The 288,358-nt window shown below is 44.9% G+C and overlaps 1 protein-coding gene across 1 annotated transcript; it reads left to right on the top strand.

Annotated features, from left to right (window-relative positions):
* Nucleotides 1–72,287: 72,287 nt before the first annotated feature.
* LOC106562299 (transcription factor Maf) lies at nt 72,288–219,126 on the top strand. The gene is made up of 3 exons (XM_045689190.2): nt 72,288–73,735; nt 87,724–87,794; nt 218,160–219,126. Exons 1-2 carry the CDS (start codon nt 72,768–72,770, stop codon nt 87,749–87,751), a joined length of 996 nt encoding a protein of 331 aa, XP_045545146.1. The 5' UTR covers nt 72,288–72,767; the 3' UTR covers nt 87,752–87,794; nt 218,160–219,126.
* The last annotated feature ends 69,232 nt before the right edge of the window (nt 219,127–288,358 follow it).

The following is a 288,358-nucleotide window of genomic DNA, read 5'->3' as shown; positions in this document are numbered from 1 at the left end:
TAATTTCTTTCCTTCTTAGTGCATTTGAGCGAATCAGTTGTGTTGTGACAAGGTAGGCATGGTATACAGACGAATGAGTAGGTGTTGGTTGGCCATCTGAACAGTACAGACACATGGCACCGACAGAGAGGGCTGCCGTGCTTCTAGCTCTTTGCAGTATTATTAGCCCAGAAAATGTTTTGTGTTATTACATACAGCCAGGAAGAACAATTGGATAACAGAGCAGTGGTAACTCACCAGCGCTATCAGCATTACGACCAGGAATATGACTTTCCCGAATCGGATCCTTCGCTCGTAACCCCCAGGGCAATTGAACTGATTCCAGAAGCCGAACCTAAACAAAGGGACTCAGGGTGGTCTTCTAGTCTGATTTAGGAGGCGCGCACACCACCCACTGCTTCCGAGTATATTACTTGCTAATATTCAGCCTCTGGATAATAAAGTAGACGAGCTCAGGGCAAGGATTTCTTTCCAGAGACATCAGGGATTTTAACATACTCAGTTTCATGGAAACATGGCTCTCTTGGGATATGCTGTCTGAGTCTGTCCAGCCAGTTGGGTTCTCAGTTCATTGTGCAGACAGGAATGAATATCTCTCCGGGAAGAAGAAAGGCAGGGGTGTATGTTTCATGATTAACGACTCATGGTGTGATTGTGATAACATACAACAACTCAAGTCCTTTTGTTCACCCGACCTAGAATACCTCACAATCAAATGCCGACCGTATTACCTCCCAAGATAACTCACTTCGGTTATAATCACAGCCGTGTATATTCCCCCTCAAGCCGATACCACAACGGCCCTCAAAGAACTTCACTGGACTTTATGCAAACTGGAAACCACGTATCCTGAGGCCTCATTTTGCCACGCCCTGACCTGAGAGAGACGTTTTTTTTCTGTTTAGTTAGGTCAGGGTGTGATATGGGGTGGGCATTCTATGTATTTTATTTCTATGTTTTGGCCAGGTATGGTTTCCAATCAGAGGCAGCTGTCTATTGTTGTCTCTGATTGGGAACCATACTTAGGCAGCCACCTGTGTTTTGTGGGTAGCTGTTTTCGGTTTTGTATTTCGTTACCTGATGGAACTGTTTGACTTTTCATTTTGTTTCTTTGTTCTAGTGTTTCATTTGTTTAATAAATAATAATGAACACTTACCACGCTGCGCTTTGGTTCCCTCTCTACGACAGCCATAACAGAACTACCCACCACCAAAGGACCAAGCAGCGTGGTCAGGAGGACTGGACCTGGGAGGAAATCCTGGATGGGGCAGGACCCTGGACAAGGTCTACAAGCACGGCAACAACGGAAGCCCGAGAGGCATCACGGGGAGATTGGCGAAGTCGGGGTTGAGACCTGAGCCAACTCTCTGTGCTTATTGTGGAGGGCGAGTGACCGAGCAAGCACCGTGTTATGCGGGGATGCGCACTGTGTCGCCAGTGCGCAGCTACAGCCCGGTGCACTCGGTGCAAGCTCCTCACAGTTGCCGTGCTAGAGTTGGCAGTCAGCCAGGAAGAAGTGTGCCGGCTCAGCGTTCATGGTCTTCAGTGCGTCTCTTTGGTCCAGATTATCCTGCGCCAGCTCTACGCACGGTACCCCCCGTTCACCAGCACAAACCAGTTCGTCCTGTGCCAGCGATCCGCCCTTGCTGGGCTAAATAAACATCCAGCCAGGACGGGGTGTGCCAGCCCTAAGCTCCAGACCTCCAGTGCGCCTCCACGGCCCAGTATAACCTGTGCCTGCTCTGCGCACCCAGTCTCATGTGTGTCTCCTCAGTCCGGTGCGACCGGTTCCAGCTCCACGTAGGAAGCCTCCAGTGATGATCTATGGTCCGAAGCTTCCAGTGATAATCCAAGGCACGAAGCCTCCAGTGATGATCCATGGCCCGAAGCCTGTAGAGATGTTCCATGGCACGAAGCCTCCAGTGATAATCCATGGCCCGGAGCCTGTAGGGATAATCCATGGCAAGAAGCCTGTAGGGATGATCCATGGCCCAAAGCCTGTAGAGATGATCCATGGCACGAAGCCTCCAGTGATGATCCATGGCACAAAGCCTCCAGTAATGATCCATGGCACAGAACCTGTAGTGGTGATCCATGGCACGGAGCCTGCAGCGACGCTCTCCAGTCCGGAGCCTTTAGCGACGCCCTCCAGTCCGGAGCCTTCAGCGACGCTCCCCAATCCGGAGCCTTCAGCGAGGCTCCCCAGTCCGGAGCTTCCAGCGACGCTCCCCAGTACGGAACCTCCTGAGCCGGCCTGCAGCCCGGAACCTCCTGAGCCGGCCTGCAGCCCGGAACCTCCTGAGCCGGCCTGCAGCCCGGAACCTCCTGAGACGGCCTGCAGCCCGGAACCTCCTGAGACGGCCTGCAGCCCAGAGTCTTCAGCGACGGTCTGCAGCCCAGAGTCTTCAGCGGCGGTCTGCAGCCCAGAGTCATTAGCGATGGTCTGCAGCCCAGAGTCTTCATCGGCGGTCTGCAGCCCAGAGTCTTCAGCGACGGTCTGAAGCCCAGAGTCTTCAGCGGCGGCCTGCAGCCCAGAGTCTTCAGCGGCGGCCTGCAGCCCAGAGTGTTCAGCGGCGGTCTGCAGCCCAGAGTCATCAGCGACGGTCTGCAGCCCAGAGTCTTCATCGGCGGTCTGCAGCCCAGAGTCTTCATCGGCGGTCTGCAGCCCAGAGTCTTCAGCGGCGGTCTGAAACCCAGAGTCTTCAGCGGCGGCCTGCAGCCCAGAGTCTTCAGCGGCGGCCTGCAGCCCAGAGTTTTCAGCGGCGGCCTGCAGCCCAGAGTCTTCAGCGGCGGCCTGCAGCCCAGAGTCTTCAGCGGCGGCCTGCAGCCCAGAGTCTTCAGCGGCGGCCTGCAGCCCAGAGTCTTCAGCGGCGGCCGGCAGCCCAGAGTCTTCAGCGGCGGCCGGCAGCCCAGAGTCTTCAGCGGCGGCCTGCAGCCCAGAGTCTTCAGCGGCGGCCTGCAGCCCAGAGTCTTCAGTGACGGCCTGCAGCCCAGAGTCTTCAGCGGCGGCCTGCAGCCCAGAGTCTTCAGCGGCGGTCGGCAGCTCAGAGCCTCCGGCAATGATCCACGGTCTGGTTCCTCCGGTGACACAGAAGCGGGGGGATCAGCAGGCGGTGTGGGGGCTATGCCCCGAACCAGAGCCGCCGCCAAGTATAGATGCCCACCCGGACCCTCCCCTATAGGTTCAGGTTTGCAGCCGGGAGTCCGCACCTTTGGGGGGGGGGTACTGTCACGCCCTGACCTGAGAGAGCCGTTTTTCTCTGTTTAGTTAGGTCAGGGTGTGATATGGGGTGGGCATTCTATGTATTTTATTTCTATGTTTTGGCCAGGTATGGTTTCCAATCAGAGGCAGCTGTCTATCATTGTCTCTGATTGGGAACCATACTTAGGCAGCCTTTCCCACCTGTGTTTTGTGGGTAGTTGTTTTCGGTTTTGTATTTCGTTACCTGACGGAACTGTTTGGCTTTTCGTTTTGTTTCTTTGTTCTAGTGTTTCATTTGTTTAATAAATAATAATGAACACTTACCACGCTGCGCTTTGGTCCCATCTCTATGACAGCCGTAACACATTTATTGTAGCTGGGGATTTTAACAAAGCAAATTTGAGGAAAAGAATGCCAAAATTCTATCAACACAGTACTCGCGCTGCTAAAACACTCGACCACTGCAATTCCAACTTCCATGATGCCTACAAGGCCCTCCCCTGCCAGCCTTTCGGCAAATCTGACCAGAACTCAATTTTTCTCCTCCCTTCATATAGGCAGAAACTCAAACAGGAAGTACTCGTGCTAAGTACTATTCAATGCTGGTCTGACCAGTCGGAAACCACACTTCAAGATGGTTTCGATCACGCATACTGGGATATGTTCCGGGTAGCCTCCGAGAATAATATTGACGTATATACTGGTACAGTGACTGAGTTTATCTGGAAGTGTATAGGAGATGTTGTACCCACTGTGACTATTAAAACCTACCCTAACCAGAAACCTTGGATAGATGGCAGCATTTGTGCAAAACTGAAAGCGCAAACCATCGCATTTAACCATGGCAAGGTGACTGGAAATATGGCCGAATACAAACAGTGTAGTTATTCCCTCCGTATGACAAACAGGCAAAACGTTAGTATAGAGACAAAGTGGAGTCACAATTCAATGGCTCAGACACGAGACGCATGTGGCAGGGTCTACAGACAATCACGGACTTCAAAGGGAAAATCAGCCACACCGAAGTCTTGCTTCCAGACAAGCTAAACACCTTCTTCGCCCGCTTGGAGGATAACACAGTGCCACCGATGTGGCCTGCTACCAAGGACTGGGGCTCTCCTTCTCCGTGGCCGACATGATTAAGACATTTAAACGTATTAACCCTCGCAAGGCTACCGGCCCAGAAGACATCCCTAGCCGTGTCCTCAGAGCATGTGCAGACCAGCTGGCTTGAGTGTTTACAGACTTATTCAATCTCTCCTTTTCCCAGTCTACCGTCCCCACATGCTTCATGATGTCCACCATTGTTCCTGTACCCAAGAAAGCAAAGGTAACTGCACTAAATGGCTATTTTGCTTATTGCCCCAATAGATCCACAGACGATGGAATCGCCATCGCACTGCACACTGCCCTATCCCATCTGGACAAGAGGAATAGCTATGTAAGAATCCTGTTCATTGACTATAGCTCAGCATTCAACACAATATTACCCTCCAAGCTCATCATTAAGCTTAAGGCCCTGGTTCTCAACCCCGCCCAGTGCAACTGGGCCCTGGACTGCCTGACGAGCCGCCCCCAGGTGGTAAAGGGAGGAAAAAACACCTCCACTTTGCTGATACTCAACACTGAGGCCACACAAGGATGTGTGCTCAGCCCCCTCCTGTACTCCCTGTTCACCCATGACTGTGTGGCCTCACACGCCTCCAACTCAATCATAAAGTTTGCAGACGACACAACAGTAGTAGGCCTGATTACCAACAATGACTAGACAGCCTACAGGGAGGAGATGAGGGCCCTAGGATTGTGGTGCCAGGAAAATAACCTCCCGACCAACGTCAACAAAACAAAGGAGTTGATCGTGGACTTCAGGAAACAGTAGAGATAGCTCCTCCCTATCCACAGTGACGGGACCGCAGTGGAGGAGGTGGAAAGCATCCATTTCCTTGGCATACATATCATTGACAAACTGAAATGGTTCACCGACACAGTTAGTGTGGTGAAGAAGGCACAACAGCACCTCTTCAACCTCAGGAGGCTGAAGAAATTTGGCTTGGCACCTAAAACCCTCACAAACTTTTACAGATGCACAATTTAAAGCATCCTGTCGGGCTGTATCACCGCCTGGTACGGCAACTGCACCACCAACAACCGCAGGGCTCTCCAGAGGGTGGTGCGGTCTGCCCAACACATCACCGGGGGCAAACTACCTGCTCTACAGGACACCTACAGCACCTGATGTCACAGGAAGGCCAAACAGATCATCAAGGACAACAACCACCCGATGCATTACCTGTTCACCCTGCTATCATTCAGAAGGCGAGGTCGGTACAGGTGCATCAAAGCTGGGACTGAGAGACTGAAAAACTGCTTCTATCTCAAGGCCATCAGACTGTTCATTTCTGTTAAATAGCAATCACTAGCACATTAGAGGCTGCTGCCCTATATAGATAGACTTGGAATCACTGGCCACTTTAATAATGGAACACTAGTCACTTTAATAATGTTTACATATTTTGCATTACTCATCTCATATGTATATACTGTATTCTATCCTATTCATTTACATTTTAGTCATTTAGCAGACACTTTAGTAGTGAATGCATACATTTCATTTCATGCATTTATTTATTTATTTATATATTTTTTTGTACTGGCCCCCCATGAGAATCAAACCCACAACCCTGGCGTTGCACACACCATGCTGGCATTGCAAACACCATGCTCTACCAACTGAGCCTCAGGGAAGACCTATTCTACTGTATCTAAGTCTATGCTGCTCTGACATTGTCCAATATTTATATATTCTTAATTCCATTCCTTTACTTCAGATTTGTGTGTATTGTTGTGAAATTGTTAGATATTACTGTTAGATATTACTGCACTGTTGGAGATAGAAATACAAGTATTTCGCTACACCCGCAATAACATCTGCTGAATACGTGTATGTGACAAATAACATCTAATTTGATTTTGATTTGGTTTGTGTCCAAACTTTTGAATGGTACTGTACACATGCACACCCATACACAAGCATGTGTCAGTACACACACACACACACACACACACACACACACACACACACACACACACACACACACACACACACACACACACACACACACACACACACACACACACACACACACACACACACCCGTTACTTCAATAACTCTGATCGTTAAAGAGCTTAATGATTTGCTATACTACTAGAAGAACCCAAACCTTCTCAATATGCTTTACTCTCTACATCCTCACACTAAGACATGGATTAGGTGGCATCAAAGGATGAGAAGTAGAACCAATCAATTCCTGTTTTAGTTTTAATGCTTCATCCCAAAGTAACACTTTTCATTCTTTCTTGTCCCTGAATATGCATAGACATAGATTTTTATATATTATCAGGATACAAAAGAATAAGAACAATTACATGGACTGCAAACTTCTGCCTACAATGAATGTGTACTGCATGACATCATTGTTTCTGTCCAATTACATATCATTCATATGCAGGATTATTTCAAGACAGGAGTGGCAACAGGGGAGAACAACTGCCCACTCTGATTGAAACCAAGGCCGACCGCGGTACTGCAGGCATTGTTAGCAGAAAGCAGGATCCCCTTTATAGTGAATGGAAAAATAGCAATCTTTGTGTGAATAAAGAAAAGAAATAGAAGACAATCATGGTACCAATAATTATTTCTAATACACCAGATGTATGTCCTTGAAGTGATTATTCAAAAATCTCACACAGAAGAAGTTTTAAGTACAATTTAGTTGCTAATGGCAGCCTGCAGTACACTGGTCGGCCTTCAACTTGCATTATGCAATGAGGGGTGGCAGCACTGAGATAGTCTGAAAAGTCACTTCCTGGAGCAGGTCAAACTGTGCTTATTATGTCTCCATGAGACTTCCTGGGCTTCAAATGCACTATTGAGTCTGAATGGTGGAATGAAAATTGTCACGTAATCGATGGCTTTGTCCATTCTTTTTACATTCAATAATAAGGGAAAGGTTAGAAGACCACACATGGGTCACAATTTACAACGGCTACATACATTCTCTCAGGAGCTGCAATAGTGCCAGCATTGGACCGACTGTGATAAGTACATAGAAAAACAGCATGAAACTGTGTTTTCAGACAACAACTGAATGTGAATGGTAGCATGAGTTAGAATGGGTACACTGAGGTAATAGTGGTACACAAAAAGAAGTGAACATTATACAGTTGCTCCATCCATTCAAACAACCCACAGTCCTAACTCCCACATTATAGTTCCCATCTTTCTTTTTGACTGTATTCTTAAAGCTAGGATGCTTTGAAATGCTCCCCTTTGATCCAAACCAGTTTGACAGTGGACTGGACCCCTCTGAGCCCCTTGATTGAGAGGAATAGTCGACAGGACTAATCTACCCATCGGATGTAGGGTGGACCGGACCGTGATCCACAGCGCCACGCTTTGATAAGGAATGGCTTTGAATGATTCTTTAAACTATCGATTGCCTCCTATATGACAATCACCAGAGCAAGAAGAAAAGGAGAAGAAAGAGAGATAAAAACTAGGCAGTACTAATTACAATACTTAAAGGGTAGGCTCATTGATACACGTGTTTAACTGAGGGGGAATCGTCTTTCATTTTGTCCCAAGAGATGCTTTTTTTAAATCATTATTTTAATATTTTTTCCTGTAAAATACCACTTTATAACAGTGTTAATCCGCTAGTACTTTTTGATTTGTGAAACCGTAGTGGGATTAAAAAATTGAAGAAGAAAAAAGACAAGTAGGCGGCCAGTACGTCACAATAAACTTTTGTGAACTGTTAACAGAATACATTTACAAAATAATACATTTACAAAATAATACATATAGGAGAAGCTCAGCATTGTACACCAGGACTCACTACTGCAATGTGTTTCGACGACTAGCTGATGTGTCTCTAGAAATATATACCAAACCTACCCTACCGGTCAAAGGTTTAAGAAGACCTTTTCATTCAAGGGTTTTTCTTTATTTTTACTATTCTCTACATTGTAGAATAATAGTGAAGACATCGAAACTATGAAATAACAAATAATGAATCATGTAGTAACCAAAAAAGTGTTAAACAAATCAAAATATATTTTCTATTTGAGATTCTTCAAATAGCCACCCTTTGCCTTGATGACAGCTTTGCAAACACTTGGCATTCTCTCAACCAGCTTCATGAGGTAGTCACCTGGAATGTATTTCAATGAACTTGGTGAGCCTTCTTAAAAGTTAATTTGTGGAATTTCTTTCTTAACGCGTTTGAGTCAATCAGTTGTGTTGTGACGGGGGGGGGGGGGGGGGGGGGTATACAGTTGTGTTGTGACGGGGGGGGTATACAGAACATAGCATTATTTGGTAAAAGACCAAGTCCATATTATGGCAAGAACAGTCCATCAATACTTTAAGACATGAAGGTCAGTCAATATGGAAAATGTCAAGAACTTTGAACGTTTCTTCAAGTGCAGTTGCAAAAACCATTGAGCGCTATGATGAAACTGGCACTCATGAGGACTGCCACAGGAATGGAAGACCCAGAGTTCCCTCTGCTGCAGAGGATAAATTCAGCCAAAGAAGTTACCAGCCTCAGAAATTGCAGCCCCCAAAAAATGCTTCACAGAGTTCAAGTAACAGACACATCTCAACATCAACTGTTCAGAGGAGACTGCGTGAATCAGGCCTTCATGATCGAATTGCTGCAAAGAAACCACTACTACAGGACACCAATAAGAAGAGACTTGCTTGGGCCAAGAAACATGAGTAATAAACACTAGACCGGTGGACATTTGTCCTTTAGTCTGATGAGTCCAAATTTGAGGATTTTTTTTCAACCGCTGTGTCTTTGTGAGATGCGGAGTGGGTGAACGGATGATCTCTGCATGTGTATTTCCCACCGTAAAGCATGGAGGAGGAGGTGTGATGGTGTGGGGGTGCTTTGCTGGTGACGCTGTCTGTGATTTATTTAGAATTCAAGGCACACTTAACCAGCATGGCTACCACAGCATTCTGCAGCAATACGCCATCCCATCTAGTTTGGGCTGGTTCTGGTTTGGGCATTTGTTTTTCAACAGGACAATGACCCAACACACCTCCAGGCTGTGTAAGGGCTATTTTACCAAGAAGGAGAGTGATAGAGTGCTGCATCAGATGACCTCCACAATCCCCCGACCTCAACCTAATTGAGATGGTTTGGGATGAGTCAGACCGCAGAGTGAAGGAAAAGCAACCAACAAGTGCTCAGCATATGTGGGAACTCCTTCAAGACTGTTGGAAAAGCATTCCAGGTGAAGCTGGTTGAGAGAGGGTGGCCATTTGAAGAATCTTAAATATAAAATATATTTGATTTGTTTAACACTTTTTTGTTTACTACATGATTCCATTTGTGTTATTTCATAGTTTTGATGTCTTCACTATTATTCTACAATGTAGAAATTAGTAAAAATAAAGAAAAACCCTTCAATGAGTAGGTGTTCTAAAACATTTGACCGGTAGTGTATTGAGGGTAAGAGCTTGCATTCAACAACAGTCACACTAAATCTTGGCAATCTAGTTATTTTCCTTCATATCTGTGGTTTTGGAGTGGTATAGTTAATAAATAAATAAAGGTTTTGGGTTGGAAGGGTGGGCACGGGCCTTTCCTGTTTCCACTGTGGTGTCCTTACCCTGTGGTCTACTCCTGCCTCCTGCCTGCCCAGTCCGGCCATGGTGGTAACTGCCTCCATCTGCCTGCCCAGCCGTTACTCACTCCACACAGTCTATAGGGTTCAGGCTAGGAGGCTGAGACCACCCCCTGGAATCAGACTGTAGGGTTCTGGCTAGGAGGCTGAGATCACCCCCCGGAATCAGTCTATAGGGTTCAGGCTAGGAGGCTGAGACCACCCCCTGGAATCAGACAGTAGGGTTCAGGATAGGAGGCTGAGACCACTCCTTGGAATCAGCTAGCAGCCAAGACATTAGTCTTCTCCTCCACTCTTCTGCAACCTATTTCTCTTCCTCCCTCTTTTTTTAATGTTTGTCATCCTCTCTGACCCCTTTTCTCTTTATCTTTCTCTTCATAATCCTTTTTTCTCTCTCTCAGCCTTCCTCTCACTCTCTCCCCACCTCTCGCTCTCACTCTCCCTCCCTGACTCCCCCACTCCCTCCCTCCCTCCCTCACCCCCCGTTACTCTCTCCCCCTCTCTTCGCCATCAGAGCCTCTGTCTCTCAGCATCGACAGCAGAGTAATTTAAAGGGGTGTTCCCAGGGGCCCAGTCATTTACATCCTCCTCTAGGAATATGCAAGCCTATTGATTAGTTATCAGGTCCTAATTGGAGTGCGATCTCTCTCGCCCTCAGACGCACCCATGTATGATGGAGATGGCAGGAAGATACTCCTCCGGTGCTTGTAAATAGACTATGTTGAGCAGAATGCCTTTCCATCCTCTTCCCAGGAAAATCTTACTGTCCCTCTTTATTTTTTTATTTTTACACTATCCATTCTTTGATTTTGTCGTCATCGTGTCCCTCAAACAGGCTTTGACTATTTATTCATTACAGAGCACATTATGTTGAAACATTATGTTGTATTTCCAGTGTCATGTCCAAAACAAACCCAGCAAATTAGGAAAAGTGTACATTCACTACAAGTACATTTACATCCAAAGCCAAAACCCCCATCAGTAACTGTAGTTGGAAAATTGCTCTGAATTCAAGCATCTGCAGAATAGATTCATGTAAGAACTGACCTAGTTCAGGCTAGCGACCCGACCTGGCCCACCTCATACACAAAGACCCACAAAGTTACCCCCCCGCCCTCCCACACACAATATCTCCCTTTCCCTCTCTCCCTCTCTCCCTCTTTCCATCTCTCCCTCTCTCCCTCTCTCCCTCTCTCCCTCTTTCCATCTCTCCCCCTCTCTCCCTCTCTCCCTCTCTCCCTCTCTCTCTCCAGCTCTCGGGTAAGGCTTAGACTCGGCCTCCCTGGAATACGGCGGGCGGCTCCGGCCACAACTCCCACTGAGCCGGAGCGTGGTGCAGAGATCGGCTGGAATGGGAATAGACAGTTAATGGGCACTTAGAGGATGTGAAAACATTTTCCTCTGGAGAGGCAGTGGTTTGGAGCCATCTCAGCGGGTACTGGTCTGGCCAACTCTCTGACTCTCTCTCTCTCTCTCTCCCTTTCTATTTGTCCTCCTCATCATCGTATGTCTCAGCCTCCTCCCCCTCTTGCCTCCACATTATCCTCCTCCTCTTCCTCATCCTCTTCTACATCCTGTCCATGCTTTTACATCATCATCCTCCTGTCTGTTCCGTCTCTGCTCTTTCTACCTACTCCCATTCTCTTTCCCTCACCTTGTTCACTTTCATCTTTGTCATCCTCTTACCACCTCATCCTTTCCTTTCCTCAATTCCCTTCAAAACCCTCCTAGTGGACAGTGGAGGTGGGGTGCCTTTGCAGCGACCAGGCCCAGTCTGCTTATGGTTCTCTGTGAGGCGTGAAGTGGAGGAGGAGGCCGGAGCCTGTAGGGCCGATGCCCAGCAGCAGTGTCTGGTGATGGGTACTGGCTCTGCCTCAACCCCCTCCCCTCCACGGCCCGGCCAGTCCAGACATCTGAGAATGTCGTTAAAAGAACTGGTGTCACCTCAGGATAATCTGAAGTCCTGCAGCCCATTTTCCAACCCATTCACTCACTCAGCCCTCACTGAACCTGCGCCACTGCTGTCCTATTGCTATTCAACCAACACCTCATATAACTTTGGACACAGCTTCTATTTACAGCATGTTTTACTGTGCGTTTAGTTTATATGTTTTCTTTTTTCCTCTTTTCCCCCATCTGATTTCTTCTCTTCCTCCTAAAAGTTTTGCTTAGACTCGAAGCTCCTTGGGAAACAGAGGACAGTCAAGACGAAGATGATAAAGTGGATCCTTTTCTGAGACAAGCGAGACACCAACTGACGTGACAAGAAAATTAACTCTCTAATCTAATTTAGGTTACATTTCTTTTAGATTCACTCCAGAGAGCCATCCTCTAAACCACGCCTAATGTGAGTTCAAATTTCCACAAGCTCTATAGCATCATCATGACCGAGCTAAAGGCTTATAGCCAGTTTGTCATTACGGCAGTGATCATATCAAGAGCATGTTCTTCAGAAGAGGGTTCCCACTTATCCTGCTGGTCCCCCCGCAAACACACTACTGCAGGTTTCACACTTTAGAACACACACCCCACATCACAACTCTATTGTTCTCAACATGTTGACGTCACTGGCCCAGCTGTCACGACTACGGTAGCGAAGATGCCGGCAAGTCTTTCTAGGCCTGGCTTTTCTGACACAGGCCATATGGATAAAGGGCAATGGTGGATACGGGGCAGTGATACAATTTCTGCATATTAGAGAGACATTTATTTGACAATGATGAAATGCATTTGGTAGTTCCCTGATGTAGATCACCATATATATATGGTTATCCAATACATTGCATAATAGCACTAACAGCTCTACACCAGTCTCAAACTCTGGTCTGAATAGGAGCATTACAGGTACACAATGTGCTAGAGATTAGGTAATTTATATGGGACCATGGACTGTACAAGAGTGATGGAGAAGAGGTGTCTTTTCTTAAGGATGTATGGAGAGAGAGAGAGAGATGGACATGCTTTCAGACTGATCAGAAGTGTCTATCTGGGGGAGGGCAGTAGAAATCTGCCACGGGAGGCAGATGTGTCCAAATGTGACCCCCTCAGCAGACCCATCCAGCCCTAAAGACTATCTAATTGACTGGCTGGTCTTCCTCCTCCTCCCCCTCACCTCCTCCAAGTCCCTCTGGACTGCTGGATGGATGGTGTTAACTCCCAACTGATCAAGCCCCATTCACTGCTAATGAGAAAACGCTTAATGACCATAGAGTGCGTGTATTTGTGAGGGTGTATGTATTTGCGTGCGTGTGTGTTTGTGCACTTATGAATGTCTGTGTTTGCACACACGTGTGTGATGTAGTGTTCTGGGGTGAAGTTTAAGATGGGGCTTGACCTAATACCCTGCACTATTCCACCACCCCTAACTTATGTTAATTAACCCCCTATACCTTACCCTCTACACCATCCACCCCATCTCACCCCAACCATGGTGAGGCACAGTATGTTCTGTACAGCTCATCAATCAGGATGAAATATCTGTTGATATCAGAGTCCCTTTCCTGGCTCTGGTTCAACAGGTTAATATCATGTACCTCAGAATATTATCCCTTGGTTGAGATCAGCCAGCGATCATATACCATTAATTACATGACAGTTATAAAACATTGCAATGGTTACAAAACAAAATCCTATATCTAGACAAATTGACAAATTGTCAAAAAGACAAATTGTTCCGAACAAAATATATACATTCACAAATGGGACAGTTCACCTCCATGTATGACAATCATGTGTCAACACCACTGGGTAACAGGCGGAGAGACCTCTGGGACAGTGTGTGTGTGTGTGTGTGTGGGGGGGGGGGGGGGGGGGGGGGGTGAGACTCCTCTGGAGGTACTGACTGTAGATCCTCTATGCTGCAGTGTTCTACTGTTCCATATCCAGCTCTCCCAGTGCTAGTGTATGCCTCTGCACGCCTCCACCCCACACTACACAGAGTCACCCTGGGAGGCCCACTGTCCTGGGGCTCACCAGAACATGCAGAATCGTATTATGAAGTACTACATCAGTGTTGGAGAAATAAAGAATTTGATTAACATAATCTGTGTCTATTTGTATCAAGAAAGAGATGGCTTGACGGGAAATTAACGTCTATGTGCATGAGAGATGGTTTGTGTGTGTGTGGGGAGTGGGTGGGCTTCTCCCTATTCCTCAACGAAGGTCTCCTTCCCAGCAGATATATTTATATCAGTTTCAAATTGGAGTCATGGAAGTCGGTCTCTGACCACCACAACCTAAGGAGACCCACATGACTCCATCTAGCTCTCTTCTCTAGTTTGCTCAGTATCCCCATGAGGGGAAGGAACCAGACACCCATTAAAAAGACAGAGGACACTCAGTTAACAGCCACAGATACCCCATTTTAGATCTCTGGATCACCCCTTAAAATCCCTCATTCCCTGGATGATAGTGTGTCAACTTTGGTGGAGATCAGACAGCAGGCAGCTGGTGGTGGTGGAGGAGCAGCCTGCCCCCTCCTGCCGCAGGAGAGATGGCTGAGAGGAGTCATTCATCACTGCCTGGTGCCTGCTTGTGTGAGACCCATCCACACAAGGACCCATGGCTAATGATTGCCTGGCTGACTGGAGCTGGGGTTGGGGCTGAGGCTGGGGTTGAATCTTGGAGTTTGGAGCTGGAGCTATGGCTGGGGTTGGAGTTGGGCAAATCAAATGTTATTGGTCATACACATGTTTAGCAGATGTTATTGCGGGTGTGGCGAAATGCTTGTGTTTCTCGCTCCAACAGTGCAGTAATATCTAACAAGTAATATCTAAAATTTCACAACAATACACACAATACACACGAATCAAAAGTAAAGGAATGGAATTAAGAATATATAAATATTTGGACGAGCAATGTCAGAGTGGCATAGACTAAGATACAGTAGAATAGTATAGAATACAATATATACAGTTGAAGTCGGAAGTTTACATACACTTAGGTTGGAGTCATTAACACTCGTTTTTCGACAACTCCACAAATTTCTTGTTAACAAACTATAGTTTTGGCAAGTCGGTTAGGACATCTACTTTGTGCATGACACAAGTCATTTTTCCAACAATTGTTTACAGACAGATTATTTCATTTATAATTCACTGTATCACAATTCCAGTGGGTCAGAAGTTTACAAACACTAAGTTGACTGTGCCTCTAAACACTTTGGATAATTCCAGAAAATGATGTCATGGCTTTAGACGCTTCTGGTAGGCTAGGATTAAATGTCAAGAATAGTGAAAAACTGAGTTTAAATGTATTTGGCTAAGGTGTATGTAAACATCAGACTTCAATTGTACATATGAGATGAGTACTGCAAAATATGTAAACATTATTAAAGTGACTAGTGTTGCATTTTTAAAGTGTCCAGTGATTTCAAGTCTATGTATATAGGGCAGCAGCCTCTAAGGTGATAGTGATGGCTATTTAACAGTCTGATGGCCTTGTCATAGAAGTTGTTTTTCAGCCTCTCTGTCCCAGCTTTGATGCACCTGTACTGACCTCGCCTTCTGGATGATAGCGGGGTGAACAGGCAGTGGCTCGGGTGGTTGTTGTCCTTGATGATCTTTTTGGCCTTCTTGTGACATCGGGCGCTGTAGGTGTCCTGGAGGGCAGGTAGTCTGCCCCCAGTGATGCGTTGGGCAGACCGCTCCACCCTCTGGAGAGGTCTGTGGTTGTGGGCAGTGCAGTTGCCGTACCAGGCGATGATACAGCTCAACAGGATGCTCTCAATTGTGCATCTGTAACATTTTGTGAGGGTTTTAGGTGCCAAGACACATTTCTTCATCCTCCTGAGGTTGCAGAGGCCCTGTTGTGCCTTCTTCACCACACTGTCTGTGTGGATGGACCATTTCAGTTTGTCAGTGATGTGTATGCCGAGGAACTTGAAGCTTTACACCTTTGGCGTACACATCACTGACAAACTGAAATGGCAAGGGTTCAATCTCAGGCTTGGGAGTGGGGTTGGCTCTGAGCTGGGGTTCTGGATGGGAATAGAGTTGGAGTTGAAGATGGGGCTGAGGGTAGGTTTGGAGGCTGAGGATGGAGCTAGATTTGGGGATTGAGAATCCAGAAAATCGTGGGGGTCAAGCTAAACTCTGATTTAGTATTGGTAATAATTGTGGGGTTTGAGACCACTGAAAAAGTTACTTAATCATTCTGCAGAGTCTTCAGAGGTACACAATATAGATGTCAGTGCCATATTCATTAGGTTTGGTTTGAGCTTTAGTAAAGGTCCTAGGTATTTTCTAGATATGTGTTTGAGCCAATGACTATTTCAGTAGAGTAGTCTACTCTACTCTACATATACTCTGGAGGGTTAAGCAGTGAAGAGTGTCTCTTCTTGGAACGTGTCCTGTTCCACTTCTCCACTGAGGCTGAGAGGCTGAGGGGCCGTGTATAGGGGGAAGGGAAACTGGAGATTTATATCCTCCACTGACACGCGCTACTCTGTGTCTCATGTTAATGGAAAATGAGATGTTTAAGAGTCCAGGGGAGAAATTACAGCTCTTCTTAAATCCTGCCTGTCAGCCTATGTAAAAGCATCATAAGTATAGCCTAGCATGTTAATGCCATTAATGCCAGTAAAATGTCACATTTTTAGCACAGTTTTATCCCTCGATTTCTATATTTTACAGTCTTCTCAAAGCAGCTTACATAAAGCCTTATGAATGTCTATGTCAGGTTATGTTCTCTACATAGACTGAGACTGGAAGTGGGCCCTAGTGCATCAGGCACATCCATCGCCAGGAGGCCTACAGTAGCCACAGTAAATAAGAAAAGTCTCCTTCATGTATTTGAAGTCATTTGTATGCAACTAGCAACCTGCCATTTCAAACCAGATAAAATTCATACTCAATGGATACCCAGTATATCGCCATTCAAACACTATCTTCCCCCTCACCACCCAAACACTGAAAGGTCTGCCAATGAAACACATTCACAAGGCTCTACCTAAGGTCTGTGGGAAAAATACGGGTCACAATCCAGTATTCTTTTCCCAGAGAGGTCTGATTCATACTTATTGTCCAATCACAGCCACTCTTTGTTCGTCCGAGCTGACATTCCCAGAATGCCCACATGCCTCAGATGCATCCCTCTTCCTTGTTTCTTCAATTCTGTATCTGTTTACTTTCTAAAGGTCTTTTTCTGCCCTCTTTTCTTGGCCCCAACGCCCAGACCTCTGTAGGAGGGGACTGGCTGGTGCCCTGCCACTGAGTACTATGGCAGAGCACCAGTACTAAGTACTATGGCAGGGCACCAGTACTATGACAGGGCACCAGTACTATGACAGGGCACCAGTACTATGGCAGGGCACCAGTACTGAGTATTATGGCAGGGCACCAGTACTATGGCAGGGCACCAGTACTATGGCAGGGCACCAGTACTGAGTATTATGGCAGGGCACCAGTACTATGGCAGGGCACCAGTACTATGACAGTGCACCAGTACTATGACAGGGCACCAGTACTATGGCAGGGCACCAGTACTATGACAGGGCACCAGTACTATGGCAGGGCACCAGTACTGAGTATTATGGCAGGGCACCAGTACTATGACAGGGCACCAGTACTATGGCAGGGCACCAGTACTGAGTATTATGGCAGGGCACCAGTACTATGGCAGGGCACCAGTACTGAGTATTATGGTACTATAAGGTTTATCTTTGTCCCTTGCACACTATGATTGAACCTAGTGCATCTAGCTAATATAAGCTAAGTTTCTCTAATAATGTTAGTATCAAGATTTGTCTCAATACAGGCGTGTACATTTTAATACATATTCTACTGCCCTCCCCTAGATAGACCCTTCTGCTCAGTTTGAGAGAGTGTCCATCTCTCTCTGACTCTCTCCAATATGCTGCTGTCATGTCAGAGGCCATACTCTATTCTAGGATCCATAAAACACACCAGTTATGTCATCACTAATGGTTAACCCTTCCATCACCACCACCACCAAGCCTGCAATGACAAGCCTGGAGATGCTTATCACCGGACGGCCCTGTTGACCACGCTCTCCCCCCACTAACCCCCCAACCCACCCAGACTAAACCCAGAAACCCTAAAGACCTAAATCAACAGTAGGTCAGATAAACGCAGGCCTGTGGAAACCACCACAGCCTCCCTTCTTGAACACAAAACCCAATGGCCTGCCTGTCCATGTTAGAGAATGCATTAGGATTTCCTCCAGGAAAGGATGAGTATTTTGTTAGCTAATCCTGGTTCTGTGGTCTTAGCTGGCTAAGCCAGGCTCTAAGTCAGGGTAAGAGTTAGCATCGTGGGGCTGTCACAGAGGAAGAGGTTGATTCGGGGAGAAAGATTCACTCTGTCGTAATTTTTTGCCGGTATTTCTAATAACTTGTTATAATAAAAAGAGTATCACTGCAAATTGTTTACTTCAGCCAACATATGATGACACAAATAATAAGTCTAGCAATTCATTTAAGTATTATATTTTTCCTATTTTTTCCTACTTTTTTCCATTCTGGGACAGTTTTTTGTCACTATTCAGGCAGTATTTAGTAAGAGATTTGTAATGTTATAGCCTGCAGATTATGCTGTTTGTACAGCACACAAGGCCTCCCTATTAAATCTCAAACAGAACAGCCCATATCATGTCTTCCCCTGCCTGGCACTCCTCAGAGATACACTCTGCCTCTCATATCTGGTCTGGATGGGGCCCAAAATCCTGCGGCAAACCCAAATGTGTGTAACAAGATCTGGACCCCGAGACGCACGCCTGCCACAACAAATTGGCCTCATGTATAGAGGGAGAAAAGAAGAGAGAGTGGAGGAAGGGATGGAGAGGGGGAGGCTAGTGAAGATGTAAGCTAGCAGAGGGAGGTAATCTTAGAGCTGCCGTAGCCTGGAGGGGCCCTGCCCCCTGATGCTCCAGCGTTTGGCCCCGGCTCAAATCACAGCCCCTGTGAAGACAAACATCACGTCTGCTTCGATTAGCCTTGCTGCACAGCGCTCCTCTCCTGGTAGGCAAAGCAGAGAGTGGGGGAGCACGGCAGGCAGCAGAGCCTCTCTCTGTGTGTAGAGAGAGAGTGGAGCTCCCTTTCTGTTTTCTCTATTTCAAAGTGAATCTTTCTTAAACCTGTACTTAGATTCACTCGCACATATACTTTGCAGTGGCGTGAGTTGAAGGTGTTTTCAAACAGTGTGGAATCAGGTGAGTATAGCTCCTAGTAATAATATAACTGTATTAGCTAAGTCAGTTATTTTCACAGGGGCTCTGTGTTTCATGGATCTGCCGTTAGGGGCCACAGGGGGATAGGGGGGTTACTGTACCCATTGAGGTTTGGGTGGTGTTATTTATTTTACTGCATGTTTAGAACAGCTCCAAACCAAATGGGCCTTTTGGGGCAAATTTGGCTACCTTTTTTGGCATATCCCTAGTAGCGTGCTTTTAAACTGACACGCGCACACACACACACACACACACACACAGACACAGACACACACACACACACACACACACACACACACACACACACACACACACACACACACACACACACACACACACACACACACACACACACATAAATTACCTTTCTCTCTTTATTTCTTCTCCCTCTCTCTGTGTTTTCCTGTTTCTGTCTGGCAGCATGTGTGATTGTGAGGTGTATGTGTCCCAGTAACGTGAAGCGGCGCTGCCTGCAAATGTACTGTTTCCCTGTAAATCACAGCTTTCTCTTGTCTGCCGTCCAACACACATCCACCACCACCGTATAATGTTTTCATTTCCCTGGCCATGTTTTCTCTACAATAAAGGTGCGAATGAAATCGCTTGTCCACCTGCCAAAAGAATTACAGCAGCACTGAGAAGTACCGTCTGGATGGCATTGATTTTTGTGTATTTCTTTCCCTCCATGGTCTACTCTCTCTCTCTATAGTTTTTATTTTACTTCAGACTTATTTATTTAATCATTATGTGGTGCTAATTGGCCTCAGCTTCCTGTTCCCTTCATTTCAGGGGAAAAAGAAAAGGGGGCTAGAAAAACCTCAGTCAGAGTGGGACTGCATGTGGAGAGACGGACAGGGTGCACACAGAGAGGGTGCACCGTGCCAAGGCTGCCCTCAGCAGCCAGCCTGGTTAACAGGCAGCTAGAGATCAACAGAACTGTTCAAAGGGGGTGCAAGCACACCTCAATCTAAGTACAGGTTTGAGAAAGATTCACTTTGAAATAGACTTTAAATGGCTGAATCCATTCATCCATCCAACCATCCATCTGTCCATCAATCCGTCCATCAGTCCCACAATGTCACCCTTCATCCCCTCACAGCAGTAGTGTCACCAATCACTAACTGCTACCTTTTTTGACCTAGATCATGCACCCTTTGCTCACAGATATGAGACACATCTCTAGATCTGGTTCATATGAACCTCACCCTGATCTCCAAATAAGGGAAATCCTGCCACAGGAAGTGTGTGCTATCAGTTGTGCGCCTGCCTGCTGTTAGGTGATTAGAAAGCCTCTTCAGCGAAGCACACATCACATCTCCACCTCCCTGAGCTGGGTCAGGTCAACTACCAAGCACAGGAAATCAGTAATCAATTTGGATTTATTTGGTTTCAAAAACCTTCAACAATATGTACATACAACAACATGTACAATGTTGACCCAGAGGATAGCACTTCAAAGTATTAATTAAAACACTTGTTTTCAAAGTGGTCCTCAATGGTAAAAACAAATAGTGCATATACATACATTTATGTTGACATCCTAAAAAGTGGCACTGATCCCTAACATAGTGTCACGCCCTGACCTTAGAGATCCTTATTATTCTCTATGGTTGGTTAGATCAGGGTGTGACACGGGTGGGAAATTCTATGTTTTCTGTTTCTTTGATTTTGGGCCGAGTGTGGTTCCCAGTCTATCGTTGTCTCTGATTGGGAATCATACTTAGGCAGCCTGTTTTCCACCTGAGTTTGTGGGATCTTGTTTTCTGTTTAGTGTCTGTGCCTGACAGAACTGTGTGCTTTCGTTTTCGCCTTTTGGTATTTTGTTTAAGTGTTTTTGTTAATAAAAGTATCATGAACACTTTCCACGCTGCGCTTTGGTCTACTCTTGCTACCACCAACGAGAGCCGTTACACATAGGAAAATAAGCTATATACAGTGGGCTCCAAAATTACTGGCACCCCTGACTGGCAATGCAATACTTAAAAAATTACAAACAATATAATTATAGAGATAAACTCAAAATACCAACATGTGAGAAATACTGTACTTTATTAATGTTTCAATGGAACCCACCAAAATCATTTATTGATTTAATGAAAAATCAATGTCCTCCAAATCAAGGTTTCACAATTAATGGAACCCTTAAAGATTATTGTTAATAACATCTATAAAAATTAAAACAGGAATTAAATTCCACTTATTTAAGTTTATCTAAGTCTTAAGGAACTATATTGAGCCATTACATCATTTCCTGTTTCATTAGGGTATAAAAATGAGGTAACACGCATGCAATATCCCTTTGTCATCCAACATGAAGAAAACAAAAGAACTGGCAGTTCAAAAGAGACAGATGGTCGTAGACCATCATTAATCTGGTAATGGCTACAAGAAGATCCACAAACAATTGAATATACCACTGAGCACTGGCAGGGCAATTAGTATAAAATTCAACAGGTATGGAACAGTTGAAAACCTCACAGGTAGAGGACGCAAATTAATTTTGCCCTCCAGGATAGGGAGGAGGATGGTGAGAGAAGCAACAAAATCACTGTGAAAGAATTGCAGGCCTCGGCGTCTTGGGGTCACCAGGTTTCAAAAAGCACCATCAGACGCCACCTCCACAACCACAGGCTCTTTGGAAGGATTGCCAGAAGAAAGCCCTTTCTGACCCCAAGACACAGACACAAATGCTCTGAGTTTGCCAAACGTCATTTAATAATGACTGGAAGGTGTTCTGGTCAGATGAGACCAAAATTTAACGTTTTGGTCAGATACAGCATGGGCATGTTTGGCGTCGAAACAGAGATGGATACAAGGAGAGGCACCTCATACCCACGGTGAAATATGGAGGTGGGTCAGTGATATTTTGGGGCTGTTTTAATTCCAGAGGTCCAGGGGCACTGGTTAAGATTGACGGCATAATGAATTCCACCAAGTATCAGGCCATTTCAGCTGACCATCTGGCTGCCTCTGCCAGAAGGCTGGGACTTAGCCGTAGGTGGACTTTCCAACAAGACAATGACCCAAAACATACCTCAAGATCCACACAGAAATGGTTCTGTGACAACAAAATCAATGTTCTGCCATGGCCATCTCAGTCGCCGGACCTTAATCCAATCAAAAACCTGTGGGCTGAGTTGAAGAGGGCAGTTGATAAGCGCAAACCCAAGAATGTGAAGGACCTTGAAAGGATCTCCACTGAGGAATGGTCCAAAATACCTCCAAAAGGGTTCCTTAATCTTGTCAAACATTACAGGAAAAGACTCCATGCTGTTATCCTTACCAGAGGAGGTTGCACTAAGTACTAAATGAGGAGTGCCAATAACTATGAAACTTTGATTTTGGTGAAATTTTATTTGTATTAAATAATTATATGATTTTGGTTGGTTCCATTGGAACATTAATAAAGTACAGTATTTCTCACATGTTGGTATTTTGAGTTTATCTCTATAATTATGTTGTTTATATTTTTTGAAGTATTGTTTGTACATTGCCAGTCAGGGCTGCCAGAGCCCTCTGTATTTATTGCACATTATCCCTCTCTTACAAATAAGGTGAGGTGACCAGCAGTCGGGGTCATAATGTTAGAGCACTTTGTAGAGCTATTTTGGTCACCTCAGATGACAATCAGGTTGACTTTGACGCTTACCTTTGATAATTCTGGCACAATACAGACTTGATGTTGTAACAGACACAAACTATAAACTATAATAAATCAGTGATAGCTCAATTATACCAAATAGAGATGAATCATTCCTTGTTCTTAATTCCTTAGTTTTGTGTAATTTATTTTACGTTTTCATGTTCCAGGGGTGAAGGGATATGTTTGGAAATGACCCAGATTGATTGAAACAACTATAAAGTACCACTGTAGTCATTTTACTGTCTCAAAGGCAAACTGTCAGTACATTCTTCTATGAATTTAAGGGATTTTATTAATGGAGGAATTTCTTTGCCAAACCAATCTAGTTTTATTGTGCGAGTATTAAAGACTTTGATTGAGTTTGAGAAACAAATAATATTGTTTGGTGATAATGGGCTTACACAAGAGTAAATACCCACATAAACCTCAGCATCTGTACAAACGTGACATTCTCATTGACCGTCTCATACTGTTAGCATACTGTTAACCTGGTTGACACTAAACTACACACCATATGAAATCTCTATACTGCACATCACATCACAGTGGTAGAACACCCCATATGTATCATTATGCACTGTATATGGCTCATTGTACCAGTGCCAGGGTGATTTGGATTTGGATTACAGTGTTGCTCACCCTGTTGTTAACTTTTATTTTCCCATCCATAAAGGCATCCCTCCCTCCCTCCCCCCGTCCCCCCCCTCGTCCCCCGTCCCCCGTCCCCCCCCCCCGTCCCCCGTCCCCCCAGCCCTCCGGCCATGATCGGTCTATACAGGATCAGAAGAACCAGAGTTGGCCATGGATTAAAGAAACAACCCTCCCATTCAGGCATGACACTGCAGTCTAAGGGCTCATAAAAAATACTTTTATATGATAAACGTTAGTGTTCGTGTGGCCCTCATAAGCCTTGGTTTTCTCAAGTCAAGCAATGAGCTTTCAATTATACTGTATACCGGCTGTCCAATTTCTGACACTCCTTTATAAAGGAGATCCAGAGATATGGCTGTCCTCTGTCAAATGACCCCTTGCAAGTTAATGGCTCACTTGATTATCCCCATTTTGACACCAATGTAGCGATACTTGGAAGCAGTTTACTCAAAAAGTGGTAGGGAAGCCATAAAACATCAAACCAACCATCTAATGTATATCTACATTTTCTTAAAGCTCATCAACAAAAATGTACAATGTGAATTTGAATTTAAATGAGGTAGGATTTGTATTTCTTGACGTAACACACAGCAAAAACATTGAGGGGACTTCCACTGGGTTTTCATAGTGGTGAACATGCTGCTTCACAGCCATATATAGTCACACTGTCATGTTTTGGGTTACAAGGTTTTTGTCCACAAGGCAACTCTGCACTCTGTGTGGCTCTAAATGACTGTTTAACCTCAAAGTGGCTTCTTTCTCAGCCACAGAATGACTGCGTGGTCAACTGAAACACTTCAGCTTTCTGTTATTCATCACAATAGCGATATTATCTTTACTGGAATGACAAAGCCGGCCCTTTGTAACATAGTGGATATGCTCACCATCATCTACTAAAATAGGTTTGCTGTCACATTCAGTATTGTAATTATGTCCTGAAGACACACACTGAGACAGTATCGTATCTGAAGTGGGTTTACAGAGTAGTGAAAGATAAATAGCCAAATTGACACATTGTGCATTATGACATTCAACCCACAATGCGAAGTACAGCTTTTTCAGCATTTTCATTCAGCCTCACAAAAGTCTGCATCCCTCCTTGAAGCAGTTTTTTCTCTTTCTCTCTCGCTCTCTCTCACTCATTAACACGCATGCACGCGCGCACACGCACACGCACACACACACACACACACACACACACACACACACACACCACACACACACACACACACACACACACACACACCGGCCTTGATGGTGTTAATTCATCATTTGTGACTGTGAGCATGCCGACTGAGCTATATTACAGCCAAATGGGCTAGAGTATGTCCCAAAAAACACCTTGCGTACACACACTCACACACAATGTGTGCTCATCTTCTAACTAACAGACACATGTGTATTAAGCATCCACAGACACTTACACATTACACACACAAGCATGAGCAAATGCACACAAACACACACACACACACACAAGCTTTACCACACCACAGTGCCTTGCAAAAGTATTCATCCCCCTTGGCGGTTTTCCTATTTTGTTGCACTACAACCTGTAATTTAAATGGATGTTTATTTGGATTTCATGTAATGGACATACACAAAATTGTCCAAATTGGTGAAGTGAAATGGAAAATATAACTTGTTTCAAAATATTCTAAAAAATAAAAAACGGAAAAGTGGCGCGTGCGTATATATTCACCCCCTTTGCTACGAAGCCCCTAAATAAGATCTGGTGCCTTCAGAAGTCACATAATTAGTTAAATAAAGTCCACCTGTGTTCAGTCTAAGTGTCACATGATCTCAGTATACATACACCTCTTCTGAAAGGCCCCAGAGTCTGCAACACCACGAAGCAAGGGGCACCACCAAGCAAGCGGCACCATGAAGATCAAGGAGCTCTCCAAACAGGTCAGGGACACAGTTCTGGAGAAGTACAGATCAGGGTTGGATTATAAAAAAATATCCCAAACTTTGAACATCGAATGGAGCACCATCAAATCCATTATTAAAAAATGGAAAGAATATGGCACCACAACAAACATGCCAATAGAGGGCCGCCCACCAAAACTCATGGACCAGGCAAGGAGGGCATTAAATCAGAGAGGCAACAAAGAGACCAAAGACAACCCTGAAAGAGCTGCAAAGCTCCACAGCAGAGATTGGAGTATCTGTCCATAGAACCACTTTAAGCCGTACACTCCACAGAGTTGGGTTTAAGCAAGAGTAGCCAGAAAAAGGCCATTGCTTGAAGAAAGAAATAAGCAAACATGTTTGGTGTTCGCCAAAAGGCATGTGGGAGACTCCCCAAACATATGGAAGAAGGTACTCTGGTCAGATGAGACTAAAATGTAGCTTTTTGGCCATCAAGGAAAACGCTATGTCTGGTGCAAACCCAAGTACTCTCATCACCACGAGAATACCATCCCCACAGTGAAGCATGGTGGTGGCAGCGTCATGCTGTGGAATGTTTTTCATTGGCAGGGACTGGGAAACTGGTCAGAATTTAATAAATGATGGATGGCGCTAAATATAGGGAAAATCTTGAGGGAAACCTGTTTCAGTCTTCCAGAGATTTGAGACTGGGATGGAGGTTCACCGTCCAGCAGGACAATGATCCTAAGCATACTGCTAAAGCAACACTTGAGTGGTTTAAGGGGAAACATTTAAATCTCTTGGAATGGCCTAGTCAAAGCCGAGAACTCAATCCAATTGAGAATCTGTGGTATGACTTAAAGATTGCTGTACACCAGCGGAACCCATCCAACTTGAAGGAGCTGGAGCAGTTTTGCCTTGAAGAATGGGCAAAAATCCCAGTGGCTAGATGTGCCAAGCTGATAGAGACATACCCCAAAAGACTTGCAGCTGTGATTGCTGCAAAAGGTGTCTCTACAAAGTATTGACTTTGGAGGGGTGAATAGTTATGCACGCTCAATGTCACGCTCTGACCTAGGAGAGCTGTGTTTTCTATGTTTAGCTAGGCCAGGGTGTGATAGGTGGGTGGGCATTCTATGTTTTGTGTTCTATGTTTTGGCCGGGTATCATTTCCAATCAGAGGCAGGTGTCTATCGTTGTCTCTGATTGGAAGCCATACTTAGGCAGCCTGTTTTTCCTTTGTTTTTTGTGGGTAGTTGTTTTCCGTTTTGTCAGAGTGTACCTTATGGCACTGTTGTCGGTCGTTTTATTGTTTTGGTTCAAGTGTCTTCATTAAAAGTTTAAAAATGAGCACTATACACGCTGCGCCTTGGTCTACTAATTTTGACGATCGTGACAGAACTACCCACCACAAGAGGACCAAGCAGCGTGCACTCTCCAGGAGGAAGAGTGGGACCAAGCAGTATGGCTCAGAGAAGTGGACCTGGGAGGAGATCCTAGATGGGGCAGGACCCTGGACAAGGCCTGGGGTGTATCGCCGTCCGCAAGGGGAGATAGAGGCAGCGAAGGCGGAACGACGATACTGAGAGGAACGGCTAGGCAAGCAACAGGAGGCCGAGAGGCAGCGGCCAAACATTTTTTGGGGGGGGCACACGGGTAGATTGGCTAAGGCGAGGTTAAGACCTGAGCCAAGTCCCCGTGCTTACCGTGGGGAGCGAGTGACCGAGCAAGCACCGTGTTATGCGGTGATACGCACTGTGTCGCCAGTGTGTACTCACAGCCCGGTGCGCTCGGTGCAAGCTCCTCACCGTTGCGGTGCTAGAGTTGGCCGGCAGCCAGGGAGAAGTGCACCGGCTCAACGTATCTGGTCTCCAGTGCGTCTCTTCGGCCCAGGTTATCCTGCACCTGCTCTACGCATGGTACCCCTCATTCACCAGCACAGTCCAGTTCGTCCCGTACCAGCGCTCCGCCCTTGCCGGGCTATAGTCAACATCGAGCCAGGACGGGTTGTGCCAGCCCTAAGCGCCAGACCTCCAGCGCCTCCAAGTCCCAGTGTACCCTGTGCCTGCTCCGCGCACTCTCCCTCCAGTGCGCCACCATAGCCCAGTACGTCCTTTGCCTGCTCCGCGCACTCACCCTCCAGTGCGCCACCATAGCCCAGTACGTTCTGTGCCTGCTCTTCGCACTCTTCCTCCCGTACGCCGCCATTGCCCAGTACGGCCAGTGCCTGCTTTGAGCACGCGGTCCTCAGTGCGTCTCCCCAGTATGGTGAGACCAGTTCCAGGTCCCCGTAGGAAGCCTCCATTGATAGTCAATGGTCTGAAGCTTCCAGTGATAATCCATGGCACGAAGACTCCAGTGATGATCCATGGCCCGGAGCCTATAGTGATAATCCATGGCACAAAGCCTCCAGTGATGATCCATGACCTGGAGCCTGTAGGGATGATCCATGGCATGAAGCCTCCAGTGATGATCCATGGCCCGGAGCCTGTAGTGATGATCCATGGCACGAAGCCTCCAGTGATAATCCATGGCCCGGAGCCTCCAGTGATGATCCATGGCGCGGAACCAGTAGTGATGATCCATGGCACGGAGCCTGCAGCAAATGTCCCCAGTCCGGAACCTACAGAGACGCTCCTCAGCCCAGAGCCTCCAGCGACGCTCCTCAGCCCGGAGCCTCCAGCGACGCTCCTCAGTCCGGAGCCTCCAGCGACGCTCCTCAGTCCGGAGGCTCCAGCGGCGGTCTGCAGCCCAGAGTCTTCAACGACGGTCTGCAGCCCAGAGTCTTCAGCGACGGTCTGCAGCCCAGAGTCTTCAGCGACGGTCTGCAGCCCAGAGTCTTCAGCGACGGTCTGCAGCCCCGCGTCTTCAGCGACGGTCTGCAGCCCCGAGTCTTCAGCGACAGTCTGCAGCCCCGAGTCTTCAAAGAAGGTCTGCAGCCCAGAGTCTTCAGCGGCGGCCTGCAGCCCAGAGTCTTCAGTGGCGGTTGGCAGTTCAGAGCCTCCGGCGCTGATCCATGGTCTGGTTCCTCCGGCGACACAGAAGCGGGGGGATCAGCGGGCGGTGTGGGGGCTACGCCCCGAACCAGAGCCGCCGCCAATTATAGATGCTCACCCCAATAGGTTCAGGTTTGCGGCCGGGAGTCCGCACCTTTGGGGGGAGGGGTACTGTCACGCTCTGACCTAGGAGAGCTGTGTTTTCTCTGTTTAGCTAGGCCAGGGTGTGATAGGTGGGTGGGCATTCTATGTTTTGTGTTCTATGTTATGGCCGGGTATGGTTTCCAATCAGAGGCAGGTGTCTATTGTTGTCTCTGATTGGAAGCCATACTTAGGCAGCCTGTTTTTCCTTTGTTTTTTTGTGGGTAGTTGTTTTCCGTTTTGTCAGAGTGTACCTTATGGAACTGTTGTCGGCCGTTTTATTGTTTTGGTTCAAGTGTCTTCATTAAAAGTTTCAAAATGAGCACTATACACGCTGCGCCTTGGTTTACTCATTGCGACGCCTGTGACACTCAAGTCATCTGTTTTTTGTCTTATTTCTTGCTTGTTTCACAATAAAACATATTTTGCATCTTCAAAGTGGTAGGCGTGTTGTATAAATCAAATGATACAAAGCCCCCAAAAATCAATTTTAATTCCAGGTTGTAAGGCAACAAAATAGGAAAAATACCAAGGAGGGTGAATACTTTTGCAAGCCACTGTATGTGCTTCACAGTCACTTCATTGTGTGTGCACAGAGTAAAACATCTCACAGAAAAGGTTTTCTGGCCTCTAATGTTCTGCTGGTTTTGTAATATTCCTGTTCTTCTCTCACTGGGACAGATATCATCCATCTCCAGGCCATCAATCTCTCTGCTGTAAATTTTCTAAAGCACTTATGCAACTCTAAACTTGTCTCATTGTCTGCGGGAATTCTGGTCTAAGGTGCAGGTTCTTGCCACCAGCTGCAGAAGGCAAAGTGAAGTTGGCTGGGGCAAACAAGGCATTAAGATTAACCCTTAGCCTCCTCTGGAAACCTTCCCTGCACTGCTTTGTACCCTTGGTGCACAGGTGGGTTATTAGCGGCGTCTCTCCCCGGAGCGTTTCCAGAACATAAGAGGTTAACGAGGACACTTCCTGTGTTGGCAGCGGGCCCAGGTCAGGACATGCCTCTGCTCGGAGAGGTGCAGGCTGGGAAACATCTGTGTGGCAGTTTCATAAAGGACACACAGACACAGAGAAAGACACACAGATGAATGTGCACACACCCACAAAAACACACAACCACACTGTACACTTCATTGCATGTCTATTTTCCCATTGGAAGACGTAAAGATATGGAGATTCGTCAGGCTATGTCAAGTCAAGGCCATAATGTTCCAAATGTAGTATAAACTGGCCTACTTCTGAATTATTGCTGGGTTATATGGTTTAAAGGGAAGACGGAACTGAAGACTGATGTCACATGTCAAACATAAAATATCCTTAGGTGCTAGAACAAGTGCAACCTGTACACAGCTTTCATCTTGGGTTGAATGAGACAGATTGTAAGACTTTCCATGGCTTTGATTCAGTCACTACGACACTACGTCATAAGGACTGCATTCGTATAGGCCTATAGTACCATTATGTCAACACACTTTCAACTGCATTTTAGATTTAGAATTGAGTCTTAAGCTCTCAATTGCATATTCTTCTACGTTATTACTGTCTCTCAGTCGGGCCTATAATGAGTAAATGGATGTAACCCACAAAGAAGTGTGGCCCATTCACATACCCATGTCTATGTAGGTTGGTAACCCTGTTTTGGAGCGAAGCCACTGGTATATGACTGGAATTGAATGGTTAGTCCCTGTAAAAACTTTACTGCCGTTCGTCTGGTGAAGAGATTTATTTTTCTTAATCTCTCTCTCTCTCTCTCTCTCTGTCTCTCTCTCTCTCTCTCTGTCTGTCTCTCTCTCTCTCTCTCTCTCTCTCTCTCTCTCTCTCTCTCTTGAATGATGTGTTGCTTGGTGTGTTACAGGGACCCTTTGTTTATTTAAGGCCTGGGTTGCCAGACGCAGCGCGGTGCGCCACACTAGATGCCTGCTGATAGGTCCATGCCCCAGAGCGGTCGACTAAATGAAAATCACAACACTTCAAAACAGCAGTGGACAAAACATCTGTTGCACATAAGCGGTGCTGTGGAGATGTGGAGAGAAACATACTGTACACTACAGAGGGGGGGTGTTGTATACAGAACAATAGAATCAGAGAAGAATAGAACAGGATTGATTCAGGCTCAGTGATTTTGATTTAGAGGAACACATGCCGCTCTGTCTTTCTCTCCTCTCTGTCCTTGTGCTAAGGTGTTGACTGTGTTCAAAGTGGTTGTGATTACAGTGGAGAGGTTACTCAGTAGAGACTGAGAGGAGGTAGGTACTAGGTAGTGCAGAGTGGTGCCTCTGGGGTAATGGCTGGGTGGGATGGATGTAGTTTACTGCCCCATGCCCATGCCACTGTGCCCACTCATCTGCTGCAGGTGTGACTGACTCCCCTAGCTGTCTGAAACAGTGAGTCCTCTCTTTGTGTACCTCCTCCCCCATCGCTTTGTGACTCTTCCGGGAAGGGTGCGCCTTTCTTTACCAGTAAAACATCTCTTCTAGGCATCACGCCCCTACCTCCCCAACTAACCCTATCCCCGACACTCCTAACTGTTTTGGTCATTAGCTATGGCAACTGCAATCCTCTAAATCAACGCTGTTTTCTCTGCTTTTCCTGTCCTGCTACAGAACTTCAACTGGCAAAGATAGAACTCTTACACAAGACAAACAAACGTGTTATATTGAGTAATATTGAGGTGTGTCAATAAACTGTATCTTCAACCATTCTTATGTCATCACCCCACAGTATATCTATTTTTTCCAACAGTTTGCTAAGAGCTGGCAGCAAGCGGATAGGTCTGCTGTTAGAAACAGTAAAGGCCACTTTACCATTCTTGGGTAGCGGAATTACTTAGGCTTCCCTCCAGGCCTGAGGACAAAGACTTTCCTCTAGGCTCAGATGAAAGATATTACAGGTAGGAGTGGCTATAGAGCCAGCTACCATCCTCAGTAGCTTTCCATCTAAGTTGTCAATGCCAGGAGGTTTATCATTATTGATCGATAACAATCATTTCCCCACTAGCTGTCTTCATGTAATTATTATAAATTAAAAACAATCTTCAAAGTCATTTGTAGATAACAGCCATGGAAAAGGGTGTAATTGCAGCTCCAGCTGTCAGTAAAGGGAGAGTGTAGGCTACTAGATAGGGCAGGTAATTTTGTGGGAGGACATTATGAAAAGATCCTCCAGTTCCAGTACCTAGGGGGTTAAACTTTGAAGACAAAGAAATATTAGCAGCGTACTATTCAGTGATGTCTAATTTGAGTGTAATGAATGCTGTTCATTTGTGATGTTTTCTGTCCTCAGATATTGAAAGCTGTGACGGCCTGTTTGCAGATGAAGAGAGAGGTACCAATGAATGTCCCAAAAGACTAAGGGTATATCTTATATTTCATGGGTTATAGGTGTAGGCCTATCTATGTTAGCAAATGTTGTATAAAAAAATATATTTAAACATCACACACAATGTACAAACCTATTACAATTGGAGTAGGCCAACCCTGCTCGAGGTCTACTGGGTGTGCAGGGTTCTGTTTCTGTGTTGTATTCTCAAATAAACATTTCCTTTTCGTCTAGTTATAAGATCTCCAATCGGTTTTATTTTATTGTCACTTTGTTTCAGTATATCAGCTATGTCATATGGCAGCATATCATATGGCATGCATCGCCAATGTAGTCATAGGCCTACAGTATGATGGAATTACTGGCATTATGAGCATCTGTCATCTGAAGCAGATAATAGCTAAACTCACACATTGCTTACATGTTGAGCTATATGTTCTCATTTTAAAATAAGACTAGTATTCAAAGTATATGAGGCAAACCATATACAAGATTTTGTACATGCCTTTACAGTTGAAGTCGGAAGTTTACCTACACCTTAGCCAAATACATTTAAACTCAGTTTTTCACAATTCCTGACATTTAATCCTAGTAAAAATTCTCTGTCTTAGGTCAGTTAGGATAACCACTTTATTTTAACAATGTGAAATGTCAGAATAATAGCAGAGAGAATGATTTATTTCAGCTTTTATTTCTTTCATCACGTTCCCAGTGGGTCAGAAGTTTACATACACTCAATTAGTATTTGGTAGCATTGTCTTTAAATTGTTTAACTTGGGTCAAACGTTTTGGGTAGCCTTCCAAAAGCTTCCCACAATAAGTTGGGTGAAATTTGGCCCATTCCTCCTGACAGAGCTGGTGTAACTGAGTCAGGTTTGTAGGCCTCCTTGCTCGCACATGCTTTTTCAGTTCTGCCCACAGATTTTCTATAGGACTGAGGTCAGGGCTTTGTGATGGCCACTCCAACACCTTGACTTTGTTGTCCTTAAGCCATTTTGCCACAACTTTGGAAGTATGCTTGGTGTCACTGTCCATTTGGAAGACCCATTTGTGACCAAGCTTTAACTTCCTGATTGATGTCTTGAGATGTTGCTTCAATATATCCACGTAATTTTCCTACCTCATGATGCCGTCTGTTTTGTGAAGTGCACCAGTCCCTCCTTCAGCAAAGCACCCCCACAACATGATGCTGCCACCCCCGTGCTTCATGTTTGGGATGGTGTTCTTCGGCTTGCAAGCCTCCCCCTTTTTCCTCCAAACATAACAATGGTCATTATGGCGAAACAGTTATATTTTTGTTTCATCAGACCAGAGGACAGTTCTCCAAAAAGTACGATCTTTGTCCCCATGTGAACGTAGTCTGGCAAACCGTAGGCTGGCTTTTTTATGGCGGATTTGGAACAGTGGCTTCTTCCTTGCTGAGCGGCCTTTCAGGTTATGTCGATATTGGACTTGTTTTACTGTGGATATAGATACTTTTGTACCTGTTTCCTCCAGCATCTTCACAAGGTCCTTTGCTGTTGTTCTGGGATTAATTTGCACTTTTCGCACCAAAGTACATTCATCTCTAGGAGACAGAACGCGTCTCCTTCCTGAGCGGAATGACGGCTGCCGGTCCCATGGTGTTTAAACGTACGTACTATTGTTTGTACAGATGAACATGGTACCTTCAGGCAATTGGAAATTGCTCCCAAGGATGAACCTGACTTGTGGAGGTCTACAATTTTTTTCTGAGGTCTTGGCTAATTTCTTTTGATTTTCCCATGATGTCAAGCAAATAGGCACTGAGTTTGAAGGTAGGCCTTGAAATACACCCACAGGTACACCTCCAATTGACTCAAATGATGTCAATTAGCCTATCAGAAGCTTCTAAAGCCATCACATCATTTTCTGGAATTTTCCAAGCTGTTTAAAGGCATAGTCAACTTAGTGTAGGTAAACTTCTGACCCACTGGAATTGTGATGCAGTGAATTATAAGTGAAATAATCTGTCTCTAAACAATTGTTGGAAAAATTACTTGTGTCATGCACAAAGTAGATGTCCTAACCGACTCGCCAAAACTATAGTTTGTTAACAAGAAATTTGTGGAGTGGTTGAAAATATAGTTTTAATGACTCCAACTTAAATGTATGTAAACTTCCGACTTCAACTGTAAGTGCTGACATATACTTTTGCTTAGTGCAAATCCAACCCCTGTAATTTAGGTACAGTATGAAAATAAGGAGATGACAATTAGAGCTACAGGAAACGAGCATTACAGGTAGCATTTTATGAGGTTTATTTAATTTAATTAATTTCAGCAATGTTGCTTACAAAATGATTGCAGTTGTTCCAATAGACAGTACGTGGTTGCTCTATGTATTACTGACCCTGGATAAGCTAATGTCTGGGCTAACACAGCTAAACTTTTAGGTCAATAATATGCTGTTTTTAATTATTATTTTGTTGTCTTTATAATCGTGATATAAATTTAACTAGCTAGTAGCCAGCTAGCTACTTCTTGTCACTCATGCTAGCCTTCACAGTCTGTAAGGCTTGGGTGTAGTTGAGGAGGAATCAGACGCAGGAAACAGCGATAAGGGTGATATCTTTAATGCTCGACACGGTAAAACACCAGCCACCCCAAAATAGCGAACTGAGCGCACACAAAATCAAAGTGCCCCAAAACACAGGGGACAAAACTCAGAGAGCGCAAAACAATGCACTAGCGCCAAAAACATCCAGCGCGTAAACAAGCAACACACAGAGAAACAATCCCACACAAAGAGCAGGCGGGCTAACTAGCTAATATAGCCCCGCTAATCAACCCAACTGAGGACAGGTGAAAACAATAACGTAAAGGGGGGAAAACAAAAGGGATCAGTGGCAGCTAGTAGGCCGGTGACGACGACCGCCGAGCGCCACCCGAGCAGGGGGGGGCACCACCTTCAGTGGGAGTCGTGACACAGTCAAATATCACTTCAGATACATACCGTAAATTCCGGACTATAAGCCGCAACTTTTTTCCCAGGCTTTGAACCTCGCGGCTTAAACAATGACGCGGCTAATATATGGATTTTTGCCACTTTCTATTTTTTTTTCAGTTGCTCAGTTTTTTGGCTGCATGAAGCTTTCATTAGACCAACAGGTCAAACAACTTTTTTGTTTACTGTTTAGATTAAATCGAGCGCTCTCAAACTTCCCATCATTCTGATTACGGTAGTTATTTTGTCACCCTCATCATGGCAAAGACACAGAGAAATGCATATGATGCAGCTTTCAAGTTGAAGGCAATTGATCTGGCTGTTGGAAAAGGAAATAGAGCTGCTGCATGGGAGCTTGGTCTTAATGAGTCGATGATAAGACGTTGGAAACAGCAGCGTGAGGAATTGACTCAGTGCAAAAAGACAACTAAAGCTTACTGCAATTTTTTTTTTTTGTTACAAGCCGTGTTTCGTTAAAGCCTATTTATTTTTGTTACAAGCCGTGTTTCGTTAAAGCCTGTGTAAAGTTCATTTGTTTCAATGTACCAGTAGGCACCTGCGGCTTTTAGACATGTGCGGCTTATTTATGTTCAAAATAAATAAATACAAATTATTCAGTGGGTGCGGCTTATATTCAGGTGCGCTTAATAGTCCGGAAATTACGGTAAATATAAAACATATTGATATAGTCAGCATAGTAGACCATCTCTCCCCTCTTGCTGCAGCTTTAGCTCAGCTCGAAATAACAGAGAAATACTGTTTTTTTTTTTTTTTTTAAATTTCACCTTTATTTGACCAGGTAGGCTAGTTGAGAACATGTTCTCATTTACAACTGCGACCTGGCCAAGATAAAGCAAAGCAGTTCGACACATACAACAACACAGAGTTACACATGGAATAAACAAACATACAGGCAATAATACAGTAGAAAAAGTATGTGTGTGCAAATGAGGTAAGATAAGGGAGGTAAGGCAATAAATAGGCCATGGTGGCGAAGTAATTACAGTATACCAATTAAACACTGGAGTGATAGATGTGCAGAAGATGAATGTGCAAGTAGAGATATTGGGGTGCAAAGGAGCAAGATAAATAAATACAGTATGGGGATGAGGTAGTTAGATGGGCTATGTACAGGTACAGTGATCTGTGAGCTGCCCTGACAGCTGGTGCTTAAAGCTAGTGAGGGAGATATTAGTCTCCAGCTTCAGTGATTTTTGCAGTTCGTTCCAGTCATTAGCAGCAGAGAACTGGAAGGAAAGGCGGCCAAAGGGGGAATTGGCGTTGGGCCAGCCAACAAGAGCGTACAGGTCGCAGTGGTGGGTAGTATATGGGGCTTTGGTGACAAAACGGATGGCACTGTGATAGACTGCATCCAATTTGTTGAGTCGAGTGTTGGAGGCTATTTTGTAGATGACATCGCCGAAGTCAAGGATCGGTAGGATGGTCAGTTTTACGAGGGTATGTTTGGCAGCATGAGTGAAGGATGCTTTCTTGCGAAATAGGAAGCCGATTCTAGATTTAATTTTGGATTGGAGATGCTTAATGTGAGTCTGGAAGGAGAGTTTACAGTCTATCCAGACACCTAGGTATTTGTAGTTGTCCACATATTCTAAGTCAGAACCGTCCAGAGTAGTGATGCTGGATGGGCGGGCAGGTGCGGGTAGCGATCGGTTGAAGAGCATGCACTGTGAAAACTAGAGTGCTGCAAACATTCTAAAATGTTTTATCCACAGTGCTTGTTTTGTTGAAGTGTTTTGTCTTAATGGTACTGATCTGGTGAGCACCTTTGGAGCTCCGACCAAGCAAGGCACTTGATTGGTTTGACGTGTTGCGAGGCGTCACTGATTTACACTGGGTTCCGATGCCCGGTTTAGCTGATTTCTGCCATGGAACTTCTCCAGGCTTCCCGTTTTATGGAAGCCTGGTTAGCGACAAGGTTAATATGGCGTGGACAGGGCTGAATGGACACGGTGAGTTTTTCAGACAATATAGAGGGGTGGGTGAGTTATTAAGATGGAGTTCAACTAATGGCCGACTTAAAGTGACTCAAAAAGGTGCTATATCAAACATTAAATTAAAAAAAAGAAATTTTATTCAAGTGATTGATTAATTGGCTGGTTGGTTGATTGATTGCTTGTGTCAGTAAAGTACAGCTGCAGAGGAAGTGTTGTGTGGTTTTAGGTTTGCAGGAATGAACAGTGTGCCAGACATTGGGGTTGTCAGCGTGAGAGAGCACAATGGGGAACCCCAGGCCAACAGGATGTTGTCAGCCCAAGAGAATGGGGCTGATGTGACATCAAATCCTGTCTTCCCCTCAATGCTTCACCGTATCAAATGCAGAAACACACACACACACATACAAGGATGGTTAAGTGGTTTCCTGCTCAGGAAAACACAGATGTGTTGTCTTTGTTTTCCTCACATCCTGTCCTCTGTCGTTTACTGTACATCACCTGCTCTCTAGGCATCTTGTTACTTTCATTTCATGTAAATGTCTTTGCAAAATATCCCTTTGATGTAACCTTAGCTTGCTCTTTCAGAGTACATTGTAGACCGTGACCCTAATCAGTATTACACTGAAGGTTACATTGTTGCTGTCCCTCTTGGCAAGGTTATGCTTGTAAATGAAGATTGGTTCTTAATTGACCTTCCTGCTTAAAATGAGGGATTGTGTGGATCAGGAGAAACTATTGGAGACTCAAACAAGTCTGCTCATGCTTTCTTCAGTTACTATTTCCATGTGAAGTCTTAGAAAACTAAAGGCAAGCATTTCACTCTAAAATAAACAAAATTGTCCATTCTATATTTTCTGTGTATCCCTCTATTTTTCTCTATCTCTTCCCGCTACCTCTCACTCTAAGTCCAGTGTAAAGCATTAATGACAGAAGTACCCCACACAGCAGCAGCCAGCCAGCAGGATGATGCACTCCCCTCATCTCTCAGACCCTTTCTGCTCCTCCTCTCCTCCCTCTCTCTCTTCTCTCCTCTAATTGAGGACTGTAATTTGATGGCACTCGTAACAGAGTTAGAAAGCAATTAGCGTTGGGGCCCGTCGGTACAAACTGCGCAGAGAGCCCACCTGTGGGCCACTTTTTAATTTGGTGGAGTGCTGAGTGCTTAGTGCAGGGGCCCCAGCTTTGATATACTCAGTAGATGGTAAATCCTGTTAGCGATAACTCCGCAAACTCCCCCACCGACCAATTTCCATCTAATCTCCTGGTTAGAGACACACCATGGCGGGCAACAAATTATTAGGGTGTCATCTGGCCCAGGATAAAACAAAACGGACTCCTTTACGTAAAAGAGTGGAGGGGAGGAGTGGAGGAGAGGAGAGGGATGGGTGTTTAATTAAAGAGCCTGATCCGTGCTGTTTGTTAAAGAACTAATTGTCTGTGCCCCTGAGGAGGCACTTTCCTCAAGGAGCCTCTCCAAATTACACCTACGAAGGTAAATCCTCACACGTTGCATGGTGGAAACCACTGCACTATCCAACAGTAGACATAATAATTCAAAGAAATATGTTTATTTAAAAAACCAAAACAGTAAAAAAAAGAATATATTCTCTCTGAGGATATGTCCGCATCTTGGAGTCTGTGTGTATTTGTTCTAATTAGTCCGATTGTCACAAGGGTCGTGAAATGGAGACCAAGGCGCAGCGTGTAAAGTGCTCATATTTCCTTTAATTAATGATAACACTTCAACAAAATAACAAAACGACAGCCAACAGTTCCGTCAGGTAAGTAGACAAAACGGAAAACAAAACATAGAAATAGAATACTAGAAAAACCCCACATATAAACAGAAAACCCAAAACAACCACCTGTCACGCCCTGACCGCTCTGCTATGGCAAATGACCTCTTACAAGGGTCAGGACGTGACAGTAACCCCCCCCCCCCCCCCCCCAAAGGTGCAGACCCTGACTGCACCCAAACAAAAACCCAACAAAAACAACCCCAAACACAAAGGGAGGGAAGGGAGGGTGACAAACGTCTATGGCGGCTCATGGGCTACACCCAGACCCTTCCTCTGCCTCCGATCCTCCAGCAACGGAGGTGGCTCCGGATCAGGGCGTAACCCCCGTTCCGCCCGCAGATCCCTCTGCTTCTGTAACCCTGGCCTGTGGATCATTATCGGAGCAATCGGACTGTAGATCCTTACCGGAAGCTCTGTGCTGTAGACCACTGCTGGAGGATCTGGGCTGCAGGCCGCCGCTGGAGGATCCGGGCTGCAGGCCGCCGCTGAATGCTCCGGGCTGCAGACCGCCGCTGAAGGCTCTGTGCTGCAGACCGCCGCTGAAGGCTCAGGGCTGCAGACCGTCGCCGAGGCCCCGGGCTGAGAGGCATCGCCGGAGGCCCCGGGCTGAGAGGCGTCGCCGGAGGGCCCGGGCTGAGGGGCGTCTCCAGAAGCCCCGGGCTGAGGAGCGTCGCCGGAGGCCCCGGGCTGAGGAGCGTCGCCGGAGGCCCCGGGCTGAGGAGCGTCGCCGGAGGCCCCGGGCTGAGGAGCGTCGCCGGAGGCTCCGGGCTGAGGAGCGTCGCCGAAGGATCCGGGCTGAGGAGCATCGCCGGAGGCTCCGGACTGGAGAGCGTCGCCGGAGGCTCCGGGCTGAGGAGCATTGCCGGAGGCTCCGGACTTAAGAGCGTCGCCGGAGGCTCCGGACTGGAGAGCGTCGCCGGAGACTCCGGACTGAGGAGCGTTCGCCAGAGGCTCCGGACTGGAGAGCGTCTCTGTAGGTTCCGGACCGGGGACCTTCGCTGCAGGCTCCGTGCCATGGATCATCACTACTGGTTCCGCGCCATGGATCATCACTGGAGGCTTTGTGCCATGGATCATCACTGGAGGCCCTGGGCCATGGGTTATCACTGGAGGCTTTGTGCCATGGATCATCCCTACAGGCTCCGGGCCATGGATCATCACTGGAGGCTTCGTGCCATGGATCATCCCTACAGGCTCCGGGCCATGGACCATCACTGGAGGCTTTGTGCAATGGATTAACCCTACAGGCTCCGGGCCATGGATCATCACAGGACGCTTCGTGCCATGGATTATCGCTGGAGGCTTCGGACCACAGAACATCACTGGAGGCTTCCTATGGGAGCTGGAACCGGTCTCACCAGACTGGGGAGACGCACTGAGGACCGCGTGCTCAAAGCAGGCACCGGCCATACTCGGCTATGGAGGCGTACTGGAGGAAGAGTGCGAGAAGCAGGCACAGGACGTACTGGGCTATGGTGGCGCACTGGAGGGAGAGAGCACGGAGCAGGCACAGGACGTACTGGGTTATGGTGGCGTACTGGAGGAAGAGTGCGAGAAGCAGGCACAGGACGTACTGGGCTATGGTGGCGCACTGGAGGGAGAGTGCACGGAGCAGGCACAGGACGTACTGGGTTATGGTGGCACACTGGAGGGAGAGTGCGTGGAGCAGGCACAGGGTACACTGGGCCTTGGAGGTGCACTAGGGCTGGCACAACCCGTCCTGGCTCGATGTTGATTATAGCCCGGCAAGGGCGGAGCGCTGGTACAGGACGAACTGGGCCATGCTGGTGAATGGGGGGTACCGTGCGTAGAGCAGGTGCAGGATAACCTGGGCCGAAGAGACGCACTGGAGACCAGATACGTTGAACCGGTGCACTTCTCCCTGGCTACCGGCCAACTCTAGCACCGCTACGGTGAGGAGCTTACACTGAACGCACCGGGCTGTGAGTGCGCATGGGCGACACCGTGCGCATCACCGCATAACAGGGTGCTCCTACCGTCACTCGCTCCCCACGGTAAGCACGGGGAGTTGGCTCAGGTCTTAACCTCGCCTTCGCCAATCTACCCGTGTGCCCCCCCCAAAAAAAAACATTTTGCCGCTGCCTCTCAGCCTCTTCTTGCCTGCCTAGCCATTCCTCCCAGTATTGTCGTTCCACCTTCGCTGCCTCTATCTCCCCAGGGCTTGTCCTGGGTCCTGCCCCATCTAAGATCTCCTCCCAGGTCCACTCCTCTGACCCATACTGCTTGGTCCTGCTCTTCCTCCTCGAGAATGAACGCTGCTTGGTCCGTTGGTTGTGGGTAGTTCTGTCACAAGGGTAGTGAAATGGAGACCAAGGCGCAGCATGTAAAGTGCTCATATTTCCTTTTATTAATGATAACACTTCAACAAAATAACAAAACGACAGCCAACAGTTCCGTCCGGTACGTAGACAAAACGGAAAACAAAAGATAGAAATAGAATACTAGAAAAACCCCACATATAAACAGAAAACCCAAAACAACCACCTGTCACGCTCTGACTGCTCTACTATGGCAAATGACCTCTTACAAGGGTCAGGACGTGACACCGATGTTCCCAATCCAGTCGGAAACCGGGGTGTTTCTCCGTGCCCTCAGGGGAGTGTTTTCAACATGTAATCCTGAAGAGTGACACTTGACCCAGAACAACCTCTGACCCCTCATTAAAGCGGCCCCCAATGCCTCCCCAGGCTCCTCTCAGTTTCATGCCTGGCTGCCTGGGAGTGTAACCCAACCTGGTCCAGAGCATAGCTTCACGAAACTCCTTACAGCAAACGTATCACACAGCGCCTATGTGTCACTCAGTAGCCAACGTGTCAGTGTACCCCTGGGGTTCCGTTTATAGGAGCTATTTAATCCATCTGATTTAAAAGGTAGTAAACTCGGGTTATAATGGTGTTATATTCTAGTCCACTCGCGACGACTACACTACGCTCTCCCATCCGCCAAACAACACACCCCCCACATCTCCCTAGGATCTCCCTAGTTTGTAGCTGCATGGACTCGACTGCAGCGCCAGTGACATAGTCAATCACTTTAGTTATTACTGGAGGTCTCTGTGGAAGGGTGATTCTAAGGTATAGGTTCTGGCTCAGTATCCTGTGCTGTGATGGTGGCTCACCCAGACCCGGCGCCAGGATAAAGTGACTAAGGTAGCAGTTGAAATCTCAGAGGGGATTTGGGGGGGGGGGTTCTTTCATTGAAATAATATATAATTCTGCTTATATCATGCAAAACCTCAAAAAAACAAAGGTAAAATGCAGATACTGAGATCATTGAGTGCTTTTGAAATCTGTACTCTATCTCTGCTGTGCTGTTACAGCTGGTTCGTGATCAGTCACCGGCTTCATCAATGAGTGCATCATCGTACCCACAGTGACCGTACGTATATATCCCAACCAGAAGCCATGGTGTTACAGTCAACACCCTCACTGAGCTAAAGGGTAGAGCTGCTGCTTTCAAGGAGCAGGACATTAATCTGGACGCTGATAAGAAATCCTGCGAAGCCCTCTGACGAACCATCAAACAGGCAAAGCATCAATACAAGACTAAGATTGAATCCAACTACACCAGCTCTGACGCTCATTGGATGTGGCAGGGCTTGCAAACTATTACGGATTACCAGACGAGCTAAATTAGTTCTATACGCTTCGAGGCAAGCAACACTGAAGCATGCATGAAAGCACCAGCTGTTCCGGATGACTGTGTGATCACACTCTCTGTAGCCGATGTGAGTAAGACCTTTAAACAGGTCAACATTCACAAGGCCGCAGGGCCAGACTGATTACCAGGACGTGTACTCAGAGCATGTGTTGACCAACTGGCATGTGTCTTCACTGACATTTTCAACCTGTCAGTGACCTAGTCTATAATACCTACATGTTTTAAGAAGACCACCATAGTCCCTGTGCCCAAGAACACCAAGGTAACCTACCTAAATGACTACCGACTCGTAGCACTCATGTCTGTAGCCATGAAGTGCTTTGAAACGCTGATCATGGCTCACATCGACACCATCATCCCAGAAACCCTAGACCCACTCCAATTCGCATACCTCCGCAACAGATCCACAAATGACACAATCTCTATTGCACCCCACACTGCCCTTTCTCATTTGGACAAAAGGAACACCTATGTGAGAATGCTGTTCATTGACTACAGCTCAGCATTCAACACCATAGTGCCCTGAAAGCTCATCACTAAGCTAAGGACCCTGGTACTAAACACCTCCCTCTGCAACTGGATCCTGGACTTCCTGACGGGCCACCCCCAGTTGGTAAGGGTAGTCAACAACACATCTGCCACGCTGATCCTAAACAGGGGGGCCCCTCTTGGGTGCATGCTAAGTCCCCTCCTGTACTCCCTGATCAACCCAATCAAGACTCCAACACCATCATTAAGTTTACCGACGACACAGCAGTGGTAGGCATGACAACGATCAGACAGCCTAAAGGGAGGAGGTCAGAGAACTGTCAGTGTGGTGCCAGGACAACATCCTTTCCCTCAACATGATCAATACAAAGGAGCTGATCGTGGACTACAGGAAAAGGAAGGTAAAGCAGGTCCCATTCACATCAATGGGACTGTAGTGGAGCGGGTCCTAACACACCAAGACAGTCGTGAAGAGGGCATTACAATGACTATTCCCCCTCAGGAGACTGAAAAGATTTGGCATGGGTCCTCAGATCCTCAAAAAGTTCTACAGCTGCACCATCGAGAGCATCCTGACTAGCTGCATCGCCGCCTGGTATGGCAACTGCTAGGCCTCTGACCGCAAGGCACTACAGAGGGTAGTGCGTACGGCCCAGTACATCACTGGGGCCAAGCGTCCTGCCATCCAGGACCTCTATACGAGATGGTGTTAGAGGAAGGCCCTAAAAATTGCCAAAGACTCCAGCCACCCTAGTCATAGACTATTTTCTCTGCTACCGCACAGCAAGCGGTAGCGGAGCGCCAAGTCTAGGTCAAAAAGGCTTCTTAACAGCTTCTACCCCCAAGCCATAAGACTGCTGAACAGCTAATCAAATGGCTACCCGTAGTATTTTCATTGACCCCCCCCCCCTCTCATTTTTTAACGCTGCTGCAACTCTATGTTTATTATCTATTATCTAAGCTTAGTCACTTTACCCCTGCCTACATGTACATATTACCTCAATTACCTCGACTAACCTGTACCCCAGCACATTGACACATTGACATTGACTCGGTACCAGTACCCCTGTATAGAGCCTTGTTATTGTGATTTTATTGTTGCTCTTTTATTTTTGACTTTGGTACACATTCTTCTTAACTCTTATTTTTCTTCGAACTGCGTTGTTGGTTAAGGGCTTGTAAGTAAGAATTTTTATTATAAAGTGGTGCAGCTGTAAAACGTTTGAGGATCTGAGGACCCATGCCAAATATTTTCAGTCTCCTGAGGGGGAATAGGCGTTGTTGTGCCCTCTTCACGATTGTCTTGGTGTGTTTGGACCATGATAGTTTGTTGGTGATGTGGACACCAAGGAACTTGAAGCTCTCAACCTGCTCTACTACAGCCCCATCGATGAGATTGGTGGCGTGCTCGGTCCTGCTTTTCTTGTAGTCAACTATCATCTCCTTTGTCTTGATCACGTTGAGGTAGAGGTTGTTGTTCTAGAGCGGGTCATAGACGGTTCTCTCTGCTACCGCATGGCGCGTGGTACCGGAGCGCCAAGTTTAGGTCCAAAAGGCTCCTTAACAGCTTCTACCGCAAGCCATAAGACTGCTGAGCAGTTAATCAGGTAACCTGTTTATAGCCTCGTTATTGTTATTTTATTGTGTTTACTTAGTAAATATTTTCTGAACAAACATTTTTTTTAAACTACATTGTTGGTCATTTTTTTTAAACTACATTGTTGGTTAAGGGCTTGTCAGTAAGCATTTTATAGTAAGGTCTTCACCTGTTGTATTTGGCGCCTGTGACAAATAACATTTGATTTGATTTGTATCAGCACAACGGACAGCGCCCTACAGCTAGGTCGTTTTGGTAATTAATATACTGTTGGCTGCAAGATAGATAGGGCAATTCACCTATTACAAACAGCCGTACACATAGCTGTCTTACCAAAAGAATGCAAACTAAATGCTGAAAGTAATAGCCTAATTATTAATGTATGCAAACCAAAATACTGAATAGCAGTTTGGCGTAGAATACCGACAACTGCAAATGTGAACAAATGGAACAGAACAAAACAGTGGTCCAGGTAGTAGGCCTAGTAAACAAAATATCAGTTCGATAAAGGCATGACACAATATATATCTAAACACTGTAAACAAAAGGCAAATGAAGATCCAAATAACCAAAACATAGCCTACAGCCTACTACAGTGACAGCCCTGCACAGCTGTCTTCCCAAATAAATAGGCCTATACAGGCCCGCTTCAAACATGGAAAATCATGCCGCTTGCTCGCTCATGAGTTCAGCAACACATTGTGATATGGCACAAAAAACTTCTGTGAATCCAATTTGACTCACAAAATTAATTAAGCAATGCCAGCCTACTATAAACACATTTCCAATACTTACAGGAAACCATAATAGAAAACCATAATAGAATGTACCTATTTCTATGATGAAACGTATGTAGCTATACCCAGGGGCGTCATTTGGGTTCTTGCATTGGAATTATTTTGAATCTCGCCGCGCTCTGTCAGCACAACGGACAGCAAGATTTTTATAAAAAGTAAGCAGCTAGATTGTTTCGAATCTTACCTTTTCTATAGAGTTGCAGCTTTCTTGATACTCTGTGGAACTTCCTGAGTAATCGATCATTCCAATTCTGCCCGAAATCTTCATGTAAGATCCCCCTCAAATGCCAGTTGGATTTATTGAGCTTCCCTCGGGTGTAGCATGCTTCTTCTTTGCTGACTGAACACGTTTGTCAAAGTGGAAAAGGAGTTCTCCCATGTAGCTATGGACGCCCCAAAAGTCAGTCCATGTTTCAGTACAGTAAGCTCGGTTGACATAGCAGAGAGAAGCCCAGAGAATCATTGCAGGATAGCAAGTGGGGTCCATTTTTCCCATCTAAAAAGTAATGGCTCTCTGGGTCAAGGGCACATAGGGCCTCCACCAGTTGGCTGTTGCGTTAGCTGAATCATTCTGACATTTAAAAAAAAAAACAGCATCCAATGTGCTGAAGAACAGTCTTTCTCCTCTGTCCTGCTGGCCTGCTGTACTGTCCACCACGTATTGCTGGAGATTTGTACTTACATAAAATCGTTGTTTGCTCTGGTGGTGCGTCAGTGCCACTGGCATTGCACTGTGCCCAAATGGCTTCGAACTCACTGTCGCACCTCAGCTTCTTGACACAGCCCCCTTGTGGAGCCGGGCCGGGCTTGCCCTTCACTGTCCCCACATCCCGTTACGAGGGGTGTTCCTTGGCGGTCCCATCGCTCTGTCTCAGATTGACGCGAAGTGACAAACTGCAGCCAGGGGTAATGGAGCCCACCATCCAATGGCTGAGTAATGAAAATAAATTATGGATAATGAGGAAGGATAGACCGCTTTATCTGAGAGGACAGATCTCAAAGGACTCTCACCCCATCCCATCCTCACAGCGGTAAATCTAGGGGAGGTGGAGGCGGTGGTGGAAGTGGGGGAATACCAGAACTCACACATGAGAAAGCACACTCAAACTTGTACATATACAACCTCTTCAACCTCTGTTCTCTGATATTGAAAGTTATCAAGTTGCTGCATTAGAAGGAACATGATAAAATTGGTCTTCTCCACAAAAAAAATGTTTTTGCAACAAACCCAAACACAGAAACAGTAACAAACCCAAACACAGAGACAGATAACAAAGATGTAGTTCCTCATACTTCAACTACCAATGCATAACTCTCATATGACTGTGCTTTTAAACATGAAGTGAAGGACAAAATTATTCTGTTTGTTTCTGAGGCCAGTCAGTGAACTAATGAAACAACTCCGGGGATAGATTTACTTGGCCGAACCATCAGTGGAAATTGAATTTGATGATCCCCAGAGATGATGGATGACCAGGGTGTCCAAACAAATACTTACACAGAGTGAGCCAGCATCCCGCTGTCCTTTCACTTTGCCTCTCTGGCAGAGAAGTCACTGTCTTTGGCTGGCCTCTTATTCTGGATCCGCGCCCAACCCAAGCACAAATCCCTATTGGCTCACACAAATTTGTCGCTAGGCAGTTTAAGAGAGTGAAATTTCTCTAACCTCCCCCAACTTCCCACAAGCCCCACCTCTGGCCCCTGTTTAATCAAACAAGAGAAGGAGAAAAAAACACGTTGGAGCTATCCCACATCACTGGACAATGACAGGGGGAAGACAGATGGGATTGTCCTTGTGTGAATGTGCCAAAAACAGGGAGCTAACAGAGCAGATGGATACATGTATTTGAATTCCCCCTCCATGTCACTATTCTTTGTTCTCTTGACATCTTTGCTTGTGTCCACAGCCATATATACTGACCGGTATTTAAAGTGCATTGTCTCTGAGTGGATGGCCAGTTACAGCATTAATCAGCACAACACAAGTAGCTCGATGTTGAAACTCTTAGATATTTCACTATCGATAAAACCCAGGGCTTGTGACCCGTGTGAATACCGTAAATCTGTTCCACTCAAAGTTCTTCCTCCTCCTTCTCACTCACAGCCTCCTTTCTCTCATGTCCCCATATTATATCTGCTGTCCCATTCCTGATTCTTGGTCCCTAGTTCCTGAGACCTAGCTATGTGTGTCTGTTTGTGTGTCTGTAAGGATGTGTGACTCTACCTGGCACCATCACAGCATTTCCAGGCCGCGCTAATGCCTTTAGCATCCAACTCCAGCCAGACTGGGACACAACAGGAAACACACTGCTCAGCTGTCACCAAACACTGCCTCTGGTGGCCAGGGGGGTCACGCCAGAACGAAAATAAGAAAAAAGACAACTCTTTCATTTATGCTGCCATTATTTTTCATGATCCCAGAGAGCATTGGGCTAGGAGGGATGGGGAACATGGGGGAAGTTGAGGAGGAGAATGTTTCAAAGTCAGTGAGGCAAAGCCATTCCAGATACAGAGCCACCGAGGGGTGCTATCATATACTATCCTCGGCTCTCTGTTTAAGGAGTGGGAGCGGTGCAGTCGCAGTCTCGCAGATGGTGAACAAATGTTCTTTTGAGGCGGCGTTGCACAAGACTTGGTTCTCTTGCGAGCCCCAGCAACGGGCTGGCCTGCTGCAGATGGCCGGGACAACAAGAGACAAACAAACAGTCTGTGACAAAACATGGCTGCTGATAGCAGTGCATGATGCAACGTGGTGGGAGGTAAATGATCGTACGCATCCAGCCATCTGCTTCAATAGGTTTTTCCTTTTGTTTGTCAGTGACTGTGCATTACCAAATCGCTTTACGTATTGATCACTATGCAGTGAAACTCTTCAGACTTGGCCCACTTCATAATCTTCAGCTTCTGTAATCGTCATTTCATCATCACTTGAAATTCCATTTAGTCTTCTGTTGTTGTCAGCATAATTGCTTGTTTCCAACAGTACTTATTTCCAAGACAAGACCGCAGTACTGACTGGAAAAGACACAGTTGATGTCAGAATCACACTAAAGCCCACCTTCAGTAAGGTTATTATATCTTGTTACAGTAATTTTGAGTAAAGAGCACTGAGTCTTTTGTGTCAGAGCAGCTTGCACCGTTTTCAGAAGGAAGTCATGAAAACAAAACAAAAACTTGAGTAGAACAAATGTTATTTCCATTACATCTGGGATATTTCATCTCATGCTGAATTACAACCCAGGTTTCCCTCACAAAATGGTGGTGCAGACTGTTAACACATAATTAAGTAATGCGAAAATAGAAGCATTTGGTCAGTGTTCACCCTCAATACTCTTTTAGTTTTATGTGCCTGAAAGAAACTGCGAAAATGTATGGAATACGCCTGGAAATTGTCATGCATAGAGTGGAGTCAATGTACATGAGTAGACAAGAGAGTCTTCTTGTCACAAAACTGCTGGCTGCCAGTTCTTAAGAAGACGGGCCAGATGACTTCACATAACATTATTTCTATGGTGATTATCATCACTTAGCACTTCAGACTTGAGATCACATGTTGTCACTTTCATTAACATTTTACTGCAGTGGGCTAAATCAGCATCACACAGAGTGATTATTTGGTAGACTTAAACAAATCTACTTTGAAACAAAAGTATATACCTCACACACATGTTTATGTGCTTAATAAAAATAAGACACCTGTACTGTCAAATGTATTATATTTTGAGTTTGCATCGAAGTATTACACTTCACAGAAGACTGAAATATAACAACACTTGTCGACATAGAAACACCGGATTTTCGCCTGTTTTTTTTAATAATCTTTATTAATTATGAAATTATACCACCTATGTGGTCAAAGATGGTGCTTTTGTTCATTGACTGCAGAAAAGGGCTACCAGCATTGTGGGTAGAACATTGATTTGGAACAGGCATGCTTTCTCTCTGTGAACTGCTGTGTTTGGTATGTCATCTCTTAGGGTCCAAATCAAATTGAGCCTGTCGCATGTAACATGGAGCAGAGGAGAGAAATTCATCATCATAATTGTGGGATTGCGAGAGAGAAGAGTTTCACACATCAAATGGCCTCCAATCCACCCTGAACAACAAGCTCATGGTACCTATAACTGTCCCCCCTTTCTATTGTGTTCTCTCTCTTCCTCTCCTCTCTTTCACCCCCCATTATAATGACTATTCCATTAACGTGAGAAGTGAGACTACTGAGAACTCTTACTATTCATTGAGTTAACGTTAATAATAAGATTGGACCAGGAGCTCTGGGAGTTGGAGGGGGGCCGAGGAGAGGAGAAGGCCCAGAGAGGGTTGCCCTTGTCTGGGAACAGTCGTGTCCATTGTCTGGGGTGAGTAGGTGTTTTTGCCTGGATTGGCTCGTCCCGGTTCTGTAATTGCGGGCTGGAATGTGAGCCCGGTTAGGGGACATTTTATGACTACTGGCTGTCATTGTTCCAGGGAGCCTCAGAGCTGGATCTCACTCTGGAGTCATGGCCGGCAATTTGCATGATGTATTTTTATTAGTTAATTGAGGGCCCTCAGGCTCCATGGGAAGAGTTAGGAGACACTGAGGATCATTTGATTGACTGGTTATCTGACTGGTACAGAGAGTACAAGACAACAGCCATGTGATGCGACATCAACAATGAGAATCCTGCACATGTTCATAGGGGATTGTGTATGTGAATGTATGGTCACGGACATACAGTGAGGGAAAAAAGTATTTGATCCCCTGCTGATTTTGTACATTTGCCCACTGACAAAGAAATGATCAGTCTATAATTTTAATGGTAGGTTTATTTGAACAGTGAGAGACAGAATAACAACAACAAAAAATCCAGAAAAATGCATGTCAAAAATGTTATAAATTGATTTACATTTTGATGAGGGAAATAAGTATTTGACCACCTCTCAATCAGAAAGATTTCTGGCTCCCAGGTGTCTTTTATACAGGTAACGAGCTGAGATTAGGAGCACACTCTTAAAGGGAGTGCTCCTAATCTCAGCTTGTTACCTGTATAAAAGTCACCTGTCCACAGAAGCAATCAATCAATCAGATTCCAAACTCTCCACCATGGCCAAGACCAAAGAGCTCTCCAAGTATGTCAGGGACAAGATTGTAGACCTACACAAGGCTGTAATGGGCTACAAGACCATCACCAAGCAGCTTGGTGAGAAGGTGACAACAGTTGGTGTGATTATTCGCAAATGGAAGAAACACAAAAGAACTGTCAATCTCCCTCGGCCTGGGGCTCCATGCAAGATCTCACCTCGTGGAGTTGCAATGATAATGAGAACGGTGAGGAATCAGCCCAGAACTACACGGGATGATCTTGTCAATGATCTCAAGTCAGCTGGGACCATAGTCACCAAGAAACAATTGGTAACACACTACGCCGTGAAGGACTGAAATCCTGCAGCGCCCGCAAGGTCCCCCTGCTCAAGAAAGCACATATACATGCCCGTCTGAAGTCTGCCAATGAACATCTGAATGATTCAGATGACAACTGGGTGAAAGTGTTGTGGTCAGATGAGACCAAAATGGAGCTCTTTGGCATCAACTCAACTCGCTGTGTTTGGAGGAGGAGGAATGCTGCCTATGACCCCAAAAACACCATCCCCACCATCAAACATGGAGGTGGAAACATTATGCTTTGGGGGTGTTTTTCTGCTAAGGGGACAGGACAACTTCACCGCATCAAAGGGACGATGGATGGGGCCATGTACCGTCAAATCTTGGGCGAGAACCTCCTTCCCTCAGCCAGGGCATTGAAAATGGGTTGTATATGGGTATTCCAGCATGACAATGACCCAAAACACACGGCCAAGGCAACAAAGGAGTTGCTCAAGAAGAAGCACATTAAGGTCCTGGAGTGGCCTAGCCAGTCTCCAGACCTTAATCCCATAGAAAATCTGTGGAGGGAGCTGAAGGTTCGAGTTGCCAAACGTCAGCCTCGAAACCTTAATGACTTGGAGAAGATCTGCAAAGAGGAGTGGGACAAAATCCCTCCTGAGATGTGTGCAAACCTGGTGGCCAACTAAAAGAAACGTCTGACCTCTGTGATTGCCAGCAAGGATTTTGCCACCAAGTACTAAGTCATGTTTTGCAGAGGGGTCAAATACTTATTTCCCTCATTAAAATGCAAATCAATTTATAACATTTTTGACATGCATTTTTCAGGATTTTTTTCTTGCTATTCTGTATCTCACTGTTCAAATAAACCTACCATTAAAATTATAGACTGATCATTTCTTTGTCAGTGGGCAAACGTACAAAATCAGCAGGGGATCAAATATTTTTTTCCCTCACTGTAGTAGGGTATACAGTTCTGATTTCAAACTAAAACCTTCCTCAATGTTTTCAGTGTATGAATGCCTGTTGAGATCTACAGGACATGCGAGGGGTACCAATATGTGTTTTGATTTGCATGGCATTTGCATGAGACAGAGAAAGAGAACAAATGAGTAGGATGAAATGTCCATTCTGTGATTTGGGAAGGGATGGCAGCTTAGTCAACTGTCTCCAGACTTTCAGACATACTGCCAGGAGGCTGAAAGCTTGCTTAGTAGCTGTCTACCCCTCTCTTTCTCACTGATCTCCCATGCAGAACTTCTCCTCTCAAGATTCAAACACCATCTACATATACAGTTCACATTGTGACAATATTTCATTGTCTCATGTTTCATCTCGTAGTATGCTAGTGTGTAAGTGTGTGTGTGCGTGCATGCGTTTGTGTGAAGCTGGCCTCTTTTCTCTGTAAAGGTGTAACGCCCTAGTAGTTGACCAGTCACAGCTGGTACTGATTAGAATCTCCACTCTACACCGCCTGTGTGAGGAGTCGATAACAGAAATCAAGGAAAGGTTCTTAGAAGTGTGTGTGTGCGTGTGTGTGCGTGCGTGCCTGCGTGCCTGCGCATGCGCATGCGTAGGTGCGTGTGTGTGACAGGCCAATGGAGGACATTCATTCTGGTGATCTTATCTCACTAAATAATCATTATCTCCGAACCAATCTTGCATGTAGGCCATCACATCCTACGGATCAAGGTTTTACCTTACAACAGGACAATGGCTTTTCATTTAGACATTAATTTCCTTTTAAAATGTTCATTATCTAGTGTAAATGACTGTGCATTGTTCTGTTGTGTCCACAGCTACCTCAAATGACACACATTTTCTTCTGCTAAACATACACTGAGTGTATAAAACATTAGGAACACGGTGCATGGACTATAAGGTGTTGAAAGCGTTCCACAGGGATGCTGGCCCATGTTGACTCCAATGCTTCCCACAGTTGTGTCAAGTTGGCTGGATGTCCTTTGGGTGGTGGACCATTCTTGATACAACACAGGAAACAGTTGTGCGTGAAAAACCCAGCAGTGTTGCAGTTCTTTACAAACTCAAACCGGTGCTCTTGGCACCTACCCCATTCAAAGGCACTTAAATATTTTGTCTTGCCCATTCACCTTCTGAATGTCACACATACACAATCCATGTCTCAATTTCCTTCTTTAACCTGACATCTCCCCTTCATCTATACTGATTGAAGTGGATTTAACAGGTGACATCAATAAGGGTTCATAGCTTTCACCTGGATTCACCTGGTCAGTCTATATCATGGAAAGAGCAGGTATTCCTAATGTTTTGTACACACAGTGTATATCTCTTGGAATATTGTTCAGCTGCATGTCACATAGTAAACATTATCTCAAGACTTTGCTCTGCAGACAGTGATTTGCACCTCTCTCTCTTTATCTCTCTCAGTCCCACACGCATGTGAGCACGTACACACGTACACAACCACACACGCACAGAGACACAGACATGCACACACACACACACACACACACACACACAGGGAGACTCATTGTTCCACAGGAAATACTCTACCCACACAGACAGCAGGCTTGTCTACTCCAGACTTAACCTTATAAGAGAGGCCCTACCATTGGTTCAGCTATAGTATGCTTTATGGTAGGTCCTGATTTCATTAACAAGATATACAGTTGAAGTCGGAAGTTTACATACACCTTTGCCAAATACATTAAACTCAGTTTTTCACAATTCCTGACATTTAATCCGAGTAAAAATGCCCTGTCTTAGGTCAGTTAGGATCACCACTTCATTTTAACAATGTGAAATGTCAGAATAATAGTAGAGAGAATGATTTATTTCAGCTTTTATTTATTTCATCACATTCCCAGTGGGTCAGAAGTTTACATACACTCAATTAGTATTTGGTAGCATTGCCATTAAATTGTTTAACTTGGGTCAAACGTTTCAGGTAGCATCCACAAGCTTCCGACAATATTTTTGGTGAATTTTGGCCCCTTCCTCCGGACAGAGCTGGTGTAACTGAGTCAGGTTTGTAGGCCTCCTTGCTTGCACAAGCTTTTCAGTTCTGCCCAGAAATGTTCTATAGGATTAAGGTCAGGGCTTTGTGATGGCCACTCCAATACCTTGACTTTGTTGTCCTTAAGCCATTTTGCCACAACTTTGGAAGTATGCTTGGGGTCATTGTCCATTTGGAAGATCCATTTGCGACCAAGCTTTAACTTCCTGACTGATGTCTTGAGATGTTGCTTCAATATATCCACATAATTTTCCAACCTCATGATGCCATCTGTTTTGTGAAGTGCACCAGTCCCTCCTGCAGCAAAGCACCCCCACAACATGATGCTGCCACCCCCGTGCTTCACGGTTGGGATGGTGTTCTTCGGCTTGCAAGCCTCCCCTTTTTTCCTCCAAACATAACAAAGGTCATTATGGCCAAATAGTTCTATTGTTGTTTCATCAGACCAGAGGACAATTATCCAAAAAGTACGATCTTTGTCCCCATGTGCAGTTGCAAACCATAGTCTGGCTTTATTATGGCGGTTTTGGAGCAGTGGTTTCTTCTTTGCTGGGCGGCCTTTCAGGTTATGTTGATATAGGACTCGTTTTACTGTGGATATAGATACTTTTGTACCTGTTTCCTCCAGCATCTTCACAAGGTCCTTTGCTGTTGTTCTGGGATTGATTTGCACTTTTCGCACCAAAGTACTTTCATCTCTAGGAGACAGAACAAGTCTCATTCCTGAGCAGTAGGAAGGCTGCGTGGTCCCATGGTGTTTAAACTTGCATACGATTGTTTGTACAGATGAACCTGGTACCTTCAGATGTTTGGAAATTGCTCCCAAGGTTGAACCAGACTTGCGGAGGTCCAATTTCTTTTCTTTTTTTCAGCATTTTCAGGAATTTTTCAAGCTGTTTAAAGGCACAGTCAAATTAGTGTATGTAAACTTCTGACCCACTGGAATTGTGATACAGTGAATTAGAAGTGAAATAATCTGTCTGTAAACAATTATTGAAATAATTACTTGTGTCATGCACAAAGTAGATGTCCTAACCGACTTGCCAAAACTATAGTTTGTTAACAAGAAATGTGTGTAGTGGTTGAAAAACTAGTTTTAATGATGCCAACCTAAGTGTATGTACGGTTCCAACTTCAACTGTACCTTGACAATAGTCATTGGCCTGGGAGAGAGAGAGAGAGAGAGAGAGAGGAGAGAGAGAGAGAGGGGGGCCTGATATACAGATATACAGATATACATTTAGTGAAGGAGTGTTCCTGTCTTTCTGCCTTTAAATGACAGTTAGTCAGTACTAGAGTCCTGAATTGGCCTCTCTACCCAAGAAGTCTTTGGGTTTCAACACTTTGAGGCCAGAGGGAGGGCAGCTGCTTTCTCTGCTTCTTGTAAAGACTGAAACAAACACACACACAGAGACACACACATGCGCACACACACACTCACACACACATTGGAAGGGAGGCATGAGACTCCCAGTAATGGATGGTGCAAGTGTTAAGATGTTTCGATGTGGGAATTTCCGATGCCAGTGAAATGTTCAGCAATGGACCATGGTAGTCCCTTCTTAACTACATGTGTCCAGGGGAAGGGTTTTTTACCATCCAAGCCCAGCACCTGCCCTGAAAATACTGTCTTTCCTCCATGTAACCCTACCCCTCAATTACATCATCCACCCCTCAACTCATCCACCTCCCTGCAGAGACAGTAAGGATACATACATGTTGTCATCTGACAGTGAGAATAAACACGGAGCACTGCAGGTGGCTTGGTTTTTTGGTGGTCAAGATTCAATCATACTATCCATTGGATATGAGATGGTAGGTCAAATTATAGTACTGTACAGTGTTCAGATCAATTGTCTGGAAGTGACTCTACATTGTCAACACTGCCTTCTGATATGCTTTAGTGTTCAAACAGGGCTAAATTCAGAAAATAATTCCCCTTTGAAAGAATGAACCTTCTTTGATCCAAACTGTCAGAAGCAATGGGTCTATGATTCCAGGGTTTCTAATCTCACTGTGAAAGTTTATTTCACATATAAGACCGTCTACAAAATGTCTCTATCTTAATTTATGTTATCAAAGCAGAGCAGGGGCCTGAGTGCCAGCCCCTATGTTCTGCCATGTCTACTGAATGTCTCCCCACCACCCTACTCATTTCATTAGGAACCAGCCACCAGACACTTCAGAGAAACATTCAATTACACTACGACTGTAATTAAATGTCCCTCAAATGAGTTCATTTAAATCATCTTCTTCATTTGGGCTTCACACAGGATTGCTTGTCTCTGAATAGGGCTCTCAAATGAACATTAAGCCCTCACCCACTGGGAGTGTTTCAAGGGGCTATGTTCACAATCGCAGTCAGACGACATTTTCTCAAGCTAAGCAAGCTAACAATGGATGGTGGTTTAACAGGGATGGATACACACACACACGAACACACACACACACACACACACACACACACATGGACAGACACGAACACACACACACATACAGGTGAATTACAGCTCACACAATGACATTAGGTTCTATATGGGTTAATTTGGTAGCCTTTGTGTTTTCAACGTAGTGATTAGTCCGCTAGCAAAGGAGACGTCGTGTGACATTAGCTTAGATTATGTGTGATTTAACACTCATAATGGGACGGATCTGTTAGGTGCCAACATCTATCTCCTCACGTCCCCATGTAGGCACCAGACACAGGTCTAGGTTTACCATTTAAAGGTTTGAAATACAAAGCAATGAAAGAATAAAATGTCACCTCAGATCCCATGATTAGTAACGGTTGATACTAGGGACAGTGAATGACTAATTGGCTCTCTTCCAGTAGACACACATGACTAAATAACACAGTGGAGGAGCTTAAGTTGGCCTCCTCTTGAACTGTCTCTCTTTCTCTATACAATATGTCATGTTTACAAATACCACAATGCCCACAGGTAACAGAATACAACAAAACACACAGTAAACACAAGAGACAGGAGTTAAAGAAGTAAATAAAGTAATATGTAGCTACTGTATCAAAGTACAGATCCCAGACGAGCCCCCAACAATATTACAATGAAGAAAGCATGAGACTAGCAGCCATCTTAGCTAGAGCTGAGCTTTTGACTCCTATTCAACACATACAGTATAGGTCAATAGCAGTCTTGAAAAACCAAAACAACTTCCACTCCATTAAAAGGGTTCACCTCCCACCACACTGGCACAGCCCAGCACAGTCCAACATAATGAATGTGATAATTATTTGTGGATGAAATAACTGTCAATCATGTAATGACCCCCTAGTTATTTTTAAAATGGGATTCATCAATATTCTCTAGGGGTGCATGGAGAAAGGTCAGAAAATCTCTCATTATGATAGGAGAATGAGTGTGTGTGTGTGCCTGTGTATGACAATATCTGAGAGTACACTGTATCTCGCCACCAAAGGCAAATGCCAAGGGAACCACTAAAGGGAGGTTCTCTGAATGAAGGAATAGGGACAATCCATTTATTATATTTTCCTTACACTATCCAGGCAATGCCACCTCTGCTTGCCTGGCTCTTACAATCAGGTATACCTCACTTCAGAAATGGTCATTTTACACAATCTCTCTCTCGCTCTTTCTCTCTCTCCATAAAAGCCTTTATAGGCTAGAGGTTATCTATCGGATTCCAGAGTTGCACATTATTGACGTTAGGGGATGCCTATGTTGCAGTCACGTCAGGATAAGTGTGCACTTCCCATAGTCAGTGTTGGGCAGCCCAACCCCTGTCCCAGTCTGTCCTTGGTTGTTATCAGCCTGGGTCTCATACAGGTGGAAACAGACAGTCAGTTCTGCTGTCAATACTTCAATGGAATCCATGGGCTGTATTGGCCTGTTAGTCAAACACATATATTGTTCAATGTGACAAGATGATATCATTCTGTTTTATGGAAAATAATCCAAAGGTTGAAGCAATGGTTGAATTAATCAACTCTAGCTCTCATTTCAATACAACATGCAATAACTTAAGGGACTCTTTCAAGAGGACCACTCTGATATGGCACAATGATCTCCTAAAATGATCTCACAAGGATATTCCTTACAGTTGTCATTGATGAGATAAGAGGTCAGGAAGTCACAGAATGAGAAAACATCCACTCGTCAGTAACAAAGACATTACAAGATAAACTCTGTTCGTAGTTGTTGACAGTGATGCTGATTTCTCACTAAGACTTACTTGTGACAGGAGGTGATGACTGCCGATGCCATGACGTCCTTCAGTATCAAGTAGCAACCATGATCAAGCAACAACAACACACACTCATGCATCGGCGGGAGCGTTCAAGGAAAGCTCTTTAGTTTATCTATCTTGCAAATTAGGCTAATGGTGAAAACCCAACGTAGATGTAAGGCCATCTTATGAATGAACCAAAAGTGCAAGTCACGAAAAACAGAGGATATGGGTTTACCCTGGTAATATTTGTCACCCTATCCATATTACTGTAAAACTTACTAAATTCCTCAAAAATATGCATCCTCCAAATGCCTACAGTTGTAAAAGTGATGTTACTGCAACTGCAACAAAACATTAGCAGTTTAATCCAATCAAAAAGATAAGCTGACATCTGAATGAAAAGATTCTCTTCAGTGAAAGTGAATCATATGAGATGACCTCAATGCCCATTCCAATAGTTAATATGTCATAGTATTGCGCTACACATTAACCCTTGAGAATGACTAAACTAATAAATCATGTCTTTTGCATGTCATTATGGGTAATACACACTCTCCCCTTGGTTGTCTCTGTCTAATTCGATTGCTCAACCTTTGCATGTAGAGATGTGACAGTGCACCCCGCTATCTGCAGACCAGAGGACTATCTAATTGCCACAAGTCTGCCACGGTCAAATTGGGCAGGAGAAATATTCAGTTGGTAAAATATACTGAACAACAATATAAACGCAACATGTAACAATTTTAACGATTTTACTGAGTTACAGTTCATATAAGGAAATCAGTCAGTTGAAATAAATAAATTAGGTCCTAATCTATGGATTTCAAATGATTGGGCAGGGGCACAGCCATGGGTGGGCCTGGGAGGGCATATGCCCACCCACTTGGGAGCCAGGCCCAGCCAATCTGAATGAGTTTCCCCAAAAAATGGCTTTATTAAAGACAGAAATACTACTCAGTTTCATCAGCTGTCCGGGTGGCTGGCCTTAGACGATCCCGCAGGTGAAGAAGCAGGATGTGGAGGTCCTGCGTTTGCGTGGTTACACGTTGTCTGTGATTGTGAGGCCTGTTGGACGTACTGCCAAATTCTCTAAAATGACGTTGGAGGAGGCTTATGGTAGAGAATTGAACATTCAATTCTCTGGTAACAGCTCTGGTGGACATTCCTGCAGTCAGCATTTCAATTGCCGTTTATTGTCCCTAGCACAAGGAACACCTGTGTAAAGATCATGCCATTTAATCAGCTTCTTGATATGCCACACCTGTCAGGTGAATGGAATATCTTGGCAGGGGAGTAATGCTCGCTAACAGGGATGTAAACAAATATGTGCACACAATTTGTGAGAAATAAGCTTCTTGTGCATATGGGACATTTTTGGGATCTTTTATTTCAGCTCGTGAAACATTGGACCAACACTTTACATGTTGCATTTATATTTTTGTTCAGTATAGTTTGAGACAGATGAAGTGTAAAACTGACACAATTCACTATATCACTGGAACACAATGTCTATGTACACTGCTCAAAAAAATAAAGGGAACACTTAAACAACACAATGTAACTCCAAGTCAATCACACTTCTGTGAAATCAAACTGTCCACTTAGGAAGCAACACTGATTGACAATAAATTCCACATGCTGTTGTGCAAATGGAATAGACAACAGGTGGAAATTATAGGCAATTAGCAAGACACCCCCAATAAAGGAGTGGTTCTGCAGGTGGTGACCACAGACCACTTCTCAGTTCCTATGCTTCCTGGCTGATGTTTTGGTCACTTTTGAATGCTGGCGGTGCTTTCACTCTAGTGGTAGGATGAGACGGAGTCTACAACCCACACAAGTGACTCAGGTAGTGCAGCTCATCCAGGATGGCACATCAATGCGAGCTGTGGCAAGAAGGTTTGCTGTGTCTGTCAGCGTAGTGTCCAGAGCATGGAGGCGCTAACAGGAGACAGGCCAGTACATCAGGAAACGTGGAGGAGGCCGTAGGAGGGCAACAACCCAGCAGCAGGACCGCTACCTCCGCCTTTGTGCAAGGAGGAGCAGGAGAAGCACTGCCAGAGCCCTGCAAAATGACCTCCAGCAGGCCACAAATGTGCATGTGTCTGCTCAAACGGTCAGAAACAGACTCCATGAGGGTGGTATGAGGGCCCGACGTCCACAGGTGGGGGTTGTGCTTACAGCCCAACACCGTGCAGGACGTTTGGCATTTGCCAGAGAACACCAAGATTGGCAAATTCGCCACTGGCGCCCTGTGCTCTTCACAGATGAAAGCAGGTTCACACTAAGCACGTGACAGACGTGACAGAGTCTGGAGACGCCGTGGAGAACGTTCTGCTGCCTGCAACATCCTCCAGCATGACCGGTTTGGCGGTGTGTCAGTCATGGTGTGGGGTGGCATTTCTTTGGGGGGCCGCACAGCCCTCCATGTGCTCGCCAGAGGTAGCCTGACTGCCATTAGGTACCGGGATGAGATCCTTAGACCCCTTGTGAGACCATACGCTGGTGCGGTTGGCCCTGGGTTCCTCCTAATGCAAGACAATGCTAGACCTCATGTGGCTGGAGTGTGTCAGCAGTTCCTGCAAGAGGAAGACATTGATGCTATGGACTGGCCCGCCCGTTCCCCAGATCTGAATCCAATTGAGCACATCTGGGACATCATGTCTCGCTCCATCCACCAACGCCACGTTGCACCACAGACTGTCCAGGAGTTGGCGGATGCTTTAGTCCAGGTCTGGGAGGAGATCCCTCAGGAGACCATCCGCCACCTCATCAGGAGCCTGCCCAGGCGTTGTAGGGAGGTCATACAGGCACGTGGAGGCCACACACACTACTGAGCCTCATTTTGACTTGTTTTAAGGACCTTACATCAAAGTTGGATCAGCCTGTAGTGTGGTTTTCCACTTTAATTTTGAGTGTGACTCCAAATCCAGACCTCCATGGGTTGATAAATTGGATTTCCATTGATTATTCTTGTGTGATTTTGTTGTCAGCACATTCAACTATGTAAAGAAAAAAGTATTTAATAACATTATTTCTTTCATTCAGATCTAGGATGTGTTGTTTAAGTGTTCCCTTTATTTTTTTGAGCAGTATATATTACCTGCAACATATGCTAGGGTCACAATGAGTATATCAGTATAATACTATGCTCCTGTTCTAAGGACAAGTAGAATGGAAAGGAAATCATGTGACTCCACTGTGCTGAACTAAGATGACTTCTCATATGGATGTGACTCACTACTCACTGGCATGGAGAAACATGACGATGTTCAGTTTCTTCTTTTATTGTCTCTTCTTTTTATATTCCATTCCTTCCTATTCCAGCCCATTCCTTGTGTCAAATCCCAATCTGACCCTTGACCCCTGACCCTCTAATCTAGGGATGGGGTTTGTCTCTTTTCACTGACTCTGATCTTTTCGACTCATTCACTCAAAAGAATGAATCTTTCGACTGAATTCGTTCACCTGAGTAAGAATGCCCAGAGCACGCCGGACCCCCTACTGGCCAACGATGTACTGAAAACTCAATGATTCTACGAGCCTTTCGTTCACATGTCGTTCACTACAGGGGGCTTATTGGAGATGTCCTTTGTGACTGAGACTTGATTGCTAGGCATACAAATACGATTATTTATTGATACATTTGAAACTAGATCTAGTTGTGGCCGCAACCAGACTAGATTGTGAGCACAATATCGTTTGCGAACTGCACCATCACAAACGATTTGTTCTCGAGTTCGAGTTTGTTGAGCAGAGGCTGTGTGTATGTTCTGGTTCTACAAAGCTGTGTCCATCATCACATTCAATAATCAATTGCCTTCATTCTTGCACCATGCGAGCAATTACCAGTTATCAACATGTATTTTACTTATCTATGCTGCCAGCAGCATGATTTGTTTTACAGTTGTTTGTCGGGCACATCTCTGGAGCCGCTGAGCCGGAGGAACGCATATTAATCCCGCTGTAGTCATTGCGGACAGCAGGTCCAACGAACAAATAAAATGAACGAGTCAGTCAGGAAAACAAATCATGAATCTCGAGTCACTAAAAAGAGTTGTTCAAAAAGAACGAATCACTACTGTAGTCCAATAGACATGCATGTCTGACTCAGTCTTTCACATGTCTGACTCAGTCTTTCACATGTCTGACTCAGGCTTTCACATGTCTGACTCAGGCTTTCACATGTCTGACCCAGTCTTTCACATGTCTGACCCAGTCTTTCACATGTCTGACTCAGTCTTTCACATGTCTGACCCAGTCTTTCACATGTCTGACTCAGGCTTTCACATGTCTGACTCAGGCTTTCACATGTCTGACTCAGGCTTTCACATGTCTGACTCAGGCTTCACATGGCTGTGATAGATTCGCTGGTTTACTGCTGGAGCCGCGCCATGCATCTCACCATGGTGTCAATGTCAAAATCAAAGCCAACAACGCTGACCCTGGGGTCAACCCCCTGGTCTCGATACAGCCTTCCTCGCTCTCCTGTCAGACAATGGCTTTTTCCTCGTCCGTGTGCCACCAAATATCTTCCCCCTACAGTCACAGAGGCTGTCCTGGAGACCTCACAGCGGAGAGATGGTGATTGTCACCTCTGACCCTGTTTAGTCTCCTCTGCCTGCCCCTCCACTCCCTCTACCCCCTCTGCCCTCTCTCGCTGGGTGACAGATGGATTAAGGTAATTACAGCTTGGCTGTGCCCACATTCTGGTGGCAGGGTGAAAATTGAGATTCCAACGGTGGCTCTATCACTACACTGTTGATGAAACGTCTTGCCCTTCTTAGTGCTTGTCAGTGAGGCTGGAGTGACTTGTGTACTGGACTGGACACCCTATTATGAAACCGTAACGCTGCATTCAGACAACATTCAGAGTACTTGCAGCAGACCCTATCAGCTCACAGACTGTAAACAGTAGAGACTTGGATAATGCATTCAGATTGGGGTGTGTGTGTCTCTGTGTGTGAGTGTATGTGTGGTTCAGCTCCGTGTTGAGATGCCTAAGTGACTGATTAGGTAGCAGCTTTGTGCCTTATCAACCCCTGGCTGCCTCTCACTGAACTGTTGTCGGTTTAATTCACAACCTCCCCCCCTTCTCCTGCCACTCCCGTATATTTCAGTCCCACAGCAAACGTCTCACTGACCACTGACCTGTCCACTCAGTCTCCTGGTTATTTTTCACAATACATTCAATTGAAGAACACATTAAACAAACCACGCAAGCTCTATCAAACTTATATTTCAGAAAGGATTTGTTTAACTATACAAAAACAACTCTGAAAACAACCACAAACCCCATATCCATGCTGCTCACGATTGATAAATGAGGGCCAGTGTGTGTAAAAATGAAACAAATACAGTCCTGATACAGTACCTGATCTAACCCACTCCGATACTCTATTCAGTGTAACTATTCAGTGGAGCTGTTAATTCCTGCTCTACTGTGTGTTTAGGGTTAATGATGTTTAAATGTCGAAGAGAGAGAGAGAGAGACCTGATACAGGTTCAACTGTTAAATCAGGATCAGAGGGAAGATGGTTCAAGGACATAGAATAGAATGATGACCAATCAACAACCAAATGGGGTGTGTGTGTGTGTGTGTGTGTGTGTGTGTGTGTGTGTGTGTGTGTGTGTGTGTGTGTGTGTGTGTGTGTGTGTGTGTGTGTGTGTGTGTGTGTGTGTGTGTGTGTGTGTGGTGTGTGTGTGTGGTGTGTGTCTAATCATGCAGTGTTAAAGTGCCCCTTAAGGCTTTAGTTCTAAGGGTCCAAAAAGTGATGTTAATTCTCCTTATGAATAGTCCTTCCAATGAGGGGTCATGTTGACATGTTTTGGTGCTTCAGGGGCTGTGCTTTCTATGACTTCTCCTTATCTTCCATTGTCTAAGACATTCCTAGAGAAAATGCTCTGTACCCAATTAACTAATTCCTACTAAATGCATTTCTAGACAGTGGCTTATTGTGTGTACATACATCAAATACTTTTAATGAACATGGCATTTCATTTAACATGCTTCTTCGTCCAATAGAGAGTAGCTTTCATGTCATCGATTCTCTATGACTCACTGCTACTCTAGTAAAAAGCTGGAGCTGGAGCACAATTATTTTGTGTGGAGGTGCTGACTAACAGCGAATCAACAGGGTGACCCTGAAGAAGGCCCAGTGATGCCCAATAAATGACTGTGAGTTTATATATACAGTTTGCGAATCTCTCTATTTATTTTTATAGTTCACTGATACTCCACCAAAATATATATTTTAACACACATCCATTACGCTTTTAAAACTAAGGTGTCTTCGCCTGAATCTCTACCTACCTATCTGTGTTTCCCCTCCATTTTGTCCGGTAAGACAACCATCTTCCTCCTCTCTCGGTCTTTTGATCAGGCTACTTGCTGCACAGTGGTGCTATCCCTTCCATGTAGATCTCTCCCTCTCCGCACTGCATCATCAATAACTTCGAAGACACAAAAGCAGCTAAATTAGGTTTGGCACTTTGTTCTTTCATGACTAATGAGCTTTGCCTTCATTTGTGTATTAGTCTCGCTGCACTGCTGTGGCTCTACCCCAGGGAACGCCACACTGCCTTACTGTGCTGTGTCTTTCCATGAGCAGGTAACCCCAAACAAAAGACTAGAGGGAAAATATGGGCATAGACGCTCTACAATAGTTTTGGGGTTTATTTGTGTATAAGAGTATGAGCTGATGTGGATATAATGGCATCGTTTGAAATCACTGGAAACTTGTTTCAGGGTCAGATTACAGAAATCATGTTATTCTATGGGGTCCATATGCAGAATTAGAAGCTAGAGTACGTTGCTTTTGTTTTGCTGCCAGTACTCATGGCCACCACTGTGTGTGCAATTGCATCTGCTAAATGGCATATATATTCTTATTATTATATACTGAATATATAAGTATGGTCTCCGATCCTATGCAGGCAAGAATTCACTACTGTGTAGGCATATGCAATGTTCTGCACAATAACCCACTGCGCACACTGACCAAGAGCACCTGAACTCAGGTTCAGGCGAAGGCGAAGCATCGGGGAACAGGGTACCTATCTGTTTTCACATGTATCGAGTGGTTTCGTAGCTTGCGGGTTAGCGCTTTCTGAAACAGTATTATAACACGTTTTGTGTAATCACTCTTTCACAATCAGTCTCATCATTTCTTTGTGACTTTCATGCTGTTTACGATTGAATCTCTATGAAAATGTCGTCCTGATAAGTTTTTGCCCACTATTAGTGACAATGACTATGTCAACGACTGGTCAAAGACCTGAAGCAGCATACTGGTACCGTCTACTGTCTTCTGCTTTCAACATGAATGCATTATGCATCCTATCAATAACCATTTCACTAACCTAATATTGTATGCATTTCAGTAAGATATTAAGAACAGTTGAATCCTACTCTCTCTCTCTCCCTTTCTCTCTGCTGTTACTGTGGTCAGATAGTGTTAGCGTTTGCTAGCCACATCCTCTTCACAGAAGATGGCTCACTAAAGACCAAGCTTCTGTTCTCAGAATACCTCCTGTGTATCGTTGTGCCTCCTGACTACCTTCTCTGTCTCTCTCTGTCTCTCTCTGTCTCTCTCTGTCCCTCTCTGTATCTCTCTGTATCTCTCTGTCCCTCTCTGTATCTCTCTGTATCTCTCTGTCCCTCTCTGTATCTCTCTGTATCTCTCTGTCCCTCTCTATATCTCTCTGTTCTCTCTGTCCCTATCTATATCTCTCTGTCCCTCTCTGTCCCTATCTGTCCCTCTCTATATCTCTCTGTCCCTCTCTGTATCACTCTGTCCCTCTCTATATCTCTCTGTCCCTCTCTGTCCCTCTCTGTATCACTCTGTCCCTCTCTATATCTCTCTGTCCCTCTCTGTCCCTATCTGTCCCTCTCTATATCTCTCTGTCCCTCTCTGTATCACTCTGTCCCTCTCTGTATCTCTCTGTCCCTCTCTATATCTCTCTGTCCCTATCTGTCCCTCTCTATATCTCTCTGTCCCTCTCTGTATCACTCTGTCCCTCTCTATATCTCTCTGTCCCTCTCTGTCCCTATCTGTCCCTCTCTATATCTCTCTGTCCCTCTCTGTATCACTCTGTCCCTCTCTATATCTCTTTGTCCCTCTCTGTCCCTCTCTGTATCACTCTGTCCCTCTCAATATCTCTCTGTCCCTCTCTGTCCCTATCTGTCCCTCTCTATATCTCTCTGTCCCTCTCTGTCCCTCTCTGTATCACTCTGTCCCTCTCTATATCTCTCTGTCCCTATCTGTCCCTCTCTATATCTCCCTGTCCCTCTCTATATCTCTCTGTCTCTCTCTGTCCCTCTCTGTCCCTCTCTATATCTCCCTGTCTCTCTCTGTCTCTCTCTGTCCCTCTCTGTCCCTCTCTATATCTCCCTGTCTCTCTCTGTCTCTCTCTGTCCCTATCTGTCCCTCTCTGTCTCTCTCTGTCTCTCTCTGTCCCTCTCTATATCTCTCTATATCTCTCTGTCCCTCTCTATATCTCTCTGGCTCTCTCTGTCCTTCTCTATATCTCCCTGTCTCTCTATGTCCCTCTCTATATCTCTCTGTCTCTCTCTGTCCCTCTCTATATCTCTCTATATCTCTCTGTCGCTCTCTGTCCCTCTCTATATCTCCCTGTCTCTCTCTGTCTCTCTCTATATCTCCCTGTATCTCTCTGTCCCTCTCTGTCCCTCCCTGTCTCTCTCTGTCTCTCTCTATATCTCCCTGTATCTCTCTGTCCCACTCTGTCCCTCTCTGTCCCTCTCTATATCTCTCTGTCTCTCTCTGTCCCTCTCTATATCTCTCTGTCCCTCTCTATATCTCTCTGTGTCTCTCTGTCCCTCTCTGTCTCTCTCTGTCTCTCTCTGTCCCTCTCTATATCTCCCTGTATCTCCCTGTCCCTCTCTGTCCCTCTCTATATCTCTCTGTCCCACTCTGTCCCTCTCTGTCCCTCTCTATATCTCTCTTTCTCTCTCTGTCCCTCTCTATATCTCTCTGTCCCACTCTGTCCCTCTCTGTCCCTCTCTATATCTCTCTGTCCCTCTTGTTATCTCTCTGTCCCACTCTGTCCCTCTCTGTCCCTCTCTATATCTCTCTGTCCCTCTATATATCTCTCTGTCTCTCTCTATATCTCTCTGTCCCTCTCTATATCTCTCTGTCCCTCTCTGTCCCTCTCTATATCTCTCTGTCCCTCTCTGTCCCTCTCTGTCCCTCTCTATATCTCTCTGTCCCTCTCTATATCTCTCTGTCCCTCTCTATATCTCTCTGTCCCTCTCTGTCCCACTCTGTCCCTCTCTGTCCCTCTCTATATCTCTCTGTCCCTCTCTGTCTCTCTCTGTCCCTCTCTATATCTCTCTGTCCCTCTCTGTCCCTCTCTATATCTCTCTGTCCCTCTCTGTCCCTCTCTGTCCCTCTCTATATCTCTCTGTCCCTCTCTGTCCCTCTCTGTCCCGACTCTGTCCCTCTCTGTCTCTCTCTGTCCCTTTCTGTCTGTGTGTAAAGTACTTAAGTCAAAATACTTTAAAGTACAACTTAAGTAGTTCTTGGGATAACTGTACTTTACCGTCCATTGATAAAGTGATCATGTAAGATCCACCACGGGCTTCATACCTCGGACTATTTGGAGGGAAGCTTTGTCTCCGCTTTTGACACAGCGTTGACAAATAGCCATTTCATGCCTGTGACAAAAGTCTATAACCATAGTCTCTCTGTCTCTTCTCCAACTCCAAGACTATGATCTCATCCCTAGGACTGAGTATCTTTAGCTTCCCGGGTACACAAAGTGTAATGCTATGCCAATTAACTCACGTCCCAGCCGCCAATCTATGTGAAAGAGGATCGTGCCAATCTGCCTGATGTTTTTATAACCGTTCAGCGAGTTCAACGCTTCCCAACTTCCATTCCAAACTTCAGGTCAGATTTTTTCTTTATTTTCCCCTTCACCTAACTGTTTTATATGTGGATGAGAAAGAAAAGCAGGAAAATGTTTTCTATAATTTGTAAAACCAACAAACACACACGCACACGCACGCACACACCAGCCAGCCAGCCAGCCAGCCAGCCAGCCAGCCAGCCAGCCAGCCAGCCAGCCAGCCAGCCAGCCAGCCAGCCAGCCAGCCAGCCAGCCAACCAGCCAGCCAGCCAGCCAGCCAGCCAGCCAGCCAGCCAGCCAGCCAGCCAGCCAGCCAACCAGCCAGCCAGCCAGACAGACAGACAGACAGACAGACAGACAGACAGACAGACAGACAGACAGACAGACAGACAGACAGACAGACAGACAGACAGACAGACAGACAGACAGACAGACAGACAGACAGACAGACAGACAGACAGACAGACAGACAGACAGACAGACAGACAGACAGACAGACAGACAGACAGACAGACAGACAGACAGACAGACAGACAGACAGACAGACAGACAGACAGACAGCACTAAATAAAACTGCCCGAATGAAAACGTGAAAAACGAACACCTGTTTTCAAAATCAGATAGTGGACAACAATCTACAGAGCTAAAACCACACAAGTTTCCACGTCTCTCCTTGTCTGGATCTATGCCTGTACAGTATCTACAGGGCTGTGGTGTTATCTGTTTTTATCTCCACTTGAAATAACATTTTTTTTTTACTTTTCAAGAGATAGATTAAATACCAACACTTTGGTCTTGTCTTGCCTTGAGTACACACTACCTTGGACCAACTAACAAAAGCTGCACGGTAACCTTTGCTAATATTAAATAAAAAATGAACCTATATGTGTGTTAGAGATAAATACATTAATAAAAATATACTTATACGTGTGTTAGCGATAAAAACATTATCAAATGACAGGGGAATACATCCTACTGAAGAAGGTATCTGGGGCATTGCTGTATGAAATCCATACCGTCACCTATTTTAGCCTTGTAATGATTCCTATGTAAACATACACAAGCTCTGTTCATCTTGAACGATCTGTAGGGATCAGCATCATCCCAACTGAATGACGAATCAAAAACCATTGACATCAGTTGTCATAGTGATTATGAGTTAGACAGATACAGTATGACAGCTAACAGGGGGATTTTCCATTGACCATGATCACACAGCTATCAAGGCTAGGGGATTTAATCTCACCTTTGACCCCTTGATTTATCGCCAATAAACAAAGTTCAGATGGTAACATTCTAAACACTCATTGATCCACATCCCACAGTGACATAGCAACAGGATGAGTCCAAGGCTATCTCTACTTTACTAATTCCTATCTCCACTATTTGACTTCACTGTATTGCCAAAGTCTGTGTGATAGGGCCTTGTGTGTGATTGTGTTTGTAGATCATTGGTCTTTCACTTGAGTGTTGTCATTGTCAGGTGACTAAACTTAATCAGGGATGGCATTTGAATGACTTTAAACGCATCTCCACTCATCAAACTGGTTATTGTACAATGAGCTTTCTCATACATTGGAAGCACTCCCACACTGAGTTTAGACAAAGACTACATTAGTGAATATGGAGACGAGAGGGATAGAGAAAGATAGAGCGAGAAAGCAAGAGAAAGAGAGAGAGAGAGAGAGAGAGAGAGAGAGAGAGAGAGAGAGAGAGAGAGGAGGGAACAAGGGGGTGTGCGATGAGGGTGACACCTAGGAAGCTCTATTGTGTTACATCATCGAAGGACACATGCAGGGGGCAGAAAGCAGTGGTGGAAAAAGTACCCAAGTAAAAAATAAAACAAATACCTTTATAGAAAATGACTCAAGTAAAAGTGAAAGTCCCCCAGTAAAATACTACCTGTGTAAAAGTCTACAAGTATTCGTTTTTTTATATATCAAAAGTCAATGTAATTGCAAAAATATACTTAAGTATAAAAAGTAAATGTATAAATCATTTCACATTCCTTATATTTTAAGCAAACCATAGGGTAGATTGTTATTGTTATTTTAAATTGTGGATAACCAGTGTTAAGTGCGTGAATTGGACCATTTTCCTGTCCTGCTAAGCATTCAAAATGTATCGATAACTTTTGGGTGTCAGGGAAAATGTATGGAGTAAAAAGTACATAATTTGATTTAGGAATGTAGTGAAGTAAAATCAGTTAGGTGAAGGGGAAATGAAAGAGAAAATCTGACCTGAAGTTTGGAACGGAAGTTGGGAAGCGTTGAACTCGCTGAACGGTTATAAAAACATCAGGCTGATTGGCACGATCCTCTTTCTCATAGATTGGCGGCTGGGATGTGAGTTATTTGGCATAGCATTACATTGTGTGTACCCGGGAAGCTAATGATACTCAGTCCTAGGGATGAGATCATAGTCTTGGAGTTGGAGAAGAGACAGAGAGACTATGGTTATAGGCTTTTGTCACAGGGATGAAACGGCTATTTGTCAACGCCGTGTCAAAAGCTGAGACAAAGCTTCCCTCCAAATAGTCCGAGGTATGAAGCCCGTGGTGGATCTTACATGATCACTTTATCAATGGACATGATTTACCGGCACGCGTAATTAAATATTGTATCATTGTCACATTTTACGCCAATTCCCTAAAACCAGACTTTTGACCTATAATTTATGACATTTGCGCACCACGCTGTGTTTATGCCTCTAATGTAGGCGAGTGAGGCTTCGCTTGCAGACTAAATGCAAAATACATACACCTAGACATTAGGGTAGCAAGTCTCCATAGTTGATGTTAGGTGCTGCGAATTACTCTATACGTTTAGCCAACTTTACAGGCTTGCATTTGTTGGTTGGCCTATGAGTAGCCCAAACTGTATAGGTAAACACACAACAAACCTGTGGCAGTAGCCTAAGTAAGCAGGCTGCGCTTTAGACCGGGAAACTCTGGTCAAACATAACTTGGTTGGTGAAAACAAAGTCCCTCCTATTGCTGTCAAATAGCCAATGTTATGCTGTGTTCATAACCAAATGGGAAGGTGGTAACTACAATTGTGAAGTCGTAAATATGAGTTAGGTGCATTCCTGTTTTGATGAGCCATACATCAAACACGGAGGTCAAGAGGCTTGTGATTGTTTTGCAATGTTTTGCACATAAAAAGTACATCTAGAGCTGATTTCACTTTCTAAATCAAAATGAAGATGCCACCATGCTTGCGATTTTTTGTTTTGTTTTACAAGTGACGTCAGAGAGGTGCAAGTGGGAAACTTGGAGCACGCGGATGATACGCCTATACGATGTTGACTCTAGTAATTACCAGTCAGTTGGAGGGGCGTTGAAGGGATTTTTCCCAGTCGTATGCTGGTATTTACGAAATTATGAAAAGTCGTGAACGGAGCATTATATCACTGATTAGACTGACTAAATGAGGGTAGGGTGTGAGCATTGTTAAGATAGTTGTAGGGAGGTAATTTGGCTGGGTAGTGTCGTATAAAACTACATGTTTAAACTGGCGCGCGCGGCTTTGGTTCGTCTGTGCAATAGACTTCAACAAGTGAGTTGGGCATGACATGCAGTCCATTAAAACTAGTGGAAATGTCTGACCTCTGAACTGTCGAGATAAAGTGCAATGTACAGTAGAGTGGTTTAATGTATTACTTTGGAGCAGGGCCCGCGGAATCACTGCTTTAGATAAAGTTTATTTTTATATATAGCACTGTAGTGCACGTAGGCTAATCTCCGCCTGGTTGGAACACATTGTTCATTACTGAATGACTCCCATGTAACCACTGCTTAATAGCAGCCTATATGAGGGGATGATGATTTGATAGGACCACGTAGGAAGTACATGTTTACTTGTCTTATGTAACGAATGTTCTACACAATCTAGTGTATACGGCTGATGGAGTGGGGAATGTTGTAGCCTATATTTTCTCCCCCCAAAATAACTTTAAATTGACACGTGATTCATGAGGAATATGCCCGAAATATGCACCATATGCACCCCATTTGGCTGTTCCCCTGCCAATGTATCCATACTGTCGTTCTAAAAACAAATGTTTCTTTCAGATGAAGCAGTTTATTTTGGAGAACGGTGCTTCGATGTCCCCAAAAGGTGGCACTGTTGAGTTTTAGAACGGCAGATGTATGTCTGCTCTCCACAAATCCTTTGTAATTTTATTTCATAGAACTTCAGCACAGAATCATATGTATTCCTGTATTCTGTCACATATCAATACTTTATGAGCCAACGCTGTTCATGTAACTAAGATGATTGTAAAGCATGCTTATGCATTTTGCTTAGGCTACTGGTAAATTTGACCACTTCGAATTTCAAGTAACACGAACTGTGAAAACGTGTGCATAACCATTCCCCCAATATTTGCACATTATAAATCATGAATACTATGTTTTGATACTTTTGAAACTAATATAAATCCTACCACCATACAACATCGTTATTACGCATTTATTTTATGACAGCAACCAATAATATATATTATTGCTTCAATAACTTCATAATTTGCATATTGTAAATTACATTTGTGTATTAAAATGTTACCAGTACCACTTGCAACAACACTAAATCAAACCATAATGTGCACTCAGCCTACTGTCCTTTCCCCACCATGAGCACAGTGAGATATTTTCATGGTTATTTGTTTATCCAAATGGTAGAATAAATGTCCATTAAAAGAATATACCTAAAATGGAGAGGCGAAAGAGTTGAGGTTGAGTTGCAGCTGACAGTCAGCTGATAGCCTTTGACAGTTGAGAAAAGTTTTGTTTCTGTGCTAATATGTTAATTAGCCCATAGATTGTGCGAGCCCATTGGCTCTTCGTCCAAGTCAATTTCCCATTTCCAATCTGACGTCAGGGCTGCTATAAAACTCTGCAATGCTTTTAAACTCATCTGCTGTGTGATCCTTCTAAAAAATCGCCTACAAGTGAAAGGCATTTCACGTGCGAGGCTACATTTACCCCTCTCCTTCGACATTTCACCCTCTCCGCTTTACGCAATGTAGGCCTATCCATGAAGAAACAGTAAAGTGTTAAATGTTAAAAATACCAATTCGCCGAATTTCTCATGCTGAAAGAGGACTCCGCAACTCGCGAGCTCGGCTCTGGTGCGTCTGTGCAGTAGACTCTGAAAAGAAAACTATTAATTTACAGCTGGGAACTCGTCGCTGCAAAAAGGACATTGAAAACCTATTTTTTCACTTTAAGACAAATACGCTTAAAAAGCAAACTGGCTCACGTTCTTCCAAACCAACTCAGTTTGACAGCTGCTCTTCACCCCCTTTGGAGGACTGTCGGCAGCAAGAGGATGGCATCAGAACTGGCAATGAGCAACTCCGACCTGCCCACCAGTCCCCTGGCCATGGAATATGTTAATGACTTCGATCTGATGAAGTTTGAAGTGAAAAAGGAGCCGGTGGAGCCCGATCGCAACATCAGCCAGTGCAGCCGCCTTATTGCCGGGGGATCCTTGTCTTCCACCCCGATGAGCACGCCTTGCAGCTCGGTGCCCCCTTCTCCAAGCTTCTCGTCGCCCAGTCCGGGGTCGGGGAGCGAACAGAAGGCACACTTGGAGGATTTCTACTGGATGTCCGGTTATCAACCGCAGTTGAATCCGGAGGCGCTGGGCTTCAGCCCCGAAGACGCAGTTGAGGCGCTGATCAACAGCAGTCACCAGCTCCAGTCCTTCGATGGCTATGCTAGAGGGCAGCAGTTTGCCGGCGGAGCCGGAGGAGGAGGCACCATGGGCGGGGAAGAGATGGGCTCTGCCGCGGCGGTGGTGTCCGCAGTTATCGCCGCCGCAGCAGCCCAGAACGGGGGTCCCCACCACCACCATCACCACCACAACGGTGGCCACCATCACCAATCACCCGGTGTCTCGTCCAACGGCAGCTCCGGAGGAAACCACCCACACATGGGACATTTGGACGACCGGTTTTCGGACGACCAGCTGGTGGGCATGTCGGTGCGGGAGCTCAACCGGCAGCTACGGGGAGTCAGCAAGGAAGAAGTGATCCGGCTGAAACAGAAGAGAAGGACCCTAAAGAACAGAGGCTATGCGCAGTCCTGCCGCTACAAGCGGGTGCAGCAGCGGCACGTCCTGGAGGGCGAGAAGACGCAGCTTGTCCAGCAAGTCGACCACCTCAAGGCGGAGATCTCCAGGCTGGCCCGGGAGAGGGACGCATACAAAGAAAAATATGAGAAGCTCATCAGCAACGGCTTCAGAGAAAATGGATCCAGCAGTGACAACAACCCTTCCTCCCCGGAGTTTTTCATGTGAGTCTCGACATTATCATGAAAACAGAGTTTGTCAGTTCCCTCATTAAAAAGTTTTCATTGTGATTTTTTTGTAATGGGGCATACTAGACGAAGAAAACTAATTAGCCAACTTTTTTTTTCGGTTTTAATTTTTTTGACAACAGGGGTTTGCTCAAGTCTGTCAAATAACGGTTTTGAGTTTTGGGGCTTGCAATAGAAAGATGGAACTTTGTCATAATTGTCCTTCATTTTGGAGTAGAAACTGAAGCCTGCCATCTTTTTTTGCTACCATACTTATTATTTGATTCATATTTTTGTCAAGCTCTTTTTCATCGTTGTTCATTTAACTTGCGGTGTTTTGAATATGAACTATCATCTATTATTTTTCGAAGTTGTTTTAACTTTACAATGTTGCTGTATACTATGTGTGCATGCAAGCACTAAGTATACGCCTTGGAAGTTCATCGACTTGCCTTTTTCACCTTTCGACTTTGAAATCCGTGTACAAATACCGGTCAAAAACTGCATCCATCTACAGTAAGAAGACGTTTTTGGCCTTTTTCCCTTTCTGTTTTTGTTCTGCCAAACTCGGAGGACTGCGAGCCTGCCATTTTACCCCACCTCATCTCATGCGTTATGCTTGCTATTTTGTGTTAAGCAACAAACAGACTATTACTCATAATAAACAATATCCATTATTTTAAAAGAGATATGTTATTGAACTGGCCTGCATGCTGGACATGTACGGTTTTTCTTTTCCTTTTGTGCTTGAAAATGTACTTTTATCGGATGACTCCAGCATGGCATTCATACTTGTTTTATGACCTGATCACTTTTTTGGGACAGCAACAAAAAAGTGACGAGGACTCTTATACCACCACCCCCTTCCCGTGTAAGTGCATTTCAACTGTGTTGAATGATACTACTAAGCGCCCATTTCTATACAGTGAATGACGCATTCCTGATGGAAGTTGTTCGGCGGGGATCCATGTAGCGAGGGAGCAAAAAGGACCTCAAATATTCTAAAAGGAATTATCTATCCCTATATGGGACTAAACTGTATGTTGCTTAAAAGCAGTTTGTTTATTTAAAAAAAAAAGAAATACCCCATCCTTGTGCATTTAACAACTCTGGAATGCTATGGATTATAATTGAAGTATATGTAGACCTACAGTAGTTGTTATACTCTGTAAATCTAAAAGAGAACATGGATGTGCTACACGTTGACATTTAAAGAAGAATGTGATGTAGATGATTAGGATCATTTAGCTGTAGGTTTCATAAAGTCCTGTGCTCTAAATTGTTTTCCTGTCATTGGGTAGGAGAGGTTGGGGCGGCTCCAATTTATACAATTTAACAGTATTGTTTCCATGCATAAGCAGCGCTTTTTGCAGCATGTTCTTGCAGTTTCAAGCAGTAGTTTGACAGCTGTAGTAGTGTTTGTCTTCACCTACCACTCACTGTATTTTAAACCAAAGTATTAAATAAGGAGAAACTTCAGCCCTAAATCAGCATGAACCATGCATTTTGATAATGTATTTTGGACTGAATTGCACTAAAATGTAGTCTGCAATATATCACAGAATGGGAACTCTATGAAGCTAATTCAAAAACGCAGACAGATACTTTTTGGCATTGCTGGATAACTTCATTTTAATAGTTTGTTGTCAACCAGTACTAGATTATTTTTGGCTCAGACAAACTCATTATTTACAAGGCAATAATATTATTATAATCAATAATGTCTGGACATTGTTAAATAGACAGGGATTGACACCCTGCTTGTACAAAATGGGGGGATACCATTCATCCAAAAATCTTTAAGACACATGTTAATTCAACTTTCCTGTTATATATTTTGCTGTGCAAAATTATTTCCCTCACTAACCATATTATGTGATGTTCATATGTGCTCTTTTTTCATTTCTTACAATTAAATGAAATGCAATAAATGTATGTAATCGGCCTTTCATTAAGTTTCTCAATTTTCTTTTGACATAGACCTGCAGAGATAATGATTGAATGTGGATTTCACAAACAAAACCAGAGTAGTTAATGTTAATGGAAATAGTCACGAGGAGTTACATTTGGGGGGTTGACTTGAATTACGCTATATGTGAATTGGTATCCATCCGTTTTCGTCAAATTTTCCTTAAATTCTAGTCTGTGGGATTTGTCTTCATCTGTGCAGATGGAAGGAGGCATGACACATGCCAGATAATCACATCAGTAACAATTTGGTTGGCTAGGTTGCAACCCTGTCTAATATGAGCCTCATTCAAAACCTCAAACATCTTAAATGTGGAACACAATTTAACTTTGAAAATACATACACGTTGTATTTTTGTTAGAGATAAAATCAGTTTGGAAGTTGATGCACCTTAACATTTCTGTGAGCATCTTTACAGGTCAGTAGTAATAGTATTACTACTAAGTTATTCCTGTTTTATTTAAAAAGAAAGAACGGTGTAAGATAGACAGTCTCATTACTAATTAGACTTTGTTTCACTGTTCAATATTTATTTGAACTAAATACAATTTCATGTAATAAAAAAAAAAATCCCTCAAATTGAATAAACAAAATTAAAGGTATATTTGAGGTAAGAGTCAACATTATTTGCCATGGACCAAGCCTCCTGGGTATGTATTTACATTCCATAATTATTTTCAGTATCAATCTATCCTTCATGTCATTGGATGTAAAGCTTAGTTAGTACAATGCCAGTAGCATACGTGTGTGCATTGTACATTGTGATTACACGTTTCATTCAAAGTGAAGTGATGCATTTCATCCTCAATTTCAATGATTCATAACAAAAAGGTGAGCTTACTTTTTGTTGTGCTTTCATGCAAACAACATTTTTTGGACATTTATGATTTTTGGAACAATTGGATTTGTTGTAGTTCCACATGTTAGTGGGGCAATGGAAATATGTCCTTGCATTCGTGTGTGTGTGTGCGTGTGTGCACATGTCTATGTTTATATGCCAAATCCGTGCCTGTGTGTGTGACTATTTTTGTGAGACTATACTTGTATGTTCCTGTGTTTCTATAGCTATCTATGTGTGTGTGTGTGTGTGTGTGTGTGTGTGTGTGTGTGTGTGTGTGTGTGTGTATTCTGCAACAGCCCAATCCCTATCTACCCCTTTTCACCGTTCTCTCCCCCCTGCCCTCCTCCCCCTTGCATTTGGCCTAGGACAGAGAACAGACCATGCTCCGAAAGACAGGGGTACACCCAGCAGGCGAAGAGGGCTCTGTCGTGCATGTGATGTGTGTAGGAGCCAGCGCGATGCATAATGAGTCACCGGGGTAGGCGTGGGCAGATGAGGCACATTAGCGCTTCTCCCAACCCGTTGTTGGGTTGGTGTTTACTTTATGACCTTTGAGATCTCTTCTGAGGATGGATCTTAATCTTAGTGTCACCGAGGGGACAGTAACTGAAGATCCCTCTCAATGTGTTGTCATGTCAAACTGTCCAAGAGACATGTGTAGGAGAATGAAGGAGGGCGTTTTGTTTTAGTGTTCTACAACAATTGGTTAATAAGGACAGAGATGTGACGGTGTGAATAAGACAGCATTTCAGGGATTCAATTCAATCTCACTCTCTATCTTTCCTTTTTGTTTTTAGCAGCACACCAATGCAGCAATGTGCACATTAAGAGGTGAATGGAAGGTTTTGTGTGTGTATGTATCTGCGAGTGTGTGCATGCATGCATTCTCTGAACATGGATGAGCATGGGTGAGGTCATCTTATCATAACGTTTAAATCACCTTTATAGAGGTTGGTGTCTCTTTTCTCTTGATAAGGGACAGTTCGAAATTTACTGGGGTGGGAGGTTACTGGGGTGGGAGGTTACTGGGGTGGGAGGTTACTGGGGTGGGAGGTTACTGGGGTGGGAGGTTACTGGGGTGGGAGGTTACTGGGGTGGGAGGTTACTGGGGTGGGAGGTTACTGGGGTGTAACTTTTTTTTTTACTTTGGGGAGGATTGTGTGATTTTTTATATTTTTTTGAATTTGTATTGGGCACAGGAGGGTAGTGCATTTTTTCTGTGGTTTACATTCCCCATTTTGCTGGTTTTACTATATCATTTCTTCCATATAGCCACATTTCCTCATCTTCTTGCATGCGCCCCCCACTATAAAGGTGTTTTGGTACTTCCCTTATGCACTACGCTTTTCTGCATGCTTACTATACAGTCAACTCTATCCTGCCCGCTATCCATAGTGACAGTAGTGGTAGGTGGATCGTTTGTCCATATCTGCAATAAGTTAACTAGCAATCATACCACACATCAAGTCATTGAAATCTGCACCAATTTTCTACAGAAATCTACAAGAACATAGAGGGATAGCTGATAGGCAGCGGGGAGGCCAGGTGCATTATTGCACATGAAAGAACAGTAAAGCCATGAGACACCCAGTAAAAAAAGATCCCCTATTGATCTTGTTTAGGCCATACAGATTGAATTTACTATATAACAGACTTCCCTTCACATTTCTCAGAATAGTAAAAAAAAAAAAAAGTGATTAATTTAATTCATATGAAACTATTCTTTTAAATGATTATTTTTGACAAATTGAATGATGTGCGTCGCCGTTGTAGTAGGAGTTGTGGTTTGGTTAAATTGCGGTGAATCAAATCATGGGAATCAAAATAATTTGTGAATCGCAAACAATAAAAGGAAAAACTTAGCTGTATCCTTCCTTTCGAATTGTGTTGCTGCAAAACACATTATGTAGATCATTTAAGTTGATTTGGATATTCAATTATCGGGCATTGCAACTCAATAGATGCTATTAGTCAGCCTGAAGTAAACACTTCTAAAAGTAAGAGAGATACTGAATGTACAAATCATTAGGAACACCTGCTCTTTCCATGACGTAGACTGACCAGGTGAACCGGGGTGAAAGCTATGATACCTTATTGATGTCATCTGTTAAATTCACTTGAATCAGTGTAGATGAAAGGGAGGAGACGGGTTAAAGAAGGATTTTAAAGCCTTGAGACAATTGAGACATGGATTGTGTATGTGTGCCATTCAGAGGGTGAATGGGCAAGACAAAATATTTAAGTGCCTTTGAACGGAGTATGGTAGTAGGCGCACCGGTTTGACTGTGTCAAGAACTGTAACACTGCTGGGTTTTTCACGCTCAACAGTTTCCCGTGTGTATCAAGAATGGTCCGCCATCCAGCCAATTAAATGCTGAATGCAAAGTAGGCCTACATGGCAGAATGATATCATGATGATTTGTATCAATCAGGTGCACATTTGTTTTGTATGCTCTGCCATCTCATGTGCAGTACAGAAACACTGCTAGCCTAACACAAATGTACTGTGACTAAAACTTGTCTGGGACATGCTTTCAATGGTGCTTTCCAACACCTGACACCAATATAGTGGATTAGGGAGGAACTCTGACTGGGACTCAAACCCTGATTCCTGTGACTCCAAAACCATTATACTGTCACAATCCTCACTATATGAGTCGTGATGAGAGTGGCAGGTAGCCTCGCGGTTAAGAGCATTGGGCCAGTAACTGAAAGGTTGCTGGTTCAAATCTCAAGCTGACTAGGTGAAAAATCTATTGATGTGCCCTTGAGCAAGGCACTTAACCCTAATTGCTCCTGTAAATTGCTAAGAGTGACTGACACTATTCCTACCAAGTGAGTTGGCACGATGCATAGGGTGTTCACACCAGTGACCTGGTTTCACTTCCTGGTCCTGCCGTTTGGTACACTGGTCTCAGAAGTGGGAGGGTGGCCGTGCGGCCAACTGCTCAGACGTGCTAGGGGGCTGAGTAGTCAAAGCACAGGGAGGTGCCTTCAAGTACAGAGGGGGCAGTGTAGAAAACCTTGGTATATTATGATTTTACCTTTATTTAACTAGGCAATCAGTTAAGAACAAATTCTTATTTTCAATTACGGCCTAGGAACAGTTCAGGGGCAGAACAACAGATTTGTACCTTGCCAGCTCGGGGATTTGATCTTGCAACCTTTCGGTTACTAGTCCAACGCTCCAACCACTAGGCTACCTGCCGCCACGTTACAATTCCCAGCATGTGGGTTAACCCTATTGGCACGATGCATAGGGTGTTTGTCTTTCACGCCAGTGACCCGAGTTTTATTCCCTGCCCCACCATTCGCTACAATACCAAAAGGCTGAAATCACTTGGTGAGGTCCCTAGGTGTTGTATAAAGGTTGTTTGGTATTATTTCAAGGGGTACAACTTTAATTAGATTTTTTTATTAGGATTTTATTTTTAATCACTGCCTTGCCTCACTTTATAAATAAATAGATCTGTTATACAGTTAATTACATATGAATGGCCTTAGGGACAATACAATTATTCTACCTAGACTAGCTTACAACACCACAATGCAATTGATATTTGCATTATTGTTTTCAAGTGAGTACAATTCTACGCTAGGCTGTAAACTGCAGTGAAAGTGTGATTTCAATAATAGCGCAAAAGCTCTGTGATTTGAATGTTTCATTCCATTTGAGAATGTTTCATTCCATTTGGATCAGTTGTGTGTCTACTCTCGACAGATTATAAGGTCTAGAAAGGCACAGTACAGGACAGTCTGGCTGTATTTTTACTTCTGATACTGATGCGCTGTCTGTTGCCGATTATCATTCTTCAAAGTCGTTCTATATAGTGTGAAGACGTAGGCCTATGCTCCCAGCAGGCCCAGTTATTCAGCAAAGCTCAACATGCGTTCTGCCTAGTTTCCAATCCAAGCGTCTATTCCTTGACCTACAACCTAACGCTTCAATATAGCATAAATATTTGTTATTTCACTTTTAAAATGTATTACCTTTTATAAACACAACCAGTCACAATGTTTTAGTCTGATTAGGCTACTTCAAAAGTATCCCGTAGGCTACCTGCGCACGTTCATCCACACCACTCTAACATAATTCCAGCCTCCAAACCATGATGAAGCGCTCAAAGTCCGTACTAGGTATGCAATTATGTATTGCTCATGGGTTGTGTGTGGTGCATTGGCACAGAAACTCGTTAGTGGAAAATGGTTGCATGTATTTATAATAATTATAAATATAGCATCAATATGTTGAAAATATTATTTCCCCCTAGTTGATCATTGTCTGCAGCCGGCTCTGATCGTAGTGTAATGAAACAGACAGGGAGCGAGAGCTCATCCGTGGTGGTCAGAGAAACCTCAACCTTCTGGCCTGTTGCCCTGCCTGTGCCACATTGACTGTGCCACAATACCATGCTGAAGTGGACAGGTCCATATCCACAGTTATCAACACAGGATTGCTACAGTTATTGTTATTTGTGGTGGTAATCATTGTTTTAGAGAGAATGTTATCAGGGGGTGTGTATTTTTTTTTTACAGTACAAGGGGAGGGTTATGTGAAAATATTGTTCATGTTGGGGAGCGGGGTGCATATTGTTTTGACACCTCCAGTTTAAATTCATGATCATCTCACATTGATGAAACAGTTTGCATTGTGTCTCCTCATAGTATCTGGTAAAACTAAGCAGGTGCAGTATGATCACTGTTTAACGTATACAAATGAGTTAGGTGAAATTAAAATAACAGAATCATTGCATTTCTTCATTGATAGAAAAACGGAAGCATCCACCCTAACATATCAGGCGGTTTGCGAGGCTCTCGCGAGCTTACATGAATGTTCGCCGCGAGATCAGGCGGCTTGCGAGGCTACTCTTAACAAGCTTCTTCATTAATTCACCCAAATAACCTCCAATGTGCAAGTGATGATGTGTTGCCCTATTACACAGACGAAGAGCCTCTTTAATTCCTTCACTCCTTTCCTGCTCCGATGGTTATGTGTGAGGAGGAGGGTGTGTGTTGCTTCTGCTGTGGTGGCGGATGTGCCCAGAGCGAGGGCCGAGAGGGGGGCGATGGAGGGGGTAGAGAGAGGGGGGGACTGAGACAATAGTTGGAGCCGGGGCTGAATGAAATGATTTTGCTGATGATTAATAGCGGAGTGGGCCAGCGGCTCCTGCGATGTAGAGATGATAAATTGTGAGTGCGGCTCTCTGCAGCTGTGCCAGGCTTGTGTCTTAGCATGCACACACCACGCAATTTACAGCCAAGCCCCTCTCCTGCTTACTTAGGAGAAACTACTCAATTTATCTAATTACATACGTGTTTGATCCCCGGCCATGGAGATGCCATGTATTGATATATTTCATATTAGCCACACAAAACAACCAACAATTATTTGCATAATTCTGGGAGGATATTATTCGGCTTTTTGCGTCTGTTATTCTGTTTACTGTATTTGAACATTGCTTTCTTAATATTTGGCTCTATCTTGGCAGAGTGTTGCTTTATGTATAAGGAGCCTATTCCTATCATTTTGGGGGAGTTTCTGGAGCTGTATGTTGAGAATGACTCGACCCTCGCTTTCTGTCTGTCTGTCTGTCTGTCTGTCTGTCTGTCTGTCTGTCTGTCTGTCTGTCTGTCTGTCTGTCTGTCTGTCTGTCTGTCTGTCTGTCTGTCTGTCTGTCTGTGTTTGTCGGTTGGTTTTACAAATTATAGAAAACATTTTCCTGCTTTTCTTTCTCAGCCACATATAAAACAGTTACGTGAAGGGGAAAATAAAGAAAAAATCTGACCTGAAGTTTGGAATGGAAGTTGGGAAGCGTTGAACTCGCTGAACGGTTATAAAAACATCAGGCAGATTGGCATGATCCTCTTTCACATAGATTGGCGGCTGGGACGTGAGTTAATTGTTTTATTTAGTGTTGTCTGTCTGTCTGTCTGTCTGTCTGTCTGTCTGTCTGTCTGTCTGTCTGTCTGTCTGTCTGTCTGTCTGTCTGTCTGTCTGTCTGTCTGTCTGTCTGTCTGTCTGTCTGTCTTCACTGCCAGATATCAATCAGTCCTACTAGCCCCACCCAATACACACACACTTTCTGTCTCTGTAATTTATTGTTCTTTTAGAATAGAATCAGATGTAGTGAAGATTAGTCCTCAGCTGTTGATTTGTGGATCATGTGACGGCCATCATCCATAATTAATGATTTTAATCTTTGTTTTTATATTCTTTGATTTTACCACAATATATACAAATATGGCACATTTGAGTGAGGACTGACAGATAAGCGATAGATGCTGTTGCTACAGTGCATGGTTATCTGAGTGATGGTTCTATCTGCTCTCACTGAGGTGTTCATTCGGAGCGATGCAACGCGTTGATGTTTTCCACCTACGGAGGTGGGGGGCGGACAGGGCGGGGTGTTCGCTCAGGGAGCAACAAGCCTATTGACGGATCCCAAAATAGGTAGGCAGGGGTCCCGAATCCTCCAGGGGCTCAAAAAGGGGCCCAGGAGAGGGACTCGGGAGGATTTGGGCGTGCGGGTATGTGAGTGCGTTTGTTCGTGAGTGTGTGTGTGTGTGTAAATTTGTCCATGCGTAGGTCTCTGTCTGTGTGTCAGGCTGTCTTTCAGAGGATGTATGGAGGTCAAAAGTGAGAGCGCACAGGGCCGTACACAAAGTCATTAGAGTAATCCCTAACCCAGGGGAACACACTCATTTCCTCTTCATAGAGAGACAGCTCCGTGTGTGAGATACACACAGCTTACGCTCTACATTATTACTGACTGAATAATATATACTGCCATCATAGCAGCCACTTAGCTCCAGACTGTATACAGAGAGCTCAACACTCACTGCAGTTTTACCAGTCTCCAAATGTGTGCTTGTGTGTTCCAAAGAGTGTAAGAGAGTTTTGCTTCAGCTTGTCCGGTTAAGTCGCGTATGAGTAAGCACAGTATGTGTGTATGTGTCATTATTGGTGTGTTCATTAAAGAATCAGGGACTGGTGACAAACCTCTCCTCTGTCACAATATTCCCCCTCTGGGTATTAATGTAAATCACACTGATTCCTATATCAACAGGCTAATGATTTAAATGTAGAACAACACACTGTCCTTAACCTGCTTTGGCTCTATGTGTTAGAGAGGCGAGGGGTTAGGGCTGAGACTGAGTAACATGCACCTAGTTTGTCCTTTTTACCAAGATACATTAGTGTGTGTGTCTGTGTGTGTGATTATGAGAGAGATAGATCTTGTAGTGTGTGTGTGATTATGAGAGAGATAGATCTTGTAGTGTGTGTGTGATTATGAGAGAGATAAATCTTGTAGTGTGGGTTTGTGTTGGTCTGCGCAGGTGTTATGACTTCACCTCTGAACATCTTCGTTTATCTATGTGTCTGTGTATGTGTGAAGGTGCAGAGACAGGGTGCAAACACACACACACACAAACACACACATACACACACGGACAGAGGGCAGAGTGAGAAGGGCAGACAGGAAACGTGGGGTTGGCGTGCTAACCTGGATTCTCTCTGGGCCAAACAGAGTCCAATGAATAATAGAACACACAGCTTTTGTTTATGCTTTATTTAGACAGCTTAAGACGACCTACCTTCTAACAGGTAAAGGCCATCAACTCTATTCTTGACAAGAACAACCCAGGAGGGTAGGCCTAATTGTTTGGATAAAACATACTCCCCAAATCAGACTTTTTATTCAATATCCATGACACAGTAAAAATGTGCTTTACAAGCATTATTCATGTTAAATCAAATAAAACAATATACTGTATTGGAAAATATTTGTTTTATCCTTTCACTGACTGAATGGTGAGGCATATCCCCTTCCTGCTAACCTTCTTATAGGGCCTGCCCAGGTTGGTTGAGGACGCTGGGAGAAAACAGGAAACAGCAACATTACTCACCTCCTATCCTCTCTGAGAATAAAAGCTTTCTCCCTCCTTCAGGGGGAAACGTGCATCAGGGATCAATTAAGATGCGCTTATTTTACTGGGAAATATTCCTCTCATTTTATCCTCTTTGGGGCAGCAGAAAGTCGAAACTTTGTGCTTCAAATAGATATTTTAGAGGGAATAGGCATGTGACTCATTAAAGAGTTGTCCTTGAAAGTGGCTGGCTGCAGGTTATGTTGATAATGAAGTGTAGCCGTACTCTGAGGGGTAATTTTATATGTCTGCAAATGGAGCTAAAGGGACTGGGACTTAAATGAATCCAACACCAGCTCCCTGAGGTCCGGTGGCACAGAGGATGGCAGGACAGAGACGGAGAGAGAGAGCAGCGGACTTCTACTTTAAAATACTTTCTCTTTCTCTCTGAATGACATCTGCTTTTCATTCTAGAAAAAAACTCACTCAGAAAAAAAATCGAACTATTTTTTGTATTATTTTTAAATCAAAATAACTCTGATGATATGAATGTGCTAGGCTACTCCGGTTGAAGTAATTACCCCAAAAGTCTGAATAATCTATACGTTTTTTTTTGGAAACACTTCAAGCCAAAGTAGCCTAGCGCCTCCTTATTCTCATGAGTTATTTCAGTTCATTTTGGAGGCTGAATGTATGCATCTGTTTATATGCTCCTGTGTGAGTCAGAAGCATAAACCAATTATTGCCAAATATACTGTGCACCGATATGAATTTAGGAAGTTATTATTAACTCTTCATTACCACCTGGTTCTAGAAGGTTGCAGGGAATCATATTAACTAAATAAATAGCACTTCTATATAGAAGGTCCTTGAACGTACCCATCCGCTTCTTCAGAGAAGTGGCTAGTTTGGTCTGCGTTCAGGCATAACGTATCTGCATCTCTCTGATAAACGTTTACACGTGCAGTGATTTAGAAGCGCTGACTTTATGTCCTGCTGTGCTCTCTACATCAGCAGACTGCGTCACCGCTGTTTTCCTGGAGTTTGTCGGTGCTCAGTAAAATTGAGTTATGTGGCATTTATTTGAAAACCCAATAATTTCAGATTTTCTCCACTGCAGTGTAGAGATTGTCATTTTTCCACCACTGCTGTGGGTGTGTGTACAATTATTTTATATCAAATGTTACCACTGCTTATTCATATGTTTCAATTATAGATGGTTTGTATAAAAGCAAAACATTTTAAATAAATATGAATAATGATTTTTACAGAATAAATAAATAAATATTTTTTTCATCCACTACGATGCGGAGTGATACCACTCAGACTTTTCACACTAACTCTACTGATTTGATATGCACATACACACACACATGCACACACACACCACACCACCTCGCTGCATGTCAAACGGACATTGATCTCTTAACCAAGCAAGGTGACCTCCACTCCCAGAGCTTCCATCTCTCTTTTTCTCCTCTCTATTTCATCCCCATCTCATTCCTACATTGTCTGTCTGTCTGTCTGTCTGTCTGTCTGTCTGTCTGTCTGTCTGTCTGTCTGTCTGTCTGTCTGTCTGTCTGTCTGGGCCCAGCCATTGAGGGCTCAGAGTGATGCTAGGTCCAGACCCAGCCAGTGAGGGCTCAGAGTGATGCTAGGTCCAGACCCAGCCAGTGAGGGCTCAGGGTGATGCTGGGTCCAGACCCAGCCAGTGAGGACTGAGAGTGATGCTAGGTCCAGACCCAGCCAGTGAGGGCTCAGAGTGATGCTAGGTCCAGACCCAGCCAGTGAGGGCTCAGGGTGATGCTGGGTCCAGACCCAGCCAGTGAGGGCTCAGAGTGATGCTAGGTCCAGACCCAGCCAGTGAGGGCTCAGAGTGATGCTAGGTCCAGACCCAGCCAGTGAGGGCTCAGTTTGATGCTGGGTCCAGACCCAGTCAGTGAGGGCTCAGAGTGATGCTGGGTCCAGACCCAGCCGGTGAGGGCTCAGAGTGATGCTAGGCGTGGGCCTAGCTAGTGAGGGCTAAGAGTGATGCTAGGTCCAGACCCAGTGAGTGATGCTAGGTCCAGACCCAGCCAGTGAGTAATGCTAGTTCCATACACAGCCAGTGAGGGTTTAGAGTGATGCTAGGTCTAGACCCAGCCAGTGAGGGCTCAGGGTGATGCTAGTTCCATACCCAGCCAGTGAGGGTTTAGAGTGATGCTAGGTCTAGACCCAGCCAGTGAGGGCTCAGGGTGATGCTAGTTCCATACCCAGCCAGTGAGGGTTTAGAGTGATGCTAGGTCCAGACCCAGCCAGTGAGTGATGCTAGTTCCAGACCCCGCCAGTGAGGGTTTAGAGTGATGCTAGATCTAGACCCAGCCGGTGAGGGCTCAGAGTGATGCTAGGTCCAGACCCAGCCAGTGAGGGCTCAGAGTGATGCTAGGTCTAGACCCTGCCAGTGAGGGCTCAAAGTGATGCTGGGTCTAGACCCAGCCAGTGAGGTCTCAAAGTGATGCTAGGTCCAGACCCAGCCGGTGAGGGCTCAGAGTGATGCTAGGCGTGGGCCTAGCCAGTGAGGGCTCAGAGTGATGCTCGGTGAGGGCCCAGCCAGTGATGGCTCAGAGTGATGCTGGGTGCAGACCCAGTCAGTGAGGCCTCAGAGTGATGCTAGGTGTGGGCCCAGCCAGTGAGGGCTGGGCTGTCGCCCTCTCCAGTGGTACCAGGAGCCAAGTCACCATCATTAGCATAAGGCTGTATACTACTGTATATGTTTGTGCATCTCACTCTCACATTCTCTCTGTATGTTTGTGTAGGTGTCTGCATTAGAACACCATATGCTGTTGGGCGTGTAGATACCCAGCTGAGTTGACTGAAAACTCACCGGCTGCGTGCGTGAAGATACCGGCAGAGTTTGTGTGTGTGTGTGTGTGCACGTTGGCATGAATGTATGTGTATATGTTTGCAAATCAATGTGCAGTTAATATGATTTGTGATATTTTAATATTCATATTTAGGGTTAATAATGACTCTTTCATTACTGTTGACTTTGTCGTTTGATTTGGTCTTTCACTTCCCTCTCTGTCATAGACATTTCTCTGGTTATTTCTGTCATATCGGATGAATATGTTTAGATGCCTGGAGACTGGATACACAGAGTCTATTGGAATGCAAATGTTCTACCCTTTCCTCCACATCAAATCTTGTCTACAGTAAGCTACCGTATGGATTTTACGGCGTAGCCGAGGTGAGTACGCAGCCTGCTCAGTGTGTGTGTATATTCATGGTGTGTGTTTTGACTGGGTCTTCTGCTATCTGCATTTTCAGGTCATCCAGAAAATTCCTCCATCTGTGATCGAGAGCCTCGCCCCTCTGCGCCCTTGGCCTTGATGTCTGAGGTAAAACACAACTCTCTTTCTCGCTCTCTTTTTTATTAATGTAGTGTTGAAAATGATTATTATTGATCATATAATTATTATTACCATTATTATTAATTTTAAGTGTTGATTACTTTTACAGTCGCAAAACCAGTGTTTTTAATGAGTCAGTTTAATTGAATGAATTGTTTTTCCACTTTTCACTATCAACACATTTGAAACCTAATGCAATTGAACATGTATTACACTGAACGACCCAGTCTATACTGTATGTTATCGTAACATAATGTGTAGTTCTCTGAAGGGTCCATTACAGCTATGTAATAGTGTTCGTCATTCTTTATTCATGAATCTGTTACCTCTACAATATGTCTCTCAATATATTTCTCCATCTCATCACTTTATGATGTTCATGGAGCAGTACTCCAGCATGTTCATGTCCCATCCTCACTCTTAATGTACATCTCGGGAAATATATGGGCCATGCTGTAAACATAAACCTGTCTTATGGAGACCAGAGAGAATCCTCTCTGTCTATCTGCCAGAACAACACACTTATCCAAGCTCCTGGGTTCTATGGCACTTTCTATTCTATTGAACCTGTAGCAACACCCAGAGTAGGGTTTATATACAAAAGGAGTCTGACTAAAGAACATTTCTGCAGTCGTCTGTAATCGATGAAGGGAAACTGAGGCCAATGTTTATCACAAAACCAATTGTTTCTGTAATGGCTTCGCTGATTGTGCCGCACCAAAACCCATCGACTAATCTGTTTGGAGGGACACTCCGTTCAGCATGAGGCTTGAGCTGCTCTGTCTATATGGGTGCCTACTGTGACAGAGAAGACATGCTAGTGTGTGTGTGTGCGTGAATGAAACAGTGTTTTAAGAAGTGTGTATTGACATTTTTATTTGGTGGTTTGTGCCGTGTTTACGTTCAGCTGTACTGATCATATCCCGTTCCATCATAAAAGGAGTCACCTATATGGTACACTATACATTACAACCCCCCTCATACCTCCAACCATCTCCCCGAAACGTCCATGTTCCCTCTGCAGGCAGCTGCTCCTCATGCCCCCCCCAGGCAGCTCCTCACCGGGAAATCCCTCTCATCCCCCTGATCCCCAGTTTGTGTCCGGGGACCAGTGACTCTACTCAGCCCTCAGTCACTGGGCTTACCCTGTCAACAGGACCAGTAATAGTACACTACCTGGTGCTCCCCTAACTGGAACTCTATTCAGACCGAGGGAGTGATTTGTTATGAGTGAGTTACAGATGGTTAACACACTGCACAAGCAGAGGAAGACGCGTACACTGAGTGGACAAACCATTAGGTACACCTGCTCTTTACACGATATAGACTGACCAGGTGAATCCAGGTGAAAGCTATGATCCCAGTGTAGATGAAGAAGGGGAGAAGACAGGTTAAACAAATATTTTTAAGTCTTGAGACAATTGAGACATGGATTGGGTATATCTGCCATTCAGAAGGTGAATGGGCAAGACAAAATATTTAAGTGCCTTTTGAAAAGGGTATGGCAGTAGGTGCAAGGTGCAGCGGTTTGAGTGTCTCAATTAACTGCAACATTGCTGGGTTTTTCATGCTCAACCGTTTCCCGTGTGTATCAAGAATGGTCGAACACCCAAGGGACATCCAGCCAACTTGACACAACTGTGGGAAGCATTGGTGTGAAAATGGGCCAGCATCCGTGTGGAACGCTTTTGACACCTTGTGGAGTCCATGCCCCGATGAATTGAGAATGTTCTGAGGACAAAAGCGGGTGCAACTCAATATTGGGAAGGTGTTCCTAATGTTTTGTACACTCAGTAATATATAAACATAATTTATTTGTGAAAAGTATTAAGAAATATCACTTTTCCAAAATAGCCTGAAATGGGATGGCATATTCTGTGGTCTCTATCTCTATACGCTATACTGCTAGATCGAGACATTCCATTATGGCCCTTAGTGTGTCCAGTGTTATTTCCCTTATTGTCTCTAAGTGGGGCCTGGGATCAGTAGCTGGCCTGTCTCCAGCTCCACTTAACTTCAGCAAAAAGAGAGAGAGAGTGGGAGAGGACAAAAGGCATCAGGGGAGACAAGGACAAATCATCTTTAGATGAAGTGTTTTAAGTGCTCCTCTTCTCCTCCCATGTCACCACCGTGAATCAGGTGACCTCTGCTCACCTGCACAGGATATAAACAGCGCCATGTCAGAGAATGGACGGTAGGCGAGTGGAAGCGAGGGAAAGTGGAAAACCATGAGGGTGTCCATCTTACTCGCCACCATGTGTCAAAACGTCATACCGTACCCTGACTACCTGCCAAACCTCTTACAGCTCGGCTTGGCCCGGTCTGGTTGATGGCCAACAGTCATCTTGGTTTCTGTCTCTCCTTAGATGACGCAGGCCAGGCAGTGTCTTTGTTTTATGCAAATCCATGCATATGAGAAGGGATGGGGGGAGGAGGGGAGTGCGATGAGCAGTCTGGCCACGTAGCTCCAGGAGGACAGGCTGAGTGATGGAAACAAAGAGCCAGGGTCTGAGTGTCCTTGCCTGGGGAAAGATAGTCCTGACTCTGGCTTGAGCTGGAGTGGGTCAGCCACCACCAGCCACCTGCCGCCTCAGACATGACTGAGAGAGTGAAACAATAGTTAGGACAACAATGTATTTTATATATATATGTTTTTTTAGGGGGAAAAAAGAATGCCTTTCGTGAACTAACACTCACACTTTAATTTGTATATTTTATTTTATTTGTATTACTAGCTCTGACTTTGCTGGAAGCTACTTTATTGAGGAAAAATTTACTTACTATGGCTGTGATATGTGGCTGTCCCTCCTAGCTACCTTAAGATGAAGGCACTACCTGTAATTCACTCTGGATAAGAGTGTCTGCTGAATGACTAAACAGTACAACTGTACATGTAATAAATACAGGAGGAATCGTGGAATAAGGGCTACTGTGTCTGTGTGAGGAGAGGGGTTATGGCTGAGACTAGTTTTTTACCAACAGATGTTCTAGTGTGTGTGTGTGTGTGTGTGTGTGTGTGTGTGTGTGTGTGTGTGTGTGTGTGTGTGTGTGTGTGTGTGTGTGTGTGTGTGTGTGTGTGTGTGTGTGTGTGTGTGTGTGTGTGTGTGTGTGTGTGTGTGTGTTCAGACCTGACTGGGAGGACGGCAGGCAGGCAGGCACCTTACCCTAGTGGTGGCCCTGGCAGAGGGGGACTGGAGTTCAACACCCAGCAGGGGGAAAGAGACCCAGAATCTGCTGACAGGGACAAAGTGACAGGTGTGTGTGTATGTGTGTGTGCATGCACTCCCATGCTTATGAGTTCAGGGCTGAGGAGGATGAAGAGGCTGGCTTATGTGCCATTGAGTGTGTGTGTGTGTGTGTGTGTGTGTGTTGTCAGATGTGGGGCAGGGTCTAACGGACAGGGAGGGCCACCACCCGTGGCTGTGTGACTGTGTGACAGTAGGGTGGCTTGGGTCAGACTCGCTGACTCTGTTTCAGCCACACACAGCACCCCTTTCACAACGACACCCATCTCACGACCACCACAGAGTGAATGTGTCTGTGTGTGTGTGTGTTGTCCATGCCTGTTTACATGTGTGTGTATGACACAACACCATCCTCTCACCCTCACCACTTCTCTCCAGCTGCTCGCAGTACTCTCCTCCCCTCCCCTCCCCTCCTCTGTCCCAGAGCGCTCACTCTATTTCTAGTTGCCATACAGGATGTTGGCCTCCCTAGACGAGGGAGGGCAGATGAAATCCATCCAGATTGACCTGTCACACGGAAGAGGGGAAAGTGATGGAGGGAGGTGGGAGAGGGGGCAGAGAGGCGGGGGAAGGTGGAGGAGGAGAGGAGGAGGGCAGAGCAGGGGTACAAAAACAATCCCTCCAACCCCTTTCGCTACACACGGGTCAACAGTTGAGGGTGATTTATTTGCATCAGGACCGGGGCGACATGTTCCCCCCCACCCCACAAACCCTATCCACCCCAACCCCCCATCTCTCTCTCTCTCTCTCTCTCTCTCTCTCTCTCTCTCTCTCTCTCTCTCTCTCTATCTATCCCCCTCTCACTCTCTTTTCTCCTCCACCTGCCTCTCAGAAAGGAGTGAGAAACTGGAGAAGTGTGCAGTAGGAGTGAGTCTATATTTAGCCTGGATAACCGAAGACACTGTGGTCTGGCTTTAAGGTTAAAAATATAGATCTCCATGTACAGCCAGCTGGGTACAGTAGACGTCACCCACTGTCAGGCACCATGAATCATGATTACTTTTCCCCTCAGCCCAGCCTGGCCCAGCCTTGGGCTCTGGGCTCTGTTATAGGCTCTGTGGTCCTCTTTAGTCTCTACATCATAGACTGAGAAATGTATCTTAGACACTTGCCTTCAGTCTAGTGTTTTATAATAGGCTCTGGGTATCTCTAGACCTTTATCTCGGTCAGAGAGTGCAGGGCAAAGGATTTAAAGACTATAAGACTGTACTCAGTGACATTAGAGACAAATGTTTGACAAAGGGTTAAGAATGTTAGCAGTGTGGCACATACACTGAGTGTACAAAACATTAGGAACACCTTCCTAATGTTGAGTTGCAATCCCTTTTCTCTCAGAACAGACTCAATTCGTTGGGGCATGGACTCTACATGGTGTCGAAAGCGTTCCACAGGGTTGACTTCAATGCTTCCCACAGTTGTGTCAAGTTGGCTGGATGTCCTTTGGGTTGTGGATCATTCTTGATACACATGGGAAACTGTTGAGCATGAAAACTCCAGCAGGGTTGCAGTTCTTGGCACAATCAAACCGGTGCGCCTGGCACCTACTACCATACCCCGTTCAAAGGCACTTGTCTTGCCCGTTCACCCTCTGAATGGCACACATACACAATCATGTCTCAAGGCTTAAAAATCCTTCTTTGACCTGTCTCCTCCCGTTCATTTACACTGATTAAAGTGGATTTAGCAAGTGACAAGGGATCATAGCTTTCACCTGGATTCACCTGGTCAGTCTATGTCATGGAAAGAGCAGGTGTTCTAATGTTTTGTATACTCAGTGTATATCTTTCTACTGTAAATAGAGGCAGAGGCAAAGAACAAGGGAGTACTGTTCAGTACCACCAGGATTTCTGCTTCCCCCTCCTCTAAGCTGGACTGGGCTTGGTTGTGAAGTGGTGCTAGATTTAGCCCAGGGCGTATGGGCATAGCTACACTTTGCAAATGATTTTCCTGTGGCATAATTCTCCACATGGCACTCCTCTCTTCTTTCCCAAGCCTAATAACAAAGACTCAGCAGTAATATCCTAGTCAGCCCCAGACAGGGTGTGACGGACCTGGGTAGTGTAGTGGAGGAGGTATGGCAGGGGTGTGGCAGAGCAGGGTAGGCCCAAATCACCTGGGTGGGAGGAAGGACGCAGGTGGCGGACAGCCACTGTCTGCACAATAACACTACCATTTGCTTGTTAGTATTGTTTTGTGTGTCTAATTACATTTACCCTCAGCTAAAGTAGCACCAATTGTGGATACAGTCACTAGCATATAGAGGACTGAGAGGGGAAGGCGTACTAAACAGATACATTTGTTTGTATCAGATCAGCATCCTGCCCAGTGGGCTAAACTGTGGAGAGCTACTGGACATCAGAGGTCTCTTGAAAGAGCACTTACTGGTGAAGGCCTTGGAACAGACACCACTATTAGAGGACACTGCCTGGAAGCCTGAACCTCAGTCTATAGCTATGCAGTCCACACATTAGCCATTGGCAAGGAAATTCTGTACATGGTTTTAAAAGATGTCCTCATATAAACTCTCTAATATGGGAAGGACTCTTACCACAGTCTCTGACTGTCTCTCTCTCTCTCTCTCTCTCTCTCTCTCTCTCTCTCTCTCTCTCTCTCTCTCTCTCTCGCTGTATGGGTCTTTCTCTGTATCTCCCTCTCTCTCTTTCTCTGTATCACTCTCTGTCTCTCTCTTTCTCTCTGTCTCTCTCTCTCCCTCTGTCTCTCTCTCTCGACTCAGTCTCTGTCATTCCCCCTTCTCCTTCCATCGTTGTTACATCCTCCTCACACCTCAATGACAACCCTCTCCTTCTTCCTGTTGTGTACTTCTTTTAGAACAGTACACCCTGCCTCCTCACCCCATCACCTCCAAACGTCTTCCTTCTCCTCCTTTTCCTCCTTAGCAAACAGTACATCCCTCCCTCCGCTCCTTCCCAGAAAACCTTCCCGCCGTCCCCTCCCTCACTCCCGCCCTAGACGTCACCTTTCTCTCCTTCCTCCTCCCCTCCAAACCGCACCTGCCTCCCTCGTCCTTTCTTCCTCTCCTCCACTCCAAACATCAGTTCTCCTCCTCCTCTCCTCCCCCTCTCGTTAGCTTGATGAATGGCTTCACTGCAGGGAAAGTGGTGATTTTCATCCCTCGGTCTGATTTTTGCTGGCTGTTATTCATTTCAAACACTCAGAGAAAAGCAAGTGAGTCAATCAATAAGGAAATGAACACACTGAACAGCATTGGCTCCCAGTTATTCCCCCTGTGCCCATGTCCTCCACAAGCCCAGATGGCTGTTTACACACATACTGTATATGTGTGTACATATATGTTTCTATAGATTCCCTCTATAGCTGCTGTACACTTCAGTGTATTAGACTCATATGAATGGGATTGTATTGGGCAGGTTGACTTAACCAATTTTAAACCTCTGTATACAAGATTATGGCATGGTATTCATGATCGTTCATAAACGTCAATGCGACTTAATACGACTGACCCAAACCAAAGCAGAGGATTTCTTAAGATGATATATACATTGTCTGGTAATGTGGAGTTCATTAAGACACACTGAAGTGACAGAGTCCGTGTGTAGACTAGTGCATATGTGGACTGTTGTGTCCTGCACTTCCAGGGAAGGAGAGGTGGTAGCACGGAGATGTGGGAGAGTAGAGCAGAGTAAACAGACATAGAGAGAGCTACAGTGCTCTCTGTCGTAGTTTGTCTTTCACACTAACACCATCTAAAGCCATCAGATGACCTCCACGCGTCACAGAAACTCCCTCAGCCATTCCTGAAGGAGGAGGACATTCAGACGGTGAAGGAAGGGAAAGAGGGAGGGGAGAGAGAGAGAGGAAAGTCTGCTTCCAGGCCAGTATTATTACGGCACATTAAAGGGGATGGTGTACACAATCCGGCCATAGCTTTATGTCTAAGTGCACATTAGTTATAGTCCACTGTTAATGTTCTGTGCACAATCCTTTATGTAATAACCCCAAACACATAATGGCCTAACAGTTTTAGTGTGGTCCGACATTTTTGGTGAGGTCAGCTCATTTAATGCATTTCTATACAATTTAAAACTCTAAAATGCTATTTGGAGAACACCTAAAACAAGCAAAAATAACCCCAGCCATTATCACATTGGTTGCTGTAGCTTCAATCTCCTCAGTCGATCTACAAACACATAGCCTGCTAGCTATACAATTAGTTGCTACACATTAACTCACATGAACTCAGCACAGGGATTAAAAACGATAATTTAAAATATACTGAGGGATCTATTAGCAGAAAAAGTATTTTATTAACAAATTTCCTGCAATTCTACACATTTTGCGATGACTTATACCAGGTTAATATGATATCTGAGTTAGAGTGACTAATAAAATCAATGTGAACCCCCTGGAGTTCAGTACTCCTAGGCACTTGGCCTACATGCCCGGTCCACAATTTGGCCATGATTACAACAATAGATAGGCTAGACTAAGTACGCTAATATACCAATGTAAAAAGTGTGAACTGACATGAGCTAATTGAGGGACTATCAGTGAGTGACATATAACAAGAGGAAAACTGCTGCAACCAAGTTTCCAATTGCACCTTGTGTTTTCTAGTGTTCTAATTCTCAACAGTAAGTTGAGAACCTAACTTATTGAAATTCTTTAATACAAAATGGCCGAGGTCCGGACCTCATTTGTAGCTACGGCCCTGCCTGCTTCTCATAGGTGATAGAGATTATGCAAGAGATGAAGAGGGCTTTCGTCAGCATTGTTTATTTCGTTTTCTAATTAACACTGTTGTCAAAAAAACGATATTATCCTGCCCTCCGAGACATGAAAATAAAACTTGGCAGATATCATCACCGTATTTACAATGTGTTGGGATAAATGTAATCTCGTCGTCTGTAACTAAAAATAAACACTGTAGAATCACACGCTCTTCTCATTGGTGTGGTCTGGCTAACACACCCACTCCGCTCCCAGGCTTGTGTTTCAGCTGGTTTCTGTAATGATAACAATATTTGGTATCAAATTAATGAGCGTTCTGCTTGGTTGAAGCTAGCACTCTGCTGCCCAACCCACCCTAGATTTAAAGCAAACAATTCATGGGTAATGCATCTAAATGAAGTCATATTTTTATCAGCTCGTATATTTGGGAGGCTCAGCTCGTAAATCAATGTGTGTGAATTCAGCAGAATGGGCTACTGAGGAGATGGTGAACACCCCAGGATTCTAGTTAATAGAGCAAACAGAGCGAGAGAAAGAAGTGGATAGAGAGAAGGAGAAGAGTAAAGAAGATTAAACAGAAAAACATAAATCAAGAAAGATTAAAAGAAAAAGAAACAGAGAGGGGAAAAAAACAAGATTTTGAAATGACACTTTGGGTGTTCATTCAGCAGGCATTTGTGAGGGAGATGCCTAAGAGAGGGAGAGGAGTGGGGGACAGGAGGGAGAGAGGGAGAGGAGTGGGGGACGCGAGAGGAGTGGGGGACAGGAATATGAGAGGGAGAGGAGTGGGGGACAGGAGGGAGAGAGGGAGAGGAGTGGGGAACAGGAGTGAGAGAGGGAGAGGAGTGGGGGACAGGAATGTGAGAGAGGGAGAGGAGTAGGGGACAGGAGTGAGAGAGGGAGAGGAGAGGAGTGGGGGACAGGAATGGGAAAGGGAGAGGAGTGTGGGACAGGAGGGAGAGGAGTGGTGGACAAGAGAGGGAGAGACACCCATCTTTTGCTGACAAAGTTAGAGCCCTGATGCCCTTTCCCCTTTGACCTACTGCTGTCCTTTCTATGACCATGACTAATGGAAAACAACCCCCTCCACTGGAATATCACTATACAGACTGGTGAGGTGCCTGCCTGCTACTATTGTGGACCCTGGGGGTGGAGAGGTAGAGAGAGATGGATGGAGGGAGTGGTAGCGAAGGAGAGGGGGAGGAAGGAGTGGTAGAGACAGAAGGAGATAGATGTGGCGGAAGTGTTTTGTGGAGGGAGATATAGGGAAGAGGAGAATGGGAAGAGGTAGAGAGGGAACAGGGGAAGAAGAAGAGGGTGTGTTTTGTAAAGGAGGGGGGAGGAGAGGAAAAGGAGGGAGTGGTAAACAGAGAGGAGGAGAGGGGGGAGGAGAGTGAGGGGAAGGGGTAGCCTATATGAGCAGGACCAGCGGGGGTGGTGGAGCCTGTATGTCTGCTTCATGCCTCTCTGAGCCCAGACATAACCATTGTGTTTACAAGCCTCAGTTGCTCTTACTTTTAAATTATTGGTGTGGGGGACGTGTGGAGGGGAGGGAGGGAGTGGGGAGTATATACTTATCTTCTCTCTCCCTCTCTTTCATAGTTCTGGTTAACCAGGCTTAAGAATGCTCTTTGTGTTTTCTAATGATAGACTCTTGGTACGTACTGACTGAGCCTATGAGAGACCCTAAAGACCATGGAGAGACCTCTCCAGAGAGGAGGGAGAAGGAAGGCTCTGTTTTGAACAGTGGCTTTGCTGGGCCTCAACTGAGATAGAGGGGGTATGGGGGGCCCATGTTGTCTCCCATGCAACTAGGGCAGGCATGTCATGTAGTGGAGCAAGACATACACTAAATGACCAAAAGTCTGTAGACACCTGCTCGTCGAACATCTCACTCGAAAGTCATGGTCATTAATATGGAGTTGGTTCCCCCTTTGCTGCTATAACAGCCTCCACTCTTCTGGGAAGGCTTTCCACTAGATCCGGCCGTGATTGGGAGTCCCATAGGGTGGTGCACAATTGGCCCAGCGTCGTCCGGGTTAGGCCGATGTAAGCCGTCATTGTAAATAATAATTTGTTCGTAACTGACTTGCCTAGTTATATAAAGGTTACATTTTTTTTCAAGTAAATATGTTGGAACATTGCTTCCATTCAGCCACAAGAGGATTAGTGAAGTCAAGCACTGATGTTGGGCGATTAAGCCTGGCTCGCAGTCGGCGTTCCAATTCATCCCGATTAAGCCTGCTCTTATCATCATCTACTCTGGCTTGGACATTGACTATTAAAGGAGAGCGGTGAGTTCACCATCTCAGATACTCTCCGGTTGCGAGGAGAAGAGTGGAGTGCAGCCTAGAATGACATTATCGTTAACAAACCAGAATGAATACTGGAAGAAAGAAAAACAGAAGGAGATACCACTCTGGCTGCAAGTATCTCTGTCTTAACTTCTGTCTGTCTGGATGACACTAATAACTCCTGAGAGACCATAGTTAGCTCAGCTGGTCTCTATGGTTATGAGTTGTCTGTTTGTTGGAATGTTAGCATTCTTCTTCTATACTTGGTACGGCTCTTGTTTGTAAACACAAATGCATCACTTCCTCTCTGTGTGTCCTGGAGGGAGAATGAACCATACTCTGCACTGCTTTCTTACTGAAACAACCTGCCCCATGTCTTACACACAATACACACTCCCCTCTTATACACACATACGTCCCCCCTGGTCAATTTACACACTACCTGTCCGCCTCGCCTTGAGGACACATTATAGGACTCTGCACAGACATTAATCATACAAGCCCCTGCAGAACCCTCCCCCAGTCTTACACACATCCAATCTGTGTACACAGACACATCCTCCCTATTGGTAATATCAGTCGGCTTCACCATCTCAGTCTTACAGCAGGGGATTGTCTCAGGGCAATGAGCGCTCAGTATTGCTGCTCAATATGCACTTACTGCTATGCTAGGGTGTATGAGAACATCACCTTGGGTAGCTAGCCATCTCTCTCTCTCTCTCTCTCTCTCTCTCTCTCTCTCTCTCTCTCTCTCTCTCTCTCTCACTCTCTCTCTGACCATTTATACTCTCCCATCTCATCTGTTTAGATGATGTTGTATGTCCCATCAGACATTTAGATCCTTACTTGTTAGATGTGTACATGTTGTAAACAGTTGTTGTATTCAAGTAAGAGAGGGAGGGAGAGGGAGAAAGGTAGGAGGAAGGAACATTTCCTCAGTTCCTGTGGCTGCAGTGTAATAGTTGTGGTGATGACTAGTGACAGCTGAAGGAGCAAGGGAGCCGGAGAGGAGTATCACTCCAAAATCCCCCAACAACAGAAAGGAGAGGAGAAGGAGAGTGATTTAGGCTAAACTACTTTTTCCTAGCCTCTATCTCGCTCTCATTCTCTCTCCCTGGCGCTCCATCTCTGTCTTTCCCATACAAACACATTTACATGCTCGAAGACTTTTTAGTTTATTACTATTTATTGTAAAGAGTGTTTCATTTATATATCAGTGATTTGATTTGACTTGAGTTATGCATTATCATAATCATCTGGCCAATCAATAATCCTGAATATTACCTCTCTGCCTGGACCCTAGGGTCTGTATTAGAAGCATATCAATCACATACTGTACCTCATGCAGTGGAGATTGAGGGGACAACCGCTCATAATAATAGCTGGAACGAAGCGAATGGCATCAAACCATGTGTTTGATGTATTTGACGCCATTCCACTGATTCCTCTCCAGCCATTACCACGAACCCGTCCTCCCCAATTAAGGTGCCACCAACCTCCTGTGGTGTATATGTACATTCAGATCTCATCCTCCTCTTCCTCATCGTCTTCTGGTATTATCTCTGGCAGAATGTTCACCTCCTATTACAATAAAGAGAGGGAGTGTGTGTGTGCACGTGGGTGTGTTTGTACAATCCGTGTGGGCCTCTATCTCCTGGCCAGGGTGTGAGCACATGGAGGTCAGAGGCAGGGCTGGCTGTGTCTCCATTCCCACGGCTGCTGTCTCACAGCCACATTGGTCACAGGAGGATGAGAAGACTATGGATTTTTCCTCTTCTTTGCATTCTCCGGAGCAGGCAGATTAGACAGGAGATAAGTGGAGCCTGACCCATTCAAAGAAGCTCTAAGCTCAACACTGTAGTGCTGCCTGACCCGCCTCTCTGGTTCAGGGAGCAACACACAGGCACACACACACACACACACACACACACACACACACACATACACACACACACACACACACACACACACACACACACACACACACACACACACACACACACAATATGCAGGAAGGCATGCATGGACACCACACTCACCAACACATTCTCTCTCTCTCTCTAATAAAGTTTACCTTGGTTCAAAACGTGGCCAAACAGTACATGGGTGAAACACTGACCTCGTAACCTTGGATGTGAATGTTAAGTGAGGAAGCTGAGCTTGCTGTCAACACATTCACACACACTGACTGTACACACAATACACAAACATTCCCTAGCATACACTTTTGGAGACTGACACATACTGTATGTCGGCAGACACACAAAATGGGGAAAAACATGAGTTGGAGAGAGAGAAAAAGAGAAGGGAGAGAAAGGGGAGGGAGACATATGGGGGAGGGAGAAGGGAAGACAGAAAGATTGAGGGAGGTAGGCAGAGACAGAGCGAGAATTCAAAGGCCCGTTGCCCTCGCAAGCAATTAGAATAATTTCAAATGAATATGAAAGCGTCCGCTGCGGTCTTATCTGCATCCCAAGGAGAAGGCTCTCCTCCTCCTCAATCAAAATGCATGAGTGGCCTCCCTGACTGAAACACTGACACCCTGCCATATGCTGGGTTCCTCTCTCTATTCCCTCTGTCTTCAGCTCGCAGCTCTCGCCCTGTAAAAAATACTACAAATCCATGCACACAGACAGGTTGTCATACAGAGAGAGCTAGGGAGAGGCTGTAATGGGGCTGTAACTGAACTGTCTCTGAGCTGTCTTGTTCCGAATTGTATTGTTCTGTCATTTTTGTAAATCTTGCTTTCACCTCAGCTAAAACTATTTCTCAGACAGGAGGCTGTTCGGTTGACCTATGTCAACATAGCAGTGGCGTGTATTCATGGATACCAAGGGAAGAAGAAAATAACACAAAACGATGTCTTTAGTTTCTCTGTGTTTCATAAATTACCTTAAATTTGCAAGAGGTTGAATGTATCTCACCGGAGAAAGCATCCGAGCGAATGAAACAACGCCCCTCTGTCTCAGTAAGTGTAGCGTATCTATCTGATGCTGTCTGGTCAGAAAGAGTATGACATTGTTGCTGCCTCTAGCATTGAATGCAAGGGAAGCCAGTGAGCATTAGGATTCCCTTGATTAAAAAAAAGTATAAAATAATATCCAATCAGCTTTGAGCTAAACTGAGTGAGCTCAGCGCACCAGACCAATCACATAACAAGCCAAACGTCATTATTGACAGAAAAAACTTGAATTGTTGTATCTCGTTGTGTTGTTGGCCTCCGGTGGCTAGCTTGCTAGCTAAATTCGTCTCTTTCCTAAATTAGCTATGGATGGAGAATGGGATTTGGACTTTTACTTAATACTCTGTATTGGTCAGTGATTATAACAGCGATTCTGATCCAACCATAAATTCATGCATTGTGCCCCTGGCCTGAGAGGATGGAAGTTCAACATGTAGCTAGATGTAGTATGCTAATGTTAACTAGCTAACCTGGCATATTGTTTGCCATTAAAGGAAGTTAGGCTAGCGAGCAAGTATTTTAGCCATAGACCGTTTAGGCAACATGAAAGAGGAGGATGGCATTGGCGGGATCTCTTCAAGTAGGGTGAGTCAATGTTTTTTCTACTTGCACGCAAGCACACACCACACACACACAGAAATCAGTACCATGGACAGCCATATCATATTTAGCTTACGTTGACTGGACTAAATCGTTTTTGGTATCTTTTAGTTGTCACTGTATAGACAAAGCATAGGTGATTTGATGATGTTGAAATGGTGCTGGAATAGTGGAGGCAGCAACTGTTTTCTTTGTGACTTGCAGTAACTCTCCGTGGTTCTAAATCAATAGTAGTTTAGTAGTCCAAAAATGTCGGAAACATTACCTTGCTTGACTATGCTGTAGGTCATGTAACTGTTCGTTACAAGCAATATGTTTTGTGTATTTCACCGGACAGATGTTGCTCTCCGGTTTTGTAATGAAACAAATGTGTGGTTGAATTTATTCTGCCACTGTGTCTTCTTATTGTCTCGGACTTAGGCCTATATATCACGGTATCAAGGCATATGAACTAACAGGTTATAGAGCAAACAGCGCAGTTATCACAACACATAGGTTGTAATATGGCTTTTTCTTCTGGATTGACTTCCCCGGTGATTTTACCCACGCACCACTAGATACATATTAAAGAAGATGTCAGCCATTTACAGTAATGTAACCATTATTTCAACATATCCACCATGTAAAATGGTGACAGTCATGGGATAAAGTTGCAGGGCGAGGGTATTGTTGATGGAAAGATGTATTTTTGTGATCGTCTGTGTGTGTATTTGTGACCGTGTGTCTGTGTGACCGTGTGTCTGTGTGAAGTGACTGTGTGAAGTGACCGTTGCTGGTTTCTGGATGTTGGGCGACGTGTGAATCGCTGGTAGGATGTGTCGTTCACAACCCACTCGAAACTGCCATCATCAGCGTGTGTGTTTGTGTCAGGAGAGTAGGCACTGGGGAGCCAGGCTTAACCACTCAGATTGAGCAAAAAATGAATATATATTTATAGAGTAGAGTACACACTGGGCATGGACATTACCTAGAAGTGTACTGAACATAATCTGATGTCACAATCTCACCCACACTCACACACACACACATAGTGTGTGTGTGTGTGTGTGTGTGTGTGTGTGTGTGTGTGTGTGTGTGTGTGTGTGTGTGTGTGTGTGTGTGTGTGTGTGTGTGTGTGTGTGTGTGTGATGGGTGAGATTGTAACATCAGATTATGTTCAGTACACTTCTAGGTAATGTGTGTGTGTGTGTGTGTGTGTGTATGTATATATATATATACATACATACATACATACATACATACATACAATACATACAATACATACATACATACATACATACATACATACATACATACATACATACATACATACATACATACATACATACATACACAAACCAGTGGCGTAGCCAGAAACTCATTGGTGGGTGGGCCTGCAGAAATGTTGGTCCAGTTTGGAACAGTGACAAGTAAAGATCTCAATATATACACATGCAAAAGGCTCTTCTGAGTGTGTGTCTTTTCAACTACTAGTAGACCTACACATTCTAGTAGTATCTCTCTCTCTCCTGTGAATCCTTCTGTCTTTGTACCAGGGCAGGCTGGCATGCAGGCAGCTTGTCTCCGTCTGCGCCATTAGGGATCCTGCTCGTTGTCATGGACACACAGAGGGCATTCGCTTCCATGCCATGCGTGGGACAGGAAGTGTGTGTGGCGATGATGACATAAGCAGAGCGCAATTCCCTGGCACCGTCATTTCACTACACCTAGAGTACATATGAGGGGTCAAGGATGAGACACACACAGGCAAGCACACACACACACGCATTACTATTGATACAAGCGAATGCGATCACAAATAGTCTATATGTGTAAGAGTGTGTGTCTGTGTATGTTTTGTCTGTGTGTATTTGTCTGTGTCCACACACTCTTGGCAGCGGCGGGCACACACACTGTGTACGTGCTGTAAATAGGCGGTATGTGTTATGGGTCTCTGCTGTGTTTTAGAGCTCACACAGGAAACCAGGCCACTCTGACAGCCATGCACCCTGCCAGCCAGTACTGAACACAACACACCAGCTCCAGAACCTTCTGCCTCACACACACCAATACACATACACTACACAACAGATACATACACACACACACACATTGTTATACATTTTCCCTTGTACCGTACCACCACTTCTCCACAACATCATTCTACCATTTAATTTCTCTGATATTCAATCATACATTTTCCCTGTTGCCTGCAAATTCTGTAGCATGGCTCACTGTAATCCTGCTTCTTTGAGCTGTGCAGAATCCTTCCCTGGAAGGACCTTGAACTAGAGGCCCCCTGCTGAGCCAGTCTGGGGTCCCTGTCCCCCGCCTGTCCCCTTAGCTGCCTTTTAGTACTGTACATGGCTCCTTGCCTGGGGATTTATTAAACATTTACAGCCTCGCTAGCCAGGGTGCTTTAGTCAGTGGCTTTCTCTAGTAACCTACCAGACTCTACCCTCACGGTAACACAGTGAATTTGTCTGCACCTCCAGGTTTGCCATTTATCTGACGATCAGCAAAAAATATATGTAACTTTGTGTACGCTTGTAATGGTTAAAAACCAATGATCATTTAGCTGCTAGAAAGCTGTTTTAGTTTGGTACAGCATGGTCACGGAATTGACCAATTTTTTTATATTGTGGAATATTGTTATCCTGTATTACATTGTTCCACCCCTCTAATACTGTGGCCAGTCATGCTCATGTGGCCAAGACAGGCATTGTACTGCAGCAGAGAATAATTCCCTTGGAGAAATTCCTTCAGAACACAGTGACACACTGATCTGAGCTCAGTCAGATTGGGGCCTAAATGAAGCGAGTCAAAAGAGTCCCATCCTAAAGGACACCACAATGGCTGCTCGTCTACATCAGAGTTGTGGTAGCGCTAGCACACAGCTCTTCAAAGGGACAAGAAGTGGAGTTCCAGTCGCCAGCCTCTCATATTTGGGTGGGAGAAATTCTTCTCGCCGCTCCTGCCTCTCTCTGTAATTATGTGCATGGTGATGTGCTTTTTACAGGCTGCCTAACAGTGGGAAATTATCTGGTAGGAACAGAGCCCAATTAATTGTGGCACTTTGCAGGCGTACTTGTGCGAAAACATTGTAATGTCACTTACAGGGAAATTGGCTCCCGTTGAATATATTGAATAAATAAAGTCTGGAGGTTAAACAACCTTCACGACGTCACAGAATAAAACGGCTTCAGAGTATCGTTGTCTATCATTCTCTCTCATTCTCTTGTTCTCTTACAGTCTCTCTCTAGATATGGAGAGAACACACATCCTTTCCATTTTCCCTACAAGACTGCAGTGTGTGTGTGTTTGTGTCTGTGTGTGTGTTTGCGTGTGTTAGACACATAGATATATCTCCGTCTCTATATATTCTTTGTAAAAAAAAATTATGAATTGGGTATCAGTGGAATGCTTTAGGGTAACTGAGAATGATAGCAGAGGTTTATAAAAGGAAACAGGACCTGTTTGGGGGTCAATGACAAGCTATGTCACGCCACAGTGAGTGCCTATTGTGGGCCTATAAAACAGCGATGCGTCAGCACTTTGAGAGAAAAGCACCTTTTGTCTCTGGCATCACTGGGGGACGGTGTGGGGGATCTGCCCAAGCTCACAGCTTTGCCCACACTCCCCCTTTGCTATGAAGCCCCTAAATAAGATCTGGTGCAACCAATTACCTTCAGAAGTCACATAATTAGTTAGATTATACACAGGTGGACTTTATTTAAGTGTCACATGATCTCATTATATACAGTTGAAGTCGGAAGTTTACATACACTTAGGTTGGAGTCATTAAAACTCGTTTTTCAACCACTCCACAAGTTTCTTGTTAATCTGTTGGGGCTAGGGGGCAGTATTTGCACGGCCGGATAAAAAACGTACCCGATTTAAACTGGTTACTACTCTTGCCCAGAAACGAGAATATGCATATAATTAGTAGATTTGGATAGAAAACACTCTAAAGTTTCTAAAACTGTTTGAATGGTGTCTGTGAGTATAACAGAACTCTAATGGCAGGCCAAAACCTGAGAAGATTCCATACAGGAAGTGCCCTGTCTGACAATTTGTTCTCCTTCTGTGGCATCCCTATCGAAAATACAGCATCTCTGCTGTAACGTGACATTTTCTAAGGCTTCCATTGGCTCTCAGAAGGCGGGCAGGAGTAGTAACCAGATTAAATCGGGTACGTTTTTCATCCGGCCGTGCAAATACTGCCCCCTATCCCAAAGAAGTTAACTGGGAATATTGGAGACTCATGTTAAAAGGAACCACCAGCTTTCATATGTTCTCATGTTCTGAGCAAGGAACTTAAACGTTAGCTTTTTTACATGGCACATATTGCACTTTTACTTTCTTCTCCAACACAGTTTTTTTTGCATTATTTAAACCAAATTGAACATGTTTCATTATTTATTTAAGACTAAATTGATTTTATTTATGTATTATATTAAGTTAAAATAAGTGTTCCTTGTTCATTCAGTATTGTTGTAATTGTCATTTATTACAAATATATATACACATCGGCCAATTAATCGGCATCGGCTTTTGTTGGCCCTCAAATAGCCGGTATCGGTATCGGTGTTGAAAAATCGTAATCGGTCGACCTCTACTAAGCATACTGCTGAAGCAACACAATGGTTTAAGGGGAAACATTTAAATGTCTTGGAATGGCCTAGTCAAAGCCCAGACCTCAATCCAATTGAGAATCTGTGGTATGACTTAAAGATTGCTGTACACAAGCAGAACCCATCCAACTTGAAGGAGCTGGAGCAGTTTTGCCTTGAAGAATGGGCAAAGATCCCAGTGGCTAGATGTGCCAAGCTGATAGAGACATATCCCAAGAAACTTGCAGCTGTAATTGCTGCAAAAGGTGGCTCTACAAAGTATTCACTTTGGGGGGGTGAATAGTTATACACGTTCAAGTTTTCTGTTTTTTTGTCTTATTTCTTGTTTGTTTCACAAAAAAAAGTATTTTGCATCTTCAAAGTGGTAGGCATGTTGTGTAAATCAAATGATACAAACCCCCCAAAATCCATTTTAATTTCAGGTAGTAAGGCTACAAAATAGAAAAAAAATGCCAAGGGGGGTGAATACTTTCGCAAGCCACTGTAATTGGCCTCAGTTGAAATCTCAAGTGAGTTTGTAGTATTTGTATTTGTAATCTTGTAACAGTGACCATGAGACTCAAGTGATAATGTGTTGCGGGTTATGGAAACATTGGTCTTTGGCCCTGGCCTTCTCTCACAACTACTGTACTGCCCCCTTAGGTCCTTGTAGTAGTCAGTGAGTGTGCATGCATTTGCATATGTGCATGTGTAACTGCTTACTGCTCTTACACCAGCATGTTTATTAGGTGTTCATTTGTGTCATTTTGATGTGCCCGACAGCAGACGACAGATAACTGTACTGTGTGTGTGTAGCAGTGTGTGAAAGATAAGGGTCCACCATAGGCCCATTCCGCCGGGCGGTATCGGCATGGCATGTACAGTAAATGGCAGAGGAGTGGCGCGCCTGTCAGCCGGAACGTGTGCTTGGCAGGCGGCGGCTACGCTATTAATGAGTGCTAACAGTTTTATTATTAGAAAATAAACGGTGCGCTGCAAAACTCTGAATGTTATTAGCACCCCGCCATCTGGGTCTGACAGCTGTGTTCAGACATCACTACACCACCATGGCTGTGGTGCTGCTGACGGTGTAGTCACAAATCTCAATCTGAAATCCCTCTTTCTATCTATGGCACTTCCTCTCTGATGCAGTCTCTGTCTCTCTTTATATTCTGTCTCTCTCTCTTTCTCTTGCGCTCTTTCTCTTGCTCTCTTTCTCTTTCCCGCACACTCTCGCACTCTCTTTCTCTTGCGCTCTCTTTCTCTTGCGCTCTCTCTCTCGCGCTCTCTCTCGCGCTCTCGCGCACTCCCTCGAGCTCTCTTTCTCTCGGGCTCTCTCTCTCTCTCTCTCTCTCGGGCTCTCTCTCTCTCTCGGGCTCTCTCTCTCTCTCGGGCTCTCTTTCTTGGGCTCTCTCTCTCTCGGGCTCTCTCTCTCGCTTTCTCGGGCTCTCTCTCTCTCTCACGCTCTCTCTCTCGTGCTCTCTTTCTCTCTCTCTCTCTCTCTCTCTCTCTCTCTCTCTCTCTCTCGGGCTCTCTCTCCCTCTCTCTCTCTCGGGCGCTCTCGATCTCTCTCGGGAGCTTTCTCTCTCGGACACTCTCTCTCTCTCTCTGCATGCTGGGAGTGTTTAGTGCATGCTGGGAATTGTATGAGTGAGTGCTGTGTAGAGGTAGATATCCTTGTTTTTCTTTTATGTTTCCTTTTCTTGGTGGTATCTTTTTTTTTCTTCCTATGCATGATTAAGGTTATCATTATTTTTATTTAGTTGTTGTGATAGAATGAAGTATATTGTTTTTCATGTTGAAATTACCCTGGCTTTGGCAGGGATGGCGACCCGCATGGGAACGCCGTCCTTGTCACTTCGGCACGGCTTTAGGTGTGTTACTGAACCTACTGTCACTGTGGAGGAGTTTCTGGTCGCCGTAGGAGAGAAGGTAGGATATGAGAATGTTGCTTATGCGTCATGGATGAATAAAGCGGTGGTGGGTTTTCTTAAAGAAGAGCGCCTTGTAGATCGTATGGTTGAGCATGGCGTACTTCTTAAAGGAATGTTTATTCAAGTTACGCTGCTTTTTTTCTCCGTCAACAAGGGTAACGATTTCAAATGTACCGCCGTTTATTCCCAATGAGCTATTGGAGTGCGGGTTATTGCGGTTTGGGAAGTTTGCAAGTTCAATTAAGATTGTTCCGTTGGGTTGCAAACACCCGGCGATGAAACAGGTTATGTCATTTCGGCGACAGGTGTTTGTTTTTGGACTGACCGGAGCAGACTTTGGAGTTATCATTTAAAGTCAAGTATGACAACAGACTGTATATGGCTTATGCTAGTACGGGTAGTCAACAGTGTTTTGAGTGTGGAGATGTTGGCCATAAGCGACATGCTTGCCCGAAAAGGGAGAAGGCAGAGGGAGGGGCGCAGGTGGTCCTCATAACACCTGGGCCCACTGATGTAGGGATAGGTGGGCCGACAGCAGTAGAGCAGCCACAAGCACCTGTTGCTGAGGAACAAGTTATCCGTGTCGAGGGTACGGAGTTGCAACTTGTACCAGAGGGAAATGCAGCAGAAAAATATATTGTTATGCAGCAGAAAAATATTGTTGTAGAAGGTAAGGATGGATCTGAAGAGCCATTTCCTCAGACTGGTGAGGAGTTGCCCACTACGAGTAATGGGGTAGAGGAGGGGGTTCAGGTGGGGCTAGTCTCCCAGGTAGTGGAGGAGATGCCTGGTACGAGTGATGGGGTGTGTTGAGAGGGATGTGGTAGAGGGGAGTCAGGGGTCTGTGGCCTCAGCTGAGGAGGATCAGGAGAAGGACATGGATATCTCTATTGATAAGATAGCAGCTGGTGACGACTCAATTTACAATCTAGAGGAAGTAAATGGGTTCCTGGATCAGACTTTTGGGAAATCTGTCAAATAAGTTTGTGAGGTCAGCTGTGATGTTACAGAAGACGGTGGGGTTAGACCAGTTGAGTGAGAAGCGTTTTCGCTTGAGGAAATTTGTTACTGCTGTCACAGCAGCAAAAGGTAGTGGGAAACGTGGTCAGGTTAAGAGAAAATTAAAACCATGATGATGATCATGCCTCATAGGGTGTCTTTTTTCTCTTCGGTTTCTCTGTGGTTTCTTCTGCTTTTCCTTTCTCTTTTCTACATGGAGGTACTAAGGGTAGGTTCTCTCAATATTAATGGTGGAAGGGACAGGAATAAGAGGACTTGAGTATTAGAAGTAATAAAAACGGAAAAGGCTTAATGTAGGTTTTCTAGAGGAGACACATAGTGATGAGGCTAATGAGGTTGACTGGGGTATGTGGTGGGAGGGGCAGCATATACTCAGTCATGGTACTAATTTCAGTGCTTAGGGGTGACTGGTATCTACAACGGAGATTGTCAAGGGTCGGGTTTTATTGGTCAAGGTGGATGTTATTATTATAATTTTTTTGAATGTTTATGCTCCTAATGAGGGTACAGAGCGTATTGCTGTATTTGATAAAATAAAGGAAACCTTAAGACAGTGTGACCAAGAGGGGTGTATGGTTTTAGGGGGGGGCTTAAATTGTATTGTAGATTTTACTGTTGATCGCACCGCTAAAGAACCTCACCTGCGGTCAGCCACTTACCTGTCTGGTCTATTAACTGAGTTTGAGCTTTCTGATGTGTGGAGAGTAAGGAATGCAAAAGTTAGGCAGTACACATGGATAAAAGTTAATGAAGGTCGTGTCAGTGCAGCAAGGTTAGACAGGTTGTATGTATCTGATCACTACTGTAGTAGGGTTGGAAGGTTAGACAGGTTGTATGTATCTGATCACTACTGTAGTAGGGTTGGAAGGTTAGACAGGTTGTATGTATCTGATCACTACTGTAGTAGGGTTGGAAGGTTAGACAGGTTGTATGTATCTGAGCACTACTGTAGTAGGGTTGGAAGGTTAGACAGGTTGTATGTATCTGATCACTACTGTAGTAGGGTTGGAAGGTTAGACAGGTTGTATGTATCTGATCACTACTGTAGTAGGGTTGGAAGGTTAGACAGGTTGTATGTATCTGATCACTACTGTAGTAGGGTTGGGAGGTTAGACAGGTTGTATGTATCTGATCACTACTGTAGTAGGGTTGGAAGGTTAGACAGGTTGTATGTATCTGATCACTACTGTAGTAGGGTTGGAAGGTTAGACAGGCTGTATGTATCTGATCACTACTGTAGTAGGGTTGGAAGGTTAGACAGGTTGTATGTATCTGAGCACTACTGTAGTAGGGTTGGGAGGTTAGACAGGTTGTATGTATCTGATCTCTACTGTAGTAGGGTTGGAAGGTTAGACAGGTTGTATGTATCTGATCTCTACTGTAGTAGGGTTGGAAGGTGTGATATTACTCCTGTGGGTTTCTCTGATCACCATATTGTTACTGTTGATATTCACTTGTCCTGTCCACGAAGGTCATGACCTTACTGGTATTTTAATGTTAAATTGTTACCTGATGTCATGTTTTGTGTGAGGTTTTTGTTGTTTTGTGAAAAATGGAGGGATACAAAAGGGAATTTTGAGTCCTTGAGACAATGGTGGGAGGTTGGGAAGGCCCAAATACGATTATTTTGTCAACAGTATACTGCTCTGTCTTGTATTGAAGTTAAAGAGACTATCAGGGCCCTTGAACAGGACATCAAATCTATTGAATTGAAGCTGCTCACTCAGAACGACCCTGGAATAGTCATGAACTTACAGGACAAGAGACATGAACTGAGATTGTTTCTACATGAAAGAGTGAAGGGTGCCTTGATTAGGTCTCGTTTTGCTTCCCTCAAGGACATTGATGCTCCTAGTGCTTTCTTTTTTAACCTAGGACAGTCGACACTGCAACGTAAACAGATGGTTTCCCTTCGTCTCCCTGATGGGAAGGTGACCACAGATGACAGTGAAATGCGTCAACATGCCGTGGATTTCTACTCTGCCCTATATAAGGTGGAGGATTCTGACTCTCTGTGTACTGAATAGTTGTTACATGGACTTCCTCAATTGGGACCTGAGCAGAGAGCTGCTTTGGACTCTGACATTACTCTGCAAGAGCTGTCCACAGCAGTTACACAGCTCTCATCAGGCCAAGCCACTGGCATCGACAGTTTACCATCTGAGTTTTATAAGCACTTTTGGGGGTCTATTGGGGTGTGATTTGTATGAAGTGGTGTGTGAATCTTTTCATGAGGGTTCTCTTCCTGTATCCTGTCAACGTGCAGTGCTTTCACTGTTGCCAAAAAAGGGGGATTTGGCTCTCATAAAAAATTGGAGACCTGTTGCTTTGCTGTGCGCAGAATATAAAATTGTATCTAAATGTCTCTCAAACAGGTTGAAAGAGTATCTGGGATTGTTGATCCACAAGGACCATTCTTACTGTGTACCTGACTGCTCTATTGTTGACAACTTGTTTCTGATAAGAGATGTTTTAGACATTTGTAAACTGTCTGATGTAAATGTGGGTTTACTTTCTTTGGATCAGGAGAAGGCTTTTGATCATGTGGACCACCAGTACTTGTTTAAAACAATGAAAGCCTTTGGGTTTGGGGATGTTTTTTTTGTCTTGGATGAGTTTACTGTATGCTGGGGCCTCGTGTATGGTGAAGGTGGGGAGTGGTTTGAGTTGCCCCATCCCCGTCCAAAGGGGCATCAGGCAGGGATGCCCAATTTCAGGGCAGTTATATAGTCTGGCGATTGAACCAATGCTTTGTTTTTTAAGAGCGAAGCTTACTGGTTTCTCTGTGCCAGTTGTAATGAAGGGTCCCACGATAGCACTGTCTGCGTATGCAGATGACGTGACCGTTTTATTACAGGGAGTGAGGATGTTAAGGATCTCTCAAACGCTTTAAAGGTGTATGAGAGGGCCTCCTCAGCTAGAGTCAATTGGGAAAAGAGTGAAGCGCTGTGGGAAGGTCAGCTTCAGATGGGGTCTGCTCCACGGTTACCAGGGGGGCTTCAGTGGGGCAGAGATGGGATGAAGACTGGGGTTTTTTCTAGGCTCCGATGTCTTTCAGAAAAAGAACTGGGAGGGTGTAGTGGAGAAAGTGTTTGCCAGATGGGCAAGGTGGAAATGGGTGCTGCCCCAGCTGTCTTATAGGGGAAGGGTATAGGTAGCTAATAATCTTGCTGCCTCTACCCTGTGGCACAGACTAATGATTTTACAGCCACGGGGGGTCTGATACAAGAGCTTCAGAGGACCCTTGTCAATTTCTTCTGGTCTGGACAACACTGGATTAAAGCTGCGGCCCTGTACCTGCCACTGCACGAGGGTGGGCAAGGCCTGGTGGACATTTCTTCTAAGATCATGGCTTTCCGGCTTCTAGCAGCACAGAGACTGTTGTACAGAGACGGTTCTAGCTGGGTCGACACAGCCTACACATTGATGAGGAGAGCGGGCTGTTTGGGCTTAGATAAGCACCTTTTCCTCTTAAAACTGGAGAGGTGTGATTTGTCTGGCCTGACCCCATTTTATGAGTCTGTTATGCAGGCTTGGAGAGTTCTTGTCAAGTCCCATAAGGCTGGCAGGCTACCAGGGATGTGGCTTTTTGAAGATCCTCTTTTTCACAACACTGCCATCCAGTCTCATGCTCTGGGTTCAGCCAGCCTACGTTCATGCCTGTTAGGTGTGGGGTGTACCAAGCTGGGTCATTTGATGCTGAGCAGGAGCAGATCATTGGAGGAGCTGAGAGAAAGAGCGGGGATCCGGTCATCTCGCCTACTGAGGAAGGTTGTCGCTGAGGTCTGTGACTCCTTGCCAGTACTTCATCTGCAGTATGTGACTGACACTTCCAATTCTGATTGGTGGAAGGAGGGTCTGGATTATGTGTTCCCTGCACTGATTGTTAGTGCTGCGGTGGGGACATTCGAGGAGGACGTGGGGATGCTGCTTTCCTTCGATACCCGGAGCTGAGGGAGTTCAAGGAGGTGGGAAAGAAGGCAATGTACAGAATATGTGTAAAAGTCTCCCATGGCTCTTCCCTGGAAGGGGTAAAATCGACGAGGTGGGTGGGTGTGTTTGGTCCAGGTGCATCCCCAAAAGGCTGTTGGCGATCATTATACAAACTGCCTATTGAAAAGAGGACAGCTGACCTCCAATGGAGGATAATACATGGAGATATAGCCACCAACATGCATCTGGTACACCTGGACCCTACTGTTGGGGAGGGGTGTCCATTCTGTGCTGAGTCTGAAACTCTGGCACATCTGTTTTTACAGTGTCTCAGGTTGGTCGGGATGATTGACCTGATCACTAGTTGGTTCTCAGCTCTGGGAGAGGTTTTCTCTTCCCAACTGTTTATACACTGCTCCAAAAAATAAATGGAACACTTAAACAACACAATGTAACTCCAAGTCAATCACACTTCTGTGAAATCAAACTGTCCACTTAGGAAGCAACACTGATTGACAATACATTTCACATGCTGTTGTGCAAATGGAATACACAACAGGTGGAAATTATAGGCAATTAGCAAGACACCCCCAATAAAGGAGTGGTTCTGCAGGTGGGGACCACAGACCACTTCTCAGTTCCTATGCTTCCTGGCTGATGTTTTGGTCACTTTTGAATGCTGGCGGTGCTTTCACTCTAGTGGTAGCATGAGACGGAGTCTACAACCCACACAAGTGGCTCAGGTAGTGCAGCTCATCCATGGTTTGCACATCAATGCGAGCTGTGGCAAGAAGGTTTGCTGTGTCTGTCAGCGTAGTGTCCAGAGCATGGAGGCGCTACCAGGAGACAGGCCAGTACATCAGGAGACGTGGAGGAGGCCGTAGGAGGGCAACAACCCAGCAGCAGGACTGCTACCTCCGCCTTTGTGCAAGGAGGAGCAGACGAAGCACTGCCAGAGCCCTGTAAAATGACCTCCAGCAGGCCACAAATGTGCATGTGTCTGCTCAAACGGTCAGAAACAGACTCCATGAGGGTGGTATGAGGGCCCGACGTCCACAGGTGGGGGTTGTGCTTATAGCCCAACACCGTGCAGGACGTTTGGCATTTGCCAGAGAACACCAAGATTGGCAAATTCGCCACTGGCGCTCTGTGCTCTTTACAGATGAAAGCAGGTTCACACTGAGCATGTGACAGACGTGACAGAGTCTGGAGACGCCGTGGAGAACATTCTGCAGCCTGCAACATCCTCCAGCATGACCGGTTTGGCGGTGGGTCAGTCATGGTGTGGGGTGGCATTTCTTTGGGGGGCCGCACAGCCCTCCATGTGCTCGCCAGAGGTAGCCTGACTGCCATTAGGTACCGAGATGAGATCCTCAGACCCCTTGTGAGACCATATGCTGGTGCGGTTGGCCCTGGGTTCCTCCTAGTGCAAGACAATGCTAGACCTCATGTGGCTGGAGTGTGTCAGCAGTTCCTGCAAGAGGAAGGCATTGATGCTATGGACTGGCCCGCCCGTTCCCCAGACCTGAATCCAATTGAGTACATCTGGGACATCATGTCTCGCTCCATCCACCAACGCCACGTTGCACCACAGACTGTCCAGGAGTTGGCGGATGCTTTAGTCCAGGTCTGGGAGGAGATCCCTCAGGAGACCATCCGCCACCTCATCAGGAGCATGCCCAGGCGTTGTAGGGAGGTCATACAGGCACGTGAAGGCCACACACACTACTGAGCCTCATTTTGACTTGTTTTAAGGACATTACATCAAAGTTGGATCAGCCTGTAGTGTGGTTTTCCACTTTAATTTTGAGTGTGACTCCAAATCCAGATCAATTGGATTTCCATTTATTATTTTTGTGTGATTTTGTTGTCAGCACATTCAACTATGTAAAGAAAAAAGTATTTAATAAGATTATTTCTTTCATTCAGATCTAGGATGTGTTGTTTAAGTGTTCCCTTTATTTTTTGAGCAGTATATTTGGGCTGAAGTACACGTTCAGTCAACAGGGTGTAGGTGTGTTGTTTAATTTTGTGATATGGGCAGCTAAATTAGCGATATGGAAGGGGGGTCTGTGGGGGGAATGTTGGCAGTGAGACTGAGGGTCGAGTTTGCCTATTATAAACTGGTCAACAATATTGATCAGTTTATGAGTATATGGGGTATTCATAGTCTGTTGTGTTTAGTTACTGTGGTGGAGGATTTGGAGTTGTGTTTTTAATTGATGTGTAACTATGGTTTTGTATGAGTATTTATTGTGTTGTGGGCTCTCAGACCCAATAAAGAGTATTTAAAACTCTCTCTCTCTCTCTCTCTCGGGCTCTCTCTCTCTCTCTCTGGCGCTCTCTCTCTCTCTCTCTGGCTCTCTCTCTCTCTCTCTGAGGCGCGCTCTCTCTCTCTCGGGCGCGCTCTCTCTCTCTCGGGCGCGCTCTCTCTCGGGCCCTCTCTCTCTCTCTCAAATTCAAATTCAAGCTGCTTTATTGGCATGAAAAACATTGTCAATATTGCCAAAGCAACAATGTATACAATATACATTGTAATAAAATTATAAACAATAACAAATAATAATATAAAATGGTAGTAAATAATAATACAAAATTAAATACAAAAATAATAACAATAAAATGGTAACAGTCAATAGTGGAATGTAATAAATATAAAAATCTAAATATGGAAAATGAAACTATAACTAACTTATAACTAAATAACGTTAATCTTCAACATTACATCAGTACTACAACTACTATCATCATTACCACTACTACTACCACCACCATTACTAAAATGCTATCATTACCATTACCACCCATACCACTACTATTTGGAATGATAAACAACAATAATAATAGTAATAATAATAATAATAGTAATAACAATAATAGTAATAATAAGTAAGTTACTGCTTACTATGCAGATGTTATTATTCAGTGTCCCGCAAATACATATCTCAGGCGCTCTCTCTCTCTCTCAGGTGCTTTCCTTCTCTCTCCCTCTCTCTCTCGGGCCCTCTCTCTCTCCGGCGCTCTCTCTCTCGGGCTCTCTCGGGCTCTCTCTCTCTCTCGGGCTCTCTCTCTCTCGGGCTCTCTCTCTCTCAGGCTCTCTCTCTCTCTGCTCTCTCTCGGGCGCTCGCTCGCTCTCACTCGGGTGCTCTCTCTCTCGGGTGCTCTCTCTCGGGCTCTCTCTCTCTCGGGCATTCTCTCTCTCTCGGGCGTTCTCTCTCTCGGGCTCTCTCTCTCGGGTGCTCTCTCTCTCTCTCGGGTGTTCTCTCTCTCTCGGGCACGCTTTCTCTCTCTCTCTCGGGCGCACTTTCGCTCTCTCTCTCTCTCTCTCTCTCTCTCTCTCTCTCTCTCTCTCGGGCTCTCTCTCTCGCTCGGCTATCTTTCTCTCTCTCTCTCGGGCTCTCTCTCTCTCTCTCTCTCGGGCGCTCTTTCTCTCTCTCTCTCGGTCGCGCTCTCTCTCGGTCGCGCTCTCTCTCGGTCGCGCTCTCTCTCGGAAGCGCTTTCTCTCTCTCGCGCTCTCTCTCTCTCGGGCGCTCTTTCTCTCTCTCTCTCTCGGGCTCTCTCTCTCTCTCGGGCGCTCTCTCTCTCTCTCGGGCACTCTCTCTCTCTCGGGTGCTCTTTCTCTCTCTCTCTCTCTCTCGGGGTCTCTCTCTCTCTCGGGCACTCTCTTTCTCTCTCGGGAGCTATCTCTCGGGCTCTCTCTCTCTTGCTTTCCCTCTCTCTCGCTCTTTCTCGGGCGTTTTCTCTCTCTCTCTCTCGGACGTTCTCTCTCTCGGGCGATCTCTCTCTCGGGTGCTCTCTCTCTCTCGGGCGCTCTCTCTCTCAGGCGCGCTCTCTCTCTCGGGCGTGCTCTCTCTCTCGGGCGCGCTCTTTCTCTCTCTCGGGCACGCTCTCTCTCGGGCGCTCTCTCTCTCTCTCTTGCTTTCCCTCTCTCTCGCTCTTTCTTGGGCGTTTTCTCTCTCTCTCTCTCTCTCTCTCTCTCTCTCTCTCTCTCTCTCTCTCTCTCTCGGGCGTTCTCTCTCTTGGGCGTTCTCTCTCTTGGGCGATCTCTCTCTCGGGTGCTCTCTCTCTCTCGGGCGCTCTCTCTCTTGGGCGCTCCCTTTCTCTCTCTCGGGCGCTCTCTCAATTTAATTTGCGTTATTGGCATGACATAACAATGTACATATTGCCAAGCTTATTTTGGATATTTACAATATAAAAATAAATACAAATGAGAATCAAAATTGTCAACATGACAACAGTAACAACAATAACCAAGGGTCAAAATAACCATACATTCAACAATAACAATAAGCATACAGTAGTGTACATGTGCAGGTTGATTGGTCTGTCAGACACTGTCCCTCATCCTATGGCAGGCAGCAATGTAGTGCGCTGCCAACCCACAGCCCTACTGCGTCCTCCCCCAACAGGATGGATAGCCTATCCTCATCAGAGAGGTCTTTGAAACCTTGAATAAGGGTTTCAAATTTTGGAAAATGACACTCTCTAATTGTTTTATATTTTTGACATTTTGTCAGGAAATGCAGCTCTGTCTCAGGTTCTGCTGTTGTGCAGTGGTTGCACAGCCTTTCCTCTACAGGGAGCCAGGTTTTCCTGTGTCTTATCTTCTCAATGGCAAGGCTGTGCTCACTGAGCCTGTACTTTGTCAAGGTTTTTCAAAGGTTTTGATCAGTAACCATGGTCAAATGTTTAGCCACGGTGTACTGTCGATTTAGGGCCAGATAGCACATCATTTTGCTTTGTGTTTGTGCTTGTGTTTCCCAATAAGCAATGTCGTTTTGTTTTGACTGTGTTGTAATTTGGTTTATTCTGATTGATTGGATGTTCTAGTCCTGAGGCTTCAGTGTGTTAGTAGAACAGGTTTGTGAACTCAGCACCAGGACCAGCTGGATGAGTGGGCTCTTTTCTTTGCTCAGCTCTTGGCATTGCAGGGCTTGGTAATGATATGAGAGGGGGTCACTATTGTAGATGTTTCCAAAACTTAATTGTTCTTTTTTGAGTTTTTATTATTAGTGGATATTGGCCTAATTCTGCCCTGCTTGAATTGTTTGTAGTTTTCCTCTGGACATATAGGAGAATCTTACAGAACTCTGCATGCAGGGTTTCAATGGGGTGTTTGTCCCATTTGATGAAATCTTGTTTTGCAAGTGGACCCCACACCTCGCTGCCATAAAGTGCAATTGTTTCAATGACATATTCAATTAGTTTTAGCCACATTTTAATAGGTATTTCAATTTGAATTTGCTTTTTAATGGCATAGAATGCCCTGCGTGCTTTCTCTCTCAGTTCATTCACTGCCTCCGGTGTCCAGTTGAGCTTATTTTTAAACCTAAGTAATTGTAGTGTGTACAGTACTCTATATATTTTGTACCAATTGAGAACTTTGGTCTAATTCCCTGAGATCTGGATCTTCTCTGGAAAATCATTATTTTAATCTTTTTGGGGTTTACTGCCAGGGCCCAGGTCTGGCAGTACTGCTCTAGCAGGTCCAGGCTCTGCTGTAGGCCATGTGCTGTGGGTGACAGCAGGCATAGGTCATCTGCGAAGAGTAGGCATTTAACTTCTGAATTGTGGAGACTAACACCAGAGGCTGAGGATTTTTCTAGAATAGTGGCCAATTTGTTGATGTAAATATTGAAGAGTGCAGGGCTCAGATTGCAACCCTGACGAAGGCCCCGCCCCTGGTTAAAGAATTCTGTTCTTTTCTGCACGTATTGCCAGTATACATTGATTTAATTATGTCATATGTTTTACCCCCTACACCACTTTCAATAACTTTGTAGAACAGTCCTGTATGCCAAATAGAATCAAAGGCTTTTTGGAAGTCGATAAAGCAGGGTGTGTAGGGTGTAAATATGATCAGTTGTGCGATGTTTTGGTATAAATCCAATTTGACTTTTACTCAAGACATTGTGTTTATTAAGGAAGTTCAGAACGCTTACATTTATGATACTACAGAAAACCTTCCCCAGGTTACTGTTCACACAAATGCCTCTGTAATGGTTAGGGTCAAATTTGTCTCCTTTCTTAAAGATTGGGGTTATGAGTCCTTGATTCCAGATGTCAGGGAAATAACCTAAGCTCAGGATCAAATTAAACAGTTTTAATATAGCCAATTGAAATTTTGCACTCGTAAGTTTGAGCATCTCATTTAGGATGCCATCAGGTCCGCATGCTTTTTTACATTTGAGAGCCGGAAGTTCTTATAGAGCTCCTGGTCAGTAATTGGGGAGTCCAATGGATTTTGATTGTCCTTTTATACCTTTTTCTAATCCATTCAACTTCTCATGAATTTGACGTTGTTCTGTGTTTGTGTCAATTTGAACGGTCTTGTAGAGTGTTTTAAAATGGGTTGTCCATATGTCACCATTTTGTATCGCTAATTCCTCTTGTTTCGATTTTTTTAGTTTTTTCCAATTTTGCCAGAAGTTGTTTGTATTTATGGACTCCTCAATTAGTGTCAGCTGCTTGCTGTTGTACTGTGCTTTTTTGGTTCTGAGTGTACATTTATAGAGTTTTAAAGTCTCACAGTAATGAAGGCGTAATTCTCCATTATTTGGGTCTTTGTGCTTTTGGTTGGATAGTGTTCTAAGTTTTTTCCTTATAATTTTACAATCTGCATCAAACCAGTTGTCATCTGTGATCTTTTTTGTTTTGTTTTTGTCAATTTCAATTGTGCTTCTTTTTCCGTTTGCCTGAATATATAGTTGATGTTTTTTACTGCTAGATTGATGCCTTCTTTACTGTGAGTGAATGTGGTATCCAGAAAGTTATCTAAGAGTGTTTGGATATTTTGGTTACAGGTTGCTTTCTGGTATTCTTCTGTGCTGTTTTGGGCCCATCTGTATGAATTTCTGATGTTGTACAGCTTACTGGGCTGTGAATGTGTGGTTGTTTCCATGTCTGTTCTTTTGAGGAACAACGTAATTTGGCTGTGATCAGACAGAGGTGTTAGTGGTTTGACAGTGAATGAGCTGAGAGAGAAGGGGTCAATGTTTGTAATCATATAGTCTACTGTACTGTGGCCAAGAGGTGAGCAGTAGGTAAATCTCCCCAAAGAGTCCCCCCGTAACCTACCATTGACAAAGTACAGACCCAGGCTTCTACAGAGCTGCAACAGATCCCTTCCGTTTTTGTTGATGGTTGTGTCACTGTTGTTTCTATGGGGGAGATTAAGACAGTTAGAAACAGTATGGCCTGTAATAACGCTGTCCCCGCGTGTGCTCGTTAGATCAGGTAGTGTTCCTGTGCGCGCATTAGTGTCCCCACAGATGAGCACATTTCCCTGGGCCTGGGAATGGCACGTCTCTTCCTCAAGGGTGGGGAAGATCTCCTCTGAGTAATATGGGGATTCTGAGGGGGGGATATATATTGCGCAAAGGAACACATATTTTTCTGTCAGTACAAGTTCTTTTTTCAGTTTTAACAAAATGTGATATTTACCAATTTTGAGGGGATCAATTAGATTTTGTAGTTCGGATTTGTACCAAATGATCAAACCTCAGAGTCTCTGCCTGTATTGACAGATCTGTGTTTCTGTGATGGCACAATTACCTCTCTGTAGCCTGTGGGACAGACAGTGAGTGACAATGTCAGCCTTACACCATGTCTCCTGCAGAATGATGACGTCAACATCTTTCTCTCTCTCTCTCTCTCTCTCTCTCTCTCTCTGCATGCTGGGAGTGTTTGGTGCATGCTGGGAATTGTTTGAGTAAGGGAGTACGAGTAATAGGGTACAGGAGGGGGTTCATGTGGAGCTAGGCTCCCAGGTAGTGGAAGAGATGCCCACTACGAGTAATAGGGTTCAGGTGGGGCTAGTCTCCCAGGTAGTGGAGGAGATGCCCACTACGAGTAATAGGGTTCAGTACGAGTGATGGGCTGCAAGTGGGGAGTGATGAAAGGGCTGTGTTAGAAGCGAGTCAGGGGTCTATGGCCTATGTTGAGGAGGAGCAGGATATGGACATCTCTTTTGATATCATAGCAGCTGGTGACGACTCAATTTATGATCTAGAGGAGGTAAATAGGTTTCTGGATCAGACTTTTGGGAAATCTGTCAAATTGGCAGAATATTTTGATGTTGATAAGTTTGTGAGGTCAGCTGTGATGTTACAGAAGACGGTGGGGTTAGACCAGTTAAGTGAGAAGAAGCGGTTTCGCTTGAGGAAATTTGTTACTGCTGTCACAGCAGCAAAAGGTAGTGGGAAACGTGGTCAGGTTAAGAGAAAATGAAAACAATGATGATGATCATGCCTCATAGGGTGTCTTTTTTCTCTTCGGTTTCTCTGTGGTTTCTTCTGCTTTTCCTTTCTCTTTTCTACATGGAGGTACTAAGGGTAGGTTCTCTCAATATTAATGGTGGAAGGGACAGGAATAAGAGGGCTTGGGTATTAGAAGTAATAAAACAGAAAAGGCTTAATGTAGGTTTTCTACAGGAGACGCATAGTGATGAGGAAAATGAGGTTGACTGGGGTATGTGGTGGGAGGGGCAGCATATACTCAGTCATAGTACTAATTTCAGTGCTGGGGTGGCAATCTTGTTTTCTTCAGGCTTAGGGGTGACAGTGGTATCTACAACAGAGATTGTCAAGGGTCGGGTTTTATTGGTCAAGGCGGATGTTATGTTTTTTTTTATTTTTTTATGTTTATGCACCTAATGAGGGTACAGAGCGTATTGTTGGTTTTGATAAAATAAAGGAAACCTTAAGACAGTGTGACCAAGAGGGCTGTATGGTTTTAGGGGGGGACTGGAATTGTACAGTGGATTTTACTGTTGATCGCACCGCTGAAGTACCTCACCTGCGGTCAGCCACTTGCCTGTCTGGTCTACTAACTGAGTTTGAGCTTTCTGATGTGTGGAGAGTAAGGAATGCAAAAGTTAGGCAGTACACATGGATAAAAGTTAATGAAGGTCGTGTCAGTGCAGCAAGGTTAGACAGGTTGTATGTATCTGATCACTACTGTAGTAGGGTTGGAAGGTTAGACAGGTTGTATGTATCTGATCACTACTGTAGTAGGGTTGGAAGGTTAGACAGGTTGTATGTATCTGATCACTACTGTAGTAGGGTTGGGAGGTTAGACAGGTTGTATGTATCTGATCACTACTGTAGTAGGGTTGGAAGGTTAGACAGGTTGTATGTATCTGAGCACTACTGTAGTAGGGTTGGAAGGTTAGACAGGCTGTATGTATCTGATCACTACTGTAGTAGGGTTGGAAGGTTAGACAGGTTGTATGTATCTGATCACTACTGTAGTAGGGTTGGAAGGTGTGATATTACTCCTGTGGGTTTCTCTGATCACCATATTGTTACTGTTGATATTCACTTGTCCTGTCCACGAAGGTCATGACCTTACTGGTATTTTAATGTTAAATTGTTACATGATGTCATGTTTTGTGTGAGGTTTTTGTTGTTTTGGGAAAAATGGAGGGATACAAAAGGACATTTTGAGTCCTTGAGACAATGGTGGGAGGTTGGGAAGGCCCAAATATGATTATTTTGTCAACGCTATACTGCTCTGTCTCGAATTGAAGTCAAAGAGACTATCAAGGCACTTGAACAGGACATCAAATCTATTGAATTGAAGCTGCTCACTGAGAACGACCCTGGAATAGTCATGAACTTACAGGACAAGAGACATGAACTGAGATTGTTTCTGCGTGAAAGAGTGAAGGGTGCCTTGATTAGGTCTCGTTTCGCTTCCCTCAAGGATATGGATGCTCCTAGTGCTTTCTTTTTTAACCTAGGACAGTCGACACTGCAACGTAAACAGATGGTCTGCCTTCGCCTCCCTGATGGGAAGGTGACCACGGATGACAGTGAAATGCGTCAACATGCCGTGGATTTGTACTCTGCCCTCTATAAGGCGGAGGATTGTGACTCTCTGTGTACTGAACAGTTGCTACACGGTCTTCCTCAATTGGGACCTGAGCAGACAGTCGCATTGGACTCTGACATTACACTGCAAGAGCTGTCCACAGCAGTCATGCAGCTCTCAACAGGCCGAGCCCCTGGCATTGATGGTTTACCATCTGAGTTTTCTAAGCAATTTTGGGGGTCTATTGGAGAGGATTTTTATGAAGTAGTGTGTGAATATTTTCATGAGGGTTCTCTTCCTGTATCCTGTCAACGTGCAGTGCTTTCACTGTTGCCAAAAAAGGGGGATTTGGCTCGCATAAAAAATTGGAGACCTGTTGCTTTGCTGTGCGCAGAATATAAAATTGTTTCTAAATGTCTCTCAAACAGGTTGAAAGAGTATCTGGGATTGTTGATCCACAAGGACCATTCTTACTGTGTACGTGACTGCTCTATTGTTGACAACTTGTTTCTGATAAGAGATGTTTTAGACATTTGTAAACTGTCTGATGTAAATGTGGGTTTACTTTCTTTGGATCAGGAGAAGGCTTTTGATCATGTGGACCACCAGTACTTGTTTAAAACAATGAAAGCCTTTGGGTTTGGGGATGTTTTTTTTGTCTTGGATGAATTTACTGTATGCTGGGGCCTCGTGTATGGTGAAGATGGGGGGTGGTTTGAGCTGCCCCATCCCCGTCCAAAGGGGCATCAGGCAGGGATGCCCAATTTCAGGGCAGTTATATAGTCTGGCGATTGAACCAATGCTTTGTTTTTTAAGAGCGAAGCTTACTGGTTTCTCTGTGCCAGGTGTAATGAAGGGTACCACGATAGCACTGTCTGCGTATGCAGATGACGTGACCATTTTTATTACAGGGGCTGAGGATGTTAAGGTTCTCTCAAACGCTTTAAAGGTGTATGAGGGGGCCTCCTCAGCTAGAGTCAATTGGGGAAAGAGTGAAGCGCTGTGGGCAGGTCAGCTTCAGATGGGGTCTGCTCCACGGTTACCAGGGGGGCTTCAGTGGGGCAGAGATGGGATGAAGACTTGGTAGCTAATAATCTTGCTGCCCCTACCCTGTGGCACAGACTAATGATTTTACAGCCACCAAAGGGTCTGATAAAAGAGCTTCAGAGGACCCTTGTCAATTTCTTCTGGTCTGGACAACACTGGATTAAAGCTGCGGCCCTGTACCTGCCACTACACGAGGGTGGGCAAGGCTTGGTGGATATTTCCTCTAGGATCATGGCTTTCCGGCTTCAAGCAGCACAGAGACTGTTGTACAGAGACGGTTCTAGCTGGGTCGACACAGCCTACACAGTGATGAGGAGAGCGGGCTGTTTGGGCTTAGATAAGCACCTTTTCCTCTTAAAACTGGAGGGGGGTGATTTGCCTTGCCTGACTCCATTTTATGAGTCTGTTATGCAGGCTTGGAGAGTTTTTGTCAAGTCCCGTAAGGCCTGCATGCCACCAGGGATGTGGCTTTTTGAAGAGCCTCTTTTTCACAACACTGCCATCCAGTCCCGTGTTCTGGGTTCAGCTAGCCTACGTTCATGCCTGTTAGGCGTGGGGTGTACTAAACTGGGTCATCTGATGCGGAACAGGATTAGATCGTTGGAGGAGCTGGGAGAAAGAGGGGGGATCCGATCATCTCGCCTACTGAGGAAGGTCGTCGCTGAGGTCTGTGACTCCCTGCCAGTGCTTCATCTGCAGTATGTGACTGACACTTCCAATTCTGATTGGTGGAAGGAGGGTCTGGATTATGTGTTCCCTGCACTGATTGTTAGTGCTGCGGTGGGGGCATTCGAGGAGGACGTGGGGATGCTGCTTTCTTTCGATACCCCGAAGCTTGGGGAGTTCAAGGAGGTGGGAAAGAACGCCATGTACAGAGTATGTGTAAAGGTGTCCCATGCCTCTTCCCTGGAAGGGGTAAAATCGACGAGGTGGGCGGGTGTGTTTGGTCCAGGTGTCTCTCCAAAAGGCTGTTGGCGATCAGTATACAAACTGCCTATTGATAAGAGGACAGCTGACCACCAATGGAGGATAATACATGGAGCTATTGCCACTAACATGCATCTGGTACACCTGGACCCTACTGTTGGGGAGGGGTGTCCATTCTGTGCGGAGTCTGAAACTCTGGCACATCTGTTTTTACAGTGTCCCAGGTTGGTCGGGATGATTGACCTGATCACAAATTGGTTCTCAACGTTGGGAGAGGTTTTTTCTTCCCAACTCTATATATTTGGGCCAAAGTACAGGTTCAGTCCAAAGGGTGTAGTTGTGTTGCTTAATTTTGTGTTAGGGGCAGCAAAATTAGCGATATGGAAGACCCAAAAGAACAGTATTCGGGGACAGGGGTCTGTGGATGTGGTGGGAATGCTGGAGCGAGATTAAGGGTCGAGTTTGCCTATTATAAACTGGTCAACAATATTGATCAGTTTATGAGTATATGGGGTATTCAGAGGCTGTTGTGTTTAGTTACTGTGGAGGAGGATTTGGAGTTTTGTTTTTAATTGATGTGTAACTGTGGTTTTGTGTGAGTATTTATTGTGTGGTGGGCTCCCAGACCCAATAAAGATTATTTAAAACAAAAAAAACTCTCTCTCTCTCTCTCTCTCTCTCTCTCTCTCTCTCTCGGGTGCTTTCTCTCGGACGCGCTTTCTCTCGGACACGCTTTCTCTCGGGCTCTCTCTCTCGGGCTCTCTCTCTCGGGTGCTCTCTCTCTCGGCTCTCTCTCTCGGGCGCTCGCTCTCTCTTTTGGGCTCTTTCTCGGGCGCTCTCTCTCTCGGGTGATCTCGCTCTCTCTCAGGCGCTCTCTCGTTCTCTCTCTCCCGGGTATTCTCTCGGGCTATCTCTCACTCTCTCTCTCGGGCGCTCTCTCTCTTTCCATCTCGGGCGCTCTCTCTCTCCCTCTCGGGCGCTCTCTCTCTTGTGCGTTCTCTCTCTCTCGGGCGTTCTCTCTCTCGGGCGTTCTCTCTCTCGGGCGTTCTCTCTCTCGGGCGCGCTCTCTCTCTCGGGCGCACTCTCTCGGATGCGCTTTCTCTCTCTCGGGCGCGCTCTCTCTCGGACGCGCTTTCTCTTTCTCGGGTGCGCTCTCTCTCTTTCTTGTGTGCTCTCACTCGGGCTCTCTCTCTCTCACTTTCCCTCTCTCTCTCTCGGGCGATCTCTTTCCCGGGAGCTCTCTCTTTCTCTCTCTCTCGGGCACTCTCTCTCTCTCTCTCTCGGGCGCGCTCTCTCTCTCTCGGGCTCTCTCTCTGTCTCTCTCGGGCGCACTCTTTCTCTCTCGGGCGCGCTCTTTCTCTCTTGGGCGCGCTCTCTCTCTCTCTCTCGGGCGCTCTCTTTCTCTCTCTCGGGTGCGCTTTCTCTCTCTCTCTCTCTCTCGGGTGCGCTTTCTCTCTCTCTCTCCCGGGTGCGCTCTCTCTCTCGGGCTCTCTCTCTCTCGGGCGCTCTCTCTCTCGCGCGCTCTCTCTCTCGGGCGCTCTGTCTCTCGGGCTCTCTCTCTCTCGGGCGCTCTCTCTCTCGTGCGTTCTCTCTCTCGGGCGCGCTCTCTCTCGGGCGCGCTCTCTCGGGCGCTCTCTTTCTCTCTCTCGGTGCTCTCTCGGGCGCTCTCTCTCTCTCGGGCGCTATCTCTCTCTCTCGGGTTCTCTCGGGTTCGCTCGCTTTCCCTCTCTCGGGCTCTCTCTCTTGATTTCCCTCTCTCTCTCGGGCACTCTCTCTCTCGGGCTCTCTCTCTCTCTCGGGCGCTCTCTCTCGTGCGTTCTCTCTCTCGGGCGCGCTCTCTCTCGGGCGCGCTCTCTCGGGCGCTCTCTTTCTCTCTCTCGGTGCTCTCTCGGGCGCTCTCTCTCTCTCGGGCGCTATCTCTCTCTCTCGGGTTCTCTCGGGTTCGCTCGCTTTCCCTCTCTCGGGCTCTCTCTCTTGATTTCCCTCTCTCTCTCGGGCGCTCTTTCTCTCGGGCTCTCTCTCTCTCTCGGGCTCTCTCTCTCTCGGGCTCTCTCTCTCTCTCTCTCGGGCTCTCTCTCTCTCTCGGGCTCTCTCTCTCTCGAGCGCTCTCTCTCTCTCGCGCGTTCTCTCTCGGGTGTTCGCTCTCTCGGGCTCTCTCTCTCTCTGGCGCTCTCTCTGTCTCTGGTGCACGATCTCTCTCTCTTGGGCGCGATCTCTCTCTCTCGTGCGCTCTCTTTCTCTCGGTCGCTCTCTTTCTCTCGGGCGCGCCCTCTCTCTCTCTCGGACGCGCCCTCTCTCTCGGGCGTTCTCTCTCTCGCTCTCTCTCTCTCGGGTGTTCTCTCTCTGTCTCTCTCTGGTGCTCTCTCTCGTGCACGCTTTCTCTTTCTCGGGCGCACTCTCTCTCGGGTGCTCTCTCTCTCGGGTGCTCGCTCTCTCGCTCTCTCTCGGGCACTCTCTCCCAGGCCCTCTCTCGGGCTCTCTCTCTCTCTCGAGCGCTCTCTCTCTCGAGCGTTCTCTCTCTCTCTCGGGTGTTCTCTCTCTCGGGCTCTCTCTCTCTGGCGCTCTCTCTCTCTCTGGCGCGCTCTCTCTCTCTCTCGGGCGTACTCTCTCTCAGGCGCGCTCTCTCTCTCTCTCGGGCGCGATCTCTCTCTCTCGGTCGCTCACTTTCTCTCGGTCGCTCTCTCTCGGGCCCGGTCGCTTTCCCCCTCTCTCTCTCGCTTTCCAGCTCACTCTCTCTCGTTCTCGTTCTCTCTCTCTCTTGGGCTCATTCTCTCACTCTCTCTCGGGCTCGCTCTCTCTCGGGCTCGCGCTCTCGCTCTCTCTCGGGCTCGCTCTCTCTCGGGCTCGCGCTCTCGCTCTCTCTCTCGGGCTCGCGCTCTCTCTCGGGCTCGCTCTCTCGCTCTCTCTCGGGCTCGCTCTCTCGCTCTCTCTCGGGCTCGCTCTCTCGCTCTCTCTCGGGCTCGCTCTCTCGCTTGCTCTCGGGCTCTCTCTCTGGCTTTCTCTCTTTCTCGGGATCGCTCTCGCTCGCTTTCTCTCTCGCTCGGGCTCGCTCTCTCTCTCGCTTGGGTTCACTCTCTCTCGATGGCTCGCTCATGCTTGCTCTCTCTCGGGCTCTCTCTTGGGCCCTCTCTCGCTATATTTGTCCTGTTTCATACATGTACAAGTTGTATTATACGCATGTGTCATATTCATATATATAAATAATAAAAATACTACTACTACTAATATGAATAATTATTATAATCAGTATAATATTATATTATTTGTATTACACACATCAAGACACACAGTTAACAGGAGGCCCTTAGAGCATTGTTTTAGTAGGATCACATAGTTATATTGGTATGGTACAGGGATTTTGCTGCCTGTGACAAAATAAAAAATCTAACCCAAACTGCAGGCTCTCTTTAAAAGGCCCATCATCCTTTGTTTTTTACAGGCAGGCTGTGAAAATAGAGCGCTGTGATGTTTTCTGTATAGCCCTACTCAAAACTCTAGTTCTGCCATTAGAAAAAAAGCTAAACTGCAGAAGCAAAACAACAATACATGATCAGGGCTGTTCCCACTGGAAACCCATCTGCTGTGTGTTAAGGTTACTAGTGTACCAATCTCAATAAAACACATTTACACAGACAACAAACACAGCCAAACATAACATCTTCAAGATGTGATTTTTTTTAATTTCTCTTATTTATTTTGATGGAAAAGGCACCATAAACTTTTTTAATCAAGCTGTAATAAGCAAGATGATGTTTATTGATATGATGGAGTTCAACATTAATGACAGGTTATGGTCAGGTTTTAAATAACATCCACTGTGCTCTTGACAAGAAGTTACATTGTGTGTCTGTCTTTATTGATTTGTCAAAGGCATTTGACACCGTGGACCATGCTGTGTTAGTGCAAAGGTTAAAATGTTGTGGAATCACTGGTCATGCTCTAGATTGGTTTATAAATTACCTATCAAACCGTACACAATGTGTAATGGCGGATGGTTGTAAATATGAGTCCAAAGAGTTGTGCTCAGGTGTTCTGCAAGGTTCTATTTTGGGCCCACTGCTGTTCATTTTGTATATCAACAACATTGGGGATCATATTGTAACAGCGGATGTTCATTTTTATGCAGATGATACTGTTCTTTATTCAAGGAGTAGTAGTTTATCTTTAGCTTTTGAAAATGCCCAAAGAGCATTTAACATCATACAACAGAATCTTATATATATTCAGGCCTCAACCACTACCCTGAGAGCACTTGATTCAGTATATCATGCAGCCCTCAGGTTCATTACAAATCAAAAACATCTAACACATCATTGTGATCTGTACAGCGCTGTTGGCTGGTCGTCATTGACCTTGCGTAGGCTAAACACTGCTATACACTGATTTATTAGGCCATACTGGGTAAAATGCAATTTTATGTCTGTTCTTTTTTAATCAGGTCGGTGAATAAATATAAATTACGGTCCCATTCTCATTTGCTTTTAACAATACCAAGAATTAAAACAGGTCATGGTAGAAATACTTTTAGTTACTCAGCTCCGTGGTCCTGGAATTCTCTCCTGAACATTTAAAAATTTGATGATCTAGTCTCGTTGGTGGAGTTTAAACACTTGATCGATGTAAATATCATAGAAGAGTGTAATTGTCTTTAGTCAAGACATATGTGTGTTTTTTATCGTAACATGTAATTGTTGTACTGTATGTGTGTCTATAGTTTTGTTTAATGTTGTGTTAGTGTATGTAAGTTGTTTTGTGTGAAACTTGGTTCCCCCTGCTGCTATTGGACCAGGTCTCTCTTGAAAAATATGAAAAACCTGTATAAATTTTTTTATAATAATGTGATGACAGGTCATGACCCAGTTGGTTGACTATGTCAGATGTCCGTTCGTGCAGCGTGGAAAGCCCCCCGTAGGTTCCCTTCACGGGCTCCATAGAAGAGTTGCTTACAGTATGTTGGGGAAAACCCCTGGTGCCTTATAGTGCCCGTAGTAACCACCTGATGGTTTCAGGAAGTAAAGGCGGTAGGCATGCTATCAAACGTCCTGTTACAGGTTACACCCACAGTGGCATCACTAGTGGCCTCATCACTATCACGTTGTTTTCTCACTCAGTGTTTGTATGAGTTTATAATGCTTTTTTGTTACTCCGTTGCATTCTGTGTACAGTAAGTATATTTATATGTGTGTAGGCGTACATGTGTATGCATACCTGTGTGTGTGTGTGTGTGTGTGTGTGTGTGTGTGTGTGTGTGTGTGTGTGTGTGTTATCCCTCCTGCGTGTGTGTCCTATCCTCTTATCCCACAGCATCTCAGGGCTTTATTTAATCAGATAACCTGCTACCACTGGCCTGCAGCGAACCCCATGATTCTCCAGGCTCCTCATGTTGCCCCCCGGTCCTCCAGAGAAACCCAGCTAACGGAGATGCCTCCAGACACACACACTCTTACTGCAGACGCTGCACAATACACTCCGTGTCTTCCTCTCTCTCTCTTCCTCTCCTCCAGGAGAAGAAAACACGTTTTATCTTTCTCCGCTAACTCTGCTCCCACTCCTCGTATAGGTATCGTTCTCTGCTTAATCTACATGCATAGCTGCTTACTTTTCTCTTATTTAGGAATGTCACGTCCATGTAGCGTGAAGGACTTTGGGATGCCATAGGAATCCATTTCACATACAGATGCACAGGGGTAGAGAACAGTGAATGGAGAGAATAGGACATAAGAGAAACAGTGTATTTTCAATTTCAAGCCGGCTTTTTATAATTCTGCTGTTGTTATCGTCTGTCTGATTCTTTTTGTTTTATATTTTCGTCTCTGTCTGGTGCTTTTGGAGTAATGCTGTAATGGTAAATCCAAAGTGGATCTTTAACAGATAAAAAGTTGAGAATACTGAAGCAGGGTTTACCTGAACAGCTTCTACCCCCAAGCCATAAGACTGCTAAATAGTTCACCAAATAGCTACCTGGACTATCTGCATTGACCCTTTTCCCACTAACTCTTTTGACTCATTACATATGCTGCTGCTACTGTTTATTATACATCCTTTACACTGTAAAAAAATCTAATTGTTTCAACTAATTATTATTATTAAGTAACTGGTTTCACAGCCTTTTTTGTTGTTTACTTAACCTTTTGGTCCAAGTGTTACCTGAACTAAAAATAATTATTTGGGCCAAGCTTAGCTCCAGCTTGGCAGACATGGTGGCGTAGCAGAAAGATTGGAATGTGATGAACCAAGAGGTTATGATTTCAAATCCCAGGTGAGGACATGTTGAATAATAATGACTATATACATGCACAATGTAATCAAGTATGTCAAATATGTAAGTTTAAAACATTGTATGTTAAAAGCACTGTGTGTGTAACTAGTTCCACAGCCTTTTTGAGGTTTCTAGTTGAATGAACATATATCCACCAACAGGTTTCGGTGTCAATGCACCATCCAACCATTAAACAAAGCATACCAACTTCAGGCACTTCAATGCACCATCCAACCATTAAACAAAGCATACCAACTTCAGGCACTTCAATGCACCATCCAACCATTAAACAAAGCATACCAACTTCAGGCTCTTCAATGCACCATCCAACCATTAAACAAAGCATACCAACTTCAGGCTCTTCAATGCACCATCCAACCATTAAACAAAGCATACCAACTTCAGGCACTTCAATGCACCATCCAACCATTAATCAAAGCATACCAACTTCAGGCACTTCAATATTTTCAACACCACAGTAAATAGACTGTCAATCTCGACAAACAGGAAATACTTCCTACCTTGTAGGCTTACCCAGCACTGAAGGCTTGGTTTGACAGATGTCTCTTTCCATTCATCAATTGGCCGCTGCACAGATTGGATTGATTGATTTTATTTGTCAGTAAAAAAAATATATTTAAAACAAATGTTTTTTTACAAGTGACAGGGATCGCACAATAAAGTCGGGGACTTCCGTTGTGGTCCCTAGTTTGTACATAAACACATATAATTACATAGATACAGACACATTACATAGATACAGACACATTACATAGATAGAGATGAAAAAATGCTCAACCTCCAGATGAGTATGAGGCTGATAGCTTATTCTTTAAATGTTTAGGGCTGCTGGTAACCATGGTGTGAAGGCATAATCAAAGTGACACTGGACTAGTGCACTTACCAGAGACTTTAGGTTGTCTATAGCTACACTAGGTTGCCATCCAATTGGTGACAGATTTTAATGTGAATATTCTAAAATCTTCATAAAAACAATATGCCATTTCAGTGTTTCCTTTAGGAAAGTTTGGCGCCGGACAACATGACAGGGAAGACTTTAATTTACCAGACATTTGCGGAATTTCACGGACATCCATATGAACTCAGATCCGACCTGGCATTTGCGTGTCCTTAAAAACAGCTATAACAAATGACAAAAACACTATTCCTTGTGTTTCGATGTTTAGCATTTAGGCTACCTTCCTAAAATAATAATTGTCCACCTCATGGTTCAGCTGTCAGAGATTTGAGTACTAAATAGATACTATATATATATATATATATATATGTGTGTGTGTGTGGAAGAGAAGCTTAGGCCTAACCCCAGAGCGATAGAGAGAGAGAGGCTGGTGACATGCTACGACACCAACATGTATTTCTTTATGTCAGATGGCTACTGCGTCTGCTATACAGATATAGACGTACAGAAAGAGGCTAATTTGTACATTTTCGATCAGAATATTTTTAATAAAGTTAAGCATTGTTAGATTATAGGAGTAATTCTGGTAGGCCTGAAACAGACTTCCTCACCTCAAGATCAACTGTTGGAGACAGCACTGCCTTCATATCATAGGCCTGCAGTAGCTAAAGTGTAATAATAGCCACGCCAAACCTTCACAAACGTCTCTGAACTTTATTAGGGTAATATCAAAACTAAGTCAAGCCATTGTTTATACGGAAAGTACGAGCAGAAGATTGAATGTAAACCAGGGAAAAAAAGTTTGGCAACACTCCCCTATTTTGGCCCACCCCTCCCCCCCAGTACATTTGACTGTATTTTGCCTATGTTTTCTCAAGTTGGAGCTAAGTTTGAGCCAACTCATTTGTTTTAGTTCAGGTAACACTTGGACTTCAAAGAGGTTTATGAGATAACACTGCTGCTAGGCTGACACAGATCTCCAGGCTCTCCCAGGCCATCTCAGGCCCAGTTTGGAGGACAGACCTGGGGGAGCCCAGCCCAGCCCTCCACAAGTCCACGTAGCTGGCATGGTGCTGAAGAACAAGTCCACGTAGCTGGCATGGTGCTGAAGAACAAGTCCACGTAGCTGGCATGGTGCTGAAGAACAAGTCCACGGGCCAGAGGTTATGGAGGTCGAAAGTGTGTGGGCGGGGATGGAGAGGATGGTGTGTGTGCAACTGTGTGTGTGTGTGCACAGATGCATGTGTGTGTGTGAACTGTACATGCATGATGGTGTGTGTGTGTGTGTGTGTGTGTGTGTGTGTGTGTGTGTGTGTGTGTGTGTGTGTGTGTGTGGTGTGTGTGTGTGTGTGTGTGTGTGTGTGTGTGTGTGTGTGTGTGTGTGTGTGTGTGTGTGTGTGTGTGTGTGTGTGTATGTGTAAAGTGGGACTCCAGGAGGCATTGTAAAGATGCAGGCAGGGAGGCAGCCCAGGAAGGGGAGAATTCACAGTTTTGTCTCAGAACACAGACCAAATGAGTCACTCTGGCAGCAGACAAAGACAATGCAGTACCTCGGAGAATAACGGGAGATGGTATTTCCCCCCACACAACATGATAGTCTGCAGGCAGAAAGGCTTTTATGAATGAGTCTATCAAAACACCAACTAGCCCACCAACCACTTTCAATTAAATCACCAAAGTCACTGTGTGGTTATACAGACATTATCAAAGACACCTCTGTGTATTATCAATCTCTATCTAATGATGGGGGGAGAGAGAGAGAGAGAACATAGTGTGTGTTTGTGTATGCGAATGCCCACGCGCGTGTGTGTGCGTGTGTGTGTGTGTGTGTGTGTGTGTGTGTGTGTGTGTGTGTGTGTGTGTGTGTGTGTGTGTGTGTGTGTGTGTGTGTGTGTGTGTGTGTGTGTGTGTGTGTGTGCAAGCATTAACGTGTACGTGTGTGTGTGTGTACTGTGTGAACTATAACTCTCTGCGTACAGTATGTCTGTGTCTGTGGTTAATGTGCTCAACTTCACTCAGACCACATATCAAAGTGATGGCTGGTGAATACCACATAAGAGAGTAGATATAAAGCAGATAATTGTTGAGATCCAACAGTTCTTCCCCAGGCTAGGCAGTAGATGGGCTAGGCAGTGGACAGGCTAGGCAGTAGGCAGGCTAGGCAGTAGACAGTGCTAGGTAGTAGACAGGCTAGGCAGTAGACAGGCTAGGCAGTAGACAGGATAGGCAGTAGACAGGCTAGGCAGTAGGCATTAGACAGGATAGGCAGTAGGTAGTAGACAGGCTAGGCAGTAGACAGGATAGGCAGTAGGCATTAGACAGGATAGGCAGTAGGTAGTAGACAGGATAGGCAGTAGACAGGATAGGCTGTAGACAGGATAGGCAGTAGACAGGATAGGCAGTAGACAGGCTAGGCAGCCGAATTGGCCAGGGGCCTCTGGTACTGAAATGACAACTTTATTTTACTCAAACACAGCCATCAGTGTTGGCACTGAAGAGGTAATTGTTTTTTGATGTAATGTTATTAAAAAGTTGAGTTGAAGCTAAACAGCCAATTTATCCATTGTTTTGTTGTTTTATAATCTATTGTATTGATGCTCCTAATACAAGGTCATCGACCTTTCACCTTTTGATGGTTATTTTGAATTAGTGTGTTTTATTTAGTCTGTAATGGTCTGCAGTTTGCCTTTATAGTGGATTGAACATCTTGTGTGTGAGATTGTCTTAGCCATGTTTTAAAGCTCTGTACATGCCAGGAGTGTGCCAACACTGATTTAATGTGGAGTGGTTGTAAATCAGCTGACCTCAGATCAGAGCTTAGTCTTTAAAAGCAGTCCAAATGGACCAGATTGAGAAACGCATGGATGAGGAATGGCATTGATGAGAGGTCTGTGTCACTGTCTTGGCAGAGGGCCAGGGAGTAGTGTGAATTGTGTAGTGTTACTCTCTGACAGGGCTGAACACTGTCGGTCTGACAGGCTGTACCTTCCTCTATATATGACTCTGTCCCCTCCCGGGTAGGTCTTTCCACACAATAACCATAGTGAAGTAAATTACTCTGAGTTTACAATGCACTATTTAATCACCCTCTCAATTCCTTCTAATTTTTCTGTGTACCAGCCTAACAGAAATGCCAACAGAGGTCAATGTTAGGGTCAGCCTGGTACGTTCAGACTTTTATAACCCAGCTTACAAAGGCCTCTAACTAACGCTGCAGTAGGAAACTCTCTCAGTTCTCTTTCAGTTCTCTCTTTCCTCTCCTTTTCCTCTCTTTTCATATCGCCTCCCCTTTTCTTTGTTGATACTCATTCTGCAAGATAAAAAACATCTCTCTCCCTTCCCCCTCTCTCCCTCTCTGTCTCTCCCTCTCTCTCCCTCTCTCTTGCTCTCTCTCTCTGTCCGTGGAACATACTTCCCCCTGTAGCTGATCTGCTGTGTGTGACAGTCTATTAATGATGGGGCGGCAGCTCCCCAGACAGCTTTATAATAGTAATTCCTCTCTCTCTCCACCACTACCAAATTGTTCTGGGGAGAAATAGGAACTAATCTTGTCCACTGTCATCACAGTACAAACTTAGGCACACAAAGCCATGAATCCAATCTTACCTTCTACACTTGAAACAACTCTGTGTGCTACATTGTGTATTAATCTCTGTGCACTTTTCTATTGTCAGTGTAATACCTCAGACAATAGACTTTTTGTTTCTTTAGGAGTATTTATCTAATATTTGATTAGATGGAAAAAAGAGAGGGAAAAAATGTGGCATAGAGAAAATGTTATTACATAAATGGACTATGCAAGACAAAGACATGCGTATTATCATAATTAAAAGTGAAACGGACCATATGGTGAGGGAGAGGAGCTGCACGTTAACAATCACAGTGAAAGCCTCTAAGTGAGCGGAAAAGCAGGAAATGCTCATTTTTCAACCCGGGATGGAAGGAAGCACTGATGGAGCTCCCAGAGCACAGGGAGTGGCTAACTAACCTACACTTCTCTGCAACCTTCTCCTCTCTTCCCCTCTCCTCTTCTCTCCTCTCCCTCCATCCCTCTGTCCACTCCTTGCCCTGGTCCCTGGGTTATGTGTGTCTCCAGTAATAGCCGCCACGTGGGCCCCGCAGAGCTGAGATCTGTTCCCTAAGCAGGAAGCTGTTATATGGTTACAGTTATTTCTGTTGTCTGTCTGAGGATAGTTTTTCTGCGCTCCGGAGGATCAATAATTGTCATAAAAAGCCTGGATCACCCCGTGCCCTCTGCGAGTGGGACGGCCGAGTTGCTGGGTGTAGGTTAGGATGATGCGTGTGGTGATGTGTTTGGGGTAGGAGGGTGTATGTGTGGAGGTTTGGCTGGTGTGTTGGGAAGGGTGGTGATTCTAGCACATAAAACAAGCAGATATTTCCTGATTTCCCCCTTCCCCGCTGATAAGTTGTCTCAAAACATGCCATGCTTTGTGTATAATGTGTATTTGTGTATCTTGTAGGCTCTTCCTTCTGCTATAGGCCATGACCTGTCTATGTCTCCTTGTCACTCCTCTAGCTCTTCTTTGTTGTTCCTTCAGTCTGCTTCTCTATTGCCTTTTCTCTGTCTACGTCTCTCTGTCATTTTCTGCAGTTTCATGCTCCTGCTTCTCTATGTCCTGTAGCCTCTTTCTCTATTTATCATATAGGTTGTCTGTATGTCTATCGATCCTATGGGCTGTCTGTATGTATGAATGTCTATCCTGTAGGCTGTCTGTATGTATGTCTATCCTATAGGCTGTCTGTATGTATGTCTATCCTATAGGCTGTCTGTCTGTATGTATATCCTATAGGCTGTCTGTCTGTATGTATGTATATCCTATAGGCTGTCTGTCTGTATGTATGTATATCCTGTAGGCTGTCTGTCTGTATGTATGTATATCCTGTAGGCTGTCTGTCTGTATGTATGTATGTCCTATAGGCTGTCGGTATGTATGTCTATCCTATAGAATGTCTGTATGTACAGTTGAAGTCAGAAGTTTACATACACCTTAACCAAATACATTTAAACAAATTTTTTGACAATTCCTGACATTTAATCCTAGTAAAAAGTCCCTGTCTTAGGTCAGTTAGGATCACCACTTTATTTTAAGAATGTGAAATGTCAGAATAATAGTAGAGAGAATGATTTATTTCAGCTTTCATTTCTTAAATCATATTCCCAGTGGGTCAGAAATGTACATACACTCAATTAGTATTTGGTAGCATTGCCTTTAAATTGTTTAACTTGGGTCAAACGTTTCGGTTGGCCCATTCCTCCTGACAGAGCTGGTGTAACTGAGTCAGGTTCGTAGGCCTCCTTGCTCACACACGCTTTTTCAGTTCTGCCCACAAATTTTCTATAGGATTGAGGTCAGGGCTTTGTGATGGCCACTCCAATACCTTGACTTTGTTGTCCTCTAGCCATTTTGCCATCACTCTGGAAGTATGCTTGGGGTCATTGTCCATTTGGAAGACCCATTTGCGACCAAGCTTTAAGTTCCTGACTAATGTATTGAGCTGTTGCTTCAATATATCCACCAAAGTTTCCAAGCGGCCTTTCAGGTTATGTCGATTTTGGACTCGTTTTACTGTGGATATAGATACTTTTGTACCCGTTTCCTCCAGCATCTTCACAAGGTCCTTTGCTGTTGTTCTGGGATTGATTTGCACTTTTCGCACCAAAGTACGTTCCTCTCTAGGAGACAGAACGCGTCTCCTTCCTGAGCGGTATGACGGCTGCGTGGTCCCATGGTGTTTATACTTGCGTACTATTGTTTGTACAGATGAACGTGGCACCTTCAGGCGTTTGGAAATTGCTCCCAAGGATCAACCAGACTTGTGGACTTCTACAATTTTTTTCTGAGGTCTTGGCTGATTTCTTTTGATTTTCCCATCATGTCAAGCAAAGAGGCACAGAGTTTGAAGGTAGGCCTTGAAATACATCCACAGGTACACCTCCAATTGACTCAAATGATGTCAATTAGCCGATCAGAAGCTTCTAAAGCCATGATATCATTTTATGGAATTTTCCAAGCTGTTTAAAGGCACAGTCAACTTAGTGTATGTAAACTTCTGACCCACTGGAATTGTGATACAGTGAATTATAAGTGAAATAATCTGTCTGTAAACAATTGTTGGGAAAATTACTTGTGTCATGCACAAAGTAGATGTCCTAACTGACTTGCCAAAACTATAGTTTGTTAAACAAGAAATGTGTGGAGTTGTTGAAAAATGTATTTTAATGACTCCAACCTAAGTGTATGTAAACTTCCGACTTCAACTGTATTTATGTCTGTCCTATAGGCTGTCTGTCTGTGTGTCTAACCTGTAGGCTGTCTGTATGTATGTATCTCTATCCTGTAGGCTGTCTGTATGTATATATGTCTATCCTGTAGGCTGTCTGTATGCATGTATGTCTATCCTGTAGGCTGTCTGTATGTATATATGTCTATCCTGTAGGCTGTCTGTATGTATATATGTCTATCCTGTAGGCTGTCTGTATGCATGTCTATCCTATAGGCTGTCTGTATGCATGTATGTCTATCCTGTAGGCTGTCTGTATGTATATATGTCTATCCTGTAGGCTGTCTGTATGTCTATCCTGTAGGCTGTCTGTATGTATGTCTATCCTGTAGGCTGTCTGTATGTATATATGTCTATCCTGTAGGCTGTCTGTATGCATGTATGTCTATCCTGTAAGCTGTCTGTATGTATATATGTCTATCCTGTAGGCTGTCTGTATGCATGTATGTCTATCCTGTAGGCTGTCTGTATGTATATATGTCTATCCTGTAGGCTGTCTGTATGCATGTCTATCCTATAGGCTGTCTATTTATATGTCTATCCTATAGGCTGTCTGTGTGTATGTCGCCATTGGCCTGTAGCTGCAGGCAGCCCTGGGGAGCCCCAGAGGAGGTCCAATAACGTGTGGCGTGGCAGAGAGCGGAAGCACACTTACAGCTAATTGTTTCCTGTGTTAGTGGCATCCCAAGCCCATCTCAGCTCTCTCTGTCTCTCTCTCTCTCGCCCTCCTCCCCTCCTCTCCCTCTCTCTCCCTAATACGCCCGCCGAGGGTTTGACACCCCTTAAGCAGCACACGTCTGAGTTAACATGTACATTACTGTATGTTTGTGGGCTGCCAGAGAATGGAGTTTGTGAGACTTTTAGTGAAATACGGTAGATCCAGAATGTTGCAAGTTCCATCACAAAATCCAAAACAAGTCAATTTTACCCAGACCAGATCTCTACAAGGATAATGTTACTGTACCGGTCATGCCCAATTCCTGTCCCATCCAGGCTTTATGACGGTGACCCCCCACCTGGCAGTAAAAAGACCCTCAGGCAGGGCACTGTGCTGTACTTTATCTCTCTGTCTCTACTACTGCTCCCAACACTATACACACACACAGAAATTCCACCCCCAGCCCTGAGAAGAGGATATGATGGTCGCTGTTACCCCCACAACCTCCTACTAACATGGTTCCTAATGACAGGGGAGGCAGTCCTTAGCCCAGGTCATCACAGCCTCTGAGCCTATGTGTGTGTCGTAAAGCAGTGCATCTGTAAAAGGGTCCCTCCCTGTGTGGCGGGGTATTAGAGGGGTAGATGTGTTCTCTGGAGGTGTGTTAGTCAGAATGGGTGATGTGTTCTCTGGAGGTGTGTTAGTCAGAATGGGTGATGTGTTCTCTGGAGGTGTGTTAGTCAGAATGGGTGATGTGTTCTCTGGAGGTGTGTTAGTCAGAATGGGTGATGTGTTCTCTGGAGGTGTGTTAGTCAGAATGGGTGATGTGTTCTCTGGAGGTGTGTTAGTCAGAATGGGTGATGTGTTCTCTGGAGGTGTGTTAGTCCTAGTGGTAGATGTGTTCTCTGGAGGTGTGTTAGTCCTAGTGGTAGATGTGTTCTCTGGAGGTGTGTTAGTCCTAGTGGTAGATGTGTTCTCTGGAGGTGTGCTGAGAGAGGACAGGGAAGAGGGACATAAGGACACAGGAATTAGCCCCTCCCCTCCTCCTGGACTGAGACAGCAGGTGTGGTTATCATGGTAGGAGACCTACTGTCGACCTACTGTGGTAGGAGACCTACTACCCACCAGTGTTTCATGGTAGCTAGTGGCATCTATGTTTGAGTTCAGGCCTTACTGACCCCTGAGAAGGCGTCATGCAAGGCGTCTGACCCCTCTCCAGGCCGCCAGACGCCTTGCGTGACAGCTCTGACTAACCCTCCTCCCGTCACCCCCTCCCTCGTCCCTGTGGTCCCCCTCCACCTCAGTGGCTCCAGTGTTGACCCACTCTGTCAGCCTGCCAGACCAGGCCAGGGCCACATGCTGGCCCCAAAACATTAAACATTCATGGGGGAGAGAGTGAAGGCGGAAGCCAGGCTCCGAGTGGGGCCTGCATTGGCCTAAAGACTGCCTGTAATACTACACCTCTTCTCACACTCTCCACTCCTCCAATCAGTTAGACTAACTGTGTCTGAATGATGTCTGTGATCAATCAGAAAGAACAACTGAATCTATTCAGATCAAGTGGAGGTTGATAAGTAGCTGCTTGCTGCATCCTGACAATCACACACAGGATGACGTGCTTCCTGGAACTGGCTCTGTGTGTGTGAGCGAACGTACACACAAGGGTGCGTGCATGAGCCCTGTCGCAGCACACGGCTGTGTGAGAGGATGTGGTGGGAGGTAGGAGAAGACAAGTTACGTCTTTTATTATTGGTTACCTCTCCAAAACGCTCAGAGATAAGACCAATATCACCCTTTCTCACAAAAGAGGTCTCTGTAGTGCAAATCAATTCCCCTCATCATGCTCTTCTCTTCTCTTTTAGCCTGTCTTACACACACACAGAGACACACACACACACACACACACACACACACCAATCAGGCCTGCTAGTGGTTATAGTTCCTCTGTCAGCATCTCAGCTGGTTGTTTAGGGGACAGATTTGTTTGGGGTCAGTTCTTATACTCAGTGTTGACGAAGAGACCTTAAATATATATAGCTCACACTTTACAAGTCTACCATCGACTGACTTACACTGAGATTCATTCAACACAGCTAATTATTGCTGTACTGTTTGCACTTGAAGCACAGAGGAATGTTGTGTTACTGGCTTTTAATGTTTGGGATTTATTATCTAAAGGCTTCTACATATCTGGATCAGCTGTCTCTGGGCTCATATTGCCTCCCTGCTCCTAGCTGAACCTAAACATGTTATATCCCTTTCATTAATTGAACTCATTGTAAGTCAAATACCAGAACTCAGTTCAGGGCCAGCAGAATGTCTGACAGAGAGAGAGTCAACAAAAACATATCAGCTGAGCGCCAAAGAGAATTGGGCCAAGGGAATGTATTCTCCTCTAACCCTGCCCCATAGCCCTGCCCCATAGCCCTCCCCCATAGCCCTGCCCCATAGCCCTGCCCCATAGCCCTGCCCCATAGCCTTGCCCCATAGCCCTCCCCATAGCCCTGCCCCATAGCCCTGCCCCATAGCCCTGCCCCATAGCCCTGCCCCATAGCCTTGCCCCATAGCCCTCCCCATAGCCTTGCCCCATAGCCCTGCCCCATAGCCCTGCCCCATAGCCCTGCCCCATAGCCCTGCCCCATAGCCATGCCCCATAGCCCTGCCCCATAGCCCTGCCCCATAGCCTTGCCCCATAGCCCTCCCCATAGCCCTGCCCCATAGCCCTGCCCCATAGCCCTGCCCCATAGCCCTGCCCCATAGCCTTGCCCCATAGCCCTCCCCATAGCCCTGCCCCATAGCCCTGCCCCATAGCCCTGCCCCATAGCCCTGCCCCATAGCCTTGCCCCATAGCCCTCCCCATAGCCCTGCCCCATAGCCCTGCCCCATAGCCCTGCCCCATAGCCCTGCCCCATAGCCTTGCCCCATAGCCTTGCCCCATAGCCCTGCCCCATAGCCTTGCCCCATAGCCTTGCCCCATAGCCCTGCCCCATAGCCCTGCCCCATAGCCCTGCCCCATAGCCCTGCCCCATAGCCTTGCCCCATAGCCTTGCCCCATAGCCTTGCCCCATAGCCTTGCCCCATAGCCTTGCCCCATAACCCTGCCCCATAGCCCTGCCCCATAGCCTTGCCCCATAGCCTTGCCCCATAGCCCTGCCCCATAGCTTGCCTCCATAGCCTTGTGTCACAGGCCACATGTGCTGGGGTCCAGCCATGTGAGGCCATGCCAGGATCTGATGTCCATGCTGTAAATGATGTGAGCCGTGCCCGGGTATCAAGCCCGTGAGAGAACGGATGACTGTAATGTGTGTGCTCCTTTTTATGTCTGTGTTCTCCATTGTTTATGTGTGGCTGAAGCAGGCTCGTGTTAATCAGGATCATGGCTGATTATGCTGCCGTAGGGCATAGTGGGTTTATGGCTAATGCTGGGCTGGCCGTGGGTCAGGTTGGCTGAGGGGAGTGTTGGGTCCCAGGAGTGTCTGCTGGCATGGGTTAGACCAGACCAGGCTCCCTCCCTCTGCCCTGCCAATGGCCATCACCAACCACAACACCCTCAGGACTACTGCCCAGGAATACTGCCCAGGACTACTGCTACAATGTTCTCTTCTATACTGGTCCTGGCACTGTACTTAAAACAGGGGCCACACATATTCTTTAGGGCTCATTTTACTACAAGAAAGCTTGGAAAAGCACGTAATACAGACACAAATATGGTCGTAATAATGAAATAAAATAAAAAACTATGAACTTCTGTTTTATTTTATATTTTATATTGAATCTGTTTCCCCCATAACGAGCTGCGTGGAAATCACATGACAATATCATCTAATCACAGTGCCTTTATAAACACCCCTCGGAGCAACACAACATGCCAGGCAGAATAAATAAGAAGAACTAAATAAATGATCAGTGATTGTTTGGCTCTAAGTGCAGTTAGCTCAGCTTCCTGATTTAGTCGAAGCCTTCAGCCATCCCTCAGCGGAGGACTGGTCTTAGCGGAAGAGAATCGGCTAAAAAGACCCATTTGTCTTTATACCTTCAATATTCGATGAGAGACGTTAATTGCACCGCGCTGAAAGAAAAGGAGGGAGGAGGGGAGGGAAGGATAAAGGGAGGGATATACTGGCTAATGGTCCGTAGGGGGAAAAGAAAGGAGGGAGAAAAGAAAAGAGGATTTATATTAGAAAGTTAGAGCATATCCTCAGGAGGTTCCTTTCTCCTCCCCCCGTGTGTGTTTTTCTTTTACCTGTGTGCGTCTCTAAGCGCTAATGCTCATTAGCCAGTCTGTGTGATGATAGCTCAGGATCACTGGTAGCGGCAGCTAGCGACCATCACCGCGAGCACTCTGGCTAAGGAGAGAGGCTTCCAACGGTTACGCACCACTCTGCTCTTGTCAGCCAGAATCGAGCGCTCTCCTTAATTCAGTCTTTCTTGGGGTTTTTTGGTGGGGGGTTTTACCTCAAAAGTTTGTTGGAAAGATATCTACGAATGAAGTCGCTCAAGGTGCACCGCTTTTCATTTTTAAGAGGAATTTAGGGGCTGCATATGCATTAGAAAAGTCTTTGTGTGGAGAAAGTGCCAGCGCAGCACTTCACTTTGCCTTCTTCCCATCCTTCCTCTTCTACTCTCTTCTTTCTCTTTAATCTAGGGCTTAGTCCTGATATCTCACTCCGTGATTATCATATCTCCTGGTCCTCACTGATCTGGAAACAGTGGATAAGCATTATCAATTTGGCCTAAACTCTCTCTAAAACTTCTGCAGTCATTCCACCTGTCCAATCAGTTAGGGCAAGGACATTGGACATACAGTGCCTTGCAAAAGTATTCACCCCCCTTGGCGTTTTTCCTATTTTGTTGCATTACACAAAATAGTCCAAATTGGTGAAATGGGAAAAAAAACTTGTTTAAAAAAATTATATATATTTTTTTTTTATGGAAAAGTGGTGCGTGCATATGTATTCACCCCCTTTGCTATGAAGCCCCTAAATTAGATCTGCTGTAACCAATTACCTTCAGAAGTCACATAGTTAGATTGAACACAGGTGGACTTTTTAACTAAGTGTCACATGATCGAAGGTATTTATACACCTGTTCTGAAAGGCCCCTGAGTCTGCAACACCACTAAGCAAGGGGCACCACCAAGCAAGCGGCACCATGGCGCCAAACAGGTCAGGGACAAAGTTCTGGAGAAGTACAGATCAGGGTTGGGTTATAAAAAAATATCCGAAACTTTGAAAATCCAACTGATCACCATTTAAATCCATTATTAAAAAAATGTAAAGAATATTGCACCACAACAAACCTGCCAACAGAGGGCCGCCCACCAAAACTCACGGACCAGGCAAGGAGGGTATTAATCAGAGAGGCAACAAAGAGACCAAAGATAATCCTGAAGGAGCTGCAAAGCTCCACAGCGGAGATTGGAGTATCTGTCCATAGGACCACTTTAAGCCGTATACTCCACAGAGCTGGGCTTTACAGAAGAGTGGCCAGAAAAAAATAAGCAAACATGTTTGGTGTTCGCCAAAAGGCATGTGGGAGACTCCCCAAACATATAGAAGAAGTTACTCTGGTCAGATGAGACTAAAATGTAGCTTTTTGGCAATCAAGGAAAACACTATGTCTGGCGCAAACCCAACACATCACCCCGAGAACACCATGCCCACAGTGGAGCATGGTGGTGGCAGCGTCATGCTGTGGGGATGTTTTTCATCGGCAGGGACTGGGAAACTGGTCAGAATTGAAGGAATTGGATGCCGCTAAATACAGGGAAATTCTTTTTTGTTTTACCCCTTTTTTCTCCCCAGTTTCATGGTATCCAATTGGTAGTAGTTACAGTCTTGTCTCATCACTGCAACTCCCGTACGGACTCGGAAGAGGCGAAGGTCGAGAGCATGCGTCCTCCGAAACACAACCCAACCCAACCCAACCTAGCCACACTGCTTCTTGACACAATGCACATCCAACCTGGAAGCCAGCCACACCAATGTGTCGGAGGAAACAGCGTACACCTGGCAACCTGGTCAGCGTACACTGCGCCCGGCCTGCCACAGGAGTCACTAGTACGCAATGAGACAAGGATATCCCGGCCGGCCAAACCCTCCCTAACCCGGACAACGCTGGGCCAATTGTGCATCGCCCCATGGACCTCCCAGTCGCGGCCGGCTGTGACAGAGCCTGGGCTCAAACCCAGGATCTCTGGTGGCACAGCTAGCACTGCGATGCAGTGCCTTAGACCACTGCGCCACCCGGGAGGCCAATACAGGGAAATTCTTGAGGGAAACCTTTTGCAGTCTTCCAGAGATTTGAGACTGGCTGGCTTCCAGCAGGGCAATGTCCCTAAGCATACTGCTAAAGCAACACTTGAGTGGTTTTATTTATTTATTTTTATTTCACCTTTATTTAACCAGGTAGGCAAGTTGAGAACAAGTTCTCATTTACAATTGCGACCTGGCCAAGATAAAGCAAAGCAGTTCGACAACATACAAAAACACAGAGTTACACATGGAGTAAAACAACATACAATCAATGATGCAGTAGAAAAAATAAATAATAATAATAATAATAAAAATAAAGGGGAAACATTTAAGATTTAACATTTAACATTTAAATTTAACATTTAAGGGGAAACATTTAAATGTCTTGGAATGGCCTAGTCAATGCCCAGAACTCAATCCAATTGAGAATCTGTGGTATGACTTAAAGATTGCTGTACACCAGCGGAACCCATCCAACTTGAAGGAGCTGGAGCAGTTTTGCCTTGAAGAATGGGCAAAGATCCCAGTGGCTAGATGTGCCAAGCTGATAGAGACATATCCCAAGAAACTTGCAGCTGTAATTGCTGCAAAAGGTGGCTCCACAAAGTATTGACTTTGGGGGGGTGAATAGTTATGCACGTTCAAGTTTTCAGTTTTTTTGTCTTATTTCTTGTTTGTTTCACAATAAAAAATATTTTGCATCTTCAAAGTGATAGGCATGTTGTGTAAATCAAGTGATACAAACCCCCCCAAAATATATTTTAATTCCAGGTTGTAAGACAACAAAATAGGAAAAATGTCAAGGTAGGTGAATACTTTCCCAAGCCACTGTATTAGACAAAGGGACAACATTCAGATATTCCGCTTCACCCAAGCGTTTTCAATTATGAAGCCCTCAGGTCCTCACAGTGCTGCAAAGGTTGTGTGCAGTCGCACTTACCGACAACACAGGGCAGTGTATCTGATCCCTCCACCCTAAGGCCACAGGGCAGGCATTTGCCTTCTGTCAGCTCAACTCCACACCCACACCAACCCTACAATCAACCTTTCACTGTCCGCCCATCTACAGCATACTACTGGTCATAAGCTATCTTCATAAATCATGTGTAGTACAGACTAAAGCTATAAAGATGGGGTCCTTACCACTAAGGGAACAGCTTTACCTGTGTTTAGCTTTGAGCTGTGTGTGTGTGTGTGTGTGTGTGTGTGTGTGTGTGTGTGTGTGTGTGTGTGTGTGTGTGTGTGTGTGTGTGTGTGTGTGTGTGTGTGTGTGTGTGTGTGTGTGTGTGTGTGAATGCTTGTGGTTTGGTCAAATTTGATAATTTTTTATTTTACATATGCATGCAATAGCGATATTCATAAATACACAATCACACAAAGACATTCCCTTTTGATATATGCATGAGTGTGTCCATGTCTGCTTGCAACCAGCATTCGATATCCCATTGCCTCTCGATGTGTGTGTTTGAGTCTTTTTATTAAGGTGTGTGCGGATTTGTGTGTGTGTGTGTGTGTGTGTGTGTGTGTGTGTGTGTGTGTGTGTGTGTGTGTGTGTGTGTGTGTGTGTGTGTGTGTGTGTGTGTGTGTGTGTGTGTGTGTGTGTGTGTGTGTGTGTGTGTGTGTGTGTGTGTGTGTGTGTGTGTGTGTGCATGTGAGTGTGATTATGTGTGTGTTTGTGTATGTGAGTGTGTGCTCACTGCTGCTCCGGTTTTGTCTTTGGGGATCATTTACAACTCTCAACATTTTTATAACAGCCCATTTGGTGCTATTTATATTGATCACACAGGCTGCCAAGCACAAGTACTGGCTCTCAATACAGGCTTCTCCTGAGTCACACCATTTCTCTGCCCTCGGACCAGCTCTGTTTTTGTTACTCACTCTCTCTCTCTCTCTCTCTCTCTCTCTCTCTCTCTCTCTCTCTCTAAAACAACTCTCTCTCTCTCTCTCTCTCTCTCTCTCTCTCTCTCTAAAACAACTCTCTCTCTCTCTCTCTCTCTCTCTCTCTAAAACAACTCTCTCTCTCTCTCTCTCTCTCTCTCTCTTCTCTCTTTCTCTCTCTCTCTCTCTCTCTCTCTCTCTCTCTCTCTCTCTCTCTCTCTCTCCTCTCTCTCTCTCTCTCTCTCTCTCTCTCTAAAACAACTATCTTCCTCTCTGTTGCTTACAGCCCAATATACACGGCTACATTGCATCACCTCTCTCATAAACATAGTGTGTCTCCAATGGTCTCAATGACCCTGTATGTTTGTCTCGAAAGGGGAAAGGAGAACCCTACACTTCACAGATGGCAGAAGGATTGTGTTGTGGCTTGCTGAGACAATTTGTCATAGATCAAGCTTCGTCTTCGTTGGGGACAGAGGCATGCATGTAGGCTGTTGCACTGTATATCACTCAGCCCTGTATCATGTTCACTAGAGGTGCTGTATGTCTGTGCCTCAGTCTGCCAGTGGCATGTCCCCATGTGTTTCACTCCTTCTCTTTTTTATCTCCTTCGTTCTCTTTCTCTCGCTCTCTCTTGTTCTTTCTCTCTCTCTTGCTCTCTCTCTTGCTCTCTCTCTTGCTCTCTCTCTTCTGAAGGGCATATAATTAAATGTTCCACATCCATGTCCCTGCTGACATTCATTCTGGGTCTAAGTGTGGATAAGATGTACGACATCAAAAGCTCCTTTTTATTATCCTTAATTGAATTATATGTTCACACTGTTGATTGAGTCTCACTCAAATTTAACTGCAGCTATGATTGTAAGTTGTGAAAAAAATGGATATGTCTTTATTTGTCCGGGGTCCATATGCTGTATGAAGTGTCAATTTGAATGGCAGGAATGTGTTATGATGAACTCAATACCAGTCTGGACACATACCTGTATAATACCCTTTTCCCCCTCACTAATTGGGGAGAAACCTAATACTGGGCTCTATCAATAGGACACTCTGCTCAGCTGTGGATGAGTGTCCCTGTGGTGGGGAAACAACATTCCATCCTTAAGCCTGACCCTGGTACAGTGGTTAGTGACCACATTCTAAATCCTGCACTTGGGCCCTGCTACAGTACCTTGAGTGCCATCGGACGCATTAGCGTGTGTGTGTGTCCGTCTTTTAGTTCCACTGTAACATAACCTGGTGTGGAGGGTTCTGGTTTGGTCAGGCCTCATGGATCACTTTAGTCCTGGTGGCCTTTGAGCCTCCTCCACTTGTCCTGAGCAGGAATGTGTGAGCAGTTTGGAGTTCCTGGAGCGGCTTGCTTAGAGTTCCCTCCCTGTTGTGGAGACACTCAAGGAGGCCCTCAATGCTCCTGTTTCTCCCAGTGGAAAAGCAGACGGATAGCAATGAAGGGTTGGGCAGCCAGGGGCAAGGCAGGGCGAGGCATCATCAGCACTGGTGAAGGGTGTGGAGTTAAAGGTGAGGGTGAGAGGGGACGGGGCAGGGGAACAGAGGAAACTAGGTTTGGCACCCTCTTAGATCCCAAGGAGACTTAAAGAACAGCAACACAATCTATCTTTCTTTCCCCTCTTTCTGGTCTCTTACTTTACTGTTTTAATTTCCTTATTTTCCTTTCCTTTCTGTTTCTTTTCTGTCTTTCATTCTGAAGGAGAAGGATGATTTAGGTCATGACTTCCTCTGGACTGATTACATGGTGCAGGGTGTGTGTCTCTGGACTGATTACATGGTGCAGGGTGTGTGTCTCTGGACTGATTACATGGTGCAGGGTGTGTGTCTCTGGACTGATTACATGGTGCAGGGTGTGTGTCTCTGGACTGATTACATGGTGCAGGGTGTGTGTCTCTGGACTGATTACATGGTGCAGGGTGTGTGTCTCTGGACTGATTACATGGTGCAGGGTGTGTGTCTCTGGACTGATTACATGGTGCAGGGTGTATGTCTCTGGACTGATTACATGGTGCAGGGTGTGTGTCTCTGGACTGATTACATGGTGCAGGGTGTGTGTCTCTGGACTGATTACATGGTGCAGGGTGTATGTCTCTGGACTGATTACATGGTGCAGGGTGTGTGTCTCTGGACTGATTACATGGTGCAGGGTGTGTGTCTCTGGACTGATTACATGGTGCAGGGTGTATGTCTCTGGACTGAGTGCATGGTGTGTGTGGGTGAGGAAAGGCCTTCTCTGGTCTGCGGTTATCTCCTAGAACAGTGCAGTTAGAGGGTCATCAAAGACCAAGCACCTTGACTTGAATTACTGTATCTCTATCTCTGAAGTGCAGTAGGTTGGCACATGCTGGCAGTTTAAAAGCCTTGTATCCTGTCCTGTCAGAGATTTATGAGCCTAGGGGGACTGTAAAAAGACAAAGGCCTCATGGCCTTGGGCTGGTCAGTGGGCCAGAGAGGTCTGGGGAGGGCTTGGAGGGCTTGAGGATGGCTGGAGAGGGCTTGGGAGGGTTGAGGAGGGTAGGGAAGGTTGAGGAGGGCTGGAAAAGGTTGAGGAGGACTTGGGAGGGCTGAGGAGGGCTGGGGAGGGTTGAGGAGGCTGGGGAGGGTTGAGGAGGACTTGGGAGGGCTGAGGAGGGCTGAGAAGGCTGGGGAGGGTTGAGGGGCGCTGGGGAGGGTTGAGGAGGCTGGGGAGGGTTGAGGGGGGCTGAGGAGGGTTGAGGGGGGCTGGGGAGGGTTGAGGGGGGCTGGGGAGGGTTGAGGGGGGCTGGGGAGGGTTGAGGAGGGCTGGGGAGGGTTTAGGAGGCTGGGGAGGGTTGAGGGGGGCTGGGGAGGGTTGAGGGGGCTGGGGAGGGTTTAGGAGGCTGGGGAGGGTTGAGGGGGGCTGGGGAGGGTTGAGGGGTGCTGGGGAGGGTTGAGGGGGGCTGGGGAGGGTTGAGGGTCAGAGAATTCAGTCTCATCTGGGTCAACGTCTTCTGACATGATAATGGATTGTAGGGTGACTTATGTAACACACACAACCAACTTCTGTCCAATCCCACACACGCACCATAACTCTGTTCACCACCTTGAGCTTCCTGTAACATTCCCAAACTATTCTCACTTCCAAGAAAACATGCACACACACACACACACACACACACACTCACTCTGTCTACTATGATTGTTTCCAGCCTGAGACATACCTGTGTCCAGGTTGCTGACAGATACATGTGTTGGTGTGCGTGTTTGTTTTCTCAGTATGGGTCTTTGGGCTGCAGGAGGAAGCCATGCTAGAGATATCTATGTTTGGACAGACACTAGTGGAGCTGAGAGAACACACACTACTCTAAAGACCACAGATATTACAGGATGTGTGAACGGCCACAATAACACTCTCTAAAGTAGGGATTGTGCAGAGAATGTTTTTTATTCAATTTATTTTGAGCAAAGAGAACATGTGGTCTATCGTTTGCACCACAGCATATGCATGACACATATTTTGACACATCTTCACACAAATTCATGCATTTTCCTTGATCACTACTTGATTATAATTCTAGCTGGCTGACTTCCCTAGCAGGTTAAGTGTAGTGTTATAGTGAGGGATAATAGCCGGCTCATCCTCTCAGCTAATGAGTTAATGGGAGCAGGGTGATGGTGATATCCATCCAGTACAGGGAGATGTAGAGCCGTGTACAGCCCACAGACAGCTTTAGACACAATGGGAACACTCACAGACAGGCCTGCCTGCCTGGGCATCTGCTTCCATAGGGATCCCACTGAGTGAGAACACACATTTAACCATCTGTAGCTCATAGACACACAGGGATCAGAGGAGGAGAGGAGGAGAGTGGAGAAGAAAGGAGTGCTATTTTGGATGAGTTGCAAGAGGTGACGTCTTCAATCTGTGTCTGTGGGAAGAAAGTTTATCCGAGTGGATTATTGAACCTGTGCGATGGTGTGTGTGTGGGGGGGAAATTGAAGTGTGTGTGTGTGTGTGTGTGTGTGTGTGTGTGTGTGTGTGTGTGTGTGTGTGTGTGTATGTGTGTGTGTGTATATGTGTGTGTGTGTGTGTGTGTGTGTGTGTGTGTGTGTGTGTGTGTGTGTGTGTGTGTGTGTGTGTGTGTATGTGTGCTGCAGGTGCACTTGCACAGGTGTGCATGTATTCCTTAAAAGTCATAAGTTACAATGCATTTGTAGTCTGCTATGGATGAGCCAAACTAGGTACTAAAGACACATTAACAAAGAACTCGTAGAACACAGTAGAATCACATCCAGCTGTCATGATGAATGAGATTGACCTAACTGAAACACTGAAGGCCACATGACTCAATGGCCTGTACTGAGCAGTGTGTTCACGCACTGTTTCTGGAGAGGATGAGCGAGCTTAGAAGCTTCTGACAGTAAGATGTGAATCATCAGTCGTTTCATCAGAACATCACGCCCACCAGGGACCTCGGGAGAGCGTTGTGACCTATGCCGCTCCCTGTATTCTAGTAATCCGTGGGCCAACCAAATCCTCACTCCCTTTTCTACATGACACAGCATTGCTGTATAATTGGGCTTCTGGAGAGTGCAGCGTTCAAGTGAAGAGTAAATGGTAAAGCCAGTTCCCTCAGTTACATTTACAGTATTTACATGATCATCAATCATGACCTTAATTATATGAAGTAAGTAGTTGTTTTTACTCTGCTTGTAACCTTAACAAAGTTCAACTCTAGCACTCCCGTTAACCCATCTCTTTCACACACCTCTGAAGCTCTTAAATAAACAGACAGCAGATTTCAAGGTGTGTGTGTGGTGGAGGGGGTCATATAGAAGCTCAGAGGTGTGTGTGTGGTGGAGGGGGTCATATAGAAGCTCAGAGGTGTGTGTGTGTGGTGGAGGGGGTCATATAGAAGCTCAGAGGTGTGTGTGTGGTGGAGGGGGTCATATAGAAGCTCAGAGGTGTGTGTGGTGGAGGGGGTCATATAGAAGCTCAGAGGTGTGTGTGTGGTGGAGGGGGTCATATAGAAGCTCAGAGGTGTGTGTGTGGTGGAGGGGGTCATATAGAAGCTCAGAGGTGTGTGTGGTGGAGGGGGTCATATAGAAGCTCAGAGGTGTGTGTGTGGTGGAGGGAGTCATATAGAAGCTCAGAAGTGTGTGTGTGGTGGAGGGGGTCATATAGAAGCTCAGAGGTGTGTGTGTGTGGTGGAGGGGGTCATATAGAAGCTCAGAGGTGTGTGTGGTGGAGGGAGTCATATAGAAGCTCAGAGGTGTGTGTGTGGTGGAGGGAGTCATATAGAAGCTCAGAGGTGTGTGTGTGGTGGAGGGAGTCATATAGAAGCTCCGCGGTGTGTGTGTGGTGGAGGGAGTCATATAGAACCTCAGAAGTGTGTGTGTGGTGGAGGGAGTCATATAGAAGCTCAGAGGTGTGTGTGTGGTGGAGGGGGTCATATAGAAGCTCAGAGGTGTGTGTGTGGTGGAGGGGGTCATATAGAAGCTTAGAGGTGTGTGTGTGGTGGAGGGGGTCATATAGAAGCTCAGAGGTGTGTGTGGTGGAGGGAGTCATATAGAAGCTCAGAGGTGTGTGTGTGGTGGAGGGAGTCATATAGAAGCTCAGAGGTGTGTGTGTGGTGGAGGGGGTCATATAGAAGCTCAGAGGTGTGTGTGTGTGGTGGAGGGGGTCATATAGAAGCTCAGAGGTGTGTGTGGTGGAGGGAGTCATATAGAAGCTCAGAGGTGTGTGTGTGGTGGAGGGAGTCATATAGAAGCTCAGAGGTGTGTGTGTGGTGGAGGGAGTCATATAGAAGCTCAGAGGTGTGTGTGTGGTGGAGGGGGTCATATAGAAGCTCAGAGGTGTGTGTGTGGTGGAGGGAGTCATATAGAAGCTCAGAAGTGTGTGTGTGGTGGAGGGAGTCATATAGAAGCTCAGAGGTGTGTGTGTGGTGGAGGGAGTCATATAGAAGCTCAGAGGTGTGTGTGTGGTGGAGGGGGTCATATAGAAGCTCAGAGGTGTGTGTGTGGTGGAGGGGGTCATATAGAAGCTCAGAAGTGTGTGTGTGTGGTGGAGGGAGTCATATAGAAGCTCAGAAGTGTGTGTGTGGTGGAGGGAGTCATATAGAAGCTCAGAAGTGTGTGTGTGGTGGAGGGAGTCATATAGAAGCTCAGAGGTGTGTGTGTGGTGGAGGGGGTCATATAGAAGCTCAGAGGTGTGTGTGTGGTGGAGGGGGTCATATAGAAGCTCAGAAGTGTGTGTGTGGTGGAGGGAGTCATATAGAAGCTCAGAAGTGTGTGTGTGGTGGAGGGAGTCATATAGAAGCTCAGAGGTGTGTGTGTGGTGGAGGGGGTCATATAGAAGCTCAGAGGTGTGTGTGTGTGTGTGTGTGTGTGTGTGTGTGTGTGTGTGTGTGTGTGTGTGTGTGTGTGTGTGTGTGTGTGTGTGTGTGTGTGTGTGTGTGTGTGTGTGTGTGGCACACTTGCATTACCTCTCCCCACATCAAAATTCAGCAGCACCTGTGTTTGCTTTAACTGCCACTGTGCTGCCAATGTCAACAAACACACACACACACACACACACTCCTTGCACAACACTACACGGGGTCAAAAAATCTGCAAAACATACTCAGTATTATTAAAATTAATTTGACACCTGCAATACGTGCGTACCCCTTAGCTAAGCATCCCAGACAATAAAGCATGGGTGGGTTTGGGTATATTTTCTGTCTAAATATGCCAGGCTGTTTTGGCATCAGCCAAACCAATAATGTGACGCACATCAAGGATGCACCTCCCCCCATGCAGTATGTGGGTAAATAAGAACAGTTGTGAGTGTGTGTGTTCTGTTTAACGTCCACTGTGTGTGTGAATAAGAACAGTTGTGAGTGTGTGTTCCGTTTAACGTCCAGTGTGTGTGTGAATAAGAACAGTTGTGAGTGTGTGTTCCGTTTAACGTCCAGTGTGTGTGTGAATACGAACAGTTGTGAGTGTGTGTTCTGTTTAACGTCCAGTGTGTGTGTGAATAAGAACAGTTGTGAGTGTGTGTTCTGTTTAACGTCCAGTGTGTGTGTGAATAAGAACAGTTGTGAGTGTGTGTTCTGTTTAACGTCCAGTGTGTGTGTGAATACAAGTAATGGTTAAAGGAAGAGACAAAATGTGGAACGACCAAAAAGAGGAGTGCAGGTAAATCAAATCAAAGTTTATTGGTCGCCTACACAGTTTTGCAGGTGTTATCGCAGGTGCAGTGAAATGCTAGTGTTTTTAGCAACAACAGTACATTAATATCTAGCAATACAATAACAACACACACATTATCCAAAAGTTTTCAAAAAAGAACAATTGCAGACACTTGCATTGATGGAAGCAGCAATCTATCTGCAAAGTAAAGCTGATCTACCCGCTAAATAAAAAATATATAATAAAAATATATAATAAAAAAAAATTATTAAGACATCAGAACAAGCAATGTCAGAGTCAGGAATATAAATATATAAATATATATGTACTGTATGTGGTGTGTACAGCGGTAGTTATATATGATGAGCCTTGACTAGAATACAGTATGGTTATAAAGTAGGTTAAACAGAACGTAAACATTATTAAAGTGACCAGTGTTCCATGTCTATGTACATAGGGCAGCAGTCTCTAAGGTGCAGAGTAGAGTACTAGGTGGTAGCCGGCTTGTGGCAGTGTCTACGGTTCAGGGCAGGATACTGGGCGGAGGCCGGCTAGTGATGACTGTTTAACAGTCAGATGGCCTGGAGATTGATAGGTTAGGTAGTCATATTACGATGGATAAAGAAAGAAAACTACTCCCTTCCATTCTAAAAAAGGACAAATGGGACAGATCATGATCTGATTGACCAGTGTGACAACAGCCTGACCACAGCTCTATTCTAACCCCTTATCCACACCATGTTCCTGTAATGTTCTAACCTCAGTGGACTGCTCAGGCCCTGCAGGTAACCTCCCAGTCTCCCACACACTGCAATCACATCTGCTCTGGTGTGTCATAAACTGGAGGAGAAAAGGAGGTAGTGACAGAAATACACTCATCACAACTGATCCATGTACTGTAGTGGTTCTGATCCCATTTTAAACCAGCCTATACAGTTACTGTATCGGATGAAGATGGAACACATTTCAAGCAGAGTCAGGTTTACTCAAACAGTAGCCTAAAACTGTTTGACTTTGCGAATGTATCGTAGCGTATATACTCCTATTACATCAATGCCAGTGTGACTGACCCGGGGACGTGAGTGTCCGATATGAGCAGCGTCTTCCCGGAAACGCAAAAGAAAAGGAATCTATTTCTGCCTCTCCTTCCTGCTATGCTCGGGCGGATGGGCACACTGATGGTACCATAAACCCAGATCACTTCTATCTCAATAGCCCAAAGATTCATGATTTTCAAACTGTCCTTCCTGTGTGGTTTCAGTACCTGTGCCAACCCTGTTGCAGCATGTGCCTGTCATTGGCAGCTGTTGCGTTATGTTTGACCTTTGACCTCTCGCTACAAAAAAACATATATAACAGCCCTAGTCACCCCCCTGAGTGACAGGAAATGATGTGCTGCTGCCGTGGCCTCTGCGCTGCTGAGCCTTGTGGTTAGGGGTGCTGTGAAACAGGCAGCAAGGAAAAATTACCAGATAATTAATGGTTATCATGTCTCAAGAGAGAGGGAGAGAGCGAGAGAGAGATGTATATTTGTGTGAATGAGTATATGTGAGAGAGAGTTTATGTGAAAGAGAGAGACTGAGACAGAGAGAGCAGGAGTGAAAAATGAGAATCAGATTAGAATACAGTATATGCATCATTATATACTTATGTTACATTATTGGACATCATTTTGGCCTTGTCGATGGACTACTTTGTGCACATTTATTTATTTGTTGACACTCCGCACTGGATATACAGATGTATCCAGAATCCTATCCATCCACTGTCACATACATTATACAATACAACTTGTACTACCACTCACACACACATTAGAGCCTTGTCATGAGCCTCTTTGTGCAGTTCATCTGTGGTTCCACTGATCTTCTCTCCTTCGCCCGTACATGTTTTCTGTTTGACTGTCTGTTCTCTGTCATCCTTCCTCCCTCTCTGCTCTACTCTAAACCACTACACTCCCACACAGAACACTGACTGCAGCCCAGCAGCTGAACAGAGAAACAACAGGCAACCTCAAGATTTAAAGATACAGGAAGCTGAAGTAGCTGAGAGCAGGGTGCCCATGTAAATATGCATGTTACATGTCAACCATACATTCATTTGAGAAGTATTTGATAGCTTATGTTTTGCCTGTGCATGCTGGTTTCTCTTCAGCACCTCTCAGAAGACTTCCAGGTGAAAGGAAACTTTTCAGGTTGCTTTTGTGCTTGGTGTAATGACTCTACTGGAAGAGACAGGGACTCCCTCAGTTACTGTGAGATGAACAGTCATAGACACCTTGCAGGGTGAGAGCTATCTACCAATATTTGATCTCAGAGCAGTTCATTAGTGCGGCCTGTAGTTAGCTATCCCCAGATGACCTGCGTTTGACTAATATCTGGTTCTGATTTGGATCAGACATATCACACACTCAGTTTTCATCCACAGACACAGCTGATGATAACACAAGCCACTGTTGTTGAGAGACAGAAAGATAGATAGATAGAGAGAGAGAGAGAGAGAGAGAGTTAGGTAGAGACAGGAGACAGTAGAGTACAGCTCATGTGTGTCTAAGGGAATGAGTCTAGCAGGGCCTCTATCACAGCCCCTAATAGAAACATGCACTATCCCATTATGGGCTGAGTTTGAGAATAAATCATCTAATGCACCCTCCAGTTCAAAGCATTACCCCGTCAAACCTAATCTAACCTGCTCTCCCCTCCCCCACTGCCCTCGCCCCCCTCCCTTGGCGGACAAAGCCATTCGCCGCCTCAGGCAAGGGCTGGGAACACAGGAGCAAAGTTACAGCCAAGAGAGCGGTAGACTAGCTCTAACGCTGACAGGAAACCTCACCAGTGTCTGTGTCTCTAGTCTGTAGAACCCACACTTCTCGTGGACGACCTTAAGATCTGGACATGTGAAATGACTGCTCCGGGGTCACTTAGCATTGCTTTGGAAGCCAATTAAAATATATTGCCCCGTGAAATGATAGTGTTGTTGTTCCCAATAGCATTTAGAAGAGGAGGGAGATTGTAAAATAGATTGCGAATTCTGCAAGTATCAGCCTTTCGACTGAGAACTTTAGTGCTATTAAGAATACGGCTAAGAACAACAAGTGAATGGCCTTTTTAGAGCGACCACGGGTAAAGAGAACATATCTGTGGAATGTCTTCTGCATGTCTCCTCTGTGTCTGTCACTCAATGTGGTTTCCACCACAAGACACATACCCTATTCCCATAGGAACTATAAGGCTAGCCTCCATGACAGCACAGCTAGGGGACAAACATACAAGCAGACATTCAACACAGCCCTAGAGTCAGTTTGGGGGTTTTACTAATCACAGAGATGGCTTTGAGGTGCGATGCTGATCTTAGAACACTGCTTTGACGTAACTTGTAAATTAATTCTAGTCTGACAGGCCTTGAGTAGAGCCAGACTGATTGTGCTGGGAAAGAATTACTTCAAGCATTCAGATATGATTTAAAATAAGAAAACATCCTATGGAAATGATTAAACCTGAACCAAACACTGTGGGAAAACAAGAATACCTATAGTTATATTGATTTAATATGCTCACAAGATATGATGAAAATATTCTGTCTGACACTAGCTGTCAGCTTCAAACAGGGAACTAGTGAGCACATGCACAGTGAGGGCACCAGAGAGGCTGTTACAGGAACCGTAGCTGTAGACATGTACAGACTCAACTCCCTCAATATCATTTATTACATGCATGACTGCATGCACTAGTTGTTAGTGGGCATTCAACTCAACATTTCATATCTATGGAAGGTAGCTCATTTCGATTGAGTATGAAGAGTTAAAATGATTACACCAATCACAGATTCATTTTAATGTGATGTGCGATTCAAATTACAGTCTTTTAGGGCCATGCATCCGCAATGCATCTGTGTTCTTACCTATTTAGTAAAGATAAAAGAGTTAAGTCCCCCTCCTCTCAGGAACAGGGACAGTGACTCAGTGACAGGGCATGTGTTACGTGAGAACTGTCTCACACCAGGTTTGCACTTCCGTTCTCACTTAAAGACAAGCCCCATTGATCCGTTGGAGAGGAGGGATAGAAGCTGTGTGTTTTTCCATGGCTCCCTCCAGTGCTGAGGCCTGCAGACTGCTACTCTCTGTGTGGAGCTGCAGCTGCACTCGGGTGTGAGACGGCCCGGCCCGTGTTGACTGACAGGCCTCGAAAAGGGATAATGTGTCTGGCCTCAGTGCCAGTGCAGCACAGTACAGCTCCAAGTGATAAACACTGGCAACCTGATCCAGAGACAAGAGAAGCCTCTGCTCTGCTCCTCCTGACACAATGCAAACGTAATGCACCTCCGCAACGCCTCACTCAGATCTGACCAGACTTGCTTAAACAGTTCCACCTTGATCTAGCCCAGATCTAGTTCACCTCAGCTCATTACAGCCCAGCCCAGCCCTGTCCGATTCAACTAAGCTCAGCCCAACTGGGCTCGTCTCACCCCCTCAGAGGAAGCCATCAAATCTTACCACCATCTGTCTGCTGTCTCCTGCTTCACGACAGGGACTCTCCACCACTATTATTGTAAAGGCCCTCCCTATTCAATATTCCCATTCAGTCGATAGGACCTTTGCATTCTCTGCCTTCAGGAATATTTATTGGAAGTTTATTTTATTTTATCTGTTTTTTTATTACTCCTCTTGTGCAAATAGGCCCCCTCAGAGTGGCTGGGCCCCTGCCCTTGCCGTAATGCCAATGTAAACATGGGAAAGTAATTTGAATTCTAACAAAGTATAGATTAGCTGGTGACAGTTTGTGGCATGGACGATTATTTCGAAAATAATCCTGTTTTGATATGCATCGGCGTCCCGTCAGGAATTTTCAATTTGTTTTCCCATTGCTGCATGTAAACAAGCTCCCGATGTCTCCTTATCACTGAGACGCACGGACGGGGAATGAACGTGCGTCTGTCTCCCACCTCTCCCCTCCCCCTTCCTTCCCGCCCCCCACACCCATCTCCTCGCTATACTGCTCAGCGTCTGGTTTGAGTCGCTAAGAAGCAGACTCGCTTGTCTGGGTTTCAACAAGTCCCTTTATCACGTGCAGGTAGAGTGGTTTATGTATGTACCTGCAAGTCATTTGCAAACATGAAGTCCTCAGAAACGCTCCTCCTGAATATGTTCTGCTTGAGGAGTTTCTGCCCATTTCCCTGTGTGAATAGGCAAATGTGCAGCCCGGCAAAATGGCCCCCTGTAACCCAAAAGAAACGGGCGTACCCACAAGCCTGGTGTATGTGATAAATGTTTACAGAGTTGATTGTCGACTGCAAGTTATGGAGAGAATTAATTGTTTATTTGAATAACAACAACAACAACAAAAACGGTCAACTTTAAGTTAAAGTTCCAAACTTAGTCAAAAACGATTGAGAAATGATGGCGGTGTAACAGCACTATTTGTGGTTCTTTGTTGCTGGTAATATCTCACATTTTGCTCCCCGTCATACCCTCCAACTATCTAGAATGTGTTGACTCATTTCATAATGTGCAGTGTACCTGAGTGCAGGACTTAAAACCACAGACTAACAGTGTCAGAGAGAGAGAGCCACTGTGGCGCTAGAGCTGTTGACTTTAACCTTCCTTCATTTGGCAGGAATGCCAAAGGGGCTATTTATCTCGCTTTGTGATTGATTGCTCCTGTCTGAAGCTCATCAGCATGTTGCTCGTCATGTCTTAATGTTTATCGGGATTATGCGAGGATAAACATTGTAATCCTCAACGTGGTCCGGGACTTCCAATTACCCACGCTCCTTTACCAAAAATAAGGTCACCATTGATTTAACCTATTAATACAACATAAGCCATCTGTCATCCCTCTCCTGCTAATTTCACCAAAGTTAGGCCTGACTCTCGAGGTGACCCTCTAGATGCCCCTGCCTCATCGGGAGGGGGCGTTTGATTAGAGGTGACCAGGCACGCAAGCCTGCGGTCACTGCTGTTACCCAGCCTGGCCACCATAGCGTTAGCGATAGTGCCGGGGTGGACGTCCAGTCCGTGCTGACAGTCTGGATCGATGGGGGACAGATCGCTTTCTCCTCCTGCGATCGTTACGATCCCGCCCCTGCGCTCAGGTAGCTAGAGAGGGGAGCTGCAGGAGGTAACAGGACTGACTGAGGGACACACAGGAGACTAGAGGTGATGGAGCTGATCACCCAGACATACTGTCTGCTGTCCTTACATATTTGAATATAACATAGTGGAGGTACAGTAGTTATGAAGAGGAAAGAGTCCTCTGCCTGATGACACCGTTACCTACTGAGACTTTTGATGTTTTTTATTCAGTGATAAAACAATCACAAGATGTACATTTTTATTCTGTTTTTTTATATTGTGTTCTATATATTCCTATCCACACTGCTCTTAGCATATTTACCCTTAGTGGGATAAATAAAGTACCTTGAATCTAATTTAATGAAACACATTATCTGTTCGGCTGAAACATGATAGAGCGTCATGGCCTGGCACATAAGTAAAGGCTACAGAGCAGACTGACTCCGTATCAGCCCTTCGTTAATCTAGTCTAATACATTCAAATCCAAGCACTGCTTTCACAGGCAAGAGTAAGCACGCCTTAAATTACAATACAGAGGAGTGGAAATCATTACTACCTTTAATGTTCCCAATCTAATTGAGGCATTAATTTAAGCAGAGAACTCCACTGAGGATGATTCATAACTGCTTTTTAATTTAGAGGGGCCTTCAGCAGGAATGAGGAATATCACAGGGAATAGCCAGTCAATGTTTCCCGTTTTTTCTGGATATAAAAGCCCCTTGACATTCCGGGAGGGTAGAGAGGGGAACTGCACAGCGGGAGAAAACCCTTGCCTGCCCGAGAATATGCACACATACACACACACACACACACACACACACACACACACACACACACACACACACACACACACACACACACACACACACACACACACACACACACACACACACACACACACACACACACACACACACAAAGGCTATGTGGCTCCTCTGGTGATTTTGGATTTGTTTAAGTGTGTGTGTTTGTGTGTGTGAGCATGCTTGTGTGTATGTGCTGTTGGCGTGCCTCGAGGCTCCTCTGTCGCCTTATCAGTCTCAAATTAAAAAACCATGCTTCTCTAAGCTTGAATCAAGCGTTTAGATATGTCTCAAATACTGCAGAATCACTGCACTTTCAGGGGAATGTGCTTGGGCAGGTGTAGTGAAGACTGGCTTGATGATGTCTTTACAGAGTGGCAGTCAGTATGTATCTGTAGGGAGGCTGATTGAACCTGATGTCTGACTGTTGTCTCTGAGTTTTGGTTATGTGCCGATTTCTCTGATGCAGTTCTGGTGATTTCATTCACACACAGTACAGAGGACTCTAATATTCCTCTGTACTGTACGACAGCGCATCATGAAAAATAACAGTTCTAATGAGTAATGAAATATAATGTATTACTTTTCACATTATACACTGCTCAAAAATATAAAGGGAACACTTAAACAACACAATGTAACTCCAAGTCAATCACACTTCTGTGAAATCAAACTGTCCACTTAGGAAGCAACACTGATTGACAATACATTTCACATGCTGTTGTGCAAATGGAATAGACAACAGGTGGAAATTATAGGCAATTAGCAAGACACCCCCAATAAAGGAGTGGTTCTGCAGGTGGTGACCACAGACCACTTCTCAGTTCCTATGCTTCCTGGCTGATGTTTTGGTCACTTTTGAATGCTGGCGGTGCTTTCACTCTAGTGGTAGCATGAAACGGAGTCTACAACCCACACAAGTGGCTCAGGTAGTGCAGCTCATCCAGGATGGCACATCAATGCGAGCTGTGGCAAGAAGGTTTGCTGTGTCTGTCAGCGTAGTGTCCAGAGCATGGAGGCGCTACCAGGAGACAGGCCAGTACATCAGGAGATGTGGAGGAGGCCGTAGGAGGGCAACAACCCAGGAGCAGGACCGCTACCTCCGCCTTTGTGCAAGGAGGAGCAGGAGAAGCACTGCCAGAGCCCTGCAAAATTACCTCCAGCAGGCCACAAATGTGCATGTGTCTGCTCAAACGGTCAGAAACAGACTCCATGAGGGTGGTATGAGGGCCCGATGTCCACAGGTGGGGGTTGTGCTTACAGCCCAACACCATGCAGGACGTTTGGCATTTGCCAAAGAACACCAATATTGGCAAATTCGCCACTGGCGCCCTGTGCTCTTCACAGATGATAGCAGGTTCACACTGAGCACATGTGACAGAGTCTGGAGACGCCGTGGAGAACGTTCTGCTGCCTGCAACATCCTCCAGCATGACCGGTTTGGCGGGGGGTCAGTCATGGTGTGGGGTGGCATTTCTTTGGGGGGCCGCACAGCCCTCCATGTGCTCGCCAGAGGTAGCCTGACTGCCATTAGGTACCGAGATGAGATCCTCAGACCCCTTGTGAGACCATATGCTGGTGCGGTTGGCCCTGGGTTCCTCCTAATGCAAGACAATGCTAGACCTCATGTGGCTGGAGTGTGTCAGCAGTTCCTGCAAGAGGAAGGCATTGATGCTATGGACTGGCCCGCCCGTTCCCCAGACCTGAATCCAATTGAGCACATCTGGGATCGCTCCATCCACCAACACCACGTTGCACCACAGACTGTCCAGGAGTTGGCGGATGCTTTGGTCCAGGTCTGGGAGGAGATCCCTCAGGAGACCATCCGCCACCTCATCAGGAGCATGCCCAGGCATTGTAGGGAGGTCATACAGGCACGTGGAGGCCACACACACTACTGAGCCTCATTTTGACTTGTTTTAAGGACATTACATCAAAGTTGGATCAGCCTGTAGTGTGGTTTTCCACTTTAATTTTGAGTGTGACTCCAAATCCAGACCTCCATGGGTTGATACATTGGATTTCCATTTATTATTTTTGTGTGATTTTGTTGTCAGCACATTCAACTATGTCAAGAAAAAAGTATTTAATAAGATTATTTATTTCATTCAGATCTAGGATGTGTTGTTTAAGTGTTCCCTTTATTTTTTTGAGCAGTATATTTAGTAAGACATTTAAAAAAATATATCTAATCACTTTAGATTAATTATAAGACTTGAGAATTATTTGAATATGTTTTTAGACAGGCTGCAATCTCTTGTATCAATTTCATACCCATTGCAGGGACCAGTTACCCCACAGAGCCAGAAACCTAAGGGACCCTCTCATACACACACACAAACAAACAGTGCACCACAGACACACACACACACACACACGGACCTCTAGGGACTTTGTCACACTGATACCGTCACGGTTCCCCCGTGGCATTAGTGTCACGCATGGCATGCCATCTGGATTGGGGAGAAGGGTTTGTTCAAAGACTGTTTGAGCTGAGTGGTACATGCTTTGACCGTGCGGCTGACCATCTGGGCTGGCACGGTGTGTATCACTAACTTTGAGCTGCCTGTTCTGCAGAAAGGGGAGGAGGGGGGAGAGCGAGAGGGAGATAGCTGCAGGGTTAAGAGCAGTCAGGAGCTTAGTGGACATATTGATGAATGTATTAGATAACGCTGGCGTTCCCTTGCCTGCCTACTGGGGTTTTTGTCATTTTCTTCCAGAAGCTGTCCACAGTGCAGAGAGATCCTTTATTTTACCTCTAGTATGAGACTTAGAACAACTCTGTATCTCTTCCTCCCATACTGTACCTGTTGATTCTGCAGCAAATTTACAAAGGAAAGAAAAGGCATCGGGGTGGGGGGGACATGTGGCAGAGTTGGACTGTGTTTTAACATTATCAGCCTCACTGGTGCAGTCTGTATAGACGGGTTAGCTGACAACGTCACATAAACGATGTGCACTCTTCAATGGGGCACAAGTCCTTGTGCTGTTGTGATTCTGGATGGCCAGATAGCTTGCAACAATAACAAGAGGCTGCCATGTGGAGAATCCTAGGTGGCTCGTTTCAGCTGGTTTTACCTTGTTCTTGATACCATGTCTTGTTTTGAGGTGTTTTGACTGTTGCCACGTCTATGCTAATATGGCAAAAACAATTGCTAGCTAGCTAACCAACAACTGTAATGACGTATTTGAGAGACAACAAGTGCTCATTGTGCAAACAAAATATAGTTTGCATGTTGTCAACAATCTAAGCCAACCCCATCTGTTTTGCCCCATAGTTGTGCACGACTCTGTTTTGTTGCTAAACAACCAACCCGTCTATTGAAGAGTTGTTTCTATTGTTGTGTATATTATTTTATGTATGTATGGATTCACCCTCTTCCATGCTGATTATGTATTAGTTTAACAGGCTGGTGAACTGTATAATAGATACAGGAGCATGATCTAAGAAGCCATCTTTTTTCTTCTTTTCACCATGAGCCGGCGATAGAAATGTACTGACATCAACACTAATAGTTCATCTTTAATTTGCATATCAAAACACTATCCGATTTTGTTTGCTCTTTTAGCGTGCGGGCAGAAAAAAGTCTGTAACAAGCTGCTTATTGGCTTTAAGGCCGTTAAAAGAGGAAAGGGGATTTTTTTTAATGCTAAAGCAGGGATGATCAAAAGTAAGCCTATCTTATTATTCAGTCTCTACTGCTAAGGGTTGGTTTTACTAGCGGAGGTGAAGAGGAGGATGGGGGAGAGGGGTTGGAAATGGTAACAGAGGAGGATTACATCTTAGGAGGGTTAAATCTTAGGAGGGTTACATGTTAGGAGGGTTACATCTTAGGAGGGTTCAATCTTAGGAGGGTTACATCTTAGGAGGGTTCAATCTTAGGAGGGTTACATCTTAGGAGGGTTAAATCTTAGGAGGGTTACATCTTAGAAGGGTTAAATCTTAGGAGGGTTACATCTTAGAAGGGTTAAATCTTAGGAGGGTTCAATCTTAGGAGGGTTACATCTTAGGAGGGTTAAATCTTAGGAGGGTTACATCTTAGAAGGGTTAAATCTTAGGAGGGTTAAATCTTAGGAGGGTTACATCTTAGGAGGGTTAAATCTTAGGAGGGTTACATCTTAGGAGGGTTAAATCTTAGGAGGGTTACCAAAGTCCAGGACTCATGGTAACTCATCAGCCAACAAGATGAGCAGACCTAACGAACAACAAAAGCACTAGCCTATGTCAAACTACTATCCCCATAGTACAAAAGTTGACCTACTCTGTGTGAGAAATAAATATTCCAAACATAGTCTGGGACAGTTGTGGGATGCGCTAGATACCAAATTAATACAACCTCTAGCATCAAAAAAAACTTTTTTACTCAATGTGGCTGAAGCAATAGATCAGAACATTTAGTTTAAAATGTTGATAAACTATTAGGATATTTATTCACATTTTAAGTGCAGCAATGCGCACATGTTAGTAGGCTATAAACGCACATTTTCCATTAGCGGAAAAACCCATTATCAAAAGTGACCGCAAATGTATTTATGCATGTAGTGCTGTTATTATAAAAGTGCATTTTTATGGTGAAAATTATCTTCCCCAAACTTGAAACTCACGCGCTGCATATATATGCCAGTTAGGCTCTATATCCGTTGTAAAGCGGATTAATGTGCTTAATTTTAAGAAGTTATTTGGCCACTAGTTGTGATACAAACCTTATTAAAACATATAGGCCTATCGGTGTGTGACTATAATTAGAAAAAGTCGCAAAAAAAAGGCATTGTTTCCTATGCTGGGCATCATTCAGAAGTGATAATATATAATTCACAAGTGATAGGCTAATATTGTCACCCATCAGACTATTCTTGATTTAATCTTGTCTTTACATATACTAAATAATATATGTGGGACATTTTTTGGATTTAGAATGGACCATTATCATGCACCTGTATTGAAACAGGGTCAGCAGGAAAAAATACATGTCATCTATGCACTTAAATGGGGCTTTTCCCCGTGGTTTATTTTCATGCCAGCCAGCTAGGCTGCACTCCTGTTGTAAATATAAGCAATGTGCTTAGTATTAGGAAAGTTGAGAAATAAATATAGTTAGCCTAGCCTATAGAAAGCTGATCCTCCTATTTTTAGTAGAGGCCATCACTCTGTTTTCTCACGCAATTGCATAGCCTATTGAAATTTTGCGCAATATGAGCTTATGGGGTCTCATGAAGTGTTTGATTATATTTTTGAATACATTTGCATTGATGTCAGAGTGATTAGAGGGACAATATAGTGCCGAGTACCAGGTAGTTAGCAAGTTTGGTGGGCTACTAATGACCATCAGCAGCATCAGAGTTTGGAGAAGCCTAATTACAGTGACTAAATGGTCACGTGGAATTTGACTGCCTTCATGACTCGTGACCGCCGTTGTGGTGGTCACAAGAGAGAGAGAGTGCAAGTGCTATAGGGAAAAAAGAGATGTCTCACACCACTACGGTGGGTCTACAGGTGGCCAGATCCGCGCCCAGCCACATTACTTTAGTCAGCCGAGAGGAGGTATCCACTTCCCCTTAATATTTGATAGTTTCCTTCAAAGGTGTCCTGCTGCCTTTACTGATCTCTGCTCTCTGCTGCTGTGTCTGGGCCGGGCTTGGCGCTAGTCGTTCAGACTTCTCGCCTGTATCCTGCATGGGGATAGTGTTACCCTTCTCCTCTACCTCTTCTTCTCTCTTCTCTCCTCCTCTCTCCTTCCTCTGCTTGCGCTATCGCTTCTATCTCCCCTGGCCATCATTGATCATCACAGAATGCACAGCTCAACAGAGGACGGTCGCCCCCCACCATGCCCCTCGGTTAGCGGGCGTCTACCAAAGGGAGAGACCCTTGGCTGGGTCAGGCGTAGGGGGAATTCACAGAGTGGGTGGATGGAGGGAACCAAGGAATGAAGGGTGGAGTAGGGCTTGTCGGGCAAAGCTACGGCTGGTCAGATCGTATTCCCGGCATCCCAGCGTTCTTGATTCCCCAGGAGGAGTCGAGTCCAACTGGCATTAACATACAGTATGAAGGCAGTCCTACTTCTCCCACCGTATGCAAAGAAAACCAACAGAAAGCCAACAGGAAAATATATATATATATATATATATATATATATATATATATATATATATATATATATATATATATATAACCAGTGTTCAATTACTGACAAGCAAATGGACAGAGGCTTTTTTGGAGAAGTGGATGAAATCTGGGAGACTTCAAAGACAAGGGAGGGTATAAAGTTCCCAAACACTTCATGAATATTGCAGTATTCCAAAGTCACTCCTCTTGATCTGAAAGATAGAACTTCTGAGGATCGGGGCCCCCTTCCTTACTTACAGTAGCAGAGTGGATGGCTAGTCCATGAACTATTTAAATACACACCGAGATGTGAGGAGGCAGTGGCCAGCATGCTAATGAAAACCAGACTGGATCCATAGAGAAGCCCTCTGTTACTGATTACCCACTCCCATCCTCTCCAGCGCTGCTCTCAGGGAGTCGGGCTTGGGATGGAGTCAGATATACATTGATATTCTGGACTCTCTTTTTATCAGTTATAAAAAAATATTTTCTGGACTATTTTTTTCTTATACTGAGGTCAAAATAAATGTTTGTGTGTGCATGTGTTCACATACATGTACAGCATGTTTGTGTGCTTGAGTATATGTGTGTCTGTGTACATACAGTACTATTACACCTTGATGCATGGATGTGTATCTGTGTATATCAGCATAATGATCACAGCTGTTTGTAACAGAAGTGTCCCAGAGTCTGAAAGTCAAAACAAGTGACAAAGGGACTAAAACCAACTCTAGAAGTTGGCCAATCCCACAGTCATCAACCCCCCTTCATGTCCCCAGTGAGAGTCCTCTACCATCCACTCTTGGCTGTCCTATCTTAGGCACTGTGCTAATGAGAAACAAGCCATATTTTTAACACTGTGAGGCCCTGTGGATGGATCTGGTTCAAGGCTGAAGGAGCCACTCCCAGGGCGTGATGCCAGTTGTTAGTGTGAGTGACGGGTGACTGTATTTCACTCTGTCAGTTAGAGATTCAATATGTTTGTTTTTTTGTGTTGTTTGTTAGAGGTTGGCAGGGTGTGATGGGTGGGCTGTGGCGTGCTGGGGATGTTAGTGAGGAGTAGGATGTCTTGGTGACTGGTGGCACTCTCACCGACACCCTATATGGACATGGTGGGTCACAGGGGTAAGTCAAGTCTGGAGAGACCCAAGGCCAAGGCCACCACATGGTAAATATAGAGATAATATATTTGTGGGACCAGGACTCAAAGCTTCTACCAAATTGTCCCATATATACAAAGCAACAAGTGTATTCAGTTGTTCTGTAAGAGTGCAACATATTTAATGACTTATGCTATACAGCTGGCAGTAATGAACCAGTCTGCTCCTCTTGTCTTTATATATACATAAATAATATGGCTCATAGAAATACTGAACTTCAGTTGACAAATCCAGTGTTATTCCTAAGTGTTGTTGTCCTATGTGATTTAAAGCTCTGTCTTTACTCTACAGCTCTGTATCCTCAGTCTCCAGACCTGTAGTATGTGAGACCGTGTTACAACAGGCCCGTGGTACCCACAGGGAGAGAGGGCTAAGTGGTTGTGAGGACTGGGAAAGGGCCTGGGTAAAAGACTAAAGACTTTTCAGAGGAGCTCGCTGCTTTGCACTGCACTGCACTGCTCCCACTCTTCTCTTCAGATCAGCGCTCAGTCGCCCCCAGCAGAGTCAGTCGCCCCCAGCAGAGTCAGTCGCCCCCAGCAGAGTCAGTCGCCCCCAGCAGAGTCAGTCGCCCCCAGCAGAGTCAGTCGGCCCCAGCAGAGTCAGTCGCCCCCAGCAGAGTCAGTCGGCCCCAGCAGAGTCAGTCGCCCCCAGCAGAGTCAGTTAATAAGCTGTTTGTTTTAAGTGTCTCTCTCTCTCTCTGACTCTTTATGTATTCCTCTGAAGCGGTGTTCAGTCTTGCACTGCGGCATGGTGCTACAGGAAGCTGTTTAGAGTTCCCATCCTTACCATTGTTCCAGCCTTTTCCTCTCAGAGGTGACTATTATCCTTCTAACCACGCTCTCTGCCAGGGGACAAACAAAGATTTGTTGATAGTTTGTTGAAAATTGCACCCGGGAGGATTGGGTGGCCACATGGAATGTGTAATAAATTAAAAACAACAATTTTGCTGACATGGTGAGATAGACAGGGAGACAGGGAGGACGTGTGTGTGAGGGAAGGGAGCGGGGTCGTGTGTGTGAGGGATGGGAGCGGGGTCGTGTGTGTGAGGGATGGGGGCGGGGTCGTGTGTGTGAGGGATGGGAGCGGGGTCGTGTGTGTGAGGGATGGGGGCGGGGTCGTGTGTGTGAGGGATGGGAGCGGGGTCGTGTGTGTGAGGGATGGGGGCGGGGTCGTGTGTGTGAGGGATGGGAGCGGGGTCGTGTGTGTGAGGGATGGGGGCGGGGTCGTGTGTGTGAGGGATGGGAGCGGGGTCGTGTGTGTGAGGGATGGGGGCGGGGTCGTGTGTGTGAGGGATGGGGGCGGGGTCGTGTGTGAGGGATGGGGGCGGGGTCGTGTGTGTGAGGGATGGGGGCGGGGTCGTGTGTGTGAGGGATGGGAGCGGGGTCGTGTGTGTGAGGGATGGGAGCGGGGTCGTGTGTGTGAGGGATGGGAGCGGGGTCGTGTGTGTGAGGGATGGGAGCGGGGTCGTGTGTGTGAGGGATGGGAGCGGGTTCGTGTGTGTGAGGGATGGGGGCGGGGTCGTGTGTGTGAGGGATGGGGGCGGGGTCGTGTGTGTGAGGGATGGGGGCGGGGTCGTGTGTGTGAGGGATGGGGGCGGGGTCGTGTGTGTGAGGGATGGGAGCGGGGTCGTGTGTGTGAGGGATGGGAGCGGGGTCGTGTGTGTGAGGGATGGGGGCGGGGTCGTGTGTGTGAGGGATGGGGGCGGGGTCGTGTGTGTGAGGGATGGGAGCGGGGTCGTGTGTGTGAGGGATGGGAGCGGGGTCGTGTGTGTGAGGGATGGGAGCGGGGTCGTGTGTGTGTGAGGGATGGGAGCGGGGTCGTGTGTGTGAGGGATGGGAGCGGGGTCGTGTGTGTGAGGGATGGGAGCGGGGTCGTGTGTGTGAGGGATGGGAGCGGGGTCGTGTGCGATGATGGGGAGAGGGACGGGGGTGAAGCAGCTTCCTCCTCTCTCTCGTTCTGTTATCTCACTGTTACCTCTCTCTGTCTTTCCTGTCGCTCTCTTTCAGTCTATCTGTCATTCCCTCTGTCTTTCATCTCCTCCTTCTTTTGGAGCTCTGATGGAGGAGTACGTAAGGGCTTTGCTAAATGGGTTCCCCTCCTAGCCTCCTCGCCTCACTTAGATAAAGATTGCATTTCAATATTTCAGGAGAGACATTTTCATTCATCGTCCTCGCTAAGAGATAACGATTAGATGAATATTGCTCCGGTTCACATAAATCAACTTGTTTTGGGTGCACTCCAAGTACCCCCCGCCCCTTCCTTAGGCACATTCTCACTCCTCAGCCAGCATTGTGTTCAACAGATTTTGCATTGACCATTGACTGTTGGCAGTTAATTTAGGGTATTGTGAATGGCCAACTTTGAAGGGCAGTTGATTGTTAGAAACAAACATTTCAGTCTTATACATGATAGTAATTTTAGCAATTGATAATGAACATTGGAGACTATTTACAAAAAGAGAAAGGCTGGGCCGGTTGCCCCATTGAATATCATAAAGTATGTCACTCAGTCCATCACAACATCCACTTCCTACCTGTCTGCTGACATGGTTTTACAGCCCTATACTTCACAACTGAAGCTCTCTGTCTCTCCACCTGCCAATATCCAGCATCAATGTGGCCTAATGGACACACAGTAAAGACTGAGCCCATTAGATCCCATTATAGAACCATGGGAGAGAGGAGAAGGGAATGAACAGCCAGACGAATCCTCACTAGGGTCCTCTGATCATTCAGGTTTAGTACCAAACATTTCAGAAAGTTTACTAATCCTGTCATGAACATAAGGACATGGTGAAACAGGTGGCAGTGATTTGTAGGGGAGAATCTGGGAATCACAGTGAAATGTGTCCGCCTCCATCACCACCACCATCTCTCTCCCCTTGTGAAATATGAGCCAAAGTGGCTGTATGAGGTTCATGGAATTGTAGACACCACAGTTTGGACGGAAGTAGAACTTCTGAATAGAAGAGACTGATAGGAGGTACACACACACACACACACACACACAGTTCAGTCAGTTGAAGGGGGATGGGTAAACTGCCCTCTCTTGCTGAGACTCTAGCTGTTCCTTGACCCTTGCCAGGATAAGCTGCTTTTGGATAATCAATGGACACCAGTTAAATGTAATTGCCATGTCACAATGTCAGGGACACCATTGATTCACCATTGTAGTTTTTGTGGGGACTGTTCCACAGTATTGTCCTGGTAAGAGGATTTTAGAGACCAGATGTCCTTGTTTAGTCCTGTTACAGTCTTACTTTACCCCAGACATGTTGAGGTCAGACAGGCCAATTTAGTCATTTAACGTGCTTCTGCTATTGCCAAATCCAAAATCGACTTCTTGCCCTTACCCTGTAAGAACTTGTAGCTCTGAAAGGAGTGGGTAGGTGTTATCAATATTCATAATAGGATAGCCACAGCTAGGCTAGGTGTCAGTTTGGCTATAATGCCTACACATATGCAACCTGCATCTAAACAAGTACCGTAATTTCCGGACTATTGAGTGCACCTGAATATAAGCCGCACCCACTGAATGTTTTAAAAATTATTATTTTGAACATAAATAAGCCGCACATGTCTATAAGCTGCAGGTGCCTACATTGAAACAAATGAACTTTACACAGGTTTTACGAAACACGGCTTGTAACAAAAATAAAAAAATTAGCAGTAAACAGTAGCCTACCAAGAAAGTCATTGCTCCAGACCAAGCTCCCGTGCAGCAGCTCTATTTCCTTTTCCAACAGCCAGATCAATCGCCTTCAACTTGAAAGATGCATCATATGCATTTCTCCGTGTCTTTGCCATGATGAGGGTGACAAAATGACTACCGTAATCAGAATGATGGGAAGTTTGAGAGCGCTCGATTTAATCTAAACAGTAAACAAAAAAGTTGTTGTTTTTTTTTAAAGCGGGAAAAATCCATATATTAGCCGCGTCATTGTTTAAGCCGCGAGATTCAAAGCGTGGGAAAAAAGTAGCAGCTTATAGTCCGGAAATTACGGTATATAGGGGTTAGAGGCTAGGGGTCAAGTTTGGGTCTAGGGGTCAAGTTTGGGTCTAGGGCCATTGGACTGTATGGGTGCATGTTTTCTGAAAAATGGAGGTGGCTTAGATCACTGGAGATGTCTGTTAGGGTCTGTTAACATGGTGAGAGACCCTGGTGCTAAAGTTACAGGCCCAGATGATTACAACTGTAAGGAAACCCATATAGCAGCGAGCGAGAACATGTGTTACAGCAACATTACGTTATCATGTGAGGTTAGAAACATGGACCCATAATCAGGAGACAGTGCTGCACTAACCTACCGCGACGCTGTTTGCAGAGCGGTTCACTATAACCTTCATGTAAATAATTGAACTGCTATTGTGAATTATTCATCAAAGTGCCTGTAAAACGAAGGTAGCAGCTCTCTATAGGGCAATATATTATTTTGCTTTTATGTTCTTTACAGTAGTGACTACATGTATTTATTGTAAATGCTATTAAGGTATTGATTTACAGTATATTGTTTATTGGTGGCAGGCTTAATGCACATTGCATGTTTGTTCATGGACATGTATGGGCCATTTACATAGTCATAAAGCACATTTCTGTTGCCAGTATGTCTACAGATATGTAAATACATACAGTTCACAAAGACATTAGATAATAAAGGTAGCCACACATACAGGACTGTACATGGTAGCAAATTACTTTGCAATGTGGTGACAACTTTTATGTTTGGATCTATAAAAAATGGTATAATTGTATAAACCGGTAACAGGTCAGGAGAGTGGGTTTCAGTTCAGCTTCTCAGGATGAATAGAGGTGTACTGTAGTGATTGTCATCGTACTGTAACGTTCCTGTACTACAGTAGGTTGGATGTTTCCGTGCAGCAGTGAGAGCTGGTCCTCAGGGCTCTATGCATCCTGTGTCCTGTGGGAAGTGGAGCAGCAACAGAGAGAGAGGAGGTTAAGATTGATTTGCACCTCTTTATAAAGCTGCCGTGTTGGCCTCTGGCTCACACCACTGCAGGTCAGAGAGAGAGAGAGCTGTGATAGTGATGAAGAGCCAGATAGTGTAAAGGCCATACGGGATATGAACCAATCTGCTTCCTCTTTAAGCCCCCAAACCTCAAGCTGTCAAGCTTTTAACAGTCATCATAAAGCCCCTGTCTCTCTCTCTCTCTCTCTCTCTCTCTCTCTCTCTCTCTGTCTCTCTGTCTCTGTCTCTCTCTCTCTCTCTCTCTCTCTGTGTCTCTCTCTCTCTCTCTCTCTGTCTCTCTGTCTCTGTGTCTCTCTCTCTGTCTCTCTGTCTCTCTCTCTGTCTCTGTGTCTCTGTCTCTCTCTCTCTCTCTCTCTCTCTCTCTCTCTCTCTCTCTCTCTCTCTCTCTCTCTCTCTCTCTCTCTCTCTGTGTACGCTGCATTCACCATGCCGTCTCGGATTGACTGGCTGAGGTCTGACGGTAACCTGGCGGACTTTCACTCTTAGCAGGGACTCAGAGAGATAGATTTACATGGAAGAGATATGGAGGGCTGCTGTGGTATGGGGCTAGCAGACATCACATCCCAGGGTAAACGGAGAGGAATGGCTTATTCTGAGGGTTGCAGTCAGGAGAAAAGAAGATGGGGTGTTGTGGAGGTCTAGTGGAGCTTGGCATGCTGTGATTAATAATATGCTGTAAAATGAGAACAGAATAGCGTTTTGTTTGTATATATTTCTTTCAATTGCCCAACAAGCTTACCATTTCTGAGAAATTCTTTACACACGCCTCTGTCTGTGTTTGTGTTAATATTGGACCTGACAGCCTCTCCACGGGGGAGGGGCCTTGAACCAAGAGGCTCCAAGACTACCTCCTCGGCCTTCACCTTGCCCCCACCTTTCCTCCCCCACCTCCTCACCCACCTCCTCGGCCCACCTCCTCGGCCCACCTCCTCCACCCCCCTCCTCGGCCCCCCTCCTCGGCCCACCTCCTCGGCCCACCTCCTCACCCCTCTCCTCGGCCCCCTCCTTGGCCCACCTCCTCGGCCCACCTCCTCACCCCTCTCTGCCCACCTCCTCGGCCCACCTCCTCGACCCACCTCATCACCCACCTCCTCGGCCCACCTCCTCACCCACCTCCTCGGCCCCCTCCTCGGCTCACCTCCTCGGCCCACCTCCTCACCCCCCTCCTCGACCCCCTCCTCGTCCCACCTCCTCACCCCCTTTCTCGGCCCCCTCCTCGGCCCACCTCCTCGGCCCACCTCCTCACCACCCTCCTCGGCCCACCTCATCACCCACCTCCTCGGCCCCCTCCTCGGCCCACCTCCTCGGGCCTCCTCGGCCCACCTCCTCTGCCCACCTCCTCTGCCCACCTCCTCGGCCCACCTCCTCACCACCCTCCTCGGCCCACCTCATCACCCACCTCCTCGGCCCCATCCTCGACCCACCTCCTCGGCCCACCTCATCACCCACCTCCTCGGCCCACCTCCTCGTCCCCCTCCTCGGCCCACCTCCTCGGCACCCTCCTCGGACCACCTCCTCGGCCCCCTCCTCAGCCCACCTCATCACCCACCTCCTCGGCACCCTCCTCGGCCCACCACCTCACCCCCTCCTCGGCCCACCTCCTCACCCCCCTTCTCGGCCCCCTCCTCGGCCCACCTCCTCGGCCCACCTCCTCACCTCCCTCCTCGGCCCACCTCATCACCCACCTCCTCGGCCCCCTCCTCGGCCCACCTCCTCGGGCCTCCTCTGCCCATCTCCTCGGCCCTCCTCATCACCCACCTCCTCGGCCCCCTCCTCGGCCCACCTCCCCGGGCCTCCTCTGCCCACCTCCTCTGCCCACCTCCTCGGCCCCTTCTGCCCAGCTCCTCTGCCCACCTCCTCGACCCACCTCCTCGGCCCACCTCCCCGGGCCTCCTCTGCCCACCTCCTCTGCCCACCTCCTCGGCCCCTTCTGCCCAGCTCCTCTGCCCACCTCCTCGGCCCACCTCCTCGGCCCACCTCCTCGGCCCACCTCATCACCCACCTCCTCGGCCCCCTTCATGGCCCACCTCCTCGGGCCTCCTCGGCCCCCTCCTCTGCCCACCTCCTCGGTCCCCTCCTCGGTCCACCTCATCACCCACCTCATCACCCACCTCCTCGGCCCCCTCCTCAGCCCACCTCCTCGTCCGCCTTTAACACAGCCCACTAATCACAGCATCGGAAACCCGACCAACCAAAAACAAACATTCACTGCAGTAAAGACTGGGAGAAGAGGGTCGGCCCCTAATGACATGGGTCAATGTTTTTTTTTTTTTACAGCCGGGCCTTTATGGGGTCGGATGCCAGAGATGGACAAATAGCAGGACATTAGCTGTCAGAAAGACGGGTAGGAGCCAGCGGCTGACGGCCCGTTAATAGTCTGTTTGTTAGTGGGGAGGAAGAGGTTCGTAAAAGTGGAGATTCTTATCTGTCTAGGACCCTGTGTGTGTTTGCGTCACAGACTCAAAGCCGAGCAGGCTGTAGACTGCTCAACCCAGGGGCTGTATTTCATTAGATCAACATAGGGGTTCTATTCCTACTCTTGGTCCTTTAGCTGGACAGATCTACAATCAGATATTTTACTATCCCACTAATGGTTAAAGTTGGGATTGTGCTAGTCTAATCTGATCGTGGAGCTGTGTGTTAAAGGCCACTTCTACCTTGAGCACTGAAAAACCTGCCATGCACCCAGCCTTCCCGCCGGAGGCATCCATTTCATGTGTGTCTAAAATACTGAACAGATGATTTGTCAACACACTAAATACATCTTCAGAGAGGGAAGTTGGGTGAAATGTGTGGGTGGGATTTTTCTGACAGCATAATCAGTTCATCCAGCCATGTTTTATGTCCTGACAGCAACGGCGGTCTCTTTTCGCCTGAGGAGCGCCTTTGGCCACGTTCTCCTGGTCCCTGTGCACACACCTTTAACGACTTCTGAAATGTCACTGAATGTCAGGCGGAAGGATAAAACCAGTGTGTCTGTGTGTGTGTGAGTGTGTGTGTGTGCGTGTGTGTGTGTAAGCGGCAAGGACCTGCTTGCTAGTGATCCTTGGTGGGGTTTTAGTGCAGTATTGAGGTGATACTGCTGTGCAGGGTATCTCTGTTCAGGTGTGGGCCAGATTTCACCAGGCAAGCTGGTTGGCTGGGGCCATGATTGAATGAACATGCTACTAAGGAGCAGACTGAGGGAAGAGCCTTATCAGTTGTATAACAGTGAGTGAATACCGCTTTCGTCTTAGCTACACAGAGGTAGTTATTGTAGGCACTTGTTTTTTCTTCTGGTAGTGGGTGTACACCTGCTACACATAGTGAGATTTTCTAATCATATCAGCTTAAACTTGCAATATGTAACTTTTTGGGGCCATCCAACCAAATTCACATAGGAATGTGAATTATAGATATGTATTCTCATTGGTAGGTCTGTTCTATGGGTGCTATGTCTATGCTTACTGTTAAGTTTAATTTTTGTGTCCACAGCGGTTTAGATGATACAATGATTCTCTGCACTATACTTGCTTGTTTTGTCAAATAAACGGAAATTAGGCGAACTATTATAATTTTAGCAACCAGGAAATAACAGAGCGATTTCTGCATAGTGCACCTTTAACCAATGTCCGATAAACCAACCAGGCACCCCTCTCTATCTCTTACCATCTCCTCTGTGTCTCTGTGGCTGTGATCTCGCCAGCACGCTGTGTGTGATCTTGTGTGAGCACTCCCTGTCTGTACTGTGAGCCCTACAGCTGTGTGATCTCAGGCTGTGTGTGAACGGCAGGGTCTCTGTTAAGCCCAGCAGCGTGAGCCTGTATCAATTACGCTGCCACAGCGATATGGACGCAGCAGGCAGTCGCTCCACTCCTCAAAGACAACGAACCAGCATCAGTGTCCGCTCAGTGTCCACTCTCTCTCAGCTCTATGACCAAAGGAGTGGCCCGAAGACTGGCTAACCTTCAGCCCAGCGAACAATTCACCTAAACTACAGTAGGAGGGAGGATGCGATGGGGGTGGGGGTATAGAGAAAGAGAGGAAATGAAAAAGAGAGGTGGAGAGGGAGGGGGATCGGGGATTAAATTAAATAGAGAAAGAGGGGGATGGCAAAAAAGAGAGAGTTGACCAGGAGAGATGAAGAGAGAGATAGGCGGTAGAAGGGAATATGTAGGAAGAGAGGGAGGGGAAAGAAAGAGAGACTGAAGAGGAAAAGAAAAAGAAACAGAGGAAAAGAAAAAAGCAGCGACTTCAAAGAGGAAGGTCATGACCCATGGCCCCTTTCACCCCGTACCTTTGGCAGTAAAACTGAGAGGCCCAGTTCTCCTCAGAGAGACATAGATCTGTGTCTTAGACCAGAGCCTGGTGCTATAGATGTCCTTTAAGCCATGCAGCTCACTCTCTACTATCCAACTCAATCCAATACCTCTGTTCCTGGCCCTTTACTCAATACTACACCACTGGGCAAACTAACACCATTGAATCCAAAGAATGGATGTGTGTGTTTGAGAGAGGTTTCTTAGGCAAACACTGTCATGCATAATATGTATGTTATTACCTTGGTGAGCTCATGTTTAGAGGCAGGGACTGGCTTATCAACCAGGCAGACTGGGGGTTTAGGGTATGTTAATGAGCGGGGTAAATGGCAGGGTTTGAAGCACTCCTTCCTATTGCAATTTCACACTTGTCAGCTCCCATGAGGAAACTTCACCTTTACTGGGGCGAGCAGAACAGAGCAGAAGAGAGCAGACCACTCAATGGAGAACACAGACAGACAGCATGGCTAGATGGTGTAGGTGAGGTTTATAGTTTTTTCTCAGGTGTTTCAATGTAATTGTAGTGGATTCTGAGGCTCATTATTAAAAAGGTAGACATTTTACTGGCCAAGTATGTTTCTCTTGACATTGGAAAACATAAGGATACTGTATTGTGAGGCAGGCAATATGGCTTAGTTCATGGACAGGCATGTCAGATCTGTTATTCCTATCAACTGGTGTAGGTCTTGGTAAGTTCAGAATAAGGTCCATTATTCTAGTTGCCAAGGTAAACATTTTTCTTATTATTTCACCTTTATTTAACCAGGTAGGCTAGTTGAGAACAAGTTCTCATTTGCAACTGCGACCTGGCCAAGATAAAGCATAGCAATTCGACACATACAACAACACAGAGTTACACATGGAATAAACAAAACATACAGTCAGTAATACAGTAGAAAAAAAGAAAACAAAAAGTATATATACAGTGAGTGCAAATTAGGTAAGATAAGGGAGTTAAGGCAATAAATAGGCCATGGTGGCGAAGTAATTACAATATAGCAATTAAACACTGGAATGGTAGATGTGCAGAAGATGAATGTGCAAGTAGAGATACTGGGGTGCAAAGGAGCAAGATAAATAAATAAATACAGTATGGGGATGAGGTAGATAAATGGGCTGTGTACAGATGGGCTATGTACAGGTGCAGTGATCTGTGAGCTGCTCTGACAGCTGGTGCTTAAAGCTAGTGAGGGAGATATGAGTCTCCAGCTTCAGTGATTTTTGCAGTTCGTTCCAGTCATTAGCAGCAGAGAACTGGAAGGAAAGGCGACCAAAGGAGGAATTGGATTTGGGGGTGACCAGTGAGATATACCTGCTGGAGCGTGTGCTACGAGTGGGTGCTGCTATGGTGACCAGTGAGCTGAAATAAGGTGGGGCTTTACCTAGCAGAGACTTGTAGATAACCTGTAGCCAGTGGGTTTGGCGACAAATATGAAGCGAGGGCCAACCAACGAGAGCGTACAGGTCGCAGTGGTGGGTAGTGTATGGGGCTTTGGTGACAAAACGGATGGCACTGTGATAGACTGCATCCAATTTGTTGAGTAGAGTGTTGGAGGCTAATTTATAGATGACAACGCCGAAGTCGAGGATCGGTAGGATGGTCAGTTTTACGAGGGTATGTTTGGCAGCATGAGTGAAGGATGCTTTGTTGCGATATAGGAAGCCGATTCTAGATTTAATTTTGGATTGGAGATGCTTAATGTGAGTCTGGAAGGAGAGTTTACAGTCTAACCAGACACCTAGGTATTTGTAGTTGTCCACGTATTCTAAGTGAGAGCCGTATAGAGTAGTGATGCTCGACGGGCGGGCAGGTGCGGGCAGTGATCAATTGAATAGCATGCATTTAGTTTTACTTGCATTTAAGAGCAGTTGAAGGCCACGGAAGGAGAGTTGTATGGCATTGAAGCTCGTCTGGAGGTTAGTTAACACAGTGTCCAAAGAGGGGCCAGAAGTATACAGAATGGTGTCGTCTGCGTAGAGGTGGATCAGAGAATCACCAGCAGCAAGAGCAACATCATTGATGTATACAGAGAAGAGAGTCGGCCCGAGAATTGAACCCTGTGGCACCCCCATAGAGACTGCCAGAGGTTCGGACAACAGGCCCTCCGATTTGACACACTGAACTCTATCAGAGAAGTAGTTGGTAAACAAGGCGAGGCAATCATTTGAGAAACCAAGGCTGTTGAGTCTGCCAATAAGAATGTGGTGATTGACAGAGTCGAAAGCCTTGGCCAGGTCGATGAATACGGCTGCACAGTAATGTCTCTTATCGATGGCGGTTATGATCTCGTTTAGGACCTTGAGCGTGGCTGAGGTGCACCCATGACCAGCTCTGAAACCAGATTGCATAGCGGAGAAGGTACGGTGGGATTCGAAATGGTCGGTAATCTGTTTGTTAACTTGGCTTTCGAAGCCCTTAGAAAGACAGGGTAGAATAGATATAGGTCTGTAGCAGTTTGGGTCTAGAGTATCACCCCCTTTGACCGCGGCAGCTTTCCAATCTTTGGGAATCTCAGATGATACGAAAGAGAGGTTGAACAGGCTAGTAATAGGGGTTGAGGGTCCAGATTGTCTAGCCCGGCTGATTTGTAGTGGTCGAGATTTTGCAGCTCTTTCACAACATCAGCTATCTGGATTTGGGTGAAGGAGAAATGGTGGGGGCTTGGGCGGGTTGCGGTGGAGGGTGCCGGGCAGTTGACCGGGGTAGGGGTAGCCAGGTGGAAAGCATGGCCACCCATAGAGAAATGTTTATTGAAATTCTCAATTATAGTGGATTTATCCGTGGTAACAGTGTTTCCTAGCCTCAGAGCAGTGGGCAGCTGGGAGGAGGTGCTCTTATTCTCCATGGACTTTACAGTGTCCCAGAACTTTTTTGAGTTTGTACTACAGGATGCAAATTTCTGTTTGAAAAAGCTAGCCTTAGCTTTCCTAACTGCCTGTGTATATTTGTTCCTAACTTCCCTGAAAAGTTGCATACCACGGGGGCTATTCAATGCTAATGCAGAACACCACAGGATGTTTTTGAGCTGGTCAAGTCAGACAGGTCTGGAGTGAACCAAGGACTAAATCTATTCCTAGTTCTACATTTTTGTAATGTAGTACGCTTAAGATGGTGAGGCAGGCACTTTTAAAGAATAACCAGGCATCCTCTACTGACGGGATGAGGTCAATGTCATTCCAGAATACCCCGGCCAGGTCGATTAGAAAGGCCTGCTCGCAGAAGTGTTTTAGGGAGCGTTTGACAGTGATGAGGGGTGGTCGTTTGATCGCAGACCCATTACGGATGCAGGCAATGAGGCAGTGATCGCTGAGATCTTGATTGAAAACAGCAGAGGTGTATTTGGAGGGCGAGTTAGTTAGGATGATATCTATGAGGGTGCCCGTGTTTACGGATTTGGGGTTGTACCTGGTAGGTTCATTGATAGTTTGAGATTGAGGGCATCAAGCTTAGATTGTAGGATGGCCGGGGTGTTAAGCATGTCCCAGTTTAGGTCACCTAGTAGCACGAGCTCAGAATATAGATGGGGCAATCAATTCACATATGGTGTCGAGGGCACAGCTGGGGGCAGAGGGGTGGTCTATAGCAAGCGGCGACGGTGAGAGACTTGTTTCTGGAAAGGTGAATTTTTAGAAGTAGAAACTTGAATTGTTTGGGTACAGACCTGGATAGTAAGACAGAACTCTGCAGGCTATCTTTGCAGTAGATTGCAACACTGCCCCCTTTGGCTGTTCTATCTTGGCGGAAAATGTTATAGTTAGGGATGTAGATTTCAGGGTTTTTGGTGGTTTTCCTAAGCCAGTATTCAGGCACGGCTAAGACATCCGGGTTGGCAGAGTGTGCTAAAGCAGTGAGTAAAACAAACTTAGGCAGTAGGCTTCTAATGTTAACATGCATGAAACCAAGGCTTTTACGGTTACAGAAGTCAACAAATGAGAGCACCTGAGGAGTGGGAGTGGAGCTAGGCACTGCAGGACCTGGATTAACCTCTACATCACCAGAGGAACAGAGGAGAAGTAGGATAAGGGTACGGCTAAAGGCTTTAGGAACTGGCCGTCTAGCACGTTCAGATCAGAGAGTAAAAGGAGCAGGTTTCTGGGCACGATAGCATAGACTCAAGGCATAGTGTACAGACTTAGGTAAGGTAGGATGTGAGTACATTGGAGGTAAACCTAGGCATTGAGTAATGATGAGAGAGATATCGTTTCTAGAGACGTTTAAACCAGGTGATGTCATCGCATATGTAGGAGGTGGAACAACATGGCTGGTTAAGGCATATTGAGCAGGGCTAGAGGCTCTACAGTGAAATAAGACAGTAATCACTAACCAGGACAGTAATGCACGAGGCATATTGATATTAGAGAGAGGCATGCATAGCCAAGTGATCGTATGGGTCCAGTGAGTGGTTGGGCTGGCTGGGGACAAAGCGATTCAGACAAGCTAGCAGTTAGTAGGCCGGGGCTAACAAGCTAGCAGTTAGCAGACCAGGGCTAGCAAGCTAGCAGTTAGCAGACCGGGGCTAGCAAGCTAGTAGTTAGCAGACCGGGATTAGCAAGCAAGCAGTTAGCAGACCGGGGTTAACAAGCAAGCAGTTAGAAGACCAGGGCTAGCAAGCTAGCAGTTAGCAGACCGGGGCTAGCAAGCTAGCAGTTAGCAGACCGGGGCTAGCAAGTTAGCAGAAGGGCCTTTGGGGGACTTTGCGATGGAGGTAAGTCTTTTTTTGCCTCCTCGTGCAGTGACGTCGATAGACGGATTAGTAGGGTTCCAAGTAGCTCTAGATAGCTAGCAGGCTGCGGTTAGCAGAATGGGCCTTCAGCGGACGTTGCACCTGAGGGGCTTGTTGGAATCCTCGGGAAGATTATGTCGGTATTCCAGTCGTAGAGGATCGGCGGGGTTCCGTGCCCCGTACCGGCAGTAGAAGGGGTCCGGATATTGTAGCCCAGGAGTGGGCTTCGGTGGTAGCCCAGGAGCCCTAGCAGGGCTAGCTTCAGGCTAATTGGTGCTTGCTCCGGGATGGAAACGCTATCCAGGAGTAGTCACCCAGGATTGCGGTTAGCTAGTTGCGAAGATCCAGATGAAAAGGTTCAGGGTTTGCGGTATGAATCTGGGGTTATGCTCTGGTTTGAGTCACGTTGTACGAACTGGCGAGAGCTTTCCAAGCTAAAGGTTAGCTGATGACCACTAGCAGTGATTTGCTGACTGATTGCTGGTAGCTAGTTAGCTGGCTAGCTTCAGTTGAGGGATTCCAGATCCGAAATAAATAGAAATACTTTAGAAAAAAACAGATCCACGCCACATTGGGTGAGGCAGGTTGCAGGAGAGTATTTAGAAGTTGAGGTTTAGGAAAATATTTTAAGAAGATATGCGTAGAAAAAGATATAAAAAGATATATACAAGGGACACGAGAGGACAAAGACAAAGTCTGACTGCTACGCCATCTTGTTTCTCCTCCTAACATGGCGGATTAGTAGTTTATACAGTCGAAGTCGGAAGTTTACCTACACTCAGGTTGGAGTCATTAAAACTCGTTTTACAACTACTCCACAAATTTCTTGTTAACAAACTATAGTATTGGCAAGTCGGTTAGGACATCTACTTTGTGCATGACACAAGTAATTTTTCCAACAATTGTTTACAGACAGATTATTTCACTTATAATTCACTGTTCACACACTTACAATTCCAGTGGGTCAGAAGTTTACATACACTAAGTTGACTGCCTCTAAACAGCTTGGAAAGTTCCAGAAAATGATGTCATGGCTTTAGAAGCTTCTGATAGGCTAAATGACATAATTTGAGTCAATCGGAGGTGTACCTGTGGATGTATTTCAAGGCCTACCTTCAAACCCTGTGCCTCTTTGCTTGACATCATGGGAAAATCAAAAGAAATCAGCCAAGACCTCAGAAAAAAATTGTAGACCTCCACAAGTCTGGTTGATCCTTGGGAGCAATTTCCAAATGCCTGAATGTACCACGTTCATCTGTACAAACAATATTACGCAAGTATAAACACCACGCAGCCATCGTACTGCTCAGGAAGGAGAGGCATTCTGTCTCCTAGAGATGAACGTACTTTGGTGCGAAAAGTGCAAATCAATCCCAGAACAACAGCAAAGGACCTTGTGAAGATGCTGGAGGAAACAGGTACAAACGTATCTATATCCACAGTAAAACGAGTCCTATATCGACATAACCTGAAAGGCCGCTCAGCAAGGAAGAAGCCACTGCTCCAAAACCGCCATAAAAAAGCCAGACTACGGTTTGCAACTGCACATGGGGACAAAGATCATACTTTTTGGAGAAATGTCCTCTGGTCTGATGAAACAAAAATGGAACTGTTTGGCCGTAATTACCATCGTTATGTTTGGAGGAAAAAGGGGAGGCTTGCAAGCCGAAGAACACCATCTGAACCGTGAAGCACGGGGGTGGCAGCATCATGTTGTGGGGTTGCTTTGCTGCAGGAGGGGCTGGTGCACTTCACAAAATAGATGGCATCATGAGGGAGGAAAATTATGTGGATATATTGAAGCAACATCTCAAGACATCAGTCAGAAAGTTAAAGCTTGGTCGCAAATGGTTCTTCCAAATAAACAATGACCCCAAGCATACTTCCAAAGTTGTGGCAAAATGGCTTAAGGACAACAAAGTCAAGGTATTGGAGTGGCCATCACAAAGCCCTGACCTCAATCCTATAGAAAATTTGTGGGCAGAACTGAAAAAGCATGTGCGAACAAGGAGGCTGACAAACCTGACTCAGATACACCAGCTCTGTCAGGAGGAATGGGCCAAAATTCACCCAACTTATTGAGGGAAGCTTGTGGAAGGCTACCCAAAACGTTTGACCTAAGTTAAACAATTATAAAGGCAATGCTACCAAATACTAATTGAGTGCATGTAAACTTCCGACCCACTAGGAATGTGATGAAAGAAATAAAAGCTGAAATAAATCATTCTCTCTACTATAATTCTGACATTTCACATTCTTAAAATAAAGTGGTGATCCTGACTGACCTAAGACAGGGCATTTTTACTCGGATTAAATGTCAGGAATTGTGAAAAACTGAGTTTAAATGTATTTGGCTAAAGTGTATGTAAACTTCCGACTTCAACTGTACCTACAGTGACCTTCAGTGGTCATCTGTTGTTAATCTCATCATGTAAAATAGCCTGAGATTTTAATAGCATATGTCTAGTACATGATGAGGCTGTAAAGTCACGGTCAAGTGTTGTTAGGATTGGAAGTATTAGTCTCTATGTCACCCCTAAATATGTGTGGGTGTGTGTTTGTGCGTGTGTGTGTCTGTCAGTCAGTTCTTTTGCACAGTTTGTGTCGTTAGTGAGCGGTCACCGTCAGGATCGTAAAGAGGGCGCTGTGTAAATATTACCCCTCCATGGCGGGCTGGGGAGGGAGAGGGAGGGAGGAGAGGGTATAGCTTGCCCTGCTTGTAGATCATCCTCGGCCTACACACTACACACACACACACACACACACACACCGTTCCCCCTTCGCCCGGTGTCTTCACACAGACGCAGCATTCTGATGGGTGTATTATAATTAGTGCCTGAGTTGGAGAGGTGAGGAATACAGACGCATCCTTGTGACATTCATTACACACAGCCCTAGAACATATGCTCATTATGGTCGTGATTGAATAAATTAGGCTGTGATGTGGACAACTTGTGATTCATAATGTATGTGTGTGTGTGAGTTAATGCACCCATGTATTATGTGTGTTTGTGAGTTTGTGTGAAAGGGTAACTCCCTCCCGTCCCCACACATCTTCCTTGCACATACCACACAAGCATTATGTTTGTACGCGCACATGCATACAAGACAAACCAATAGGACACTGGGTTATTTTGAATGCGTTTGTGAAGTATTTTGGGCATGTGCCAGAGCCTGTTTGTGGCTTGTATAAGGTGAGGTCTGTGAGTGCAAGTGACAAGAGTAAAATATTCAAGCATTCAACACTAGTGAGAGAAATATTTGAGCACTGATTCGACCATTAGCCCACTTTTGGAGAAAAAAAATCATCACATTCAAATATGAACATAATTACTATATTTTGTGTCAGTCTGACACAATATAAAGAGGATTGTTGAATGATATTATCTCAGTAGACTGGGGTTAATCTAATTGAGGCAGACATGTTGTTTCAATAATATGTAGCCTATTTCAAACTGAAATATAGTCTTGAGTGTAGAACACTAGTCTAGTCCGCTGCCTAATCATTAGTGGCACTGTAGTCCTCTCTGCTTCTATCAATGAATCATGCTCTCACTGTATTGTCTGCAGCCTAACAGGGAGGAGAGCACATTTGTATCTGTGTGCATGCATGCCTGGGTGTGTGCGTGTATGTGTGTATGTGAGAGAGGGAGAAGTACAGGGAGAGAGCATGAAAAAGAGAGAGAGGGAAGGACAGGAGAGCATTCTCGGAGGACCTTAAACAAACTGACTAAAGTAGGCCTGTTTTCTGATCAGGCACAGACAGGAGAACACTTAGCGCTGCTGGAGACACTCTAAACAGTCACTGAGGAATTACCCACTTACTGTCTGTGGAACTGCAAGTGCTTTTGGGATTGTGGAGTGTCCCCAACTAACAAACCCCACACTCACAGACAGACAGAGTTGCTAAATGGCATATAAACACAAACACTAGTAGTAGACACACTATTTGACTGATACAAATGATAGGAATGGCTAAATAAAACACTGAGGTACAGATATACACACAAACACACACACAGTAAACCAGGTAGATAATGAATAGCTTCGTCTCAACTCACTGAGTGTCTCAACCAGGTAACTTGAAACAAGCACCCAACAACACATTCTCACTGAGGAGAAACAACGACCTTATTCCTTCTGCTGGTTGATATTTAGTTGTGTCTGTGATCTACGTACTGTAACCAGGTTTCCCCAAGTAAAGATGAGCTCAAAGTTAGGCCCCATGATGTTGCAAGGCAAACACACCCAGAAAATTCACCTTAATTAGGTATTTCCCTCCCAAGTAAAGTTCATTTCAATTAGTCCCACCTGGGCCCCTCTTCCAGCTCCCTGTGATTTGTGAATGCTCCAACTTGTATTTTGTGCATGTGTGGCAGTCACAGCACCATACACTGTTTGTGTACATGTGTTTGTGTGTTTATTTGCGTGTGTGTATGTGTGTGCACGTTTGTGTGTGACCTAAAGAGAAGAGACTCCTGTGCCCTTGACATTTCCTTCTTGTACTTGTGATAAATTGCAGAGGTTATTTACTTGTTCTAGAGAAGAAGAATCTCACAATCCTGTTTTTTCCCCAAACACACACAAAAGATGCACAACGTTTTTGTTCACCAACTGCTCTGCTCTGAAACACACTGGAAATTCACTCCCTCTGTTGGTTTCTCAAATTTCTTTTTAGATTTCAGCCATTCTGTTTTCACTAAATGTTGTGCCTTTCTAAACTGTAATTAGTTCTAAAATAAAGAAGAAGAATTCCTAGTTTTTGGAATATATTAAAAGAGACAAGAACAGACAACGCATATGATTATTTTTGTGTTCAGAACAGTCGATCATTCTGACTTTAGTCTAAATACTCTGAAGATGGTTCTGTGCGTGAAAGCGTTAGATAGCCTACAGTATGTCTTATGTTGGCCGCTGAGGGTGTACTGAGGGAGTACTGAGGGAGTACTGAGGGTCTACTGAGGGTCTACTGAGGGTCTACTGAGGTGGTACTGAGGGTGTACTGAGGGTGTACTGAGGGTCTACTGAGGTGGTACTGAGGGTGTACTCAGGGTGTACTGAGGGTGTACTGAGGGTTTACTGAGGGTGTACTGTGTCCGCCTTCCGTTTTGTGACACCCTCACATGGGCCGATCAATCTGCTGAAAGGAAACCCATCAGGTCACCTTTGGAATTCATCATTTTTGTGCACGTAAAACAAAACGGCCCATAATGGGGCATATGCTAAATTTAGATTACCTATATGCTAACATATCGGTCTCCTAAAAAAGGTTTAATGGATTATGCTGAGAGGCCAAATCCAAGTTCCTGTCCTTGTCAGGTCATTTCAAAGACCTGGACTGTTCTGTACTTGACAGCTTGGGTGACTCTCTAGTCAATGTAACAGGAAAGAAGAAAATAGATTTAAGAAGAATGTGTCTCTCTACAGTATGCATTTATAATTGTGATCCTTTAAAAATCTACAAAACACATTGAAATGCAAGTCAATAAAACATGAATGAAATAAAATACAAAACTGAAGTTCATTCATAGAGGGAGAGAGGGTTTCAACATTGGCATGTAGAGACTAGAAGTATGTCCTTTGGTTCCTTCAGAAAAAAAGGAAGGAAGAAAGGAAGGATATCAAATAGAGAAGTTTAGAAGGTAAGAAAAAAGCAGGCATTGAGCAATCACCTGAGTTTGACTGTGTGTGTGTGTGTGTGTGTGTGTGTGTGTGTGTGTGTGTGTGTGTGTGTGCTAGAGTGTGATAACTGGTTTAAGAGATTTATTACGTTTTGTTTGCATATATGTGTGTGTGTGTTTGCGTCACTTGCAGAGGTTTGAGATGCTTAGCGTCTCTTGTTTGCACCCAAGCCCCCTGTGATTATTGTGAGCTCTAGACGATGCGCACGGTGCTGCCTCTGCTCTCAAAGCAGATTCATTTGCATAGCTATCGCTGGAAAACCCTTGAGTCTTAAGTGTCACATTTGTGTTCAAGACGAGAGATCATAACGACAGATCATCTTCATTTGTGTTCCAGACTGGAGACCGTATCAGTGCATGCAGGCACAGGGTAAAAGAAAACAGCTCTACAAGTCAAACGTTCAGTACAGTACCATCAAACTTCTGTGAATGTAAGTCCTATGGGGGTGTATTTGCGGCAGTGAGGTGACTTTTCCACAACTCATGCCCCACCACAATCAAAGTCCGGCACTACGACTTTGCGTATATTTTTCTGCAGATGGCACACAAAAAGTGCCTTATCCGAGCATTTGCTAAAGCGACAAAATGATCTGTTTCTTATGTGTTTGTTGATGAGTTTATTTATTTATTTTGTTGTTGTTTTTTTCTGCTGAACACAGCTGGTCAGGCCCCTCCATGCAGAAAGGACCAGTATGGCTCTGTCTGTAAATGGGAGTCCAGGGGCCTGAGACAGAACGCAGGGAGAACCACCCGCAGAAATGTAGCATGCGATAGTTCCCAGCGGGTGTCATTTGGAGACCGGAGCAGAGAGTTGCTTTATTTCTCCTTTTTTTCACTTTTATTTTCTGAAATTGAGCAGGTTGGAGAACTCAACCCCGGCAGCAGTGCTGACACAACCACTCAGGGACGGCTGTAACAGCTTTCTTAGCACAGCACCTGCTATCGAGGAGAGTGAGAGTAAGAGTGAGAGTGAGAGAGAGAGAGAGAGAGAGAGAGAGTGAGTGAGAGAGAGAGAGAGATGTAACACCAGAATACCTGTACAGAGATGTTACACCAGGCTACCTGTACAGAGATGTTACACCAGGCTACCTGTACAGATATGTTACACCAGGCTGCCTGTACAGAGATGTTACACCAGGCTACCTGTACAGAGATGTTACACCAGGCTACCTGCATTAAGAAGAGACACACCTCTTCATTTAGGTAGGAGACACCAGGCTACCTGCTTAAAGAAGAGACACATCTCTTCATTTAGATAGGAGACACCAGGATACCTGTAAAGAAAGAGACACATTTTTTAATTTAGGTAGGAAACACCAGGCTACCTGTATAAAGAGATAGACAGCTCTCTTCATTTAGGTAGGAGACACCAGGCTACCTGCATAAAGAAGATTCACATCTCTTCACTTAGGTAGGAGACACCAGGCTACCTGCATAAAGAAGAGACACATCTTTTCACTTAGGTAGGAGACACCAGGCTACCTGCATAAAGAGATAGACAACTCTCTTCACTTAGGTAGGAGACACCATGCTACCTGCATAAAGAGATAGACAACTCTCTTCATTTAGATAGGAGACACCAGGATACCTGTGTAAAGAAGAGACACATCTCTTAAATTAGATAGGAGACACCAGGATACCTGCATTAAGAGAGAGACAACTCTGTTCATTTAGGTAGGAGATACCAGGATACCTGTAAAGAAAGAGACACATCCTTTAATTTAGATAGGAGACACCAGGATACCTGTAAAGAAAGAGACACATCCTTTAATTTAGATAGGAGACACCAGGATACCTGTAAAGAAAGAAACTACTCTTCAAATGTCTTAAATTACACCAGCCAGGATAGAGCGTCTCTTTCCCATCAGTATCTGCCCACTGTGGCTTCCTTCAAAGGCCTTTTGAATGATTCTTTTCTGCTCTTCCAATGCATAGAATTGCCTTTTCAATCTTACTTTAAATAAAATGTGTGTCTTTCTAATTCCCCTAAGTAGCATGGGCTCTTGGAGGGAGACTTGTCCATAAAACTATGTCTATGGCTGTTACTAAAGTAATATTTTATAATGATTGCTTACAGTATCTGACACCTTTCAGATAATAACATCTGTAGAGAATGAGGAGGAAATAATATAAAAGGTATGTCTTAAGATGTTTTCCTCTCAGGATACAGTATCAGACAATAATTTATATGTTGATGTATTGTAATGAAGACATAACACGCACGAACACACACGCACACATCATGCAGCTGTCCATTCAGCCGACACTCAGACGTCCCATAAAATGGATTGAACCAACTCCGCTCCACCCCCCCCCCCCCCCAATCAGATACGTCTGCGATTGGTGTTTGTGATGATCAATCCATAGTAAAATAACAGAGCATAAATCTGATACTGTTGTTCCAACATTTTTAATAACATAGATTTGAATATTGCCATGTGCGTTGGAGTGATTCATTGGTGAAAAAGTGCTATCAGGCTTGTATACTGTACATGTCCAGAGTCCTGGTGGCGCGCCAATAATGCCATTAACTGCATTGTTCAAACTCATTATGAGATGAGGAACACAATAATAATCGCAGGACTACAAACGCACCGTTTCTCCCACTGAGCTAATCACTTCTACTGTTATTACTCTCTCTCTTTCTCCCCTTCTCTCCCTCCATCTCCCTCCCTCCCTCCCTCCCTCCCCTTCCCTCTCTCCCCCTCTCTCTCTCGTAAATTTCAGGGTGTCTGCTGTATAAATCCCATGGTGTTGAATTAGTATTGTAATTTCTGGGTATCCCTGCATGCCTTGCCAGGGTGGACCTTGGAGTTATTCATCTGAGGGGACAGGTGCCATGGAAACAATATGCTGAGCGGACGCTCGCTTGGCCAGGCGGTGGGTACTGGAATGACCCTGCCCGTGCCAAAGTCCTCAGTGCATTCAATTAGAATTACAAGGCGTGCATTCAATTAGAATTGCAAGGCATGGACGCGGGCCCAGCCTCAGTGAATATAAACCAGCTATAGATCACAGATCGGCTCGCTGCTGTTCATGTTGAGAGGAAATGGTTTTAGATGAGGAGCTGATCACTGTGGCCATAGGGAAGTAGAAAATTATTCATGTACAGTACCAGTCAAAAGTTTGGACACCTACTCATTCAAGGGTTTTTCTTTATAATACTATTTTCTACAATGTAGAATAATAGTGAAGACATCAAAACTATAAAATAACACGTATGGAATCATGTAGTAACCAAAAAAGTGTTAAACAAATCAAAATATTTATGCCAAGAGTGTGCAAAGCTGTCATCAGCTGCTTTGAAGAATCTCAAATATCATTTTTGGTTACAACATGATTCCATATATACTGCTCCAAAAAATAAAGGGAACACTTAAACAACACAATGTAACTCCAAGTCAATCGCACTTCTGTGAAATCAAACTGTCCACTTAGGAAGCAACACTGATTGACAATACATTTCACATGCTGTTGTGCAAATGGAATAGACAACAGGTGGAAATTATAGGCAATAAGCAAGACACCCCCAATAAAGGAGTGGTTCTGCAGGTGGAGACCACAGACCACTTCTCAGTTCCTATGCTTCCTGGCTGATGTTTTGGTCACTTTTGAATGCTGGCGGTGCTTTCACTCTAGTGGTAGCATGAGACGGAGTCTACAACCCACACAAGTGGCTCAGGTAGTGCAGCTCATCCAGGATGGCACATCAATGCGAGCTGTGGCAAGAAGGTTTGCTGTGTCTGTCAGCGTAGTGTCCAGAGCATGGAGGCGCTACCAGGAGACAGGCCAGTACATCAGGAGACGTGGAGGAGGCCGTAGGAGGGCAACAACCCAGCAGCAGGACCGCTACCTCCGCCTTTGTGCAAGGAGGAGCAGGAGGAGCACTGCCAGAGCCCAGCAAAATGACCTCCAGCAGGCCACAAATGTGTATGTGTCTGCTCAAACGGTCAGAAACAGACTCCATGAGGGTGGTATGAGGGCCCGACGTCCACAGGTGGGGGTTGTGCTTACAGCCCAACACCGTGCAGGACGTTTGGCATTTGCCAGAGAACACCAAGATTGGCAAATTCGCCACTGGCGCCCTGTGCTCTTCACAGATGAAAGCAGGTTCACACTGAGCACGTGACAGACGTGACAGAGTCTGGAGACGCCGTGGAGAACGTTCTGCTGCCTGCAACATCCTCCAGCATGACCGGTTTGGCGGTGGGTCAGTCATGGTGTGGGGTGGCATTTCTTTGGGGGGCCGCACAGCCCTCCATGTGCATCACTTCTCTGGACGGTTCTAACTTAGAATTTGTGGACAACTACAAATACCTAGGTGTCTGGTTAGACTGTAAACTCTCCTTCCAGACTCACATCAATCATCTCCAATCCAAAGTGAAATCTCGAATTGGCTTCCTATTTCGCAACAAAGCATCCTTCACTCATGCTGCCAAACATACCCTCGTAAAACTGACCATCCTACCAATCCTCGACTTCGGCGATGTCATTTACAAAATAGCTTCCAATACCCTACTCAACAAGCTGGATGCAGTCTATCACAGTGCCATCCGTTTTGTCACCAAAGCCCCATATACTACCCACCACTGCGACCTGTACGCTCTCGTTGGCTGGCCTTCGCTTCATAATCGTCGCCAAACACATTGGCTCCAGGTCATCTACAAGACTCTGCTAGGTAGAGTCCCCCCTTATCTCCGCTCACTGGTCACCATAGCAGCACCCACCTGTAGCACGCGCTCCAGCAGGTATATCTCTCTGGTCACCCCTAAAGCCAACTCCTCCTTTGGTCGTCTCTCCTTCCAGTTCTCTGCTGCCAATGACTGGAACGAACTACAAAAATCTCTGAAACTGGAAACACTTATCTCCCTCACTAGCTTTAAGCACCAGCTGTCAGAGCAGCTCACAGATCACTGCACCTGTACATAGCCCATCTATAATTTAGCCCAAACTACTACCTCTTCCCCTACTGTATTTATTTATTTTATTTATTTTGCTCCTTTGCACCATATTATTTATATTTTATCTTTGAACTTTCTTCAAACTACAAATCTACCATTCCAGTGTTTTTCTTGCTATACTTTATTTACTTTGCCACCATGGCATTTTTTTGCCTTTACCTCCCTTATCTCACATCATTTGCTCACATTGTATATAGTCTTATTTTTTTATTATTTTTTTTTATTCTACTGCATCATTGATTGTATGTTGTTTTACTCCATGTGTAACTCTGTGTTTTTGTATGTTGTCGAACTGCTTTGCTTTATCTTGGCCAGGTCGCAATTGTAAATGAGAACTTGTTCTCAACTTGCCTACCTGGTTAAATAAAGGTGAAATAAAAAAAAAAAAAAAAAAAAAATAAAAAAAATGTGCTCGCCAGAGGTAGCCTGACTGCCATTAGGTACCGAGATGAGATCCTCAGACCCCTTGTGAGACCATATGCTGGTGCGGTTGGCCCTGGGTTCCTCCTAATGCAAGACAATGTTAGACCTCATGTGGCTGGAGTGTGTCAGCAGTTCCTGCAAGAGGAAGGCATTGATGCTATGGACTGGCCCGCCCGTTCCCCAGACCTGAATTCAATTGAAGACATCTGGGACATCATGTCTCGCTCCGTCCACCAACGCCACGTTGCACCACAGACTGTCCAAGAGTTGGCGGATGCTTTAGTCCAGGTCTGGGAGGAGATCCCTCAGGAGACCATCCGCCATCTCATCAGGAGCATGCCCAGGCGTGGTAGGGCGGTCATACAGGCACGTGGAGGCCACACACACTACTGAGCCTCATTTTGACTTGTTTTAAGGACATTACATCAACATTGGATCAGCCTGTAGTGTGGTTTTCCACTTTCATTTTGAGTGTGACTCCAAATCCAGACCTCCATGGGTTGATAAATTGGATTTTCATTGATTATTTTTGTGTGATTTTGTTGTCCGCACATTCAACTATGTAAAGAAAAAAGTATTTAATAAGATTATTTCTTTCATTCAGATCTAGGATGTGTTGTTTAAGTGTTCCCTTTATTTTTTTGAGCCGTGTATCTTATTTCATAGTTTTGATGTCTTCAATATTATTCTACACTGTAGAAAATAGTAAAAATAAAGAAAAACCCTTGAAAGAGTAGGTGTGTCCACACTTTTGAGTGGTACTGTATATTTCAGAATATGCCTTTATAACACATTTCTCACAGAAACACATACACAACACACTCAAACACACACGCCTAAATGTGGCCCACAAGATAAGCTACGCTCACAATTGCAGCAAGCTTTAAACATGAAACAGCAGTAACCAAGCATTAACAGTGAATCCTTGTGCTTCTGCTGCCTTCGTTGACTGCACTGAGTGTTATTTGAGCTCTGTTGTTTTCTGGACGGCCATAATGTGTGATATGGAGTGGATACTTCAGTCGTTTACCTCCTCTCTGATAGCACAGCTGTTAGAATGTACATATGGCCCACTGACGAACATGACAGATGAAACACTTTGTCTGTTTGCTTTTGTTTAAGCGACAGCTCCTCTCCTAATACCAGCCTTTTAAGTGATCAAAAAGGCCCGCCGATATTTGATGTTGACTGCGGAGAGAGAGGGAAAGAGAAAGAGGGAGAGAGTGAGAGGGAGAGAGAGGGGGAGGTAGACCGTGTCACCCATTGATATTAGCGCAATGTCTGTTGGGAAATAATGTGACAGCTTGCACGCCACACAGCTCTGTGACATGATAGAGGGAAGAAGGAAAGGAGGGGGAGGAAGAAGGGAGAGAGTGATGGGTGAGGGAGCGAAGAGACAAAAGAGAGAGAGGAATAAAGTATCAAGGGAAAAAAATTGAGAAAGAGAGAGAGAGCAGGGACAGTCTCCAGCAGTCTCCAACATGTCATCGCCGGTCAGGATGGACTTAGAATTCAGGCTTTAGAGAGAGACCTTCCATCGATGGCCTGCATGAACACATTCACTAAGGTCTCACTGACAAACATCAGCCACGCGGTCAGCAGACGGTTCAACCCCATTGTGACCAAATCACTGGGGATTACTGTGCCACAGATCCCTGCCAAGATTGACTTGCATGTGACCTGTGTAATAGTGTTTGGTGAGGGCTTGCATGAGTGATTCAAGTACATTCGGTTTGTCAAATGTTCTATTACGTTTGAACAGATTTTTTTCCACCATTAATCATTTTGAAAATACATCGCTAGTAAGTCTAACTGTTCAACTAAATTTGAAGAGTATTGATTTGAAAGACATGTCACAATATAGAATTTGAATTGTAGTACTTGAAATCAGTGCTGAATTTCATCCAGGTCTGACACTTACAATACACACGGCATGCCTTCACATCCTCCACTAGAGATCCAGGCTGAGCTGGGACTACCAGGGGAGTGTGGCAGGAGTCCAGGCCTAGAGCGGCACACTTTCTTTGGGAAGGGGAGGGCGAGGTGTCAGGCTGCCTGCCTGTAGAGGAGAACAGAGAGCAGGGAGTCTGAGAGCTGGAATGCCTATGGACAGGGCCATTAGGAGAGAGGAAGAGAGACAGAGAGAGAGTGATGTACGAGGAAAGGGAGAAAGAGAAAGAAGGAGAGAGAGCAGGAGAAATAGAGGAGAGAGAGGGATAGATGAGGGGGAGGGAGAGAGAGAGCGGGTGAATATATCGAGTCATTAGGCATGCGTTTGTGGGAGACTGACTCCCATATGACATTGCAGGGTGGCGGTACGCAGCTAGCTTCTGTTCCTCTTCCCGGTAAACAGACAAACAGATTGGCTCGTTTGCATTTCACTCCTCTGGGCGGCCCATCGTTAGGGTTTTGGGGAACACTTTAGGCCTTTCTCCTAGCTACTCTCTCTTGGCTCTCCTGAGAGACAATATTGCTCATACTGTATTTATTTAGTTTTCTGTGTTTTGAAGAGAGCTTCCGTTTAAGAATCAGACACACTATGTTGCCTCCTGTCTCTGCCATTGACAAGCAGAGAAACAAAATGGGGAAATAATAGTAATCATGAGAGAGGCTAGACAGGACCCAGGGCGACAGTGCCTGCATTCGTGCATACATGTGTCAATGTGTGTGAATGCACATGCATTTGAGTGTGTTTTATGAGCGCCTGTGTTGAGGGCCAGAGTCATTGTTTACTCTCATAGTGAATTTTCTCCATGACACCTCAGCCAGTATCTCTCCCCATTATGTTTTATAGTGTAGTGTTTACCTTGGACTGAGCGGTGGAGACTACAACAATAGACAGTGTAGAACAAGAGGCAGAAAGTGCTGCTCTTGGCCCAGTATCAAACACACGCAAGCACATGCACACACACATCTCACTGAGGTAAGATTGGAGAGTCCGAAACGTTCCACATTATATTCCTGTTCTTCTCCATCAGACATTGATGGTCCTGGCTGGCCCTATACGACACATCACCAGACTCTTCTCTTCTCATGGCACCGCTGGCTGGCTTGATTCATTTATTTTGTGAGGTGGGATTTTTTTTTGTGTGAAAGAAAATATAAAACATGAAATAAGCTGACATATGGAATTGTTTTAAGATGGTCATGCCATGGATCACTTAGTTATTTGATTTAGAATTTTAGGACCCCTTTAGGTATAAAAAAAAAAATCAATTATTTGATAAGATATTGAATTTGGCCTTTACTACCAAATCCCATAGAAACTCATTGAATAACACATTCATAAATAACAAAAAAGACAAGAGATAATCTAAAGCTCATGTCTTGGGACCTTCAATGCTGCAGAAATGTTTTGGTACCCTTCCCCAGATGTGTCCCTCGACACAATCCTGTCTCGGAGCTCTACGGACAATTCCTTCAACCTCATGGCTTGGTTTTAGCTCTGACATGCACTGTCAACTGTGGGACCTTACATAGACAGATGTGTGCCTTTCCAAATCCTGTCCAGTCAATTTGAATTTACCACAGGTGGACTCCAAGTTGTAGAAATATCTCAAGGATGATCAATGGAAACAGGATGCACCTGAGCTCAATTTCGAGTCTCATAGCAAAGGGTCTGAATACTTATGTAAATAAGGTATTTCTGTGTTTTTATTTTTATAAATTTGCAAAGATTTCTAAAAACCTATTTTCACTTCATCATTATGGGGTATTGTGTGTAGATTGAGACAAAACAAAAATGTAATCCATTAGAGATTAAGACTGTAATGTAACAAAATTCGGAAAAAGTCAAGAGGTCTGTATACTTTCTAAATGCACTGTACTGAACAAAAGTATAAATGCAACATGCAACAATTTTACATAAGGAAATCAGTCAATTGAAATCAATTAATTAGGTCCTAATCTATGGATTTCACATGACTGGGCAGGGTCACAGCCATGGGTGGCCCAGCCAATCAAAATGTGTTTTTCCCCACAAAAGGGCTTTATTACAGATCCTCCTCAGTTTCGTCAGCAGTCTGGTCTGGGTGGCTGGTCTCTGATGATCCCGCAGGTGAAGAAGTAGGATGTGGAGGTCCTTGGCTAGCGTGGTTACATGTTGTCTGTGGTTGTGAGGCCGGTTGGACGTACTGCCAAATTCTCTAAAATGATGTTGGAGGCAATTTATGGTAGAGAAATGAACATAACATTCTCTGGTAACAGCTCTGGTAGACATTCCTGCAGTCAGCATGCCAATTGCACGTTCCCTCAAAACTTGAGACATCTGTGGCATTGTGTTGTGTGGCAAAACTGTACATTTTAGAGTGGCCTTTTATTGTCCCCAGCCCAAGGTGCACCTTTGTAATGATCATGCTGTTAAATCAACTTCTTGATATGTCACACCTGTCAGGTGGATGGATTATGGATTTTGTGGACCAATAAGAGAAATAAGCTTTTTGTTTGTATGGAAAATTTCAGGGATCTTTCATTTCTGCTCATGAAACATGGGACCAACACTTTACATCTTGCATTTATATTTTTGTTCAGTATATATATATATATATATATATATATACTGCTCAAAAAAATAAAGGGAACACTTATACAACACATCCTAGATCTGAATGAAAGAAATAATCTTATTAAAAACTTTTTTCTTTAGATAGTTGAATGTGCTGACAACAAAATCACACAAAAATAATCAATGGAAACCCAATTTATCAACCCATGGAGGTCTGGATTTGGAGTCACACTCAAAATTAAAGTGGAAAACCACACTACAGGCTGATCCAACTTTGATGTAATGTCCTTAAAACAAGTCAAAATGAGGCTCAGTAGTGTGTGTGGCCTCCACGTGCCTGTATGACCTCCCTACAATGCCTGGGCATGCTCCTGATGAGGTGGCGGATGGTCTCCTGAGGGATCTCCTCCCAGACCTGGACTAAAGCATCCGCCAACTCCTGGACAGTTTGTGGTGCAACGTGGCGTTGGTGGATGGAGCAAGACATGATGTCCCAGATGTGCTCAATTGGATTCAGGTCTGGGGAACGGGCGGGCCAGTCCATAGCATCAATGCCTTCCTCTTGCAGGAACTGCTGACACACTCCAGCCACATGAGGTCTAGCATTGTCTTGCATTAGGAGGAACCCAGGGCCAACCGCACCAGCATATGGTTTCACAAGGGGTCTGAGGATCTCATCTCGGTACCTAATGGCAGTCAGGCTACCACTGGCGAGCACATGGAGGGCTGTGCGGCCCCCCAAAGAAATGCCACCCCACACCATGACTGACCCACCGCCAAACCGGTCATGCTGCAGGATGTTGCAGGCAGCAGAACGTTCTCCACGGCGTCTCCAGACTCTGTCACGTCTGTCACGTGCTCAGTGTGAACCTGCTTTCATCTGTGAAGAGCACAGGGCGCCAGTGGCGAATTTGCCAATCTTGGTGTTCTCTGGCAAATGCCAAACGTCCTGCACGGTGTTGGGCTGTAAGCACAACCCCCACCTGTGGACGTCGGGCCCTCATACCACCCTCATGGAGTCTGTTTCTGACCGTTTGAGCAGACACATGCACATTTGTGGCCTGCTGGAGGTCATTTTGCAGGGCTCTGGCAGTGCTTCTCCTGCTCCTCCTTGCACAAAGGCGGAGGTAGCGGTCCTGCTGCTGAGTTGTTGCCCTCCTATGGCCTCCTCCACGTCTCCTGATGTACTGGCCTGTCTCCTGGTAGCGCCTCCATGCTCTGGACACTACGCTGACAGACACAGCAAACCTTCTTGCCACAGCTCGCATTGATGTGCCATCCTGGATGAGCTGCACTACCTGAGCCACTTGTGTGGGTTGTAGACTCCGTTTCATGCTACCACTAGAGTGAAAGCACCGCCAGCATTCAAAAGTGACCAAAACATCAGCCAGGAAGCATAGGAACTGAGAAGTGGTCTGTGGTCCCCACCTGCAGAACCACTCCTTTATTGGGGGTGTCTTGCTAATTGCCTATAATTTCCAACTGTTGTCTATTCCATTTGCACAACAGCATGTGAAATGTATTGTCAATCAGTGTTGCTTCCTAAGTGGGAAGTTTGATTTCACAGAAGTGTGATTGACTTGGAGTTACATTGTGTTGTTTAAGTGTTCCCTTTATTTTTTTGAGCAGTGTATAATGTGAAAAGTCATACATTATATTTCACTACTCATTAGAACTGTTATTTTTGTGTGTATATGTATATGTATATGTGTGTGTATAAAAGTGACACATATTTAACCTCTTTTTTTGGGTAGGCGCAAAACTACCTCCATACTTTAAACCAGTACCGGTTGCCTCCAGACAAGACCCTTTCTACAGTGGGGTCACATTAGTTTGTAGCCCAAACTGTTCAGACGCTACAAATAGAATAGGTGGATGTGGTGGTTTGATATATCTCTAGCTTAACCTGACAGATTTTGATGGGGACGTTTTTATTATGTTACTTAGATTAACGCACCAGTGCGTCAATAGACTCTAGGGGGTTTTACACACTTCCAGATAACATCTAGATTAAGTTGTTTTTAGTAGAACTTTGAGCACCATCTAGAAGTACAGTTCTTGAAAAGATGATTATCGCTGGGCCTTGACACATTTGAGAGCTATTTAGGGATGAAATAATGATGGAGGAAGTGCTAAGAGGCAAATCTGCCAGTTGGGTGGAACACATTTTCCTCTGTTCTCCAGAAAGGAGAGAACCAAAGTCTGTGTCCTAAAAGGCACCCTAGTCCCTATATAGTGCATTACAAAGGTAGTGCACCAACTAGGAAATAGGGTACCATTTTAGACGCATACATAGTGATTCTTTCTCCATTAAGGAGAGGAAAAAACCCACCATGGGGTTTAATCAGTTCAGAACCTTATCATGACCCTACTAACACGAACTTTAACACATACTATAACTCTCTCTGTTTTCTATCCCTCTGTCACCTGTACTCTTTTCAAGTGTCTATTCAGTTCTCTTGCTCTCTCGTTCACATCATCTCTCCTCTTTTCATGTAATCTCTTTTTAACTCTCTCTCTTATGTAATTTATCTTACTCTCGCTCTCTCTCGCTTTCTCTCTCTCCCTCTCAGTTTATTCTAAGTCTGTGTGGCTGGCTATTGCAGGGTGAGTGATGGTGTCCATCAGTGTAGTGCGTGTGTTGTAAAACAGTCAGGCGCTGACAGATTGACTGAGACGTCCAGCCCCTCAATCACCAGGCTCACAGAGTGGGAGAGAGAAAGAGAGATAGGGAGAGAGGGAGGGAGAAAGAGAGATAGGGAGAGAGGAAGGGAGGGAGAGAGGAAGGGAGGGAGAAAGAGAGATAGGGAGAGAGGAAGGGAGGGAGAAAGAGAGATAGGGAGAGAGGAAGGGAGGGAGAAAGAGAGATAGGGAGAGAGGAAGGGAGGGAGAAAGGGAGAGAGGAAGGGAGGGAGAAAGAGAGATAGGGAGAGAGAAAGGGAGAGAGAAAGTGAGAAAGAGAGAAAGAGAGAGGAAGGGAGGGAGAAAGAGAGAAAGAGAGAGTGAGAAAGAGAGAAAGAGAGATGGGGAGAGAGGAAGGGAGGGAGAAAGAGAAAAAGAGAGATAGGGAGAGAGGAAGGGAGGGAGAAAGAGAGAAAGAGAGATAGGAAGGGAGTGAGAAAGAGAGATAGGGAGAGAGGAAGGGAGAGAGAAAGAGAGATAGGGAGAGAGGAAGGGAGGGAGAAAGAGAGATAGGGAGAGAGGAAGGGAGGGAGAAAGAGAGATAGGGAGAGAGGAAGGGAGGGAGAAAGAGAGATAGGGAGAGAGGAAGGGAGGGAGAAAGAGAGATAGGGAGAGAGGAAGGGAGGGAGAAAGAGAGATAGGGAGAGAGGAAGGGAGGGAGAAAGAGAGATAGGGAGAGAGAAAGGGAGAGAGAAAGTGAGAAAGAGAGATAGGGAGAGAGAAAGGGAGAGAGAAAGTGAGAAAGAGAGATAGGGAGAGAGGAAGGGAGAGAGAAAGAGAGAGGAAGGGAGGGAGAAAGAGAGAAAGAGAGAGAGAGAAAGAGAGATGGGGAGAGAGGAAGGGAGGGAGAAAGAGAAAAAGAGAGATAGGGAGAGAGGAAGGGAGGGAGAAAGAGAGATAGGCAGAGAGAGAGGGAAAAAGAGAGAAAGAGAGATAGGAAGGGAGGGAGAAAGAGAGATAGGGAGAGAGGACGGGAGGGAGAAAGTGAGAAAGAGAGGAAGGGAGAGAGATAGTGAGAAAGAGAGATAGGGAGAGAGGAAGGGAGAGAGAAAGTGAGAAAGAGAGATAGGGAGAGAGGAAGGGAGGGAGAAAGTGATGGAGAAAACTAAGAAAAACAGGTGAACATGGTCAACATTTTAATTAATTTAATTGCCCAAATAAAACAGACCTTGAAGCTCCAACCACAATAAAACGAGTACATAAAAAAGAAAGAATGGAAAAAATAAATAAAGATTGATAAGGAAAAAAATAGTGGTTCTGTGTCATTTGGACAGCTGTTGATTCAAAGAGAAACACTTTATTGGGTCCAGATGGTCCCAGTCAGTGGCAGAATGAGAGAGCTGACTCCGTTGGCTCCAGCCATGTGTTTCTCCTCCTGATCGAAATTAAAATGGTAGTTTCTTTGTCACCGCTCACTACATAGCTTAAAATGTAGCCCTGAAAAGTTACTTAGCGATAATGCATCATTCTTACTCAAAACCCTGTTCTTTAACTTTCACAGTTGGAAGACAGAAGGAGTATTTCCTTTTAGATGAGATTTAAACTAAAGACATGCAGAGTTTGCCCAACTTGAAGCAACACTATTATACTCGTTTCTGAGGCAATATAAGTATTGTTAACCATCATTATCCCTTCAAAACCAAAAAACATGGCACCTTGACCTTTTCACTGGTAGTGATATCGCTGTAGTCATTGAGCCAGTGAGTACATCTGTCTATGCTCCCAATCAGAGGTAACATGCAGGAGTAGTGTAGACTGTGTAGTCAGCCTGTATCAAGGTGTGATGAATATAATTATTGAAGCATTCTGATGCCTATTGATCCTCACAGCCCCTCTTCTTAAAGACACAGTCAGAGATCAGTTCAGGACTGAAGCAGTGTGTGCTAACTAAGGCTCTGCTACCACATCACACACACATGGACACACACACAGACAGAGGTAGACACACACCGCAAACTAGGTGATGAACACACTCACTCATCGGTTGAGGCGTGGAAAGGTTAACTGTCACAAATCAGAGACGACACACAGACATACACACACACACACACACACACACACACACACACACACACACACACACACACACACACACACACACACACACACACACACACACACACATACACACACACACACACACACACACACACACACATACACACACACACACATCAATTAGAAAGGCAGTATCTTACGGGAAATGAAAGATCACACTGGAGGGTTGAGGATCTGAACAGTCACCATTAAAATGATCAAAGGATTGAGAACTTGACTCATGGTAACAAAGAGATCACACAGAACTGGCCATGATCACAGTCAAATACACACACACCCACTCACTCAAACGGAGGGCATGTTAAACAGAGACATGTCCGTGACCTGTGCTTGTTTCACTCGGTGGTACCTTGGAGATCCCACGGCAACCTCCAGCTCCTAGTAGCGCCACGGTAAACGTGACCTTGACGACCGTGGCATCGGTGAGCGTAGCGCTATTCAGCCGAGCTTGTTAATAACCTGTTGGGGCTACAGGTTAGCAATGAACCCCGAGTCGGGATTGCTAACAAGGCTGGAAATTCAAAACATCAAAAATCTAATAATTTCAATTTCTCAATCAATCAACTATTTTACACAATTTAAAAGATAAACATCTCCTTAATCTAACCACATTGTTCGATTTTCAAAGAGGCTTTACGGCAAAAGCATAAAGTTAGATTATGTTAGGACAGTACATAGCCACAAAAGTACAAACATCCATTTTCAATTCAAGGTCAGGCGTCACCAAAAGCAGAAACCAGCTAGAATTATGCACTAACCTTTGTCAATCTCCATCAGATGACACTCCTAGGACATTATGTTATACAATACATGCATTTTTTGTTCCATCAAGTTCATATTTATATCCAAAAACAGCATTTTACAGTAGCGTGAAATTCAGATTTTTTTCTTCTCTGAAATGCTTCCGGTGAACATAACAAAATTACTATTCGAAAACATTGGTAAATTATAATATTGTCATTCAAAGAATAATATATTATCATCTCGTAATTGCTACCGAATGGCCAGATCTCAAAATAACTTTACTGGGAAATCACATTTTGCAATAAACGGGGTGCTATGCTAAGAACAATAAGCTATGCTATACAGTTAGCATCATCTAATATCGATAATAACATTGTAAATATCCCCTTACCTTTGATTATCTCCATCAGAAGGCACTGCCAGGAATCCCAGGTCCGGAACAAATGTGGTTTCTTTTGACAAAGTTCATAATTTATGTCCAAATAACACCAAGTAGTTAGCGTTCATTATGCTCCCACAAAACGTGGTGGGGGGGATTGTAAAATCACGCCGAAAAGCTAAAAAAACCTAGTAAATAATCTATTTACGTTCGTTCAAACATGTCAAACCTTGTTTAGCATTAATCTTTTGGTCCATTTTTAACGTTAAACATCAGTAATATTTTCACACAACCTATCCTATGTCTTGATAAACAATTAATGACAAACTCACGCTTCTCAGATTTATGCGCAGGCGCAAAAAAATGAAGTGATGACATGTCAACTTCCTTGCATTCTAATTTGCTCTCTGTTTATCATAGACGCTTCAAACAACTTTATAAAGATCGTTGACATCTAGTGGAAGCCGTAGGTGTTGCGAAATGAATCCTTTCTCACTATGGTATCTATAAAACAATGACACTAAATAGTACAGTCACAAAATTCACATTTTTTTTGATCTATTTTTCACAGGTTTTTGCCTGCAATATGAGTTTTGTTATACTTACAGACACCATTCAAACTGTTTTAGAAAATTCAGAGTGTTTTCTATCCGAATGTGTTAATAATATGCATATCCTAGCTTCTGAGTTGGTGTAGGAGGCAGTTAAAAATGGGCACATATTTTTTTCAAAATTTCTCAATACTGCCCCCGAGCCCCAACAGGTTTTAAGACATATTATGAATGTTTCATTACAACTGCCCTAACCCAGGCCTCCACTCCACTCCCAGTGAGTTACACAGATCCTTTATGTTTCTCTCTCTCTCTCTCTCTCTCTCTCTCTCTCTCTCTCTCTCTCTCTCTCTCTCTCTCGTGCTCCCGCTCTCGTTCTACTGTTCTCTCTCTCGTAGAGAAGCAGAGTGATGGATCACTCATCCAAAACGAATGATCACCTTTCTATGTGAGCTCTCAATCTTTCTTTCTCTTTTCCTCCTCTCTCCACCTCTCTCTTTTCTGAGCTTTTCTATTCACCCTTTCTCTTACACTTTCTCTCTCCCCTTTCATGTAATATTTTACTTTTGCTTAATTCTTAGAGGACAGGCAAGGGAATAGTATAATAATTTAGGGACGTTAAATGGTAAATTGTTGTGTAAAAAAATGTGCATTGTTTTTTCACAAATTAAATGAATAAAATGTAGAAAAATGTCAGCAGGAGTTTCATCAGAAAACAACACTTGTCCAGATATCAGGGATTGTATTATTATCAGTTTGCATAACAGTCACTCAGAATTCATGATGCTACTTTTTAAGAGCAAGGTTTCTTTTCCCACTCTGACCACAACATGCTTGGAGAATCCTCAGTAAAAGAGAAATCACTGGCCCAGATTTGACTAGCCTGTATGGGGAAATGAGGCACTGTGTGGAATGGGGTAATTGTTTGCATATGGGTCATTGACTGTGAGACTGGTTTAGATTTTCAAGAGGGCCAATGAGCAATAAGCCAATATAATTGACTTATTTCACAACGATACTCATTCTGTGTACTGGCCATGCTAACAACCTATGAGAAATCTCCAAATTCTATATTTCAACAGTTTTATTATGACACGCACAATTTCATTTTAACAAAGTGCCTTTTGAGAAGGTTCCACGGTTCATGTGTTGTGGAGTTTTAGAGCTGGACGGCTTCTTTACATATTTTAGTTCCCAAATTTAAATGAGAATTATTTCCACCCGGTTCAATTCAGGTGCCAGGTCACAACCATACTGTAGTATCAGGACTTTAACAATAGTATTGTAAGAATGGAAATTAAGATGTCATTTCACAGATATTTTCTCCCATAAACCTTCCATAAATTCCTCATCCTCTAGTCTACAGCCTGATGATGGTCCTGACGTTTGATTGAATTGAATGTTTTCTTTTTGTTCGATCTTTCACCAGGTGAAATCTTTTAGATATGCAGTATTCCTACGGCCATCTTTTTTTAGATGTTTTGGTATTTTATATAATTAATTTTCAAAAGGTAGTATGATTAGTTTATTATACTACCGTCATCAAAATGTCATGAATTGTAACCACTTTTAAATGGACATACATCCCTAATCTCAAAGCTCACTACATTGAATCACACATAATTTAAAAATCCATTTCATAGAGAATGTTACAAACTGGACTGTATGTAAATGACTTTAAAGAGATGGTGATTGGGTCTAAATACAGCTGAGTCTTTTGCGTTCAGTGTCTAAATTCAGTGTCCTTGTCTTTAACTGCCATTTCCCAAAAGTCAGACTCTTTCCAAAATGCCAACAATTTTTTCTCAGCCTCAGAAGCATTGTGTGGTCATACTTAGGCGTATTCCCCAGACGTATACTGTAACATGGGTAATTGTTGATATGTTGTAAATGTTTTATTCTATATTTACATTTTCTTCTGAAAAAAAATATTTATCCACAAACAGTCCGGTCCTGGAGTGTCTTAACAAAATGAAACCAAAATATTTAGTCTGACTTTATCCAGCGGCCAGAAAAAAGGTATTTGTGTGAGGTGAAAATATGTGCATATTTAATTAGATGTTGCATAATTTGCATATTTTAATACAACATTTCATGTTTTTATATACAAAAAGTAATATTTGTGTCTGGTTAAAGTTGACCCTATTCGGGTGTGGTGCCTGGCCTTAAACCTATGAATAAGAAAACATGATTCAGCCATTAGTTGATTTTAGGAGCTTTTGCAACTCATACTGTTCATCTGATGTAGAAACCACAGTGGTTGAAACAAAATTAATGAAATATGCACATAAGGTAGCATTTCTTGCATTCATTCTGATAGTAATCTTTTCTGAGTTCCGCAGAATTCCTGCAATTAAAATGTTCAAAATTGAACTTCTTTTAGACTCACTGGGCGGTAAAATGTTATTACGGTTGGAGAAGTAATCTATACTAGACGTGTACACATCAATATGAGCACATATCCATTTGTTGATTTGAGCGTGTTTCTGTGTGTGTGCGTGTGCGTGAGTGTGTGTGTGTGTGTGTGTGTGTGTGTGTGTGTGTGTGTGTGTGTGTGTGTGTGTGTGTGTGTGTGTGTGTGTGTGTGTGTGTGTGTGTGTGTGTGTGTGTGTGTGCGTGCGTGCGTTCTTGTGAATCTATGTGTTTATGCGTGTGTGTGTCTACATTGGTGTGTATGTTTCCGAAGAGACACTGGTGAACAACTGCAGATTGTGAAACACCAAGTGGGCGTGTTACACTCTATGATCTATGGTACGGAGCTCTTTGTTACTGTGTTCTAAAAATACAGGATCTGATTGGGTAATGTGTGTCTCTGCTCTCTGTGGTCTCACTAACAGTACATTTAGTCTGGCCGACAGAGCCACACTTCTCCAGAGTGTTCTACTTTCAAAATATCCCTGAATTAGGGAAGATAAGTCCCGTGTAGTTCCCCCTCCCTCACCAAACATATTAGCTGTAAATTTCCACACACCAAGTACTGGCTGCTCTGCAACAGGCATGCCGAGTTTTTGAGGGTTTATCATTGTGTAAGATACTATAATCAAATGCATGCAAGATTATTGCTTGAAACATTAACGTTAAGGTCATTATTGCAGTGCAGATAGATTTTATAAACTGTCAGACCTGCATAATGTGTTACAGGAGCGAATTGTATGTAGATGTGTGTGTGTGTGTGGTTGTTTGTGCGGTTGTGCTTTCTTCTCCATGTGTGTTTGATTAGGTCTGAGTCTCTGACACACAGTGTTTGGGTTATGTGTTGAGAGATGAGCGGACTGGCGATGAGATAGATGACTAACAGCCACACACAGGCCCACCTCGCTCTCCTCTACCTCACATTGTACAAACACATGAGTCACACAGGACAGCGACTCAGGGCCTGGTTCACTGCTCGCTGAGCCCAGATCAGTGGAGGGACAGTCCTCTACAGTCTACCATAGCAGGGGCAGAGGGAAACCTGATTGGAACGTGGATGTGTTTTTTATGTCTCCAGAAATGGTTTCAGCACTAGCTTTTGTTCTTTCTCCTAATAATCTCAATTTGACTTAATTGTACCTTTCCCTTCTGAGCTTGATATTTTAAAATGGAAAGTTGAGAAGTATCATAACCTTTCAGATGAACAGAGCTGTGTGTCAAACCCCTGCCATTTTGGCTTTGGCTGTGTGCAGTTTCCTTGGTTGTAATGAGCTGTGATATTTAGCTGAGGCAACTCTTATCTCTGGCTGGTTGTACTGTAGGTGTTCCTACATAGGCCTCTGGGTCACTCACTCCACAACACCTACACCAAGCACTGTGAACACAGCCACTGAACAGAGGCAAGGGAGCGTTACGGCAAAATAAGACTCAGATAAGCAGAAGGTCACCTGGAATTTTCCACGAGTCGAATCCTCGGTTCCGTTAACCTTGTAGGGTGGAAAAGAGCACAGTGTTCTCATCGCAGCCGTACGCCGGCCGCACTCGTCGATTTCTCTTTAGTTTTCTCATCTTTCAATTGTGTTTTTCTGCCTCCGGACATCACATCCCAGCAGTCCGTTTCATTCATCTCTGGATGGGGACAGGAACAATGTCAAAACAGTAGAAATCATTTTTGTACACTTTTGCGATTTAATTCATTAACAGTTTTTGTGTACAATACATTATGTTTCTGTATTTAAGTAAAAACAAATATGAAGAAAAAAAGGCATTTCAACTTACAGACGTCGGTAGTTGTGCTAAAACACCAGAATTGGCAGGCTGCTATAACAGCATCATTACTTTAATTGAACCATGTTTTTACTTTGTATTTATCTTTGTGCAGAAACGTTCCTGCACAACAATGGTGTGGTTTTCTCTTGCCTCCTCACTGTATTACTTCCAGTGTGTGTGTGTGTGTGTGTGTGTGTGTGTGTGTGTGTGTGTGTGTGTGTGTGTGTGTGTGTGTGTGTGTGTGTGTGTGTGTGTGTGTGTGTGTGTGTGTGTGTGTGTGTGTGTGTGTGTGTGTGTGTGTGTGTAAATACAAGTAATGGTTAAAGGAAGAGACAAAATGAGGAACGACCAAAAAGAGGAGTGCAGGTAAATCATATCAGAAGGAAAGAGAGAGAAAGAGAAAGAAGACAGAGAAACAGATACTCTGTACTTGGTGGCTATCTGCAGTTAAATCACAGGCATTTGCATCGCAGGAAGTGTGACATCCGTGTGCATATGAGAGGGACAGTCCCAAGACAAAGACAGTCAACAACCCACTTAGATACACCTTTTTTAAACACACAAACACCTACACACGTACGTAACAATGGTGTGGACATGATATAACACCACCTCCATGTGGTATCTGGTGAGTTTATAGTGATACAAGGTGGTGAGAAGTAGAAATGGCTTACATTACTGTGCCTAGGGCTGTTGCAGTGACCGTATTACCGCCACACCAGAGGTCACGAGTCATGAAGGCAGTCAAATTCCACGTGACCGATTGGTCACGGTAATTAGGCTTCTCCAAACTTTGATGCTGCTGATTGTCATTAGTAGCCTACCAAACTTTTCTAACTTCCTGGTACTCAGCACTCTATTGTCCCTCTAATCACTCTGACATCAATGCAAATGTGTTCAAAAATCTAAATCAAACACTTCATGAGAGCCCATGAGCTCATGTTGTGCAACATTTCTATAGGCTATGCAATTGCGGGAGAAAACAGAGTGATGGCTGCTAATAAAAAGAGGAGGATCCCATCAGCATTCTATAGGCTAGGCCTACTATATTTATTTCTCAACTTTCCTAATATTAAGCACATTGCTTATATTTATTACAGGAGTATAGTATTTACAACCTGGCTTGCATGAAAATAAACCACGGGGAAAAGCGTCCTTCATTCGCTATTTAATTGCATAGATTACATGTATTTAATCTATGCTGCCCCTGATACTGGTGCTGCCCCTGATACTGGTGCATGATAATGGTCCATTCTAAATCAAAACAAATGTCACACATATATTATTTAGTATATGTAAAGACAAGATTTAATAAAGAATAGTCTGGTGGGTGACAATATTGCCTATGAGTTGTGAATTATATATTATCACTTGTGAGTGATGCTGAGCATAAGAAACAATGCCTTTTTTGGGGGACTTTTTCGAATCGTAGTCGCACACCTTATGTAGCCTAGCTGATAGGCCTATATGTTTTGATAAGGTTTGTATCACAACTAAAGTGGCCAAATAACTTCTTAAAATTAAGCACATGAATACGTTTTACAACGGATGTAGAGCATAACTGGCATACATATGCAGCGCATGAGTTTCAAGTTTGGGGAAGATCATTTTCACCATAAAAATGCACCTTCATAATTTACATTTACATTTAAGTCATTTAGCAGACGCTCTTATCCAGAGCGACTTACAAATTGGTGCATTCACCTTATAATATCCAGTGGAACAACCACTTTACAATAGTGCATCTAAATCTTAATTAAAGCATTACATGAATAATTGCATTTGCGGTCACTTTTGATAATGGTGTTTTCCGCTAATGGAACATTTGCTCTTATAGCCTACTACCATGTGCACATTGCTGCACTTATAATGTGAAGAAATTGCCTAATAGTTTATCAACATTTTAAGCTAAACGTTCTGATCTGTTGCGTCAACCACGTTGCAAAAAAACTATTTTTTTTATGCTAGTGGTTGTATTAATTTGGGATCTATCGCATCCCACAACTGTCCCAGAATGTGTTTGGAATATTTATTTCTCGCACAGAATAGAATAGGTCGACTTTTTTACTATGCGATCGCAGTTTGACATCGGCTAGTGATTTTGCTGTTCGTTAAATCCAACTCATCTTGTTGGCTGACGAAAGTAAATGTGGACCGTTCTTCCAAAATCTTCAATATGCACCTCGGAATTGGATAAGGACACGCGCAGTTGCGTTCCCGATGTGCCTGTCTTCACTTGTAGCCTGTGAAAAAGACCTGATCACGTGACGGAGAGCTATGTAAGTGAGAGGCGCTTCGAATTGCACAGCACACTCAGGGAGAAGGGTACAAGGCAGCACTCCGGGCCGCAAAAGGCATGGATTTTTTTAGAGTGCATTACGGCCACAAAGGGGATGCCGCCGTGAAATTCGAGGCATTATCAAGTGCTTGTCAAATTGTGAATGAGAGACAGAGTGTGCACAGCCTGCGCAAGAAAACAAAGCAGAGCTCATGCCTTTTTCATGCAACTTTTTTCAAATCATCAATGTATTAAACATCAAAACATGTTGCCCAACATTTGTAGAACATTTAAAGTGACATTAATATCTCTAAAATAAGACTATAGGAATACCTATTTCTTTGTTTACCGCTCAACACAGAATAGCGGCATCAAATCGTTTGAAGAAAATATTTATATTTTATTCAGCTTTGTTCAATTGTTTTCTTCATACTATAAAATAATATAAAATAATGCTACGAGATTATAAGCAAATCTTGTCTGCTAAATTAACCAGTGCAGCCCACAGCCATTTGACATAGCCACATCAGGACCTAACGTAATGACAACTCAGAGTCTGCTTTATTTTCTTCTGAAATAGACTACATTTTCTTCATATCTTGCTTCTTTAGACCTGTTTAAAATAAATAATGGATTGTGAAGGTGTAGGCTATATTACATGGATTTATTAGACTTTTTAAAATGGCTTGTAGGCTGTGTGTGGAAGCCAGGAGATGCTAAATGTGTTTATGTTTATTAACGGTCAACTACCGTGAAACCGACAGTTATTTGCTTGACAATCACCGACTGATGAAATTTCGTGACCGCCACAGCCCTAACTGTGCCTCAATATTTCTGGTAAATATGGAACACTGGACCTGATGCCTACAAATTAATAACACATCCGGTCGAAGAACATTTAAGTGGTTTCAATTGATTTAGTTTAAATCCTCAGACTGTGACCAAAAATCCAGTTCATACGTCCAGTGTTTTATGTTAGATATGATATCAAACCCATTTTCACTCCCTCCAATAATTATGTATTATTTCTCCAATCTGCTTATTACAGGATATCCCGGCCACTTGCCATCTTTCACAGATCAAGACTTTATGGACCTTTTTAGATGAAAAATTATCAATACAGGAAGAAACATCAGCAGAAATGTGGTGACACATTGGCAACGCCGAGCCACTATCCATGCCAGCATCAATAATGTAGCCGCCAGCTCATAACTTATTTTTTTAATGCATAATTGAATCTGACCAATGTTTTCTTCAGCCGTTAAAATGTAGAGCAATTTTTAAACAATAAAAGGAGTGCTCCATTAAGTATTTTATTGGCTTCTCTTTCTCTTTTGCATAGCATATGTACAGTAGATATATAGCTCTAGACACTGTAGCAGCCATTCCTACTATAATCTGTGCATTTTAGCCTACAGAGGTAAAAGGGATTGTATTTATTTACAACTGTTTGCTTTCTCCAGTCTCTTAACTTGCTGTAGATGTAGAAAGTGTGGTGAGATAGATAGTCTGCTCTCACCTTTTTATAACTGTGGTTGAAAAGGGCAAGAGGGTCTCGTTGAGGTGAAGTGTCTGCGCGTGTGTGTGTGTGCGTGTTTGTGCATATGTGGATAGGTGTTTGTACGTGTGTGCACACCAGTATGTGTGAGAGCGCCTCTTGTGTGTTCCTGTGTGTGTCCGCCTCTGTGCACCTGTGTGTGTGTCTGAAATAGGAAGTGGAGGTGTCACAGTGTTATTTTAGGCCCATTAGTCCTGGGTTTGCGTGACTAGGCCTGGAAGTGGGGCCGTGGAGGGCTGACTTAGCTGAGCTAGGTTTTGGGTACAGTAGGGGAGGATTGTCTCACCTCACCATGGGTGTGTGCTGAGTATGTGCAGGTGTGTGCATAGCTATACTGTATTTGTGTGTATGCTTTAGTCTGTGTGTTTGTGCTTGCATCTGGACGAGGGATGGGAGAACTTGAAGATGCTCTCTCTCTCTCTCTCTCTCTCTCTCTCTCTCTCTCTCTCTCTCTCTCTCTCTCTCTCTCTCTCTCTTCTCTCTCTCTCTCTCGCTCTAGCTCTCTCTCTGCCCTGCCCTGCTGTGCTCCAGACAGACAGACAGACAGACAGTGTGTGACAGTGAGCAGCCAGCGCTGCTGAGATGGTTTTATGCACAGTGAAGTGTAACGTGAGCAGAGTTATTCTCAGCTCCTCCGTTTACAGAAGAACAACAAGAGCTGAAGGACGAGAGAGAGAGAGAGAGCATCTTCAAGTTCTCCCATCCCTCGTCCAAATGCAAGCACAAACACACAGACTAAAGCATACACACAAATACGGTATAGCTATGCACACACCTGCACACACGATTGCACGCACACAGACACACAAACGTATTATTACATTTGTTTCAACAATTGATTGAGAGAAAGGTGATGTGTGCATTTTGTATTCACATTATAAATGAAATGAGGTCATAGTGGGTGCATTTAATGCTGCAATGTTTTATTTGAAGCTGCTAGTATAAGAGAGAGAGAGGGAGAAAGAGAGAGAGAGAGAGAGAGAGAGAGAGAGAGAGAGAGAGAGAGAGAGTTGAACAGCAAAAGGAATCGTTGCTCTCTTGGCCCCGGCATGCATTGGCGACCCTGCTACAATTCTCATTTGTTTTGCTATAGAGCTTAATAAATATTGATTTACTATTTTAATTACGTGCTAATCTCAAAACACATAGGTGCCAGCTTTATGGCTCTCTCAAGACATAGGGCAAATTTCCTCTTTGCAAATATTTATTAGTGACGTGGTCCAGAGAGGGCTATAAAAGTGAATAGTGATCATTAAACAGACAGTAACTGTCTACAAGTGTCAATATCAGCCACGCCAGTGGACAGGCCAACCAATCAATTGTAATATAATTGTGCTGCCCCTTTAAGAGCTATGTAAATCAAGTAAGGAGATAAAACTGCTCCAAAGTTGTTACTATGGAATAGTTATGATGATTAATAGTGAATATGCTGCATAGGTAGGTTGAAGACATTACATTAGAAATATGATTTAAAATGATGGACTGTGGAAGTCAGTTCAGCTGTGTAAAATAATTATGAGTTTTTGTCTCAGTCTAATTCCAATAAAATGCTACATTGTATAAGAAAACAATACTAAAAGACAAATATAACAAATGTGAAGTATCAAATAAATTTGAAAGCAGGGAAACAAATTAATTTGTTAGCAATTTTTTCTCTCCTCTCTCTCCTTTTTCTCTCTCTGCCTTTCTCATTTTCTCCCTCCTTTCCTAATCCTTCCATCAGTGAGATATATTGAAACTGAGACTGCATTAAGGTGATTAGAAAGCTGAGATATTCAGGGGAAAGCTTGTCTTTTTCAAAGGAGAAAAGCCTGAGTATGGGTAAACAACTTACTATTCATCTCCTCAGTGTTTCATTTGAACTAAACAAAATGGACATCAAATAGTATAGTATATAGTATATATTTTTTGGTATTACTTATATGTGAGTATGCGTGTGTGTGTGACGTGTGTGTGAATATGTGTGTGTTTAGGAATAATCTATGCGCAGTGCAAGGTTTGCATGGTTTGTTCCTCAGATCAAGGTTGCTGGTTTAATTGAGCCTCAACTGGACCCAGAGCTGAAAGAGCAGAGAGAGCTGCGTCGATTAGCTATGATATGGTTCCAATATGGCCGCTCGATCAGGCTTCGCGAGCAGCTCCCTCAGGACTTTGATTTTTCCGTCAAACAACAATCCTGGACCCTGGCCTTCAAAGAGAAACACCATCTTTGTTGTTGTTTTCCCCAATGTTTGAGCGATGTCACCCGGGTCGATGTTATCCTTGTCCATAAAGACTCTCCCACACCGGAATAGCCACAGAAACAGCTCCAGCTGGCCCTCTCCACGGCAACGGCCAATACTGGTCAATACTGTCTTCCCTGTGGCTCAGTTGGTAGAGCATGGTGTGTGCAACGCCAGGGTTGTGGGTTCGATTCGCACGGGGGACCAGTACAAAACAAAAAAAAATATGCATAAAATGAAATGTATGCATTCACTACTGTAAGTCGCTCTGGATAAGAGCGTCTACTAAATGACTAAAATGTAAATGGTCAATCCCCCAATACTATACTCCTGTAATAAATATAAGCAATGTGCTTAATATTAGGAAAGTTGAGAAATAAATATAGTAGGCCTAGCCTATAGAATGCTGGCCTGTGCAACACATTGACAACATTTAATTCTGTAACGCTGCTCACATTCTACCCAGTGGCTTCAGCAGCACATCATTACATTCTGCAGCTTTCCCTCTCTCCTTTTCTGAGTGTTGACCAGGACCACTCTGTCAACAGTATCTATGACAGGACCAGGTGCAGCTTAGCGTAGCGTCAGAGGAGCGGTGCGGTGCTAGCGAGAGGCTAACCGTCTAACCGTCTCTGCTAATTGCCTCATTAATGATTCACCGGTGTGAGCCTGCTCTAGCACTTTGCTTTGGGGAGCAAATTGTTCTGATTGGTTTGCCTCTGTCAATTATTGATGAGGCAAGTGACCTCAAGTGCTAACACCTGGCTTTGGTGCTGCGGAGTGGCCCACCGTTCCCATCGCTGGGTAGCTGTGTTGTTCACACTGCTAGAGTATTGTGTTGCTCCCGAACACAGCTTACCTCTTAGCCAGGGGTGTATTCAGGACTGTGTTGGTTCTCTCAGTGGATGAGTGTAGCCCTGGGGCAGTGACTGTGATCTCTAGTTGTATGGATACTCACGAACACTGTGTCTAGCACAGGTTACTGGATGGAGACTCCTCACAGAACCAGAACAGGACTTTATTTAGGAGGCCTGGGTAAGGCCAAAATGCCACAAATGTTCCAACTTCAATTCATTATTTATCAATTATGCTTTAAGATACAAATGTAAAATATATGTCAACAATACTTCCTCCTAAGGACATTTCTATGGGTCCTGTTTATTCTAGTTTTGTGAGGAATCACCTGTAAATCATTCTGTACTGGGACAAAGCAGTAGCTTACAGTTGTTTTTTTCTGAATCTGGTATGTAAGCAGTACACACTGTATCCTCACAGGGAAGGCCACGTGTGTGTGCTGCCCTGAACCACCTGCGTATGTGACTCACCCGGGACATACTGATATGGTAGTACACACTGAGGCCTTCCTCTCTCCTGTTTTCATGTAGGAAATCATGCCTGACCATTTTGGAAAATGTAAAGATATGATGATGAAAGTAGAGGAGAAGGCAGGCAGTGATAATTATTACCACCTGAGATTAAAGCTAAATTATAAACTGGGTGGTTTGAGCCCTGAATGCTGATTGGCTGACAGCCGTGGTATATCAGACCACAGGTATGACAAAACATTTATTTTTACTGCTCTAATTTCGTTGGTTAACATTGTAGAATATCAATAAGGCACCTCGGGGGTTTGTGATATATGGCCAATATACCACGGGTAAGGGCTGTGTCCAGGCACTCCACGTTGCATCGTGCGCAAGAACAGGCCTTATACCACTCCCCCTCGGGCCTTAAATATCACACATGGTATACAGTAGCCACATCATTATAGGTTATCATAATGAGAGCAGGGATTTTAGGATCCTAGGATTTTAGCTAAGAGTTGTTTTGAATAGCTGTGTGTGTGTGTGTGTGTGTGTGTGTGTGTGTGTGTGTGTGTGTGTGTGTGTGTGTGTGTGTGTGTGTGTGTGTGTGTGTGTGTGTGTGTGTGTGTGTGTGTGTGTGTGTGTGTGTGTGTGTGTGTGTGTATGACTTCTAATATTTTTCCTCAGTGTACTGTTCTCCTGTCCTTACATTAGGGTCAGTAAATGGAGCTCCAGTGCCAGGTAGCTGTGTTCTCTGTCTAATGGCCCACCCACACACAGCCCGTATGAATCATCCCAAATCTCTACTCTACCTGGGGGGTAGGAAACCTTTCAAGCATTTTTCTACAAAATATCAACCCAAAGCACTCTCTCACAGTGGCGTGACTGCCTGGGTTTAGAGAGTAAACACAGGTTAGATAAAGGAACTAATGTGTCAGTTATTGATGTGTAGTGCTCCTTCACTGTGAGCCTGTGTGTAATCACTCTGTTGTCGGCCATGTTGTTATACACTGAGGATACAAACATTAAGAACACCTTCTCTATCCATGACATAGACTGACCAGGTGAATCCAGGTGAAAGCTATGATCCCTTATTGATGTCACTTGTGAAATCCACTTCAATCAGTGTAGATGAATGGAAGGAGACAGGGTTAAAGAAGGATTTTTAAGCCTTGAGACAATTGAGACATGGATTGTGTATGTGTGCCATTCAGAGGGTTAAATGGGCAACACAAATTATTTAAATGCCTTTAAAGGTGGTATGGTACATTGGTTTCTGTCAAGAACTACAACGCTGCTGGGTTTTTCACTCTCAACAGTTTCCCGAGTGTATCAAGAATAGTCCACAACTGTGGGAAGCATTGGAGTCAACATGGGCCAGTATCCCTGTGGAAAGCTTTGGACACCTTGTAGAGTCTATGCCTCGATGAATTGATAGGTATTCTTAATGTGTGGTATACTCAAGTGTTTTTTTTGTATTGTAATAATGGCTCAAGGACATCAGAACTGACCAAATAGATACTGTAGGATGCATTCTAGAGATGAATATATCATAAAACTATAAACCTAATGAATATTATTCTAAAGACTCAAACCCAGAGAGTGGTCCTTTACTAAGGGGTTGTGTTTAATCCAGAGGTTAGACTCATCCGTGCTGTTAGTGAGCGGCCTCTGTAGCCATCTCTGTCTCGCTGGCCTTAATTGAAGCTGATTAAGGAGTCACCCCCCATGCAGCCGCCGCTGTCGCTCAGAATCTCAGCATCGATGCAGTCAGACCGTACACACTCACAGGGTGGTCGCCGGCCCTTTGTTTTACACAGGCACCAGGAAGGGCACCACCGTCCCAAATAACAGTGAGTCAGCCTGCGCCATGGCTGTGACACGGTGGGCCCAGTGTCTGTGGAGGTTATGGTGGGGTCCCTTTGATGCGGACCTCTCGCTCTTTCACAACAGTCGTGTGTGTGTGTGTGTGTGTGTGTGTGGGGGGGGGGCAAAAGGGGCACACAGATGGGTGGTCTGACTCATACACATTTAATGACCTCTACTGTTTCTCTCTCTCGCTTTCTCTCTCTCTATTTCCTTTTCCCTCTCGCTCTCTCTATTGTTCTCTCTCGCTTTCTCTCTCGCTCTCGCCTTCTCTATTGTTCTCTCTCACTCTGTCTCTCTCTCTTTTTCTCTCTCCATGTCTGCAGATAACCTGGCGACTGAACGCTGATGACTTAAGAGTGACTGATCAATGGCTTGAGGAACCCCACAAAGCACAACAACATTTAAAGATGACTTCACTGGAGAAGAAGAAAAGACCCCCTAAAAACCCTGCAGAGAAATTCTTCAGAGCCTCTTCCTACTCCCACTTTCCTCTCCGCTATTTTACCTCCAGCTTTTTTGTAAGAAAACAAAAACAAACAAAACACTGACTCAAATGATGAATCAAGATGATTGACAACATCAGAAGAATATTACTGGAGAAACCATTTCCTCTGTAGGGGGGGGGACAAAACTTTGATGCATGTTACTGTAAGTAGTTCATCTAAAAATCCACCTTTTTTCCCCAAGTGGGATCCTCCACTAAGAAGACTCGTCCAAGTCCAGCGTTCCTGATATAGGATAAAATACCCAAGCAACCCACCTCCTCCCTCTGAAATCCCTTACTCTATCTACCGTGTCAGAGGTCATTGTAACTACCATTGAAAATATGTTCCTCGTTTTAGAGAACTTACTTCCTGTATCATTTTGGAGTTAATTGGACTGTAAGACTACTAGTGTATACTATTTGCATAACGAACCAGTCTTCCTCTCCAATGGACATGAGTGATGTACTATAGCATGGATCTGACTTTACTGTATTCCTCAGTACGCTTGTAGATCACAAAACTCATAATTGTGAATAGTACAATGATTACACCTTTTTAATCCTAGATTCCTATCTTTACCAGGCAGTATTAACTTACTGTATACTATGTAGGTAATTTTGTTGACCTGTATATTTGACTAAATGCATAGAAATGCAAGTAATAGCTCATTGTATAATTTGAATACCTGCAGACATATTAGGGAAACATTTCTGTCTATAAAGATAATGGCACTGTGACTGAGTCATATAGCTTTGACTATATTATGAAGGTATAACCCAGAATAAAGTCTTAGAGAGTAAACATACTATAGTATCCTCAGCAGGGGCCCCGCTGCATCTATGTCGTGTGTCAACCTGAGATCCGTGGGCGGCCAATCTTGTTTTTGGTTTGTTTCTTTGTTGTTTCCTCATCCCTTTTGAATAGCTTGTACCAATGGCCCCTCTGGGCTCTGTACTGTGGTCTCTCTCATGGATCTCTCATAGGGCAACACATGTCCTCAGCTAAGGCAGGTGTCTCTCTCTCCCACATCACCTGGCATGGTTTACCCAGGTACTCCTCTGTACGGCCAACAAGGAGAACGGAACATCACAGTATGATTTCAAGGTTGCAGAAACCATATTGACTTTTGACCTATCTCAAACTGTCTACTGAAGACATAACAACAACCAGACAAACTACAGCTGGTGGTGCAAGAGAGGATACTGTGCATGGAACGCAACGCACGCAAGATAACCTGAAAGCATCTTCATCCTCTTGCATCCTCTACCTATCGATGTGCTTCCAGGACAAACCTGATACCTAAACAGCCCCTCGCCTGCTCCCACAATCCTCTCTGCTCCTCCTCTCGCCCATCCCAGAGACTCGTGAGGAGAGTGCCAGTCGATCTGTTTATAAACGTTACGGATGGATGCACATCGTGACGGTTAAAAACAAACAAACATACACACGCACATAGACACATATACCCACCCACACACACATAAACACTCTCAAAGGGAGACAAGTGGAATACAGTGGTGTATGTATGTATATTCTGTATGTATAGAACCCTCAGCTGTAAGTAGTACATGTTGCCATGTAGATGAAAATATGCATTGTGATCATAATACCTTCCGTAGACAGGCTGGTGGCCATTGATTCAGACAGAGGATGAGACACTCTCTCTAAGCCAATGGAAGCACTCTATCCTATGTCTTCAGGGTACATACTCTAAGTTTCCTTAATATAATGTGATGGAAATACTGTCCTACTAAAAAGGACCTCCTAAGCAAAACCACCAAGCTGAATGGGTTTTAAGCACTTTGAAGGGATGCATAACCCCCCTTTTGATGTCAGAAAGAACCTGGCCAGAGTGAGAGAGCAGGGGGTGTGGAGGGTGTAGGGGGCGGAGGGGGCGGAGGGAGGGAGGGCGAACTGGGGCGCTCCAATTAAGTGGCAGTGCACAAAGTGGCGTGGGGCGCCCTGCCAGGAACTGTCTATTCATCCCATGTCAAAGGGATTTACACATCTCAATGAGTCAACAGTACTGCCAGGGCTGCCAGCAGCATGGGGAACAGGGGACGAGAGGAATAGAGGAAAAGAGGAGAGGTGGAAAGGGAGGATAGAGGTGAGAAGGGGGAGAGGTAAAGAGAGAAAAGGAGTGCAGAGGACAGGAGAGAGAAGAGCAGAGATGTCGAGCTACAGAGAGAGAAGGGCAGAAATGTGGATCGACAGAGAGGAGAGAGAGAACAGTAGAGGTGTAGGGCTACAGAGAGGAGAGAGAAGGGTAGAGATGTGGAGCGACAGAGAGGAGAGAGAAGGGTAGAGATGTAGAGCGACAGAGAGGAGAGAGAAGGGTAGAGATGTGGAGCGACAGAGAGGAGAGAGAAGGGTAGAGATGTGGAGCGACAGAGAGGAGAGAGTAGGGTAGAGATGTGGAGCGACAGAGAGGAGAGAGAAGGGTAGAGATGTAGAGTGATAGAGATGGGAGAGAAGGGTAGAGATGTAGAGTGATAGAGAGGAGAGAGAAGGGTAGAGATGTGGAGCGACAGAGAGGAGAGAGAAGGGTAGAGATGTGGAGCGATAGAGAGGAGAGAGAAGGGTAGAGATGTAGAGCGACAGAGAGGAGAGAGAAGGGAAGAGATGTAGAGTGATAGAGATGGGAGAGAAGGGTAGAGATGTAGAGCGACAGAGAGGAGAGAGAAGGGTAGAGATGTGGAGCGACAGAGAGGAGAGAGAAGGGTAGAGATGTAGAGCGACAGAGAGGAGAGAGAAGGGAAGAGATGTAGATGATAGAGATGGGAGAGAAGGGTAGAGATGTAGAGCGATAGAGAGGAGAGAGAAGGGTAGAGATGTGGAGCGACAGAGAGGAGAGAGAAGGGTAGAGATGTAGAGCGATAGAGAGGAGAGAGAAGGGTAGAGATGTGGAGTGACAGAGAGGAGAGGGAAGGATAGAGATGTAGAGCGATAGAGAGGAGAGAGAAGGGCAGAAATGTAGATCGACAGAAAGTAGAGAGAACAGCAGAGATGTAGAGTGGCAGAGAGGAGAGAGAAAATGAGACAACAAGCAAACAATGTGACAATATTGAAGTTAAAGGGTTCACACATTTAAGAATGTAGGGCAGCATTTCAGACAAAGCCAACATTATTCTCTCAGCTAGACCTGACCAGACAAAATCTTCTCTTCTCTCAGGTCACCTCCACAACTCCTCTCCTACCCTTCAGCCACAGAGTTCACTGACCCCTCCACCCCAGCTAGTGCCACTTCCCCACAGCCCTGTGAACTCACGTCCTATCTGGGGTTGACTCTGTGTTAATGAGCAATAGCTCTAAGCTTAACCAGATTTTCAGGCTAAATACCTGTTGCTCTTCCACCCCAGCGATTCCTTTATCCTTCCCCAGTGCAGCTGCACTCTCCCTGGGCTGGGCTCCACATGCTTCAGCCCCTCTATGGAGGGGACCTCCACACAAGATGACTCTGCTCTACTCTGCTGTCATCATCTAACAAAAGCAGTGTTCACTGACTGATGTTAGTCACTTGATGCATCATGGCGTTAACATAGGGATCGATGAGGATTCATGGGCTTCGGTGATGACAGGGGTGTTGATGGTATGGCAGAGACATCATAATGAAGCAGCTATTTGGGTTTACATTGGCTTATATTGTATGTTTCATAAAATTATACACAGACCAATCAAGGGCAAGTGAATCATGTACAGTGGCTCTCCAGTGTAAAGCATTACCAAACCCAAAACAATATTTAACAGTGGATTAAACAATAGGAAGACATCAGAGACGGAGAGGGATGGACATAGACTGTGACCAGGGACAGTTAAGGAAGAGTTGGCCCCATTAGGAAAGTAGAGTAGAGATAGAAACCAGTTCAATTTGGTAAACCATCTGCCTCCCTTCTCCTCTGTGTGTGTGTGTGTGTGTGTGTGTGTGTGTGTGTGTGTGTGTGTGTGTGTGTGTGTGTGTGTGTGTGTGTGTGTGTGTGTGTGTGTGTGTGTGTGTGTGTGTGTGTGGTGTGTGTGTGTGTGTGTGTGTGTGTGTCTGCCTGGTGGGGAAGCAGTAGTAGTAAAAGGCGTTTGATGTGTGTATTAGCGCCCGTCCTTGCGGTCAGCGCGTACACAAACACAACATCAAAAGGAGGATGGGAGCGGCGCTGCTACCTGGCTCTGTGGTGATAAGTTAATGCAGATCTGTTAGGCAGAAACATATTAAAGGATGAAGATGTCAGTCACACACACGGCAGGAGTCATCACGTTGAACTACTGTTGATGTCCTCCCGAGTTTGAAGCTTTCTGATTTCGCCAAAATGAAGCAAAACCATTTTTCTGAGGAGTTAAAGAGGGTATAAGTGACAGAGACAGTTGTGATCCCCCCTCGCCTGTTTGAAGAACACGTTTAGTGTGTTTTTCAGTGAGATAAACTCGCAGACTGCACACATGCCGTTTTATCAGAGTATGACCCTGACCATGACATTTCCCAGAAGCCTTAGTGTTATTCACAGGTTCCCGTAGACGCTCACACAGACACACACACACACGTGTACACACATGCTCTTATTCACAAACATGCACACTTACACACACACTTCCCCCCACCCACACACACACTCAGACTAATCTAAACAACAGGACTGTATGGAAACAGATTGGCAAAATAATGGATTGTTCAGTGTGCAAACAATAAGCTTTTACTGTAATCACAGGTCAAAGTTATATTACCCAGAGGGCCACGCTGGGGGTATATTAACATGAGGGATATTTGGGAGGGAGGGGGGATAGAGTGCTGTCCTGATTCAGATTTACCCCCTATTGGACACCCCTTACCTCCTTTATTTATTTCTCTCCTCCACTCCAATACATACACAGACCCTCCATTTAATCAAGCTCACTCCTCCCCCTCTTACTTTATTTTCTCTCTCCTCTCTCTTCTCACTGCTCATTCCTACTTTTATGTGTCTTCTCTGTCTCAATCCCCCTCCTCCTCTCTTTCCTCTCCCTCCTCCTCTCTATCACCTTTCCCCTTTTCTTTCCTCTCTTCGCTTCTCCTCTCCTTTTCTCTCATCTTTTTCTGCTCTTTCCTCGCTTCTCCCTTTCTCCCCCTCTCCCAGACGGAGGCAAGCTATTGAGGTGAAGCACTCCATCAATCTCCCTGGTGAGAGAGAGAGCGAGAGAGAGGGAGGTGAAACAGACCCAGAATCTTGTTTTTGGATTAAGCAAATAGGGGAGTGGGTGATATAGGGCCATCAGGCTGCTTGGTGGGTCATTTGTCAGCCATCCACAAAGCCACACAAACATGAGTAAAGAAGAGAGAGAAAGTCAATTACCACTGTCAGTGGAGAGGGGGAGAATGAGAAAGATAGAGGGAGGGAGCCATATCCGCTCTCATTAGAAGCCTATGTCTCCTTTATCCAGTGTTCTGCAGTGACTACCATGGCTTATGCATGTGTCAAGTCACATCCACAAACAAACCACTAGTCCCAGTGTTGTGTCTGTTAGGATAAATACTCTGTACATTATTTGCTTTGGCCTCGTGGCTTATCAACTTAGCTGGCCTGTATTTGTTTTATCACCTGGCCCCTTTCTTGCCTGGTTAATAAGTACATGCCTCTCTGGCTATACAGTTCATTAGTGTGATGGCTAGCTGGCTAATGTGTGTGTAGGGTAGGCTCCTGTCCCATTGGAGCAAGTGCACATAGGGGCGGTGTGGCAGAGCAAACAGTGGGGAAGGACAGAGAAGAGGAAAACAGCTTATAAGAGAGACAATGTGACTGGTCATTTAGCTAATGGCAGTGATGTAATAGTGAAGCCGGTGCCTCCTGTGATTCTGTGGACTCTAGGGGCGTAGTGGTGTGTAGTGGTGTGTTAGAGCAGACGCTCACATAGGGGGACTGTAGAGAGACCTTCCAGTGTTGTGACTGGACATGACACACACACATGCTCACGTTCCAACGCATGTCTGTATCTGTGTGTTGTTTTTGGGTTGGCTCTGTGATTATTAGGCTTGACCTGAGACCTGAGACTGACCTTTGGCCTGAGGCCGGACAAGGTATTGGCAGTGAGGTCACAGGATTACTGTATAGACCCTCCCCTCTTTTAAGCCAGACCCCCGTCTGCCTCCGTGCTGTCCCAGGTCAAATCAACCTCATAATGCTGTACCACAGTGGCAGGGACGATGAGACTACCATACTGCTGTAATGTCATCAGAACAGAGTGGTGGAGCCTGGCTTAGGCTACTGAGATAATGAACAGAGGGTTTAATATGGTGATAAAGCTCCCAAAGCCCAGCCTGACCAACCAATTGGATTGGCCTCAAGGGGGTCCACTTGCCTCACATCACCCCCCTTGAAACCTCACCGAGCTGGGATCGGCACCCAAGAAGATTTGGGGGTCTGGATAGAATCGGATTAGCCAAATGGTCCCGACGTGATGTAATTGCCAAGGGACTGACCCCTGTGTAACACATTTTAGTCATTTAGCAGACACTCTTATCCAGAGCAACTTACATTAGTGAATTGCATACATTTCATACATTTTATTTTCTGTACTGGTCCCCCATGGGAATCGAACCCACAACCCTGGCATTGCAAACACCATGCTCTACCAACTGAGCCACACGGGACCATAACCATAACAATGCTGAATCTTCAGCATCTGGCCTAGTTAAATAAAAATAAATAAAAATCTGATTGGCTTATAAGGAGGATGTTGTTCCTTGTTACCCAGTAAGGTTCAGCTAGGGTGACACAGGTATGTCATGTGAGGCGTCATATTGAGCTATTGGCTAAATGTGGTCTGATACATGTTTTCTCAGTGCTTTGAGACTTATGTTTTTGTTGTGCATTGTCCCTGCCAAATAAATGTAATAAATAAGTAAATAAAACACATAAAAAGGTTGTCGGTAAATGCATAAAATCCCAAACCTGGCTGAGGTTGTTATAGGGGAGGGAACTTCTAGAAAACCTGAGTTCCCGCTCAAGAAATAAATAAATTGTGGAATAATAAATCGCACAGAGACAATGGACAGGTGGCATTTCAGGCTGCGCCGTTTAGTCGTGCAGTCTGCTTTCTGACAGCTTGATTTAGGCTCCTGCAGCCGAGCCAGAATAATTGAGAGAGAAACAGAGAGAGAGAGAGAGAGAGAGCGACAGAGACAAACAGAGGAACAGAGAGACAAAGGGAGAAGGAAAAAGAAAACCAAGACAGACAAATCTTTTTCCCTCTTCAATTCTCAGGCCTGAACTGCACTGATTGCATTCTACCACTCAAATGGCTGCACCCAGATCAGTTCGATGAGGTGAAATAAGGAGCTCTGCCCATTCTATGTCACTGTGGGTCGTGATGCCCATCAGACTCAGGGTCAGGTGCATAGAGTGGTCACAGAAGGGATTGAGTCCCCCCTCCACCGTCACAGCCACCTGTGCCTGGCCCTTTCTGAGTCATATAGGGCTCATTGGGGGGAAGTGGATGAGGGTGCAGAGAGGGGAAGTTTTGGGGGAACTTTGGTGGGGAGAAGGGGGGCTGGAATAGGGTGTCCCCTGCTGAGAGATGGGTGTAATCCCTCTGTATTAAAGCAGTGAAACATTGTCAGGGTCCAGAACATTCTCCCAAAACCATCCCCCTTCACCCCCACCCCTTTTCATGCCCCCCAGAGTACAGAGAGAGAGTTAGAACAACAGGGGACAACCATACGCTTTCACAGAGTTTCCTAAAAAAGAGTGCCCCCCAACTCAATCAACTTGTATCTTTAAATTCCCACAAATAAATCATTGTGATAAAATCTTTATTACCAATTGGCTACACACAATGAAGTTCAATACCCCAATATTCACAATAAAACACATTTTTGTTAGATTGGCCTTTATTTAGTTTTAGGGGTAATATTTTGCTGTGGTTATGTCCCTCCTAATCTCGAGGTCAAGCAGTGATTCTTTTTTACCCAATCTGTTTTAAAAGTATTGCCATTAGAGGACAATTAAACATTAACAGCTCCTGGTCTAAAGCTGGTTTAAAGCCTGTTTCAATAAGCCCCACCTCCTCTCGCCCGCCCAGGTTAATTTGCTCTTCCCCCTCATTTCAATTTCACTCTAGTAAACGTCTTCCTTATTTCCCATAAGGGCTTCCATGGTGAGGTTTTGATTGTCCAAGGGGGTGGGCTGTGGTGTTGGCTGTGGTGGAATCGTCAAAGGGGTCGTCAAAGCCTCGGTGATGCTTGCCGGAGTCTTATTGTCGTGGCAATCAGCCCCCTGCTACTTGGCCTGGGTGACCCCAGTCAGAGATAAGCTTTATGGGATGGCCCATTAACATGCTGGGCAGGCCACCTCCCTCGTTTATCAAATGCGCTGCTGTGAAATCAACTGTTTATGGACCCCCAGTGAGAGGATAGTGCTGCTGATTGCCTATATTAGGGCCTGGCTTGTAAATGAGGCGCACATAGACAAAGAACCTTCAGTAGACTAGAGATACATATAATTATATGCTAGTGTTATTCTCACTAACTGAGCAATATATTTAATGACTACTGCAATAGCCACAAGAGGGTTGGCATTGCAACCCCCAAACCTGAAAACTCTGGGGGAGGATGAATGTGTTTATCCACGTCTTCCATGTACAGCATGAACCCACAGAATACAACAATCAAACAACACCTATATGACGTTACACGTAGTGATGTTAAAATATATATGTGTCTATGTATGGCTATATAAATGTCCACTCCCATGATGCTGTATCTAAAGAACTCAATAGTCTTCCTTTCTTTCTACCCTGTCAAAGCTTCCTATGGTCCTGTGGATGTCATGTTGTTCTGTGGCTGTTTTGTGGAGATGGACATGTTAGCCACGTTAGCCGTGGAGTAGCGTAGCCTCATGTTAGCCACATTAGCCGTGGAGTAGCGTAGCCTCATGTTAGCCACGTTAGCCATGGAGTAGCGTAGCCTCATGTTAGGGAGGTGAGGCTGTGCGGCATGGTCCGCTTAAAGCCTGATCACTCGTGAAGGCCTTGTCAATATGTCTTCCGTGATGGATGGTGATGGCCCACCGCGTCTTTGTACACAACAGGGGGCCCAAGTGTTTGTCACTTGAAAGGAGGGAGGGCGTCAGGGAGGGAGGGAGGGAGCGAGAGAGAGAGACTCAGCTTAATGTCCTTCACCAGTGCTGTGCATGTTCTCCCAACTCTGTGCTATTTGCTTTTCCCTTCACGGCACGGTTAACACCGTAAATTAACCTTTCCAATCACTCTGTGCTCAGAGTTTGGTGCACAACACAGACAGAGACAGAGAGGGAGCGAGAGAGAACAGGGAGCGAGAAAGACACAGTGTTACGCAATGCACTGACTTCAGAGAGAAAAAGAGAGAGACAGAACATTCTCTTTTATGTGCATGTCCTGTGTACTCTGCAATATGTCCGTATCAAGCTGCTTTCTCTTCACCATTCTAGAGATGTAAATGAAACACATGAAAGATGATGTGCTGTAGATTCCCCCCTCCTTGTAGCCCATGTCTGTAAATAAAATGTAAATACCAAACAGCTATGCATGCTGATATACTAGCAATTCGTTCAGGTACTTTTGTAATCCAAGATTCTCATTTGGCATGTACTGAAGAAGAAGAAGAAATCAAACAAGAAAATGAAATAAAAAATAAACTATAAAAATGGATACAGTTTGTTAAACAACTTCAAAAACTGGGGGATATATGTCTTTGCTGTTAATGTTTTCTTACTGATACTTAAAATGCGATAGCCTGCCATTATTAACAGTGCTCTGCTCATGTTACTTGTTACCTGTTATTATGTTCGTTAAGATAGGGTTGAGTTAATGTAGGCCATGAACCTCCCGTAGGTTAGTGGATTGTCTAGGTCGGGGTATGATCGGAGAGCGAGGGGAGGGGTGGAGAAAAGCTCTGACTCATACTTATCATAGATTATTTCAATGCCATTGCACGTTCTTATACATACTCTAAAATGAATTATTACATATCCTTAGTCGCTAATTCAGCCAATTAAATGCCATGGCCAAACGGTTTTGCTTGAAAGTTGCTAGTTGAGACGGCAGGATCTGAGAGCCAGATTGAGCTGCTTGTTTGATTTATTTAACCAAAAAGAAAATTCACCAGCTTCAAAGAGTGGGCCACTTTTTAAAAGGTACACATATGTTTCTAACACGACAACACAACCTAATTCTACAACAAAGGTTAGAAGAAGCTTGGTAGAGAACAACTTTGTAATGTTGATTCACTTCACTTATAAATTGAGGGTGTAATTACTTAGTTACTAATTACTTGCAAGGAGAATTAGTCATTTAAAATTTGGATTGGACGAGTCCTGTTTTTCCAGTATGGTCTTTGCAATGCGTGGGTATATTGAGAAACAAGCAATGATTATCAAAAATTCAAATTTGCCTCGGCCCTAGCGACTGAAACGTTCTGAGAGGATGAGAAAGCAGGAAGGTTGATTGAATGAGAATGTTTTTGTTTTCTAAGAGTGTTTATTTTCCACCATGTTAGAAACTGAATCCCATGGCGCTCATGGTAGATGGAAGTGTCTAATTTTTAACCTGTGCTAAAGATATTTTAAATTTAATAAATAATCGTTGTTACAAGACAACTGCTCTGTGTCGTAGTGTGTGTCATATCGTTGTACAGTTCTAGTTACTACTGGTCTATACATACGCCAGACTGTGTGTGTAGTGTGACTTCTATAATATTTTTCCTCAGTGTACTGTGCTCCTGTCCTTACAGTAGGGTCAGTAAATGGAGTGTGTGTGTGTGTACGTGTGTACGTGTGTACGTGTGTGTGTGTGTACGTGTGCGTATGTGTCTTTCAGAGTGTTTATATCTGCATCAGCGTATCTGCATATGTACTGTATGTACCACTGACTGCATACGTGAATGTGTGCATGTGTGTGTGAGTAGGTGCCATGGGGATGGCCCATAAGGACTAGATAAACAACATGGACTTCAGGCTCTTTCAGGCCATCCTCCATTCAAGCGAGCCACTCAACCAGGCAGGACTGGATTTGATACATAGATAGCCCTCAAACCTCCACTATGGACTAATGCTCCTTCCCCAGAGACCTGATAGTACCCTCAACCCTCTACTCTGGACTAATGCTCCTTCCCCAGGGACCTGATAGTACCCTCAACCCTCTACTCTGGACTAATGCTCCTTCCCCAGGGACCTGATAGTACCCTCAACCCTCTACTCTGGACTAATGCTCCTTCACCAGGGACCTGATAGTACCCTCAACCCTCTACTCTGGATTAATGCTCCTTCACCAGGGACCTGATAGTACCCTCAACCCTCTACTCTGAACTATTGCTCCTTACCCATGGACCTGAGAGGATCCTCAACCCTCCACTCTGGACAAATGCTCCTTCACCTGGGATCTGAGAGGACCCCCAACCCTCCACTCTGGGCTAATTATCATTCACTAGGGACCTGAAAGGACCCTCAACCCTGCAATCTGGGCTAATGCTCCATCACCAGGAACCTGAGAGGACCCTCAACACTCCATTCTGGACTAATGTTCAGTCCCTTGACAATAAAGTGGACGAGCTCAGTGCAAGGATCTCCTTCCAAAGAGACATCAGGGACTGTAACATAATCAGTTTCACGGAATCATGGCTCTCTCTGTATATACTGTCCCCATCCATACAGCCAGCTGGGTTCTCAGTACATTGCACGGACAAGAAAAAAAAACTATCCGGGAAAATGAAAGGTGGAGGTGTATGTTTCATGATTAACTACTCATGGTGTGATTATGGTAACGTACATTACCTCCAGAAAGAATTATCTTCGGTCATCGTCACGGCCGTGTATTTTCCCGCTCACGTGGACTCTGACCTCTCATTCTCCATGGCCGAGGTGAGTAAGACATTTAAGCGTGTTAACCCTCGCAAGGCTGTCAGCCCAGATGGTATCTCTAGCCACAGCCTCAGAGCATGCACTGACCAGCTTGCTGTAGCGTTTATAGATATATTCAATCTCTCCCTATCCCAGTCTGTTGTCCCCACTTGCTTCAAGATGTCTACCATTGCTCCTGTACCCAAGAAAGTGAAGGTAGCTGAACTAAATGACTATCGCCCCAAAGCACCCACTTCTGTCATCATGAAGTGCTTTGAGAGCTTAGTTTAGGATCATATCACCTCCACTTTACCCGACACCCTAGACCCACTACAATGTGCATACCGCCAAGAAAGATCCATGGATGATGCAATCACCATCTCACTGCACACTGCCCTATCCCATCTGAACAAGAGGAATACCTATGTAAGAATGCTGTTCATCGACTACAGCTCAACCTTCAAAACCATAGTGCCCTCCAAGCTCATCACTAAGCTCGGGGCCCTGGGTCTGAACCCCGTACTGTGCAACTGGGTCCTGGACTTCCTGACAGGCCGCTCCCAGGAAGGTAGGCAACAACACCTCCGCTACACTGATCCTCAACACTGGGGCCCCACAAAGGTGCATGCTCAGCCCCCTTCTGTACTCCCTGTTCACCCATGACTGCGTGGACACGCACGTCTCCAACTTATTCAATACGTTTGCAGATGGTACAACAATGGTAGATCACCAACACAATGAGACAGCCTACAGGGAGGAGGTGAGGGCCCTTGCGGAGTGGTGCCAGGAAAATAACCTCTCCCTCACGGTGAACAAAACTAAGGAGCTGAGTGGACTTCAGGAGATGTAACACGCACCCATCCACATCAACGGGACCGCAGTGGAGTGGGTGAAAAGTTTCAAGAACCCCGGCATGCACATCACAGACAAACTGAAATGGTCCATCCACACAGACAGTGTGGTGAAGCAGGTGCAACAGCGCCTCTTCAACCTCAGGAGGCTGAAGAAATTTGGGTTGGCCCCTAAAACCCTCACGAACTTCTACAGATGCACCATTGTCGGGCTGTATCACCGCCTGGTACCGCAATTGCACCGTCCACAATAGCTTCAATAGCGGTCAGCCCAACGCATCACCAGGGCACACTGCCTGCCCTGCATCGACCTCACCCAGTGCCACAGAAAGGCCAAGACAAGGACCTCAGCCACCCGAGCCACAGCCTGTACACCCCGCTACCATCGAAGGTGGAGACAGTACAGGTGAATTAAAAAAAACACTTTAAAAAACAGCCTGTATCTCCAGGCCAGCAGTACCCTGCCTTGAACTTTAGTGACAGTTACTAGCCGGCTACCACCCGGTACTCAACCCTGCATTTAGAGACTGCTGCCCTATGTACTAATCATTGAACACTGGTCACTTTAACAATGTTTACATACCGTTTTACCCACTTCATATGTATGTATTGTATTCAATGACTATCCTATTTAACTTCTGCTGTGAACACCTTTTCTATCAATACACTGTCCATAATGTCAATACATCCCATTGTTTACATTTACAGTATTGCTTTTAAATTGTTTAACTTGAGTCAAACTTTTCGGGTAGCCTCCACAAGCTTCCCACAATAAGTTGGGTGAATTGTGGCCCATTCCTCCTGACAGAGCTGGTGTAAGCCTTCTTGCTCGCACACGCTTTTTCAGTTCTGCCCACAAATTTTCTATGGATTGAGGTCAGGGCTTTGTGATGGCCACTCCAATACCTTGACTTTGTTGTCCTTAAGCCATTTTGCCACAACTTTGGAAGTATGCTTTGGGTTATTGTCCATTTGGAAGACCCATTTGCGACCAAGCTTTAACTTCCTGACTGATGTCTTGAGATGTTGCTTCAATATATCCACATAATTTTCCTACCTCATGATGCCATCTATTTTGTGAAGTGCACCAGTCCCTCCTGCAGCAATGTACCCCCACAACATGATGCTGCCACCCCCGTGCTTCACGGTTGGGATGATGTTGTTCGGCTTGCAAGCCTCCCCCTTTTTCCTCCAAACATAACAATGGTCATTATGGCCAAACAGTTACATTTTTGTTTCATCAGACCAGAGGACATTTCTCCAAAAAGTACGATCTTTGTCCCCATGTGCAGTTGCAAACCGTAGTCTGGCTTTTTTATGGCGGTTTTGGAGCAGTGGCTTCTTCCTTGCTGAGCGGCCTTTCGGGTTATGTCAACATAGGACTTGTTTTACTGTGGATATAGATACTTTTGTACCTGTTTCCTCCAGCATCTTCACAAGGTCCTTTGCTGTTGTTCTGGGATTGATTTGCACTTTTCACACCAAAGTACATTAATCTCTAGGAGACAGAACGTGTCTCCTTCCTGAGCGGTATGACAGCTGCATGGTCCCATGGTGTTTATACTTGCGTACTATTGTTTGTACAGATGAACGTGGTACCTTCAGGTGTTTGGAAATTGCTCCCAAGGATGATCCAGACTTATGGAGGTCTAAAGTATTTTTTTTTTTTCATCATTTTCTGGAATTTTCCAAGCTGTTTAAAGGCACAGTCAACTTAGTGTATGTTAACTTCTGACCCACTGGAATTGTGATACAGTGAATTATAAGTGAAATATTCTGTCTGTAAACAATTGTTAGAAAAATTACTTGTGTCATGCACAAAGTAAATGTCCTAACCAACTTGCCAAAACTATAGTTTGTTAACAAGAAATTTGTGGTGGTTGAAAAAATGAGTATTAATGACTCCAACCTGAGTGTATGTAAACTTCCAATTTCAACTGTTTATTACGGACACTAGCGTTGCTCGTTCTATTGTTTCTATATTTCTTAATCCTTTCTTTCTATTTTGGGGATTTGTGTGTATTGTTTTGTGTTGTTATTACTGCTCTGTTGGAGCTAGGAGGATTTTGCTACACCCGCAATAACGTCTGCTAAATATGTGTAAGTGACCAATATAATTTGATTTGAGTGAATGCTCCTTCTCCAGGGACCTGAGGACCTCATATCCAAATCAATGGGTTCTCTCTCTCTCTCTCTCTCTCTCTCTCTCTCTCTCTCTCTCTCTCTCTCAAATTGTGTTTGAATGTTAGTCAGGCACTATTGAGACTGGGTCACATTTCAGTGAAGCTCTCATCCTTAGTGTATGTGGCCCCAGCAATAATCAAACCCACAACCTTGCTGTTGCAAGCACCATTCCCCACCCAAGCTATCAAGCCACTACTACTGCTGTTGGTTGCTTTTGCCACTATACAGCATTTCATCAGCCAGAGACGGATGGGGATGTTTGAACATAGTTTTTTGAAGCTAATCAATAAGATTACTCCTCCCCCAGCCCCCCCACCCTCTCCTCCTCCCCTCCTTGCTAATGGTTGTGTGAAGGTTATCAGAGTCTTCATTCATTAAAAGCCACTCACAGTTGAGAAGAGGGAGGAGGGGGTGGTGATTGGGTGTGTTTGTAAGTTTAAATAAATCGCTTACGAGAGGACACATTCAATTAGTTATTTCATTATACCCCTAGGTGTAATCAATCGGCAAACCCGATAACAAAGCCACATCAATTTGCCGTGCCGCTCCGGCAGACATTTCTCCAAATTATTGAAGAGCACCTCTGTTGAGTGATGCTTCCAATGAGTCCACTCTGCTCTGCTCACAACTAAGAGGAGATGGAAGTTTAGCAGCAACCAGTATCACAACATCTGGGTTTTCAATATGATGTAAGGATTTAAGGTAAATCATTAGATTTCACATTTTCAAAGAATGACATTGAGGTTTCTAGGTTATTTCTAATTTCACTGTGAGAAAGATATCTCTCTCTCTCTCTCTCTCTCTCTCTCTCTCTCTCTCTCTCTCTCTCTCTCTCTCTCCCCCTCTCTCTCTCTCTCCCCCTCTCTCTCTCCCCCTCTCTCTCTCCCTCTCTCTCTCCCTCTCTCCCCCTCTCTCTCTCTCTCTCTCTCTCTCTCTCTCTCTCTCTCTCTCTCTCCCCCTCTCTCTCTCTCTCTCTCTCTCCCTCTCTCTCTCTCTCTCTCCCTCTCTCTCTCTCTCTCTCTCTCCCTCTCTCCCTCCTCCCCTTCACCCATGGAGTGATATATGGCAGAGTAGAAGCCTTTCTCTTTCTTTCTCTCGTTCCCCCTCTCTCTCCCCCTGCCCCTGCAGCGTAGATAAACAATGTGCGAGTGACAGTCTCTCATCACTCTGGTGGCTGAAGCTCTGGCCCTGACCTGATAACATCAAGTGTGCGTGTCACCTGCCAAGTGCCTTCTGTCACACTTCAATGGCAACCCAACAGCCAGAGTGTAGGTAGGGTGGTGTATGTGTGTGTGTGTGTGTCCGTGCATGCGTGTGCGTGTGTGCGTGCTTGTGTGTGTTTGTGTGTGCGTGCATGGGGGTTTATGTGTGCATGTTGGCATGCCAGTACAGACCTTTGTAGGCTTGAGTGAGGGTGAACATGGCAATGGGGGGTTTTGGAGGTATGCCAGGAAACTGAGAAGAAGGGGGGAGGGGGAGGTGTAACGACCCAAATGAGAAGGACTTGTGCAGGCACTGTGAAACTATCTCATTTTGTGGGCTCTGCTAGTCTCATTCTCATGTTCAGAATGGACATGGTGATCTGGGAATGTAATTATTTTCACCTATAAAAGGCAACATATGCCAAGATCATAAAAGTTCTTATTGGACAGTAATTTATTAAAGCAAGTCATAGAAATGGAGAGAGGTAGGGCACATAGCTTCCATATAAAGGTGCTTTTCTGCTTCTCATTACGGGCCTAAACGCCAGGAGAATTCAATAACATACTTTCTGGATGTAGAGTGAAGGGAATGAGCAGAGTAGGAGATGTATTTTCTTTATAGGGATCATGGTTGAAATGGGATGGTAATCCATAAAACATTCTATGGCCGGTCGTATCAGACATTGAGGAACAAAGTGTCCATTGTCCACGGTGTGTGTATATTTGGATGTCAGTGTGTGTGTGTGTGTGTGTGTGTGTGTGTGTGTGTGTGTGTGTGTGTGTGTGTGTGTGTGTGTGTGTGTGTGTGTGTGTGTGTGTGTGTGTGCTCTAATTACTAGTAATCAACCACCACAGTTAAAGAATCACCCAGACCAATGTCATAATCTGTCCCACAATCACATCCTTATTGGACTCTGTACTCCTCACCCTCATGTGTCCATTGGTTGCCTCTGCATCTGTGGGCATCTCTTCCAAATGGCAAAACGTCACTTTGTGCCAAGCTTCAATGAGGAGCTTGAGGAACGTACCCATGCCGAAAGAGACACTACACAGGTACAATCTGTATTCCTGACTGGATTGGATTGGAATTGCCGTGTTCTCCAATATTGGCAAGTGATCTACAGTTAGTGTGTGTGTGTGTGTGTGTGTGTGTGTGTGTGTGTGTGTGTGTGTGTGTGTGTGTGTGTGTGTGTGTGTGTGTGTGTGTGTGTGTGTGTGTGTGTGTGTGTGTGTGTACGTGTGTGTGTGTATGTACATGTGTGACTGTGTGTGTGTGTTTCTATGTGTCTTGTGTGTCTATTGTACGTGTGTAAATCAGTGTAGAGCTTGAATGCGGTGGTGAATGTGCAGTAATACAGCTTCATTGTGATCCACACAATAGGGAATGATGTGGATTAGCCAATGGGGAGCAGATTGTATTGAGGAGCTTATCAGCATCTTCTCATTATCTAATACAGTAAGTGGAGGGGAGCTAATTGTGTCGGTGCATGGTTTGACACAGAACAATGGTTTCCTATGTACCACTGTTCATCTGCTGAGGAGAAATAAGCGATAAAGGAAATATCCCATTGTCTGGGCCTATTGTAATGGTAAAATTCAGTTTTTGTTAATGTAAATGATTGTAAATGACTCTGGTTATTCTAGACAAGGCGGAGGTTTTGCATCCTTTAGTGTGATAAATACCAACAGAAATGAAGGAGAACAAACAAAACAAGAGCAGGAAACAGACCATTGTGTTTGGCTGGCTGGAGGGGAGGGCTTATCTCGTGTACAGTGTGTGTGCATGCTTAATGATCTATTCTGTGTGTGTGTTTGGTCATTCATACTTGCTAGACAAGGAAACTGGAAACATAGAAAGGTAGGACAAACACACTAACACAAACAATGATGGTGTGTATTGAAGATATACAAATGACCTTTGACCCTAAGAGAGAATATGACATTAAATCAGGAACACTCATTTTGTTGGCGAGCGTCTCCCTTGGACAGTCTCCTTGGGTACATATAGCCCCCATCCCTCTCTCTCCTTCTCTCTCTCTCTCTCCCTTTCTTTCTTTTATTTCCCAGTTAAGGAGGAATGATGTGCCGGCCCATTGAGATATTGATGATAATGGTAGTCCTTTACAGGGCTATGTCACTTAGCCCATGAGTGGCAATCACAGATCTACCATTCTGAAGACCTTGACTATGTAGGGAATTGATTACCTTGCCCTTGTCTGACCCCATGGCTGTACATTCAGATGAAGAGAGATACAGAGCCATAGAAGGAAAAGGTAAGCAGTGAAAATGTCTTTAACAAAGGGGCTTAATCTAGACCCTAATCCTGACCCCAACTCCCTAACCTTTTAATGCCACAGACATACACAGACACACAGCCATCCCACTGGACACAAGCTGAATGAATCAACATTGTTTCATTTCAACAAAAATATTATTTGATTTTCCATCTGACGATGTTAAATCAACGTGAAAAACTGATTGGATTTGCAAAAAGCCATCAACGTACATGAATTTTGGGAAATGTTGCCCCCCCCCAATGCTTAACCTAAATCGAATGTCATAGCTAGAATGTGGGTTGATTTCACTTTAAATTCACATTAGAATTATACATTAAATATAAATAAAACTGAACTGAATTGATGTCTGTGCCCAGTTGGATCAAACTTCACTCATGCCCCACAACCGTAGTCAGACGCTAATCAAATACCCTTTTGCAAGAGATACTCACTTATGCTCTGATGGTATATACTGGGATCATCATATTCCCTCTGAAGAAGCATCTACTTCCCAGATGAGAGGCTCTGCCATGTTCTCCAGGTGGACCACCGAGCAGACCGCAGCCACATCACTCCATTAAACAATCACAACAACTGACTGATAGAATGGATGAGTAAGGCTCTAAGGATGGCAACTGAGATATAGAGCACGGTACAAACTAGTTTCTGATTCAGTTAACACTGTCGTGTCTTTGGCATCATTAAACTGAAGACTGTTAGTTTATCAAATCAATTCTCTGTAATTAATATTCCGTGATTATTCTAATCATGTAAATGTAATTAACTAGGAAGTCGGGGCACCAAGGAAAATATTCAGCTTACAAAGTTATAATTTTCCTAATACAACTTTTCAGATATTTTAATATCTGATCAATTAGTCTTCTAATTAATGAATTATTCTTTACCGCACGTTAGTCTCATTCCAAACGTCGTAAATTGTTGGTTATCTGCACGAACCCAGTCTTCACTATGAATCATCCATACATCAATTGTCTCAATCATTTATTTATTAACTAACTAAATAATCACAGAAATGCACATACAAACAAAGTAGATATGGTTACAGGGAAATGATAGGGGATGTGCCCTAGTGGGCTAAACCGGCATGGCGGCTTGGTAGACAAAGGGACTGAGGAGGGCGTGAAAGATAAAAGACACTACAAAGTTGATAATTATAACAATTGAAATGCTAATCCTTTGCACATGACTGCTCACTCATTCGGGAATAATTGCAATCAATATATATATTTACGCTCAGTGTGTCGTGATCTCTGTTGGAATCGTCCTTCTTTCTGTTGGAAGCTTTTTTCCCTTCGGAAAAGCTAACCACGACTCCATTTTGTTGCTCCCAGCCTATAGACAGAAACTAAAACAGGAAGCTCCCGCCCTCAGGTCTGTTCAACGCTGGTCTGACCAATCGGATTCCACGCTTCAAGATTGCTTCGATCACGTGGACTGAGATATGTTCCGCATTGCGTCGAACAACAACATTGACGAATACGCTGATTCGGTGTGCGAGTTCATTAACAAGTGCATCGGTGATGTTGTACCCACAGCGTCTATTAAAACATTCCCCAACCAGAAACCGTGGATTGATGGCAGCATTCGTGGAAAACTGAACGCCCGAACCACTGCTTTTAATCGGGGCAAGGTGACCGTAAACATGACCGAATACAAACAGTGTAGCTATTCCCTCCGCAAGGCAATCAAACAAGCTAAGCGTCAGTATAGAGACAAAGTGGAGTCGCAATTCAACGGCTCAGACACGAGAGGTATGTGGCAGGGTCTACAGTCAATCACGGACTACAAAAGAAAAACCAGCCCCGTCGCGGATCACGATGCCTTGCTCCCAGACAGACTAAACAACTTTTTTGCTCGCTTTGAGGACAATACAGTGCCACTGACACGGCCCGCTACCAAAACCTGCGGGCTCTCCTTCAGTGTAGCCAACGTGAGTAAAACATTTAAACGTGTTAACCCTCACAAGGCAGCAGGCCCAGACGGCATCCCCGGCCGTGTCCTCAGACCATGCGCAGACCAGCTGGCTGGTGTGTTTGCAGACATATTCAATCAATCCTTATCCCAGTCTGCTGTTCCCACATGCTTCAAGAGGGCCACCATTGTTCCTTTTCCCAAGAAAGCTAAGGTAACTGAGCTAAATGACTACCGCCCTGTAGCACTCACTTCTGTCATCATGAAGTGCTTTGAGAGACTAGTCAAGGACCATATCACCTCCACCCTACCTGACACCCTAGACCCACTCCAATTTGCTTACCGCCACAATAGGTCCACAGACGACACAATCTGCATCACACTGCACACTGCCCTAACCCATCTGGACAAGAGGAATACCTGTTTAACCACATGGTATGGTTAATAATTCAGCAATCTTTCCTCAAACCATAGCCCTCTCGGTTGTCGAGGTAAGCTGGTCAAAAGGGAATTCCTCCCGGTGGGGGTTATATTCCTAACAGTAGAACGGGGCTGTCCCATGACGCCAGATCAATGTCTGTGCTCATGGGGCGAGCCAATGATTTTGTTAAACTCCAAAGGGAATCGGAGTTTCCTTCATTATACAGTTTAAAATCACATTACAAAATGTAACAAATATTTTCATCTTTACTCATTCATTTTATACAACAATTAGATGCAAGCCTCACAACTGAGACTCTTGTATAAAGACAGTTATGGTAATGTGGCTGTATTGTCTCTCATGAGTTTCACAAAATTGTAAAAACGGACCAGTTCGTAGCTGACTACTTTACCGTTTATACATTCTCCAGAACATGAATATTGTTCAGTTCTCAAGTTCTGTGATGTGGAAGAAGTTCCTTTGTTCACTCTATGAAAACTCATTCTCTCTTATAGTCTGGCCATGAGGGAAGAACTTCTCAAGGAATTTATGACCTGCCTAACAGAGCCTGTTGTTAGGGGGTGAGAGAGAGAGGGGGATGGTGCAGAGAGAGGGGGATGGTACTCACTATCCCCAAAGAGGGGAACGTCATGACAACTGCATTACAATGTGCTCCAACAAGTAGCAAAATAGAACATGTTTGTCAAACAATGTCAATATGGTGTATACTATACTGTAAAAATGGGATAAAACTGGTGCTAGATTCAAAATTTTACAATATATTTCCCAGTCAAGAGGACATTTAACCAATAATACGAGAGGCCATAGTCAATACGAATAAATCTAACGACCAGAGAATGCCTAAAATTGCACCCAACAACCAGTGTTCGTGAATGTAGCATCACGTTTTGTTGAAAATGTATGGTTTGGGAAGGAATCTTGGTTTCTAATGCTGGTAACTCATTGTATAAAAGCAATAGTACACTCAAGTCCATGTGTTATTACATTTTTATCATGGCTGTGACGTGGTCATGAGGCGAAGCAGAGTGGCGTAGACCACTACAGCCATGATAAAAATGTCATAACATATGGACTTGAGTGCACTATTGCCTTTATACAATGAGTTACCAGCGTACTGGCTGGCTCGGTAACTAACGTTATGTGCATGATCTGTGCACTAGATAGCTAACATTGAACCTCGCTAGTTGGTTAGCTTTAGCTACCTGTAGATTCATACAGGGTAGTAACATCATGAGTAGGGATTATGGTTCATTGTTTAGCTAGCTAGCTACATGTCTACACAAAAGACGATAAAATGCAAGTAACCATTTCACTCTACCATTTACACATTCTAGCAAGCTAGAAATGAACCATAAACATTGTTTAGAAAGTTGTTTGGTTTGCAGGACCTTAATGTGCTTCTTCTTGAGCCACTCCTTTGTTGCCTTGGCCGTGTGGTGTGGGTCATTGTCATGCTGGAATACCCATCCACGACCCATTTTCAATGCCCTGGCTGAGGGAAGGAGGTTCTCACCCAAGATTTGACAGTACACGGCCCGTCCATCGTCCCTTTGATGCGGTGAAGTTGTCCTGTCTCCTTAGCAGAAAAACACCCCCAAAGCATAATGTTTCCACCTCCATGTTTGACGGTGGGGATGGTGTTCTTGGGGTCATAGGCAGCATTCCTCCTCCTCCAAACACTGCGAGTTGAGTTGATGCCAAATAGCTCTATTTTGGTCTCATCTGACCACAACACTTTCACCCAGTTGTCCTCTGAATCATTCAGATGTTCATTGGCAAACTTCAGATGGGCATGTATATGTGCTTTCTTGAGCAGGGGGACCTTGCGGGCGCTGCAGGATTTCAGTCCTTCATGGCGTAGTGTGTTACCAATTGTTTTCTTGGTGACTATGGTTCCAGCTGACTTGAGATCATTGACAAGATCCTCCCGTGTAGTTCTGGGCTCACCGTTCTCATGATCATTGCAACTCCACGAGGTGAGATCTTGCATGGAGCCCCAGGCCGAGGGAGATTGACAGTTCTTTTGTGTTTCTTCCATTTGCGAATAATCGCACCAAATGTTGTCACCTTCTCACCAAGCTGCTTGGCGATGGTCTTGTAGCCCATTAAAGTCTCTCACTGTTCAAATAAACCTTCCATTAAAATTATAGACTGATCATTACTTTGTCAGTGGGCAAACGTACAAAATCAGCAGGGGATCAAATATTTTTTTCCGTCACTGTATACTATATATACATATAGATATACTAAATTCATTTTTAAACAGATGGGTTTAGTGATGTTAAAATGCACCAGTTATGCTATTTTGGACCCCCAGGTTGCTGATGTCAATGCAGCATGTCGTTTTTTGTGTTCATACTTTTTCATAACGACAATGACAACTTTGATGTCGGATGACAATAGAATGTTCATGATGTCACTGCAACGACTGTATACAGACATGTCGATAGAAGTAGTATAAACCAGCCTTTAGTCTTGAAATCTTTTGTTGTACACTACCGTACTCACTGTTTAGCGCATGGCCTCACATGTCAAATCAAATCAAATCAAATTTATTTTTATATAGCCCTTCGTACATCAGCTGATATTCTCAAAGTGCTGTACAGAAACCCAGCCTAAAACCCCAAACAGCAAGCAAAGCATGTGAAAGAAGCACGGTGGCTAGGAAAAACTCCCTAGGAAAAACTCCCTAGAAAGGCCAAAAACCTAGGAAGAAACCTAGAGAGGAACCAGGCTATGAGGGGTGGCCAGTCCTCTTCTGGCTGTGCAGGGTGGATATTATAACAGAACATGGTCAAAATGTTAAAATGTTAAAATGTTCATAAATGACCAGCATGGTCAAATAATAATAATCATAGTAGTTGTCGAGGGTGCAACAAGCACGTCCGGTGAACAGGTCAGGGTTCCATAGCCGCAGGCAGAACAGTTGAAACTGGAGCAGCAGCACGGCCAGGTGGACTGGGGACAGCAAGGAGGAGTCATACCAGGTAGTCCTGAGGCATGGTCCTAGGGCTCAGGTCCTCCTGACATGTGAATCCTTAAAGAGATTGGTGGGGCTAAGGCTAAGAGAGGGTGAACGATGCTGAATGGGTGTAGACAAAGAAGAGCTCTCCAGTAGGTGTCCCAAAACATTCAAGGTCCATTTTCTGAAAATTGGTGTTACAAGTTTATCAACTTTCAAAGCAGAACTACTTTCCCATTTGTTCCTCAACTGCAGTGTATGATATACCATTTTCTAGCTCTGAGTTTCAAATGTTCCTACATAAGACCGAATTGAGGCAATCGGTCACGAATGATTGCTATGGGTGCTCCTCCCCTCTTGCTAGCTAGCCAACTACACAGCTAACACAATCACTTCAGACTAAAGCGGGAAAGATGGCAAACGAGCTGCATTTCATTTCATTTCATATGTTTTTCTGTTGACATTTCTTTGTATATAAACATAACAATTATGCTGATTCATGATTTCGACTGGCAGAGAAAAGCTGCCTGTCTGTCTCGTCCCAACTCCCAACACATACATTATTATAGGACACAGTGAAGATTGAATTTCGATAATGCAACAATGTTCCAAATGTCAGAGATAATGTCTAGATGAATTGTACAGTGGAGATCAAGTTTATAAATTGCATGGCTGGGCAGATATGACAGTGGATCTGTAAAAGTATTATCAGTAGTAGTACGTTGCTAGGTAATGACGTAACTTATGGCACTTTTTATGAATGTACAGTACTGGCAATGTGTATGTTGTCTAGTATATAATGGCTAGGATAGACTAACAATGTGAATTCAAACCACCCGTTTATAAGCTATTACTGCTATCAAGGCTGTATGAAAATAATACATGAGTTTCATGCAGCCTTTGGTAACTTGTCTTTATTTCCCCTCCTGGTAGTGTTCAATCACTTATTGATGTACACCTTGTAAAGGTTGTAGCCAGGCTAGTCAGGCTGCTCAATATCTCCATGTGGCCAGGGCCTCTGATCACACAGCTAGACTGTCCAGAATGCGGGGGAGAATATAACTGTAATCCCTTGTTTGCAGTGGAATCAATGTCGTATTGATCACTGAGTAATTATATAATCGTATTAGTATTTATTCCAGATGAAATTCATTTCCATACATTAATTTTCTCTCTAATAACTCTAGTTCACCTTGAGTAGTGTGCGTGATCGTATGAGCGGGTATTTTAGAGGTAAACAGTCTTTAATAATATAATTACATTTCATACAGAATAGCATTTCATTGGGAAAGGGTCCACGTTCATCTTGTGTCTTTCACTGTGTTCTCATTGCATTAGATATAGTATGTTAATTCTGAAAAGAGCGGATAAATTATTTGAAGTCCAGCAATGAACTTCATTAGTCACAGGCATGCACACATGAACACAGACACACCCACGTGTCCATACAGTAATAATGTGCATGTGTAAACACACACATGTGAGCATGCAAACACACACACACACACACACACACACACACACACACACGCACGCAGGCGCGCACGCACGCACGCACGCACACACAGCCCTTGGAAATGTCTCATTAAATTCAGGTGAGCAGATTCATTAAAACGTTATTTAAATCCCTCAGGACTGTAATCTGCACCACTGGTGTGCCTGTCACACACACGCACAGACACACACAAACACACACACACACAAGAAAACTGCATTGGAAGGAATGGTGTTGGAAGAATTTGCAGGTAAGCAGAAACATTGGTGTGACCTGTATACACAAGCACACCAACGGGGCAGTCACCGCAACTCTGGAATACACTACCGGTAATACAGTAGGAAACACCACCTTAATATCAATACAGTGCAATCTACCAATGTCTGTTCTCCCCAATGCTTTACATTCAAACAAGAATTATGAACGGTTTGTTTTTTTCTCAATTTGCAAAACCTTGGTTCTTCCAGACTCCCCCTTGTGTGTCTCAGAGTTGACCTTGTGTGTCCCTATCCCCTTCCTCCCCCACTCTCATACCCCCATCCTACCCTCCCTTCCCAGCTCCTATCCTCCTGCACAACCACAGACCTGACCTTCAGTGGGCCTGTAATTGGTGTGCCAGGGGTACGCTTTGTTAGCTTTGTGTAATTTCTACAATAACTTTACTGATTGCCTGACACTGTCCTACACTGTGAGCCGCTCCGCCATGCTACACTGAGGATAAATCAGAGAGGAACTTAGCTGGAGCTGAGAGGAGAGGTCACACACCATGGGGCTATCTAACGACTCAATTGAATTTTGCCACATTCAATTCACTGAAAATGTAGTTTGGTTTTGATAATAGAGAAGTAGATGGGGCTTTTCTGTTCAATTCAATGTAGTGTTTGGCTCCTTTCTGTTTTTATCTCGTCGTTCTTGAACATCACATAGAGATTTTCCAGCAGGTGTTTCTAAAGGTGACACACCTCTGCAATACAATGAATCCAACATTCTCCATGGTAAGAGTCTTTAGTTCTCACGTTGTGTTTATTTTGAACTTTTCTGAGAAAGAGTGTACGACCTCCCACTCAATGCTGGGGATTCTAAAGGTGTCAACATTGACAAAGCTGATATGTAGGAGTCACGTTTCACTTATTCTTCTTATTGAACATTTTCCCACCTATTTAAAAACAATAGGACAGAAACCGAAACGTGAGGTGTGGTTTTGTACAAGATTTCAGGGGGAAATCATGAAAGACATAGTGAGATGTAGAGATAGTGTGCAAATGTTTTTTCATTTTTTACCATGTTTGCTTTTTGACATTTACTGATAATGGAAAATATTGTTAGGTCAAATAAAAAATCGTATATTCTAGAGTAAGTAAAATAATCATAATTTAATGATTTAACAGGTGAAAGAGAATATAAAAATCCAAACATCATTTTCAGAGCATGTTCTCAGTCCACCTACCCAACACAGTGAACAGGCTCTGAACAGGACATGAGAAAGAGAGAAGGTGAGAAAAAAGAAAGAATGAGAAAGAGAGAAAAAAAGGAAAAGGAAACCATCTTGGGTGCGTGCTGTGAGGCCCACCTTCACCTGGGTGCCGAGGCAAATTGCATTAGAGAATGACATGTCATTCATCTGGGCTGTACTTGGAGGATCATTTAGCTAATTTAATGATTCATAAGTTTAACTCCTCTTAATAATTTCATTTGGCCTCTGCGTGATTGAAATCGTGGCGAGTGAGCTGCGAGCTGCGTGAGCTTGGCTGTCTGTCTGTATGTTGGAGGGAGAGAGAGGATGGGGGAGAGTGAGAGAGAGAGAGAGAGAGAGAGAGGACAAGAAACTCCCGGAGGATGGTAGAACAGTCTATTACCACCCTGACCTTTTCCCTCCTCTGGATCCACCATTAGAGGGGAAATGTGAAAGTAAAGCATTGATTAACACAGTTATCCAGCCTGGTAGGAGAAAGACAAAGGAAAAATATGTTCATACATTAGGAAAATGTCCTGCATTATTAATGTAAGGATTTGTGTTAAGTGGAGAGCCATGGCGATCCTGTTTTATATGGGATGTATAGTGAGAACTCACACTGGAAATAGAGAGGGGACTCAAATAGAAGAGGACTACTGTGATATATACTTTAAACCGTGGAGGTAAAAGGCTGTTCATACCATTTGATGATTACAAAAATGTCCTGAACTGTTTCAGGTTTGGAAAGTGATGATCTTGGCCTTGATACCGGTGGGCTTTGACCTTCTATGAACTCTGTGTTATTGCAAATGACAGCAGAAATACTGTACATGCAAACTCTCAGCAGTTTCCAAAGCCTTACAAAAAAAAAATTAAATGAGTGAAGCTGCATACATGCAACTATTGCATAAATATAATGAATGAAACTGCACGGTCAGGAACTTGTATGAACATTGTGGGACTTTTTGATGTTTCACGTTTGCATTTCACACCGTTTCTTATAATGGTGAATGTATTGTGACATCAGCTTGGAACAATCTGTACCGCAGAGTTGTATAAGATCACCTAACTAGGCCACAGTGCTGGTAAAGAACATTAACATATTTAATAATATGGGTAATGGTGTCATCCACTGAAACGCATCACAAACTGTCGGTTTGAGGGCAGGTTGGCATTTATTGGGATGACTCATGTACTGGAGGCAGCTCTGCATAGTCTACCAGCTGGCACAGCCACAAAGTCATAAAATCTGTCATCAAACCTAACCTTAACTCTGACCGCACTGCTAACCTTATGCCTAACCCTAACCTTATATGAAGACCCTAGCAAAAATGATTGTTTTAATGAATTTTTACAATATATAGCCAATTATGACTTTGCTGCTGGCCCATCTAGTGGAAATCGCTCAGCTCTGCCTCCAGGACAAGATTTATGCCAATAAACGTCAACCTGCTGTTTGTGCAGCCACTGAGGACAGACCATGGTTGCAAAGAGAACAGAACAGGCCAGGGTTTGATACAGGCTGATAGTCAGAGTTGGCTGACCACAGCACATTGACTGATACCTTGTAGGAGGAGAGGAGAACACTGAGCTGAAGGTTGAGAGGGTGGTGGTTGTGACACACACTCCTCCGGTCGGTAATACACTCCTCCGGTCGGTAATACATTCCTCTGGTTGCAGTTATGGTTGCAGTTTCGGCTCGGCGCTCGTGTCTGTCTCAGATCTTCTACTCTCGGTTCCCAGGGGTTAGTGACTGTGTGATGGCCTACCATGAGGTCCACACTATCAGAGCCACATCAATACAGATTGTAACTTGAGGGGGCAGTGATTGCACGTGTAAAAATGGCTCCATAATATGATGGGTAAAGGAATGATTGTGAACATTTCTTCTTAAGATAACTTTATATTATTTCATTAACTGTTTTAATGTGACACTTGGTGCATTAATAAGTACATGAAGTCAAATCCCATGCCAATAGCTATAACAGAGCCTATAATGGCTTCAAGAATGAAAACATGCTAAAAGGCACCTTGCCGGCCCTTGGCCACAAACATTCAGATCACAATGCATTATATCAGCAGCAGCTGCAGATGAGTATAGGACAGAATTATGTACAGCACAGAGTCCAATTCAGATTGAATTTAAATGGGATTTTGCCCTTTCTCACCATACGTCTCACATCTTACAAGCCCACCGAAGCCTATTAACTTTGACCTTGTCTGTTTGCCATTGACTGTTCTCTCCATACCTCGTCACCATCTTGGTCTCGATGACCCCAAAGACACAAGGTCAAGACAGACCCACCTACGTTCATCTCAATCTCTTTACAGAGACCAGGAGCTTGGTGGTTGGTTGTGTTAACACGCGGGGCTGCCAGAATAGTGGAGGACCTCCAGACAACCTTGGTGGGCCCAGCTCCAATCTACCCATCCAGGACGTGATGCTTATCTCCAGTTTATCTGGGAAGAGAAGAGAGGACTCCAATTGTGTGGGCCCTATGTTGTCATGATGGACAAAGAGAGTCTATTAAGTTCATGATTTAAGGGTTTGCAAAGATGAGATGCTGAGATGCTATGTGTCAAAACAAACCAAGCCACAGCTGGCACCTGTGTGTGTCCACGTGTACACACACATGCTCACATTCCATCTGTCAAGGCGTCAGATATCCCTTTCACCATAAACATCTGCTTTACAGCAATGCATCTCTCTATCCGACACTCTCTCTTGTTCTCGCTCTTTTTCTTCCTGACTCACACACAGATACATTTATGATGCAGAGACAACATCATCTTTATATGATTCTCATAGCATACTGGCTTTTGGTTGCGTGTTGTAAGGTATTGGAAACAAACGAGACCAACAACCACACTTTAGCATTTTCAACTTCAACTTCATGAAGTATTTAGCTCTGGATTACTGAACATGCAAGTCCAATTCACTTTGAAATCCACCCAAATGTTCTTTTTGTTGGGAGATCAAAAAGCACTGTAGCAATTTATTTGCAATAAACTTTCACTGGGTCCCACAGAAATGCAGCTCCGCGGACCTCCGACTATTCATCTTCAAAACAACCTGGCGTGTCTATGCTCATGCCCACAGAGGGAGGGAAGCACCAGAGGGGAAATGGCTGAGAACTCTGTAGTGGTTTTGGTGGGAGACCCTTGTGTAGATTGTGTATGCACTTAAAATGCATCTGTGAAACTCCAACCTATGTAAACGGCTTAAGAAAATAAACACGTCTAATATTACAAATAAACGCTGGTATGAAATACAGACGCGGGGCCACAGTCTTGTCTTTGGTGACTACCTGGGTAGAAAAATGACATACAATTTTTATAAATTGAGTTTTCTTGGAAGTCGATAACTCAGGGGATTCTCACTTTGAGGGTCTTGGACATCAAGGGTGTGTCTGGCCTGTTTATTAAGGCAGATTCCCAACAACCACAAACCCCTAGCCAAACACCCTTTACTCAACAGACCAAGCCCCTTAACTCAACAGGGTGCACCTGGAGGACATAGAATCCTGTGTTTAGCTCAGATGAATCTGTAGACCTTTTTTCAACACCTCCTCCATGGTGCATGTTGTTTCTCTCCCCCCTCAGAGTATGCCTAAGCAGGGCTGGAGAGCATGGCAGAGTTAAGCTCAACAGTGAAAAGCTACAGTGTTAGAGAGCACAAAGATGATAGACACACACAGACACCACTACAAACACGTATACACACACTCCTTGTTGATTAGTGCTAATTGCTGTTTAGCTGGGATGATTATTGCTTCTGTTGAAGTGAGTGGTGTTGAAGTAGAAGCTTTTGCTGATTTGATGGCTGTTTATGGGTGTATTTATCCAGGTCTGTGGTTGGCTGCAACTTTGGCCAGTATTTAGCTACTAATTTCTGTTTTAATTGCTTCATCTCCTACACCTGTACATGGAAGAAGAGATGGAAAGGTTTCTCCCCTCTCGCTGATGAACACAGCCGGTCTCTTTAACGGGCCAGTGACAGCTTCCTCCTGTCACAACTCTGACTTCCTGTACAAACAGAGCCTCATTAAAATCACCACCCTGGTCTGTGGGCGGGCCTCCTGGTCCTCCCCTCCAATTAAGCGCAGTCAGGACTGTCGCCGTGACGACTCCCCACTTTGAGTTAAAAAGCAGGCACTCCGGGGGCTAACGCCGTGTGTCAAAACATAATTATGATTTCACCCAATACCCCTGTCCAAAACTAGAGGGAGGGAGAGAGAGAGAGAGAGAGAGAGAGAAAGCAGAGAGAGTGCAGAGATAGGGCAAACTGGACTGGTGGGTGGAAGCAGTGGAGGGGATAATGAACTCGGAGGGATAATGAGAATATTAGACCAAAATGTGCATGTCGTTCCTCCTCCCCCTTCTCCCTGGGTTTGTCCTCCAAATTAACTGCATTATTTATTCTGTGTACATCTGGCCAGGGCAAGGGTGTGTTTTCCACGTGTCTGTTGTCACTTCGCCTCTCCGCTCTCCGCGGCTTAGTCTAGCAGCAGGGGTTAGGTCAAAGGTTAAGAAGTCACAGCCTGCCGCTGTAAAGGATTCCAGGAGATGACAGAGCCTACACGTACCTATTCACCCTTGCACTCACAAATACAAATGCAGACAAACACACTCAGGCACACATGTGAACTAGCGCATGCAGGTACTATACTCTGGTGTCATATGTGAATTCTAGGTCCTGTCAACCTCCAGATTGAGCGAGAGAGGAGAGGGAAGAGAGGGAGGGTGTGAAGGGTCACAGATTACCCTGATATTAAATCCCCCCCCTCCTGTCTGTATCACGTAGTGGCCCAGTATGGTCTCACAGAGGTCCAGTGACCTACCCACCACTCACTGTGAGATCACCACTGCAGCTGGCACTCAGTCTGGCTTGGTGGTTGTCAAGGATGCCGGTCTATGATGGCTTTCTATGATGCATGTATGTGTACCATCTTTAGGATAGTTGAAATGGTGAAATGTACCATTAGCTCTCATTCTCAACAATTATTAACATCAGACTGGTACTCAAATATGTGTCAGTTGAGTTTCTCTGTCAGTCTGGAGGTTTGGTATCCTCATGAAACAAGGACACAGTCCCTTCCCTCCTTTCCTCCCTCCCTCTTCCCTCAGTTTTGCCCTTCCCTTCCCCTACTCTCCTCTCCCTGGTTGGGGTGGTGATGGTGGAGGTGCTGGTGGTTTTCGACAGAAACAGAAAGGTGTTCAGGTGTGTGATGTTTGACATGTTCACACAGTGTGTGTTCATCACAGGGAGGAGACATGTTTGACAGGCCTGACTCTCGCCTGACTCTCGCCTGACTCCCGCCTGACTCCCAGGCCATGATTACATTATCTCTGTGTGTGGATCTGAAGGTCAGGGGAGAAAGCAAGCAAACGTACAGGCAAACAATGATGCTAGTCTGGGGGTGTGGCAAGAACACTGGGAAAAACCTGAACATAAAACATGTCAGTAAAAATCCTATTTTCTGTTTATTTGCAAAAACTTATTCTGTAGTTTGAGTTTCAGATGATAATCTGATCACCCAGTTTAAAGAATGAGTGGTTGTTGTATTGACAAGGAAATGCAAAACAGTGTAAATTAATGGAAAAAAGAAACTGAGCATGCACACTCACACATGCTCACACACGTTTACCATGAGGTGTTTACCACTCACACATGCTCACACACGTTTACCATGAGGTGTTTACCACTCACACATGCTCACACACGTTTACCATGAGGTGTTTACCACACACACACATGCTCACACACGTTTACCATGAGGTGTTTACCATGAGGTGTTTACCACTCACACATGCTCACACACGTTTACCATGAGGTGTTTACCACTCACACATGCTCACACACGTTTACCATGAGGTGTTTACCATGAGGTGTTTACCACTCACACATGCTCACACACATTTACCATGAGGTGTTTACCACTCACACATGCTCACACACATTTACCATGAGGTGTTTACCACTCACACATGCTCACACACGTTTACCATGAGGTTTTTACCACTCACAGATGCTCACACACGTTTACCATGAGGTTTTTACCACTCACAGATGCTCACACACGTTTACCATGAGGTTTTTACCACTCACTCAAGTTACTGTAAGGTAAAGATTTGACCTTCAAAGACAACATGACAAATATTTCATTTTGGGTACCAATTCCTTTAGGGACACAACACACTCCTCTTGTGGAGGGATTGAGGAATGACCCTAACCTTTACCCATTGACCCAGCACACCTCTAAATAAATGGGATTGAATCAAGATTCCTAGGTTTGGATTTAATGTACAAAATGGCCATGTAATGTTGAAATGGGGAGGAGGACAAAATCAAGGTGATTGTTATCACGTTCACTGTATTGTTATGCCCTCCATACCCCCCCCACACACACACACACCTCTCACTTTCTCCCTCCCGCTCTCTTCTACTCTTCACCTGAAAGGCCGGGGCACTCCTCTGCCACTGCAGTGACATTAAATGTGACAAGGTTATCTCTTCATACACTCACACCTAGCATATGATTTATGAGTGGGACTGTGTGGTGTGTGTGTGAGGCCACATCCTCCTTTAACAAAGCATTCTCTCTGAATATTCTCTCTCTCTCTCTCTCTCTCTCTCTCTCTCTCTCTCTCTCTCTCTCTCTCTCTCTCTCTCTCTCTTTCTCTCTCTCTGCAGCCACTCCCCTGCTCTGTGGCGACACACTAACTCTACGGGGCATAAGGACAGGACAGGAGCAAAGCATTATCCATAATTAATACCAGACTGAATAATGAGTGATTATATTTGATCTTTTTACGTTTCAAACACGTTTGACTTTTTAGCCACTTTAAAGGCAATTATGTAGTGCCTCAAACATGTACACTTCAAGTCTTTATGAGTTCATTAGTACTGAACTGGTAGGAATACAGCAGTAGTGAGAGGTGACAGAGCAAGATGGAGAGAGAGAGAGAGAGAAGAGAGTGATAAAGGGAGAGCGAGAGAGAGAGAGGGGAGAGGAGAGAGAGATAAAGGGAGAGATAAAGGGGGTGAGATAAAGGCTGATAGATAGATATAGAAAGAGTGAGGAATAGAGAGAGAGAGAATGAGATAGGGAGAGAGAGGAGAGCAAACTCAACCAAGCTTCTCCAAGGTTACTGACTGTGGCAGACAGTGGCATTCCTTGTTGCTGCCATCACTTCACTCCCCCACTCCCCCACACTGCAGACCTCCCTGTGCCAATGTGAAGAGCCTTCAGAAGAACAAACCTCCACTCTACTGGCCAGTATCACAGTGAACTCTGCCTGTAAACAGGATAACTTCTCAGTCTAATATGGTTACAAAGAGATAAAGTGAGAGACTGAAACAAGGTTATTCTTTATCTTTTTGTACTGTTTCACCTCTAATTTACTGGGCAGTATGGCAATGAAGTCTGCCTAGTAACAGCAGCACTTAACACTTTATGTATTTTCTGTTCACTTTGTCTAGAGACCTATGATACATTTTAGCATGACCGGGAGACAAGATAGAGAAACAATGTTTTTCTACTCTCTTCTGGCACTGCTGATCTGCCCCCCTTCAGCACCAACAACAGGGAGTATGTTCCATGTTGGCCAGAAAATCTCTATCTGGACAGCAACAAACAATCAGCGCTAAAACCGGCCACATTAAGTTAATGGAGATGTCAGTGGATTGAGCAGAGCCATACTGTGTACTTCCCTCAGGACTGCTGTTGGACTGAGAGGAGACTGAGAGGGGGACACATGGATAAATGGGCCCAGTGTGTGTAATGGAGAGGAGTGTGGCTGCGGGCCAGGCCTTTGAGTTAGCAGGCCTGGAAAGGAGTCCAGCGCACACTGCCAACTGGGTCTGCCATGCAGAGAATGGCACGGGGGAGTCCTCTGTGTGTGTGCGTGCGTGTGTGTGTCTGTGTGTGTGTGTGCATGTGTGGGATTAGGGAACATCCTGCGAAGCATGCTTTAACTGAGGCCTCCTCCCTGATGTGAGCTCACAAAGGAAACGCAACTTAGGACAGTTCAGAACATTGCCAGAGTAATCTCCAGGGTAGACATGGAGATTGCCTGTTCAATTTCCTTAGCAATAGTTATGTCTGTTGAGAGGGTGCTCTTTGGTAGAGTATGGAGTACAATCCAACACACACACACACACACACACACACACACACACACACAGAGAGGGTTGGGGAGTAACATATTACAGTGGGGGAAAAAATAATTTGATCCCCTGCTGATTTTGTACGTTTGCCCACTGACAAAGAAATGATCATTCTATAATTTTAATGGTAGGTTTATATGAACAGTGAGAGACAGAATAACAACAAAAAAATCCAGAAAAACGCATGTCAAAAATGTTATAAAATGATTTCCATTTTAATGAGGGAAATAAGTATTTGACCCCTCTGCAAAACATGACTTAGTATTTGGTGGCAAAACCCTTGTTGGCAATCACAGAGGTCAGACGTTTCTTGTAGTTGGCCACCAGGTTTGCACACATCTCAGGAGGGATTTTGTCCCACTCCTCTTTGCAGATCTTCTCCAAGTTATTAAGGTTTCGAGGCTGACGTTTGGCAACTCAAACCTTCAGCTCCCTCCACAGGTTTTCTATGGGATTAAGGTCTGGAGACTGGCTAGGCCACTCTAGCACCTTAATGTGCTTCTTCTTGAGCCACTCCTTTGTTGCCTTGGCCGTGTGTTTTCGGTCATTGTCATGCTGGAATACCCATCCACAACCCATTTTCAATGCCCTGGCTGAGGGAAGGAGGTTCTCACCAAAGTTTTGACAGTACATGGCCCCGTCAAATGATGCGGTGAAGTTGTCCTGTCCCCTTAGCAGAAAAACACCCCCAAAGCATAATGTTTCCACCTCCATGTTTGACGGTGGAGATGGTGTTCTTGGGGTCATAGGCAGCATTCCTCCTCCTCCTCCAAACACGGCGAGTTGAGTTGATGCCAAAGAGCTCCATTTTGGTCTCATCTGACCACAACACTTTCACCAGTTGTCCTCTGAATCATTCAGATGTTCATTGGCAAACTTCAGACGGGCATGTATATGTATTCTTGAGCAGGGGGACCTTGCGGGCGCTGAAGGATTTCAGTCCTTCACGGCGTAATGTGTTACCAATTGTTTTCTTGGTGACAATGGTCCCAGCTGCCTTGAGATCATTGACAAGATCCTCCCGTGTAGTTCTGGGCTGATTTCTCACCGTTCTCATGATCATTGCAACCCCACGAGGTGAGATCTGCATGGAGCCCCAGGCCGAGGGATATTGACAGTTCTTTTGTGTTTCTTCCATTTGCGAATAATCGCACCAAATGTTGTCACCTTCTCACCAAGCTGCTTGGCGATGGTCTTGTAGCCCATTCCAGCCTTGTGTAGGTCTACAATCTTATCCCTGACATCCTTGGAGAGCTCTTTGGTCTTGGCCATGGTGGAGAGTTTGGAATCTGATTGATTGATTGCTTCTGTGGACAGGTGTCTTTTTTACAGGTAACAAGCTGCGGTTAGGAGCACTCCCTTTAAGAGTGTGCTCCTAATCTCAGTTCGTTACCTGTATAAAAGACACCTGGGATCCAGAAATCTTTCTGATTGAGAGGGGGTCAAATACTTATTTCCCTCATTAAAATGCAAATCAATTTATAACATTTTTGACATGTGTTTTTCTGGATAGTTTTGTTGTTATTCTGTCTCTCGCTGTTCAAATAAACCTACCATTAAAATTATAGACTGATCCATTCTTTATCAGTGGGCAAACATACAAAATCAGCAGGGGATCAAATACTTTTTCCCCCCACTGTACATGTAATCCATTAGATATACTGTAATTGATTGCAAAACCTCTGTAACTGTAATCTGTTATGTTACCAGCAGAAATATTGTAATGAGATTACAAATACTTTTGAAAAAGAAAATCATTACTTCGATGATTACTTTTAAATTCAGGAAGGATGTTTGCAAAACAATACTTTATGAAACCTTTCTGTTTTCTCAATGTCATTCAAATCAGCATTGAAAAGGCACAAGTTTAAGTTTATTCTGCCGAAGCGAGTCTAACCACAAGTCATAGACCACTATGATGACACCAAATGAGTTTGATGGATCGTGGGAAAAGAGCAGGAATAGGTTGTGTAGGCTACAGTGCAAGCTACTGTATGTCAATTATTCGTGGCTTACAGATTGTGGATGTTGTGGATGGCTGTTCACAAATGTATAGGTGTATTTGACCACAATAATGGTTAATTTGAAGAAGTGTAGGCTAAGCTGCCTGTCAATCATCGTCAATGCGACCCGTGGACAGTCTGTGCAACAGCTGCATAGTTCGGATCCCAGCCTATGGAATAAAAGTTTAAGGGAATTCCTTCCCTGTAAACTCCTCTGTGGTATAGTGTGCCACATATACTGTCAAAAAACAGTTTAATTTAAAAAGACCACGAGTAGGGCTTTTATTGTTCAATATAATTTCTGCTGATTAAAAAAATCTAAAGGCCTAACGGACATATGCTTAAATTCATTAAAGATGCACTCTCAACTTTTGCAAAATTTCAGTAGTTCAGTAGCCAGTATTTTTTAAAGTGGTGCTCAGGAGCCAAAGCGGGTTACCATTTTTTGGTGTACTAAGTCATCCAACTGTGTACTACGTCATCCATGTGATATGTGATATGTTCGTGCGATATGTTATTCGTGTGATATGTTATTTATTTGTTGTGCTTATTAAGATCCGGGAGTGCATCTTTAATAACCTGTTTGGGATAGGGGGCAGTATTTTCATGGCCGGATAAAAAAACGTACCCAATTTAATCTGGTTACTACTCCTGCCCAGAAACTAGAATATGCATATAATTAGTAGATTTGGATAGAAAACACTCTAAAGTTTCTAAAACTGTTTGAATGGTGTCTGTGAGTATAACAGAACTCATATGGTACGCCAAAACCTGAGAAGATTCCATACAGGAAGTGCCCTGTCTGACAATTTGTTGTCCTTCTGTAGCATCTCTATCGAAAATACAGCATCTGTGCTGTAACGTGACATTTTCTAAGGCTTCCATTGGCTCTCAGAAGGCGCCAGAAAGTGTAATGGGGTGTCTGCAGTCTCTGGGCGAAGAACAGCAGGATAATTTGTGAGTGGTCAGCCTGGGGACAGTGACACTGGAGATGCGCGTCCACGAGACTACTCCATTTTTTTCTTTCAGCCTTTGAATGAATACAACGCGAATACAACGTCGCCCAGTTTTTTGTCACAAAATGCGCTCGCGGGTCACCCTTCGGATAGTGACCTGAACGCACGAACAAAACGGAGCTATTTGAATATAACTATGGATTATTTGGAACCTGTTACGGCTTGGTAATTGTGGAGGAGGAATGAGGCGCAGGAAGCAGCGAACACAGGGTAGTGGTGTTTTTAATATACACTCACAAAAAACAAATGTTCCCACACACAGGGGAGAAAATACATGCGGCGTACAACAACGTCGACATGAACACAAGCCGTCACACAAGAAACAATAATTAATCCCGCACGAACAGGAGCGGGCCAGCTAAACTAAATAGCCCCTCTAATGGCTAATTGACCACAGGTGTAACAAAATAAAAAAAGGGAAAAGCAAAAGGGAATCGGTGGCAGCTAATAGGCCGGTGACGACGACCGCCGAGCGCCACCCGAGCAGGAGGGGGCGCCACTGTCGGTGGGAATCGTGACAGTACCCCCCTCCTGACGCGCGGCTCCCACAGCGCGCCGACACCGGCCTTGAGGTTGACCCGGAGGGCGAGGGGCAGGGCGATCCGGACGGAGGTGGTGGAACTCCCTCAACATAGATGGGTCCAGGACGTCCGCCGCCGGCACCCAGCACCTCTCCTCCGGGCCGTACCCCTCCCAGTCCACGAGGTACTGTAGGCCCCTCGCCCGGCGTTGCGAGTCCAGAATGGCCCGTACGCTGTACGCCGGGGACCCCCCGATATCCAGAGGGGGCGGAGGGACCTCCGGCACCTCATCTTCGTGAAGGGGACCAGCTACCACCGGCCTGAGGAGAGACACATGAAACGAGGGGTTAATACGGTAATAGGAAGGGAGTTGCAACCGATAACACACCTCGTTTATCCTCCTCAGGACTTTGAAGGGCCCCACACACTGCGGCCCCAGCTTCCGGCAGGGCACGCGGAGGGGCAGGTTCCGGGTCGAGAGCCAGACCCTGTCTCCCGGTGCGAACACGGGCGCCTCACTGCGGTGGCGGTCAGCACTCCTCTTCTGCCGCGCACTGGCCTCCTTTAGTGAGTCCTGGACGGCTCTCCAGGTCTCCTTGGAGTGCTGGACCCAGTCCTCCACCGCAGGAGCCTCGGTCTGACTCCGGTGCCATGGTGCCAGGACCGGCTGGTAACCTAACACACAGTGAAAGTGTGATATGTTAGTAGAGGAGTGGCGAAGTGAGTTCTGGGCTAACTCAGCCCAGGGAATATACCTCGCCCACTCCCCTGGCCGGTCCTGGCAATACGACCTCAGGAACCTGCCCACCTCCTGGTTCACCCTCTCCGCCTGCCCATTGCTCTCGGGGTGATAACCGGAGGTCAAACTGACCGAGACCCCCAGCCGCTCCATAAACGCTCTCCAGACCCTGGATGTGAACTGGGAACCTCGATCAGAGACAATGTCCTCCGGCACCCCGTAGTGCCGGAAGACGTGGGTAAATAGGGCCTCCGCAGTCTGCAGGGCCGTAGGGAGACCGGGCAATGGGAGGAGACGGCAGGACTTAGAGAACCGATCCACAACCACCAGAATTGCCGTGTTCCCCTGAGAGGGGGGAAGATGTGTCAGGAAGTCAATGGACAGGTGCGACCATGGTCGTTGTGGAACGGGGAGGGGCTGTAACTTCCCTCTTGGTAGATGCCTAGGAGCCTTACTCTGGGCACACACCGAACAGGAAGAGACATAGGACCTCACGTCCTTAGCTAAGGTGGGCCACCAGTACTTCCCCCTTAGACTCCCCACTGTCCTCGCCTCACCAGGATGACCCGCAGTAGGTAGCGTGTGCGCCCACCGAATCAAACGATCACGAACACCGAGCGGCACATACATGCGCCCCACGGGCACCTGCACAGGCGCAGGTTCCAACACCAATGCCCGCTCGATGTCCGCGTCCACCTCCCATACCACAGGTGCCACCAGCCTAGACGCTGGAATGATGGGAGTTGGATCGATGGGCCGGTCCTCCGTGTCATAGAGACGGGACAGCGCGTCGGTCTTAGTATTTAGGGAACCCGGTCTATAGGAGATGGTAAACCTAAACCGGGCGAAGAACATGGTCCACCTCGCCTGACGTGGATTCAGTCTCCTCGCTGCCCGGATGTACTCCAGGTTTCGGTGGTCGGTCCAGATGAGAAAGGGGTGTTTAGCCCCCTCAAGCCAGTGCCGCCACACCCTCAAAGCTTTAACCACTGCTAGCAACTCCCTGTCCCCCACATCGTAGTTACGCTCCGCCGAACTGAGCTTCTTCGAAAAGAAAGCGCAGGGGCGGAGTTTCAATGGCGCACCCGAGCGCTGTGATAGCACGGCACCCACCCCAGCCTCGGATGCGTCCACCTCCACTACGAACGCTAAAGACGGGTCCGGGTGCGCCAACACGGGTGCGTCGGTGAACAGCGTCTTCAATTTCTTGAAGGCTCCGTCCGCCTCCGTCGACCATCGCAAACGCACCGGCCCCCCCTTCAGCAGTGAGGTAATGGGAGCCGCTACCTGGCCAAAACCCCGGATAAACCCCCGGTAGTAATTGGCAAAGCCTAAAAACCGCTGCACCTCCTTCACCGTGGTTGGAGTCGGCCAATTACGCACGGCCTTAATGCGGTCACACTCCATCACCACCCCCGTGGTGGAAATGCGATAACCCAGAAAGGAGACGGCTCGTTTGGAAAACTCACACTTCTCAGCCTTAACCTGTTGGGGCTAGGGGGCAGTATTTTCACGGCTGGATAAAAAAACGTACCCGATTTAATCTGGTTACTAATCCTACCCAGTAACTAGAATATGCATATACTTATTATATATGGATAGAAAACACCCTAAAGTTTCTAAAACTGTTTGAATGGTGTCTGTGAGTATAACAGAACTCATTTGGCAGGCAAAACCCTGAGACATTTTCTGACAGGAAGTGGATACCTGATGTGTTGAATTACCTTTAAGCCTATGCCATTGAAACACACAGGGGTTGATTAATGTTTTGGCACTTCCTATTGCTTCCACTAGATGTCACCAGCCTTTACAAAGTGTTTTGAGTCTTTTACTGTGAGATCTGACCGAACAAGAGCCATGGAACGGTGATGGCCGATTAGACTCTGGCGCGCGAGTTCATGTTGGGTACCCTCGTTCCAATACGTTATAAAAGAGAATGCATTCGTCCACCTTGAATATTATTCATGTTCTGGTTAAAAAAGGCCCTAATGATTTATGCTATACAACGTTTGACATGTTTGAACGAACGTAAATATATTTTTTCCCCTCGTTCATGAAGTGAAGTCCGGCGGGCTTAGATCATGTGCTAACAAGACGGAGATTTTTGGACATAAATGATGAGCTTTTTTGAACAAAACTACATTCGTTATGGACCTGTGATACCTGGAAGTGACATCTGATGAAGAGAATCAAAGGTAATGGATTATTTACATAGTATTTTCGATTTTAGATCTCCCCAACATGGCGGCTAGTCTGTATCGCAACGCTTATTTTTCTGGGCGCAGTGCTCAGATTATTGCAAAGTGTGATTTCCCAGTAAGGTTATTTTTAAATCTGGCAAGTTGATTGCGTTCAAGAGATGTAAATCTATAATTCTTTAAATGACAATATAATATTTTACCAATGTTTTCTAATTTTAATTATTTAATTTGTGGTGCTGACTTGACTGCCGGTTATTGGAGGGAAACGATTTCCTCAACATCAATGCCATAGTAAAACGCTGTTTTTGGATATAAATATGAACTTGATAGAACTAAAAATGCATGCATTGTCTAACATAATGTCCTAGGAGTGTCATCTGATGGAGATTGTAAAAGGTTAGTGCATCATTTTAGCTGGTTTTATGGTTTTGGTGACCCTGTCTTTGAATTGACAAAACATTACACACAGCTATTGTCAATGTACTCTCCTAACATAATCTAACTTTATGCTTTCGCCGTAAAACCTTTTTGAAATCGGACAACGTGGTTAGATTAAGGAGATGTTTATCTTTCAAAGGGTGTAAGATAGTTGTATGTTTGAAAAATTTGAATTTTGACATTTATTTGGTTTCAAATTTGCCGCTCTTGAAATGCACCTGCTGTTGATGGAGTGCACCACGACGACTGCCGAGCGCCACCCGAGCAGGAGGGGGCGCCACCGTCGGTGGGAATCGTGACAGAACCAAAACAACATTTGTTGTTGAAGTAGAAGTCCTGGGAGTGCATTCTGACGAAGAACAGCAAAGGTAATCCAATTTTTCTAATAGTAATTCTGAGTTTAGTGAGCACCAAACTTGGTGGGTGTCAAATTAGCTAGCCTGTGATGGCCGAGCTATCTACTCAGAATATTGCAAAATGTGCTTTCGCCGAAAAGCTATTTTAAAATCGGACATAGCGATTGCATAAAGGAGTTCTGTATCAATAATTCTTAAAATAATTGTTATGTTTTTTGTGAAGTTTTCGGTGGGTATGCTAGTTCTGAACATCACATGCTAATGTAAAAAAGCTGTTTTTTTATATAAATATGAACTTGATTGAACAAAACATGCATGTATTGTATAACATAATGTCCTAGGAGTGTCATCTGATGAAGATCATCAAAGGTTAGTGCTGCATTTAGCTGTGGTTTGGGTTTATGTGACATATATGCTTGCTTGGAAAATGGCTGTGTGATTATTTCTGTCTATGTACTCTCCTAACATAATCTAATGTTTTGCTTTCGCTGTAAAGCCTTTTTGAAATCGGACAATGTGGTTAGATTAACGAGAGTCTTATCTTTAAAATGGTGTAAAATAGTTGATTGTTTGCGAAAATTGAATTGTGGTATTTTATTGGGTTTTGTATTTCGCGCCGTGCGATGCCATTGGCTGTTGGCTGGTTTTAAGTATTCAAATTCCTAATTCTTTGGTCTCAACAAGAGAAACGTAAACAAAAGACCTATAGAAAATGCAGCATGTGGGATTAATATTGCAAATTTTTGGTAGTGCTCAAAGCATGCCATTCCATAAGAGTAGCATTTCTTTTGGGACCATGTTATGAAGCAATGAGCCCAATCAGTCCTCCATGACAAAAACAAACAACAGAGTAGGCTAATAAGTCCTTCATTTCAGGGTAATACTCAGGTAAAACAATTAGACTAATGTATATTTCAATTTTTCCAAATCTTACTCTTGAAGATCAAGGGATATTGAATTAATTGGAATGGTTGGAAATCTGACAGACTTTGGATTTTAATGTAAATATATAACCTAATCGTTGTATTATCTGCAGTGAAGTAGAAAGAAAGGGGTTAGAATCTTGCATAACCCATAAAGTAAAATACAACACTAATTTATAGCCAGCTATGTCAATTCTAACATTGATTTATCGTGCAATAGATCGTTCAATTGTTAATATTAATTGTTGTCTTCTGCTAATTCCTCTTAAGGGGAAAGTAATCTAAAGTAATCATATTACGTTGCTGAGTTTGGGTAATACAGAAGTTACGTTATTGATTCCAATTTTGGACAGGTAAGGACAGGTTTACAGTAACTGTAAAGGAATACATTTAGAAAGTAACGTACCCAACCCTGCATGGGCACACACACACACACACACACACGCACGCACGCACGCACGCACGCACGCACGCACGCACGCACGCACGCACACACACACACACACACACACACACACACACACACACACACACACACACACACACACACACACACACACACACACACACACACACACACACTAATTGCTGTAAGTGAGTGAGTGTTTGGAGCGGGTGGACAGGTCTGGCTGAGTGGACGGTTTCACGCGTTCATGCACTGCTGCTGCTGCATAATGAGGTGTGACGCATCAGACTAAATGGCTAATGGGGTGTGAAGTCATTAGAACAGTGCCTCTATCCCTCCCTCTCTCTATCTCTTTATCGCTATCCCTCTCTATACAGTCTCTCTTGTTTAACTCTATCCATCTATTCTCCCCCTCTTTTTCTCTTCCTCCACCACTTTACTCACTTTCTCTCCTTCTCCTCCCTTTGCCCTATCGTCCACTCCATTTTCCTGGTTCTCTTTTTCCCTCTCTTCCTTCTCTTTCACTTCTTATCCTCCATACACTTCTTTCAGCCCTTTTCTCACACTTCTTATTACCCTTCAATATCACCTCCATTTTTCTCTTCCCCCTTCTTTTCCCTGGCCAACTCTCTGGGGCTATGAGTTGTGTGGTGAGTTCCTCTGTGTGGTCTGAGAGAGAGCCAATAGCTCTTTTACTAGCTCAATTAATACACATATTGTGGATTGCACCTCAGCCCTCAGAACAATGGTGTGGAGGATGGACGTAGAGCATCCGTTGGGGTAAATCTGAACAGTCCCATACCAGTGTTTACATGTGTGTCAACTATTTTGAGGGGATTCCTGTTGTCGTTAAATGAGAGGCGTGTGAGTGAGGGGTGAGTGATGGGTATTAATGTCTGACCCCCTTGTCTCACCACGCCCACTCATTCACACACGTACGCACACACAACCAGCTGTCCCTTGGGGGATCAGACACGCTTGTAAACAGCTTTAAGAACAGAGAGCACATTTTAGAGATGGGATATTGCGAAAGCAGATCTCTCCCTCCCTGTGTCACTCCTTTTCTCTCTCCTTTCTTTTTTTTTTTTTTACATATTCTGTTCTCTGAACCAGGGCAGGACACAGTAAGGCACAGACCAGTCATCACTTTGTTTCCTCTGACCCACTGTGTGCTGCACACCAAAGCTAGTATGAAATTACTAAGACCAAGACTGCTGTCCTGCAACAGGTGGACTTTAATAAGGGTTGGTACGTGCACATGTAATTCTGTATGGGTTAGCCACACAAAATGATAATTGAAGATATTCTTCCAATAAATATTTAAGCAATAAGGCCCAAGGACGTCTGGTTACATTGTGCCTACAACAGACCTTAGCTGTGGTATATTAGCCATATACCACAAACCCTCGAGGTGCCTTATTGATTAATTATTAACCTGGTTACCAATGTAATTAGACCAGTAAATAGTCATTTTTTTGTCATACCCATATACCACAGCTTTCAGATAATCAGCCTTCAGGGCTCGAACCACCCGGTTTCTAATGAATCAATAAGGCCCGAGGGGGTGTGGTATATTGGCAATATACCACAGCTAAGGGTTGTTCTTACGCACGACTCTGCACAGAGTACCTGGATACAGCCCCTAGCTGTGGTATATTGGCAATATACCACAAACCCCTGAGGTGCCTTATTGCTATTATAAACTGGTTACAACTTAATTAGAGCAGTAAAAATGCATGTTTTGTCATACCAGTGGTATACGATCTGATACACCACAGCTTTCAGCCAATCAGCATTCAGGGCTGGACCCACCCAGTTTATAATGTGTTTTATATCATGGCATTGTTGAATACTTGTTTCTTGTTTCTGACTGGCTTGAAGGTAATTTTTGAGCATACATTATTTCCCTATATTTGCACGGTAGAGTTCAATGGCTACATCTTCTATGTTTGAGCTGCTTTTAAAAGCAAAAGTCGAATTGAAAGCATTATTGGCATTGTTGAATTCGATTTTCATAATGGCAAGCTGGAACTGATGGTTTGGTTAGCTAAACTAGCAAGTCTGTTTGGTTACCATGGTAACTACTGTAGCACTCTAGTTAACCTGCTAGCTACTTCAGTGGATGTGGAACTCATTTCTACCAGAAAATTAACACATTTGTAGTGGCAAACGTGATTATAGCCATGGTATAAAAGGGACAATCAACTCAGGGCTCTATGCGTTCTCTGGAAAATAATGCAACTCTGTGGAAGGTCAGTTCCACTCCGCTAACACGTTGTGGACCACACCTTCCACGTCATGCATTATTTTCCATAGAACGCCAAGCCCTGAGTTGATTATCCTTTACATATCAACACATGAATATTAAGTCGTAAGTAAATAAGTAAATTCATTTTATTAAAATTATTTGTGTCATTTTACTCTGGAAACTGTCATTTGAGCCTAAGTTTATATCATGGATCATAATGTGTTATGTAATATTTAGACAAATGACACTGAATTATAGTAAATGTTTGTGACATATTTTCACTAATACCACAATAAACATTACTGCATTACTAGAAAGCTTGTGGTATTACAACATAATACCCCCTCATCATCAGAAAGTCTGATAATCTCATTAGGAATTTATTCAAATCAAATCAAAATCAAAATCAAATCAAATTTATTTATATAGCCCTTCGTACATCAGCTGATATCTCAAAGTGCTGTACAGAAACCCAGCCTAAAACCCCAAACAGCAAGCAATACATGTGAAAGAAGCACGGTGGCTAGGAAAAACCCCCTGGAAAAACTCCCTAGAAAGGCCAAAAACCTAGGAAGAAACCTAGAGAGGAACCAGGCTATGAGGGGTGGCCAGTCCTCATCTGGCTGTGCCGGGTGGATATTATAACAGAACATGGTCAATATGTTAAAATGTTCATAAATGACCAGCATGGTCAAATAATAATAATCATAGTAGTTGTCGAGGGTGCAACAAGCACGTCCGGTGAACAGGTCAGGGTTCCATAGCCGCAGGCAGAACAGTTGAAACTGGAGCAGCAGCACGGCCAGGTGGACTGGGGACAGCAAGGAGTCATCATGCCAGGTAGTCCTGAGGCATGGTCCTAGGGCTCAGGTCCTCCGAGAGAAAGAAAGAGAGAAAGAGAGAATTAGAGAGAGCATATTTAAATTCACACAGGACACCGGATAAGACAAGAGAAATACTCCAGATGTAACAGACTGACCCTAGCCCCCCGACACATAAACTACTGCAGCATAAATACTGGAGGCTGAGACGGGAGGGATCAGGAGACACTGTGGCCCCATCCGATGAATCCCCCGGACAGGGCCAAACAGGCAGGATATAACCCCACCCACTTTGCCAAAGCACAGCCCCCACACCACTAGAGGGAATTTATTCAAGATGCCAAACAGAACCACAAAAGCTAAGACACATGAGAAAACTAAACGTGAGAAAACTAAACTTGTGTGACTCCATCATATCTACAGAATGAAACAAAAAGATCCACTCCGGAGCTCTACAGAATGTGTGATTGTGTGTACCACATCTGTATGCCTACACTGCACAGCTGCATCCACGACCAATCTATGAGTGGCAGGGCCAGAAGCTTACCCCGACCCCACAGATATTCTTTGAAAGGGAGTGGTGTTAGGGATGGGGGAGGTTGTGTGTCTGTGAGGTCCTAGGAGATGTTCTGAGCAGTGGAGAGGCCCTCTACTGCTTGAGTACGGGAAAAACAGCTGTTCGAGTAAGGGAAAGAGTAAGAGGGTGGTTAAGAGGGGGTTAACATGGTATGCCTGACACACATATACATACCCACACACACATAAACACATAGAGGATCTGTCAGCACCTGGATATGGACCCCTGTTGAAGCTCACAGACAGCTGAGCAGTCCACTGTGCACCCTCTGTGTACCCCCCCCCCCCCCCCCCCCCCCCAGACTCCTCAGGCACCAGTGAAAAGGGGCAGTTGAGCAGGATGAGACTAGTTGGGGGGCCTGTTAGAGGGGGTCAGGATACAGCTGAACATAGAGGGGTAGATGGAGAAGGAGAGCACTCACAGATGGTCCAGAAAGAACGATAGCACCAGGAGAGAGGACTCGACCATCACCCTGTCCACAGAGAGCCTGTCGAAGGTGGGCAGAGCCTGGACATAATGCTGGTCCCTGGCTATCAAGAAAGGCAGAGATAGGCTACATTGGTTTACAACTAAAGTGGCATTGTAAAGAAAGAGCTTCTCAATGTGGTTCAACAAATACATTTGTTTTGAAAGCAAATTCAGAGAATCGCTTTGTATACCTTTATACTGTAGTTGTCAATGACAAACACGATGCTTGTACCTCTCAATACCATTATCGCTGAGGAATATACAGAGCTGTATCACGCATGCAGTTTAGCCACTCCAGAGCCTGTTAAAGCCTGTCCTCCTCAGGTTTCTGTTTCCTCTCTGTGTGTCTCAAGCCTGCAACCTGCAGCCGTGGTGCGGTACGCTACATACCCCTGTGTAATTTCATTAACCTTTAGACAGCTAAGTGTGCATGTTCAGATCCTCCCAGCGGACCCAGAACACCGAGTCCTCCCACACATCTGCTGAGGGTTACAGCCCTGTGCTTTGTAAACGTTTACCTGCCGTGTGTGTGTGTGTGTGTGTGTGTGTGTGTGTGTGTGTGTGTGTGTGTATGGGGGGGGGGGGGGGGGGGGTATCTGTGTGTGTGTCTAAAAGAGAGAGAAAGAGACAGAGAGAGAGAGATTTCACCTGTTGGGACAGCTCTGTACACAAACACATATAGCCACAAGATAAAGATAGGGGGCGCGGGAGGGGGGGTAGAGGAGGTTTGAAGCAGGGGGACGTCTATCATCTTGAGACGCCCATTGCCTCACGTCTGGGTGCATCACTTCACTTGACCTTATTACTCTACAAACCAACATCTCCAGACAGCAGATCTGTCTCTAGCTTTGGGAACCCTCCCTGTCAGTATATCTCACAGGGAGGTAAGCGTGTGTGTGCGTATGCATGCATGCGTATGCACATGTGCGTGTGTAAGGAGTGGGGAGACTAGGAACACAGTGAAACACCGTATCCCCCTGGTGTGGGCCCAGGCTGCCCCTAGGCACTGATCCAGGTTAACGTTCACATTCTATCATATAACAGTGAGGTCAGGCAGTGAGATAGGAAAATCTGATCCTGAACCAGTGCATAGCGATAGCCTCTCCCTGGAGCCTCTCTCCTCCCCTCTGAGAGATAACACTGACAGGCTGGGAGTTGGAGCACTCAGAGTTTGACGGGTCTGGTTGGAGGTATCGACATTTTAATGCTGCTGACTACTCTTAAGATCTCCCCACTGCCCCCCATAGATCCCAGGGTAGTTGTTTTTTAGGTTATAGCTCACCCCATAGACATACCCTCCTCACCCACTATGGTTAACCCATAATAACAAGTAGAAAGGGTCGGACATGGGAATGTATGAACTAGCATTGCCTCTTCACAGAGTGTCTATTGATTACTGCTAGCAGGCAAATCCCCAATCAAGTGCTGGTATGCAAAATATTCCTCTTAGAAGTACATGTCTAAGAAAATCTATATCTTAAAATCCCCAAAAGTTAAGTGTGTCCTATATGAAGCCAATTAGCATTCGAGTCTCAAGTTGTTCATTTGGAGAGGCATGCTTCTCAATTGGCTGTGTATGTACAGTGTATGTGTTCAAGCATGTAAGGGCAGGATTGTCATGCATGTACGTCAGTGTGTGTCGCTAATCAGAACAATAAATCAGCTAATGCTCAAGGAAACAGTCATATAGAAAGGGAAATCACCACCGAGCAGGTTGTTCTCTGCACTGAAGTCCAACTCCACAGACAAACTCACTCCTTGCTCATTTGGTGGTGGCTCATTTTCACTGCCATCAGCGCCTTCAGTGAGACATTTGATAATGACACACACTTCTTAATCATCAGGTCGTCATGCGGATTCCAGTAAGAACAAAAATTGCTCTTTATTTATAGTCTCTACAAAACCCTGAATTTCCATAATGTTTACCACAGAAGTCTCCCTTCTCTCTCTTATCATTTTTGTAGGTCACTTGCTCACACCCTCCCACACCCTCTCAACCCCATACTCTGCTCTTGTCCCCTCTCTAATCTAGGTTAGAGTGAAAGAAAGAACTGTGGGAGGTTAAAAGTTATACAAAGTTACAAGTAACTTACAGCAGGAAACTGATATCAGGTAATCTCTAACAGAATGTTTCTTTGAGATATATTTATCTCTTATGAGATCTGCACATGAGGTATTCAGCCTTCCTGCAGAGATCTGGAGGTTCTAACACAAGGGTTGAGAAGTGTTTCAATATTTTACTTCACAAATGTAGATACTGTTTCCTTTTTTCAGACACACAGCTGTGGCATTCCTATAAGCCAACCCCATATGTGCCTGGATCCTGACATAAGCACAAAAATGTAAGTGCAAAACAAAACAAATGAGCATTTCCAGCTCAGTGCACTGCAGTCCATTGGGTAAATCCTACTCGGTTGGCTTACATGTTATGTTCCACTATCGTTTTTTAGACATGTTGAGTGACAGAGCATGGCTGAAATTTGGATGTAAACAAAAGGCCATTGAAAATAGTCTGTGGCGTGGTTTTTGAGCACCTCCAAAGTACATACAGTCCTATAAATAGTGACATTCATGTTATCTTAAAGTTCTCTGGGTCTCTGGACCCTTGCACAGTGTCCAGTCTGTGAGTCATCATAGTAAACATAGTATAAAGTCTATTGATATAAAGGTTGCATTGCTGAATAGTGATGCAAAGACTGAGTCACACTATGTGAAGAATGTCAGAGAGATTTGCTTCTCCATAACCACTGACTCACCCTAACCTCTAACCCTTCTGGCCAGAGCACTTGACCTCCCCTTACTTGGGACAGCATGCATCTCAGATCTGAATAAATCTGAGGGTCAGACTATATAGTGAAATAAAATGACAGACTCTTGAGCACTGCTTTGTCTCCTTGAACACTGCCTTGTTAGATATTACTGCACTGTCGGAACTAGAAGCGCAAGCATTTCGCTACACTCGCAATAACATCTGCTAACCATGTGTATGTGACCAATACAATTGGATTTGATTTGATTTCTTTGCAGCACATTCTTTTAAATGCTATGTAGGTATTCTATGTTTGCCCTCTTGAATACATATTCATTTTGACATACAGAGCAGGGACGATATCGGATAGATTATTTATGCATCAAAAAGAGTGAGAGAAAAAAACTGAGATTCTAATGGAAATCCTCATCACTCCAAGTGGATTTTGTAGCTTTCCCAATGCCTCTGACAGCATCCAGGAAAATGGAATACACATTTAATTTGCTGCCGGCGCAGGAGTGATCCATGTGTAATTAGATCAATATTCACATTTGACTATTTTGCTTTTAATATGAATAGATTAGAGGTGCCCCCAGAAGGATTAGGCGTTCATTTAAGGACTGGCGGTGTGTGGCCACTGCCCCTGAAAGGATTAAAGAAACTAATTAAGCACAATTTGCATCTTGAGCTAATTGGGTGTACACACTTAGAGAGAGAAGGAGGGATTGGGAGGTTCAAGGGGTTTTCTCTCCAATCAGATTTATCCCACTCTCCCAGCACTCTGTCAGAACACATTGGAACTATTTGCATATTGTGGTTGTAATTTGCGAGAGAGATGCTTTCTATTAGCATGGCAAATGGCATCCAGTGGAGAGAGAGAGGATTGGATAGAGAAAGAGAAGTTAATAAGAGTAAAACAGCAGAGGAGAGAAAAGAATTAGAGAACAGAGAAGAAGAGATGGGGTAGAGCAGAGGAATAAAGCAAAATAAAGCACATGAAAGGAAAGAGAAGAGCGGGATATGGAACGGCAGAGAAGAGAATATGGGAGGATGAGCGGGGCCGGTGCTGAACCCTGTAGGAAGCGTCTGGTCATCTGTAAACAGACACTGCTGTGGACCAGGTGTGTGACCATATGTACAACACTGCTGCGGTGCACCCTGATACGGAAAGAGGAGGCCACTCCGTGGCCGCGCCAACCAGCCAAGCGACAGTAACAATAGAGTAAGACATCAGAACAATGAGGTGCTGGTGCCAAAAACAGGTAGCAATTACTGATGCACATATTATAGGCCTTATGGACTCCCTCGAATCAGTACTGTAATGTTTCTATCCCATATTGTAATGTTCACGTCAGACACATAGCAGCTGCTACATGGGCCATTTGGAAAGATGTGTCGATCAGTGGAGGCTGGTGGGAGGAGATCTAGGAGGATGGGCTCATGGTAATGGCTGGAATGGAATTAATGGAACAGTATCAAACACATGACACATATGGAAACCACATGTTTGACTCCGTTCCATGTATTCCATTCCAGCCATTACAATGAGCCCGTCCTCCTATAGCTCCTCCTCCCACCAGCCTCTACTGGTCTCGATGCATCTGTCTGTCTCTCTCTGTCTCTTCAGTCATAGCTACAACCTCTAACCCAGAGCAGCAGCAGGGATAGTGAATGAGCTGTTCTAGTAATAACCATTAGACCAATGGTTCTCCATTCTATTACATGCCATTCCACTGACGCTCATGGTCATAACAGCTTGAGTGAAATTCACCTGCCATGACAGTCTAACGGCAGCACATTATGTCAGGAGGGGGAAGCTTCATGTGCCACGGTCCATGGGACTGCAACGACGGGGTCAATTCCTCAACCTCCCATGAATCTCTATGGATCACGTGAGAGCAGAGTGCTCTGGAACACTCGTTACCACAGACAGACCCAGGAAATGATTATCAGGAGGTCAATTTATGCGAGGGAGAGTCGAGATGACAGAGTGAGGGGTCAAAGCCTCGTCCATATCTCTGGGCATTAAAGATTGACATGCAGTGATCGCCGAAGGCCTCGGCAGTCTGTCCTCGACACACACACACACACACACACACACACACACACACACACGCTTCCACATTTAAATATCTGACAGATGATGAAAGTGCAGCCATTAAAATGTCAGCCGCGCGTTTCAGGAATGAAATGGGGGGAGATAAAAGAATTCCCCGGGGTAATCAATGGGCCTGTGAATTAGCGCAGGGTTTAAGATGGTGGAGATGTGAATGCTTAACATTTTCCGTCATTCGTTTGCACTGAAAACATCCGCTTGGAGAGGAAGCCGGAGTAGTTGGTTTATGTCCTCCATCTTATGCTTAAGCTGCCCAGGTAGGAAAAGAGTGTTTAACTAACCTGTAAACTGGGTTTTAGAGAAGCCTCCGTCGTTTTCTTTTATGTGGCGTAGCATAGTTAGCCATATAAAAACACACTCGATCAGACACTCCCAAGCCTGTTCAACCTCTGGTAAGTAAATAAAGATATGATACGGTTCTCTCTGCCACTCACACATAGACACACACTGCCCACGTCCCTGTATTCTCCAGCTGAGAGATTAAACTGCCAGTCGTTTGTCGCTAGGCTGAAAATGAGTCTGTCACACGAACAAGGCCAAGGCACTCAGGCAGGAGATGTCAGCTGAAGGGGCAATGAAGTCACTCATGGAGAAAAAGAGAAGAGAGAGGGAGATGATGGGGAGAGAAAAACACACACACGGTGAGAGATAATGAGAAAGATGGAGAGATACAAAGAGAGAGGGAGAGACAGGGACTGAGACAGACAATGAGATAGGCAGAGATTATACACAACAGCATTGAAGTGTAAATGCAGTGCTTCCAAGCACCAAAGAGGTGGCTGTACAGTATTGTCTGCTCTAGTCCAAAGTCGCTGGTACAAAACCAGGTTTGACCTGCCATTCTGGGGACATAAAGCCCTCACTTGATATTCAGAGAACTGGGCTGATGCTATCACCCAGGTTCATTATCTCAATGTCAAGGTCAGGCTAACAGACGAGGAAGCTAGCTACTTCACCTGATTTCAGCAGGCTCGAACCCTTCCAAAAGTCCCTTTCAGAATACAACCTCAATTAAAGGACATGACCACAGACGTGCTAGGAAATGTCTGTGTTTCTCGTTACAAATGTGTAAACTCTGTGTTATCTCCTAAGGGATGTTCATTAATGGGTAAATGTTTGATATTATCAACCCAACACTCATTATGTAAAAATAGTACTGTCACTACTGTAACCAGTGTTGTTTGAATGAGTGTGAATTCCTTTAGTGGAGTTTGTTATCCATTCTCTCCTATGACTCATGGAACCACCACTTGTGTATAAGCCAGCTAGGCACAGAACAGTGACACACTTATTTGGAGACTTTTCTTACGTGAATCCTAACAGGTTTTCTTAGAAAACAGTGGGCGATTTTGCCTGTGACTTATCAGCCCCTCCATTCCACCTTAAGCAAGACTGGATGAGTGTGAAGGGATGGGTAGAACAACAGAAAAGCAAGATATATTAGGATCCACACCACTGTTTCAAACAATTTACTGTATACATTAGGGAATGGGGGAAGGTTCTATGACACAATCTTTGTGAAATGAATGATGGTACTCTAAGATCTCTCAACACACACACACACACACACACACACACACACACACACACACACACACACACACACACACACACACACACACACACACACTGCTCTGTGTTCAATAGGCTCTCAGTCACCAAGGCTACCCTTAGCGCAGAGCACCACACACCATCCATTACTTTTAAGGGCTCATTCACTACAATTTCCTCAGCCTGTTTTCACTGTGTACAGTGACAGAGTGTGAGAATGTGTGAGTGTGTGTGTGTGTGTGTGTGTGTGTGTGTGCGTGCGTGTGTTTGACTCCGTGTCTACATGTAGTGCAGAGGGATGAGAGGGGAGAAGGATATCACTTGGGAAAACTTTAACGTTTTATCAACAGCGGCAAAAGCAAAGTGTTAAATTTGTGCATTTCAGAGTTTATGAATGATGACAAATACATACTTTAGCAAGAGGATTTTGGCTGTCTGGAATACAGTATTACAAAGGTCCCTTGGTAGAGGATCCTGTCTTGGTATGATGACACATGGTATGGAGAGAAAGAGGGACACTGTTAGTAATGGGGGAAATATGGCTATGACATCAGGAGGAATTGAATTGTAATAGAGAATACACTTGTCTGGATTTGAATTTCTCCACTGTGTTGGCGGTTGGAGGGGGAGGGAGTGGCCGTTTGGGGGTGGATTGGCGTGCGTCATACTTGGAAAATGTACACCACAGCCCCTTACTGTCTATTAGCACCATCTCTTAAACATAGACACACTTCCATCAGATAACACTGGCTGCAAGTCTCCTTTCAAACCAGGCGTGATATCATACCACCACCAGTATGAATATATGCATTGTGCTCAGTTAAAATAGACCCTTAACGACCGTTCGGTAAGACTAGATTTGTTTAAATGGAGTTTGTGTTCAAAATGGCTGCCTCGGAGGCAGAAGCAGAGAAAGTGGAATCGACATCTACTGTTTACCACAGGGAATAATGCAGTAGATACTGGCATCAAATTTTTGCTTATGGGGTGTTCATGTGGACAGCCTGCTGGGAGGAACAGATAATTTAGTAATTTAGAAAAACCTTATTTTGAGCGAGTTGATTTAAATATGTTGCACTCTACTTAACTTTAAGAGGAAAGAGAGCGCAGAGAGGTTAGTACATGGGCTGACTTGACTGTTGTTTGCAGGAAGAAATGGCCTCATTTTCTACCCACCATAGTTCTATAAAACTCCTAGAAGAAATGCGAGACACAACTTCAACATTTAGAAATAGTGATTTCGTTTAATTGACCAAAGTGAGGGGAAAATTAATGTTATTCCACGCAGCAATTGTCATAGATGCATGATAACCAAAGTGTGGAAAATATAGGTCACTTCTAAGCAACAGCCACATGGACCGTAGCTTACACTTTATATATTTGCAGAGAAAATAAGCCTTTAAAAGGCCAATAAACATGTTAGTGATGCTTCGTTGAAGGTACTTATGCCACAGAGGGAGGTCTCACTATCTATCAGAATTAAACTCACTAGCGTGGAGGGAAACAGTAACTACTTGGTTCTCCCACAGGGAAGCACACATACACGAGAATGCACACACGCACACACACGCACACACGTGCATGCGCACACACACACACACACACACACACACACACACACACACACACACACACACACACACACGCCTATGCACGTTTACAAGCGTACAAGCATGCACCTTTACACCCACACGCACACACACACACACACACAGTACACACCTGCTATGTCTTGGCCCAGGTTTAATTGCTGGTCATAGAAAGTGGCATCTACAGTTGAAGTCGGAAGTTTACATACACCTTAGCCAAATACATTTAAACTCAGTTTTTCACAATTCCTGACATTTAATCCTAGTAACAATTCCCTGTCTTAGGTCAGTTAGGATCACCACTTCATTTTAAGAATGTCAAATGTCAGAATAATAGTAGAGAAAATGATTTATTTCAGCTTTCATTTCTTTCATCACATTCCCAGTGGGACAGAAGTTTACATACACTCAATTAGTATTTGGTAGCATTGTCTTTAAATTGTTTAACTTGGGTCAAACGTTTCGGGTAGCCTTCCAAAAGCTTCCCTCAATAAGTTGGGTGAATTTTGGCCCATTCCTCCTGGCAGAGCTGATGTAACTGAGTCAGGTTTGTAGGCCTTCTTGCTCGTACACGCTTTTTCAGTTCTGCCCACAAATTTTCTATAGGATGGAGGTCAGGGCTTTGTGATGGCCACTCCAATACCTTGACTTTGTTTTCCTAATGCCATTTTGCCACAACTTTGGAAGTATGCTTGAGGTCATTGTCCATTTGGAAGACCCATTTGCGACCAAGCTGTAACTTCCTGACTGATGTCTTGAGATGTTGCTTCAATATATCCACATAATTTTCCTACCTCATGATGCCATCTATTTTGTGAGGTGCACCAGCCCTCACAAAATACCAGCACCAGAGGACATTTCTCCAAAAAGTACGATCCTTGTCCTCATGTGCAGTTGCAAACCGTAGTCTGGCTTTTTTATGGCGGTTTTGGAGCAGTGGCTTCTTCCTTGCTGAGCGGCCTTTCAGATTATGTCGATATAGAACTCGTTTTACTGTGGATATAGATACTTTTGTACCTGTTTCCTCCAGCATCTTCACAAGGTCCTTCGCTGATGTTCTGGGATTGATCTGCACTTTTCGCACCAAAGTACGTTCATCTCTTGGAGACAGAACGCATCTCCTTCCTGAGCGGTATGACGGGTGCGTGGTCCCATGGTGTTTATACTTGCATACTATTGTTTGTACAGATGAATGTGGTACCTTCAGGCATTTGGAAATTGCTCCCAAGGATCAACCAGACTTGTGGAGGTCTACAATTTTTTTTCTCAGGTCTTGGCAGATTTCTTTTGATTTTCCCATGATGTCAAGCAAAGAGGCACAGAGTTTGAAGGTAGGCCTTGAAATAAATCCACAGGTACACCTCCAATTGACTCAAATGATATCAATTAGCCTATCAGAAGCTTCTAAAGCCATCACATCATTTTCTGGAATTTTCCAAGCTGTTTAAAGGCACAGTCAACTTAGTGTATGTAAACTTCTGACCCACTGGAATTGTGATACAGTGAATTATAAGTGAAATAATCTGTCTATAAACAATTGTTGGAAAATGTACATGTGTCATGCACAAAGTAAATGTTCTAACTGTAAACAATAGTTTGTTAACAATACATTTGTGGAGTTGTTGAAAAACAAGTGACTCCAACCTAAGTGTATGTAAACTTCTGACTACAACTGTATATATTGGACTTATACTCTCCTGGCCTGGCCAATAAATCCTCCCCTGTATTTCCCCGGTACTGTCATAACCGAGACTCTGAGTGTAACACCAGTTGGTGTCACTGAGCTCCTGACCCACATCCAGTAGGATACATTAACCAATAACAGACATGCCGGAGACCCCACCACCGCCACACACTCTCTGTGTGCCTCAGTGTGTGTGCACCACAGTCATTAACTGTGGTGTTCTGTGAGTCTAGTGCAGTATCTTATGAGAGATAGAGTTAGTCTGAATGGGTTATACTGTACAGTAGCAATACCTGAATTTACAGGAACTATGCCACAAAAGGTGAGCTCACACTCCTAAATGGCAAAAGTGGGACAAATCATCGAAATAAAAGTGTCACCAACCAAGCCATACCTCCTGTAATTCTCCCTCTCAGTCCCTCAGCAGTGTCCCAGAAAATACATTTTAAGCAGGAGCCAGAAGCAGTCGATCCAGAGGCCTGTCTAAACAACAGCACGTACAGGGTTAAAACTGAAGCTCCTCTCTGGGGTGGGCTTGACTGAGGCTGTGCGGGGGAGGGGTATTGTGGGGTGGCAGGGGGCTAGATGGGGGAGAAGAGGGGTGAGGGGGTTAGGAGAGGGGCACTGTGCGCTACAAGGCCCTCTGTCCCAGGCCAGGCTGAGAGCCTTAGCCCCTCTGCTGATAAGACTGTAATAGTCCTCCTTAGAGGAGCCAGGGCTTGGCTCCCCTTATTAGTCATTTATCACACCTGGCAGCCTCGCTGAACCATAATTACTCTTCCCTTATCCCACCGCACTGTCATGTCCAGGAGAGAGGGAGGAAGCGAGAGGAAGAGGGAAGGAGGTGGGGGCAGAGGAGATCGAGAGAGAGAAAATGAAAGGAGAAACAGTGTTAGTAAGTCAGGACTGAGAGAGGGGAAGAGAAGGTAGAAGAGGAAGAGAAGAAAGAAAAGAAGGAGGAGGAAGAGGACTATGAGGAGGAGAAGAAGGACAAGGAAAGGGAGGAAGAGAAAGGGCTAGAGCAGACAGGGAGAAAGAAGGACAAGCTGTAAGAAAGGATAGAGGGGATGGCCAGCATTTTCGGATATTCAGAAATAGAGGAGATATAGAGAGAGAGGAAATAGAGAGAGAGAGAGAGAGAGAGAGAGAGAGAGAGAGAGAGAGAGAGAGAGAGAGGAGAAAGTAGAGAGAGAGAGATGCAAAATGAGAGAGGGGGAGAGAGAGAGATGTGAAATGAGAGAGGGAGAGAGCGAGAGCGAGAGAGATGCAAAATGAGAGAGGGAGAGAGAGAGAGATAGATGAGAAATGAGAGAGAGGGCAAAGGCTAAACCACTGGCCTACCTTTAACAAATTTTAATAGCCTCAAAGGGTGTTAGGATTTAAGGAAATGTAATCTACAAACTGCCCTTTGTGCCTGAAATAGGAAACTAGTGCAGAAGGTTCTGGCCATAGCCAACCTGCTGGCTTTGTTTGACAAGATGGGGAAAGACTTCCTAGACCAGCAGTGACATTTCACCACTAGCCACATACAGTACCATTTATATAAGACAATAGATGAGGGCACAATAATATAGCATCAGTCCCATATTGCTTCATAATGGCAATGATTACTCTGTTCCTTACTCTAGTCAAAATGAGCACAGTTAAACTCTCCACACCCTCTATTCTGGCCTAAATGTCATTGCCTGCCTGCTGTTCTGTCAAGTTTCACTCCTGGTTGTTGATTGTTTGCCATGCCAACATTTCTTTAGTGAATTCTGGGGCCTTTTTCTGGATTTTTTGTTGTTGCCACGTGCCTGTCTGTCGCTGAGGCGCCCTCCTCGACCTGGTAAGCACATACAGATGTGGAACACATGGTTTTCATCTTAGGTCCAGGTTGTGTATTCACTACCAGAACAACACCTAACCCCTATCTGTCAAAACCAGGTCTGACAGACGGATGATTGGCATGGTACAAGCACAGGGGTTACACCTGATAGAAATATATAAACACACACAGACTGACACACACACACAGTTCAATATGGCGTCTTGTAAAGATATTAGCAGTCTCAGACTGACTGTGTTGTGTCTGTGTTTGTATCAAACATCAGTTGTATCCTTTGTTCTGACAGTGCTAGCATATTCTCATATCATTCTTGAGCCCATTGGTCTGGAGGGCCAGCCGCGCTCCTACCCAGGCCCCCCTCTCCTCTCCTGGGCCGTGCCTGTCCTGGAGCTGCTGGAGCGGCTGCTGTGCTTTGTTGCTTCCTCACAGATGGGGCAAACACCAGGGCCCAGACAGCTAGCTCCAGATGTGTAGAGAGGGAGAAGGGATGGAAGGGGGAGAGGGAGGAGAGGGGGGAAAGAGGGAAGAGAAATGGAATCGCATGAATTGTGCTGTCATTAACAAACCTGACAGATGTGTGAGCCCCACAGGAAAGGACAGCTGGCTTTAGAAAGGGTGTAAAACGTCCCTCCCTCTCTCTCCCTCTCTCTCCCTCAATCTCTCTTTCCCTCAACAGGCAGTAAGGTGGGAGAGTGAGGAGAGGAGGCTCTTGGCTTTTTAAAGTCTGTGTTGCTGCGCTCCTCCATTTTAACAGGGATTTTATGGAGCAGCTTCCTTAATAGCCACTCACTTATAAAACAAAGCTGTAATGACATGCAAATGAGTCACAGGGAAATGTTGTAAAGAAGATGTGATGTATGGGCCGTCTGTGCACCATACACTAGGCCTAGCACTACCTGAGCTGTACAAACTTTATCTCACACACACACACACACACACACACACACACACACACACACACACACACACACACACACACACACACAGTTCATGCCAGATCTGAATCAAAGCTTGGAAACTGAGAGCACCCTAATAACATGCCTTGTCTGGAGGAACAATAGAGTCACCCCACACACACACACACCTCCCCTTGAGTCTCTCTATACACACGCACGCACACGCACACACGCGCACACACGCACACACACACACACACACACACACACACACACACACACACCTGCCTGTGTGTCTCCTCCAAGACAAAACATCTCTGTCACACAAACAAAAGATAACTAATTAAAGCCTGCCAGGGACTGTCAATAGTCTGCCCCTCAACAAGATTCACACACCCACACGCTCTCTCTCTCTCTCTCTCTCGTCCTCTACTCATTGTTACTCTCCTTCTCTCCTCCAGTATTGCTCTCTCCCTGACTCCATTCCTCCACTCCATATCCCGCAGGAAACAGATAAACCCCTGAACGCTGCAAGAGGAAATTGAAAACCCAAGCAAACTAAGGCAATAATGAGGACAACAATAACATGGGCCTGTAAAGCCATGTTTTCTGAGTCTTTAAAAGAAACAATGAATGGCCTATGAATAGGGAGGTCTCTTTGTCTTGTCATAAATCACCCTCTATATCATTAACCATGTAATGGTTGTACTGAGAGAGGCAGGGGTCTTTCATCTGAATTCCCTCTGGTGTCCATGCACACCAGTTTAGCACTCAGTAAAGAATATACAGTATTTTTTATATGTAAATATAAACATATATACACCAAAGTACAAGGTAATTTAGTAAATGATACATTATCAAGGATAGCATAATGTGATTGTTGATGATTGTTTGGCCTTGTCGATAGACTGAGACAAAGTCAACACACATGCACAAACTGCCAAGCCCACACACACTCACATGAATGCTCCCCTTAGACCGGCCTCAAAGTCACTCAAAGCTCAGGATCCTATACTAGCAACTGACAACAGGGAGGAAACATAAAGATGACTCCTCTCATTCTAAATGGTCTGTTTGTTATCTAAAAGTCACAGTATGCTGCTTGCTCCCTACAATAATAGACTAGGTCAGGTGTCGCTGTGTGTTGGTTGGTGTGTGTGTGTGTGTGTGTGTGCACAAGATTAGCTTCCGTCTTTCTATCAACCTCCTTGCAATTTGAAGTACGAGTTCAAGTTCTCTTGAAGTACGGTATGACCTCAAAATGGAGGTGCTGTTAGCGTGTGGTCAAGACTGTATCAAAATCACTCCACAAATCAAATGCAAACACTTAATCATGTGTGGTCAGTGGTTTAAACCCCCCTGGTGTTTCACTATGGACTGTGCTGGAGTTGGTTTGATTCATAAATGTTACATTAGATCAGACAACTCATTTCAGATTGCAGGTCAAAGTAAAATTGTCATCAAAGCACTCATAGCACACCTACGAGACTTCTGAGAAAGTACTTCTAAATGTTCATCAAGAAGAGTGTAACTATTTTGGGTACATCATGCGATACTTTCAAAAGATAGAACATACTCTGGTAAACTTTACTAGACCATACGCACCTTTTTCCATTACATGCAGAGGATAAAACGTCTCCAAAATTAATCTAAATGATCTCAGAAAAAAAGGAATCAGAAAATGTTGGTATCCAGCCATGAGTTAACTCAAGCCATCAGATATAGTATAACATGTTAGTCTCCACAGTCATTATGTCCAACAAGCCAGTTCAACCCTTCAAACACAGCCACAAGCATCCTTAATGATCACCAAGCACTGTCCAACAACAACAACTGTCTGTCCAGTCACACCACTAATTTACAAAGGAAAACAGAACTAAACAATGAGAATGGCTGGTCGGTGCCTGCGCAGCTAATGGCAAATATCCTTTTAAACTGTAGTCTCGGTGAGGGACTGATGGGTTGAATGATAGGGAGCGTGGGTAATGGCTTTATAGGGCACAGTGGAGCAGTAGACCCTCTCTTCATTATGATAAGGAGGTTATCTGATGGCATGCTCCATGGCTCCGTTGCCGTTTGGTGTTTTGGTGTGCCGGGCCCGGCTAGCTCAATGGTAGAGGGAACCATGGTCAAGAGGGGTTCTATGAGGCCAAGTCTATGAGGACAGGTTATTCAAGGTAAGGCTTTATCCACCTTTACTAAATACCTCACCACTCCTTCGTTACTGACTTAGGGAGTCAAATCGTCTTTGTTTCATGCAAGTGACTGATGCCTCGCTATAGCCACAGGAGAATGGACTTTCCCCCGATTTGTGAGGTAACTCAATCGAACGACTGAAAAATGTGCTAAGGATTTAAATTGTGTCATATTTTGATAATATAATTTGCATCCCTTTTCATATGAACACTTGAAGAACCCCTATACTCTCCTTCTCCCCTCTCTCTCCCTCTGTGTTGGTTCAGTGTCCATGCACACCAGTTTAGCACTCAGTAAAGAATATACAGTATTTTTTATATGTAAATATAAACATATATACACCAAAGTACAAGGTAATTTAGTAAATGATACATTATCAAGGATAGCATAATGTGATTGTTGATGATTGGTTGGCCTTGTCGATAGACTGAGACAAAGTCAACACACATGCACAAACTGCCAAGCCCACACACACTCACATGAATGCTCCCCTTAGACCGGCCTCAAAGTCACTCAAAGCTCAGGATCCTATACTAGCAACTGACAACAGGGAGGAAACATAAAGATGACTCCTCTCATTCTAAATGAAGAACCCCTATACTCTCCTTCTCCCCTCTCTCTCCCTCTGTGTTGGTTCAGTCCCAGTGGAGGTGTGCTGCGTCTGCCTGTCTCAAGCTGCCGTGGCATCTGCATCCGGACTCTAATTAGGGGAACCAAACGCAGGGAGGAGTATCCACCGCCAGCAGTTCAAAGGTCACCTGACAGGAAGTGGGGACAAAAGGGAAGGAGACAGACAGCAGGTTGAGCAGCAGCCGGAGCCTCCTCGCCTCACCAGAACCTGACTGGAATAACGACTTTCTCGCTCTGTCTCTCTCTCTCCTGTTTCCCCGTTTCCCTATTTAATCCTTGGTTTTGTTCTTTTTATGACTTCCTCTGAAATCTCAGGCTCCTGCACACTTATGTGAGGCGTAAATCAGCCATTGAGAATGACAGTGGACAGGAAGGAAGAGAGAGGGAAGATAGGAGGGGAGCTAGCACTGTACTCTGAGCACCCATTTAAAGGCCCACATGAGAGCTCTAAAGCTGGGACCTGCTGGAAATATTATGCATGAAGACAGGAGTCTCACCAACAGACAGTTAGCAAATGGCTGTGTGAATATATATCACTATCAGTTTAGCCCTGACAACAAAGGCATACACAATGCTGTAAAGTCAATGAGCAATAACAAACCACTTCAATGACTTACAGTCAAGTGATTTGGTCGTGATTTGCTTGAAGCATCCAAAAGGGTCTTGGTACGTACTGTATGTTCCATTGGCCACAGATCCCAGTGTAAGTCCAGAGCAGTTCAGTAGAAGTTTGTAACTGTGTTGTATGGGACTCTGGGATGATTCGTTTTTGAAGTGTGTCGTAAAGCGCTAGGAGATCCATAAACAGGAAAGTGTACAATAGGCAGTCGCTAGGTAGTGATGGCCACTGTAGTGTTGTTCTAAGCACCATGGGATCTCAGAGTATTTTAAAGAAGTCTGGTTCTGACAAACCTCATCTGTCCAACGTTGTCTTTGTTGCGAATGTCTGTTCATTTCAGTCTAGGTTGTTGATTCACCATTGAATATGGATGACTTTTGAAAATATGGGCTTTAAGTTAAACAGTCATAATACATAATACAATTGATTTATGATTGCCCCCCACCTCCTTGTGCTTTCATAACCCGGCCAGAGACATGCAAATCACACCACCAATATCAACAGAAGATCATCGAAAACTAATAGATATAATCTTAGAGAAGTTAAATCAGTAGTCTTGTGTAATACAGGTACCCTTTTCCCCCTCCATATATACAACGGCAAGAAAAAAGTATGTTAACCCTTTGGAAGTACCTGGATTTCTGCATAAATTTGTCATAAAATTTGATCTGATTTTCATCTAAGTCACTACAATAGACAAATACAACGTGCTTAAACTAATAACATTTTTTTTTATAGATGTTCATGTCTTTATTGAACACACCGTGTAAACATTCACAGTGCAGGGTGGGAAAAGTATGTGAACCCCTGGATTTAATAACTGGTTGACCCTCCTTTGGCAGCAATAACCTCAACCAAACGTTTTCTGTAGCTGCGGATCAGACCTGCACAACGATCAGGAGGAATTTTGGACCATTCCTCTTTACAAAACTGTTTCAGTTCAGCAATATTCTTGGGATGTCTGGTGTAAACAACTCTCTTGAGGTCATGCCACAACATCTCAATCGGGTTGAGGTCAGGACTCTGACTGGGCCACTCCAGAAGGCGTATTTTCTTCTGTTGAAGCCATTGTGCTGTTGATTTGTTTTGGGTTGTTGTCCTGTTGCATCACCTAACTTCTGTTGAGCTTCAATTGGCAGACAGATAGCCTAACATTCTCCAGCAAAATGTCTTAATGATCTTGGTAATTCATTTTTCTGTTGATGATTCTAAGCTGTCCAGGCCCTGAGGCAGCAAAGCAGCCCCAAACCATGATGCTCCCTCCACCATACTTCACATTTGGGATGAGGTTTTGATGTTGGTGTGCAGTGCCTTTTTTTCCTCCACACATAGTTTTGTGTGTTCCTTCCAAACAACTGTAGGTTCATCTGTCCACAGAATATTTTACCAGTAGCGCTATGGAATATCCGGGTGCTCTTTTGCGAACTTCAGATGTGCAGCAATGTCTTTTTTGGGCAGCAGTGATTTCTTCCGTGGTGTCCTCCCATGAACACCATTCTTGTTTAGTGTTTTACGTATCATAGACTCGTCAACAGAGATGTTAGCATGTTCCATAGATTTCTGTAAGTCTTTAGCTGACACTACAGGATTCTTCTTAACCTCACTGAGCCTTCTGCGCTGTGCTCTTACAGTCATCTTTGCAGGACAGCCACTCATAGGGAGAGTAGAAACAGTGCTGAACTCTCCATTTATAGACAATTTGTCTTACCGTGGACTGATGAACATCAAGGCTTCTAGAGATACTTTGTAACCCTTTCCAGCTTTATACAAGTCTACAATTCTTAATCTTAGGTCTTCTGAGAGCTCTTTTGTTCAAGGCATGGTTCACATCAGGCAAGGCAGGGCAAACTCAAATTTTGTGAGTGTTTTTTATATGGCAGGGCAGCTCTAACCAATCTCGTCTCATTGATTGGACTCCAGGTTAGCTGACTCCTGGCTCCAATTAGCTTTTGGAGAAGTCATTCGCCTAGTGGTTCACATACTTTTCCAACCTACACTGTGAATGTTTAAATGATGTATTCAATATACACAAGACAAATACAGTAATTTGAGTGTTATTAGTTTAAGCACACTGTGTTTGTCTATTGTTGTGACTTAGATGATGTAATGAATACTCAGGCAGAAAAAGGTGTAGATTCTCGCGCAGAGCGCGGCAGAAGTTTATTACACAGGTAGGCAGTCAAAAACAAACCAGTTCCTCACAACATACAAACAGAAAGAACTGAACTAAATAGGGAGCTGATGAGACCAGGTGAGAAACGAACACAGGTGAAATCAATTAACTAAAATGAAAGACAGGGCAACGTTCCAGAAGACAAAGAAACAGGGCTACGTTCAAGAACACAAAGAAAAAGATCACAAGGTTGACTAAGAAAAGAAAAGCAGAACCTTACAGATGAAGATCAAATCACAATTTATAACCAATTTATGCAGGAATCCAGGTAATTCCAAAGGGTTCACATACTTTGTCTTGCCACTGTATATTTGGCAATATTCATTGACAGCTGCCACCTTTGGGTCTCCTTTAAAACAGCAGTGCACTCGTCCAAACAATACCCTGCTAATCTCAGGAAGAAAACATTGAAAGAAAGAGAGAGGGGAGAAAAAAGAGACTGTTCTTTCATTAATGTGCCCCTGAGAGAAGCTAGGACAGTGGCATAAACAGTGGAGGAAGGGGGAAGAAGGTGTGGGTGAGACTTATCAGACCTCATCTCTGAGGAAAGCTCCCTCCAACCCTCTCCTCTGAAGCGTGCGTTCATCAGGCCTCATTACTCTAATGCTACTGGCAGTGATTAACGCTTCATAGCTGCAGACCCCTTTGTTTGTTCACTTGTAATTTCCCCTCCGTAAAGGGCCAAGTCCTCAGGATGCCTGTGCCCAGCTCCCCCCTCCTCTCCAGGGGCTGTGGAGCTAGCCGGTTCCCCCTGGACCTTGGAGTAATCTTTTGGGTTTGGGACAGGTTATCACAGAAGGAGAGAAGAAAACCAGGAACCGTTGGGGTCCTGCACACACACTGATATAATATTGGCAGCCGGTGGGTAATTAGCGGTAACAATGCACTGGATGTCTCTTCCTCTACACAATTATACACATTTATTAAACACACACACACACACACACACACACACACACACACACACACACACACACACACACACACACACACACACACACACACACACACACACACACACACACACACACACTCTCTCTCTTCTTTTCTCTCCCTCTCACACATGTTCTTTCTCCTTCTCCCCCACAGAACAAAGGAGAGGGGAAATCTTAGCTCCTTCAGTGGTCTGTGTTAGGCATTACTGAAGCAATCCTGTCCGTAGCCTCAGTCAAGTGTTCACTGACATGAGGTACTCCGTCTGGGCTTCTTCAGTTACACTTCGATTCACTTCTCTCCCTCCCTGGTTCATTCATAATGGATGGAACTTTGGGACTCTCTCACCAAGACTGAGTCGATGAGCAAAGAAAAGACCCACTGTGGAATTCAGAATTGTTACCGTGTTCAGTTAAGCGCTGTTGTCAACCTAAGGTTAAAAGGTCAAGCTAATTAGGGAAACAAAATATCCTTCATAAATCTATGAAAATACTCAGTTTAGTGAAGTACTCTTACATGCAAAACATACCTCAGGAGGCCATTTTCAGTTGTCACGTGGTTTAGGAAAATGTACGAAATGACAACCAAGCAAAATGTTGCCGAGTGACTGTCACGGGAGACCAACAAAAGAAACACGTAAACAAAACAATGAGCAAACAAACACAATATTAAACAAAAGACCATGTGTAAACAAAGAGCGGTGTGTGTCGCTAACGCGTCTGGGGTGAGAGCAGGGCAGAGCGGTGGAGCTGAGGACCAGTGAGCAGCTGCTGTCTGTGGGCTGGGGTGTTCTGTTAGTAGGCCTCACCAGGCCCTGGAGGTCCCCATGGTGGGGGGCTGGGATGGTCTGGCTGTCACATCTGGACTACACAGGAGGGAGGACTATCTCTATGAGCTGCCTCAATCACCGATCTCTCTCTCTCCACTGAGGCGGAGTCTACAGTCAACAGTCACAGGGGAAGCGATGATGAACAGCTCTATAACAGCCAGATGACTATAGCAGTGGTCCCTCACCTCAGTCCACCTCTCCCCCACTTCCCCTCTGGCGGTGGCACGCCAAGGAAGGAAACTGGGATGCTCAGAGGGGGCAGGTGTGTGTGTGTGTGCACGTGACTCTCGTGACGTCCTTCAGGTCGTTAATCACTTCTGTGTGAGTCGGAGTGTGTTAATGTAATATTTAATGAAATGTACCACATAATCCACTTACTTGTCAGCTGATATAACCATGCAGACAAGTCAGATTGATTGTGATATGGCAGAATTTTTAAAGACCCCAAACTTGTTTAATCCAATAACCGGATTAACATATTGCTTAAATAAAAAATATTGTCATCAAACCCTACTGTTCTAGCATCATTTCTTCGTGCCCCATAGCCACTGCTAAGCTGCCCTCCATTCTGGCTCAGAACACTGGGTCACTTTCCTGGAGAGTCCCCCTATAGCTGTTTGATGTCTCATCCATGTTCTGTGTGACTTTACTGGGTGATTGGTGATGGACTCCAGGCTCATTTTATGACTGCACCAGGGCTAGCTGAGTCACTCAGTCCCCTGGCCCTCTCTGGATCTAAGGCTATAATCACACTGAGCCATAGCCACTGTAACTCTCAGATATCTCAGATGTAACTCTCAGATATTGCAGTGCTCCGGTCTGTTGCTGGCATACTGAGGATTATTTATTTCATCTTATTATTGTGTCCTTATTATAGTGTCCTAGTTTCTCTGGTTGAGAAAAATCTGTTGTTTAAAAGCAAACTGGTCTAAATTCAAATCGCGGTTGATAGCTTTGACGAGTAAGATAGAGAAAAAGAAAGAAGGGGGTTATGACATATATTTTTGTAAATAAAAATTAAACAGTTTCTAAAGAAAAATCACAACTTTAACCACAATACATCATGCTCTCTGTTTAGTCCAACGTTGTACCAAAGACGAATCGCCTTGGTCAGATCTTTGTCCTCTATGGAGCTCTTTGTAAAGGTGCACACACCTCAGCTCTCACTGAACACACTGCCCCTCATCTACTCAACACTTACAATAGTAAGACTGCCATAACCTTCTGTAATTCAGTCCCTTCTTTGTTCTCATCCCTCGTCTAATAAAGGTATAGCAGCCTCCAAGGTCAGAACGAGGGAGAGGGTAGAGAGGAAGAGAGGAAAGGGGGATGGGACCGTCCTCTTGTGGAATGGAACAACAAGAGTACTTCTCTTTTAGATGAAGAGATAAAACTTCATCAAAATCTCTCTCTCTGAATTCAATTCAATTTCAATGTCAATGTAAGGGCTTTATTGGCCTGGGAAACATATGTTAACATTGTCAAAGCAATCTCTCTCTCTCTGTCTCTCTCACTCTCGCACTCTGTCTCTTTCTGTCTCTCTCTCTCTGTCTCTGTCTGTCTCTCTCTCTGTCTCTCTCGCCCTCACAAAACTGGCTGCATTCAAGTTGGATGACAGATTTGTCAGGCACAAAATAATAATTATGAGCCCATATTCCCCTCATCGCTGGAGGATGACTTTATCAGGCAGATACTAGTCTGTGATGGTGGTGTCGGCTATCCTCTCCTAGACCCTCTCTTGTCTGCAATCTGTGATTGTTGTATTCCGATGGGGGCGGGTTCTGAAAGGAATGAATTGAACCAACCTAATTATCATGCCTTAATTAGTATCAGGGGTAAACCTCGGTGGGACACCTTCAGACTTAATTTATATCCTGACAAGCTAGGAACAAGTGTTAATGTGCTGTATTTATGTGTGCATCAGGAGGAGGAAGCTGGAGGAAGAGGCTCAGATGTATATATACACAGAAAAACAGTGAGACAGAGCCAGGCAATTACAGTAAAGGGCTAGGAACCGTTAAGGGATGCTGAGGCCCAGTGATGAGGCGGTGGAGGTGCAGTAACAGCAAATGCAGTGTATCTACAGCACTGAAACATAGTCTAAATTGGGCCCTCAGCTATTTGGAACCAGGATGAGGAAATAAAATACAGTTTAGATTTATGAATATTGTCTTGGTGATTGGATTTGAGACACATAAATGCATTGCTGTATTTACACTTAACAAAAATATAAACGCAACATGCAACAATTTCTAAGATTTTACTGAGCTACAGTTTATATAAGGAAATCAGTCAATTGAAATAAATTCATTAGGGCCTAATCTATGGATTACACATGACTGGGAATACAGATATGCATCTGCTGGTCACAGATATCTTTTTTTTTAAAGTAGGGGCGTGGATCAGAAAACCAGTCAGTATCTGGTGTGACCACCATTTGCCTCATGCAGAGCGACACATCTCCTTCGCATAGAGTTGATCAGGCTGCTAATTGAGGACTGGAATGTTGTCCGACTCCTCTTTTTACCTTTTTTTTTTTTACATTTTAGTCATTTTAGCAGACGCTCTTATCCAGAACGACTTACAGTAGTGAATGGCTGTGCGAAGTTTCTGGATATTGGCAGAAACAGGAACATGCTGTTGTACATGTCTGTCCAGAGAATCCCAAACATGCTCAATGGGTGACATGTCTGGTGAGTATGCAGGCCATGGAAAAACTGGGACATTTT

The sequence above is a fragment of the Salmo salar genome, chromosome 11 (genome assembly GCF_965601325.2).
Source record: "Salmo salar chromosome 11, fSalSal1, whole genome shotgun sequence".
Classification (NCBI taxonomy): domain Eukaryota; kingdom Metazoa; phylum Chordata; class Actinopteri; order Salmoniformes; family Salmonidae; genus Salmo; species Salmo salar.
This window is presented reverse-complemented; position numbering and strand designations above follow the sequence as displayed.

Excerpts from the sequence above, each read along its gene's own strand:
- LOC106562299 (XM_045689190.2), top strand. The coding sequence starts at position 72,768 with ATGGCATCAGAACTGGCAATGAGCAACTCCGACCTGCCCACCAGTCCC. Across the intron at positions 73,736-87,723 it reads TCCTCCCCGGAGTTTTTCAT|GTCATCCAGAAAATTCCTCC; the intron begins GTGAGTCTCGAC and ends CTGCATTTTCAG.